The sequence below is a fragment of the Syzygium oleosum genome, unplaced genomic scaffold (assembly GCF_021117445.2).
Source record: "Syzygium oleosum isolate NSW1041296 unplaced genomic scaffold, Sole_v2.1 Sole_v2.06, whole genome shotgun sequence".
In the NCBI taxonomy this organism is placed as follows: Eukaryota; Viridiplantae; Streptophyta; class Magnoliopsida; order Myrtales; family Myrtaceae; genus Syzygium; species Syzygium oleosum.
In genome coordinates this window covers 8,340,329-8,586,714 of record NW_026607490.1, presented here as the reverse complement: position 1 = coordinate 8,586,714, position 246,386 = coordinate 8,340,329, and the positions used below count along the sequence as shown (strand labels likewise).

Below are 246,386 nucleotides of genomic sequence, written 5' to 3'. Positions count from 1 at the left end.
TGTTCAAGTAGGGGCCTTACCTCACGAGTCGGCTAAATATTTCGGCCGGTCAAGGGCATTTCCATCTAAAGACAATTTTAACCTAAATTTTAGTTAAATTAGATTAAAAATTAAAAAAAGGTAAAAGTTTTTTAAAAAGAAAAAAGTATAGGTGGGAGGGCTGGGGCCCTCGCTGAGGTATCGGTGACCCCATCGGCCATGGTCAACGCCCCATTGGCGATGGAACGGCAGCCATAGGTGAAGGACCTGGTTTTGTGTGCATGTGTGTGTGTGTTTTTTTTTTTAAGTTTTAGCCTTTTTTTTTTCTTTTTTGAGTTTGTCTTTTTCTATGGAAAAAATTTTGAATTTTTTAACCCGATATAATTAAAATTTTGTGTAAAAAATAGGATTCAGATCAAATTTACGTCGTTTTAGTGTTTTAGTTAACCTTGACGCCATGTGGGAGAGATAAAATATTTAAAAAAATCATGTTAGCATTTTCTATTAGTCAAATTGGACGGAGTTAGTAAAAGGACTTGATTAAAAAAATCGAGACCTTGGCCAGGGCTTGCAAGCCCTCACCAGCTGCTAGCGAGGGTTGCCTCGCCTAGGTCTTTGCTAGTTGCATGCGAGGCGATCCTCAACTACATCTGGTGAGGGTTGGCCTTGCCTGTGGCAGGTGAGGGTCACCCAGGCGAGGCTGGCCCTCACCTGTGGTTTTCGATGGCGACCTCACCTAGCCTCTTTGGGTATCATCGGTGGCTGACCATCGCTTGAGACCGGCCACCGGCGAAAATAAAAGAAAAAAAACAAAAAAAGGAAAAGAAAGAAAAAAGGAAAAATAAAAAAATAATAATAAATGATGAAAATGCCCTTGGCCAGCCGGTGAGGTCATGTCATTGTTTGAGACTGACATTAAAAAAAAATCACATTAGCATTTTTCATTAGTCAAATTGGACGGAGTTAGTAAAAGGACTTGATTAAAAAAATCGAATCCTTGGCCAGGGCCTACAAGCCCTCATCGGCCGTTGGCGAGGGTTGCCTTGCCTAGGTCTTTGCTGGTTGTGGGCGAGGTGATCCTCACCTACATTTGGCGAGGGCTGGCCTTGCCTGTGGCTGGCGAGGGTTGCCCAGGCAAGGTTGGCCCTCGCCTGTGGTTTTCGATGGCGACCTCACCTAGCCTCTTTGGGTATCATTGGTGGCTGGCCATCGCTTGAGACCGGTCACTAGTGAAAATAAAAGAAAAAAACAAAAAAAACGAAAAGAAAGAAACAAAAGGAAAAAAAAAAAAAAGTAGGATGAAAATGCCCTTGGCCAGCTAATGAGGTCAAGTCTTTCTTTGAAATCGACATGGCCACTTCAGGCCTTTATTTGAAATAAGTTCCACTTCAAGCCGTTATTTGGAGAAATGAGGACATTTCATGCCCTTAATTGAAATAAAGTCCACTTTATGTCTTTATTTGAGAAAATTATGGCACTTCATGCCCTTATTTGTTCCCTTGTAATTAAGTAATTGTACAAAGTAAATTTTCCCTCATTATTATTAGTTTTATAATAAAAAAAGTATGTACCTCTAAGAAATTAGCAATTTGTATGTGCGATAAATAACTTTGCATTAGAAAAACCATTTTAAATCTATTTATAATTGGTATATTTTCGATGCTTGTGATAATGAGTAATGTTCAATGTATTCTTGGTTAGTAAACTCATAATGTTGGTGATGATAAAAAAGTGAGTGCAATTAATTCAATGACCGGTTCTTTCTCAGTATGGTAAGTAACTTTTAACATAGAAATGAAGTAAAATTTCATGTGATTAGTAATCATTTATCTTGATCCGACTAGTGATATTCATATAGAACCAGTAATTCATCTTCTTCTTAAAAAAGTTGAGGGACTGGAGTGGAATCTCTAACTGAGCTCAAGAGCCTGAGCTCTCAGGATCAAGTTCTCGGTGGTGAGTGTTGATGGTGATGCTCGTGATGATCCAGTTGTTGTCCTTCCTCAATTGACCTACTTCGGCCACGAGCTCGTCCAAGTGCCTCTGCTTCTGCATTTGTGACCGGCTAGCCGACTCCTGATTCGACTCCATCCTCTTCCTCTTCCTTTGGATCTGTAACAACTCATCTTCGATGACCGAGCTTTGAACCTGAGTGGTGGTGGACCTGGTGGTGGTGGTTGTTCTCAAGGAGAAATTGCAATTCCCGCTTGAGGAACCCATAGTAATAGTCCGAGTAGTTACATCCGACTCGCAAAATACACAGATTTATGATCATATTCAAAGAGAGACACACAGGCACCAGATCCAAATGATGTTTAGCCAATTCAGAGAGCATGCCAGTAGAACTTTGGATTCTTTTCGGGTTGAACAATGGCTGATTTGAATTTCGCCAACAAACTGAGAACTCAGCAGGGCTGAATGATCTAACCGCACCTTCGACTACCGAAAGGCACAACGAAGTGCCATCAGGACACTCCGTAAGGCTTAGGATGAGGTAGGCATTACAGGATCTGCAATCCAATGCATTTCCTCGTTCACTCATCCTGTGAAGCTCCCCACTGTGGACGTGAGAAGTTAACAGTCCTAACACTAGGACATCGCACAGAAGATGCCATCTTTTCTGAGCTGAGACAGATGCATTTCCTTCCACCGTCTACAGTTTACTTGGATGAGTTGCAGAACCCTTGTTGCATCGTTTCTCGAATCGGTGTCCTAGACTTTCCAGGGAACCGACTTCTTGATTACATATTAATGATGCTATTTCCTTGTATCGATGCTATATGTCGAACTGAAAGGTAGATAAATCATGAGAAAAACATAGAACCAGTAGAGAAACGCAATAGAGAAAGATTGAAACTAACCGGGTCCTGCGCCTCGGACAACAACTTATCATATAACCCGAGCTGAGGATATCATTGAGAACCAGAGACACGAAGATGCTTGCACATTCAAGAACAACAAGATGAACCGAAGAGTCGGCTGAACAAAAAAAGGAAGAAGAAGATGAACAGAGAAAACAAGAAAGAAAACATATAGGAAAAAAATTTCTGGACGAAAATTCACCCGACCATATTTGAAAAAATGGCACTTGAGATGCAAATGCTAGCCCGGCCTTTATTTGAGACTAAGTTGATTACTGTAGATCTTTATTTAAGACAAAATCCATTGTATGAGCTCAATTTGGGTTTTTATTTGAAATTCTCCCTGATAAACCTTGAGACCATTGCAATTATTTAAAATTTTCCCTCGTAAAGCATGGCAATAACAGTTGTATATAAAACACCATGTCCCTTCACCTTCCCCTTCTCCTCCTCCAGTTCGATTCCTCGAATTTTCTCTCCATTTTTATTCCCATGAGCTTTGCAGATTCCAACAAATAGCCATTGCATTAACAGCATTGCAATTACAGCTCCCACTCCAGAAGATAGCTTTGTTGTATTCAAAACACCATGTCCCTTCACCTTCCCTTTCTCCTCCTCCTCCTTCCACTTCGTTTCCTTCAACTTTATCTCCATTTTTACTCCCAAGAGCTTTGCAGATTCCAACAAATACCCATCATCTCCCTCATCTCCCTTCACCGGCAGAAATCCAGAAACCAGAAAACATCCTTAAAAGTTGCTCTCTTTTTGTTAAACCTTCGAAGTTGTCGAGAGAAAGACGACGACGACGACAAGAAGTCGCTGGAAAGAAATGATGCGAAGAATGGTGAATCCCTCTGCTCTTCCTCCTCTTGTTCGACCATCATCTGGTGATCTCACTCTCTCTCCTCCTGTCTTTGCATCGGCTCTTCTTCTTCTTCCTCGCATTGTCGATTCCTCTACCTCCCGTCACTTTCGCACTTCACACTCCACTTCTGGACTGAGCGATTCCATGACTCGATTCCATGTTTTGGAATTTGTGCGGAGCCGATGCAAAAATGGCCGGTTGGCAAAAGCCGACGATGCTTTGCATTTCTTCAAGGTCATGATTCGGCTGAACCCTTTGCCTTCAACTCCCTGTTTCGTCCAACTCTTGGGAGCTGCGGTGAGGATGAAGCATTATGCCACCACCATCCATGTTGTGTGATCGGCGACGCAGTGGAAGTGAATCGTAACTTTGCAATTAAGTTGGGAGTCGTAAAAATTTAGAGAAATAAAACGAGGAATAATTAAAGTATACGAGAAATTTACGTAATTTGATCCGAATGTCGAAACTTACGTTCACGGAGAGAATCGATAAATAATCTACTAATAAATCGAAAAATTATAAAATTACAATTACTCACGCTTAAGTATTTTTCAATTCTAATATATATTTAATATTCATAATATTTAATAACTCAACTCGATGGATTCTCTCTACCTACGCACAAATATCTCCAATCTTACGCCTCTCTTCTGGAGCTCTCTTCGCGGCTTGCTTTTCTACGTTCTCTGCGTCCTACCTTTTATAGATGAAAGAATGGAGAAACAAGACAAATGGCGCCCATCTTTAGAAGCCATTCGTCTGCATGCACTTAATGATGGCACGTGTGTATGACCATCACGCACCGCCACAAGAAAAAATGACCATAGCTTCGGTCTTCCCTCCTTCTTCTTTTAATAACATGCGCAGGGGTGTTTCCTAGCTAATTACCCCAACTTCAGCGCACCTTATCACTCCATGTCTTTATTTCCGCTTGGATTTCAGAATCGTTCTCCCCCATTCAGTGCATAGTTTGGTTTCTTCCTCTCTTACCCATCATCTTAGAAGCTTGCCAGGAGCCGCACTTTGTTCAGGTCTTCAACCCCGGCGACCACTCTTGCTAGAAGCCGCACCTTGATCAGGCCTCATGCCCCGGCGTCCACTTCATAGCCAAGAGCCGCTCTTTGATCAGGTTCTACGTCGGCAACCACTCCCTGCCCTCATCAGATTGGGTCCTTTCAGGATTCCACAGCCTCTTCTTGGCTCAACACCGAACTTGCACTTACTGGAGGGAACCTGCTCTGATACCAAATTAAACTTTAACGCCCCCACCTCAGGGTCATTAACGTGACGTCCAGTTCATTATTATTTTTCGTTACACACGAGCGAAAGCATTTCTCGGGACAATCACAATCAATATACACAGCGGAAATAAGACAAGCTAGAAGCATCATGAGCAAACCTTATGTTTACAATGCATACAAACATGTTTTAACAAGTCCTTCGGGCCATGGCAAACAACACATATTTCATAGCCGACTATAAATAGCAAATCTTGACTTTGGTTATCCTATACCCACTACGGCTTCTCGCTACTCACTTCTTCACCTCCACCCCGGTCCCGTTCGCCTGGCCATCTCACATCCCACCTGTGGCTTTATCCCGGAGTCGGCTCGCCCTGAGGCACCAAGTCCATTAGGCCCTTATCGAATATCACAAGCGTCGTGATTCGGTGATAGGCGCGGTCTTCTCTGACATCTATCACGGTGAGCACTTCGGCTCTCTGCTCCACGGGATTGCCAACGCGGGCTGGGGGAGATGCCATCCTACGGACTTGAAAAAGGGGAAACAACGGGGGATGAGTTGGGGAGACTCAGCAAGTGAAAACACTAATATCAAGCGAGGACGAGACAATCGTCGTTCACACAAGTCGATTCTTACCGTACCGGTATCAATGGCATTTCAAATAGCAAGGTCATGCTACGAAACCAACAAAACAAACATCAAACGTGAGTATCACACGCGAACATCATTAGATGAGAAACAACGAACAACCATGAAACCAAGAAACGGGCCAACCAACCCATGTTACAACGTATCGCAAATTCCTTTCCCGGTATTAGGGAATTCACTTACTCAACGACAAACAAAACTAGAGAACGGGGTTCGAGACGGGCGAGCTCGGGAAATTTCGGGCTTTCTCCTTGCTTCCTTCTTGCTTGGCCGAGCAAACCTAGGCCTTCGTGGGCTCTTGGGTAGGAACGAGAAGAGACACGGGCCGGTTCGGGATTGTTTTGGGCGTGAGCTTCTCGGCCAAAGTGAGAAAAACAAGAAACAAAGGAAGAAGAAGATGATGGTGAGGTTGGCGTGAGAGAGGAGAAGGGGGGGGGGGGGGGGATTTCACGTGAGGTTTCTTGCTTCCTTATAGCCAAATAGGCTTGGAGAAGAAGCCAAGTATTAACGTGCACAATAGTCAAAAGTCATGATGGCTTGTATCTAATGCCATTAAAAGTTATTAATGGACTAAAATGATGAAGAGACTAACATTATCTCTTCCTCATTGGTTCTCCTCTCTCTCTCTCTCTCTCTCTCTCTCTCTCTCTCTCCTCTCACGGCTACTCCCTCTCTTTCTCTCTTGGCCGAATGGCCTCTTTCAATTTATCAAACCCCAAACTTGCTCCTCACTCAAGACTATTAATGATTGTCATGATGAAGAGGCCTCCAAAGTCTAAGGTCATGATGGATAGCATTAAAGTTCATTAATGAACTATAGCCAAAGGATCACGATGAAGAGAGCACAATGAATCCAAGCCACTAATGATTTCTCTCTTCCTTTCCCTCTCTCGGCTCTCTCTCGGCTCACTCTCGTTTTCCCCCTGAGACGGCCTCCAATCAAAGCATAAAATATCTCATTTGAAAGCTCAAAACGTATGCTTTAAGTCACCAGAAGACACCAAGTCCAAATTCCAACGTTCTCGTATAGAAAATGCTGAATCTTTGAAATCTGACAAAACCGGACAGCTTTGCACTGTTCACGAAATCGGACTTGAAAACATAGTAAATGGACTTCAAAAATTCTAAAATTTGAATATGTCATAAATAAGGCCTTAACAAAAATTATTCATGAAGAACACGAAATCTGAATATCTCTGTAAACACCATTTTTAGTAGCTCAAAAAAAGACTAAAAACAGTTCGCTGGAACAGCATTCTTGTTTCTCAAAATAAGCTCTGTCCAGAATCCAAATCATCTTGGAAAATTCCCAAATTTATATAAGTTATAGAAAAGGACGTTCTCAACAACTTTTATGAAGGAAACTTTTCCAAAATCGGCCCAGAAAAGCTTGTAGAAAATAAATACGGTGTGAACATCACCGAAATACCCATTCTGGGCAGTTTCACACGGTCCGAAAATCAAGCCATTGTACCACTCATATCAACTCCAAAAATTCTGAAATTAAAGTATGTAAAACTTGAAGATGTTTGGAACAACTTTCAAGAAGGAAGTATTCAGAAATTCGGATCACAAAAGTCTCCCCAAAATAACAAAATGAAGGGGTACAAAGGATCCGAAATAGGGTTTTCCAAAAAAAGAGTAAAAATTTTAGTACCCATTGGAAAACCACAAAACTTAAACCATAACCATTTTCCAGGGACTGAAATTGAGGATGTGACATTACCAGCGTGATCCGAATCCACATATCCTATGGTCTCACTGCCGTTGTCGTCCCTCCACCACAATACCGACGTCTGCTGTCCCCTTTAAATATCTGAGGATCCATTTCACAGCTTCTCAATATGTCTTACCTAGGCGCTTCATGTAACAGCTGACAACACTTACAGCTTGTGAAATATCAGGCCTAGTGCATACCATAGCGTACATGATACTACCCATTGCATTAGAATAAGGAACATGGGACATATGCTCCTCCTCATCCTTAGTCTGTGGTGATAACTTGTCAGAAAGTTTAAAGTGTGTGGCTAAAGGAGTACTTACAGATTTTGCTGACTGCATGTTAAAATGTGCCACAATCTTCTCAATATTTTTTTTTTTAGACAAATGCAACGTTCCTGCAGTCCTATCATGCAAAATCTCCATACCCAATATTTTCTTAGCAGCACCTAAATCTTTCATTTCAAACTCAGCATTCAACTGCCGCTTCAGCACATCAATATCAGACATATGTTTAGCTGCTATTAACATGTCATCAACATATAATAATAGATAAATCAAAGACACATCCCGCAGTCTCCTAAAATAAACACAGCTATCAAACTGACTTTTCGAATAGTCTTGACTAGTCATGAAAGAATCAAAACGTTTGTACCACTGTCTAGGAGACTGTTTCGTCCCATACAAAGATTTCTTTAATAAGCAAACATGGTCTTCCTTACCCGGAATAGCAAATCCCTCTGGCTGCCTCATGTAAATTCGTTCCTCCAACTCTTCGTGAAGAAACGCCGTTTTCACATCTAGCTACTCCAGCTCGAGATCCTGTGCAGCTACTAAGGCAAGTAATACACTAATAGAGGTATGTCTTACCACAGGAGAGAACATTTCATTGTAGTCGATGCCCTCTCGCTAAGTATACCCCTTCGCAACAAGTCTCGCCTTATATCTTGTTGTCTGGACACCGGGAATACCTTCCTTCCACTTGTAGACCCATTTGCACCCGACAATCTTCTGGATTTTGGATACTTTGACCAGCTCTCATGTTTGATTCTGATAGAGTGATTCTATCTCTTCATCATAATCTCTAGCTACTGCGACGACTCAGTACTAGCCATTGCTTCAGAGTAGGACGAAGGCTCATCTGCCTCCACCTCATCACCTTCAGTCAATGCATAGACAATATCAGAATAACCATAACGTACTGGTGGTTTGATTTGCCTTCTTTGTTTGCCTGTGGCTATATTATGCTGCAGTTCTATTGGTTGTTCAGTATCACCGTTTTCAGGAACTGTGGCCTCATCTACAGTCTCTTCCTTTATTACCTCTGAGGTTTTTGGAGGCTCCACCTGAAGCTCAACCTCGCTACTGACACCACAATTCATTTGCTCTGCTGGTTGAGTTTCAAGGCTCCTCTTTTGAAGCATTGCAGTCTCGTCGAAGATCATGTCTCTACTGATTAGAAAACCGAGTGATCTGGGATCAGTGCACCACAACCAATAGCCTTTCATCCCTTGTGCATAACCTAGAAATATGCACTTCTTAGCCCTCGGCTCAAGCTTACCATCACTCGCATGAGCATATGCTGGACATCCGAATATTCGTAATCCGAAGTAATCAATAGATTTCCCTGACCACACTTCCTCAAGAGTCTTCCACTCGATAGCAGATCATGGAGATCAATTAATCAGGTAACAGGCCATATTCACTGCTTCGGCCCAAAATTCCTTGCCTAGTCCTGTATGCGAAAGCATGCACCGAGCTCGCTCAAGTAGAGTTCTATTCTTCCGTTCTGCAATGCCATTTTGCTGTGGTGTTCCGGGAACTATGCTGTCACGCCCCGAACCCTACGGACACGCAACATCCCGTTATGGTCATTATGATGCGACGTCCCAGGACTCGTCGCCGACCCTTCGTTTTATCTTTTAATTACGCATGCGGAAACGAACACAACAATCCCCGGACAACAACAAATAGGGATAGTCAGGAAAACAAATCACAACAGCCAAACAACACTATTTTAATTTCCACTTGATTAACCCCTGGGAATATTCTTACAAGCCCATTTCGGGCGCTGCCACAAAAAGCCAGCAAAAAGATATCAGTGGGTCGGTCTACTCCACCAATGGATCGAACTCCAAAACCAGCTTTCAAACGACCTGAACCACACTGGGTGCGTCGACATGCTAAGGGCCTGAAAAAAGGGGTTAATAACAACAAATGAGACGAAAGTCTCAATAAGTTAACGGCCTAAGCCCCGCTTAGGAGGCCTACTCGCACGGGGGTCCCTAAGCAGGCAACACAACACCGACAATACATTATTAAACAACCACAGGCATCCCTACCTCGCCTTGATACACTCGTTGATGAAATGCATATGTCACATACTCGAAGCATTTAAAGAGATTTTCCATGCATTAATGCATCACAGTCGCGCGTGTCTCGATTATAAGGCAAAAACCCGCTTGGGCACGTCCCATATCATGCCTAGCAGTTTCTACCCCATAATCAAGCACTATGCATCACACGTTTCCAGTTATTACGCCCCCTCGGGGCCACTACACATCAAGCGATCTGCAGCAAGATGGCAGTCTACCGGTATAACCGGGCTCCGTCCCGCCCCGTCGGGCACGGCTACGTCAAACGATCTACAGTAAGACGGCATTCCAATACGGCAACATCAAACGATCTACAGTAAGATGGTATCCCGTAAGGAGCATCGAGTCCGGCCTCGGGCCGCGACAAGGCATCCGGGGTATCGGTACTCCAGATAATCCCCAGGCATCCGATAAATCGGGCAACGTCAAGCGATACACAGCAAGACGGCTCCAACGTGTGACCACACGAGCACACAAGCATTCCGGCCAATTATTATCTTTGCAATTAGCCCATGCATCCATGAATAGTGCTCACAAAATGCCACATAACAAATCAAGTGGTCACACATGCAAACAGTCAATCAATTCTTGCAAACTTCGATGCCAAACATGTTTATCAACTACAAAGCATCACTATCATTCTTGGCATAACAATAAAAATAATTTAATGCCAATAATCTCGTAAACTTTCTTGAAAACTTCCGATCAAAACAATTTGTCGTAAAAAATAGTTTTATACGACAAATCACGGCACAAACGCCAACATTCAAACTAGAAATCATAATTTGAAATTATAAATTTTCCGAAACAACAATAAATTAAATTCGGAATTAATTAATTAATAATATCCGAAAATAATTTAATTTTCCAAAATGTCAAAATATTTCCTCGAATCGAAATCATTCAAATCATTTCCTAAATATGCCAACTTATACGGCGAAAACCAACATTGGCATCACAATTTGACGCTAGAAATTTTCCGAAAATAATAACATTTAATTTTCGGAAATTAATTATTTAATAATAAAATATTAATATTTAATTCGGAATTAATATATTAACTAATAAAATAATATATAAAATTCCGAAAATAATTGATTTAATAATAATAATCAATAACAATAAACTAATTAATAACTTAAACCCTAAACACAATTAACTAAACACTAATCCGTAATTAACACATAATCGTAACTAGACAAACTTAATATTAATCTAAACACTACTTAAACTACCCTAAACAAGTTTAACACCCTAAACGCGGGATTAGGAGTTAACTTACTCGGCTAACGCCGGCGACGACGCGAGGACGACGGCGGCGACGAGGGCGGTCCGCGGTGTCCTCGGGTTGCTCCGGCGAGCGACGAACGGACATGGCGAGGGGAGGTAACTACTGTGGTGGCTGGTTGGGGCTGCTCCGGCGGCTGGGATTGCGGCGGTGACAGTTGGAGATGGACGGCGGAGTCGGTTCCGGTGAGGCGCTAGCCGGCGGCGGACAAAAGGTCCAGGCGGCGGGGGTGGCGCACGGCCGGGCCGGCGTTGCGCGGCCCACAAACAAGCCGAAAACAGGCGTCGGGAGGGAGGAAAAAGGGAAGGAGGCCGGGTGGCGCGACGGCGCGAGGCGACTGTGGCGGGCCGCGAGGACAAGCCGGCGTCGGTCGGGCAAAGAAAGAAAGAGCAACAGAACGGTCGTCGTTCGGGAGGGGCAAGCCGGCGAAGGAGAAGAAGAAAAAGGGAGAAAGAAAAAGGGAAAAGAAAAGAAAAAGGGGAAAAGAAAGGAGAGAGAGAAGGAGTGGGTGGGGATCGACGCAGCAGCGGGGAAACGTGCGGGCAAGGGGTTTCGGCGCGGCGAAGGAGAGAGAGAGAGAGAGAGAGAGATAATAATAAAAAAAAATAACTTCATTCAAATATTAAATGCGATCCGATGGCCCAAATTCAAAACCGAAAACAATCTACCGGTCTAAAATGAGCCTCGCATATAATAAGAGACAAATGCCAAATTAATTAAACCCAATTATAACGAGGGAGATCTACTAGTCCAAATTTGTACCCGGTCGAAAATTCACTTTTTCACTATTTCTGACAATCTCGATGTTGGCCACAACCCGATCGACACCGTCCAATTTATTTCGTCCTAGAACTCCGAGAAATTCGACACCAAAGTTTGGGCTCTAAATAACGGCTAAATTCGATCGAGTGCGATTCTAGCGAAATCTCAATTTTAAAAATAATAACCGGGAGTGATCAGTTCCCGGGCGAGATTTTACTATAAGCACACTGACGAATTACACGTTTTATAAATCCCAAAAATGGGTCGAAATTCGGAATGTCACATATGCAGTGTCTCACAATCCCTTCCTTTTGGCAGAACTCAGTAAAATCTTTGCCACATAACTCCATGCCGTTATCGGGTTTCAGGCACTTGATTTGTTTACCTGACTGCTTCTCAATCAATGCCTTAAAATTCTTGAACCGATCAAACACCTCGGATTTGTACTTCAGGAAGTATACCCATACCTTCCTCGAATAATCGTCGATAAATGTTAGCATATATCAGGCACATCCCTTCGAAAGAACTAGAGATGGCCCTTAGGCGTCTGAATGAATGTATTCGACCGGTTGCTTGGTCGAATGTATAGTTGTACCGAATTTAACACGGCGCTGCTTCCCTAAGATGCAGTGCTCACACAGTTCCAGCTTTCCTGTCTATTGACCTTTCAGCAATCCCCTTTCACTCAACATTGTCATTCCAGCCTCACTCATGTGTCCCAATCGCATATGCCATAACTGAGTTAAGTTTGAGTTTGACTTAGCCGATGAAACTGTAGTAGTTCCAGTCACGGTCTCTTTCCAGTAGATGATAGAGAGAATTCACTTTCTTCCCTTTCATCACTGTCATGGCACCTCGAGAAATCTTCAGTACTCCACCTTCAGCAGTATACCTACACCCGACGTCATCGAGTGTCCCTGAAGAAATAAGGTTTCTCTTGAGATCCGGTACATGCCTCACGTCTGTTAGCGTTCGCTCTACACCATCGTGCATCTGGATCCGAACTGTCCCTATCCCCACAACCTTGCAGGCTGCGTTATTCCCCATGAGAACTCTACCACCATCTGTAGTCTAGTAGGTAGTGAACCAGTTCCTATGAGAAGTCATGTGATAGGAACATCCGGAATCGAGCACCCACTCGTCTCCTGACAAACTTATAGATACGCATAGGATGGCCTCGGCATCACTGGTACTCTCCTCAGCAACATTTGCTACATTGTTAGTGGCATTTTGCCCACCGCCTTTATTTCTCGACTTTCGACAATTTCTCCGTATGTGCCCTTCCTTGTGACATTCAAAGCACTTCACGCGGCCTTTGGATTTTCTATGTCGCGACTTCGATCTACTTTTACCTCTACTGCTGCTAGGCCCTCGATGATGGTCTCTACCTTGAACCACCAATCCTCGCGCTACGTCTTGCGCTAGACTATCATCTCGCAACTTTCTTTGCCACTCCTTTGAGAACAGGGTGGATTTTACCTCTTTTGAGGTAATCGTAATACGCCCCTGTAACAATGAGTCAGTAAAGTGCTCTCATGACTCTGGTAGAGACGCCAACAACATCTTGCCTTGTTCTTCATCGTCTAAAATCTTACTGACATTCTTCAAGTCCATTATGAGTTTATTAAACTCATCTAGATGGGATCTGATGGACGTACCTTCAGTGTATTGGAACTGAAATATCATCTTCAGCATGTATAAGCAATTATTCAAACCCTTCGTTACATAGGATGGCCTCGGCATCACTGGTACTCTCCTCAGCAACATTTGCTACATTGTTAGTGGCATTTTGCCCACCGCCTTTATTTCTCGACTTTCGACAATTTCTCCGTATGTGCCCTTCCTTGTGACATTCAAAGCACTTCACGCGGCCTTTGGATTTTCTATGTCGCGACTTCGATCTACTTTTACCTCTACTGCTGCTAGGCCCTCGATGATGGTCTCTACCTTGAACCACCAATCCTCGCGCTACGTCTTGCGCTAGACTATCATCTCGCAACTTTCTTTGCCACTCCTTTGAGAACAGGGTGGATTTTACCTCTTTTGAGGTAATCGTAATACGCCCCTGTAACAATGAGTCAGTAAAGTGCTCTCATGACTCTGGTAGAGACGCCAACAACATCTTGCCTTGTTCTTCATCGTCTAAAATCTTACTGACATTCTTCAAGTCCATTATGAGTTTATTAAACTCATCTAGATGGGATCTGATGGACGTACCTTCAGTGTATTGGAACTGAAATATCATCTTCAGCATGTATAAGCAATTATTCAAACCCTTCGTTACATAGAGAGCCTGAAGTTTTGCCCACAACGCTACGGCATCTTTCTCCTCAGTCACCTCTATTAGCACTTAATCCGATAGGTTCAACAAGATTATGCTCATTGCCTTCTCCATTAGCTCGTCCTTTTCGCCATCTCTCATTGTTTCGGGTAACTTATACTTACCCTCCAATGCCTTGGCTAAATCTCGAGTTGTTAATAGCGCCTTCATCTTGACGCTCCATAACCAAAAGTTGTTTCTCCCGTTAAATTTCTCAACTTCTACTCTTGCTCCAGACATAATTGCAAAGTCTTAGCTCTGATACCAATTGTTGTATGATCGGCGACGCGGTGGAAGTGGATCGTAACTTTGCAATTAAGTCAGGAGCCGTAGAAATTTAGAGAAATAAAACGAGAAACGATAAAAGGACACGAGAAATTTATGTGGTTAGGTGCGAATGTTGGAACCTATGTCCATGGGGAGAATCGGCAAATATTTTATTAATAAATCGAAAAATCATAGGATTATAATCATTCATGCTCAAGTATTTTTCAATCCTAATATATACCAAATACCCATAATTTTTATAACTCAACTCGATGGACTCTCTCTCTATGCACAAATATCTCCGAGCTCGCGCCTCTCTTCTGTAGCTCTCTTCTCGGCTTGCTTTACTACGTTCTCTGCGTTCCGCAATTTATAGACGAAAGAATGGAGAAACAAGGCAAATGACGCCCATCTTCAGAAGCCATGCGTCTGCATGCAATTAATGATGGCATGTGTGTATGACCATCATGCACCGCCACAAGAAAAAATGACCAAAGCTTCGGTCTTCCCTCCTCCTTCTTTTAATAACAAAAGGACAAACAAAGCCCACAAAAGTTGACCAAAAATAGAGAGAAAGGGGACAGTGGCGCTCACATTCAGATCATGTGCATGCATTTAAGAGGAAGAAGAAAAATGGACGTGGAGACATGCACATAAACTCATGTGCAGAAGATTTGTCCATCTTCATTTAATGCTCCATGATTGGCGCTGTTCTTATTGAATGCTCCACGGATGTTCTTTTCCTTTCCAAAATATTAATAAACGTTGAGCTTGCAAATTAAGTATTGTGTACGGACTCAAATTCGAGGCACAATTTAACGATCCACGTGATCGAGCGAATGGATTCCATGGGGATATCTCGCCACGGTACTGTTCTCAGCATCCTCATATATTGCCTCTGCCACTTGAAAAGGACTGATCTTGGATTTTCCGTTTTGACCAAAATGTTCAAGCTTGGGCTTGAACAGAATGTGGGGACCTTGAACAGTTTGCTCAACGGGCTCCTTCAAGAGCGTAAGATCGCACAAACCTGGACCTTGGTGGAAGAAATGCGGGGGAAAGGGGTCAAGGTCGATGTCGAGTTGTGTGCTATCATTGTAGGCGCATTGTGTAGAGCCGGTAATACTTCGACAGCCGTTCGGTTCATGAGGAATATGGATGAAAGGGATTGCGAGCTGCATGTGCTCATGTACGACATGATCATCAATGGTTATTGCAAGGAAGGACTGGTGGCGGAGGCATTTGGCTTCTTTAACTGTACGAGTCACCTGGGAGTACGGCCAAATATCTTTAATTATAGTACCCTGATCCATGGCTTAGGCTGCCTAGGCGAATGGAAACAAGCAAATGCCTTATTTGAGAAGATGATTGATGATGGAATCCCCCCGATTTTCATCACTTATAACTCCTTCATCCTCGGTCTATGCCGATGTGGCTAGTGGGAAGAGGCTCGAGTCCTGTTGAGTGAGATGGTGCGGGGAGGAACAGGGCCAAATTGTCAAACCTTCACTATTATGTTGGATGCACTTTGCAAACAGGGCATGACTGTTGAAGCGAAGTGCATATTTGACACGATGATCGAGATGGATGTCAAGCCGAATGTAGTTACTTACAACTCGTTAATCAATGGTTACTGCCTTCAAAATCGAATGGATGATGCGGAAATTACATTTTGTTTGATGACTGCAAAGAAATGCAATCCTGATGTCGTGACCTATAGCACAATGATTAATGGGTATTTTGCAGTTAAAAGAGTTGATAAGGCAATGAGTCTCCTTGGGAAAATGGTGGAGAAAAGATTAGTCCCTGGCGTTGCCACCTATAATTGTCTCATGGATGGCTTTTTCCTTGCTGGAAACCCCAGGGTTGCACATCAGCTGTTTTACAAAACGCTGGCTTGCAATCTTATTGATCAAGAAACTTATGCCGTCATGTTAGATGGCCTTGGCAAAAATCAACCAGTCGACAAGGCAATGGCATTGTTTTGACAAATGGAAGATTGCATCGGCAATGTTAATATCGTCCACTGCACCATCCTTATTAACGGCTTGTGTGAGGCAGGGGAACTTGGACCTGCGATGAACCTCTTCAATTCGTTGGATGCCAAAGGGTTGTGACCTAATGTCGTGACATTTAGTACCATCATAAAAGGACTATGTAAAGCTGGCTAAATATGTGAAGCTTGCGAGCTACTTCATAATATGAAAGAGAAGGGATGTCCTCCAAGTGGTGTCGTCTATGACATTATCATCCGAGCACTCCTCGAAGATGGTCAGAAAGCGAGGGCAATGCTTCTTCTATGGGAGATGGTTGAGAAAGGCTTCTCACCAAAAGCTGCATCCACGGCTAAACTTTTGGGTGCATCAGCAAACAATAGATTAGAATCCTGAGAATCTGCACTGGAAACGTAAGCTCTCGTGAATTGCGATTGGGTGCATATAGTAAGTAGCCAACTTTTATCTCGACGAGAGAAGATTAGCCAACAATAGATTGTAATTTCCCCGTTTTGGTGTGCCGCCTGCTGCAGCTTTCTTCAATCCTTGTTGCATTCCTGCTTTGTCTAGTTTTTGCAGCCAAGACAGCTTCCATTTTAGGCTTCATTTTGCAGTCCAATCCCAGCTGGCTTCCACCGAGGAATGGGCAGTTGCAAGTCCTCCGGTTTTGCCACCAATTTCCTCTCAACTCTAGTTCATTTCTTGTTCCAAGTTTCCTAGTTCCATTGGGACTAGATTGTGGCTGGCTTAGGGCCTTAATGATGTGCAAAGGTGTGCGGGACGAGGTGAACTCTGCAAATCAATGACAGAGTTGCCACGTAATCTAAAAGATCCGGATCGTATGATCTTGTGACCCGAATCTAACATTTGGTTATTGAGGTGGAAGAGTCCAAAACCATATGGACCCCCTGCACCATAGTTCGGTCAGCTCTGGCGAAATTGGCTTGAACCGAGCATTTTAAGGTGACCGGGCGTGAGAATCGAGACGATATGGTAGTCGAGAGTGGGAGCTCAATGGATTTTTAATCGAGACGATGAAAAGCCAATCTCGAAAAGTCTTATGATTATTAATGAGGCTGGCGACTCATTAATATCATATGTCCACTTGCACGAGTCATGAGATTGTCTGAGGAAGCAGATCGGTCGAGGTGAAAAAAACCTAATCTGAACATTACTTGATCGCTTATTCAGAAAGGACACAAAAGAAAAGTAAAAATTTAGGCCTTTCTTAGAAAAGTGGAGATTGGGATTGTCAAGGCTCCTCAAAACAGTGTTACGAGGTCTCCTCTGTTTTGTTGAGTATTGAAAAGTCAATGCATTCCAATTATTCGGGAGCTCCGGTACTCTCGGCGAATGAAATTTTCGCCTTCAGGTCCAAAATCCAAAGATTATAATATCCTCAGTTACTAAGGGCGCGAATGGTAACCATTCTGCTTCAGAAATCAAATTCTTGCCAGAAATTGATTTCTGGAATTCTTGCCAGAAATTGATTTTTGGAGGAGAAATCTGTTTGGTAAAACATGACTAATTCTGCTCTAGAAATTGATTTTTGGAAGAGAAATCTGTTTGATAAAATAAGAGGAAATTTCTACTTCTGGATGAGAAATACATTTGATAACGGCGCGTCAATTCTATTTCCGCAACAAAGATAGTTCGAACTCAATTGCAAAATATTATTTAGCTTAACCTACAATGCATGATATTCGAGGCAAAATCTAGTACATTTTTTTAAATCCTCAAATAAAAAGAACATAAATTCCAAAATAACATGTCATTACAAGAAGTCCTGGTACCAAATCCTCAATTACACATAATACAAATCCTACAATACAATATTACATTACAGAAGGCAAAAAAAGCAAATAATCCTCGAATAATAATAATGGAAGTATAATACAATAGTGGAAAACTGTCAGATTTCGGGAAAATACGAAATTTATTGAATTTTTCCCAAAAAAAATTTAACAAATCAAAAAATAAAAAATTTTAAAACTTCATAGAATGGTTTAAAATACCTGTGATCACCCACGTTTAGTGAAATTTAATTTTTTTTAGGTGCCAAAAAAAATCATAAAATCAAAAAATTCAAAACTTCACAGAATGGCTTAGAATACATGTGGCCACCCATTTTTAGTGAAATTTAATTTTTTTAGGTGCCCAAAAAAATCAAAAAATAAAAAACTTCAAAACTTCACAGAATGGCTTTAGAATACCTATGGCCACCCACTTTGAGTGAAAATTTAAATTTTTGGAGGTGCCCACAAATTTAAATTTCACTTAAAGTGGGTGGCCACAGGTATTCTAAGCTATTTTGTGAAGTTTTGAAAATTTTTTTTTAATTTTTTGATTTTTTTGGGCACCTCAAAAAATTTAAATTTCACTCAAACTAAGCAAAAAATACATTTGATAACGGCACGTCAATTCTATTTCCGCAACAAAGATAGTCCGAAGTCAATTGCAAAATATTATTTATCTTAACCTACAATGCATGATATTCGAGGCAAAATCTAGTACATTTTTTTAAATCCTCAAATAAAAAAAACATAAATTCCAAAATAACATGTCATTACAAGAAGACCTGGTACCAAATCCTCAATTACACATAATACAAATCCTACAATACAACATTACTTTACAAAAGGCAAAAAAAAGCAAATAATCCTTAAATAATAATAATGGAAGTACAATACAATAGTGGAAAATCGAATTTCATGGAATCTCCAGCATATGATTATCCCTAGCCATTTTATTGGCAATACGTTTCCAGATAATGTTCATCTCGGTTCCCTCTTCGGTCGTTACTACATCGTCTGTACCCTGTTCAGTAGGTTCACACACATAATCCGGATCTCCATATATGGACAAACACTTATCCATCCTATCTTGCTCAATGATGTAGTTATGGATCGCACAGCATGCAATTACAATCTGTGTTTGTTTTTCAAATTTAAATGGAGGCATCTGTCTCAAAACAAAAAAACGATTCTTTAAAGCCACAAAGGATCTCTCAATGATATTCCTTAATGAAGAATACCTGTGGTTGAACAATTCCTTTGATGTTGTTGGTCCCCCACTTCGTCGAAATTCTGGTATATGATACCGTTCGCCTTTAAATGGTGTTAAAAATCCTGGACTTGAAGCATAATCAGAATCGACGGTGTAGTACTTGCCTACAACAAAGTATTCATGGATTGATCATGAAATGGAATCCTAGCAAAATCATAAACACAAATACTCATTATATATCAAAATAGCACCTGCGGGTGGTCGAGGAAACTGTAGGTAAGGTGTGTCAAGTGCGGCCGACAACACCCGACAATCGTTGGCTAATCCTTCCCAACCAGCATACACAAAAGTAAATCGCATATCAAAGGAACACACACGCAACACGTTCTGAGTGGTTGTGCCTTTTCTAACTCTAAATCGTGGCTGTATATGTTCAGGTACGGTAGCATGAATACGGGTGCCATCAATAGCACCTACGCACCCCTGTCATTTAATTAAATACATACATTAGACAAGATTGTGAGCAAAACTAATCAAATGGTGCAAGGAAATGTATGAAAAACGTACCTTGAAGTAACGATTAAACTTTGGCTCAATCCGAATTTCTTCTGGGACAACATCAAACTAAGGAGGTACGATAATCTCCTTCGCCAATTCCAAAACAGCTTTCAACACCGCTACAAAGTACTTGCTAACAGTTTCTCCTGAACGTTGGAATCTCTCACATAAAGCTCTGTTGGAGTTCTTGTGACAAATTATTAATACAAACATGGCAACCTGTTCATCTACCCTAACATATCGACTGTCTGCCAACCAACCTCTTGACTTGAGCAAACCACAAAGGTTAAGAAAAACATGTCTCTCCATTCTAAATGCTTCGTATACTCTATCTGAATGTCCATGAAGAAGCTCGCTAACCCATTGGGGCCCTGTCAATACGCTGTCCCTAATACGTTCTGTCCTGTGCATGGACCTATGCAACCAAGCAGTACACAACCATGCCAACAATATTTTCAACTCTTCCTCATCAAAGTCTTGTTCACCTAATACAATTGTTTCACTTGATGCTACTTGATCATTAGACCAGTTACTTTGACCCCCTTCCATATTACCTAGGCCATCATGCGAAAGAAGAAGACAAACTTAACATGTCAGTTGGGAAGCCAAAACATTTGAACTGATCTATTGGGAATTTAATACAACTCAATAGATAATTATGGAATTCAATTACATTAAAGCAAAATCTCAACATTATCACAAACGCATAGTCATAAAGACAAGTCAATGTCTGAAATACATAAGTGAAAAGCCGAAATGAACGCAAACATAAAATGACATACTATAGCCCAACAACTACTCAACAGCCTCCAACTACTCATCCATAGCCTCAATAAAGGCAACTCTCATTTCGGGAAGACATGTCAGGAAGCCCTCTCTCCAAGAGGCATTAATGACAGCATGTTTCATAGCTTTGATGTAAAGAACCTTGTCCAAGTCATACATGGCATTTAGGACAGCACCCACGGTTGATATAGAGTAAGGGTCCACAGGTAATAAGGACTGTGAGGTGACGGAGGCACTTGATGTTTGAACCGTCTTAGCTTTGATCATCTCTTGAATGGCTTTGCAGGTCGCGTCAAATGAATGCGAACTGCTCTTTCTCCTCCTCTTGGCATTTGGAGTCCTATCCAACATGTGACTTTTTGGTGGTGGGCTCGCCGACACGTTAAATTGTTCCACATCAGCTTAGGTTTCGAAAAACAGTTCGGGTTCGCTTAGGTTGACATGAACATCATTGTCACCACCACCACCACTGTACCCTCCGACGGTGCCACGCCTTGCGCATTTCCTATTGCAAACTCCCCAGTGGCGTATGTATCTCCAAACACAACACAAAGCTGTGAATACAAAGGAAATCCGTCCTTCCTGAACTTGGCCCATTCAGTATTAGCCTGCGCCATTTTCAAAATAATGTCAGGCAATACTCAACATTTTATAAATCTGAAATTTGAGGTTACAATAATAAGATGACCTAAGTAAGTAACATCACCTTAATGTGATTTGCCCAAACAGTTTCATCATCCACAACAACCCTCTTGATGTCATCGTCCCATCCAAATCCCGTTGTTAAAAGCAGCTTCTTAAAACTACCATATTGTCTCTTCAGTTTCTGTGCCTTGTTCTTGAACTGTGGTAGACTAAAGTGAAGTCCTGTTTGTTCATTGAATTCTTTTTCAATGTTAATCCACCCTACTCTGTTGTAGGTACATGATGTGCGATTTCCCTTTTTTACCTCATCTACCATCAGACTTATAAACAATTCGGTCAACGGCTCAGTCCACTTTGCCATGTACGTGTATTTGGAGGATTCCATTTATGTAAAATCGATGAAATTTCAGGGGCAAATGCTGGTAATGACGATTCAACAAACAAACAAGAATTAAATAGAGGAGCACATCTACAAAAGAGAACATAAATTGTACCTGAGTAGAGAATTTCACACCCTAAAATAGAGAAACTCTACCAAAGAGCTAACAAATAGTATAGCATAGGAAAACTTTATGTAAATTTGCAATAATACAAAAATAGTAGACAGTAAATACTAATAGTGGTACACAACAAGAGGAGACTCAGAAGCACATGACCCAAAAGAAGATAACGCAATGACCACAAAACATGTATAAAATGTTCTAAGACTTAATCAGCATCCTGGAGGCTATAGATTTCAACTCAATTGAAGCTATCATAGTAACACCAAATGATTGTTGTTGTGCAATATGGGCCACGGAAGGAAAAAAAAATTGCAAAGAAAACAACTGTCCAGTCACAAGATGAACATGAACATGAACATGAACAAGCAACTCCCAAAATCATGCTGCTGTCTCAAAAATCCTGGCCTAAAAGATCGACCCAATAGCAACAATCCAGGACTTAAGACCATTAATCCACAATGTGTGGCAAGAACCTAGATTATAGTCCACGTGCTTTCAGAGACGGAACAAATCAGAACTACCAATTAGACTTTGGACAAGTAATATTTCATCCAAAATTCTTTATGAATCAATCACCCAGCAAAAGATGTAGGTAGACTTAGAGAAGGCACCAAAAGCATAGCTCCTGAAGCAGTTCAGCACACTGATATTCTTTAATTAGAACACATTCATACACATCTGATCAAGGCATGTACCTCATAAAAATATTGTAAAGGAACTTCTTATGAAACAATATCCAGCATTGCACCCACCAACCTCTCACACGTGAACTTAAAAAGTTCGTACAATGACATCACCAACAAAAAAAGGTCACATATCCCTTATTTCTCTTATCATTAAGTGACTGATCCACTTCAGTAGCCATTTCAAAGATAATCCTAATAAAGATATCATATGATTAAGTAACATATCCTAGTGCTCATTATTATGCATTCAAATTGCGTTCACATTAGAAATGATGACAAGCATCCTGCCACCACCGAAGCTATATACCTTGCCAACTACACAGTTTCCAGATACAACAGCAGTTTATTCAGTAGTCTTCTGCAATCCATTTAATAGTGCCAATTAAATAGGGCTGGACCTTTCTCATTCCTACAAATTATATTTTCACTAATTGCCACTACACAGGAAAGTCAAAACCACATGGCATACATGCCTTTCATAATTTCTCATCTAAAACAGTTTATCAACACAGTTTATGCATATGCTAAAGCTTCAAAATACCAGATTAGCCACACAAACCGATTTAGCCACACAACCCACACATCATAGCCCTTTCGAAACCGAAATCCCGCGGCTCAACTTCAACCTCAACCTCAATCCGCAACATGCTAATCAAGTTCTCGCCATACCACTCCACGGCGTCTCGTTCCCTCGTTTTGACTCGTGCGGGCCGCGTGCCCTAAACGGGCAGCCGCGTCGCACACCGCGGATTGCACCGAAGGAAAAAGCTAACGAGAGGAGGTGAAACAATTGGAGGAATCGAAGACTCACCAGCTACGCATGAAAAAACGGAAGCAGCGGAGATAGGGTTCGCCAAATCGATTGCCGCCGTGTGAGGTGGCGGTTCCGGTGCAGTCGCGAGGAGGGATGGAGGGCCAAATCGATCGCCGCCGTGTGCAGTGGCGGTTCCGGTGCAGTCGCAAGGAGGGAAGGGGAGGGCACTAAACTAAAGAGGCGGGTTCCGGTGCAGTCGCGAGGAGGGATGGAGGGCCAAATCGATCGCCGTCGCGTGCAGTGGCGGTTCCGGTGCAGTCACGAGGAGGGAAGGGGAGGGCACGAAACTGAAGCTGTGACGCCCCAGAACGTCACGCGCGACACATACCAATTAGTATTATTAATAAATTGACCAGCAGAAAACAAAGCCTAGACATGAATATCACATAAATTTAGTCAAAATATTTTTTTCTTCTCATTAATAAACCCTTGTCAGATTTACAACCCAGACAAAGCATTAAACAAGTACAAAAAAAACAAAAACTGGGTAGGTCAGGGTTGCCTATCTCCAACTAGAACCTTCATCCAAAAGTCTCGCACTAAAGTCCGAAGCTGTCACGGGTCGATCACTTCACCCTCCGCTGCTGGAACCACCATCGTCTAGGTCAAAGCCCCTCAACGGGCCAATCAACTCGCCCTCCAAGTTGAAATACCAAGCAACAAAAAGATAAGAAACCCATTCCGGAAGGCCCACATCAACCCATATCGTAGAACTACACTTAGTATATACGGCGTCAAGCTCCGGCGCAAACACATCCTCATAAACAGCATCAAAATGAACAGGAACTCCAAAACGTAGGGGCTGTGGAACATCCATCCTACATATCTGAAAAAAAATGATGGAATGAGCCGAAGCTCAGCAAATGAAATCTCTAGTTTTAAGTTAGGAAAATCAGCTTACCACTACCCCTGGCCTGAACACATACGCATGCATAGCAAACGATATGCATAGAACTTGAATGCAAGTTATACCTTTTCCGTCTGGATGTGCCGCAAAATCTGAATAATGCAACATACCATGATATTTTCACTTACCGCAAGCATGATGTAAAACATATATGCTCATTCGATTAGATTCATTACTTCATCCTCCCGAACACTCCCGGGGCATCCCGACCAACGGGGCATCCCAACTCCGAGGCATCCCGGCACACACCTGGGGCATCCCGACCAACGAGGCATCTCGACTCCCGAGGCATCCCGAAACACTCCCCGGGGCATCCCGACCAACGGGGCATCCCGACACACGGGGCATCATCACACACCACTAAATGGGCGACGAAATTAATATTATTCCCATGCAAGTCATGACAACCAAGTATTTGTATGCAAAAGTCCGCTTTGGCCCATCCCATACCGAGCCATCACGGTTTTTGTACTTTAAAGCCATGAAATGCATCATCCGAGCAATTTAAACATGAAACAATACATTTCAAACTCAGTAGCAACTCAGCTCATAAGCAATTTAGGTTCAGAAGCAAATTCGAGTCATCAGAAGCAAGTTCAGACTCAGAAACAGATTCAGACTCAGAAGTAAATTCAGACTCAGAACCTAATTCAGACTCAAAAGTAGGTTCTGAACAATAAAGTCTGAATCAGTTTTATAAGTAAGTCTGAACAGTAAACCTGAACAATAAATATGAACAGTAAAATCTGAATAGTAAGTATGAACGGTAAAATCTGAGCAGCAAAGTCTAAGCAATTTTAAAAGTAGAGTCTGAACTGCAAAGTCTGGATGTTAAATCTGAAGGTAAAGTCTGAAAGTAAAGTCTGAAGGTAAAGTATGAAGTTAAAATCTGAAAGTAAAATCTGAATATTTTTCAAAAGTGGACAGAATCAGATTTTGATAGCAAAGTCTGAGCAGGTTCAAAAGTACACAGAACCAGATTTTGATAACAAAGTCTTAGCAGTTTCAAGGTACACAAAACCAAATTTTGAGGATTAAAAATCTGCCCAGTTTCAAAAATAAACAAAAACATCCCTTGGAGAATCAAATAAACATCATCAGCACTTTGAGTATCACAATAAACATAATCATCACTTTGAGTAAAACGATTTTCTACCCTTTTTAAACATACATAAACCAATAGTAAGAATCCAACAATCACCTCAAAATTTACACTTACTCATTCCGATTTAATCGTTCCGCTTGCCGATATTATCGCCATACTTTAAGGAAACAAATCACATCCATTTGAACTTGCACAGAACCAGCAAAACAGATTCAACCATCATCACAACCTCACTATTGCACCTCAAAATAACCTTTCTCAAGCAACCAAGTTGCAAGTGCCAAGTAGATTTACTTAGCTTAAACCTAGAATTTTCACTTACCTTGAACAGAATCTGAACACGTCAAAGGTTAAAACTCTTCCGGAAATTTTGGATCGGTGATGGCGAGAGTAGAAAGTGAAGGAGAGAGTATGGGTTTGGGTGAAAATGATCTTCGTTAATTACCCAGGCGAAAGTGAAAACAGAGAGGTATACGAAGGGGTGGGTAAATTCATTGTATTCACAGGTGGCATCTTATCTCTTCATCAAGGCCAGTCGGAAGAAATCAGCGGCTTAATCGTAGGAGTATTGGCCAAGGGAAATGATTACCCAAGGCTTAGGTGTCTAGCCCAAGGGGACAAATGGCATTCGGTCAACTCTTCTTCAACAGCCACGTGAGGGAAATAAGAGTCCAGAGGATATTTTTGAGCAGATTTCTTCCCTCTTTTTCTTATGGCAATAACCTTACTTAACTAAGATAAAACAATAATAATAATAATAATGCCCACTAATTACCAAGACGACGGTAATCTAATTAATACCGCACTACGATTAACGCACACGACAACGTCTAAATATGAAACACGTCGGACTCGGTACGATTACGTTTCCGAATCCGCGCTTCGCGAAATTCGATCCAACGAAAATTCCTACGCGTCCACACGAATACTAACTCGAAAATAATACTTAGCTTTAAATCTAAGTATCATTTTCAAACATAGAAATTTCTAACGTCACAAACATATAATTATGAAATTTCCGGATGTCACAGAAGCAAAGAACGAGATAGAAGAGAAAGAAAGAAATTAGGGCCAGAATGAATTTCCAAAGAGAGAACGAGATGGAAGAGAAAGAAAAATGGCCAGAATGAGTTCCGGGAAGAGAGAAGCTACAAAAAGTAGCTTAAAAACTCATTCTGGAAGCAAAATTTGATTCTGGAATAAAAAAAAGAATATGTTTTTACCAAACGCATTTTTTATCCAGAATGCAAAAATTGCTCCAGAATGCATTCCGGAAATTTTTTAATAAACACGTTTCTGTTCCGGAATGCATTCTGGAGTAGAAATTTTGCTCCAGAATGGATTCCATGCACGCCCTAAGTACAAAACAAACCTGACGGAAATAACATAGGATGATGAAACGACCATGTTTTCGGTTGAAGGTTAAATTTCTTGATTCGACCGAAAAAGTCAACCTTTGACCTGTGCAAGAAAATTTCGAAACTTTAAAATACTACATATATATGTAATGATGAAAGGGATATCTATACGCAATGCAGTACCATTATTATTATATATGTTATTTTTGCTTTCAATAGGGAAAATATCACCAAAAATCCTAAATTATGTCACTTATGATAAATTTAGGGAAAATTACCAAAAAAGTCATAAACCTTTTGCAATTATGCCAATTCAGTCCTAAACCTTTTTGTTTGGCCATTTCAGTTCTAAACCTTTTACAATTGTGCCAATTCAGTCCATCCAGCCACTTTTGGCCGGGCGACGCTGACGTGGACGCCGGCAGGCGCCTACCGGCGCCGGCCGGCTGACGTGGCATTATTTTAATATTTTTTTTCCTTTTTTTTTCCTTATTCCCCCTGGCCGGATCGTCCAGGGGGAGGCTCGTCGGCGAGGTCGAGCTCGCCGGCCATGGGCGAGGTCGAACTCGCCCAGCGACGGCGAGGCCTCGCCCAGATCTGGCGAGACCTCGCCATCGCCGGGCGAGCTCGGCCTCGCCCATGGCCGGCGAGGTCGGCCTCGCCATGGCCGGCAAGGTCACCTCGTCGGCGAGCCTCCCCCTGGCTGGACCAGCCAGGGGGAAGAAGGAAAAAAAATGGAAAAAAATATTAAAATAATGCCACGTCAGCCGGCCGGCGTCGGCATCAGCATCGGCGTCGGCGTCAGCGTCGGCCAAAAGTGACCGGATGGACTGAATTAGCACAATTGTAAAAGGTTTAGGACTGAAATGGTAAAAAAAAATGTTTATGACTGAATTGGCACAATTGCAAAAGGTTTAGGACTTTTTTGGTAATTTTCCCGATAAATTTACCCTGAACTTTTTTTTGTGACACAAAAAATTCCAAATAATGCCACTTGTGATAAATTTATCTTGAACTTTTTTTTGTGACATGAAAAACTCCAAACTATACCAACTGTGACACATTTATCCCACAATACTTTGGCCCATGGACATTTTCATCTTTTTTCTTTTTCTTTTTTTTATATTTTTTTCTCTCTTTCCTAGCAAGGGCTGCCTTCGCCGGATCCGACGAGGGCGACCCTTGTCGGCGTTGGGTGACCCACGCAGATGTTGGGCAACCCTCGCCGGCGTCGGGCGAGCGTCGCCCTCGCCTGGGCGGGCGAGGGTCGCCTGAGTCGGTCGAAGTCGCCCTCGCCGGATCCGGTGAGGGTAGCCCGACGCCGGCAAGGGTCGCCCTCGCCGGGGAAGAGAGAAAAAAAGAAAAAAAAACAGAAAAAGGAAAAAGACGAAAATGTCCGTGGGCCAAAGTATTGTAGGGTAAATGTATCATGGGTAACATAGTTTGAAATTTTTCGTGTCACAAAAAAAAGTTTAGGGTAAATTTATCACAAGTAGTATAGTTTGGGGTTTTTTGTGTCACAAAAAAATTTCAGGGTAAATTTATCACAAGTGACATAATTTGAGATTTTTTGTGGTATTTTTCACTTTCAATAATGGGTTTATTTTTCAATTTGACTAAAAAGTCCACCAAAAAAGTAAAGTTTTCATTTATTTATGAAACGGTACGTAATGCTATTGAAAAACAATTCTCTGAATGCAATGGATGCATAATTTGATAAATTGACTAATTTTTTGTTCTAGGATCCAGATCTGTCGCGATCATAAATCTCGAGCTCGAAGTGATTTTCTTTATAAAATATACGCTTATTTGTTGGAGAAATTCAGGTGTCCATAAGCACCACATCGATACTAAGCGCCAACAGAAGAACTTGATTGTGTTTTTTGAAATTTTAGAACTTAATTACACATTCGCGATAATATTTAGAATTTTTAGTGCACCTGTCTTAAAAAATAAAACTAAAATAGAGCGATAAACATAAACCTTAAGGCTGTGTTTGGTCGACTGGATAAAAGCCAGGATAGGATATGTTTTATCCTATCCTGTGTTTGGTGGTGGTCCAGGATAAGATAAGGTTGGATATAGACCGGATATAGCCCAGATAAAAAAATCGGGGGGGGTGGGATAGACCTGGATAGGATTTCTAATACCTATTTTTCCAGAAACTCTACGCTCCACTCGCCGTCATCTTCATCCCCATACCTTGTGCGGTTTCACCAAAAAAATTTCTCGGCTTTTTTTCCTTCACCGACTCCTACGGACCCGTGAATAGTAAAAAAAAAATTATACTATCCGACTTTAAATCCGTAGTCTACCAAACAGTGGATAGGATATGAAGAAATCCCAGGATTTCTTATCCTATCCTATCCAGTCTTATCCTATTTAGAAATCCGGACAACCAAATGCAGCCGAAGAGTTGAGACCCTCGCAATAACAATTGTATTAAAAAACACCATGTCCCTTCACCTCCCCTTCTTCCTTCTCCTTCACCTTCCCTCTCTCCTTCTCCTCCACTTCGATTCCTTCAACTGTCTCTCCATTTCTACTCCCAAGAGCTATGCAGATTCCAACGAATACCCATCATCTCCCTCATCTCCCTTCACCGACAGAAAACCAGAAACAAGAAAACATCCTCGAAAGTTGCTGTCTTTTTTTTAAACCTTCGAAGCTGTTGAGAGAAAGCGACGACGAGAAGTTGCTGGAAAGAAATGATGCGAAGAACGGTGAATCCCTCTGCTCTTCCTCCTCCTCTTGTTTGACCACCATCTGGTAATCTCACTCTCTCTTCTCCTGTCTTTGCATCTGCTCTTCTTCTTCTTCCTCGCATTGTCGATCCCTCTCCCTCCCGTCATTTTCGCACTTCACGCTCCTCTTCTGGACTGAGCGATTCCATGACTCAATCCCAAGTTTTGGAATTTGTGAGGAACCAATGCAAAAATGGCGGGTTGGCAAAAGCCGACGATGCTTTGCATTATTTTAAGGTTATGATTCGGCTGAACCCTTTGCCTTCAACTCCCATTTTCATCCAGCTCTTGGGAGCTGCAGTGAGGATGAAGCATTATGCTATCGCCATCCACATGATCGAGCGGATGGACTCCATGGCGATATCTCGCAACCTTTACGTTCTCAGCATTCTGATAAATTGCCTCAGCCACATGAAAATGTCTGATCCTGGGTTTTCCGTTTTGACCAAAATGTTCAAGCTTGGGGTTGAACCGAGTGTGGTGACCTTGAACACTTTGCTCAACGGGCTCTGTGAAGAGGGTAAGACCGCACGAGCCTTGACCTTGGTGGAAGAAATGTGGGGCAAAGGGTTTAAGGTCGATGACTTTACGTGTGGGGTCATGGTGAAGAGATTGTGTAGATCCGGTAATACCTCGACAGCTGTTCGGTTCATGAGGGATATGGAAGAAAAAGGTTGCGAGCTGAATGTGGTCATGTGCAGCACGATCATCGATAGTTATTGCAAGGAAGGACTGGTGGCGGAGCCATTTAGCTTCTTTGACTGTACGAGTCACCAGGGAATTCGCCCAGATATCTGGACTTATACTAATTTGATTCATGGCTTAGGCTGCACAGGGATGTCCTCCAAATGGTGTCATGTATGGCATTATTATCCGAGCACTCCTTGAAGATGGTCAGAAAGCGAGGGCAATGCTTCTTTTAGGGGAGATGGTTGAGAAAGGCTTCTCAGAAGATGCATCGACAGCTAAATTTTTGGGTGCATCAGCTAACAGTACATTAGAATCCTGAAATTCTGCAGTGGGTACTTCAGCTATCGTGAAATGTGATGTTGTGCATATAGTAAGTAGCCAGCTTTTATCTCGATGAGAGAAGATTGAGCTGGCATCATTGAACGCTAGTTAGTTCTGTATATGTTTTAGAACAAATTTATTACAAGGAAGAAAACATGTCGTTGTACGGAAAATTATCCGCATTTGATGAACTTCTGCTGCTTTGGTCATGCTAAGTTTCTTGCAGGGACCTTTATGTACAGTTAAACTTCAAGATGAACCCAGTCCTCCTTCCTACTGGGTTTTCGTGAAAATTATTGTCACAATGGTCTAGCCTGGGACGTGAATGCGAAAGATTGAGGGTACTTGGTTGAAATTTAAGGGGATGATAGGGAGTAGTTCCTTAATGTTAGCCTAGAGATTATATTCTATCTTCAAATTGTTGTTTCTGTTGTTTCAAGTGATTTATCGAGCACACAACTTCAAAATTGTCGTGAAACAGAGAGATTAATGTCTTGCAACCTAGGAATGATCATCACGGATACGAGGAGGTGATTTTATTGGACTCTTTATCTGTAATTACAAGTACTCGTCAGTTTCTTCCTTTTCTGTTCCTTTTTCTCTTCTTAACTTTCCCATTTCTGATGATAAAGTAGCATTGAAGTTTCTGGCTCAAGGTCAGGCATTCCCATGGGATTTTATATGGGGGAAACGATGGACTCCATGAAATTGAATCATAAAATATATAGCCAACCGATCACTTGAAGATTAAGATCTTAAAGGGAAAATATGAAAACAGGTTAGAAAGAAGATGATAAACGACAATGGGGGAAATTACCAAAAAAGTTCTAAACTTATTACGCTTGTGTTAATTTAGTTATAAATCTTTTAATTTGGTCAATTTAGTCTTGAACCTTTTGAAAATTCGTTAATTCGGTCCTAAACCTTTCATTGGATTTGCCAATTTAGTCCAAAACTTTTTGATAATTTGCTAATTTAGTATTTCCAGTGAAGTTTTGGCTGAGAACTGCTGACGTGACGGTTTAGTCAGCGCCAGCCGTCCTACGTGGCGCGGCCGGCGTTGACATCGATAATTTGTGCCATTTTTAATTTTTATGAATTTTTCAATTATTTTTTATTTTTTCTTTTCTTTCTTTTTTTATTTTCAACTTTGGGCCGCGGGCGAGGACTGTGGTGGTCATCCAAAACTGACAAGAGCAGCCCTCGCTAGCCCAAGGTTGGAAAAAAGAGAAAAGAAAAAATTAAAAATTCAGAAAAATTAAAACATTGCAAAAATTATCTATATTAGTGCTGACCGTACTACATAAGACAGCCGACGTTGACTAGACCGTCATGCCAGCAATTTCCAGCTAAAATTTGCCGGAATGACTAATTGACAAATTATCAAAGGATTGAGGATAAAATTGGCAAATTGTAAACAATGTTTATGATTAAATTGAGACATTTTAAAGGTTTCGGATTGAATTAGCAAATGTTAAAAGGTTTAGGATTAAGTTGGTCGAATTGAAAGGTTTATGACAAGTAAACTCAATGATATTTTCATTCGTTATGAGTCGGCCGGTAAACGTAGCTATATTTTTCATTAAATGTATTTTTGACGAAGATATATCTTTGTTAGATATCATTTTCCTTCTTAGTTAGATTGATTTGACTTTATTAAATAAGCTACATCATTTGCCTTCATCATCCAAACAAAAACTCATATCTTTTTCTGTTATTTGAATTTATATTTAGTAAGTGATAGAAACTTAAAGAATGATCAATCCATAATGATAATTAGTCGAAAATAGGCCGCTTGCAATCATTAAGGTCGGTAAAAGATAAAGATGAACTATAATGTCAAATTAGAATAATAGACAATAATTAGAAAATGCTACTAAAGCTCCCTTGTACATTTACTATTCAAATTGCCCCTCTCACTTTTTTAATATGGAATAATCGCCATGAATCTTACAAATTCGTAAAGGCGATTGCTTATTTAGAAAATCCGTCCTATGACTCTTCTTTTTTTAACGAAAGATATTTTGACAAATGCGGCGCTCTAAGATTAGTTGGGTTAACATCACGTATTCTCCAGATGTATCTAAAATCTATCTTTTTAGGTATAAATTCAAGATCTAGAGATCGGCTTGACCTCATATTTGTGTTGATTAAACTTGATGGCGGCCACGGTTGGATTTTTGGAGGTCAACAGCCGTCTTTTTCGATGAAAGAGAAGGCAAAAGGTTAGGAGATTTGTAGCATTAATCACTCCGAACCCAGTACATGTTTTTTGGTTCAAAATGAGCCACTTAGTAGGAAGTTTTCGTCTGTTTTGTCTGGAATAAGATCACGACCGGTTTCTTTCGAAAAATAAGCAAAAAATGTAATGACAGCAAAGAAGCATTCCATGCTGAGTCAGTTTGCCTCCAGGAACAGTGAAGTGATGGGGGATGATAAACAGTGACTACGAGCAATGCTTAAATCCAATTGTTGACGGGGAAATGCCACGTGAGACGACTAATGGTGACTTTGGAGGGAGGATAAGGGGTTAATTGGGGCAGATTCGAGACTTAAAAGAAAAGCATCCTTAAAAGTTGCTCTATTTTTTGGACTAGGAAAGCTATTGATAGAGCGAGAAGGAGATAACACTTTTGCGACAAGATTTATAATAGTAAGTGATAGAAACTTAAAGAATGATCAATCCATAATGATAATTAGTCGAAAATAGGCCGCTTCCAATCATTAAGGTCGGTAAAAGATAAAGATGAACTATAATGTCAAATTAGAATAATAGACAATAATTAGAAAATGCTACTAAAGCTCCCTTGTACATTTACTATTCAAATTGCCCCTCTCACTTTTTTAATATGGAATAATCGCCATGAATCTTACAAATTCGTAAAGGCGATTGCTTATTTAGAGAATTCATCCTATGACTCTTCTTTTTTTAACGAAAGATATTTTGACAAATGCGGCACTCTAAGATTAGTTGGGTTAACATCACGTATTCTCCAGACGTATCTAAAATCTATCTTTTTAGGTATAAATTCAAGATCTAGAGATCGGCTCGACCTCATATTTGTGTTGATTAAACTCTATGGCGGCCACGGTTGGATTTTTGGAGGTTAACAGCTGTCTTTTTCGATGAAAGAGAAGGCAAAAGGTTAGGAGATTTGTAGCATTAATCACTCCGAACCCAGTACATGTTTTTTGGTTCAAAATGAGCCACTTAGTAGGAAGTTTTCGTCTGTTTTGTTTGGAATAAGATCACGACCGGTTTCTTTTGAAAAATAAGCAAAAAATGTAATGACAGCAAAGAAGCATTCCATGCTGAGTCAGTTTGCCTCCAGGAACAGTGAAGTGATGGGGGATGATGAACAGTGACTACGAGCAATGCTTAAATCCAATTGTTGACGGGGAAATGCCACGTGAGGGGAAATGCCACGTGAGACGACTAATGGTGACTTTGGAGGGAGGATAAGGGGTTAATTGGGGCAGATTCGAGACTTAAAAGAAAAGCATCCTTAAAAGTTGCTCTATTTTTTGGACTAGGAAAGCTATTGATAGAGCGAGCACGAGATAACACTTTGGCGACAAGATTTATAATTTTTGTGCACTTATCCTAAAAAGAGTAAAGGAAAAAATCCACAAGAAATCTCAAATTATGATTACTATAACACATTTACATGAACTTTTTTTTGTAACATCAAAAATCCTAAATTATGATAACTGTGACATTTTTGCCCTAAACTTTTTCTCTGTGATATAAAAAATCCCAAACTTGTACCTATGTGATAAATTTACCTTTCGTCAAGGTTCCCTTAAATGATTTTCCAGCCAAAATGATGTCAACATTATTTGCTTTCTGGTATCCATGTAGGCAGATTTTTAACAGTTTTCATCGGCAGAACTTTGACGGAGGAGGGTAAATGTGTCACATAGGTACAAATTTGAGATTTTTTGTGTTATTAAAAAAGGTTACAGTAAATGTGTCATGGTGGACCTTTTGGTGGCTTTTACCCAGAAATAAAACTAAAATAGATAGATAAATAGAAATCTTAAATTACACCAACTTGATTGCTATTTTTTGAAGTTTTAAAATTTAATTACACTTTTGTGATAAATTTTATGATTTAATTGCGCTTTTGAAAGTTTTATCAATGAATTGCAAGTTGATGACAAGTTTTAGTACTTTATCCGTTTTTTAAACCTTTGAAGCAGTTTGAGAGAAAGAAGACGACGATGACGACGACGACGAGAAGTTTGCTGGAAAGAAACGATGCGAAGAATGGTGAATCCCTCTGCTCTTCCTCCTCTTGTTCGACCACCATCTGGTAATCTCACTCCCTCTCCTCCCGTCTTTGCATCGGCTCTTCTTCTTCATCTTCCTCGCATTGTCGATTCCTCTCCCTCCCGTCACTTTCGCACCACTTCACGCTCCACTTCTGGACTGAGCGATTCCCTGAACCGATCCCAAGTTTTGGACTTTGTGATGAATTTATGCAAAAATGGCGGGTTGGCAAAAGCCGACGATGCTTTGCATTATTTTAAGGTTATGATTCGGCTGAACCCTTTGCCTTCAACTCCCTGTTTTATCCAACTCTTGGGAGCTGCGGTGAGGATGAAGCATTATGCTATCGCCATCCACATGATCGAGCGAATGGACTCCTTGGGGATATCTCGCAACATTTACGTTCTCAGCATTCTGATAAATTGCCTCTGCCACTTGAAAAGGACTGATCGTGGATTTTTTGTTTTGACCAAAATGTTCAAGCTTGGGCTTGAAGTTGAACCGAGTGTGGTGACCTTGACCACTTTGCTCAACGGGCTCTGTGAAGAGGGTAAGATGGCACGAGCCTTGACCTTGGTGGAAGAAATGCAGGGCAAAGGGTTTAAGGCCAATGTAGTTACGTGCGGTGTCATCGTGAAGGGATTGTGTAGAGCTGGTCATACTTCGACAGCCGTTCGGTTGATGAGGAATATGGAAGAAAGGGGTTGCGAGCTGAATGTGGTCATGTACAGCACGATCATCGATAGTTATTGCAAGGAAGGACTGGTGGCGGAGGCATTTGGCTTCTTTGACTGCATGAGTCACCAGGGAATTCGCCCAAATATCTTCACTTATAATACCTTGATTCATGGCTTAGGCTGCATAGGCGAATGGAAACAAGCAAAGACCTTGTTAGAGAAGATGATTGATGATGGAATCCACCCGAATGTTATCATTTATAGCTCCTTGATCCACGGTCTATGCCTTTGTGGTCAATGGGAAGAAGCTCAAGTCCAGTTGAGTGAGATGGTGCGGGGAGGAACCAGGCCAGGTTGTCAAACCTTCACTATTATCTTGGATGCACTCTGCAAACAGGGCATGACTGATGAGGCGAAGTGCATATTTGATACGATGTTCGAGATGGATGTTGAGGCGAATGTAGTTACTTACAACGCATTAATCAATGGTTACTGCCTTCAGAATCGAATGGATGATGCTGCCGTGACATTTTGTTTGATGACTGCAAGGAAATGCAATCCTGATGTCGTGACCTATAACACATTGATGAATGGGTATTTTGCAGTTAAAAGAGTCGATAAGGCAATGAGTCTCCTTGGGGAAATGTTGGAGAAAGGATTAGTCCCTGACGTTGCCACCTATGGTTGTCTCATGGATGGCTTTTTCCTTGTTGGAAACCCCAGGGTTGCACATCAGCTGTTTTACAAAATGCTGGCTTGCAACCATATAAATCAACAATCTTGTGCTATCATGTTAAATGGTCTTTGCAAAAATCAACAGGTCGACAAGGCAATGGCATTGTTTCGACAAATGGAAGATGGCATGGTCGATGTTCATATAATCCACTGCAACATCCTTATTAACAGCTTGTGTGAGGTGGGGGAACTTGGACCTGCAATGAACCTCTTTAATTCGCTGGATGCCAAAGGATTGCAACCTAATGTCATGACATTTGGCGCCATCATAAAAGGACTATGTAAAGCTGGTCAAATAGGTGAAGCTTGTGAGCTACTTCATAATATGAAAGAGAAGGGATGTCCTCCAAGTGGTGTTGTGTATGACATTATTATCCGAGCACTCCTTGAAGATGGTCAGAAAGCGAGGGCAATGCTTCTTCTAGGGGAGGTGGTTGAGAAAGGCTTCTCACCAAATGCTGCATACACAGCTAAATTGCTGAGTGCATCAGCTAACAATACATTAGAATCCTGAAAATCTGCACTGGGGACGTAAGCTCTCATGCATTGCGATCGGGTGCATGTAGTAAGTAGCCTACTTTTTTCTCGATGAGAGAAGATTGGGCTTGCATCATCTAACACTAGTTAGTTCTGTATATTCTCAGATTAATTTGTTACAAGGAAGAAAACATGTCGTTGTACGGAAAATTATCTGCATTTGAACTTCTGCTACTTCAGTCATACTAAGTTTCTTGCAGGGACATTTATGTACAGTTAACTTTAAGATGAACCCAGTTCTCCTTCCTAATGAGTTTTCTAGAAAATTATTGTCACAATGGTCTAGCCTGTGACGTGAAGGTGAAAGATTGAGGGTACTTGGTTGAAATTTAAGGGGCTGATAGAGAGTACTTCCTTAATGTTAGCCTAGTGATTATATTCTATCTTCAAATTGTTGTTTCTGTTGATTTAAGTGATTTATCAAGCACGCAACTTCAAAATCGTAGTGAAACAGAGAGATTAATGTCTTGCAACCTAGGAATGATCATCCTGGATACGAGGAGGTGATATTATTGGACTCTTTATCTTGGATTACAAGTACTCTTCAGTTTCTTCCTGTTCTGTTCCTTTTTCTCTTCTTCTTAACGAGAAAATATTGCGTGAGTGGAATACACCACGTCAGCAATACATAACACCATTGAGCGGAAGACACGTGGCAAGAAGGGCCCACAGATCAGATTTACTAAAGAATCAGCCGCTTTCCCTTCTCTCTCCCATTCTCCGTTAACCCTCCGTTAGCCTCGCCGCGACTGCTCAAAAATTCACTTTTCATCTGGTTTCTCTCTCCCTCACTCCTCCCGCTCAAAATTTCTCCTGCTCCCGACCTCCTCTTTCTTCCTCCGCGACTTCGCCTCCTTTGCTCGTGAACCCGCCGCGCCTACGCGGGTTGCCTCAGCCGTCCCCTTCCAGAAAACCCATCTACTCTCTCTCTTTCCTCCGCGAAGCACGGCTCTTTTTGTGAGCCGCGCCTCCGCCTCCACCGCTTGCCTTCGCCGTCGCCTCTCGGAGCCCGTCGGTGGCTCAGATCCCGACCACGCGGCCGCCTCCGCCTACGTCGTCGCCTCCGAAGCTCCCATTGGCGATTCGTCCTCTGCCCCTCTCTCTTTGTCTCGTGAAAGGGCACCGCTCGGCTGTCTGTAACGAACCGCGCCTCCGCCGTCGCCTCCCGAAGCCCCTTTGGCGATCTCGGGCTCCGGATCTCCCTCTACGTTGCCTCTGAAGCCCCATTCTCAGGTTAAGATTTGATATGACTTGAACTTATTCTCATCGTTTTTGCCCTAACGTGAAGATCGGTGGCTCAGATCCGACCACGCGGCCGCCTCCGCCTACGCCGTCGCCTCCGAAGCCCCCCATTGGCGATTCGTCCTCTGCCCCTCTCTCTCTGTCCCGAGAAATGGCTCCGCTCAGCTCTCAAAGCTGGCGCTAGTGGTGGTGATGGTGGGGTCGAGGTGTGCGTGTTCGACAATCGCGGCGTGGGCTGAAGCTCCATGCCCGTCGACAAGTCGGAGTACACGTGAGTCCGATCGACGCATACCGTGAGCTTTCTAGTTCGTTTGAGTGTGTGCTGCTTCGTGGAGTTTCTTGAATCGGGAGCGTATTCACAGGAGAAGTTGATTGATTGCGTGACAGTGCAAAAGAAGCAATTTGGCAATGAATTTCTCATCTGTTGTGCTAATATTATCTTCTCATCTTCTTTATAGCCACAATTATGAAATGTTATATTCTTGCATTGTGATCTTGATCGCTACTTCAACCTTGTTTCAACTTGCGACCCTTGATCCTCTCAAATATATAGTCCTGTCACTAAAATGTTTGGCATCTTTGGAAATGCCTTGTTTGGCAACTTGATCTGTATGCATAGTAAGATCATTCCAAATGTATGGATACTGGTGATATAAATGAAACTATTAACTGTCATTTTTCCTCCTATTGTGTCTTGCAGGTAGGTTTGAGGGTTGAACATCCTCAAGAACTAATAAACAGCATACAGGTTGGTGATGCACTTCCCTTTGCTAGTGTAAATTTATGGAAGTTCTCTTGATTTTCTGGGACTAGATCAGTCGTGGTTAAATTAAGCCCTTGGCAAAGACAGAAATAATAGGGGTTGGCTTCTTTTCTTCCTTATCTCTCGGGTAGAATTAAGAGTTGACTATGGTTTCAAATCGAGCAGTATGATGGATCATCTAGGGACAAATGTAGTAGTCTTTTGTTTTTGTAAATTCTTCTAGGTTTCTCAAGCACTAATTGGAGCTGGTGGTGTCCTCTTATTCTCTACATTTTGATAGTTTCATTTGCTAGCAGCACTCACTTTATTTCTTCTTGAGCTTCTGACCAGTTCCAATCATAAATTCATTACAGGTAATTTCAAAATTATGCAAGCAGCCAGTCGTTGTTTATATTCCAGAGCATGAGGTGAGTTTTTTTCTCAACTTACATGGTCTTTCACATTTGTTGGATGGTAGAGCAGATTGAATTTAGAAACCATTTATCGCAAAAAAAATTCCTGAAACCGAGTAATTGTATTTCCAAATTCTTCTTTTAATTGGAGATTGCAATATATAATAGTGTCATGGAAGTAAGTACTTATCAGCTTAAGTTGGTACTCTAATTTGTCATGGAAGTAACATAATGGTTAAGATAGGAACAGCAAAATCTAGAGTGCTTGAACTGATCTCATTGACATTGAAAAGTGACTAATTCTGCCATTTTCAGCTGACTGAAAGTTATTATGGATAAATACCTGAAGCACGTTCCCTAGTCCTTGGAGAGGACTTGGAATTGGTTTCCTGATAAAAGTGGAAAAAGGATTATCAAAACAATCAGCTCCCATTTTCATGCCCGCCGACAAGTTGGAGTACATGTGAGTCCAATCGACGCATACCGTGAGCTTTCTAGTTCGTTTGAGTGTGTGCTGCTTTGTGGAGTTTCTTGAATCGGGATCGTATTCACAGGAGAATGGTTGCCAGTTGGTGCAAAGCTTAAATGCAGCTTCAACTTTCCTTGGACTAATCGTGCACATTGGATGGCTTTCTTAGTCTTTTAGTTTGATGATAATTTGGTGCTGTTCCAAAAACATTTTAACAAAAATTGACTTTGACTTTCGATGTGATTTATGGAGCAGGACAAAGATTATGGCGAAAGATGCGATTACTGTACTCGATCACCTGGGATGGGAAAGAGCCCATGTCATTGGCCATTCAATGAATGAGTTTTGAATGACCCAAATTTCATGGATGCTTATTTGGCTCTGTTCTTCATATGAGAAATTAAAACAACCATTCTGATTGCAATTTCTGGATGCCTGGATTTATCTGGCCATTTTTTAAACTTAATAATGAACTAAAAATCACATCCATGACATGTCTGCCTATGTGTCCAGATCGGGGTCCTTTTTGTTTCAGGGTGACTAACTGCCCTCTTTGGCTGTCAAAACAGGAGCTATGATCGCTTGCAAGTTGGCTGCCATGGTGCCCAACAGAGTTTTACCTTTAGGATTGCTCAATGTGACTGGTGGAGGTTATAAATGTTTCCCAAAGGTATTGCATTCATTTTAGTATGCGATGATCCTTCCTTTGAATAGAGATTGACATTTTTCTCCATGCAAACTAAAAGGGGAAAGAATGTTCTTACCGGTTTCTTTTATCATTAAAAGAACTATTTGTTTGTGTGGGTGTTCGCTATTCAGTACTTTACAGACAGGTTGTTCATTTATTGCATGCTGAGCCTGTTCCATGCTCCTATCCTTTGCTTTAACCACATCAACAAGAGGAAATGGATTTTTTTTACTAATATATTGCTTAGAAAGGAGCCGTTATGAACTTTTACTGGTTGGTTACTTGCCGATTTTAATCCATGTCAAGAATGTTCCTTATTAATGTTGCGCGTAGTAGAAGTTGCTTTCACAGTTTGCATCTCTCGAATGTCCCAGTCACAGCTGCCATACAAAATCATTCAGATGGAAAAATCTTCAAAAGATCTCATTGCATCACTTGAATAACCCAGCTATAGCTACTGCACAAAATCATAGAGATGGTTATTTTTCAAAAGATCTCTCGTTGATTAGCTACAGGAGTCCTTTTCCTTGTGAAAATGAGAAGCAATGCAGAGACATAGGACTTAACCTTGGATATTGTGTAGGAACAATGATTTATTGAAATAGAGATTCTAAGAAAGATCAATATCTAGCGAGAGCCTTTCTGCATCGCAGTTGCAGTCTTCCTGAGATGATTCCGTGTTTTCATCTAGGCAAAAAAGGGTCCTCTCACAGTTTGCCTTTTAATGGTGAAACTGCTTATTGTTTACTTGAATCCATTCATATTCTGTATCTTGACCTCACCATATGATGGAACATTGTTATTGGGGGAGTGGAAGCTGTTTTGACTTTCCTCAAGGAAATTGGTTTCATTTTTACTTTCCCAAAGAAATTCCCATACTTGTTTTAAGTAGCTACTTGTGCTATTTACCATGTGAATTAAATTAGTTTTGATGATGCAATTACATTGTCAATTAAAACCAAAAAAAATTGAATCCAGTCCTGATATTACACTTGATCCACTATTTGAGTGGTCTAACGATGATCTTTTGATTTGCGTAGATTGACCGGCGAACCATCTCAATTGCAGTCCGCGTTTTTAGGGCTAAGACTCTAGAACAAAGGGCTGCTGTTGATTTGGATACCCACTACTCAAAAGTAGGCAGTACTTATGTACTTAAACCATCATTGTAAAATCCACTGCATCCTCCTTTCATCTCTGTCAAAGGAAAAATACTTAATCTTTCTCCATCCCAAAAGAAATAAGGATTTCGGGAGAACAATTAGTTGTTCTGTGATTGTATGAATAAAGGACTCCAAGTAAATTCATTTGTGTTCTTATGATTGGAGTCTTTCTTTTGGGACATGGAAGTGCGTCGATGTGTTAGGCTTCCACGGACAGAGGTTTCAGATAATCTGTGTGAGTGTGTGTGTGTGTGTGTGTGTGTGTGAGAGAGAGAGAGAGAGAGAGAGAGAGAGAGAGAGAGAGAGAGAGAGAGAGAGAGAGAGAGCAATCCATAGGGTAAAGCCGTTGGTCTATTTTTCTTTCTCTTATGGAAGCGTAATGTATTATGTGCAGGAATATCTTGAGGAATATGTTGGATCTAGCACCCGGAGGGCAGTACTCCACCAAGTAAGAAATCTTGAAAAATCTCAAGTTTCTTTGGTCTAGCATTAACATAATGGAGCAAACTCTACATGGCCTTAGTAACTCTTGTGTTATTTAGAGACTTCCTAAGGGTTTTTTAAGGTTTAGTAAGTGTTTATGTCTACGAGTGTTGTTTAGGTTTAAATGCACAACAATGCCATATAAACAAGTGTCAAACTATCATTGAGTTTTCCTATCCTTAGGATTTCCAGAGATGCATTTTACTTTGGTGTTCACGGTTAAATGGACCTACCTCTGAATAACCATGGTGCAATAGTTTTTCACTTATGACTATACACCTTTGCTTAGAGTTCATTGAAACTGGATGAACTTTATAAGAGATTACTTCACTGAAAATTGCCATTTTGTGTTGAAGTCAATAATTGGTTTTTGACTAGTTTAATTTTATAATTTTAGTATAAGATTGATAACTTGACTAAGGACTAGATCCTATCACTTGCAGGAATATGTAAAATGTATTACAGCAATGGGACTGCAGTCCAATTATGGCTTTCAGGGTTAGATAAATGCTTGCTGGAAGCATAGAATGACAAGAACAGAGATACAATTCTGTAACTTCTTTCCTGCAGCATCTTTGTTTTGTCTAGGACTCTTCATCGGGAGTGCGCTGTTGGCATCAGATTACAGAGAGGTGGATACCTACTCTTCTTAGTTCTACAGATCATCATGTTTTTTCACTGTTACTCGGTCCCGGCAGTTTATATGCTGGATGTTGCGAATGAAATTGAAAATGTTTTGCAGAAATTCTCAGGATGGGATTGGAGGATAATTGATATATGACAGAGCTCTAACACCAGCACTTGTGCGGTATGTCATCCTTCCATCCAGTGCTTGTTATTAGAGAATGGCAGTTTTGAACTTCATCACTTTCAATTTAATTGTGCCATGCCAGATGTCTCACTTGTTGCTTAATAGCTTATTTGTGTTTTCATTTCAGAATCGATGCGGACCACGTGGAACTGAGGCCTTACCAGAAGGTATTGTTGCCAATTCTTCTGATTTGGAAATGAGGCCGTTATGGGATTCTGCAGAGGTAAAAAAACAGCCTGAAATGACAATAGTTTTTTCAATGTAGAAGATATAACATCATAGTTCTGAACATGCATTAACTTGCTTGATCTTTGGACAGGGCTCTCTTAGTTCTTCGTCTAACTTGTTTGCCGTGGCTGTTGGAATCAAGCAAAAGGATCTTGTGAATAAAATGGTTACAAAGGTGAGGAGACTTTTCGGCCGTTGCTTAGCCTATTTTTCTCGAGCTTTTTCCAGGCTAAGCTGTGTCAATTTTCACTTTGCAGTTTCTGTCAAATGATTTTGTGGTGATGCTTTTCCACTATGATGGTGTTGTTGATGAGTGGAAGGACTTAGAATGGAGTGATCGCGTCATACATGTATCTGCATTTAACCAAACTAAATGGCAACTGGTCTTTTCCTTCCAACCCAGGTAATAATCATTCACAGTCTCCTAATGGATCTTCAATCTCCTAAGCAACAATTTCCTTACCGTCTTCTAATGAAGAAGAAGCAAATGACGCATTCTAAATGTTTTTTTCCTGTCATTTGACTTTGAAAGCATGATTTTTATTTTTATGAACTGAGATGTCTATTCAAACAACTAATTGAGAGAGGATGTAGAATAAAGTGCTATTTCATATTGGGTTGAGATGTAGGTATCACTTATCGCAATGTCACACTATATTCATTGATATGTTGGTTGATAGAACTTCCTAGCTTATGTGATAGATAAGTTTATTGCTTATCATATAAATGTATGCGTATTAGTATGGTGATACTATTCATCTTCCCATGTCCTCATGCCATTTCTGCTCTAAATCATAGGCAAGAGGATGCATATGACTAAGTGGATGAGTGTTATAAGAAGACCAAGTTCGTAGCTGCATATCAGAACATGATTCAACCCATACGAGGAGAGAAATTTTGGAAAAAGACTAATAAGGAGGCCCCTGAATCACTTCCAGCGAGGGCGAAGCCTGGTAGACGCAAACATAAAAGAATAAGAGAGGAAGGTGAGGTCGCAAGTGGTATTAGGATGTCGAGGGTAGGAATGAAGATGACATGTCGAAGTTGCAAGAAGACGGGACACAATAGTTTAACATGCCCCACTAAGAAGGCTGGGTTAGCGGCATCACAAACACCATTGTCTAGGCAAAAACTTCCGGTAAGTACTTCCATTTTGTTAGATTTACTTTTTTACTAACAACGATTTTTAAATTAATGAAATCTTATAATATTAGGTTAAGAGTAAAAGTGCTAGAGAGGACAAGAGACAAAGAATTGATACACAAGCACATGTTGAATCAACATCACAAGAAGCTGAAGTTGAAGTTCCAGTTAAAGTAGCAAGGCCATCAAGAAAGAAAAAAAATATTGAAAGGACGCAACTCTGACCTATAAGAATGATAGCCATTTGTGAGGGTTGGGTTTAGGGAAGTGATGTGGCTGTATTTTTTTGTTGATGATGGGTTCAGGGAAGTGATGTGGTTGTTTTTGTTCTTTTGTTGCTGATGGATTCAGTGAATGAGATGTTGACTATTCCATTATGCAATGATCGTGGGAAAGATAGTCTAGTTACGGCTTCTTTATTATGATAACTTGGGATTTCATGTTCTTCAATCAAATTCTTGGTTGACTGTTTCAGCAAAGATTGTCTGGTTATGACTATTTTTGGAAAGATAGTCTGATTTGTTCAAGCGAAAGATCCTACTCAATCCACTCTGCCCTCTATTTTAGCAATTCCCATAAACTACATAGCACCTCCTCTGTTTCTGCCCTCTGGTTAGGGTGAGGTCGCTTGTGGTGAGCTTGTCAATATGAGTGAACTGATTGACTTTGTTGTTTTCATTTGGCTTGGTTGTTTCTGCATTACAGTAGAATGGCCAACTAGATTCTCTTTTTCATAAGTCATTATGTAATTTGTTAATATTGGATGGAATTGTCGCAACATGGAGATTAGATATACTTATTGCTCTTTAAGTAGTGTAATTGTCTGCAAGATGGATGCCATTTTATGTTATTTCACAACTCTCTTCACTTGTTAGTAAGATTGGGAGAGAATGGAAAACAAAACTCAGGATTTAGCGAGAGAACTTGTAATATTTGGAAAAAAAGTCTCAACAAGCCAACAAGTCAACAAAAACTACAGTGGACATCTTCTAATTTTTAAAGGGGCCGAGAGTTGTCGAGAAACAAAAGAAAAGAGAACAAAAGAGAGGAAAGGAAAGAGAAAGAAGAAAAAGAGAAGAGGGTTTTGTGCCGCGGGGGTCTCGCCAAGCCGATTTGACTTTGATTAGCAATGTCCGGTAAGTATTCACACCCCGCGTTTGTTCAATTGGAATATTTTTCCGAGTTAGGGCTCATATTTCGGAATTATATGTTATTTGAGCGGCGAAGTTCGATTTTTGAGTCGTTGAGCTGCGTATATATGTAGAATTGGTAGTTTAGGGTGTTGCGGGACCGTGAGATTTTACGGAACCCGATTAGGATTTACGGTTTGCCGGATATGAATTTTTGAAGTTGAGCGCTTGCAGTGAACAGTGCGCGACCAGCGGCTTTTAGGCCGATTTTTGTCGGCTTGATTTTGGGACGGCCAAATTAGGGTTATTGTAGTGCTCCGAATGAGCTTTCTTTTAACTATAAGCTTGCTTGGAACGGAGTTTAGTGGAGAAAGTTATGGCGCAATCAAGTTTCGTGCTCAAGCTCCGCGTTGTGGACAGTTTGGCTAGTCTTTGTGCCCATTTATGTGTTATTCGAGCGGTGAAATCCGATTTTTGAGTCGTTGAGCTGCGTATATATATATATAGAATTGGTAGTTTAGGATGTTGCGGGACTGTGAGATTTTACGGAACCGATTAGGACTTACGGTTTGCCGGATATGAATTTTTGAAGTTGAGCGCGCGTAGTGAACAGTGCGCGACCAGCGGCTTTTAGGCCAATTTTCATCGGCTTTCGGCTCGATTTTGGGACGGCCAAGTTAGGGTTCTTGTAGTGCTCTGAATGAGCTTTCTTTTAACTATAAGCTCGCTTGGAATGGAGTTTAGTGGAGAAAGTTATGGCGCAACCAAATTTTGCGCTCAAGCTCCGCGTTGCAGACAGTTTGGCTAGTCTTGTGCCCATTTCTTTTCTTCCTCCTTTAATTTATGTATATCCATGTACTTATGTGGAGATGTGAAAGGCATATTGACACAAAAAAAACTTGCAATATTGCACGAAAGAACTGCTAAAAGCTCCAAATCCGTGCAAGGAACATTGAAATTAAGATTGCAGAGATATACAAAAAGAAGAAACTAATATTCAGACCTCAAATGTGGAATTCATTTACTGAAAATGATGCTCTAACTTGTGGAAACAGACCTTATCCTGAACAGGATGCTAAATTTTTCATCCAGCTAGTCATTTTGTTAAGTCCCAATGAAGAAATTCCCATCTTCCACTCCAGAAGCAGACCTTAATTCAAAACATAATCGTTTTTCGAGTCAATTTTCTTGATAGACAAGATCAACACACGGTGCTTGCCTGTTTTAAGCAACATAACGCTTTTTATCTGAAGTATGCCGAACAATATCAGCTTTGCTTATTCTGACGCAAGATAAACCCCTACATGGTCATAGAACACCACGAATTATGATCATTTTCAACTCTGGTCACGACAAATGTAACTGCTATAGGTAATGCACCCTTCTACGACATATGGGTGTACCAGCTTTCCAATGCTGCCACTCTCTTTTTCAGAAGAGAATCTTCATTCATACAAATTGATAATGCACATAGATGGATCCAACGAAGTGAGTACGGATGTATCAGAGAAAAACAGTCACACCCAAGTGCAACACTAAAAGAATGAAATCCACGGTAATAATTGGAAAGACAAGGATCTAAATAAAACTTTGAAAATCATCAGACTCCGTCTTTCTACCGAATGAAACAGTAAGTTCCAAAACAAACAGAAACAAGTAGGCAAAAATAATCTAACATAGTTACTAAAGACACAAGGAACACCAAAATTTGTGTACTCTTCAGTGTTCTTCATCATGGTTCTCACTCCTTTGCCTTGTTCGGTACCCTGAAAGCCCAATAAAATTCTATAAGATAAATCCAACTATGGATAAAGAGAAATCTGCCCATTTTGTTGCATATACTAACTCAATTGCGAGTCTTTGTAGCTGGTGGTGCTTCTTCTTTGGCTTCTCACTAGGTCCCCTGTTCAATTTAGACAAGGGAATCAATTTAGAATCCACCTATGATACATAAATACATTTTCAGTCAAGTATAGTAGAGCTTGTAATTTTGCTAGCTTGAATCAAAACCAATCATCTTCAATAAATGCATGGGTTCATGCATTCTGGACCCAAATACTAAATTGTGAGACGACGCCATACAAACTTGTTCCTTCAGATCATTCTTGAAACTTCACACTAACACTTCACACCAGTTGACAGGTTCAAATCACTCTTGATCTGCACATCACTGAACAAATATTATAGGTGAATGAGCCTCCGATTACTAAATGGTAAGTCAAAATACCAATGATTTCATTATAAGTAGCAGCCCAAAACAAATGGTAAGTCGAAATACCTTCGATCATGAATGAGCCTCCGATCACTGAAGCTGCATATTGGATATTTTCCGAACGCTAAAGAAGACAATGACCTTATATATCAAGAACAACTTTGCCCATTTTATGAACTGGCTAAAACTTTAGAAGAACGGTAAAGGATAAGACAAAAAAAGAAGATTACGTGTGCAATCCACAAGCTTCGAATTCCATTAACAATTGTAGCACCAGACCCAAGACAAAAAAATGCCAACAACAGATATCAGAGCCCAAACAAATCTTTCTTTGGAATACCCATAACTATAAGAAAATGAGAGAACATAGTGAATACTCTGAAGAAGAATGAATCTCTGCATATGGGTGAAGCTCTAAGCAAGTTTGATAAGATCATAACTTACATAGAACTAAATCTTTACTACTCTAACAATCCTTTTCTAATGTCTATTGAAACTATGCCCTAGTTAATCACTACATCACGTCAAATGAATATCGAACTTGGTTCCTACTGGATTTATAGCCCAACTAACAAAATTGGAAATATAAAAACATTTCTTCCAAGTAACAACCAAGGAAATACAAAGGAAAATCTTTTCATATAAAAGGCACAGATGCAAATCCCAAGTCACAGTGAACTCATACTACAATAGTTACCTTATCAGAGAAGGACGCAAAAAATATTTTATTTGGTGAAGAGACTTATTACGAGGGTTCCTCCCGACTATTTGTGTTGCGACCGTGCATTGTCTATGCTTTCAAAGGGGGCTTCGGATTCATTCATCCTAGGATGCTGACAAGAGTTTGATGACCCCTGTATAAGAGAATAACAAATATATTTACATTTTACTAAACAATATGCCTAGATCAATATGTTTCAAGTAATCCCACATCAACAAAAGGCAAGTTGTACCTGGCTCAAAATGGTTCCGTGGGATTGATTATGGTACTCCAACATCTATCCAGAAAAAACCATTAACAACAAATATTACAATAGTAATAAAAAGTTCAAATAACAGTAGAATCTAAAATGATTTCATAATAAGCACCTGACTAGTGAATGGGGAAAATCCACTCCTCGGCGGCATGATGTATGGTGATTGCATCTACATTAGATAAATTACCTCATTAGCATAAAGAGGCACCATAACTTGAAGAACATACAAACAAACTAATTGATCACCAAACTATTAAATACCCGACTAGGGACTGGGCAAAATCCACTCATAATCCCGGACGGCATGATGAATGGTGGCTGCTGCATCCATATAAAAAAATGACCAATTAGTAAAACATAAATACAAATTGAGGACAAAGAGCAATATACCTGATTATGAAAATTTAGATTTACAGTAGGACCACCAATGTTGCTAGGATAAACGGCACTTCGAAACTGATTTGAATTACTCGAATAATCTAGGAACTGAGTTTCATTATGCGTCGCTTGGACAACCAACTCTACATTACAAAGTAATAGATACATTAATTGGTATCATGTAACATAAGCGAAAAATTTAACTAATTATAATAAGTAGAATAATATGTCACTCACCTTGACTTTCTATTTGCGTTGGGGGAGTTCCTTTCTTAGATGTTTTCTTCTTTTTCTCACTGGAGCTTTTAAGCCTTCCGTAACTTAGTCCCTTTCGTTTCCTTCGAATGGGGTCCGCTACCGAAATATCGCACAAAGAAGCCTCATTATACTCATCATCACCAGCATCATCAGTCACAACCATACTTGATTTGTATGATGAAATTTCAGCCTTTGCTTTAACCATGTGCTTCCTCAATATTCTCATAGTATGTACATCTTCAGCTCCCAAACTCATCAGTTCAATGGATTCATGCATTAACGTGGAAAATCGATTAAATTTAGATGGACCCGGTGACATTTGATGGGATTCATCATTGACAATCCCTTCTTTGGCATCCTTAGTCCATCTTTTCAAAATATAGGAAGAAGGAATTACCGTAACCATCGACATGTTCACATTCAACACGCGTAAGGCATGGCGACACAACCACCCTTTTGATTCAAATAATTTGCATTCACAAGAAACTGATAAGTCTGCAGGGTCAAATCTAACAACATATTCACCTTGAATCCCAATCCCCATACACTTGAGAGTATATAAAGAAACCGATCCATCAGATGTAGTACTTGAAATATGTTCAGAGAGACTTTGCACAAATTCTTCATTAAACTTTAGAAAAATGGTACGGGTATATACCGAAGCAGCATGTGACAAGATCCCATTATTTTTAACCTGCGATTTGGCTGTCCCACGAGAACTATAATCATCTTGACTTTCAACTTCTCTCACATGTTTCAATTGTTCTTCATAATGGTGGACAAATTCTACAAGAGACAATGTCTTCGTCGACATATGTTGGAAGACATTATTGGTGCTCTCACTCCTTTGACTTGACCTTATACCACATGTAAAAGAGTCACGACCAAAAGCTGAACTCCATTTATGTCTAAGGTCATATAATCTCCGAAGCCAATTGTTATTTTTAGTACCCCACACCTCTTCCATTTCCCTCCATGTAGCTTCAAATTCGTCCTCTGATTTGCATCTATACATAAGCACTAAGAAATATTTATCCTTAAAACCTGGCTTATGGTAAAGATGTGGAATGTTTTGATTGGCATTTTTCCCGATGTGCCAAGTGCATAAACGATGCTGTGTATTTGGAAACACCATTCTAATGGCTTTTGCCATGGCTTGGTCTTGATCAGTGAATATGGTTTTCGGAGCCTTATTTCCCATAGACTTCAAAAACACATCAAATAACCAAATAAATGATTCTGCAGTCTCGTCCAGCAAAAATGCACAACCAAACAGAGTATTCTTCCAATGGTGATTAACCCCAACAAAAGGTGCACATATCATGTTATATTTGTTGGTACGGTATGTGGTATCAAACACTAGCACATCACCAAAACAGTCATAATCAAATTTAGACAAGCTATCTCTCCAAAATAAATTGGTCAATCTACCATCTTGATCTACTTGAACAGCATAGAAAAACATTGGGTTTTGCATTTGCATGCAATGAAAATGGTTCAAAAGACTTTGACAATCTCCGCCACTTATAACCTTGGATTTTTCCGTTTGCAAAAAATTTTGACAATCACGCAGGATGAAACCTAAGTTTTTGCTTCCTCCAGCTTCGTTTGCTAAAAATTTATATGCCGAAGTCCCCCCAATGCCTGCTTTAATCATATCAACCAAAACACCCTTGCACGTGTCAGATATCATTCTTCCACATCTAATCAAATGCTTTTGATCTTCCCGTACAAATGCATGATTATGCTCAGAAACATAGTCCATGACTTCATAGACACCCTTATCAACCTTAAATTTGATATGAGCAAGACACCCACATCTAACTTCAAATCTCTCATATTTCTTTTCTTGATCAGATGACCCAACCGAATGCCCCTCACAATTACACAAAAAAGTTCGCCGGGTTATTTCACCCTTTCTATTTTTAACCGCATTACCTTTTCTCACTCCAAATCCTTTGCTGATTGCATAAGCCACATACTTATGATATGCTTCAAGTTCATTTGAGAAAACCATCCCTACTACAAACTCAAAATCTTTGTCCATATCACGCATCACATGTGCAAGATGGGAAGTTTCATGCTGCAATCAAATGAACAAAAAATAATTCAAGAAAAATAGCATCTCATCCTTTACTTAAGAAAGCAAATTATGTTTTATGAGTAAAGAATTACCTCTAAGTCAGCCATTTGATATCTTTACAAGTGCAAAATAACTGAGGTGATGAGAGACTATGAAGTTCCCTCCTAATGAAATAAAAAACAAACATTTTTAGAACATAATCACTCACACAAACATTTTTAGAGCACAATCAAACACAATCAGCAAAATATACAAGCATGGGATTTATTTAGGGACCCAATGTAATTACTAAACTCCACATCGTCATCAATAACGAACGGAAAATCGAAATTAACGATATTGGGGTTTAATCTCTTACTTACTGCCAAACAGGAAAAATAATCTCAATGGGGTATCATGGACTTATGTCTTTCCCTCATTGGAGCCACACCTACTTTTTCTTAGATAGTTTTATGTCTAGAAAAAAAAGATTCAAGGAAAGTTCATATCTTATGCATTAATCCATTGTGTCTAAATGAAGTATCCGGACAAGCTATTAAAAAACCAATAAATTTGGCAAATTGATCACCATGTGTACCATAGAATGTCTACATTCTATACATAATTTTCAGGATCAGCTATACTTTTATAGTCACCGTTGTCATTCCAAAATCCCTAACATTAACATATCACGTTGCATATTGGCTTTAACCACACTAACCACGGCAGAAGTGCTCCACAACCAATAAAAACAATCAACTATTGATTCATTAGATTAGATATCCAATGATTTTCAATTAGACAAAGCAGTAAAGCCAGCCACCCAGACAACATAATTTACAAGTTAACATCTAACAAATTCATTCTAGCTACTATTTCTAAGCTTTGAGTTTCACTAAGATGCGACTCTACTGGTACATCGGTACATCCACTCAAGACTGTCTATTGTTTGCAAATAAGCCCAACAAATAAACATAGTAGCCCAAATAGGTTGCAGTACATTGCTTGCAAATACATCCTATATTATGGATTTCTCACAAGAGAAATGATCAGGATATTGAACTTTGGCAATAAAAGGAAGAGTTAAAAAATTGCCTGTTCCTCCCGCGACAAATGAGCACGTTCAACAGCAAGCATTTCTTCCCACCTCAAAACCTAGTGTTACAGAGATATCACACGAAGGAATTATTAAGTTTTTAGTGCAAATATTAGTGGTACTAAATGTTGGAGTTTGTGCTATTGTCCACAAACTTCCGGTGATATCTTAATGCTAATTAAAGAAACGATAAAAGTACTCACATATTGTGCATAGTGAATCGCATCATCAGACTTCAAGCAATATTTCAATGCATGCAGGAGATCCTGGATTATCATGTATGAAACATTTCAGGGACAATGAAAGTAAAATCAAAGGAAGTAGATGGGCAAACTTACATGTAGGAAATTTGTGATGTAAGCTATACACCCAAATTTACATATATAAGAAAAACGAAAGGCATAGTTCAAGTGTATCCTATCCACATTTACATTGATTCAATGGATACACTTGTCTTATCAAATTGAGTGAAAACTCAAAGATTCTCATTTTTGCTTGTTAATTGCAAAAGGCATAATCACCCTGTAAGTACCAGCTACCTCAACAAATATCTGAAAAAGTTGAAGAAATGCGTTACTAAAATGTCTAGCTAAATCATCATCTACTTAAGTTGATCTTCCAGGACCATTGCCATTTATATTTGAATCAACTAGAATTTAACTTAAAAGAGCTCCTAAATTGCCTTGAGCAAGGTAAGGCCAATAGCACATGAGTTCCATTTTTTCCTCCTATGGATTTTCCATGATGATGTTCCTCCATCTTAACTCAGATATCAGATAGTAGATAAAAGCATCCATGTACGCAATCTCTGTTTTGGCTTTCTCGATGTCCTCCTCATCAAGTAATAGAAATCCAAATGGATCATTGCCTACTTCAACTTCCGTGGATGCAAGATAAAGGAACATAAGCTGTTAGAGGCATAGTGGCTCTAACTAGATAGTGCTTTATCCGATCTAGTTTCCTTGACAGTTTACAGATGGAGGACAATAATTCTTGAAGCGCAAACAACATGGAGGGCCCTGATTTTCAGTGTTACAAAAAGTACAGATAAATTTACATGACCTTGTGCTTGTTCTTATTGATCCTCGGCCGCTCATTGATCACGAAACCAAACTGCAAGGGGGAACTCAAGATAAAAAAATATAAAAAAAGCCAGTTATTTAAACATAATTAGATCCACACTTGAATTGACTACAATTAACAAAAATGTCGAACGTGAACATAATCAGTTTGCAGAAAATAGACTAATTGATGCACTTAACTAATAGAGCTCAATAATCTCAAAGCAATGCAACTGAAAAGATCCCTTTTATATTTTTGCAGATGAAATCCAATGAAGAGACAACCTATGATGCTTGCATCTATTCTCTCCAGCACAAGAACAAAAATGGTTGTCTGTGGCATTATCCACAGATTGCACTCAAGAAAAATGCCTGATGTTCTTTCAACCAAAATCAATAGAGAGCGTAAGAATGAGCACAGGCCACATCTTTCATTTACCACACAGTCATAACAAGCACAAGCATTATCACCCATTCACCAAACGAACCTCAAGCTGACTATTTGACAAATTAAGCACGACCAATCCGACAATCTGCCCGAACGCCAAAAAAACATAATAATAGGGAACCTGTTGGTGGCGCGGTTCGTTATAGAGAGCCGAACAAAGCCGTTTCTCGGGACAAAGAGAGAGGGGCAGAGGACGAATCGCCAATGGGGGGCTTCGGAGGCGACGGCGTAGGCGGAGGCGGCCGCGTGGTCGAGATCTGAGCCACCAATCTTCACGTTAGGGCAAAAACGATGGGAATTTCAAGTCATACAAAACCCTAACCTGAGAATGGGGCTTCGGGAGGTAACGCAGAGGGCGAGTCGGAGCCCGAGATCTCCAAAGGGGCTGCGGGAGGCGACGGCAGAGGCGCGGTTCGTCACAGAGAGCAGAGCGGAGCCATTTCTCGGGATAGAGAGAGTGGCAGAGGACGAATCGCCAATGGAGGGCTTCGGAGGAGACGGCGACGGCGTAGGCGGAGGCGGCCGCGTGGTCAGGATCTGAGCCACCGATGGGCTCCGGGAGGCGACGACGGAGGAAACCGGCGGAGGCAGAGGCGCGGTCCACAAAAAGAGCCGCGCTTCGCGGAGGAAAGAGAGAGAGAGCAAATGGGTTTTCTAGAAGGGGACGGCGGAGGCAACCGGTGTAGGCGCGGCGGGTTCACGACCAAAGGATGCGAAGTCGGGGAGGAAGGAAGAGGAAGTCGGGGAGGAAGAAAGAGGAAGTCACGAGCGGGAGGAATTTTGAGCGGGAGGAGTAAAGGAGAGAGAAACCAGGAGGTGAAAAGTGAATATTTGAGCACTAACGGAGGAGAGTTAACGGAGAATGGGAGAGAGAAGGGAAAGCGGCTGATTCTTTAGTAAATCTGATCTGTGGGCCCTTCTTGCCACGTGTCTTCCGCTCAATGGTGTTATGTATTGCTGACGTGGTGTATTCCACTCACGCAATATTTTCTCGTTTAAGATATTAGATAAAGACGTGATTTAATACTTAATTAATTTAACACTTCTCATCATATTTAGTCCGGTCTTTTTTGCCTAGTACTAAGCGTAGATATATTTAGTTGAGGGAACTAAATGGGATTTAGAAAGATTTGAACTCAGAACCTCCATCTCGTATGATAACATGTTATCTGATAACATGAAGTGAAGGGGATGATGAACAGCGATAATGTCCATTCACCTTCCCCTTCGCCTTCTCTTTCTCCTTCTCCGCTGCTTCGAATCCTTCAACTTTCTCTCCATTTTTACTCCCAAGAGCTTTGCAGATTCCAACGAATACCCATCATCTCCCTCATCTCCCTTCACCGACAGAAAACCAGAAACAGGAAAACATACTTGAAAGTTGCTGTCTTTTTTAAAACCTTTGAAGCTGTCGAGAGAAAGACGACGACGACGAGAAGTTTGCTGGAAAGAAACGATGCGAAGAATGGTAAATCCCTCTGCTCTTCCTCCTCTTGTTCGACCACCATCTGGTAATCTCACTCCCTCTCCTCCCGTCTTTGCATCGGCTCTTCTTCTTCTTCTTCCTCGCATTGTCGATTCCTCTCCCTCCCGTCACTTTCGCACTTCACGCTCCACTTCTGGACTGAGCGATTCCCTGAACCGATCCCAAGTTTTGGAATTTGTGATGAATTTATGCAAAAATGGCGGGTTGGCAAAAGCCGACGATGCTTTGCATTATTTTAAGGTTATGATTCGGCTGAACCCTTTGCCTTCAACTCCCTGTTTTATCCAACTCTTGGGAGCTGCGGTGAGGACGAAGCATTATGCTATCGCCATCCACATGATCGAGCGGATGGACTCCTTGAGGATATCTCGCAACATTTACGTTCTCAGCATTCTGATAAATTGCCTCTGCCACTTGAAAAGGACTGATCTTGGATTTTCCGTTTTGACCAAAATGTTCAAGCTTGGGCTTGAACCGAGTGTGGTGACCTTGACCACTTTGCTCAACGGGCTCTGTGAAGAGGGTAAGATCGCACGAGCCTTGACCTTGGTGGAAGAAATGCAGGGCAAAGGGTTTTAGGCCAATGTAGTTACGTGCGGTGTCATCGTGAAGGGATTGTGTAGAGCTGGTCATACTTCGACAGCCGTTCGGTTGATGAGGAATATGGAAGAAAGGGGTTGCGAGCTGAATGTGGTCATGTACAGCACGATCATCGATAGTTATTGCAAGGAAGGACTGGTGGCGGAGGCATTTGGCTTCTTTGACTGCATGAGTCACCAGGGAATTCGCCCAGATATCTTCACTTATAATACCTTGATTCATGGCTTAGGCTGCATAGGCGATTGGAAACAAGCGAAGACCTTGTTAGAGAAGATGATTAATGATGGAATCCACCCAGATGTTATCACCTATAACTCCTTCATCCACGGTCTATGCCTTTGTGGTCAATGGGAAGAAGCTCAAGTCCAGTTGAGTGAGATGGTGCGGGGAGGAACCAGGCCAGGTTGTCAAACCTTCAATATTATCTTGGATGCACTCTGCAAACAGGGCATGACTGATGAGGGGAAGCGGATATTAGATACGATGTTCGAGATGGATGTTGAGCCGAATGTAGTTACTTACAACTCATTAATCAATGGTTACTGCTGACCAAAAAAAAAAAAATCAATGGTTACTGCCTTCAGAATCGAATGGATGATGCTGCAATGACATTTTGTGTGATGACTGCAAGGAAATGCAATCCTGATGTCGTGACCTATAACACATTGATTAATGGGTATTTTGTGGTTAAAAGAGTCGATAAGGCGATGAGTCTCCTTGGCGAAATGTTGGAGAAAGGATTAGTCCCTAATGTTGCCACCTATAGTTGTCTTATGCGTGGCTTTTTCCTTGCTGGAAACCCCAGGGTTGCACATCAGCTGTTTTACAAAATGCTGGCTTGCAATCATATTGATCAACAAACTTATGCCATCATGTTAGATGGCCTTTGCAAAAATCAACAAGTCGACAAGGCAATGGCATTGTTTCGACAAACGGAAGATTGCATCGGCGATGTTAATATCGTCCACTGCACCATCCTTATTAACAGCTTGTGTGAGGCTGGGGAACTTGGACCTGCGATGAACCTCTTCAATTCGTTGGATGCCAAAGGGTTGCGACCTAATGTTGTGACATTTAGTGCCATCATAAAAGGACTATGTAAAGCTGGCCAAATATGTGAAGCTTGCGAGCTACTTCATAATATGAAAGAGAAGGGATGTCCTCCAGATGGTGTCGTGTATGACATTATTATCCGAGCACTCCTTGAAGATGGTCAGAAAGCGAGGGCAGTGCTTCTTTTAAGGGAGATGGTTGAGAAAGGCTTCTCACCGAATACTACATCCACAGCTAAATTGCTGAGTGCATCAGCTAACAATACATTAGAATCCTGAAAATCTGCACTGGGGACGTAAGCTCTCCTGAATTGCGATTGGTTGCATATAGTAAGTAGCCTACTTTTATCTCGATGAGAGAAGATTGGGCTTGCATCATCTAACACTAGTTAGTTCTGTATATTCTCAGATTAATTTGTTACAAGGAAGAAAACATGTCGTTGTACGGAAAATTATCTGCATTTGAACTTCTGCTACTTCGGTCATACTAAGTTTCTTGCAGGGACATTTATGTACAGTTAACTTCAAGATGAACCCAGTCCTCCTTCCTAATGAGTTTTCTAGAAAATTATTGTCACAATGGTCTAGCCTGTGACGTGAAGGTGAAAGATTGAGGGTACTTGGTTGAAATTCAGGGGGCTGATAGAGAGTAGTTCCTTAATGTTAGCCTAGTGATTACATTCTATCTTCAAATTGTTGTTTCTGTTGTTTTAAGTGATTTATCAAGCACGCAACTTCAAAATCGTAGTGAAACAGAGAGATTAATGTCTTGCAACCTAGGAATGATCATCTCGGATACGAGGAGGTGATATGATTGGACTCTTTATCTCGGATTACAAGTACTCTTCAGTTTCTTCCTTTTCTGTTCCTTTTTCTCTTCTTAACTTTGCCATTTCTGATGAGAAAGTAGCATTGTAGTTTCTGGCTCAAGTTCAAGCATTCCTGTGGGATTTTATATGGAAGAATCGATGGACTCCATGAAATCGAATCATAAAATATATAGCCAACTAATCACTTGAAGATTAAGATCTTAAAGGGAAAATATGAAAACAGGTTAGAAAGAAGATGATAAACGATGATGGGGGAAATTACCAAAAAAATTTTAAATTTATTATACTTGTGTCAATTCAGTTCTAAACCTTTTAATTTGGCTAGTTTAGTCTTGAACCTTTTGAAAATTCGTCGATTCGGTTCTAAACCTTTCATTGGATTTGTCAATTTAGTTCAAAACTTTTTTACGATTTTCTAATTTGGTCTTTCCGGTGAAGTTTGGCTGAAAACTGCTGACATGATGATCTAGTTAGCGCCAGCTATCCTACGTGGCACGGTCGGCATTGATGTCGATAATTTGTGCCATTTTTAATTTTTATGAAATTTTCAATTATTTGTTTCTTTTTTGTTTTCTTTTTCTTCTTTTCTTTCTTCTTTTTTTTCAACTTTGGGTCGACGAGATCGCCGGCTGCGGGCAAGGGCTGTGATGGTCGGCCAGATCTAGCGAGAGCGGCCCTTGCCGGCCCAAGGTTGGAAAGGAAAGAAAAGAAATTTTTTTAAAAAATCCAGAAACATTAAAATATCGCAAAAATCATCCACGTTAGTGCTGATGGCACCACGTAGGATAGCCAGCGCTCACTATACCGCCAAGCCAAAATTGGCTGGAATGACTAATTGACAAATTGTCAAAAAATTGAGAACTAAATTAGCAAATCGTAAAAAATGTTTAGGATTAAATTGGGACATTTTAAAGGTTTAGTACTGAATAGGCAAATTGTCAAAAGATTTATGACTAAGTTGGTCCAATTGAAAGGTTTAGAACTCGTAAACCTAATGATATTTTTATCCGTTATGAGTATGAGTCGGCCGGTAAACACAACTTGTTTGAGGTGGGGGAACTTGGACCTACGATGAACCTCTTCAATTCGTTGGATGCCAAAGGATTGCGACCCAATGTTGTGGCATTTAGGGTGTGCATAGCAACGATTCTGTGTACGGGAACTGATTCTGCTCAGAAATGATTCTTTTTTATTCTGTTCACAATAACAATTTCTAAGCATTTGAAGGCGTTTGGTAACTGCCCAAAATTTTTATTTTTAAAATAGAAAAAGAACAGAAATGCGTATGGTAACTATATAAAATTTCTTTTTATTAATAATATTTTGAATTTTTTAATATTTCTTTCTTTTTTTTCCCTTTTTTTTTCTTTTTTTTTTCTTTCTTTCCCTTCGCTTCCTTGGCCATGGCCAGTCGCCGACGCCGGTGATTGGCCACAGGCCAAGGCCGACGAGGGCGTCGCGGCCCCCGCTACCGCCCTCGTCGCCGCCCTCGCCATGGCTGGGCGAGGCCTCGCCGTCGCGGCCGCAAGCAGTCCTCACCGGCCCTGGCCTATGGCCGGTCGCTGGTGGCCGGCGGCAGGCAAAAAACAACAAACCAAGAGGAAGAAGAAAATCAAAAAGAGTCAGAAATGGAAAAATTATTCCCAGAATCAAGAAGCTACTTTTTTTTGCTTCTTGATTCCGTTCCAAAACTGATTCTGAGAACAATTTTTTGTAAAGTTGTGCCCGGGCACAAATTTTAACAAACGGATTTTTGTTCCCAAATTGATTCTGGAAACAAAAGAACAGAAATTTTCACTATTTGGCAACTTGCCAAACGGGCCCTTAATGCCATCATAAAAGGACTATGTAAAGCTGGCCAAATAAGTGAAGCTTGCGAGCTACTTCATAATATGAAAGAGAAGGGATGTCCTCCAAGTGGTGTCGCGTATGACATTATCATCCGAGCACTCCTCGAAGATGCTCAGAAAGCGAGGGCAATGCTTCTTCTAGGGGAGATGGTTGAGAAAGGCTTCTCACCAAATGCTGCATCCACAGCTAAAATTTTGGGTGCATCAGCAAACAATACATTAGAATCCTGAGAATCTGCACTGGAAACGGAAGCTCTCATGAATTGCGATTGTGTGCATATAGTAAGTAGCCAACTTTTATCTGGATGAGAATGGATTGGGCTTGCATCATCAAACACTAGTTAGTTCTGATAAGGAAGAAAAGGATAAGTGCATTGAAAGTCCTAAAACTTGTCATCAAAGTGCAATTGAGTCCTAAAACTTTCAAAATGTACATTCGAGTCTTAAAACTTATCATAAAAGTTCAATTGAGTCCTAAAACTTTCAAAAAGTGCAATCGAGTCCTAAAACTTGTCAAGTTAGTCCAATTAAGTTCCTCTTTTGATTGCACTTTTTAAAAGTTTTATGACTCAATTGCACTTTCACAACAAGTTTTAGGACTCGATTGCACTTTTTGAAAGTTTTAGGACTTGATTGTACTTTCATGACAAGTTTTAGGATTTTATTGCACTTTTTAAAAGTTTTAGGACTTCTAATTCGCTTATCCCGGAAGAAAACATGGCGGTGTACGGAAAGTTATCTGCATTTGGTGACTTCTGCTTCTTCGGCCAAACCAAGGTAGTTCCTTGCAGGGACCCTCCTGTACAGTTAACTTCAAGTTGAACCCAGTCCTCCCCCATACTGAGTTTTCATAAAAATTACGGTCACAATGGTGTAGTCGGTGACATGAAAGCGAAAGATTGAGGAAACTCAGAGGGTTGAAATTTAAGTGGCCGCTAGAAGAGTAGTTCCTTAATGTTAGCCTAGAGATTATTTTCTATCTTCAAATTGTTGTTTCTGTTGTTTCGACTGATTTATGAAACGCACAACTTCAGAATCGTAGTCTAACCGAGAGATTAATGTGTGTCAGCCTAGGAACGATCATCACTGGATATGTGGAGGTGAGAACTTTTTATTGGGAGTCTCCTTATCTGGGATTACTAGTCCTCTTCAGTTTCTTCCTTTTCTGTTCCTTTCTCTCTTTTTAACTTTGCCTTTTCTGATGATAAAGCACCATTGAAGTTTCTGCCTCGAAGGCATTCGTGTGATTTTGTGTCATCTTTTGAAACCTACAAATTTTTGAAGTTTGAAATATGGTGTTGAAGGTTATAACTTGATGTTGATTCTGTGTGATCCTAAGACTCAAGTTAGGTAATAATACGGCGGGGACTAGTCCTAATAACCCTCGCGTCTCTGCATTGGCTCTTCTTCTTCTTCTTCCTGCCAACGTCGACTCCTCTCCCTCCCGTCACTTTCGCACCACTTCACGCTCCTCTTCTGAACCGAGCGATGCCACGGATCGATCCCAAGTTGTGGAATTTGTGATGAACCGATGCAAAAATGGCGGGTTGGCAAGACCCGACGATGCTCTGCATTATTTTAAGGTTATGATTCGGCTTAACCCTTTGCCTTCAGCTACCTGTTTCGTCCAACTCTTGGGAGCTGCGGTGAGGATAAAACATTATGCTATCGCCATCCACATGATCGAGTGAATGAACTCCTTGGGGATATCTCGCAACATTTACGTTCTCAGCATTCTGATAAATTGCCTCTGCCACTTGAAAATGCCTGATCTTGGATTTTCCATTTTGACCAAAATGTTCAAGCTTGGGCTTGTACCAAGTGTGGTGACCTTGACCACTTTGCTCAACGGGCTCTGTGAAGAGGGTAAGATCGCACGAGCCTTGACCTTGGTGGAAGAAATGCAGGGCAAAGGGTTTAAGGCCAATGTAGTTACGTGCGGTGTCATCGTGAAGGGATTGTGTAGAGCTGGTCATACTTCGACAGCCGTTCGGTTCATGAGGAATATGGAAGAAAGGGGTTGCGAGCTGAATGTGGTCATGTACAGCACGATCATTGATAGTTACTGCAAGGAAGGACTGGTGGCGGAGGCATTTGGATTCTTTGACTGCATTAGTCACCAGGGAATTTGCCCAAACGTCTTCACTTATGATACCTTGATTCATGGCTTAGGCTGCATAGGCGAATGGAAACAAGCAAAGACCTTGTTAGAGAAGATGATTAATGATGGAATCCACCCGGATGTTATCACTTATAACTCCTTGATCCATGGTCTATGCCTTTGTGGCCAATGGGAAGAGGTTCGAGTCCAGTTGAGTGAGATGGTGCGGGGAGGGACAAGGCCAGATTATCAAACCTTCACTATTATCTTGGATGCACTCTGCAAACAGGGCATGACTGATGAGGCGAAGTGCATATTTGATACGATGATCGAGATGGATGTTGAGCCGAATGTAGTTACTTACAACTCGTTAATCAATGGTTACTGCCTTCAGAATCGAATGGATGATGCTGCAATGACATTTTGTTTGATGACCGCAAGGAAATGCAATCCTGGTGTCTTGAACTATTACACATTGATGGGTATTTTGCAGTTAAAAGAGTCGATAAGGCAATGAGTCTCCTTTGGGAAATGTTGGAGAAAGGATTGGTCCCTGACGTTGCCACCTACGGTTGTCTAATGTATGGCTTTTTCCATGCTGGAAACCCCAGGGTTGCACATCAGCTGTTTTACAAAATGCTGGCTTGCAATCATATTGATCAACAAACTTATGCCATCATGTTAGATGGCCTTTGCAAAAATCAACAAGTCGACAAGGCAATGGCATTGTTTCAACAAATGGAAGATTGCATCGGCGATGTTAATATCGTCCACTGCACCATTATATTTACGGCTTGTTTGAGGTGGGGGAACTTGGACCTGTGATGAACCTCTTCAATTCGTTGGATGCCAAAGGGTTGCGACCTCATGTCGCGACATTTAGTGCCATCAAAAAAGGACTATGTAAAGCTGGCCAAATATGTGAAGCTTGCGAGCTACTTCATAATATGACAGAGAAGGGATGTCCTCCAAGTGGTGTCGTGTATGACATTATCATCCGAGCACTCCTCGAAGATGGTCAGAAAGCGAGGGCAATGCTTCTTCTAGGGGAGGTGGTTGAGAAAGGCTTCTCACCAAATGCTGCATCCACAGCTAAAATTTTGGGAGCATCAGCAAACGATACATTAGAATCCTGAGAATCTGCACTGGGGACGGAAGCTCTCATGAATTGCGATTGTGTGCATATAGTAAGTAGCCGACTTTTATCTCGATGAGAATGGATTGGGCTTGCATCATCAAACACTAGTTAGTTCTGATAAGGAAGAAAACATGGCGGTGTACGGAAAGCTACCTGCATTTGGTGACTTCTGCTTCTTCGGTAGTTTCTTGCAGGGACCCTTCTGTACAGTGAAACTTCAAGATGAACCCAGTCCTCCCCCATACTGAGTTTTCGTAAAAATTACAGTCACAATGGTGTAGTCGGTGACATGAAAGTGAAAGATTGAGGAAACTCAGAGGGTTGAAATTTAAGTGGCCGCTAGAGAGTAGTTCCTTAATGTTAGCCTAGAGATTATTTTCTCTCTTCAAATTGTTGTTTCTGTTGTTTCGACTGATTTATGAAACGCACAACTTCAGAATCGTAGTCTAACCGAGAGATTAACGTGTGTCAGCCTAGGAACGATCATCACTGGACATGTGGAGGTGAGATCTTTTTATTGGGACTCTCTTTATCTTGGGAGTACTAGTCCTCTTCAGTTTCTTCCTTTTCTGTTCCTTTCTGTCTCTTTAACTTTGCCTTTTCTGATGATAAAGCACCATTGAAGTTTCTGGCTCGAGGTCAGGCATTCGTGTGATTTTGTGTCATCTTTTGAAACCAACAAATTTTGAAGTTTGAAATGTGGTGTTGAAGGTTATAACTTGATGTGATTCTGTGTGATCCTAAGACTCAAGTTAGGTAATAATACGGCGGTGGCTAGTCCTAATAACCATGTCGCGGCTCGTCAGAGATCGCGGGAGCGCAGCAATCAACCCGACTCTGCTTACTTACGTGAAGTCAATTACGGAGATTTGCATCGAAGTCTCTTATGCAGGCGATGAGGTAATTCGATGTGTCGACAATATGTTGAGACAATTAAGACAGAGCCTCATCTAGTTCCTTTAAGTACAAGGAAGAGACTGTGTTTTCTTAACATTGATTGAAATGTCTCTATGTCATAAGTAAGAAGACTAATGACCGGTTTAATTCAACTAGAGGAATTGGGTTCCTCAAAATTGGGGACCTTAAAAAAGCATCCGTCGTCAGCCAAGACGAAAATGCTGGTGAATTCACTCACGCATAACGACTTAGAAAATCGCGAGAGCCGAAAATAGCGGTGAGCACGATGCGGTTGGAAGGCCAAACCAAGCCAAAACGCATAAGTACAGTTCGATAAAAATTGAGCCAAAACCAAACCATTTTACCCATCGAAATCGAATCTAACCGAACCGTAATAATCGGTACGATTCGATTTGATCCGCACAAATGGCTGGATGGACTCGATTGGCAAAACGTGAAAAGGTTTAGGTTTCAATTGGCAAAATTGAAATGTTTATGACTGAATTTGCTAAAGTATACTAGGGTTAAGACTTTTTGGACAATTTTCCCCTCGGACAATTTGAACGGTATGATGCTCACCCCTACTCAAAAGAAGTGTTATTTTGCTCATTGTGAAGGTATCAAAGATTGGCAAAATAAAAATAGCCTGCAAGAGTACTGACACATAAATTTTGACTAACCATTTAGTGATTAATTCCACAGAATATTAGGGATTAAATTTTAGTCTCTAACAAAAATATTAAAGTTAAATTACATAGCATTTAGTTTTAAGAACATTTATTATGTAATTGCATTTACATCGGACTGGTGGCGGATGGGCTTAACAAAATTTAATTGAACTGGAGTTAATGGACTCACGTACAGAAGTTCTGAACTCATTGGAATTAATTGGATTAAGCCCGTGTGAATTAAAGATTCGGCCCAACCTGTTATTCCCTGAAGTGGTCAAGATTGACATGTGCATTGCGCGTGTGATACATCGGATTAGGGGATATTGAGATAATACCATGAATATCTTTTGGTCACATGGTTATTTGAAAGAACGGATACAGAGACAGAAGGCAAAATTGATTTTTGTGGATTGCGTGCGAAAATTTGATCAAGAAACAATCGGAAAGCAGAGCGTTGTCGGAGCAAGAATTAAGGAAAGAGGATTCGCTCAAGCCGGTGGATACAAACTCGCGGACAAAGGGATCAAAGAAAGGGAAAGAAAGGATTGGTCAGAAGACGTGCGTTCTCGAGAAATAACAAAAGAAGGAGAAGGATAAAAAAATAAATATTTCAATGCATCCACAATTGGAAGCCACATCACGTTCTTTCCTTCTTGAGGGCCCTATGTTGTTTTACATATAAAAAGGGGGCTTCATATAGAATTGAGGGGGGTACAATTGAATACACGGCCATGATTATGGGGAAAGCCCAGAGAAAAGAGAAGGCGTGAAAAAACGAGAACAGGAGTCTCTCCGCCAAACCTTGGCCGAGATCCCCGCACGGCCAGACCTGTGGCCGTGTCGCTCGACTCGACGCCGTACTGCCCTCCTCCGTGACGTCCACCCTCTCGGCTGCTCCACGCTTGCTGCTCAGCTTCCGCGACACCTGCTGTTTCCACCGCGAGCCAAAAGCCCCCCGTGACGAGCTGCTCCAAATATCGAGTCCGTTGCCCTATTCGCTGCTGCGTTCTTTCTAGCGTCCATCCACCATACCAACGAGCTCCAGCCCACGACGATTCTTGCTGCGAGCTAACGCACAAAGGCGAGGCCTCGGTATCGCACCTGTGGTTTTCCCGGATCCATCCACTGCTCGCTAGTGTCTTCGCTCGTTCTCTTGCCTTTTAATTCGCGTCATATTGACTCAGCCAATCTTCCATCCGTCGTTTGCGAGGAGTCGAGCAGTGGCCAATGGAGCAATAATTAAATAGAGAAGTGCTTCAGTGGAGAAAGAAGCAAAAGAATTCATCCGTTTCTCTCCCTGTCAGCGACGACGACTTTTGTTTGTAGGTTCACGAGAGGACAAAACCGAGTGCAATTGGTGGAGAATGAGTTCCGCTGCCGAAGGAGACAACATCATGCTCTCGGGATCCCGCGTTCTCCACAAACAAATAAACATAGAGGAAGGACAAACGTGTGGGAGTCATGCTTCGTCCCCGCGCTCTCACACCACGGGTTCTCCTCACTCTACCGTGCTTGCCGCCTCTTGCCAATCACCGCGAGTCACACCACGAGGCTCCCCACGGCCAGCTGCGTCCGCCCCACCGTCGGCCGGTCCAAACTTGAAAAGCAAATATTCGAATTAGGTAAAAGTCTTATCTAATTTGCTTTTCGAGTATATCGTTTCCTTATTTCAAATATTGCAATTTCGTGTGAATCTTTAAATGATATCATCGTATCCATTAAGTTCCCGAATAGCCTTTAAATCAAGAATTATTTCCTAATTTCACAGCGTGCATATGATCGACGGTCTGATTTCATGCCCGAAATATGACTCGCGATCGCACGGAAAATAGTCAATCCGATCTCTCGCCCAAAATATGATTCGCGATTGTGCGGAAGATTGACCAATCTGATCCTCATGCCTGAGATATGATTTGTCAATCTATTGTTTCTCAATTTAAATAAATATGGATAATATTTCTTGTAATTGGGTGTCGTGTTCATTGCTATTTTTTTTCGTCTTTTGTTTGAATTGAATTGATTGTCTTTCCATAAAAAAAAAATACAAAAAGATTAGGTAAAATTTGAGTAGATAATATATTGCATGTTTAGGATAAATTTTAATTATTTTCTTAGAATAGATTAGATTCTTTTCTTAGATATTATTACTACATGTTTAAATTAGGTTAATTATTTATTCCGAATTTAAATTAAAAAAAAAATACCGCGTGCATGTCATATTAAGGTAGTTGCATATTAATTAATTCTCGTCATTAGAAATTTCACGTATAGGTTCATTTGCATGCCATATTAGAGATAGTGCATTTAATTGTTGTTAGAATTAGGACATTTAGATAAATCGTATGTCGCATGTCATGTTAGACTAGTAGCATGCATTGCGTATAGTTTAATTTTCACCAAATAAGAGAAAACTCCAAAAAATACATTGAGTGGAATTGCGTGTCAATTAGAAATCATATTAGGGTTGTCAATGTGATTTTCTAACTAACATTGCATATGCTTTCGCTGCTTTGAGGTAAGTCCCTATCTTGTAATTTATTTATTGCTTTGCATTATTGAGTGTTATATTATTATTTGCGCACATGTATGATCACCCCGTATGTTAGTGGATAGGTTTAAAATCAATCAAAGCTGCTTGCAAATATTATTTTTTTTTAAATAAAAGAGAAAATGTACCGAAAGGGCACTAGAGTAATCTAGTATAACCAAGTCCCCAAATCCATAATCTCTATTTTGTAGGAGTAAAGTAATTCTCCCGATACTTTACTTGGGTTTCTAATCGACCTACCAAAACATAGATTAGTGGTGACTCCTGATTGAAATGATTTGCATGTTCAGAATTTAAATCTTAAGTCGCGAGTTGGTAAGGGCTTGGGAGAGCCCGAGTTAAGCCTAGACTTAATAATCCATTAGCCGAACCCCTAGGTGGTGCACCCCGCGTGGGTAGGTCGCGACAATTAGATTATTTAATTTAAGGCTGTAAACCTTGCCATGTACCACTACCCATTAGAGGTGTCAAAAAATACCTGAACCAATCCAGTCTAATCCAAATATTTTAGGGTTTTTTTTTAATTGAGTCTCATTTCGATTTGGGTAATAAGTAAAAGAATTTGGGCATCTTGATAATTTGAGTCATATACTCACACTGACTCAAAACACATTAAATAGAAAAAAAAAATTCTAAATACTAAACAACTCCCCTTCCTCCCTCATCCCCTTCGCTCCCGCCCTCCCTTGCCCTCTCCACCACCATCCCCTCACCTTCACCGACCGATCTACCCATTGATTTCACCAGGTCCTTCTCCTTCATTCGACTCCACTCGACCTCCATGTTCGGGAGCGCCTCCCCTAGATCACCGGGAACAGCTCACCATCGACCTTCCGTAGCCGTTGTCTATAGTCATTCAGCTCTTTATGGTAATCTAGATCTCGATGCATCCATGGATGTCCAGATCTCCAAAGTTGCATCCATGTTTGTCCGCACTCGAACTCTGTTCCTCCCCTCCATGGCCATCCAGATCAGCGAGAATGGCAGTCATGGAGCCTCACCGTCTCCAGATCGGGAGACGTCTTGTCGACGGTGAAGATTGTCTCATTTATGACGTTATGGAGCTTGCTTCACGATTGCATGATCCGTCCATGATGATGTGTTCGACTTTGGAGCAAGTTGCTATGATAGAGATGTGAAGAGAAGGAGGAGGAAGGAAAAAAAAAAAGGGAAAAAACCACCAAAAACCCCAAACTTTATCATCTGTGACACATTTACCCCAAACTTTTTTTTGTGACACCAAAAACCCCAAACTTTGCTATTTGTGACACATTTACCCCAATATATTGTAGCCTAGGGTATTTTAGTCTTTTTCCCTTTTTCTATTTTTTTTCTGTTTTTTTTTTCTTTTTTCCGGCAAGGCTGCCCTCGCCGGCGAGGTCTCCGGCGACCTCGCCGGCGCAGGCGAGGTCTCCGGCCACCTCGCCGGCGCAGGCGAGGTCTCCGGCCACCTCGCCGGCGCAGGCGAGGGCCGCCCTCGCCCGCCCGGTGCGAGGGCCGCCTCGCCGGCGTTGGGCGAGGCGACCCCGCCTCGCCGGAGTCTGGGCGAGGGACCTCGCCCGCCTGTGCGAGGTGAAGGCCGCCTCGCCCGGGCGGGGCGAGGGTCGCCGCCGGCGTCGGGCAAGGGCTTCCTCGCCCGCCCGGCGATGGCGGCCCTCGCGTATCCCGGCGAGGGCGACCTCGCTCGACGCCGGCGAGGGTCGCCTTAGCCGGATCCGGCGAGGCCGCCCTCACTCGACGCCGGCGAGGGTCCCCTCTCCGTATCCGGCGAGGGCGGCCCTCGCTCGACGCCGGTGAGGGTCGCCTCGCTCGACGCCGGCGAGGGCCCCTCGCGGATCCGGCGAGGGCGGCCCTCGCCGGCGTGCGAGGGTCGCCCGCTCGGGCGAGCGAGGGCGCCCTCGCCGACACCTCGCCCCCTCGCCGGCGTCGGCGAGGGGCCGCTCGCTCGCCCAAAGCGAGGGCGACCCTCGCCCGACGCCGGCGAGGCCGCCTCGCCGGATTCTGGCGAGGGGGCCCGCCAAGCATCGAGCGAGGCGGCCCTCGCCGATCCGGCGAGGGCGACCGTCACACGGCGTCGAGCGAGGGTCGCCCTCGCCGGATCTGGGCAAGGGCCGCCCGCCCGGGCGGGGCGACGCCGCCCAAGCGAGGGCGACCTCGCCCGACGCCGGCGAGGGCCGCCTGCCTCGGGCGGGGCGAGGGAAGCCTCGCCCGACGCCGGCGGGCGCCCTCGCCCGCCTGTGCGAGGGCGCCTTCACCTCGCTGGGGCGAGGCGAGGGTCCCTCGACCGACTCCGGCGAGGCGAGGGCTGCCTCGGCCGACGCCGGCGAGGTCAGCCCTGGAGACCTCGCGGGCGAGGGCAGCCTCGCCGGAAAAAAGAAAAAAAAAACAGAAAAAAAATAGAAAAAGGGAAAAAGACTAAAATACCCTAGGCTACAATATATTGGGGTAAATGTGTCACAAATAGCAAAGTTTGGGGTTTTTGGTGTCACAAAAAAAAGTTTGGGGTAAATGTGTCACAGATGGTAAAGTTTGGGGTTTTTGGTGGTTTTTTCCCAAAAAAAAAACAAAAACCGAACTAAACCGAGCGAACTTTCTAGTTTGAATTTTGTATGGGTCGAGCAAAAAAAATATGCCATTTGTGTTTGGGTCGGTTCAAGTATTGGTGGAAACCGAACCAAACTTGCCCATTGACACCCATACTACCTACTAGACAAGTGTCATGAGCCAGTAGTTCCTTGATCGCGAAATAGCCCGTACGCCACCTGTCGAGTCAATAAGACCCCAAGCTAGGCCTCCTTCTATAGTTGTTCCTAAGAACAGTAGAACGAATCGAATCCTCGTATCGAATTGTACTATGCCCAGCTTAGCTCGGATATCCAGTCCTTCAAGCAAGACACACAGAACGCTTTAGGCACAACAACTGGTTTCGGTCTGCCATGGTCCCGTCTGGAGAGCGGCATCAGCATCGACCAATTTGTACATGGGAAGCCAACTCCACCTTTATAACTCTTAAGAGTATATTCATTCTAACCTAGAACTTTTAGGCTGCGCATGGCAACCATTCTGTGCCCGGGAACAGATTCTAGTCAGAAATTATTCTTTTTTATTCTGTGCCCGGGAACTGATTCTGAGCATTTGAAGGCATTTGGTAACGGCCCAAAATTTCTATTCCTGAAATAGTAAAAAGAACATAAATGCGTTTGGTAACGGCATAAAATTTCTTTTTATTAATAATATTTTAATAACATTTTAAATATTTTAATATTTCTTTCTTTTCTTTTTTTCTTCTCCTCCTTCTTGGCCATGGCCGGTAAAATATTTTTTAATTAATAATACTTTTATTTAAAATAATTTTTTTATTTTTTTTTGCCATGGTCGGTAAAAAATTTTCTTATAAAAATTTTTTTTATTAATAATTTTTTTTAAAATATTTTACTAAAAAATATTTTTATTGAAAAAAAATTTTTCTTTTTTTTTCGCCATGGCCTGGTCGCTGGCCATGGCCGGTAAAATATTTTTTTATTAATAATATTTTAATAAAAAAAAATTTTATTGAAATTTTTTTTTTATTTTTTTTGCCATGGCCTAGTCGCTGGCCATGGCCGGTAAAATATTTTTTTATTAATAATATTTTTTATAAAAATATTATAATTTTTTTATTTTTTTCGCCATGGCTTGGTTACTGGCCATGGCCGGTAAAATTTTTTTTATTAATAATATTTTTTTATTTTTTTCTCCATGGCCTGGTTGCTGGCCATGGCCGGTAAAATTTTTTTTTATTAATAATATTTTTTTATTTTTTTCGCCATGGCCTGGTCGCTGGCGTTGGCCGGTAAAATTTTTTTATTAATAATATTTTAATCTCGCCAGATACGGCGAGAGTGACCCTCGCGCCGGACATTAGAAGCTATATTAAAAACCAAGAAAAAGAAGAAGAAAAAATAATTCTCATTTTTGTTCCCAGAATCAAGAAGCTACTTTTTTTTATTCTTGATTCTGCTCCAAAACTGATTCTCGGCACAAATTTGCAAGAATTTGTGCTCAGAATCAAAAAATCAAACAAACGGATTTCTATTCCCAAACTGATTCTGGGAACAAAAGAACAGAATCAAACACTATTTGGCAAGTTGCCATGCGCAGCCTTAGTACAAACCACCATGATGCTACTCCCACGAACTAGTCGTATTATTCCCTCTGCATCACTCACTCTTTATCCTGACAACACCAAGCTCCACTTATAAGGGTACGAGAATACAAGAGAATCACGGTCCATGACATTTTCCCCCACTCAATTCCGCAACGTCCTCGTTGCAGGTTGTTCTGTCGCATCCCTGCATTTCCTAATCATCAATGCCACTCCTTGGGACTTACATGAATGGCAATGCTCGCTCAATAGAACAGGTCACTCCACTCCACTAGTAGCTTCCCTCGAGCAAAGCTGTTCACAAATCTCCAATCACTTATGCTCCCTGACAAGTGTGGCATCCCTAGCCAATTGCGCAGCACCTTCTTTAGCCTACTAGGCTTTTCCTAATCTCAGCAGACCAATGGAGGATTCTCCCCTTGTTGGAAACGTGATAGCAGACCTCCTCTTGAGATTCGCCAATTGATTCAGGAACATTAACCCTATTCAGTAAGCAATTCGATTCCACCCTGTGCCCCCATTGCCATCCTATAAGCTAGACGTGAGCCGCACGTTGTTCGAGCTTAGCCCTAGCAATTCACTCTCCATTCCTCATAGGATCGGAAAGACCACAGACATTCCTCGAATTACCAACCTACTGGAGGGATCCCTACTTTGATACTATTTGTCACGAGTCGGTAGTTCCTTGGCCGCGCAATAGCTCGTGCGGTGCCTAGGGAGTTAATAAGACCCCAGGCCAGCCTTCCTTCTATATTTGTTCCTAAGAATAGTACGGCAAATTGCATCTTGTATCGGATCATATCACATTCAGCTTAGCTCGGACATTCAGTCCCTTGAGCGAGACACAAAACGCTTTAAGCACAATAACTGATTTCGGCATGCCATGACCTTATCAAGAGAGCGGCATCAGCTCCCGATCAGTTTGTACACGGAAGGCCAATTCCTTCTTCAGAGCTCTTAACGGTATATTCATTATAACATAGAACTCCTAGAGCAAATCACCCTAACGCCACTCCTACAAATCGGTCGTATTATCTCCTCTGCATCACTCACTCTTTATCCCAACAACACCTAGCTCCACTCACAAGGATACGTGAGTATGAAAGAATCACGGTCCGTGACACAAGCTTATCATTCCAACCCATCCCGACACAAGTGGGAAGCCAAAACCGGCGATACACCTTCACTCACTACTCATATTTTAAAACCTAAACAAGGTTTTCTAGTGTCCGGGGTCAAAATAGGTTGAGAATCGAACTTGTGATCGTCAACTTGTAGTCTTAGATCGCTTGATCAATCTCTGAAGTCCTAGATAGCTTTTGGTTCCATTTTTCCCATCAAGTCACACTTCATTTTTAAGGGGGGCAACATGGAAATCATAACACAAAATGAGAATTCACATAAAATAGTCTCATCCTGCATAATTGAGAGTCAGGATGGTCCCCAATCTCCCCATCTTGTCGCCAAGTTGTGGCCTGATTCCCGGGCTGGTCCACGTACTCTTCAATTATGGAGGCTGAGCTGTTCATTTTCTATCTCTTCAGATGGAGCATAGTCTTGATGAAAAATAAAAACCATGACAAAAAACATAAACCTAATAATGGGTCAACTAGATGGCCCAAGGCCATGTGCCTTGCTCCCCACCCACTGTTCATGGATCTTGTCCAATTGTCAGATCACAGTAAGCAAGCAAAAAACAAATTACAAAATAAATCCACAATTTACAAAAATAAAGACATTAGTAATAATAATATTGACAGGCAGGTACAATACACAGGCTCTCATGGTTCTTCATCATTTAGTACAAAATACATGGCATTACAAAATGGAGGGAACAGAACACCCAGTACAGCTACAGCAGTTGAAACAAAAACCAAAGAAGGTTGCACTTGCACATGAAACATGTCTTATGAACATATTACCGATTTCACAGGGTTGTTTTTCTTCCTTTTCCCTAAGAGATTTTTCAGTAGTTTCTTCTCAGACCTAATTGAGATAAGGAGGAAAAAACCAAAGAGAAAAAAGGGGAATATAAAAGGGCAAGATAAAAAATAAAAAAAAAGAAGAAGCATCCGAACTCCGCGCTCGATCCCTCTCGAGCCGGTCTGATTTCCCGTTTCGGCGACGATCGCGAGCACGAGGGGGACTTCAGCGTACCGAGACAGGCCGGAGTCGCGGTGCTTCAGCTTCTGTTCTTGCATTTCTCTACTGCTCTTGGTGCTGCAATCGACCGGTCAAAACAAACGTAAATCAGATTCAATTGGGCTAGACATGAAAAAAAAAAGGGTAATCTCGAGCACATCACGTGATAGTGGGTACTAACCAAGTCCAATCGCCTCAGATCCTTTCATGATCCTCAAACGCTTGCACGAATCGACAAACATACTGCGATCGGAAAGGGAAACTCAAGTCAATTATCATTCATGCATGGTTTGAGATCATGCACAACTTTGGTTTAATTATTAGTTATAGAGGAAGGAGGCACTCACTCCCAAGGCACATCTCCCACAAGCATCCAATCACCATCCTTATCCTCATAAGTGGGGACATAGTCAGACCCGTTCAAGAGATCTATCAATTTGCTCTCATTCATGAAGTCCTTCATTCCTCCAGACCCACAATTACCTTCAAAAAAGAAAGAGAAAAAACAACCCAATTAGATTTCTGAACTAATCAATGAAATTCAATTATCCTGATTTTTCCACACAAAAAGAAAGAAAATGAATTACCAATGGTGAAAGAGCTGAACATCTTGGCCAAGGCATCAGAGAGGTCTTGATAGCTCTTGTACAGCTTGAGGTCCACCTTGCGCAGGTACGGCGCGCCGTCCATGCTCACTTTCACAAACGCCGCCGCGCCGGTCGCCGCCGGGGCACCGCTGCCCCCGGCGCCGCCCTTCTCGGCCTCGTCGGAGCCGTTCTTCTGGACGGCCATGATGTTCTTCCGGAAGGATCGCACGGGCGGCCAACCCACCACTTGCGCCCTGTGGACAAGTCGAAGCACCACGTCATGTGGTTGCAAAACACAAACATTTTCACCTCCATATTTGGATAAAGATCCAAACTTGAGCGGAAAATCATGAAATTTTTTGGACGTGTCAATAATAAGCATTGGGTAATTTCGATGGTGACGTTCATGTTCACTTTTTTTTTTTCTTTTTCGGCCATTTTCTCGGATTATTATTTGGTGGTTGAGAGGGGGAAAAGAGCTAAGAAAAAAGCAAAAGATTCCAAATGTTTTGTACTTTTCCCATGTCTCCCCGACAATCAGCCAAGGCCACAGATGTCAATTCTATCAGGACTGCTTTTGTAAGGCTTGGAATTGATGCCAAATTGAGATTCCCGAAGAAAGCAAGAGGAAAGGAAATATCCTCGCAAAAATCGACTTCCTCGTGGAGATAATTGATGGATGTGAAATAATTTATTCAAATTCAATCAAGAAAAGGGTGGGGAAGGGAAGAGACAATCTTCTCGGCCAAGACCCATTTCCTTAAATTTGTCCTAATTAAGAAGACAAATTAGATTTAATTTTGTTCCATGTTGCTTCATCATTCAAGAAAGTCGTACCAAATCGCAGATCATCAGCATCAACTCATCATCAACTCCTCCTAACTATGCAAGAACAAGACGGAACTCTCTCTCTCTCTCTCTCTCTCTCTCTCTGAGCTGCAAAACCAGATCTTCATGCAATAATGGAGCTACAGATGAACACGACCTCTCTCTCCATAGAAAGCTCGCCTGAATTCAGCTTAAAAATTTCGCTTATCTTACGGTAGACCATCCAAAGCTTAAAAAAAAAATTCGAAATTAGAGTTGTTGTTCAAGCAAAATCACTAAAAGGAAAAGTCAGCAACTCACTTGGCAGGAGGCTTCGCAACCTCGCTGGAGCTTGGAACAGCAGCGACGCTCTTCTCCTTACCGTCGTTGCTGTTCATCTTCTTCTCCGCCGGGACCGACGCCCTGATCTTCTCGGCGCTCGCGTCGTCATCCTTCGAGGAGAGGTTGAGCTTCAGATCGATGGTCTCCAAGAACACCCTCTTCCCGTTACCCCGCGCCGCGCCCTCGCAGCCGCTGTTGAACCCGCAGGCCTTCCCGGGTAAGCCCAGCCTCAGCTCCGTCTCCTCGAAGTCTATAGTGAACTTCTCTGCTGTCTCCGCACTCATGGTGCCTTTCTTGCTACTCTCTCTCTCTCTCTCTCTCTCTCTCTCTCTCTCTCTCTCTCTCTCTCTCTCTCTCTCTCTGCTCGATTGATCGCTAACACTCAACCCAAATCACCAAGAAACCCCACCAAGAAACCTCGGTTCGCTCCCCCGCCCAAAAAAAGGGCCTCAAGATCCCAGCTTTCTCTCACCAAACTCTCTCTCTCTCCGTCTCCCCGTCTCCCCGTCTCTCCTCTCCTTGTTTCTTGATGGGTGTCGCTTTGTTCTCTTCCGTTCTGCCCTGTTTTCGCTGGAGGGAGAGAGGACGAGGAGGAGCAGTGCGTGCGTGCGTGCGTGCGTGCAATAATGTCGCGAAGGGGAAAAAGAGTTTCGGAGATGCTTGCAAGTGGCAATGGCCAGGAAGAACAGATAGGGGAGGCCGAAATGGTGTTTCGGACAGATGCTTATAGCGCTGGGGGGAGAACGGACGGCTGGAGATGGGGACGCGTGGCGGGGGCGGGGCGCGGCCGAAGCTGGACCGTCCGCGGCCCTGTGCGGGGGGCGGGGGAGTGACGTCACTCGTGACGTGATCCGGGGGGAATGATTGCGTGGAGGCAAGTGGACAGGACTTTTAGTAGGCTTGGGGGTGCGGGCGTTCGTTTGTTGTTTGCCCCTTTTATCTGCCTTTGCCCTAGGAAAGGCTTTGGCTCCCCACCAAAATGCCAACAATTTTGTTCATCTTGTTCCCCCCCCCAAAATAATTATGACAATTGTCATGATAAAGAAATTGCAATTTGAAACACTTGCTAAAATTGTATTTAGGTTAGGATAATCTAATGTCCATTTAGATTAATTTGATGGCTATCTTTTGGCTCACGCGCATGGAAATTTCTTAAACCCTGAACTCTTGAAACTGTTGCGGCACTCGCGTAATTCGTTTCATAATTTTCTGATAGCTGAATGATATAAGGGAAAAAGTCACAAAAAATCTCGAACTACAGCCACTATGACACATATATTTTGAACTTTTTTTGTAATAACAAAAACTCCAAATTATACCCACCATTACACATTTATCCTAAATTATTTAATGTGAAATAAAAAACCTCAAACTTGTACCTATTTGATACATTTACCTTGCATCAAGGTTTCGTTAAATAATATTTCAGCCAAAACATTGTCATTTGTATTTCGCTCAAGTCACTTGGGTATTATGTCAATAATGTTTGCTTTCTAGCATCTATGTAGGCAGGTTCTCATTGACAGAACTTTGACGAATAGTAAGGCTCCGTTCGTTTGACGGAAAATATTCTCTCGGAAAATATTTTTCGGATTTTCCGGTGTTCGGGGGGCGGAAAACGTTTTCCGTGGGAAAATATTTTCCTTCCCCCCTTCACAAAATAGGTAGAGTCATGGAAAATGACTTCCGCTTCTTCAAAAGCGGAAATCATTTTCCTGAGCTTCTTCTTCTTCTTCACTAAGGTTGCTGTCGCCGCCGCCGCCCTGCTGCGCCGCTGCCGGGCCGCCCTGCCGCTCCACCGCCGCGTCGCCGTCGCTGCGCCGCCGCCGCCGCCAGCCGCGCGACCGCTGGCCGGCCGCGCCGCCGTCGCCGCGCCCGCCGATCGCGCGCGAAAAAATATTTTCCGAAACTTTTTCATATTGATCGCCGAACACCGAAAAATTATGGTCCGAGAAAACATTTTCCAGGAAAATGACTTTCGGAAAAATATTTTCCAAAAGGAGAATATTTTCCGCCAAACGAACGGAGCCTAAATATGTTACTGAAAAAAGTTCAAGGTAAATCTGTCACAGCGAGCATAGATTAAGGTTTTTTGTGGCTTCTGCCCATAATATAATCAAGGGTTAATACCACGAAAAACCCCAAACTGATACATTTGTGACAAATTTATCCAAAACTATTTTTTTGACCACAAAAAATCTCAAACCGGTACACCTGTCATAATTTTACCCCGAACTAATTTTTTAACCACCGAAAACCCCAAACTGGTACACCTGTAACAAATTTACTCTTCGTTAGTTTCCTTTAAATTTTACTGTCAAATTGCTAAGTTTGATGACATGTGGTAGTTGATAGGTATACTAGTTTGGGATTTTACCCCTCTGTTTGTCACAAGTTTATCAATTTGTAGTTTTTTATGATATTAATCCAATTTAACGGATACTAACGGAGGATAAATTTGTCATAAATGTACCAGTTTGGGGTTTTTAGTGGTCAAAAAATTAGTTTTTGGTAAAATTGTCACAGGTGTACCAGTTTGAGGTTTTTTATGGTCAAAAAATTAGTTCGGGGTAAAATTGTCACAAGTGTACCAATATGGGGCTTTTCGTGGTCAAAAAAATAGTTCAGGGTAAATTTGTCATAGGTATACCAGTTTGAGGTATTTTGTGGTCAAAAAATTAGTTCGAGATAAAATTATCACATATATATCAGTTTAGGGTTTTTCTTAGTATTAACCCTATAATCAATACTATCAAGAAAGTAAAAAATTAGGTTTTTGCTTCTATTTAAATGCAAATAAACATGTCGTTTAGTTTTCAAACCATCGGTTACGAATTCCATTGGAATAGTCAATGCATTGAAAATCGTGTGAATTATTTGATCGATTACTTAATAAGATCTCTCGTAGCACCTGCTAATAAAATTATGATTAGAGAAAAAACGATAAATGAACATGCTTAGGAGATGTAAAAATTTTCGTTTGAAGTAAGTGAATTTCTTAACACGTGTATTTCTCCAACTCCAAAAATGTATGAAATCTTTAAGTTGACTTAATTGGCGCCTTATGAACAATTGTTAATAATGTCCATTATAATAATAAATGGAAAAATTAGAGCATAACAGATTTCGTTGAAAGTGTACTATCCCTTTCTCCTTTGTCCCCCCTATGTTTCCCATTAAATATAAATACAAAAAAAACCCAAAGCAAGTTGCGCAAATGTCTTTAACTTTAACACAAAGTCATCGTTGGCGTTCTTTCGAAACATTATGTCGTTATTAAATATAGGCCATAAGTCTTAAGAATCTCCTGCTTTGTAAAAATCGAATTTACATGTGAAATACATTACGAGCAAAATAACAAGTAAGCACATGTTTACAAGATTTGCATGCTGAGACCCATATTTTGATGCCATGCCATGCCATGCCATGCCATGCATGTTATATAAGCATTTTTGCAGCTGATTTTGCAAACTTGTAGAAAGCGCACCACCAATGTATATTTATCATATTTAACTCGAGAGGGTTTGGACCGTCAATTGACACCATGACCAATCTTTAGTAAAAGAACGGTCCATATCAATATTATCAAATGGAGTCGCTCATTTTATTTACGGTCCCATTTGTTAAAAAACTAATAAGGCTATTATCATGTTAGTCGTCAGTCTCAATGAAAAGACTATATTTCCAAATTGATAATTATAAAAATCCTGTACATTTTGCCTTCAATAAAAGGTGTTTTGTGGTTTAACCCCCCCAAAAAAGGTGCTTTTCGAGAATAAAGAATTCACGGTGTTACATGTGATTTCTCCTCAATTAAATTTTCGATTAATTAAAATTTAGTGAATTAATAAGATATACTTGCATGCTCCCCGTGTTCATGATTGATGCCGCACCGTGGGCGGTTTTATAATGCGATTTGCCAGGATTCTTCCCGATTCTGGGGTCATATGGATCGTCACGACAATTGATTTAATTCTGATATTTAATTAACATATTGCCTGAAATTTAGGAGGTTGTCCAACCACACCCCTTTATTTTATGCAAGAATATTCCCTGTGCCATTATGCAGTCTATAGTATATTGAAGAAATAATATATATTTATAAACATTATGATAATCTCTTTTTTCTAATTTCTTTAGTTAGCTTTTCAGTAAAGAAAATGTCCCAGTTTGTTTCAGACGAGACCTCCATTCTTAGGGTTTCATATATGTCATGGAAGTTGACTAATGAGAAGATTAAATCTGAAGTTACGGGAGTGTATTGCTCCTTCTGGTGCGAAGTATATATAAATTAAAGCTTAGATGGGTTCCAAGCTTTGATAGGACATTATATTAATTTGGGAAAATTACCGAATTAGTCATTAACTCGCTATACGGATGTCAATTTAGTTATAAATTTTTTAATTATGTTAATTTGGTCCTAAACATTTGCGCGAAATTCCATTGCAGTCATTCCAGCCAATTTTTGCCGAAAATCGCCAACATAACAGTGTGCTAAAAGGTTCAATCATAACCGGCTAACCTAAGTAGCACACCGTCATATCAGCGATTTCCAGTGAAAATTGGCTAGAAATACTACATTGAAATTTCGCACAAAATTTTAGGATTAATGACAAAATAAAAAAATTTAGAACTGAATTAACATTCGTATAATAAGGTTAGGATCGATTAGAAAATTGTCCTATCAAATTTAATAGTATGCAAATCCATGCATATATTATACTTCTTCTAACCAAGTTATGCTTTGAACATGGTCGAGGACTCTCAACAAAGAAAATATGGAGAAAACACAAAGTATTTACTAGTATCGCTTCTCTCTCACATGTTATACAAACATTCTTACACCACCTAGGCTTCGTTTATTTCGTGAAAAGTAAATAATTTAGAAAATTTTTTCTTAAAAATGACTACTTGTATCACTTACAAAAATGAAAAAACAAAAAATATTTTCATCATTTACGAAAAATATTTAGACATTAAGTATTATCGATAATTAAAATATTGTCATCAACTAATTATTTCAAGTAATATAAGCGATCATTTTAAAAATATATATTTTAAATTATTATTTTTTGTAAAATAAATGGAGATTTAATTTTCATACATTTATTATATACCCAAAATTATGGTGATTTTTGCCCCCTAAAAAAGGACAACAGAAATGGTATTTAGAATTTAGAGGAAATCAAATGAAACTTTGATTAGATGCCTCTTTCTCTCTCTCGCTCTCTATCCCCAAGATAGATCGTGGTCATAATTGTTCTCCATCACGATGATCTGATCCTTATCCTCCTTTCCACTTTGGGTGGTGACCACTCAATGCTTTCACATCATGAATCGCGTAGTGTGCCACTCCTCGTTAGATAAAAATGGCAAAAGCATCATTAATATGCTGTCCATTATATATATAGTTAGATGCCCCAACAGGGCAAAAGAAAATAGAAAAAAAGACAAAAGGAACCACGGTGAGAGATCATGGAAGAGCTCCAACATAAATATTCTTCCTCAAGGTGTTGTGGACATAAAAAGGCTAAAACAAATTCAAGTTATACATCAAAAAGAAAAGTGGAAACTGGAGAAAATCAAATTAAAAGTAGAAAGCAGAAAATAAAACCCAATTCCTAACTATAGCGTATAATGCCTATGATGCACTTTAAAACTTCATGCATATATGATGGTGAAGAAAATGAAAATCGAAAAAAATGATGTTTCATTAGTACTTTCAACGTAGGCTTATCTAAAGATCCAACAAAGTGAACGGATATATTAATTTAATGATTTTTGTATCTTTTCAAATTTAACTTGAAATGATGCATCTTCTCGATAAGTTAATCAGAACCTCTAGATTTGATGCACCATACATATCGGAACAAAGTCATTCTCAAGATTGCACTTTTTTGCAATAAAATGGTCCTCCTTTATTCGTGCACTTTTTCATGCAACATAAACACCATTTCACAATGGTCGACCATGTCAACAGTCAACGTTTGACCAACACAATTCTTCTTCTTTTCTTCTCAAAAATAAAATATATAGACCAATGTAATATACCAACATCATTCATACTAAATATAATTAGTAAACAATTCTTTAGCGAAGCACTCAATGCTGCTTCGCTAAAGAGTTATTCAACGTTTTGTTTTCTTAATCAACACGTTCTTTGATTATAAGCAATGTAGATAAATTTTTTACTAAGAAATAGCTCTTATATATCCAGTTAAACATTTTAATTTGAAGGTTTGACAGTTTTTCACCATATAGGATGACATTGGGCAATCTGTTTTGTGGTTAATTGATTTATTTCTCCAATCAATCAACAGAGGCCACGAGGCAACAAAAAAAGGAAAAAAAATAAAGAGTAAAGGGTATCTTTCAATAGAGAAAATGAAATACTAAAAAAGTAAAAGAGTGACATTCAACTTGGAATGATAATGGTTAAGCTCAATAATTATTAGTCATTATTCTAGTGACAGGTGAAATAAGATATGAATTCACAAAAAAAACAAACCAGTTTCTAAGATAAAAAGCAAGTGATATGAAATGTGTACTCAACCCAGTTAGTCAAACCGTACATATAGAGGAAGCTAATTAAGTATTTTACATCTTAAAAAGTCTTATGTTAAGTAACTAATGTCAAATTTTGATACAGAGAGCAGTTTGAAGTTTAGTGCATCGAGAAGCGTGCCCACTAAGATCGCATTGCATTTTAGGGTGCGTCCGTTTCACGAAAAAAGAATGATTTGAAAAATATTTTCTTCAAAATAATTACTTGTATCGCTTATAATGATGAATAGACTAAAGATATTTTCATCATCTACGAAAATGTTTAGATATAAATTGTTGTCCATAACGAACATATTTTTATTGATTAATTATTTCAAACGGTACAAGCGATCATTTTTTTCAAAAATATATTTTTCGAATTATTTATTTTACGCGAAACAAATCAAACCTTAACATATTCCTTTTTTTTCGTTTTCGGTGAAATTTCATCGTTACCTTAAGCCCGTGCTCGTCACCCGTTCTACAATTCAAAGGCACGAGGGCAGAGACCCGGCTAGCGGGTAATAAATTGCCGACCCATTTTAGAATAAACATCGACAGCGGGAAGTTCTTGCTCTAGCGAAATTAATCAATGACACCTTAAAATTATGCTGGGAAATGAGAAAACACAGACAGCGACGGTTGACGAGGACTCCACCTGCTGGCCTGTCCTTCCCCAAAACCCTAGCTCCCAGTCCAAGAAATAATTTTCGTGGGGGGCCCGCGCCAACCAATCAGCAGTCAGAATCGCTCGTGTGGGAGGGCAAAAAGTGGGCCCCCGATCTCTCTCTCTCTCTCTATACCAAGTATTCACTATCGCCATCGGCGACCCCACAGGTGTTGACCCCTCTGAGGTGAAGAAGATAACCCTTCCCCATCTCCATCTCCATCTCCGTCTCCGTCTCCATCTCCATCTCCATCTCCATCTCCGTCCCCGTCTCCATCTGTCAACGTCCGAGAGACACCACACGTGTGGCGTTCATGGGGTTGACGCTGAAAGATGTACACACGCACACACATGCGTGTGTGTATGAGTGTAGACACAGTGTATCTGCCCTTCTTGGGTGGTCTGCGTGCGTTGTCTGCGGGGAAAATTTAGGGTTTTGCAGGGCCATAAATGGTGGCCACCCTGCAATTTCTTTCATCTTCTTCGCCCTTGCATGCTTTCTGATACTGTTCCGTGCGGTCCTCCGGACGGTCCTTTCTCTTCGGTAGGGAAGCTTTTTATATGGATGCATGCTCGCACGCACGCATGGAGTCGTGCTAAAAAGCTGCTTGAAAAATCACAAGATTGGAGTACAGTGTACCCTCGTGTGGGTCGACCGACGAATTCCTCTCTTGGTTTTTCTCGCTTCGTTTGAAAAATATCACCCATTGACCTTATCTTACACCGTTAGAAAATGCATATATATATATATATAACATTTACTTTCGAGTTCGGATAGCTTCTTAAACTCATACACTTTAGTCCATCGGCTATCCAATTAGAAGCAATCATATGGGAATTCGGCGGCATAAACAGAAGACGAAATCAAAACTTACAGGGTATCGTGATTTTTCTATGTCTGTTGCCTCGTCTGTGACATTTGAGCTTGTAACAGGTAAAGCGGTTAATACAAGATTAAACTAATTATCTTGGATTCTCAAGGTATCGGAGCCTTATGATAACTATTAATGGGTTTTTTGGAGATTAAAGGACAGCTCCTTTGGAAGGCCAAGCATATCCGTCTCGGGAATCCATCGGCCCATTCCGTAGCCCCCTCACGGTGTATGTACAGCGCCACCACTCAAGTTTAAAAGTTAAACTATGGAGATTACAATTATTGACATCTAAGATTGTATGGTTTTATCAAATCGCGAGTCACTCAGTGTAAACCTACTCTGAATGATGCGACGCGAGATGTGCATAAAATAAGATCATATTGCACGAGCATGGCTTTTCAGTCAATCTAGCATGGCAAAAAAGTCAACAATTACGAGTCACAGTCGAGAATAATTAATCAGTAAGAATTCCGGGGTCATTGTCCCTTAACTGTTTCTGGAAACGATGCATGCACGAATTAATAAATTTGATATAAAGGTACCCTCGTCAAGACCGGTCTCATCCAAATGTCGTAGCAATCAAAACTGCTGGCTACTGTGGCGGTGTAGCAATTCACGAGCGGGTTGTCTCCCTCCCACCTTACAGAGAATTAATGCGAGTGCGATGAGGAGAGAGACACCATTAAATGAATTGCTGGGTACGTGCAGTGTCCCTGATCCTTCTTACCTTCGTTAGATATCTAAATTAGCACTCGATGGCGCTGTGTTCGAACTCGTTTGGACCATAAACCTTATCACCATCGGTCCATTGTGAATCGTTTGATTGTAGACCTAAGGTTCGATGTTCATCAAATCTAGCATCTCCCCCGTTCAGTTTTCCTCCTGTGTTTGCATAATTTGAACTTTCAAATCCGTCATGATTCGATGCCCGACCGAGCTATAGACTGCCTATGATAACGACGTTGATATTGGGTTCAAGTTGTCTGCAAAAGGACCGAGAACTGACCTAGGGTTTAAGTTGCAGTATATTTGATCTGAATGTTTTTAAGTAGGTTCAATGCATGTCTGTTGTCTGGGAAGTAAAGAATCCCAAATTTTAACCGAGAGAAAATGATCAAAACCTTAAGCTAAATGCATATATCGTGAATTTCGTATGCTAACAATTTGAGCTTTCAGGGAAAAAAATTTCAGAGCATTACCCATGATTTTGAATTATGTCATTCTGGTCATTTTCATCATATGTCGTCCTTTTTATTTTGTCTGTTTTTTTTTACCTTATGTAGTCGTTTTGTCTAATGTGATTATACTCATGCTATCTATTTCCTAACAGAAATCTTTCATACCAAAGAACATAGTTTGCGAACCCCATTTCTTGAAAGTTCAAGCATTTCAAAAGAAAAAGAAATAGTTTATATAACAATATGATCGGTTCACGTAGTCTGGTCTTTATACTTCTTTTTAAGCCATGCATTGGAATTAATAGATTTCGCTTCCAAATCACTACCACTCAGAGTAACCATGATGTCCGACCAAAAAAAAAAAAAAAGGAGTAACCGTGAGGACTCTAGACCCGTCGATCCATGAGTACATCCTAACCCCTTTGAACCTGAATGAGGTTGCCTATGTGTATTCATGAAAAATAGTCAAATCGAAAGTTTCGAATACCCACATTATAAAAGAGAAAAAGAAAAACAAGTTCGAGAAGCGTGTGACTGTTATTAGTTGATTATGAGCTCTTACCTGGTGCGCAACTGACATATATCATATCAACAAAATAATGGAGTTGAAAATTATGGTCATTAGAGACTTAAGCATCCAAGTAAAGAGATGATACCGATACTTTTCTTCATGAGGATAAGTACATACATACATGTGTAGAGATACATCTATACATGCATATTGATGTCTTATGGCATTGCCACATGCACATATGCACAAAATACCTAAGGGGGGTCCAAGCAAAAAGCATGATGGAATTGGTAGGGTTATGAAATAATAGCTGGCTTTACCAATTATTGGATGAGGAAGAAAAAACAACAAAGACACCAAGCAGAGAGGAATTATATAGCTAAGAATGAGGTGTGCTCATGAGTCACCAAAGGATAACGAACCCCAGAAATTATTTTGCATGTTGGGTCTTCCCTAAAACACGAAGTTTTCTTGCTTCTCTTTTAGGGTTTCCGAGGCCACCATTGCTTTCTACTTGTGTGAGTTCGTAGCAACAATGTCACACGCAACTTGCCCATTTGATCCCTCATCTGTAGGGCCAAGCTTTGTGTTCGTAGATGTAAATTGAGAAATCGTCTTCACGTTCCGAGGAGTAAATGAATCTATCTGCGAATTAAAGATCACTCGAGTAAGTCTAAACTTGGATCGGAATCGACTGGACGCGATCACCGACGAAAAGTTAATTAAGATCAGATTCAAGAAAGTTCATTATGTAAGGGTAACGTGTTGTACCCTTCGAGTTGCTTAGCCCTAAGGAAGCCGAGAGAGATCGAACACGCAGGTTGCTTTCACTTAGGATTCTCCACACCTTTAGGCGTGCAATTGATTCGAAGGTAAAAGTAAAAGTTTAGGACCTTAGGACAACCCTTATTCATCTATGTGCCCAATTTGCTTAGCCAAATTGCATGAAAATGCGGAAGGCATCATGATAAGCATGATTGTGTTCTGCATTGTGACAAAACAACTCCAAAAAATCCCCGATCTCGTCGATCTTCAACAGGGACGGAAACAGTGGAAGCAGAAGAAAAGCAAAGTCTTATCCCCATGATTATACGAGAATAGCTTTTTAGAAAGCCTTTTTGGCAATGTTCACCCATTTGCTAGCTATTGGGTTATTTTACTAATGCATAATGTCATCATTAGGGGTGTCAAAACCAAACACTATACCTGAATCGGAACATGAACCGACCCGACCGATCCGAAATTTTGGGTATTTTCAGGCCGGGTCAACTTCATGTTCGGATATTAGTTAAGCAAATGGGTATCTCAATGGTTTCGGTTCGGTTCGTGTTTAGAACACGAACCGAACCGAAACACATATATTTTTATTTTTATGTTTTATTTTTAGAACCGAAACACATTTCACTTTGTAGCACTGTCGTTCAACTTCGTCCTCCTCCAGAACGTGAAATCGCCCGCCGTCGTCAACTTCGTCCTCCTCGGCGACTCTACCTCCGTCCTCCTCATCTACTCTGCCGCCATCATCCGGTCCAAAGAGCTCACGAGTCACCATAGTCCGTCTCGAAGTGGTGTCACTAGATCAACGATTCAACCGACAAAATTTCAAGTCTTCATCTGCATTTGTGTCTTTGGTAGATAACTTGATAAGTACATCAAGCAAAGATGCATACTTGCATCAAATCCGAAAACTATCAAGCAAATGACGAGACAGCATGATGTAATTCCTGGGCAAATCCATGACAGAATCGGTAAAAAGCATGATTTCGGAGCATCCTGACCCGCATTAAGTAGAAACCGAAACGTGAGAATGGAGACGAGAGGCAATCAGAATCCCCGAATTCAGAGGCAATCGAGGGCGACGAAATCCGGGGATACATGGGAAGCGTCAATTTAGATAAAACAAACAATAAGCACCAACCTTCGAATCAATTGTAACATCGTCAAATATTAACTTGAACCCAAAAAGACCCGAAACCGGACCCGGCTCGGCCCGACCCGGTTTTTGCGTTTTGGGTCATGTTCGGTTCGGGTCAAGAGTCCACATATCTTTTATGATTCGGGTCGAGTTGGGTAGCGTGGAGACTAGACCCAACCCGACCCATTGACAACCCTAGGTGTAACTTAACCTTAATTTATAATAAAAATCTAAAACACGAACCCGAACCGAATCGACCCGAACCGAACCGACCCGATCGTGCGGTTATATCATGTTCGGGTCTTGTTTCGGGTCGGGCCAAGCACATATATTCATTGTTTCGGGTCGGGTTGGGTATCATGAAAATCCGACCCGACCCGACCCATTGACACCCCTAGTCATCATCACTACATTTCCTGTCCATAACTATTTCATTTTGTGTATATTTCAGAAATTTCTTCGGTAATCACTTGAAATTATGACAGTGAAGACCTTTTTAAATTTGCCATCATCTGCAAAATCTAGGAGCATAATGGCCTAACATGCGTTTACTTTCCATGGTCCTAAAACAAATGGTATTTGGACTTAATTAGTGAAAAATTTATAGAAAAAAAATACTTAATTGAGGAAATGATTGGAGTAGCAATCTTTTAGTCATGGTCCAACAAGATCCTAATTTCATGCTAATACGGGAAACCAAATACTTTCGTGTGAAAAGAAGCTGTAGGCTCGGCTTGTACATTATCACTTTGATTAAAGTCAAATTGTTCATTTTTAAAAAAGGGATAAGCGAATTAAAAGTCCTAAAACTTGTCATGAAAGTGCAATTGAATCCTAAAACTTTCAAAAAGTGCAATTAAGTCCTCAAACTTGTCATGAAAGTGCAATCAAGTCCTAAAACTTTTAAAAAGTGCAATCAGGTACTAAAACTTGTTGCAAAAGTGTAATTGAGTCCTAAAAATTTTAAAAAGTGCAATCAAAAGAAGAACTTAATTGGACTAACTTAACAAGTTTTAGGACTTGATTGCACTTTTTGAAATTTTTTGGACTCAATTGCACTTTGTGACAAGTTTTAGGACTTAATTGTACTTTTTGAGAGTTTTAGGATTCGATTGCACTTTGATGATAAATTTTAGGACTTTCAAAGCACTTATCCCTTTAAAAAATGAAATTGCCCCCTCACGAGGAGGAGAATAAATACCCTCTACGTTTTTTTCAAAATCGAATATTGAGGGAGCAAATATTGACCAGACCGGGGAGAACGATAGCCGTAAGATCCACGTACATCGCAAGATCCAAAGGCCACCGTTGATCCGTTCCCATGGATTCCAGGCAAGAACTTCTCTGCCATACAATGCCTTGCCGATCAACTACAACCCATGTGGGGTCCGACCCACATGGAGTTATGCACCAACTTAAACCCGTATTCGATCCGACGGCCCCGATCCATCCTCGAGGAATCGATCGACGAATCCCCGCCGTTGGGTCCGGGGCAACCGTGGCGTTTTTTCTTAATAAAAGAGTGGTTGGGAATTTGTCCCTGCCTTGTCCCATGTTACATTGACAAATTGCCTTTATTTTGCTGTTCTTGGGACAAACTCACCTGCCCATGTCCAGATTTGGGCCTAAAATTATTCTCCCCACAATAATAAAGGGAATCCGAATATGAGCCATATAAAAAAATATATTAAAAATCAATTTGATAACTTTGCCAATTAAATGTGATAATTTAATATTGTGTCTCTTTGATCAACACATCCCTTCTATAAAAACATACCCTTGGCCTTAGGTAACCACTGGCCTAACACAAGTTTTCCTCTCATCCTAGAACAAGTACAATCACAATCAACCAAAGAGAAGGAGAAGAGAAAGAAATTAGAAGTGAGATTGAATTGATTTGAGCGTTGAGCAATCAAAGATCTTGCGAGCTTTGAGAGTGAATCAAGTTGTGAGGGAAAGAAGAAAGTAAGATATGGCAGCTCAAGGAGAGGATCTGAACCTCGAAGCGACGGAGCTCAGATTAGGACTGCCCGGCACGGTGGAGTCGGAGAAGCAGCAAGCACCTCCGAGCGGGCGGAGCATGAAGAGGAATTTAATCGATGTGAACAACAAGTGCGGGTCCGATAAGGAGGAGTCCAATGGGTCGAGTGCCCAAAAATGCGAGAAGCAAGATGTGCATCGACCATCTAAGTAAGCGGAAACAAATTCTCATTTTTTTCACTTCAGCAAAGAGAATTAAATTCCCATCGAATATGATTGAACCCGATCTAACGGTTTTATGGATGTTCTTTCTAATGCAGGGCACAAGTTGTGGGGTGGCCGCCGGTCCGATCATACCGCAAGAACTGCTTCCAAAAGAAGGCGGAGAGCGAGTCGACCGGGGTTTTCATCAAAGTGAGCATGGATGGAGCTCCATATCTGAGGAAGATTGATCTGAAGCTCTACAAGGGTTATGCAGATCTACTCAAGGACTTGCAAGACATGTTCAAGTTCAAAGTTGGTGAGTGTCAATAAGCTGTCAACAGTGATTCCAATTGATTGTAATTACTGAAACATAAGCAACTTGGGTGCTAATTGCTTGGCCTTTTGCATATTTTGTGCAGTTGAGTATTGTGAGAGAGAAGGATACAATGGATCCCAGTTTGTACCCACCTATGAAGACAAAGATGGTGATTGGATGCTAGTAGGAGATGTTCCATGGAAGTAAGTTTTCGTTTTTTTTACCTTGCCCATTGTCCTTTTTCTTCAATTAATTACCTCCCTTACTTTTTCTCTGTAATTAATAATTTTTTTGTACCATTGCAGCATGTTTATTACTTCATGCAAGAGGCTCAGAATCATGAAAGGTTCATCAGAAGTGTCAAAGGGCTTGAAAACTTGATGGGCATGGCCTTGCTTCTTTCAGCAAGAGGATGTTCCAAAGGCTTGGGCTTTCGAAGATTTGAATCTGTGATCATGATTTTAGTTTCATGCCTCTCTCAAATGTAACAAGGAAAACAGGGGAAAAAAAGTTGAAAATGGTTTTTCCTTTCTCTTTTTCACTTATATGTGTAGTTGAGTATACTTCCTTTGGTTCATTGTACAGAGACAAAAATAAAATAAAAGACTCTGCTTCTGTTTTTCCCTTAATAATTAGAAGCAAGAGGTTTGAAATACACAGATCTTGTACGTTGCGATAATTTCAACCATCAATTCCATCATTCTTTCTCAAGAAAATGTTCTCACGAAATCCGGCGTCCTGTCCATGGCGGGCTATGGTTTCGGAACATCGACTAATCCAGGGGTTTGGTCTTATTTTCTTCTCTCACGGAATGGGATGAACCAGAATTCCAAATTAGATATCGGCCCTGAAGTTTAGCTTAACATTAGAGACATAATCTATGGCTAATTTATCGATCCAACTACCTTAGCGAACAACTACAATGACCATGTGTTCGTTACTATCTAAGCAAATCTGAATCTATATGTACCAGAGTAATTGTCTTAATTTCATCTTATAGTTCCCCATATGCAGTTGCCATCCTGAGCTTGATCTGCATTAGCTAACTCTAAGCCTACCAAAGAATAAGAGAAACAATCTAACAATAGCTCATCAAATTCTCAACTACCATTAAATTTTGGTCCTGAAGTTTGGTTAAAAAATGAGTTCAGTCTGATTTGCCGTGTCATGAACTGAGTACACGATATAATTCTGGTGAAAACACAAAGCGACGCAGTCGTCGGTATCGAAACTTGGTTGGAGAGTGCTGATATATTTTCTTTTTGTTAAGCAGGAAAAAAACAAACTAAAGTTTGCCAGTTTATGTGATGAAAGCCTGTGAATGTAGTAGCATGGACATGGATGTGGCTTTGATGAAGATGACAGGCATAGTCTTTAAAATTTTTATGGGCTTTACGATGTTAAAAAGTTTGAAACTTCTGGTTTATGGCATGTGTATCCACTGTTTAGGCCCATAGCTTGGCAGCTCAAAGCCCTGCAAGATTCGGCCTGGTGTGCTGTTTGTGCATGATGATGATAGAGCACGAAATCAAAATGAGCTACCGAGTACTGAGTTGATTAACCACTAAATCTTCTCCACCTTGCACAAAAGATCATCTCCACATAAATCATAGATATATCCATCCATTCCTTTTATTTGGCCCTACATAAGCACTACCAAAGAGGGGAAAGATAAAATAATTAAAAAGAAGTGAGGGAAGTTGCCAATCCCACCACGCAAAAGATTTCTGGTCATCAACCACTCAATTCAAACCCCACCACTTTGCATCAGAAGATAGGAATTAATAAGCTGAATTTTGCAAAAAAGTTGCTTTTGACTTTTCCTTGGATGAATTGAAAAGAACATGAAACTGATGCAATTTTTAGGCTGTGATTAAGGGATAGGAACCACAAGTTCACACCCATTTTAAGACGGTGACAGTAAACTATGAACATTAGGCACTAAGCAACTTGGTTGAAAAGGAGCTACATTGACTTGGAAATGATCTCAAACCGGTCGGACCTGAGGAACCGAGGCGTTGTTGCAGCTATGATGTCGCCTGGCATGTGTTCAGGGTGCTTCAGGAAGGGGTGCTGGATTCGGGCTTGATGGACCGGGACATGTCTGGTTGGCCCGTGCGGAAGATTGCGGAGGCGAGTGAAATGGGCATGATGCAGAGCGCCTTGGACTGGAGGAACTGCATAGCAGCCCCGACATCTTCTTCCATCAGCTTTGCCACTTGCTGCTCTGTACCATCCGTCAACCACTTCTCCCACGCCGGTTGATTGTTCCCACCTTCGATGATCTCGCCCTTAAATTTTGGAAGGCAAAACAATAGATCACATGAAAAGGAAGCAGATAAAAGTTAAGATCATCGTAATGCTAAGCAAATGCATAGAAAATAAGATCATTGGACATCAAATGACCAAGACATGGCAAATCCATCAAGCCACTAAAAATAGAACAAATATGTTCAGATCAAATGCTAATTGCTGTTTCCTTTTGGTAACTACCTCAGCTGATGAGAGGGGTACATCAGATACAAGTTGAGCCACGGCACCAGTGCCGCCCAATCTACTCATGCTTAGGACCTGTTTGAAACAGTAGGGAAATAACCATGGCAATTAAGATGATCATAACTTAGAATGTCAATAAAATTGAGTTAAATATGCTAATTCAAGGTAAATATAGCTCCCAACATAAGATAGGAAATAACACCTATCTGCTGTCGAAGTTTAACATATTCCTTGCCCGAAAGCGTATTCAATCCGGTCCTAGATATTCCTCAGAAAATATCACTTCGATTTGACGTGGTAACTACTTCACATAGAAATGGCATAAAGAGGTTTCCTGGTGCCAAGATATTCAACAAGATGGGCCTACTAAACTTTTGGTCTTCAATCAAAAGATACAGCTATACAACTAGTAGCAATTTGGCTCAATAATGGCGCTCCATAAGACTTTGAACTAATCCCATCGCAATGTGTTCAGGAACTGGAAGAGACGCACATGATTTTACCAGAAAAAGTCTCATCGACAGCGATACTGGTGTCAGGGATATGGACCGGTCCCGGACACACTTGATTATCACATTATTACAGCATAATAATTCCTTTGTAGATCCTAAATATAAGTACCTTGACTTGGAGTCTTAAGAACTTCACATAATCCACGATTTCATCAAGCATGGCTGCTCTATCCGTCTGCGCACAGAGATTCAAGCATACATTATAGCAGAAGCAGAACCTTGTACTCGTCATAATACTATTAAGTTTCTTTTCTATTATCAAGCCAGACAAATGCAGTCCTTAGGGCACTATACTCGGGTCGAGCGGAGCCTCGTACATAAATCCAAATTTGACTGCTTCTCATTCATAGAATAACAGTTTTCACATCATAATAAGAGATCGGAGAGATAACGACCTTGTTGCAACTGGGAACCAACTCCTGCAATGCCTTCATTCTTTCGTTAATTCTTTCTCGGCGCAACTGCATCCGAAAGACAAAGCAAAGAGATGGAGAGGCATTACCTCTGTCACAGATTTGCTGAATAATGCTGATAGTCCATTATATTATCAATATCGATATTGATATGCAGAACCAATTTTATAGGTGACTAAAATAGTAACTCTGCTTCTTTTTAGTGCTAACTAGACACTGGATTAAGAATCAATGCTAGAGCAAACTCGCTTCAGTTTGTTTTTAAAAAGTTCTTCTTTCAAACATGGGAATTTCCAAAAGGAACAACAAGTGTCAGGTTTACCCGCTCAGCGATGCTGTGAGGATCCGTGGCTTGCCCTCGTCTAGCTCGTGCCCTCGGGCGTATAGCCGGCGGGTTCGGTGACCCCGCTGTAGGCTGATTCAAGAAGGCCTGAATCAGATTTGGTACGACACATGCAATTAAACATCATAGGCAGGTTAAGGAGGGAATGAAAAACCCGAACTTCATCGGCGCAAGATATCACAAATGCATACCACGGGAAATTTTTTTTTGGCAGATTAGCCAAAATAAACTTAGCCCAACTAGTGCTGTTCATAAAATCTTAATCTCATTCCGAAGAGGTCCCTAGGCAAAGCTGGTGAGACTTATGGCGGGGATGATTTGGATCGAACATGGTCAAATTGCCACTGCGATTTCAATTCTCGCATGTAAATTCGGGTGTCGTTAAAGATTATTTGCGAATTTCATTTTTTCTGTCTTCCCTTGCTACTGGAGACCATCACAAAGTTTAATTTCGTTTCCACACCAGATGAGAGCAACCTCTGTCCAAAATTCTTCCCAGTGCTCAATAGTCAATATACCAAAAGCACAACCCAACAAGAAAGAAAGGGGAAAAAATAGAACCCAAAAGACAAGCCATGAGACAATCTATGACTATAGAAGAAGTCTGGGGGTATCCAAAAATGTCAAAGAAACGTACGCAATCTGTCCCGAAAATCATGCACAAAATCTGCCAGAATTCATACAAATTTAGGTCCCCTGCTGAATCGAATTGACCGGTGTCAATTATTTCTCGAGTGACCAAAAAGTCAGCCGTAATGAAAGGATTGGCTAGTCCTTTTTTTTTTGTTTCCCTTTTTTTGGCACTTTTTTTTTGCTTTCTCGAAGCAAAATACCACTTTGCATTTCTTCGAAATAATCGAAAATCAGGAGCTTAGACATAACGTCGCGGCTACGCAAAAATTACAATATACATATATTTATTTTGAAAATCAGGATCTTTATAAATATGGTCTTAAAAATTCCCTGTTGTGTTTGGAAATGAAATGCTGAAACTCTCTCTGTCTCTTCACGATTGACTAGTTTTTTGTGGTTCAAAAAATTTATAGATTAATTTTTTTCCCTTGCTCTCGAAATTTGTAAAAATAAATAAATGGGGTAAAACAAAAAAAAAAAAGGTGAGAAGCAAAACGAGCACGTCATGCTCACGCACGCATGAGGTCACGCTCGCATGTGCGAGGAGGCATTTCTCAGTCCCAGTTTTTTCGTGTCAACTCACACGAGTCACTTTCGCTCAAAGCACCAGGAAAATTTACAGACGCCCAAAAAAGGGCCAAAAAACAGAAAGAAAAAAAGAAGAAAAAAAAGGAAAGGCATCATGAACGCACAGTGAAGTTTACACACAGGTCAACGGAGCAGATACAAACACAAAGTGCAATCACAACCTTAATCTCTGCTAATACTGCAGAGACTAAAGAACTGGAAATTTCAGTGATTTTTTCTTGAATTCTTTTTTTTTTTTTTTTCATTTTGTGGAGAGTGATTAGATTTACTATATGGGCTGTTGAAATTGGAATTAAAATTAAAGAGAAGGGGAATTTTTGTACCGGGTGAAGCTGAGGAGGGGGTGGGTGGGGAGGAGGTGGCTGGACTGACTGAGCCTGCTGGAACTGTCCAAATGCTGGGAAGAAGCAGCTTGTCATGTTGTTGTGATGGACTCCTCCTGCTTCTCTCTCCATCTGCCAAGTTCCACCAGGGTCAAACCAAACCCCTCAAAATTTACATGACAAAAAGATTACTAAACATTCATCATCAGTTCAGCACCACCCAAACATTAAAAAAAGATGAAATTTTGACCATCCTGTCTTGACCCTTCTCCCTCCTCACTATTCTCTAATGAATTCACTTTGAAGCAGGAAGTTCTTGAGACATCTCAAGCCCAAAAAGGGATGGATTGCCAAGAGACCTTTTTTTTTTTTCTTTGGGAGCAGAGGGAAGTGGAGTGGAGTAGAGTTGGTGCCAGCAGCAAGTCCATTAGAATGAGGGAGAGAGAGAGAGGTGAGAATTGAGTGACATATAATTAAAAATTTGGAAAAGGAGAGAATGATGGGGACTTACATTAATGGCCGAAGTGGTGGAGGAAGCACTAGTGCTGTTCTCAACATCCTCACGCCTGAACAGTCCACCTTGTTCCAAATTCAGCCCCAGGGGCATCATCACCCCCATGCCCCTCAGCCCCCCGCCGCCGCCATCTTCGCCGCCGCCGCCGCCACGGCCGGAGCCGAGTTGCAAGACCATGGGCAAGGAGCCACCAGAGTAAGGTCCGGGTGGCACAGCCAAGATCTGCTCAAAGAACTCATCCCCTAGTCCTTCCTGTGGATTTGAGCCTGCCATAACTTCGATGATTATAAGCTCTCCCTCCCTCTCTCTGTCTCTCTCTCTCTCTCTACAGAAAAAGTGTCAACTAGAGATCAAAGTCTATGATGGGTCTTGCTCTATGTTGAAACCCCAACAAAAGTTGGCTTCTTTCTAAGTGGGAAAGATGCACAAACTAATAGCTAAACGGAGTGGCGGAGACAGAGAGAGGCTAAGGAAGGTTGGTGAGGGATGATCAATAAGTAAAGTAAGGTGTTCGAAAGGGGAACATATGAAATTATCGATGGGAGAGAATGTTAAGAAGAGAAGGGGAAGTGGAGGTGGGGGGTGTGATCATTGGGAAACCCAAAAAGGAGGGGAAGGTGGTGTTGGTGAACTGGGTGGCAGATCCGAAACCCGATGACCCGATAACGTGATTTGGGAATTCCGATGGAGTTTCATGGGTCTTGTGTTTCACAAGTTGGTCTTGTCTCTCGCAGTAGAGAGAGAGAAAGAAGAGGGAGAGAGAGGTCTGTCTGAAAACTCTTTCTTTATAGTGCTCAGGGGGTTTTGCTTTTGGTCTCTGATAAGTGAAGGTGCTTGTTTTTTTCTCTACGGGATATGGGGCTTCTCAAAGAAAGAGACTGACTAGGAAAAGATATGTGGTTTCGGTTTGCAAAAAAAATCACAAAATAATTCTAAACTATACTATTTGTGACATATTAATCCTAAATCATTTTTTATATAAAAAATTCAAAATTTATACATATGTGATACATTTACACTCCGTCAATATTTCAATTAAGCTAAGTAAATATCATGTCAACAATGTTTACTTTTTTTGCCATCAATGTAGATAGATTTTTAATGGTTTTCATTTATAGAACTTTAATGGAGGGTAGAGGTGAGCATGGTCCGAGTGGTGGACGATTTCTACCCTGGAATCAAAAACTACCAACTAAAAACCGATTCCAAAAAATTGGAATCAGGAACCACACGTTAGTTCTATAGATCCACTCGGGAACCGGTCCCCAATCCTAAAGATTCACAACCAGACTACGAATATGGTGATCAAGTATATTTCCTAAAATTATCTGCTAACAAAGGCTCAAGAAAGCACAAAATCACCTAGAGTCATAGCTAAAGCAAGAGCAAAAGGCAACGACAAGCTAAAAACTGACAAATCCCAAGCTAAACTTCAACATAATTGGAAACACCCTAGGTCAGAAATGGAATTCGCCAATAGCAGCAGAAAGAATGAGTATCCTTAAGTAGAATATTTCACTTGGTTGCTAGTATGCGACTCAGCAACGAAGTTAAAGGCGAGGCGAGAGCCTAACGTGAGATGTTGGAGACGGCTGGAGGCAAGGTAATTGCGAGTCTGCAGTGCAGCAACAGAGTTGAAGGTGTGGCTACGTGAGACTCTCATGGTGAGAGTGAGATGAGGCTAGGGTTTTTTCCTTTTATTATTTTGAGGACTGTGAGACGCAAATAAGACTATATGGTAAGTGGTAAAAGACAGGCAAAAAAGACTCACTTTCACTTAAAGTACACTAGAATTTTATGATATATATACCGGTTCGGTCTATGTGGACGGATGGGCAGTTTCATACCTGGAACCAGGAGCTGGACCGATATTCATCAGTTCCAATAAATTGTTACCGGGAACCACCGGTTTTGGGCTGGTCCGATCCGGTTCCGAGCGATTCCTGATTCCCTTGCTTACCCCTAACAGAGGGTGCATGTGTTACAAAAGTACAAGTTCAGGATAAAAAGTTTTGAGTAAATGTGTCATAGTGGCATATTTTAGGATTTTTAGAGACTTTTGCCCTTTCTGTTTACCATATTATTAGTGAGATTTTTACCATTTTTAGTGCACTATTTTGCCCGTACTATCTGTAATTACTATATTAAAAATCGAAGAATTCTTCATTAAATATTCTCAATAAGCACCTTAACAACACCTACATCATATCAGCAATTAGGAGTGATGTTATAAGGACATTGTAACGTTGCAAACGTCAACAAAGGAAACAGAAGTTATTAGGTGATAGAAGGTTGACGATTCTATGCTTCGACTCTTCGTACGCGAGTCTTTATATGACTGTTGACAATTTGGAAAAAGTGTTAGAAAAGTCATATTGTATTGGTATCAATTTAGTCTTAAATCTTTTGATCTAGAGCCATTTTAGTCCTTCTGATTAATTTTAGCCAGATATTATTGACATGGATTTTGAACGGCCCACATGGCACGGCTGGCACTAACGTTGACAATTTTTAATAATATTTTTTGATTTTTTTCTTTTTCTTTCCTTCTCTTTCTTCTTCCTCCACTCGGTCGCCAGTCCTCACCGACCAGCTAAAAGCAAGGGCCTGCGAGCCTCGCCCTCGCCAATGACAATGAGGGCTCCCCAAATCCGGCGAGATTGTGCCTCACCCAGTCCCTGGCGAGACTCGAGCCCTCGCCTGCTGTTGTGAGTGCAGCCTCGCACTGGGCTGGCAAGGCACGACCTTGCCGGCCTCGGTGAGGCTTGAATTTGGTGAGGGCAATCCTCCTTGAGGCCGGCGAGGCCCACCTAAGGAAAGAGGAAAAAAAGAGAAGAAAAAAAGTAAGAAATTTTTTTAAAAAATTCGCAAATTATTAAAATATTATTTAAAAATGTCCAGTCATACCATATAGGCCGGCGTCCACGTCAAAAATATCCAGCCAATATTAGGTGAAATGACTGAATTGGCTCTAGGTTAAAATATTTAAGACTAAATTGGTACAAATGTAATAAATTTTTTACTTTTGACACTTTTCCCCTTGACATTTTCGTAAGCAGAGGAAGCTCATCCACATCAGTACCTTACTCGACTGTAGGATAATGTTTCTTACGCTCAGGCAAGCTTATATTGCATATTTCCTTTGACATTGCCTCTGGAGATCAAGTTCTGCGGTTGATGAAGAACATGGCAAACGAAAAGGTTGAAAGTCATCGTGGAATCATATGAGGAGAGATTGATAATCCGCTGGACTTGATACACAGGAATTCATCTGCCTGCTTGAACTCAAATATGAATGAACTTACAAAGGGTAAAATTGCCAATTTAATTCTAAACCTATTGCATCAGATGTCAATTGGGTCCTGAACTTTCTAATTTTGGGATATGTGGTCTTAATTTTTTGTGCGGAATTCCAATGTAGTGGGTTGGTCCAATTGCCACACGGAAATCACTGACATAGCGCGAATAAACTTGTCGACGTAAGTGCGCCACATAAAATGGCCGGCGATGACGTCCACAATTTCCGACAATAATTGGACGAAAGGACTACATTAGAATTTCGAGTAAATGTTTAAGATTATTTTGGCAAAATTAAAAATTTTAGAACTGGATACAATGTATTTATGACTGATTGGGTATTCATCCCATCCACAAATATATTCACTATTGTAAAACAAAGTTATGAACTCATCAAAGCGGCTACATGCTGCTTCTGGTCTTGAACTTTACTTGCTTTGCCATTTTTCTCTTGTTTCATTGATTTAACATACTTTTAGCTTGTATGGAGAAGAACAGATGATGCTTTCAATATCATCCAAACAAGGATATGTTGCCCTGGGAGTGAACATGAGAATTTGACAGCTTTAAGCAAGAGTGTTCTTTTAACGCAGAGAATTTTGATAAATGATAGCAGAGTCGGAGCTAATTAAAATTTTCTATCCAATCTTTGCCCTGAAGTTGCATAAATTAATGGAGAAACCATGAATGAAAGCCTCAAACCAAATTCTGAGGCGGAAAAAATATTAAACAAAAGAACCACAAGCTAAGGACTGTTCATACTAGAAAACAGTTGCTTGAATTGTTGCAAGTGAGCATCAAATGAAAGCACGGATGATCACAAGAGCAGAAAACTAGAATCTTGCAATAACGTACCAGGTACTTGAGGAGCTGCTATCTATTACCATGAGAATGATAGACTGCCCGCATGATACTTCCTATGGGGACACAATAAGCATATATCCCGGTAGCAGACACTCAATACAAGAATGTTACACTACTAGCTAAAAAATTAAGAAGCCTACCCAACCAGTTGCACAATCCAATATCAATACAATTAGATGTTTTTGAAAACTTTTTTGCTGAAGTTTCTGAAATCCACAAGTGAATCTTGTCATTCAAATGTAACATGCAGACAAGCTGTACTTTTCATGGGCCAAGAGAAGTTACACCGACCAAGACTGGCTACTCACTCAGAACTAGATAAAAATTAAAACTTAATAAAGTACATCAACAAGTTGTTCAACATCTAAACTAGTGGTTCCTCGTACTAAGCAAGCATGACAATCTCACTCATGCAAGTGAATTTCTCATACACTAAATCTACATGAATCCTCAATAACTCATTGTTGCACCATACAGTATTTCGAAGAAAAAGTTCCAAACCAAATGACATTCTCCTCATCCATCTGCTCATGTACTCTCTTTTGAGCTTGATTCTACTTTTTTCTCCTCAGCCACTGCTTTCGGCTTGTCTACAAGGGGTTCTGTCAAAGACTCAGGTTCTTTCTTTAGCTCTGATTCAAATTCTTTAGCTGCCTGCAATAATTGCAGAACATGAGCATTATCATAGAGGCACAGCACCAGGACTGAAAACAGGTCAATTACAAGATTGGACAAATGATCTCATAATTGAATATGTTAAGGGCGAAGCTACCCGAAGAGAATAGAACTACTATACTGCATCACAACCATCTGATGCTTGTAGGCAAAGAAAGAACCTTCCTATGGTTTATTAAGGTTTTCAACAGCATCTCTCCCGCGAAAGAACTCCCAAATCTACTAACCGAGTTTCATCTGGTCTTGCGGGAGTCAGCAATTAGATTCAGTTAATTTCGCTCTTCGAACTTCCCTTTAACTTTCTTGGTGGAAACAAATTAAAAATGACAGATGTACATAAAGCAAAACCTCAGCCTATTCAAAGTACAACAACATTTCGCTTTGACATGTAAAAAGGAAGCGGTTCAAATAACCTTGTAATCCAGGAAAGCCACTAAAAGAAATGACCTTCTAGTCCTAGATACTTGAGTTCTCCAGCTCAAATCCTCATCTCGCCGCGTCAATGAAACTTTAAACCTCAGTGACAAAACTTCCGACATGAACCTCTCAAAACCAATCTAGACACCCACTGCAAGATCAACAATGGATTTCCCAGAAAACGCCTAATCAGATACCACCCATTCCAAAAATGAACCGTTGCTGTTGCTTAAAAACGTTGCCCGAAAGAGAGAGTCCTGAGAACACTCCAAGAACATCAAGACAATTACATAGGGATCTCTCAAGCGTGGTAATGATGATGCTCGTCCTAGATTAATTACAAAGCCACCATGTTTACCTTAACAATCAAATCCCTCGACAACATCCAAGATGCTCATGATATGATTATGCACAATTCTCAAACATCAAGCTGAAAAGACCATCTTCGCCAATTGAAACGAAAGCTCATCAATGAACTAACTCTAAAACAAAGCATCATTTCCAGAATACCCCTAAGGGGAAATAGAGCAAACACAAGGCGGGCTAGGAAGGCGAATCCAAAACTCGCCTGTTGGAAGCTCTTGACGGTCTTGCCGATGCTCTTCCCGACTTCCGGCAACTTCTTGGGCCCAAACACCAGAGCAGCGACGCCCGCAATCACAACGAGCTCGGGCACGCCGAGACCGAACAGGGCATTGCAAGTCAGGCCCCTCTTCGCCCCCTGATCTCTCCTCCGGCCCAAACCGATAGCTACCCAATTGCCGCCATGGCAACGCGAATTGAGGGTCTTGATGCTTCTGGCGAGAGGCGACGAAGAAGAAGAAGAAGAAGACGGGTTGATGAGGAAGGCGGAGGAGGAGGAAGAGAGTGGGAGCGAGGATGAAGGCGGTCTTGGGAGGGAAGAAGGGGAAGAAGCGAGAGGAAGCGACAGAGATGAGCAAATCTCCATGGTGGGTTTTCGCTTCGGATGCCAAAGAATGATGGGGTTGAGGCAAAATTTCTCCTTTCTTTCTTCTGGGTGATCTTTTGGTGGAGGAAGAAGATGGAACGCCGCCGGTACCTGCGAAGGAAGATGAAGATTGGGTGGGGCACGGGAGAGAAGTTTTTTGGGTTTTGTCGGCTCTGTGGGCGAAGAAAAAATGGCTGCTTTTGGAAAATTATTTTTCAGAAAAAAGAAAAAAAAATGGGATAAGCTAATTTCAACTGATAATTTGTATTTTATTAAATTTTCACCACGTCCAAATTTGTTAGTTTTCGATATTGGATAATAAACAATGATATTCATATATGTGTATATATATCTTAACCTATTATAAAAATGAATTCTGACTGATCTATTGAGACTGCACCTTTTATATTTTTCAAGAATTGCTAGTGGCAAAACTCATGTCACCGAACTTTCTATAAACGGTTCCGAACTCGTTCATTTCGAACTTTTAACCTAACCTTACCTCATTAGAATTTGATCATGTTGACAAATCCAATTTAGTAGGACAACGAAAATCGTAATTGCATTCTTGTGTTGACGCGAAAGCGGGAGAAAGCGAGCTTTCTTGCAGAGCATTTTTCATATTTATCAAAGATTTGCTGGTTGTAGAAAATGTTTTTTTTACTTCTGAACACTGCATATTGGTCATCTTCTGAAGCTTGCTTTTCAGTTGGGCGGATAATTCATTCAGAATCCACGAGTTTCGCTGACCTTGTCAAAAATGTGATTTGGAATCTTGCGAAGGGGCAAGTTTGAAATTCACAGGACTCTGCAACAATGCCAATTCAAAGACGTCTCACTTGCAGTCCAGTCACAACCTCAATCTTGTTCAATTGGGTTCTCAGTCAGGCAGGCAAAGCAGGAAAAAAAATGCTCATGACTCTCTTGAGAATGCGAAAAAAAAGGTCAATTTGCCGCAAAATCGCCATGTATTGGGGGGAAAAGGGGGAAAGTTTAATGAATCTATACCAACAGTTGAACAAAAACGATTAGCAAAACTGTATATTTGCACTTCGATTAATGAATTAGTAAATATCCACCAAATGATTGACCCTCTCGCTAGTCTATTGCTACTACTGTTCTCCGTCACACGGGGGGCCATGAGGACTCGAATCCCCACGAATGCGCTTCTGCAAATGCTCTAAACTGGCCACTCTCTGCATTAAGGCCGTTCTTCCCATCTTGCCGGTTCCATTCGGCTGCGCATTTTCCTTGCCCGCTCCACTCTGCTGCGCATTTTTGGCCGCGGGAATATCCACCAACCCATTGTTGACTCTCATATCCTTAGCAGATGACGCAGGGTTACCAGACTTGGGTTGATAGAATTGGTGCTTGGAGTCATCTCGCACAGGAACCGCAGCGTCCGCCGATGTATCGGAAGGACTCCCATCAAACAGTGGCACACCCACAGGAGACATCTCGGACATTCCATGGAACATTGGGTTCAGTCCGGTTAGTCTTTTAACTGTCTCCTCAGCCATCTTCACCTGGAGATATCAAACCACAGTTCTATATAATTAGGTAACTTTCCCATTGAGATCAAGACCATTTTCTCCGTTTTACGTTTGTACTCTTTTAGTCTCGAAGCAATAAAAAACAGATTCGTTAGTCACAACTATACATGCACAAACAACTTCCTCAAAGGGAAAGCAGTTCAATACTGGGCCAACAGCAGAAGCGCGAATTTATTAAAGAAAAGAAAAAGGAAGGGACCACCAATAAAGAACCTTACCTTTGCTCTCAAGGTTTCAACGTCAGCTTTCAAAACTCTGTTGTCAACAGCCGCTACATTGTAGTTCTGGCTTATGTCCGAGAGACGTTTCAGTAAAGTAGAATTCTCAGCTCTTAATTGAGCAACCTAATTTGAGGTGGAAAAGAATTAGGAAGCAATCATGGATATACATAAGTTGTTATGAAGAATTCTTGTGAAAGAACATATTGTCGCAATAGTTGAACCTGTGTCTCGAGCTCAGTCAAATGAGCTTGTTTTCTTCTTCTCGAGCGTCTGGCAGACTCTCGGTTGGAAAGCATCCTAAAAAGCACATATGAATGAAACAGAAGAAAAATATGGATGCTGAAACCAAAAGGATATCCGAAGCATTTTTAAGCAAACCCATTACAAAAAGACATACCACACAAAAGTATAGTCTTATTTTGGTTTCAGATGCATCATATACATAATCCCGTTCAGATGCTGCCACTGAATGCTTATGACTAGAAAACCCACAAATGGATCGCCCCCAAGTATTCAAGAAGCAGGTTCAATCTCTCTAGTTACAGTTTTGAGGATTAAGCATATCAAGCCAAAATAATGCCCTTATTAAGATAAACAGGACCATTGTGTATGATATGCCTCTTGGAAAAAATCATAACAGAATTTGGACCTACTGATGAAAGCACACTGTTAGACTCAATATCGATGAAAAAGTGAATACTCAATTGCTTGGGACACTGTCAATACTGCAAATAGCACTTGCCATCTTCTTCAGTACACTGAGAATGATGGAAGCAGAGTTCAAACAAAAGAAAAAAGATTATGGTATTAAAAGCTACCACAAGAGCTAAATGTGCAATAGTACCTCCTCACACGCTTTGCATCAGCAGGAGCCAAATGGTCAGTAGTTGCAGTTTCTCCAACTTCATCATCGTCTGATAGGTCTCTTGAAGATCCACTTGTTGTCGACCTCACAGGAATCCCAGATTTCTTTGGCATGGCTGGTAAGGAAGGTATCCCAACTAATCCGCCAGCACCCTCATCTTGTGACTTGGACAAATCAGGCCCAACTCCTATAAAGGGAAAATTAGCATAAAAATGAAGGTATGCTGTGTCTATGCTTCCACTAGCAGACTCATCTCAAGTTCAGAGATACTTCAGAATGAGTGCCCACATCTTGTTTTTTCCCCCAAGAAAAATAAAGGCAGGAAAGCATGAGCATATTCAAATGTTTTTCATACATCCCATTGCCAAAAAAATGGTATAAATCATTTAACCTATTGTAGCTGCTCCAAAGAGTCTTGCACTGGAAAACAAGAACTATTTTTGCATAAGAATCAGGCATATCTGCTTTAGATGCACAACTCCCACAAAGATGCCCTACTCATAGAAAATTTTTACGTGCCACGACTTATAATGCCCTGCCTAGAAGCATAGCTTATAATGCTCTGCCTAGATGCGTAGCCATGCTTGTTCCCCAGCAAACCAGGGAAAAACCCCAATTCTAGAGCCAATCCTTGGGAAATGATGAAGGAAAAGAAATCAATGAACAGTCCGTGATTTAAGCATCACATGCTAGAGCGCATGTTGCCTTCCATTGCATACCGAAGATTCCTCCCGACTGATATTCCCGCATCTGCGATGTAGAGAAGAGGGATGACCCAAAACGAAACAGAAAGAAGGAGTTGCCCAGCAACATGCCATCCAGGACAAAGATTAAGCACAATTTTCAGGATACAGCATCTTTCCCTTATTGATTGAAGAAGTGGCTCTGAACGAGAGAGGTCATACGTGCATAGCAGTTTCATATCATTGTAGAGAATTGGCGCATTATTGATTGACAAACCTTTCGAGGGAGCTTGAGATCCCAGTTGTGCCTTCGAAGCCTGAGAGTTGTCAGATTGAGTTCCAGAATCTTGATTTACGACAAATGGTGCCTATTAGCAAATTAAGAACTGAATTTAGCACAAGGAACTCGAAAAGACAAAACAGGCTCATGATAACTAATGCAATAATCATGTACTGGGAAGAAGATGAAAACATTCCCACAGTATTCAAATTTAAAGGATGGTCAATTTCTTTTTACCAAACTTTGTTAATATCATCCTTCTCACAGGGCTCAAACGTTCAATCACATCCAAAGTCATTACTTAAAAAGTTCACAGAGATGTCGCTTTTATCCTTACAAAGGAAACTACATGCTTCTGGTAATTCATTTTAGCAACTTAAAGGCCTTCTAAGAGTCTATATCAGCTCCTTCAACAGGGTTCCTGTCTTTCTACTCTTCAAACTACTCACCAGGCCTAACTGGATTCTTTCCCTCTTTTTTGTCCAAGGATATAACATTTGCCAGAAAATATTGCTTTACATTCAAACTAGCTAGCATCTCTAGACACCCGTCATCAGAATCTCTTGCCTCGAATTGTCCTTAAAAGACAACACATATACACAACCCATATATGAGGCAACCACCCATGAAGAGTTGATTCAATCTGGGCATCGAGCAATCACAAAATCCATCCAAATTCACATAGAGAAAGCACGACAAGAAAATGGAGATTAAGTTCCACCAACAGCACCCGAACTCTATGACTCATGGATTTTGCAAGGAAATAAGAAACTCATGGAATTGACCAAAAATGAGCTGATTTCAAGAACTTAACCATTTTCTTGTAACACCGCACAGCCAAGCCCAACCAGAGAAAAGGGTATACTTATAATTTAGATAAAGGAGCTGACTTTGCAGTCCAATGAACACACCCATCGATGAAAATGATAAAACGAAAATTCTCAGTTTTTTTTCTTGTCAAGAAAACATTACCTTTCACCGATGACCCCATAGAAAAAGATAAAAATTAAAACTTTACCTTCCACCACTTTCTCGAAATCAAAGGGATAGCAAAAACAAGCGCTCGCGCATGCCTATACAGACACGAGCATTTGCTTTCTCGCCCACGCATCGAGAGAGACAGACAGAGACAGAGAGAGCGCGTACCCGAGACATAGCAACAGCAGCGCAAGCCAAGTTGAGCTTGCTCTTGAGGAAAGCCTGGTACTCCTCGGAGTTCGTCGGCGGCGCCGCCCCGTTGAACGGCGGAGCAATGCCATCGACGCACGGGGCCGACGGCGCCGGCGGGGGCCCTGTACCGACCTCGCTCGCGTTCTTACTCGCCGCATTCGGATTGGGCGGCTGCTTCCGGATCGGGTCCGGAACCCGGTTCCGATCCGGGCGCACGCCCCCCTTGATCTCGACCACGTCGCCCTCCTCGCCGCCGCCGGCGGAGGACGCGGCGGGGGTGACGGAGGCCTCCTGGAGGTAGCGCTGGAACGCCCACTCGGACTCGCTCCGGTTCATCATCCTCCTGGACGGCGGCGACGGCTCGCCCGCCTCGGACCGGCACGATGACGACGGCCTCACCGCGGCCGGCGGCGGCGGCGGCGGCGACGACGACCAGAACTGGCCGGAGATATCATCCACCGAGAACGCCCTATCCATTCTCTCTCTCTCTCTCTCTCCGCTGCGTTTCTTTTTGGTTTTTCGATTATTTTTTTTTGGGGAGGTTTTGGATAATGCTGTGGTGAGGTGTTCGCGTTGGCTTTTTAAGGTAACCCCGGGGGCATTTCGGTCATTTCATGAAATTCGAAGATTTTTTTTTTTATTTTTGGGGTGGTGGGTATGAATTTTTCTTTTGTGATTTTTTTTTTGTTCTCTCCAATTGAGAGCGAATGGTAACATTTCACACCAAGTGGGGGTGGGGGGGAAGATATTCAAAATTGAATGTGTTGCTTTTGTTCGGAGGACAACAAACGAGGTTGAGCGGACATGAAGATAGGCATGGAATCGGATTGGATTGGGATTGGGATTGAAATGCTAAGTCTTGCCAATTATACTTTGCAAGCGGGAGGGGATTTAGATATTTTTCGATTCGTGATATTCCGATTCATGTTGGGTGGAAAGATTTTCTTTTTCGAAGGTCTGATGATTTGGGATCGGATAAGCAAATGGGGTCCGATCCGTGAATCTTTTTCTTTTTTAATTGCGATTGTCGAAACCAGGAAGTCGGGATACGGAGCAGAGTTACCGAAATTACTCGGAAATCGAAAAATTTATTAAGTTACCAGAATGATGGATTTCTTAACGACTTGTGGATTTGTTCGTAATCATTTTATCTTTTACGAGCTCCCCCGACGACAAAATACTGTCGAAATGGGTTGAAGGGGGAACATAAAAAGGCAAGGGGAATCATGGTTATCCTTAAAAGGATGAAAGGTGATAATGACCCAAAGTAAGGGAAATTGACTTGTGGATTGAGGAGGCAAGCTTTGATTCAAACACTAATGTTTGGTCGATGTCGGGTCCAATAATGGCAAAATGGATAAGTCCCAGTCACCTGTCCAGTCCACGTAGGAAAACCAAACGTACCACAAGAGCCACACAAATTGATCTTATATATATATATTTGATATTATGAATCTGAGCAGAATCCGCATGTATCTGAGTTTTTCTCGTACAAATTTAAGACGTCGATTGTATAGATCGGTCATTATTCTCGCGGTTACTTTTTATCGGTTCGATAGGTTCCGATTAAAGGATTAAAAGCAGTTAAAGAATCCCGAGATGAGCACCCGTGACACATTTACCTCTAATTTCCCGACTCGAATGATATCTTAAATCGGGCAAACCTCAATCCAAATCTACCCTCCTCCGTTAGCATTCCGTCCAAAAAAACCTATCAAGTTGCGTAGATGTTAAATACACACGACAGACAACCATGAGATAGATCTGACATGGAAAGATTTCGCACGTGTGGACACATATGTAATGTAATGGAGGATAGGTTCGGGTCAAGGTACCCAATTGGAGAAGGAGGTGGGGGGGGGGAGGGGCGCCAGTTGGGCAAGATCTTTTCAGTTGTATAGATCCAAAAAACAGGGCCTTTGCCTTTCTCTAGGGGAGGGACACGTGTACGGACGTGATTGCACCGGATGGGCGGTTGGATAGGAAGGGTGGAGTTTTCAGAAGGAAGTAGTGGTAGCTCCCATTGGGCGGCTCTCCCGGACATTGCGGCGGCGGCGGCGGCTCCGGCGGCTCGGCTCAGAAAAAACTCGATTTTATTTTATTTTATTATTTCTTCAGGGCGTGGAAAAAAAAAATTTTGGAGTTTCGATTTATTTATTTATAGTTTGTGGATAAATGCCGGGGGGAATCCCGGTGGGGCCCACGGACACGTCATTAAAAAGAAGGCTGATGTCCGTTTTGTACGTCTGCGTTTTTCCTTCCTAACAAAAAAAAATCGATGGCCCTTAAATTTTGTTTATATTATATGTGTTTTTCTGGTTTTTCAAATTGTTAATTGTATTATATATTTGGGGGGGGGCTAGCATGGTTGATGAAATTTTGAAGATTATATTTTATCTACTTGTTTTGATTATGTGAACTAGTGGCTTATGGGTCCATTCGAACAATGTTCCGACCCCGAAAAAAAAAGAAAAAAAAACAACAATAATAATGTTTTCCATCTGATAGGGTTAGTGGCGAAATGATGGATTATGGGAAGACGGGGAAATTTTCCCAAGTGGAGCACGTACGGGCCAATCGATCGGTGGGAGGCGAGGGGACCACGCACCGATACACCGTAGTCCCCCCGCCCCCCACAAAAAAAAAAAGAAGGGGCTAGCGAGTGACCACCTTCGGAAAGGGAAAGAAAAGGAGAGAAATAGAAAACGAGTGAGATTCGGAGTGGTGAAGGTTCGTTTGGATCTTCTACCGCGAGAATTCCAAAGGATTCGAACCATTATTCTTTGATTTCCAACGGGATATTAACGCAGTCGTCGTGCAAAAATAAAGGGAAAAAAAATCGTTTTGCATCGCTTGTTGTTTTCAAGAACAAGAAGCTTAGTATAATTGGATCGAGTAAATACTTTAAAGTGGTCGTAAATATATTATCTAATCGCTTCATAAAAATTAGTTCGCTCGGGGATTACGATGATTCACGGCATAAAGTGGAAGAAGAAAAATCGCGAATCATTGAGGGCGGAATGACGGGATTAACTTAGCAGGATCGAATTCCATAGGAAAAAAATTGCCGCTCAAATAATTCATGAGGAACATGGTTGCCATGCGTTTTTATTTATTTATTTATTTTTTCTCGAAAATTCGTGCATGAGCAAAATAATATATCTCCACAATAACATAGAGAAAAAGGTTACATTAACTCTCTTTTTTTTTTTCCTATTTATTTATTTATTTTTATCCTTTTTTTTTTCTATTTATAATTTGAAGCCAAATTCATATGGTGGGGGAGGAATCTCATTGGACAATCCGAGTCAGCAACCGCCGTGCGCTGACGTGGATTGGCAATAAAATAAAACCCCCATCACTTAGCTGTGAGCTTATCTTCACATCCTAATCAATTGATTAAATTAATTAACTTAACCCCCCACCCCAATTAAGCTTGTGAATAAAAAAATATAACACGCTCAATCGAGATTCGAGGAGCGGGTCCGGCTCGTCCGAGTTGCTTCGCGTGTGCTCGATTCAAGAGAGCCGTCGTATCATGTGGATCCCATGTGAGGCCCGTTCAAATTGATGGCTAGTCTGGTCGAAGGAGAAGTTAGGAGTGTGGGCCACTTGGTACAGCGGTTCGCTTGAATCGAAGTTAGATGAATCGGGGATGACCCGAAAAGGTGAATCAAGACGTGGGGGTGTTAAATTGATGTTTTCTTCGCATGGTAAGTTCATTGTCAGCAGCACTCTAGCTGCGAAGGTCACAGTCGCACACTTAAAAAGAACCCCGCGATTCGATCCTTACGCGCCATAATATTCTTGAATTCAAACGTCAAGGATTCTCTGAGATTTTCGTGATCTCGCCGTCGACAATCTTCCGCCGGTCAGATTTGAAAAGAAGAGTCGATATCGTATATGAAAGTCGATTCCGGATTCCGGATATACCAATAGAATACACAAAAGGGATGTGGGGGCAAAACAAGCGGCTTGTATTCGTGCCTCTTGCATGCCATTCCAAGGTAAAAGTCCTCTCTCTTGCGGTCTGGATCAGCCACAACAGTCGGGAGATTCTTGCTGAATCCTGAACATGCAATGCCATTCAAACACAATGGAAACATTGGCAAAGAAAAGTCATGGAGATAATATGGAGGATAGATGTGGATGAGCTCTTAATATGGTTGCATATCTCCAATCTTCAATAAGTACGAAGCGCATACATAAATCTGGCGAAGCAAAGTTCAACAGAACGACGGGGGCGCGCCTGCAACCGACGCTTGACTAATGAGGATACAAACAAGCATATAATATCGCCGCCATAAGGCTACATAGAGATACCATATCGCGGTCGAACGAGCTCGCACGAGACAATACCACAGCCATTTCAAAGTAAAACTAACAGCTGGAGAGCCGCACCGGAGGGTGCGGCAATCATTCCTTCCCATCAGCAGCTCGGAGTGAACCGAGCTGAACAGGGGCTTGAGTTCCTACGACCTTAGATGAACCATAAATGGAGAGGTCCATCCCTTGAGCCTTTTCCTTCTCAATCTGTTCTTTGATCCAGAAGTATGTGAACCTCAAGCCATCCTACAAAATTAATGCATCCAATCAGTCATTCGGAGAGAAGAAGCGAACGAAGAGAAATCCTGGTCGCTCCAAGGGACGGGAATCGTTCTTTCAAGTAGCAATCAATGTACTTTTGTGTGTTGTAATTGGAAGCTATGAGTGGATTTAGTGGGAAAATCATTATCTCAACGTATAAGCATTGGCCTACCCTCAATCTCATGGTAGGAGCCCAACCAAGCTTCTCCTTGATAAGTGTGTTGTCCGAGTTGCGCCCACGGACACCCTCAGGACCAGGAATGTGATGAATGGGAAGCTTCTTATTCTCAAAACTAAGAACAATCTCAGCCATTTCATTCATGCTAACCATCTCATCACTTCCAATGTTCACTGGCTCACGGAAATATGACTTTGTCAATCTGACACATCCACAAGATAAGCAGTAAGTAATGAAGCTAAAAAAATCAAATACACGCAGGCAAGTAAAATATGTGAAATTATGGTTCATAAGTCTGGTAAAATGCAGCCAGGTAGAACTATCCATTTATTTTATATAATGACTCGAACCATATAAACTATTAAAGAAACAGACCCTTCCAAACATCAATTCTTTGCCAATTCTGCAAAGACATTAGAAGCTAGATCCGTATGGCTAAGAACTTGAAAAGGCAGGATTCGCAAGATACCTCGCGTTCACCGTTCCCGAGAATGTTACTAATACCAAAGATTTTGGTCCCTTAACTTGCTTCACCCTTACTCAGTAAAACATCCATGCACTTAATTTTAAATAATTTAACGAAATGAAAGCCGACACTGAAAAAATAATGTCAGGTCAATCTAATTCAAGACCTAACAGCCTTGGAAAGGAAAGAGAAGACATACGATCATTAAGCTAAATAGCCGTTGGGCTCACCTAAGAACACCTTCGACACACTCGTCAATGAAAGTAAAAGATCGAGTCTGAAGCCCATCTCCCCACATTTCGAACTTGTCAATGGAAGTGATGGCCTTCCTGCAAAAAGCAGCCGGAGCCTTCTCCCTTCCCCCTAGATAATATAAACATCCACGCCACATCTTTAATAAAATGCAAAAATTAGGAAATTATGCAATGAATCTGATAACTGCAACTAAAAAAGTCTTACCTTTCCATGTCCCGAAAGGACCATAAATGTTGTGGAACCTTCCAATGCGGCACTCAATTCCGAAATCTTTGGTGTAATGCTTGCACAATTCCTCGGTAGCGAGCTTCTCCAAGCCATAAGCATCTTGAGGCTGAAATTTACAATGCCAAAAATGATATGTGACTTCCCTTCCCAGTTATGTATCTAGCCCAAAAAGAATAAGGTCTCTGACAAAGTTTAACTTGAAAAGCAACAAACCTCAGCAGGCCACGCATCAGACTCTTTCAAGCTCACATTGGTCTCCAGTTGCTTAAATTCAGGATAAATACAAGCACTAGAAGCATAGAAAAACCTGCACAGGCACGAACATTAAACAGTTGAGATGATAGAGGCACTGAAGAAAGACGAAACAGGACATGTAATTGAAAAGGAGATTGCGAAATTTATCCAGGTCTGAGCACCTCTTTACTCCATTTATCCTAGCAGCCTCGAGCATGTTAAAGCTGATCATTGTGTTGTTGTACATAATGACAGAGTGATTGGACTGAATGAAGCCCATGCCACCCATATCAGCGGCAAGGTTAAAGACATGGTCAACCCCCTCCGTAACCTTCAAACAGTTATCCATGACTCTAAGGTCGACGAGATGGAATTCATGGCAGAACATGTCTTCGGTCATGTGCTCGTTCTTCTTCCAGTCCGAAGCAATAATGTAGTGGCCCTCGCTCTTCAAGCGCCGGGCAATGTGAGAGGCAATGAAACCGCCTGCACCAGTGATGGAGATTCTGAGTTTCTCCGATGGCCAGTAAGGCTCCCTTTCGAGATTTTCATACGTGAATGCGCCAAAGTCAGTTCCTTCAATGCTCCCCATCCTGCAGTTGGCAAGAGAGTGAGTCCCTCCATTCAGAAGGAAATATGAACAGCGGCAGGAAAGTAAATTCAAATAACAGTTGTCAAAGGTGGACTAATGCACAGAGTATATGCTAAATCGCTGATTGATTGATGCATGAATGTGAATCTCAAGGAAAACTCAAGCAGGATCATAATTTTTCAAAGTCTTTGGTGAAGAGACACCGGCCAAGACTATTGACAAGCATGCATAATGTCCTACTTACAAGTGAAGTGATATAGGACTTCCAAATGAGACGCATAATCAGCTATTGACAAGCATCCATGTAACACCCGTCAGAAGAACAAGAAACCACAAAAACGGAAAAAACATGGATGTTGAAACATGGAAAACAAACATTCCAAGCAATGCATGCGATGCAATTATATGAGACGCCGACGAAATCCCACTTTGAATTTTCCCGTTAAAACTTCTCACGGCATGAAATCTGAACAGAGGTATAACGATGAGGAATTCCTAGACATTCGTCCTGACAATGAACCAAAATCACACGAAATGAACAAAGCCGGAACAATAGATAGAGAGGCAAAAGACAACTAACTTCAAGTGAAAATACTACCCCGCATCACTCGAAAAAATGCAAATTTCACAAAATCACGGTAAAACAAACAATTCGAGACGCCAAAACGAAGCTTCCCACGAAATGATCTCCAGCTAAAATCGACAATGTAACAACAGAATCCGAAAACCAAACCAGCACACATCGTCCCAAAACACCAGAGAAAGGAGCAAACTTTAAAGCAAGGGAGAGCAACCCACGTCACCGACCCGACGAATTTTCAAAGAAAATCAGGGCGCACGAGGCACAAAAAGGAGCACGGAACATCGGGGAACGAAGAGGGGGCAGGACCCATTTGCGGGGGCGAAAGGAACGGAGCTGAAAAAGGCACCTGAATTGGGTCTTCCAAAGTCCCGGCGAACCAACGGAAGAGAAGACGATGCGGGGAAAGAGTGGGGGAGAGGTGGGAATGGGATGATGGTCTGGGAGGAGCCCCGAATGCTCCTGCTATTTAAAGGCCACGCGGTGGAGGAGAAGACACACATGGCCACAGAATTTCTCCTCTCTACACAGAGAGAGAGAGAGAGAGAGAGAGAGAAGTATATGCGAAAGAGATCTGGTTCTTCTGATGTGGGGGACACGCATGTGCTGTAAGAGATTGGTACTCAGATCTACAGCAACAGGAGAGAGAGAGAGAGAGAGAGAGAGAGAGAGAGAGAGAGAGAGAGAGAGACTCCCGTCTTGCTTCTTAATTTTTCGAAGGAAAAAAGGTTTTTTGCTCGAATGAGATTTTGAACATTTTGATACGTAAGACAGCGCAGCTCCATTTTGTGCAACATTTTGACGCGGATTACGGTCTAATTCCCTAAGAAATCCTCGACTTTGTGTCTAATATTACGTCTCGAGCAATTTTTGTTCGGGCAAAAAAAATTCAAAATTTAGGTTCAGTCCAAATCTGGCCCAAAATTGTTTGTCTAAAAAAAAACCCAACTCTAAGTTTAGTCCCAAAATCTACCTCGAACTTTTTTTTTATGATCAAGAGAAAAATCACTAATTTTTATTATAGTCCCAAATTCGTCCCCATTAGCCCTTTGTCCAATGATCACTGTTAGTCCCTAACTTTTATATCCTACAACAGCTTCATTTTGGAGATAATTTTCCATGTCACCTTGTTGATGTGTGAATTTGTTATCAATGTAGAAATGCCACGTCAAGTTGAGATACCGTAGATTTGAGAATAGATTGAAAATTGACGATTTTTTTTCAAATAAAACAAAATTCGGGACATATTTTGGACTAGACTTAAAGTTTTGGGTTTTTTTTCGAGACAAAAAAAAATAGTTCAGGGTAAATTTGTGACTTGACCTAAAATTTGTGGTTCTTCTGAAACAAAAAAAAAAGTCCGAGGTAAAATTAGGACCTATATAAAAAAATGTGAGTTTTTTTTTAAAGGAATTAGGCTTATGCATTACGACCCCCTTTTCTGTCATCCCTGTTTTTTTTTGATTGGGTATGTGGAGTTTAATGGGACGAATCGTCACATTTGGCGGGCGAAATCTTGCCTTGTCGAGAGGGAGAATCTGAAAGGCATCTTTCGCGATCTCTCCACTTGCTGCAAATTAAGCAGGAAAGGTGGCGGATGCGATTGATCGTACGACGTTTGTTTGTTTCTTTCCCCTCGTGACTTTTCCTCTGTTTTTTTGGCCTTTCTGTGGGTAACGGAGCGGAAGGGAGAAGATTCGTAGAAAGAGAGGGCGGTCTGTTCGTTTGGATTGAAGACAAAGCGAAGGGAAGTTGCATGGAAAATTCTCAGAGCTTTTTAAAGCCCAGCTCTGTTGTTTTTGGCTTTCGTGACCATCGATCAAATCGAAATTGGAAACTTTGCACGTACGGTTTTTGAGATTTTGGTACTAGAACAAGAGTCACTTTGTTGAAACTGTTTATTGTTTCGCGTCGTCCATCAGTTTGAACCCCCAACATGCCCGCGATATAGGTAAGCTAGCGGTAAAATAATGTTAAGCAGGAATCGGTTTCTAACTTTGCTTGGCTCGAGACGACATAAAGGGTGAGCGATTCCAGGTTCCGTCTAAATTTCACTTGAAACCCACTTGGAACCGGAATCTACCCGTCGGAACAATTTTCTTTTTTGAAACCAAGAACTTACGTTGCATAACATGGAACTTGAAACCTATCCTATTATAGGTTTCAGATCTACTCGGGAATCGATCAATTTCCTCCTCTTTTTTTTTTCATTTTTAATTAAGCCTAATTTGTTGTTCGTTTTTTCTAATTTTGACACGGAAAAAGGATTGAAGTTACCTAGTTTTCTAGACTTAACCAGATGAGGACTCGGTGGCTAAATCCAATTGTTGATAGTCCATAGCTTTGCTTTGGATTTAGCAAATCAATTCAGGTTTCATTAGCAAAAGGGTACTTGTAAATAGGGGTGAGCGAGCGGTCTTAGGTTCCGTCCAGATTTCACTTGAGACCTAAAACCTACCAATTAGAACATGTTTATCATTTTTTGGAGCATAGAACTTATCCTACATTACCTAAAACCTGAAACTGAATTGGTTCTCCGATTCCCGATTCTATCTTGAAATCATGCTTGCCCCTAGTTAACGCAAAATGGTAGTTCTAGCGACAGAGAGGAACGAGTTCGACCTCCGGAGGTTAGGGGCTCTCGAGGGTTTCGATTCTCGTAGGCGTAACCTCTTTGGAACCAGACTCTCCAGAATCCTCTGTTCACGACGTGGATCGCTTGCCCTCGATCAGGCCGTGTGACATGACGTCACCTGCGATTGCAATTTTCAGCAAGTACATTGGAAACCAAAGATGGACAACCATGAAGGCAAAAGTATACTTCTGCAAAGAGAGCTGGGGCTTTAACACGAACTGGGGTTCGGTAGGTGCCAGGTGGTGTAAGGTAGAAGTAGACATTTCGTCATAAACCGACACGACCGTTCGGAAACCCGATAGGAAGGTTCGCGTCTTAACTCGTAAGGACCGCCATTAAAGTGGATCACGAAACATCTGGGCACAACGAACTTCAGTCCTATCAATCAGAAAAGTTCACCTGCAATGCCCGAAACAGTGAAAAGAATGTCTCAACCGATACCGAACTGGGTATTCGGCATCTCAATCCCCCATTTTTATCCCATGATATAAATTACATAAGGTGACCCCGGGCATGAGGAGGGTCAGGAGTAGCCAAGAAAGTAATGAAGTTTGTATGAAGAAGGTATCTAGAAGGATGAGAACAAAATGGTCATTGGGGACACCAATTCGACAAGACACATCACCAAGAAACACGATACATCACTGCATTTCCCGCCACATTTCTCCCTCAGTTGCCAAGATCGACGAAAACGGGATCGCTTTCGAGTTGCTCCGCAAACTTCCCCAAGATCTCCTTCACAATTTCCTGGATTTCGTCTTTTCTCCATTCCGAAACACTCTTATCGAATGCAGCACTATAAAATACAGCATTGTAAAGAGCAACTGCTTCTTCAATGTCCAGTGGTGGCAACCCCATATCGGCACCATTTTTCTCCAGATACTTCCTAACTGTTTCGACACAATTTTGTTCATGATTCCCCTCCAATATCTTCTCCGTGACATTTGCCAGTTGCTTTTCGTCTTCTAAGAGCTGCAAGTACAATCAAGAGAGCACACCAAAGATGCTAAGAGGAGTCACAACAGAGCTATCAAAATTCTTGGTGCGGAAAAGTGCGCAGAAGGGAAACATAAAAACATCTTCTAAATTTGGAATCTCTTATGCAAAAACTCTAAACACATGCTGGGGAACGTTAAATAGGACCATTTCTCTCTCAACACATCAACCGTATCTCCAAGGTCAAATATGTACGAAGACGGTGAAGAGGATTGTTAGTTGGATGACCATTCTGAAGAGAGTTGTTTCAATTCTTAAGAGACAAATTATCATGCAAACAGTTCATTTGTATTTCCGCTTATTCCTTTTGATCAAAGGCTGCAAACTTCTGGGATCTATTTATGCATGTCTTTTTGTGAACGTCAACCAGAAAAGTAAAAGTTTCAACAAAATTTAACCAAATATAAAATTAGCCATCTTCATCCTCTCTACTTCATCTGCCAAAGCTACTCAGAATTGTTGAATGATCTCCTCCACCCAGCCACATCTTTTGCTTGATCATTCTTGAACACAGGTCCTTAGAACATAGATTGTTTTATGCAGAAATATGTGCATAACCACACTGGCGCACTAGCGCCTTTTACAATATAACTCCAACTTATTTGACATACAAATAATGCTCATTTATTTATAAAGCAGGATTTGTAATGGCATGCTCATATTATTAGGAAGTGTCTAACAGCTTCATGTTTCTGCTGCATATCATGTCATATGAAACATGAAACAAGAGATAGTAGGAATGAAGCAAGACTGAAGTTTTTTGCATTTGAATAAGGCATCTCGATATAATATACTGAACTAATGGACAAGCTATTACCTTTCTGATCTTAGAACCATTGACAACCTTCACATTATGAGTGACAACAACGCGCTTTTCGGCCAGCGTATCTGCTAGTTCATGTAGAACAGACTGGAGTACTTCCGCAAATTGTGCTTGGCCCACTTCCTCTTCCCCTTCAGCTCCATGTTTCTTCAAGATGTCACTAAGCAGGTGTAACTCTGCTCAAACAATCATTCAACGTTTCAACTTTATGAAACAGAGGACGCCATTCTATGATGATGATTTAGAAACAGGTTTGATATTACATCTGAATGTCCAATCCTTTGCAAGTAAATCCAGTAAGCCTGCAAACAGGCTTCAAAAGAGTATTTTTTGACTAAAGCATCAAAAAATTCTTCAATTGACTAAAAAAAGGATAAACAGGACACTGGAGAAGGAAGATTGTGCTCAAGTTTGGCTTTCATATTGGAGAGTCACTTGACAATGCATAACAATGGCGCTAATGGAGAACTGAAATAAGTTTTTAATTATGAAGACTAAGGACATTTGATGAGAAACAACAGAAAAACAGCAAATATGTAATCTAGTAGCAGACGACAATGGGAAAAATTTACCATAGTCTCGCAAAATCAATTCTGTCGGGTACACCTTTTGACAGTGCAAACAATTTTGTGCAACCATTGAAAGATTTACATGTTGCTTTAAGACGATATTTTTTCCACAGGTAATAACAGGAAGAGAAGGCTAAGTCGGGGGCACACTGTCGATGCCCTCGTGAGTCATTTCAAAGTTCACATACAATCACAAGTTTATAGCAACAATTGCAATGTAAAAATACATTTTTGGAGATAATCCAATAGATGAGGAAGTTAATACGGGGGACGGAATTGAAAAAGCCAACCTGAAGGTGGAGGAACGCCCATCTCGACTCCCATGTTGTCAAGAGCTCTTCTAATCTCACTCTTCTTGATCTTTCCTGTATCTTCAGCATCTAGTTCTGTGAATAGATTCTCTGCTAACATTGCAAAATCATCTTCATCCTCTAGATCTAAGCGTAGAGCACTTCCATCCAAAATTGATACAACAATGGGATCATCTGCACTTCATAGTCGTTGATGAGAATCTTTTTTAGAATCACGGACTTGAAGAAAAGAAACAGTGAAAGCATATACACGTCTGGTTACACGTTATCCTATTGTATTAAATGATCATACTAAGAAACCTAAAACTATGGAAACATGTGGATGTTGCCATTCAATTAGCAAAACGAAAGCACGTGCTGTCTGTACAACAGTAACCACCGTGAATTCATATCCTCTGCAGAAAGCGTTTTCTGTCTGAAATGGACAAATTCAACACTGAAAAAGAAACATAAACGCTCAATTTACTACATGCTGGTGCTCGACTACCGGTTTTCTGAGATGTTAGGAACAAACACCAAAATGCAATGCAACTGTTCCGTTATTGATTTCGGCAACAATTCGTACCTTCTTATCTTTCATCTCCTTGGCAACTCCCAAGTGCACAACTCAATACATGTTCCATTTCACAGTTACAATTCTTTAACGCGAATTCGAAGAGTGGTCCGAACACTCACAGACAGCACAAATGTAATTTTTGCAAACTTGCAGGGCATTTTTTCGTCGGTGAGACAGTCGACACATTCCCGAATCACTTTCCGAAGTCGAATGGTCTCTCTTTCTTTCAACAAATTTTTTCACCTAATTAACGATGGAGAGAGGTCGTCTACTCATAAATTTCCATCTCAAGATAACGCGAAAGGCCTATGCTCACAGAGGAACCTATTCCTCAGCAACAAATTACCAACCAATTCATCAAAGCAGCACTAAAAAATTCAGCATTAACAACATGCGCTCCTAAACAAACTCAGGACACGGAAACAAAAGCCACCGCGGCTCATCACCTTTCAATTCACCAGCGATCGCAGCGACATACTCCTTGAGCTTCTCCGCAGCCTGATCCCCGTCCAGCTCCGCCTCTCGGAAACCGCCGCCGAAGCCGACGCGGCCGAGCGCACGGGACCTGATGTTCTCCGGCAGCGCGAGGCCGTACAGACGATCGCTGACTCTGGACTCCGCGAGCTCGATCACCTGCGAAACGGATCGGATGCTCACAGAAATCAAAATCACGCGGGAGCGCGAGCGCGGGCGAGCGATTTGCACGACCGATCGTCGGAACGATCAGACGCGTATTCGTCATCAGATTAACGCGCGCACGCCAAAACTTAGACGGCAAGGAAAAGCGCGAGATCGAAGCGACGATCCATCGTTGCGGAGATGCGCACCTGAGCGCCGATGAGGGCGCCGCCGCCGTGATCGGGGAGGGAGAGGTCGATGTCGCCGCCGAGCTGCGCGCCGTCGAGGACGGCGAAGCCTCCGCCGGTCGACATTTGCAGGCAGAGAGAGAGAGAGAGAGAGAGAGAGAGAGAGATTTGAATTGAGTTTTGGTGAGAGAGAGAGAAGACGAGGAATGGTCTCGCTCTGTGCACCGCGCTGCGTAGGTTCTGAGGGGGGGGAGGGAGGGAGACATTACGTGCGGGCGTTTAGGACTTCGAGTTGTGGACAAATTACGGATGTTGCCACTCTCGCTTTACGTGGAAAGGTTCGTGTACTTTTGGAATTTTTTTTTTAAATTTCTTTTTTTGAAGACAGCGCAAATCGATTTCGAACGTTTCCACTCGTGTTGAAAAGTCGCACGAATTTTAATAAAACTGGAAATCGAAAGGGAAAACGACCACAAATGGTCCCCGAACTTTGGCCCGATGTGCAATATGGTTCATAAATTTTTGGTACGCGCGAACGTTAATCTCTAAACTATATGAAAGTGTTCAATTATTGCCCTTCCATTAATTCAAGTTCAGGAACACTATACGAAAATGTTTAATGTTTCCATTCTATTAATTCAAATTCAAGGATAATATTGAATATTTTCATATAGTCCAGGGACTAAATTGAACATGTACCAAAATTTCAGGGGCCACATTGAATAATTTAAAAGCTCAAGGACCCATATCGTACATTGGGTTAAAGTCCAAGAACCACATTGAATAAATTACAAGTTCAGAAATCACATTACACACTGTGCTAAAGTATGGAGACCTTTTGTGTAGTTATCCAAATATTTTGTTTTAAAAAAAAAATACACAATTCTTATAAGATTATTTTGAACAAACACCTGCTCGTAAAAAATCTCGGGTCCATTCACGAACGATATAAATACGAATTCTATTTGACTAGAAAATTATAAACATGGATTCTCGAGGAGGGCCACACTTCTAGTCGACTCCTTCTAGAAATTGGCGAATTAAAAGAGAAAGAAAGAAAGAAAGAAGGGAAAGTGATGATCCATTTTGGAAGCCAAAAAGATCACAAAAAGGTGCATGTGGAGTTCCACTTTAAGCGACGCGCAATCCATTTATAATCAAATCCGTTTCTATTTAAGGGCGGGGGCAAGTCCCCGTAATTTCGGGGGGGATAGGAGGGCGAAAGCGGTAGGGGCGACAAAAATTAAACGCGGGGCTGAATGGGGAACGGATCCGGTGGGGTCAACGGTCTTTGGCGGGGCACTAAATATATGTTTTCGCCGTGTAGTTTGCGTTACTTTTCTCTTAAGGAAATCAGTGGGGAATGATGACCATTGAATAAGTAGCGGGACCATTCAAAACGGGCCGTGGTTACTCTCACCTCTTAAATTACAAGAATTGACACCAAATATTAAGATTATGTGGGGAAACATTTGTTGAGGGCGTGGTTCGGGAAGGCATGGGGGTCCTGCTCCCCGGTAAGAGGGGCCAGGATTTGGCGGGGGCGCCCCGGAGGGAGCTGTAGGAGGCAGCACCCCCCGCGAGCCAGAGGGCTTGTGTAATTTGGGCCTGTATTTTATTGGTAGTTTGGATTTGTGTCCATAAATAGCGATCGAGTATACATAATCGCGTTCTCTTGTAATTGAGGGCTGTAACGGAGAGATATGTGATGTGCTAATTACAGTGGAATCCTTTGCTGGATACAGCCCTAGATGAATCTTGTGTCTCGATTTCTCTTTCCCGCTTTTACTCTCTATTTCGTTGTGTTTTTTGTGCCTAATTCTAACAAATTTACCTGATCAGTCATAAATCTATTACATAGACACCAACTCAGTCCAAAATCTTTTTAAATTTGTCGATTTAGTTCTAAATTTTTGTGCAAAATTTTAATGTAGTCATTTCGGTCAATTTTCACCTGAACTCACTGATGTGGCGGTTCAGTCGTCGTTGCACCTGGCATACCTCCACGTCAGCCATTTCTGGCGAAAGTTGGCTGGAAAGATCATAATAGAGTTTCCCGCAAGAGTCTATGACTGAATTGGTAAAATCAAAATGTTTATGACTGAATTGATATCTGTACAATAGATTTCAGAACTGATTAGATAGTTCACTTTCAGAATATGCGATCTGACTGCCGGTGTTCGCAGGTAATATCACGGTTGTCTTATTGCTCGGAAATTTTTTTCCAAAAGACATGTAAACGGACATAAGATTTACAATCGCAAATTCCAAAATTCAGTCATGTGGGTCCGTCTTAATTTGTACCTGGACTCCATTTTTCCAACTTGAAAAATTTGAAGGATCACACCATCTGAACATCTCCTAGAGATCCAGACACAATCGAAGGAGGCTCATACTCCATGCCATAAACCGAATTGCTCCTGGCAATCTCGAATCTCTCCCCGTCCCCGGCGAGCGCAAACCCTCGCTCTCCGTGGATCGCCTCGTCCCCGACCCGCATCTCCCCTTCGCTCAGCCGGAGCGGCACCACGAGCCCAACGAGCAAGCAGATCGAGCTCGTCACGGCGACGTTGAGACATACGATGAAGCCGATGCCTAAGAGCTGCAGCCCCATCTGCCTGAACCCTGCGTGGGCAGTCCCGTTCTGGAGGCCGTAGGCAAGCCCGACGTACTTCTCCCAGCCGGGTGCCATGTAGAAGAGGCGGCACAGCTTCGGCACAGCAAAAAACCCGGTGAGGATGCCGCCCAGGGTGCCGGTGACCGCGTGGGTGTGGAGCACCGACATCGGGTCGTCGACCCGCCTCAGGAGCCCGACCCTGTTGTGGAGGACCGTCATCGTGTACCGCGGGACGCTCCCGGAGACGACTCCCATGAGGATCGCCGCCCAGCCTTGGACCACTCCTGGCACATGATCTTGCTCTATGTTAGTGTGCCCGCTGTAAAACCCTTGATGTTGCATTGTGTGGATATTAACATACATCACGTATTATCGAAAGATAGCTAACCTGCTGCAGGAGTGATGCAAACCAGGCCGGTGATCATGCCATTGACTGCACCAACCACGGAAGGCTTGCCGAGCAGGAAGGAGTCGAGGATCAGCCACGTCAGCGAGCTCGTGGCGGTGCACGCGTGCGTGTTGAGGACGGCCAGAGATGCGGCGCTGCTGGCGGCGAACGGTGCTCCTCCGTTGAAACCCGTCCACCCCATCCAAAGCAGCCCTGCTCCTGCGAGCATCAATATGAGGTTGTTCGGAGGGAAATTCTCCCTGTCCTTTTCTGCTCTTGGACCCACCTAAACAATGAAATTCAAGCTAAAATATGAGTTGATTAACGGGTCAAAATGGGATGACATAATGATTTGTAAATGGAAGGAGTGATTTCAGATTGAATTTGAGTAAGTAGAAGGGCTTAGTGAATAGATATCACTATTTATGTACATGATATCTCACCTTATACTTGGTTTTCGTATGTGGCAAAAGCGATTAGACAATAATAAATTGCTAAATAACCCGACAACTTTTGCATGAGTCCTACTCATTTTGACATCCAATATTATCTCATCAACTCATTTAGTCAACAAATTTTAGTAGCAAGTCTTATTATTTCTAACAATGTTATGATGTGATAAAACAAATTCTTTTGACGATATATGTGTCATCGAAAGAGATCCAATATATGTTCTTCATAGTTTCGTACCCAATAGGCCGCAGTGAATCCGGCAACGCCGGAGGAAAGATGGATCACATAACCTCCAGCGAAATCAATCACTCCAAGCTTAGCCAACCATCCATCCGAGCACCATATGCTATAAGCGGCTATCGTGTAGGAACATGTCAACCACAATGGCACAAACAGCATCCATGCCCTAAAGTTCATCCTCCCCAAGAGGGCGCCGGCGACCAAGATCAACGTGATCACCGCGAACACGCCCTGGAAGAAAACCATTGTCGCCGTTGGGAACAGTCCCAGGAAGGCTTGCCCCAGTAGGTACCCCTCGTCCAGGGCCACGCCTGGTTTCCCCAGGAAGGGCGCTAGCCTCTCCCCGAACGACATCCGGTAGCCCCATCCGACCCAGCAGACAAGGACGGCCGCGAACGCATAGAACGCCATGAAGGCCGAGTTCACGGCCCACTTCCCCTTCACCATGCTCCCGTAGAGGATCACGAGGCCCGGGATGCTCTGGAGGCCGACGAGGGTGGCTGCTGTCAGCTGCCATGCGTTGTCGGCCTTGTTCATCCACTCGGGGCTTGCCTCATCCGGCAAAAGGTTCGCGGGAAGCGCCATTGCAGAACGAGTCGGTCGGATCCGACTTGGATGGACAAATAAGAAAGGGTACTTGGACCAAAAATTAAAACCAGAAGCTGGATGTAGCAAAAATATGTGTCATGGGTAGGTTTCGAATGGAGGGTGTTGAAGTAGAGAGAGAAGAGAGGGTACTTTTTACACAATGTCTATTTATGATCATTTCGGAATTGTATGTTTGTGCATTAAGGATATGGCTTGCAAGTGTACTTGCATTAGATTAAGATAGAAAGGCCGGCTCAAGGAATGAACTAAGTTGGATCCTTTGGAACTCGATTGAGATGGAGTGAAGACGGAGAATATACCAAGAGGCAGAACTTGGGCATAATGGCTCGATCAAGAAAAGCCATACAAAAAAGTTCAAAATGGACCCATCACTCGACTACTTCAGCATCTCAAAGAAATGGCACTCACCTTGTTACATCGAGTAAATTAATTTATTTATTTTTAAGGCTAGTGACTATAATCAAGAGGCAGGTTGATTTATGACTATAAAATCATAAGAGACAGAGGAATGACATAAGTGCGTTTTGCTCTATATTAATATACCAAACTTGCCATGTTAGGTGGTGTCGGCATTGCATGGTCTGGTTAATTGCCTGACCAAATTGGTAAAACAATTCTACGTACTCAATTTCATCTGATAAGATGAGATATTTTCTCATTTTTTTTCTTGGTCAATAGCAATCGATTGATCTTCTGGTGCTTTATCTTATGGTCATAATTGTGATTAATTACAGATATATTTAACAAGGGAAACATTTTATATCTAATAAGTACTTAGAATAAATACAATTACCATTCTAAAATTCATCCACCATGTTAGCCCTGAAGATAATCTAACTAGCTTTATCATTTGACTCGGTGCATGTGGGATAAGAAAAGTAGTGAGACTTCTCAATGAGTTATGTACTCCATTATTACAAAAATATATGTTAAGTAAATTTCTAGCAATATATATATATAAAATTGTTAAATGAAAATTCGTCTTGTAAACTCCCAAAAAAATATTGTCCATATGTCATGGATATACATGACCTACTATTTATGTTGAGACACACTATAAGCTAGCCAGCTTGCTAAGCAGCTAAGCAAATTGGACTGAATGTCACTAAAAAACTTAAAACACTGAATTAAGAGCTTACTAAATTAAAACTATGATGTCATAGATGTCACACACACACACACACATATATTATATGCCACTGGATGCAGCCTCATTGATTATCTTATATATATGCGCCTTAACAATATTTAAATCGTTTCTACCCATGATGTGGTTTGACTAGGGAACTATTTTCTTTCAACATTCCTTTTTGGATCCTGTACAAACATCAATGTGCTAATTACGAAATAAAAACCGTTAAATCAGATATAACGACGGATCATGCCTCAAATATAAGCACAGAAATCTGAAACCCTACACAAAGCAAGCAAAAAGAAGCGCAAAAATAGTGCACGGTCTTTTCACTAACTTTAATGGCTATTCAAAGCTTGTTTGTTTCGTGAAAAACTTTTCTATCAAAAAACACTTTCCTCATTTTACGGCATTTGGATAACTTCATAAATAAGTCAACGGAAAGTCTTTTTTTAACAACGGAATATCTATACTTAAATTCAAGAATATGATTTCCTCTCTCGGGTCCTTGACAGTCAGGCCTAGGTCCATAGAAGCTAACCCTAAGTCAAGCCTGGAATCCCCCATGCTCAGGTCCCTCGTGGCTATGCGTGAGTACCTGGCTCTTGCGCCCGAGTCACAAGCACCTGGGCTCGGGTCCATCGAGGCCAGGCTCCCGGTCCCATGCCTAGGTTCCCGATGACCATGCTCGGGTACCAACTCCCATGCTAAAGTCATAGTCGCCCAAGGTGGGCTCCACAAAGGTTGGGCTCAGGACTTTTGTGCTTGTGCCAGAGTCCTTGCAGCTGCCTGGGACCTAATGCTTGTGCCCGGGTCCCCAATAGTCATGCTCGAGTACTCGACTCCCACGTCCAAGTCACTAGCTCTCAGGCTCGATTCCTCGGCTACTGAGCTCAGGTCCACAAATGCTAGGCTCAAGTACCTCGAAGTTGGGCTTAAGACCCGATGTTCGTGCTTCGGTCACCAGCGATCGTGTCGAGGTAGCTGGCTCTCGCGTCCAAGTCAACGGCACGCGAGCCTGACTCCACCAAAGACTGGCTGAGGTCCCCAATGCCAATGCTCGGGTTCCCAGTGGCTGGCCTGAGAGACCTTGACTCCTGCAAACAGGACCCGGGTAGGTGGGTATCCTTTATATCATACAAATAGTGCATGTCTCCTCAAGAAAGTAAAATCAAGTTTTCCTTTCTAAATGACGGAAAATAATTTCCAGTTCAAATTCAAATTTCATCCAAACACCAAAAAAAATATTATTATTTTCTTGGAAGATGATTTCTTTGAAAATATTTTCTAAAAATATCAAATTTCAGACAAACAAATGCAACCCAAGTATTGAAATGAAATTGACAAATTGTCTTAATCAAGCTATAGTTAAAAGATAATTTAAAGCACACACCAAATTCCTTGGCAGTCCCTTTTTATAAAATTCCTTCTATTCCTCATTGTATGTTCAAACCCTAACATGACTCGTTTTGTGTAGTGGGAACCATACGACTTTCAGTCATCTGGGTGTTCTCATTCATTTTCCAGCCATCGAATAAAATAAATGATATGCGACCGAAAAAATAAAATAAAATAAACGATACTTCAATAAAATTAATAAATGATACATTTGTGCTTTTCACATATGAAACGCCAGAAATATCTCAATCACCAGAATTTTAGGGTCATCCTCCTCTCATTTCTTGTTGACCATAAATTTTCCATCTTCACGACCATTTTACAGCCTAAGGCCATATCTGAATATCAATGGGAAACGACAAAGTCAAAGGTATACGATAGAGGAAAGATTGCACAAGCTGTCTCTAATGACCAATACGCAATCCGTGGAAATATTTGCACAAGGAATATATGGACCCTTTTCAGACTATCCCTTTTCATTTTTATGTAGAAATTCAATTCCACAAGCGTGTGAGGCACGTCTCAACCAATTCTAAACCTTTTTCTCTTTTTAAGTGCAAAATGTATTGTATGTGAGTCTGGATAGCCTGTGCTTGCCCTAATCAGAAAATCCTTTTCATACAGACCAGCCCGATCTATTTGTTTTTTGGGTGTAAAATGTAAGTATCATTTATAAGGTGATGTACATAAGCTTAGAGGTATTCTACAACATTGTAAATATAGCTGAGATCATGAGAAAATGGAGTTAGGGAGTCTCCATACAGTAGCCAATATTACATTAGTCTAGGAAGGTCTAAAATTCTTGTAGTACGAAGCTTGCCCTCTAACAAGTTTACGAACTTTAGCCAAGATGATAGTGACATCATTTGACTTGTTTTGGAAATGTTTACGATTACGCTCCGTCCAAATGCAATATATGGTCGCTGGGAAGGATACCTTGAGAAGCCGTGCTGCCAAGTCCTTGCATTTGGTAGCCCTAATCATCCATTGGAATTCATCATTCCATCCTCCTAAAGGACGTCGAATTCCATATAGTGTGAGGCTATTTTGCCTTAAGCTTCAAGTCTAGGTGCATCGAAAGAATAGATGTTCTCGGTTTTCCAAACTAGGCATACAGAAATTACAATGGACGTCTACTTCAGGCATCCAACGTGATACGTTCTCTACTATTGGAAGTCTCTCTACAAGCAAGCCAGCCGATAAAGTTGTGTTTGTTGACACCACCTGTCCAAATCAAATGATACAATTCCACAACCGGTCCCACACCCATGAGTCCATCATATATCTCTTTGCAACAATACATTTGCCGAGAAATAGCTAAAGCTAAAGTCCATCTCAATTTAAGAATACCACGCTAAGATTTCAAGCTACATAATCGGATTGCCTCTACATTTAATGCTATTAGCCCACTTACTCCACATGGAAGAAGACGGACAGTTTATGAGTTTCCAAAGCATACGGCCTAGCAAAATTTTGTTCCAAAATTTTACATCGAGCAACCCTAGTCCATACTCCCTTTTTGATGAGCAAACAACTTCCCAAGCAAATCTCTGCGATCTGTGGCCTTCTATATTTCTAGCCCATAAGAATTGTCTAATCTTCTTCACCACATTGTATATGGTTTTCTTTGGGAATAAAACATTTGCATCCAATAAGTACATATGGAAATAAGTACCAATTTGGCTAATTGGAGATGACTAGCATAGCTAATATGTTGCATGCCCAAGCCTTCTATTTTTTTTGAAGATTTTATCGGTCAGACTTTTGCAATCTGTGTGTGAGTCTTCTAGTGACAATTGAACCACCAAGGTATCTAATAGGGAGGGTACTTGTGGGAAAAGACGTGTTATCCAATATGGTGCCCTTTTTTTCCTCGGACAACCCAGAGAAAATGATTTGGCATTTATTTGGGTTAAAGTGCAGTCTTGTGAGAGTTGCCAATTCATCAAGTGTGTCGACAACGCAAATGATAGAATCTGCATCCCCATGAGCAGAAAGAAACAAATCATCTACGAAGCATAAGTGAGTATTTTTTTCTGTTTTGCAGTGCCAATGATACTTGATAGAAGATAGAGCAACTTTCTCAATGATGATTCTGTTAAAAATTTCCATAACCATGACAAACAAATAAGGAGAGAGTGGGTCATCTTGCTCTAATCCATTGGTACCAGCAAAATAGCCAACCTGTTCACCGTTAAGGTTTATTGAAAACCTTGGTGTAGTTATACAATAAACTATTAGATCAATCAAGTGCTGGGGTGTATTGATAGCTTCAAGAACCCTGAGTATTGCTTCCCATTTTACCAAGTCATAAGCTTTCACGGAGTCAATTTTTATTGCCACACTTTTACCTTTGTCACCCTTATGGTACTTACGAAGGCGTTCCATGCAAAGCAGAATATTCTCCGAGATTTGTCTTCCCGAGATGAAAGCAGTTTGGTTGAGGCCAACAATCGAAGGAAGGACATAACCGATTCTTTCTACAAGTAACTTCAATATATCTTATACAAAACATTGCAGCATGAAATAGGTCTGAAATCCGTGAGGTGGGATGCATTTGGGACCTTCGGCACAAGGATATCAAAGTAGAGTTTATACCTTTTAGCAATTTTCTTGAGGAGAAGAATTCCATAATAGCATCCTCTATATCATGTCCTATGATGAGCTGGGTTTTTTTGTAGAATAAATTGTTATATTCATCTGGACCCGGAGCTTTGAAATTGTTGAGGCCTTTGAGAACTCTAGGGATTTAGTTTGTTGAAAGCCTGGTGAAGCAATGAGGGCACTGACATCTTCAAGGAATAAGGAGGCATATCGCTCGTAAGGGATACAGATATGTCTAGAATTACCAAGTATGCGATGATAATAAGAGATAATTATATTTCGAAGAGCTTCCTCATCTGTGATAATAGTTCCATCATCAAGTGAGAGCTAATTAATTCTGTTTTGAGCACTACTCTGCATCATGGAGGCACAGAAACTCCTCCTGTTGTTGTCCCCCTCCTTGAGCCATAAATTTCTAGATTTTTACGTTAGAAAGACTTCTTCATGTTTGCTAAGGGCTAGTAGTTGTTCCAATTGTGCCTTTTCTTCATTCCAAGTGTTCATGTTGTAAGGGTCCAATGCAAGATCCTATTGTAATCATTGTAGGTTCTCCCTGGCATTCTTGACCTTCAAATGCAAGTGACCAATTGAGATCTATTCAGGTGATTGAGTTGTTGTTTCAATGCTTTGGGCTTCTTCACTAGAATGAACATTTTGGATTCTCTAATTTCTTGTTGCCAGCAAGCATGGATTATTGGTAGAAAATTGTGGCTTTCGGTCCATAAATTGAAGAATTTAAAAGAGGGCTTACTTTTCATAGCAGTAGTGTTAAGACACATCAGGCACGGAGAATGATCTGAGACACCCGGTAGCCAAAATTCTACTGAATAGTGAGAGGACATGTCCTGCCAATCTGCATTAATGAAGACCCTGTCAATATTGCTCGCTCTAAGATTATCATTAAACATTTTATTTGTCCATGTGAAGAAAGAGCCTGTGGAAGGAGGCTCGATTAGCGCAAGCTCCTCAATCACAGTGTTTAGCTCATCCATTCCAAAAGTCGATCAGGCATTAGGTTCGATCCATTCATTTATATCTGTCGTTTCATTGAAATCACCTATTAGTAACCAAAGCATATTTCCTATATTACTAGTAGAGAATGAGGTAATGTTTTCCCACAGACACCTCCGTTCAGCTTTAGTATTGCTTCCACAAACGGCAGAAAGGAGAAATGGATCATCTCTTGGTTTCTCAACAAGGCAGTGAATGACTTGAAACATCCATCATAGTCAGGCTAATAATGGGCAGTTTCCACAATACTCATATTCTACACCCCCATCGTACCCCTAAATTCTTCATTTATGAACCGGCAGACTTGAAAGTCAACCTTACAATTTCAACAACTGTTTAAACCGGTAACAACTTGGATCAAACTAGGGAAAATTGTTGGTGGATTTTAACCAAATCTGCAATGAATTTTAAATGCTGAGGTTCGAATAAATTACTCACGTCATCATCAAACCCGTTTTGAGTCTCGTTTTACACCGCGTCGTCAAAGTCACGTTCGGTGGGATAGAATTCGAAGCTCGTTCATGAATTGGTGTAAGAAAAAGAGCACAGAGGAACCCTTGGCCACTTTGACATTCTTCTCCGGCATTGTTGTATGAAAAAGGTTTGAGAAAACACCTCCAGTACACGTTGAGACAAAATTATAGTAGATTCATATTTGACCGTTCAAAATGTGTTCTTTGTTCCAAATTTCTCAGTCTAATGTAATAAATGAAAGAGACAGCCCACCAGATGACCACCTTTGAAAATGAAAACCTCAGTATAAGAACTCGTGCAAGAACTAACTGGGGTTGTATCGTCTCAGCTCTCTCTCTCTCTCTCTCTCTCTCTCTCTCTCTCTCTCTCTGCATCGATCAATATGAAGCCAAATAGAGGGGATGTGTTAACTAAACAGCAGATTGATGAGTTCCGGGAAGCGTTTTGTTTGCTAGACAAGGATGGAGATGGTAGCCCTCAGTTCTTTTGTTTTTGTACCTGTATTAGTATTTCTATATACTTGTTTTTTTTGTAAACAATCTTTTCGTAAACTCGCTTTCTCTATTTGCCAGCTTTTTTGATTCATTGCTATTACATGATCTACTTCCTCAAGGGGTGTAACATACAGTTCTCCGTGATAGTTTTGGGATATAAAATTTTTATGTCGATAGCGTTGTCCAAATAGTTTACACCGTTAAAGATTAACAGGCTTGTTGGAAGTTTGATTTTTCCCATTTTCATGGCTCTTTACGACTTGAACCTGGGCTGTGAAATCTTGAATCCTAACATAATGATCATGTGTTTATTACAAGAGAATACAACAACTGCTTCTACCTTTTCTGTTCTCTCTATGCAACTGTGTAACTATACTAGATTCATTTTTCAGGTATTCTGGTTATGATATTTCAACACCTAATGCGTGTTTGCCTTCCTTGAAAATTGATTATTGGCTTGCTTGGTACACAGGAAGCATTACAATTAAGGAATTGGCAACTGCAATCAAATCCTTGGACCAAAATCCCACAGAGGAAGAACTTCAAAGCATGATCAACGAGGTCAATATTGATGGCCATGGGACTATAGAATTCGGGGAGTTTTTGAATCTTATGGCCAGAAAAATCAAGGTAATATCATACTTAAATATAAATAGCTAGTTTCACCGAAATTACATATTTGCGAGTATTTGATTGGATGAACGTATATGCGTTGGTGATATCTATGTTTAGGAGACCGAAATCGAAGAGGAATTAAAGGAAGCTTTCAAGGTCATTGACAAGGATCAAGATGGTTACATATCTCCTAATGAGGTTTGAATTATTTCTAACCCCACATTCCTTGTTCAGCTTATAATTCATTAATTGTAGCTTGTTCGTATCTTAGAGCAATTCCTCCTAACCAAACCACATTAAAAGGAAGGGAAGGTGACAGAGAAATCTTGAATAACTTTTATGAATTGAATTCGTATTTGTAAAATCTCTACTTTTAACGAGGAACCCCATTTTAGGTAAGTATTATCTCCAGACCCGTGAAATATCTCACAAACCACAAAATGTCCGATATAAATTACCAGCTTATCAAAGGTTCTTAACCACTGTATTACCTGTAAATGTAAATAACAACAAATAGAGATACTTTGAATGAGAGAATATGGCTTGTTTGGGGATCTTGCATCATTTAACAGCATATGATTCTATAAAACCACTCGCAGAATTTTTTCTACAATTTACGCAAATAAGGAGCCTTATCGTTTTTCTCTGTGCTTTCATTCTCTTCTCAAATCACTCTACTGATCTTGAACAACCTTTCTGTGGTTAGCTTCATTTACTCTGCTTGACGTCTCTTTTCTTATTTAGGGTTTTCGACATGATCCACTTAGTCTTTGGTTTTCTATCTACGAGTTGCAAACCCGTTACTTATCTTCCTTCTTTGGGACTAGACTAATATGAGGAGCAAATATTAACCTTACACACCAGAATTAACATGAAGAAGGGAGAGAAAGGATGGAAGTCCCTGACAAAGGTTTTGGCGATTACTTATAAAATACTTACATATATCGCTTCTCTCGAACTTCATGATGTTTCGAAGAACTTCCACTGATCTGCGCCGAAACTTCCTCAGGAAGACCCTTCCAATGCTTAAGTCAGTGAACCGGAAGAAGAAGAGAACTTCAGTTTAGTAAAAGCGTGATTATGTGGGACTTAACGAACTTATTCGCTTTCTCTTCCATATATATACATGCTCGTTTGATCATAACTACCTGCAAGCGAGCCACGTCGCATAACTCATCTGTTCTTGATATGCTGTCAATAAAAATTGCGTAAGAGATGGATGTAATTTACGATTAAAATCACCCGAATAGATTAATCTATTTGTAGTAAAGGTTAACTGAGCAGGTAAAAATACTATGACTCTATCCCTCGTGATGGTCTCCCTTTCGATTTCGGTTTAGTTGAAACATAAGAGATTTCGATTCTTCTGCTGTTTTACTTACTTATTTCTCTAGAGTTTGGACTGAAAACTCATCTAAAATGGTGGGTAATTGCAGTTGAAGCGTGTGATGATCAACCTGGAAGCAAAGTTAACGGAGGAAGAACTGGAAGAGATGATGAGAGAGGCGGATCTGGATGGTGATGGCCAAATTAATTACGAAGAGTTCATCAGGATGATGTTAGCTTTCTGAAGGCACCAGCGCAGCTACTCATGCTTGGCATGGATTTTATATCTTAAAGATATGTTGATAATTTATGTTTGCTGAAACTTTCCCTCCTATCCTTGCATATTCAATTGTATTTAATTTTAGAGTTATATAATCCATAGAGCCCAATAAGCGGAAGGAAATATTGTGCGAAATTAATATATATATATATATATATATATATATATATATATCATTTGTCATTTGGTAACTGAATGTGTTTTGCGGATTGGGTTTCCATTATATATAAAATCACTCTCCTCTTATCAAATGTCTTATAAGTTATTTACAAAACCCGATTTTCGCATGGACTAAATTTAGGGCTATTGGATTGTTTTATCGTTTCTTTTAAGTAAACATAATTTTCTAAGCAACATTAAAACTCTAATTTTGTGTCTTATAGCTATATGTTTTAGTGGATGGAATTGAAATAACTGTACTCTCAAAAGAGTATTGCATTGTAAGCAGCGAAGTCAAATTTTATCGCTATGCTACTGTACAGGTACAACTGTAATCCTTTACATATATTTATTTATTTATATATATATGTATATGATATCCTTGTCGTGCATAATAAAGTTGATTTTACATGAATTTATAAACATCAGTAAATTATAATTCTTGTAAAGTTAATTTAATTGTTCGTTACTTTGGATCTAGATATCAATGGATGTAATTTTATAATATACTCTCAAGAGATTTTCCTACTAAAATTTTACTTTTTCTTGACAAAGCACTTCAATTTTTTTGGCGAAAAGAAAAGAATCAGTTCATGAAATATTTCTTTATATAATGTGCAAAAGTCAATTTTACTATTATGTACTAGCTATTTCTTGGTAAGAGATAAACGTAATTAAATTCTATGATACTATAGGTTTTGCTCAATTGCACTCTTTTTACAGAACTAGCAAATGTGCACTATGTGTGCAAGAAATTGATATTTAAAAGATTCAGTTTATTACATCATATTTCAATTGTTCAATAATGGAAACAATTATTGATACAAATACACAATGCAAAGGAATTATATTATAGAAAGAGAAGTATTTCGAGATTTGAAATCTTTTTAAGAAGGTTTTTGTAGTATAAAAAATAACCAAATCCTAATATCGAAAAACTTCAGACATAATATTTGTAAAATAAGTATCTGCATGTATCTGGTGGAAGAAAAAACGATGGAGATCTCTTACTTAAAAGTATGAGGCTCTTTCTACTTTATATAATAATAGCGTACATCAATAACTAGATGCAGATTTATGTGATCATAATCAAGTAAAGTAAGCAAATTTGGTGCACATCTTTAATTTAGCAAGACATAATGCTTTTTGTTAAAGCAAAAAGAGAAAAAAAGACATGATGCATTTTGTCTTCTCTATGATGTTAAAATTCTCTCCATGTTTAAGTGCTTGATCCTATTTTGAGCACAAAAGCCCAATGGGCCGTTGCAAGCTTTGTCCATATGGGGTTCAGAAAATTTTTATAACTTCTAATGTGGACTCGATTTGCCATGACTCAGTCAACCATATGATTAGTCATGATGATGCTCACATGATCTAACAGTCGTGATGCTATTTGGTCCATAAATTTGGTTCTTGCAAGGTACGATATTTTAGACAAGTATAAAAAGAATAACTAATTTTAAATATATTCGTTGGTCATTCACGTTTCGTTCTTCAAAATCTTAATGCTATGTGACAGGACATTTGATCGTAGTAACGACCAAACAACCAATCATGATGCTATTTGGTCCATAAATTTGAATTATTGTGAGCTACGCTGTTGACTTAATTTGAACTTGTTAGACAAGTCTAAAAAGCATAAATTTTTTTAATATATTGGTTAGTCATTTATGTTTCGTTCTTCACCTTGCCGTGTGACAGAAAATTTGATCGTAAAGTGACCACCAAACAAATATTTTCTAAAATGTTAATACTACCAAAAACCCCAACCTATACCTATTGTGACATATTTACCTAAAACTTTTTTATGACACCAAAAACTCCAAACTATGCCCATTGTGACACATTTACCCAAAACTATTTTTTGTGACATCAAAAACCCCAAACTATGCATTTTGTGACACATTTACCCTCCGTTATAATTCCGTCCAAAATCACCGTTCATCGCAATGTTCATCGTCTTCTTCATGAAATTTTTTTTATCATTCATCGTCTTCTCCATAGCTTTACAAAGTACTGTTCATTGCGCTCTTCCTCCTCCAACACTCTTGCTTCGCTGCCCACTGCTACTTCGACCTCCGGCAGTTCTCATCGACGCTTGCCCAACCATCCACGAGCTTCGAAGATTGAGGTGAGACCCGACCCTCAAGCCAAGCTTCGAGCTCGAGCGGCCATGGTGGCCGCGAGCTTCGAAGCTCGATCTTCAAGCTACTTTGAAGCTTGGCCTTGGCCGCTTGCGACTACCCACGAGCTTTGAAGGTCGAGTTCAGACCCTCAAGCCAAGCTTCAAGCTAGAGCAGTCATGGCGGCCACTCAAGCTCGACCATCTCAAAGCTTCGTTTTCTAGACAAGAAAGTACTGTTCTTCCTCGCGGAGAAGATAATGAACAGTAATTTTTTTTGCTAGGTAGCAATGGGCAGAGAAGCAAAGAGGATCAGAGGAGTTTGGCCAAGTGAACGTGATGAACAGTACTCGTAAAGCTGTGGAGAACATGATGAACAGTAAAAAATGTCATGAAGAAGACGATCAACAGTGTGATGAACAATGATTTTGGACGGAATTATAACGGAGGGTAAATGTATCATAAAATGCATAGTTTGGGGTTTTCGATGTCACAAAAAAGAGTTTGTGGTAAACGTATCATAATGGGCATAGTTTGTGATTTTTGGTGTCACAAAAAAAAATCTAGGGTAAATGTGTCACAATGGGTATAGTTTGGGATTTTTTTTTGGTATTAACCCTTTTCTAAATGATAGTTTCTCGCAGCACTTATTTTCCCCAATAGATTAAGGTTCTTCGCCTTATTTTTCTAGGACGTCTCGATAAATCTCAATCTACATAAATTTGTTTTAATTTCTAGGACACGCACATCAGCCTTTTGAAATAAGGTGGATTTGAAATCCATATTTGCATTTTTTTTCCTCGTGAAACTTGTTCCCTTGTATCAATGTCAAAGTTTCGAGGAAACAATCCAGATTGTTTGAATGTCCAATTCAACAGCTTGAGATCATAAATTGAGGGAGACCACACACATATATATACATATAAACCCTTGTATAAGTGACGTGAGACACTTTAACATCCCCTATTACATGCAATAAGATTAGAAATGACGTGTGGAATTTGACGAACATGGGCCACACATGCGAAATAAACTGTAGCAGAACCTAAATCAGATACAATGTTAGAATGTTCGACTAAAAAATTTAACTTTATAGGTGAAGAGAGATCACATGCATTAAAAAATCATATAAATCCCGACAGCAAGCGTTGTGAGATGCATTGACAGAGCTATTTCCTCATAGGAAAAGAACTCGAAAGTTTGATACTTATCGACAAATGATAAAAAAGCAAAAAGGAGAAATTTTTTTTCGAAGAAGGACAAGATATATGATTATCAATTCAGGCTGAACGACTATAGAGCCACCACGCATATGACCAATTATTCTTGTTTCTTGGACTGAAAGGCATAACATGACTTGACCTCCTTCTTGATATGCAAGTTTTATGAACTTCTACTAGAAGTAGAAAATGAATTCCAGTTAACTAAAATATCGGCAGTGTTCATTTCGAAAACAAAAACTAAAATCCGAAGCAGATTTGTTTTCCCATGAGAAAGACTTACTTGTTTTTTAAGTTTACCTAAAGCACGAACACACTGCTAAATTTCAAGCATTTCCGTGATATTATTTAATCAAGGTTCTAAGACATATTTGTCATAAATAGATCGAATTCGCGGGGTTGCTTGCCCATTTGTTTGCTTTTGAAAATAAAAGAATTGCGAGAGCACTTAGACATACCAAAAATTCGATTTAATAAAATAAATTTACTTTAACCATTCATTATTTGGTGCATTTTCCTTAGGAAATAATGCAGGTTGTTAGAATGTCTAACAAAAAAATTTGAACTTATAATTATATAGAGAGCACATAAATTCCGTGAAAAAGCGATATGAGGTATTTTAACACCCCTTCTCACGTGTAAGAGCGATTAGGAACAATACATAGAATTTGACAAACGGGGAGCCGCAGATGCTAAATAAATTGGAGCAAAAACGTGACTAGGATACTAAATTAGAACGTCTAACGCAAAAGCTTAACTTTATAAGTAGAGAGATATCACATGTATAGAAAGAAGATATATACCCATAAAGAAGCCGCGTGAGATACTTTAACAAAGCTGTTTTCCCGTACAAAAAGAACTTGGAATTACATGGAAAGTTCGATAGAAACTCATCAATAAAGGACAAGAAAGAAAAAGAAAAAAGCAGAAATTTCTTTCAAAGAAGGACAAGCTTATATCACGAATTAATTTTGTTTATTTGGAAGGAGAAAATAACATGACTTGACCTCCTTCTTCGTTTGCAAGGTTCAGTAACTTCTACTAGAAGGAGAAAATGAATTTCCGTTGAACAAATATCGAAAGAGTAAATTTTGAAACATAGACTAAACGAGTATACTATTTCCCAAGCAGATTTCTTTCTTTCATCATCAGACCTTACTTATTTCTTAAGTTTTACCTAAAGAACGAACACACTGCTAAATTTCAAGCATTTCGATCATATCATTCAATCAAAATCAAGGCTCTCGGACGTATTTGTCATAAATCGATCAAATTTGCGGTGTTGCTTGCATATTTGCTTGCTCTTTTGAAAATAAAAGAATTGCAATAGCACTCAGGCATACCAAAACACCATATAATAGCATGATTTGCTTTTCATTATTTGGTGTAACCAAATATCACTTTTGCTTAGGAAACACTTGAACAAGCTAAACACAAGTCAAACTAGCACTCCTAATGCATTTTTCAGACCCACAACTCTAAAAAATCGATAATTAAATATACCCTATTTTCCGTAAATTTGATAGGTTGTAATGAAATACGAGCATACCTATTTCCGGAAAGCAAAAAATTCCTACACATAAACTTCAATAGATAAATATATATATCTTCCTGTAAATTATATCAAATCAAAATTACCGCATCTAATTTAATCGAGTCGAGTCGAGTCGAGTCAAGCTCGTCGCATTATGTTGACTAAACAAGAGGATTATAATAGCAGGACGTGCCTTCGACTCAATGAACTCATTCAACACGTCTTACCCAAAACAAGGAATACGTTTTTTTTTTTTTTTGGTCAGACAAGGAATACGTTTAACCGTGTCTAATCTTACATCAAGGCACATGACTTATTGGAGGAAAAGAGTCACGGTCAACTTTCTCTTTTGATGGACGAAATGCTGAAGACTTGCGGTTCAATTTTCGGACATTTACCGCCGAAAAAGATTACGAGAAAAGAAGTGCACGGCAACAAATTTAGTGACGCGTGGATATGACATATGTCCACGATTGTTGTTGTACTTTCAAAGGTCCCCAGGTGGAAAAATAAGGGGCCCACCCCTCGGTCTTCGATCATTTCCACAATTATTACGTATGTGAACTCATCCTCTATGTTCCACACCTATACAGAAAGTTCTTTGAAAAAAATTGTCTGATCAATCGTGAACCTATCGTACGGATGTTGTCAATTCGATCATCAATCTTTGCGCAAAATTCTAATATAGTTATTTCGGTTAATTTTCACGGGTGTATCACGTGGGACGACCGGTAATAATTAGACTATCACGTTAGTGGTTTCCGGTAAAAATTGGCCAGAATGACTTTATTGGAATTTACACAAAGGTTTAGAACTAAATTGACAAAATTGAAAAGTTTATAATTGAATTTACATTCATACAATATGTTTACGACTAATTGGGTAATTTTCTTAAAATGTGGATTGCCGTTTTTTATTTAAATTTATGACTCAAAAGGACCTCATCATGTTATTTGGGTATAATTAGGATGATTCATTAAATTTTCTATGTGAAGTGTTGCGATAGTTTACGAATTCACTCGATCTAATTAAACGATTGTTCTAATAATTATTAGCGGTGAAAACTTCAAATAAAAAAATTTCACCTATTACCTTTTTTTCTTATAGACCTGAGTAGGTCCTTAAAAGGTTCAAGGGAAAACAGGGAAAGGAACTTTCCGGTAAGGTGGAGGGATTTCCTCGTAAATTCTCTCCGTATTCCTTCTCTCTCGAAAAGAAAAATACAGGAAAAGAACTTATGTGCCCTTAGGTGGGGAAGGTAGACTCCACGTCGGTTTCGGTTGGCTACCGTCAGGTAGGGTAGTATAGTAGCTACTCGTGCCTAGAGTGATGAGTGGGGAGCTTCAGCTCTTGCTGGTTGGCCTGTGTTTCTCGTAGTATCTGGTTATCGACGTGCCAACTAGGCTACTATGCTCAACTTTTTATTACCTCTTTCCCTTCTTTCGTGATCAATTTGAAGATTTAGATTTGTGGCACTGCAATAGAAAATATTTCATATATTGACAATGGAAATTGTCAAACTTGCTTGTAGGACAGAGTGTTTTTGGGTGATAGTATAACCTAATTACTCTACCTGTAGCCAATGTAAAATTAATTCTAAGCGAATTAGAATTTTCGTACCTACACGTATATGAATAGTATATAAACTCTGCGTACAAGTGACGTGAGATACTTCAACATCCTTTGTTACGTACATGAGGATTGAGAATGACACGTGAAACTTGATGAACAAGGGGGTCGCATATGCAAAATAAACTGTAGCAGAACCTAAATCTGATACTATGTCAGAATATTGAATGTCCAATTCAAAAGCTTAACTTTATAGGTGAAGAGAGATTACACATGAATCTGAAAACACAAGTCACGTGAGATGGCTTGACACAGCTGTTTCCTTGTAGGAAAAGAACTCGAATGTTAGTTGCAAAGTTGGATGGAACTCGTCAACAAATGATAAGAAAGCAAAAGGGAGGAATTTCTTTTTGAAGAAGGACTAGATATTTGATTATTATTATTATTTCAGGCTAAACGACTATAGAGTCACCATGCATATCAATAATTAGTTTTGTTTCTTGGGCCGAAAGGCATAACATGACTTGACCTCTTTCTTGATATGCAAGTCTTAATTAACTTCTACTAGAAGGAGAAGATGAATTTCGGTTGATTAAATATCGAAACTGTTCATTTTGAGCACAAAAACTAAAATCAGAAGCAGATTTATTTTTCCACAATCGAAACCTACTTGTTTCTTAAGTTTTACCTAAAACACGAACACGCTGTTGAATTTCGAGTATTTCCATAATGTTGTTTAATTAAGGTTCTTAAGACGCATTTGTCATAGATCGATCAAATTCGTTGTGTTGCTTGCATATTTGTTTGCGTTTTGAAAATAAAAGAATTGCAACAACACTTTAGACGTACCAAAACACCATATTTAATAAAAATGATTTACTTTAACTGTTCAATTATTTGGTGTTACCAAACATCACTTTTTGCTTAGGAAACACTTAAACAAAGCTAAGTACAAGTCAAACTAGCATTCCTAACGAGTCATGAGTGTTATATCCTGGTTTCAATACATTTTTCAGACCCACAACTCTAAGAAATCAATAATTAAATATACCCTAGTTTCCGTAAATTTGATAGGTCAAAACGAAGTACGAGCATACATATTTTTTGGAAATTAAAGATAAAAATATATATCTTCGTGTAAATTTTGGTTTCTTAAATTTGCAAAATATAAATTCAAAATTACCACATTGCATTGACACAACAAGAGGATTTATAATAGTACAAAATGTATTGACTATATAAATTATTCAATACGTTATATCCTTTCTTATATAGTCTCTTCCTCATAACAATGCTTCCATGTTGACGTGTTGAATCTTACATCAAAGCCCATGACGTGCACGTGGAGGAAAAAATAATAAAAAGGACTTATTATCCGAAAGTCGGAGTCATAATCAACTCTTTTATTTTTATTTTTTATAGATGAATTAGTAAAGATTTCCTATTCAATTTCCAGACTTTTACCGCCAAAAAAGATTAAAAGAAAAGGAGTTCTTCATGACAAAGTTTGTAGAAATACACATTTGAGTTGTATTAGAGAAATCTCACATTGGGGAATTGGTGTGATGTAGATCAATTAATATATCATTATTGGCTTATAACTTGTTAGCTTAAGTTTTTGAATGAAGGTGGGTTCAACTGGATATGTTGACAGGCTCGGACTTGGGTTCTCTCTTGGTGATCTTCCCGGGTGAAGGTATTGAACTTTCGCCGTGTGCTCCCAACAAATTTAGTAACACATACTCACATGGATCTCATCATGCTATTTTTATGAGGAAGTCTTTGAGGTTGGAGGGAAAACCAAAAAAAGAGAAAAGAGATAGAGTAGATCTGTCAAAATGAGTTATAAACCCATTATTTAACTCATGTTTGATGAGCTGAGCTTTTATATAGGTTACTTATATTCAGTAAATGGGTCATAAATGGATTTAGAATGGTGAATGCCAAAATAATATGAGTGTTAAATGGGTTCACAACTTACTTAGCCAACTCACCTCTATGACTCTCTTTTGCCCTCTTTCGCATACTCTCACTTTAATTTGGTTATGAGTTTTAAGATTATGTTTAATAAAAAAAAATTTAGCAATATGGATCAGGTCAAATATGAGTTAGGTAGGAGACGGGTCGAATATGGAAAACTAGATTTGTATGTAAATTGGTCAAAACTTGTTAAATGTATCAATTTAGTCATACTATTTTCGACCTCAACAACTCGTTTAATGGGTCTAGGTCAAGGAGATCGAAGAGCAAGAGAGGTGATGGCAACGGGATTGCCAGAGGTGAAAGGCGGAAGGCGGAAGGCGGAAGTAGAAGCAGTGGCGAAGGCGGCGGCGCTTTTAAAAGGAAAGCTTGCTGTACTTTCGATGGTCTTCAGGTGGGGAAAAGGGGCCCAACCTCCGGTCTTTGATCATGTTCACAACAGAAGTATGATAACTCCTCCTCTAAGTTTCACTGCACTTTTCATTTTAATTTTATGACTCAAAAGGACAACATCATGTAATCTAAGGTATAATTAAGATCACTCCTCAACTTTTCTATAAAGTGTATAGGATACTTCACTCGTTTCAGTTGAACGATTATTTCGGTAATTATCAATCGTGATAATTTATGATAAAAAAATTTCATCTACTTACCTTTTTTTTTTTTTTTCTATTGTGGTAAACTCTTTTCTAACTCTTTCCCTCCTTTAAGGGTCAACTTGAAGATTTAGATCCGTTGCGCTGCGACGGATTCATAAACCGACCAAAGAAATTGTTGATCTTGCTTTTAGGACGTAGTGTTTTTAGGTAACAGCATAACCTAGCTACTCTGCCTGTAGCCAATGTAAGACAATATAATTCTAAGCGAATTAGGATTTCCGTAGCCATAATGCAAACTATTCAAATTCCTCTAACCACGCATTCACTTGTGAAACATTAAGGCGGGGTCGCTAATACTACTTGCATTTTGCAATCGTACATTGCTTTCTTAAAGGGTTTATTGCAACCTTCTTTGCGTGTTCATCGCCTCGACCTATTCTATTATGCCTTTGAATCGGATTCATGTGGGAGTTTCCTTCGATTCTAAGGTTGTGAAGAACAACCCCAAAAAAAAGGAGTGTCCGAGGTTGTGGTGAATGACTCAAAAGCTTCGTTATTCTAAGGAGCTTTAAGTACGGTATTGCTAAACAATAGTCCATCCCGCGTGGATTAAAGCAAGAGCAAAGTAATGGTGACGACGAAAAATAGCATAAATTGACAAAAAGGTAAAAGGGGGTTCCATAAAATTGTTAAAGTACTGGGAGTATAAGTAGAATTAATCTATTTTTATTATTATAAATGATAATAATGCAACAAGAAAAAATAGAAAATTATCTGACTGAAGATAGATTTTTGTTTTCCGATACAGTCATGAATACTCGTTACTTGTTTATATAAACTCCCATCATTTTTGCATAATTAACTCCTTGGTCATAAAAAAAGGGTTAATACTACGAAAAACCCCAAACTGGTACACTTGTGATAAATTTACCTCAAACTAATTTTTTGATCACAAAAAACCCCAAATTAATATACTTGTGACAAATTTACCATCCGTTAAATTGAATTAATATTACGAAAAACTACAAAATGGTAAAATATGTGACAACCAGAGGGGTAAAACCCTAAACTGGCACACTTGTTAACTGTCACGTGTCATCCAATTTAACAACTTAACAGTAAAATTTAACGAAAACTAACGAATGGTAGATTTGTCACAGGTGTAACGGTTTGGGGTTTTTTGTGGTCAAAAAATTAGTTTTGGATAAATTTATCACAGGTATACTAGTCTGAAATTTTTTGTGAAATTAACCCTAAAAAAAAAACTATGGATATCTCCTATGGCAAAAGATGAAAATCAAACCCCAAAAACAAAAAAAAAATCTGTTTTGTGCGTACATTAGACTTTCTCAAACCCAACGTTCACTTCAAGCATCGTGGATTTTCCATGGAAAAATGATCAGTAACAGGCTCGAAAGTGACAGGACTAGCGAGCGCAAAGATTCATGGCAAATACTTGGTCAAGACTCAGAATTACATGGACCGAGTCAATTACATTCACGTGGGACGTTTCTGCCTTAGAAATAAATAGGTGATCGGTGATTATTAATCGAAGCGTTTGTCCCCGAATGACGGAAGTGGAAGGACACTAGAGCACCGACACCCTTTACTCACGGCTTCTGCTCGTTGCATATCTTGGTCTATTATCGTCATGTCCGAATAGCATTTCCTGCTGCGCGTAAAGAGAAAAAAGAGAAATCAGATTGATTTCCTGAGTTACGGGTGAAGATATTCTCCTTCCGTGTCATAAAATGGTTGTGATTGCCGGGGGGTTGGACCGGCCATAGTCTGGGCCTCTTAATCAGTAGCTTCTCTTTGATCCTTGGTATTAAGTTGAGATAAAACCTCATTAAAGGAAGGGAGCCGAAGCTCCTGTGAGGGTTCCTGCGATCTGTCTCCATATTGTGGGACGGGTCCACGGATGCGTTCTTTATTTTAACGTGCCGGTGACTTCATGCTTCGCATGTCCAATTTCTTCTGTATTTTTGTCTTTTCCAGAAAGAGGGCATACCCTCTGAAAATATTACATCGCGATAATCTCGAGATCTAAATGAAAATTGTGACGAAGTGTTTTTGAAGGATGCGGTAAGTGCGTTTCTTGATAGACGGTGGAAAGTCGGATGGAAAGACGGGGACAAGAAAAAGGCAAAATTAAAAGGTGCGAGAGAGGTTTCGATGGTCACGTGCCAAGCAAAGGAAGCATGTGACATCGACGGTGACAAACAAGAGACTAAAGTAATGCAAATCTTGCTCTTAGACACACGTACGCTGGAGGTAACGTCAGATGGTCTCCTCTTCGGTCTTTGGCACACTTTTCAGTGCTACTAAGGATCCGAATCAATCACCTGCACAATCTTTATTATTATTTTGATATGAGATTCTAAGTATATTAAAACCACCGTATCAAATTGATTTAAAAATTGATAAGGTTAGATTCGTCGTAGTAATGATTAAATATGATTTACTTATTCAAGTATCTAATTTTTGTTGTTCGAACCGATTTCACATATAGTCTTACTGTACCCAATATTTCAAAACGATATTGAATGAGATATCCATACTTTTGAATACTTTTTATACACGACGACTGACTTGCGCGGACCGCACACGGCGAAGAAAGCGCTCAGAAATTCATTCGAAAGATCATCCCCACTGTGTGAGGGAATCCATTGCTTTCAATTTGCGGCATTGGTCATCACCGTTTGGAATAACTTCAAATGGGGTACCTCGGTTCTAGCGAATCCCTTGGGCGAGAATCCAATAGGAGCGGCAATTTCTGAGAAGGTGAGTTAGAAGTTATTCAAGTGGAAGAATAAGACAAAATTACCCAAGAAATAATGTGGCCCCAAAAAGGCGAAAGAACACATCAAAGATAGCTATCTGTGTTGGTTGACGAAGTCTAATTAAAAGAAGCAACAACGAACTTTCCCATGAAATTGTTCCGTGCAGGACTCTATATATATGTAGCTGACAACACAACCTCTCAAAAACCAAGCAAATCCCTCAGTTCAACCCAAAGTCAATCAGTGTTTGAACTCCCCCCAAGACTCATCTCCATCCTCTGAACCCGACTCGTTTTGCTATTCCAACCAGACCCTTTTGTCTTCTCTTCCTGCTGTTCATCCATGTCGCCTCTGAGGCTCCGTAAACCTAGCGAAGCGGCGACCGATGCCTCACTCAACCACTGCGATAGCCCAGCGAGGATCGCCCACCGTCGAAGGTGGCGCTTGGCCTTCACGGTCATTTACTTCACGAGGGCTCTCGAGTCCATGTCGAAACAAGTCCTAGGGAAGAAGACTGACCTGTTGCGCTCGCTCTCTTACGTTGCCATTGATGTCGACCTTGAACGCGATGTTAACGTGCGCATAGGAGGTCACCCTTCACTTCGAGACGTCGACCCAAAGATGCTGAGTAACATGGTAAGAGAGAAAAGGTTAGAATCTCTAGCTCAGCTTGGTGGCGTAAAACGACTCGCTTCGATTCTCATGACAAATCCTGACAATGGCTTGAGCGGGGATGAAACTGACCTCATGCAGCGAACCGATGTTTTCGGTGCGAATAAGTACACTAAGCCTCCGGCGAAGAGCTTTCTCAGTTTTGTGCTTGATGCACTCAAAGACATGACCATAATCATTCTCATGGCATGCGCTGTTCTCTCATTAGTGTTCGGTATCAAACAACACGGCCTTAAAGAAGGTTGGTATAATGGTGGGAGTATAATCGTCGCCATCTTTCTAGTAGTTATCGTCTCTGCTCTTAGCAACTATAAGCAAGGAAGGCAGTTCCAGAAACTTTCAAAAGAGAGCAGCAACATAAGAGTGGAGGCTGTGAGAGATGGCAGGAGGCAACCAATTTCCATATTCGATGTCGTCGTAGGCGATGTCATGTGTCTGAAGATTGGCGACCAGATTCCAGCTGACGGGTTGTTTGTGTATGGCCATTCCCTGAAGGTTGACGAGTCTAGCATGACTGGTGAAAGCGATCACATAGAAATCCACAGAGAGAATCCTTTCTTGCTCTCGGGCACCAAAGTGATAGACGGCCACGGGCGCATGATGGTCACTTCTGTCGGCATGAACACTGCATGGGGCGAGATGATGAGTTCCGTGAGCCGCGACTTAGATGAAGAGACCCCACTACAAGCCCGTCTAAACAAGTTGACTTCGTTCATCGGGAAGGTCGGGCTGTTGGTGGCTGTACTGGTACTCCTCGTCTTGATGATCCGCTACTTCACCGGACACACCCAAGATGAGGCCGGACACAGAGAATATACCAGCGGGAAGACCAAGTCCGGGGACGTGATGGATGCGATGGTGTGCATAGTTGCTGCGGCGGTGACCATTGTGGTGGTGGCTATACCTGAGGGCTTGCCTTTGGCCGTCACTTTGACGCTGGCCTACTCCATGAAGCGCATGATGGGCGACAATGCCATGGTCCGGAAGCTCTCTGCCTGTGAAACCATGGGTTCTGCCACAACGATCTGCACAGATAAAACCGGGACTCTCACATTAAACGAGATGAGGGTCACGGAGTTCTGGATGGGTAAAGAACATGTGAGTGCAGATGCATCCAGAAAAATAGCAGCCAGCATCCTTGAAGTCCTACTACAAGCAATTGGTTTGAACACAACAGGTACTGTCCACAAGCGACCTTCTTTTTCTGTTCCTGAAATTTTAGGAAGTCCAACTGAGAAAGCAATACTTTCTTGGGGTGCGCTTGAATTGGGTATGACGATGGATGAACTGAAGCAAGACTGGGAGATAATCCAAGTCGAGGCATTCAATTCCGAGAAAAAGAGAAGCGGGGTTGCAGTGAGGAGGAGAGGAGAGCAGGTCATTCACATACACTGGAAGGGAGCTGCTGAGATGATCTTGGCATCGTGTTCAGATTATCACAGCCAGAGTGGGATGGTGAATGTCATGAATGATGAAGCAAGGTATGAGTTCGGGACAATCATAAAAAATATGGCGGACGAAAGCCTGCGCTGCATTGCATTTGCCTACAAAAAAATCAATGGTTCAATTGCTCAAGTTCATGGGAGACTTGAGGAAGATGGACTTACATTGTTAGGGATAGTGGGGATTAACGATCCATGCAGACCGGGTGTGAGAAGGGCAGTGGTGTCTTGTAGAAGTGCCGGAGTGAACATCAAGATGATCACAGGAGACAATGTGCACACTGCAAGAGCTATAGCCTTGGAATGTGGGATACTCAATTCTGACCAAGATCTCGAACATGAAGCCATAGTAGAGGGAGCTCAGTTCCGTAACTACTCACCCGAACAGAGAATGGCAGCAATTGAGAAAATCCAGGTAATGGCTAGATCGTCCCCATTTGATAAGCTTTTGATGGTGCAGTGCTTGAAGCAGAAAGGGCATGTGGTGGCAGTCACTGGTGATGGCACGAATGACGCGCCAGCCCTAAAAGAAGCGGATATCGGCCTCTCCATGGGCATCCAAGGCACTGAGGTTGCAAAGGAGAGCTCAGATATCGTCATCCTAGATGACAATTTCGCCTCTGTGGTGACTGTGTTGAGGTGGGGGCGGTGCGTCTACAACAACATTCAAAAGTTCATCCAGTTTCAGCTCACGGTGAATGTGGCCGCCCTCGTCATCAACTTCGTTGCTGCGGTCTCTTCCGGCGATGTCCCCTTGACGGCGGTCCAGCTTCTTTGGGTGAACTTGATTATGGACACTCTGGGAGCTTTGGCGTTGGCCACGGAGCAACCCACAAATGATCTCATGCTAAAACCGCCAGTTGGACGAACCGAGCCTCTTATTAACGGAGTTATGTGGAGGAATCTCACAACTCAGGCCTTGTACCAAGTTATTGTCCTCCTGACCCTACAATTCAAGGGGAGTTCTATTTTTGGAGTGGACAAGAAAGTGAAGGACACAATTATTTTCAACTGCTTCGTCCTCTGCCAGGTCTTCAACGAATTTAACGCCAGGAAGCTGGAGGACAAAAATGTTTTCAAAGGGATACATAGGAACAAGCTGTTCTTGGGCATCGTAAGCATGACGATAATTCTTCAGGTGGTAATGGTGGAGCTTTTGAACAGGTTTGCCAACACTGAGAGGCTGGACTGGGGACAATGGGGTGCTTGCATGGGACTCGCAGCTTTGTCTTGGCCGATTGGTTGGCTTGTTAAGTGCATTCCCGTGTCCGGCAAGAAGTTCAACTTCTTCCGGCCCAAAAATGTGTCCTGAATAGAACACAATGTTAAACTCCTAAAGAAAATATCTTTTCTTCTTATATCTAAATTTCAGCTGCTAGGATGGTTAGAGCTTCGGAAACTGTTTTTCAATTCTACATTTTATGCATTGTAAAGGATGTCTCAATTTACTATTTTGCTACAGAATCAAATCGACAGTTCATTGTCATCCATAGTTTTGACCCGAACACTTTGGTCTTTCTTGCTACACTACCGTTCAGTTCAAATAATCTTGCAGATGAAGTTATTAATCAGGTGATCATGCTAGATTTTGCTAGTTCACACATTCATCTCTGATTTAGCATTCAAAAAGTTATCCGACAGGAAAGCTAAATGAAAGACTTTGCTAGTTCACACCAAAGCTTCGTAAAGGTCCAGCTAAAGCTAAAAAGTTGATGCCTTAAGTTCACGCAAAGGTTTCCTTTCGGTTTTGTTCTCTCATCATCTATCTCCTTCACTATATAAACAAAAAGGACATGGGCCCACATGACGGAACACATTTTATCTGAGATGTTTAAAGATTGCTTGGCTTCCGACTAAAGTAGAGATGCTATCCTCTTTATCTCAGAACTTCTTTACATATCTTCAACTAAATCTTCCATATCCTAAAAAAGCATGACCACATATGCTAGCAAACAACTCAAAACAAAAGGTTTATATAAGCAAAAAAGCGCATCTTCACATGATGGAGCTAGATTTGCATGAATAGGATTAAAGTTTCAATGAAAATGTCATATCTGCGGAGGCTAATATTCTAAGGATTTGTCTCCGCAAGTCATAAGATGGCCATAGCTGTCTAATTGCAGCAAAACAGCACTATTTTGAAAAAAGGAAAAGAAAATATATGACATGATTCTTTGGATGGAAGGAAGAAAAGAAATTTTCATAGGAGGATCCCAAGTTGACAGCCAAATTCACCTATCAACGCGAACACCCTGTCTTTAACGAACATCACAACTCGTCTGCACGTATCTCAGGATCAATCCTTCTCCTCCGTTTGTGGGCAAAACACTCATAGATTATATTCCATTCATATTACCATGTTGACAACAGCAATAACAAGACTCGCGAAAAGTAGCTTGCGCAAACTAATTGATTTCCAATTCTTCATACCTAAGCATCACCAATGCTAGCTGATTCTTTCCATGTCACAAGGGCAACAGCCAGAAAAGGGGAACAAACTATTGAAAACGGATAAAGTAAAAAAGAAACATAGTGTTTGGTCGAAGAGTCGAAAACAAACTTCGAACCCTGATCTCTCCCGACCAGCATGAGACATGATCAAGGGCAAGGCAAGGCATTGCCAATTTCAAACACAATAATCAAATCCTGATAAATTTGACTCATTTAGACTACCCTAGAAATCTGACCAAAAAAATAAAAAAGACTACCCTAGAAATGTTTTCTTAGCTTCTCACTTTCCCAGAGAAGGGTTTTCAGATTGCTGGGGTACTTCAAGCTCATTCATTCCCACAATTTATGAGCAACATAGTACATGCATCAGTAATCAAACAGTTGTACTTCCATGAATAAACAAATGGGGCAAAAAAAAAAACCAAGAAAACAGAAATTCTGCTTATAAAAGAACAGACCCAAGACAACGCACGGTCCGACAACCCGTAAAAACCAAAAATTTAAGATTTTCAACGATGAATCTCAATGTGGGGCTCCACTATTAGATTGACCACACTTCACACTGACTTGTGCTTCTATTCCGCCACCATCTCTCGTACCAACCAACAAGCACCAATGGAGAGAGAGAGAGAGAGAGAGAGAGAGAGAGAGAGAAAAGAACCCAAGTCGTCTTCTAGGACAATGAACATCGGAAGACAGACCAAAAAAAACAGCAAAGCAAAAACCCAACTCGTCTTCTAGAAGAATAAACATCGGAGGACGGAAAGGAAAGCCAAAATTTGTCCGAATCCGCGGACAGCAAGCAATCCGCAAGTACCATCACAGAGAGAGAGAGAGAGAGAGATGCTGACCTTTCTCCCTCGTTTCACTGCTATCAAAGGTGAAAGATTCTGGCTTTGGGGTCGGCGAGAGGGACCCAATTGCCCCTTTCCGCCTTTTACTAGTTCTGCTCGGTGGAGCTGAAGCGCTGGCGAAAATGGTGGACCTCCGTGTCCGTCCGTCTGCGCTTTCAAAGCACAGTACCTACTGCTGCTTTCCATGAAAATTTTGCTTCTTCGAACAGAAAATCGGGTTTCCGGAAAGAAAATGGGCTTTGGGCCTTTGGCCCATTAACTCATATGGGCTTTTTAGGATTTGGGCTTTGGGGCTTGGGCCTTGCACACGTGGTGCTGTTGATTGACAAACAAGTGGGCCCGTTTGGGCCGGCGGGCACGCTCACGCACCGATCCCTAAGGGCACGCTTTGCCAAACAGAATCATGTGGAGCGAGATGGAAATGGAATGAATGGAAACAGAATGAGACAGATTAGATTCCTAGATTGGATTGCGTTGGAAAAACAATGGGTGCATCCACTGAAAACGATCACTTATATCAATTGAAATAATTAATCAATGAGAAACGTTTTCATTATTGACAACAAATTGTGTTTCAATATTTTCGTATGCGATGAAAGTATCTTTCGTTCGTTCATTTTTGTATGCGATATAGATGATCGTTTTCAGGAAAATATTTTCCAAATCATTCATTTTCAACAAAACGACCAGGAAGCTCGGCGAAGGGAGTTTCGGCTTCCAACTCTGACATTGGTGTTTGGACCTACAACCCTCCAATGAGCTCATGTTGAAAGCCTTGATTTTCGATTTTGTCTGATCTATTGTGTAGGGAAAGTCGGAGTGTTCCAAAGGATAGAATGTTTAGGTGATCGAGGACGAAATTTTTTATGTACCCAAATGAATCATCATATGTCGAGATTATGAATTTCGTTATTTGTTTTTATTCAGGAATTGTAATGCTTCTCTCGTTTACAGCATTGTGCTCCAGAAACACTTGAAAATCTTTCTTCCATCATGGTTTGCGCAATTTGCACTGTTTTCATTCTCAAAACATGTCTATTGATTTATATATTCATCTCTTTTCAAAACCAAAACGTGGGAGGGATTTTGCCATTCGTGGAAAATAATGTACCCTATGTTCAACAAAGAACGACCATCTTCATGGGATTTACTATATTTATCCGTTGTGTTCACCAAAAATTTAGGAGAGAGGACAATTTTACTTTGGCAAGATTTGGTTGCTGCCTTCCCAACATCGCCCTATCCTACTTGGGAGTCATTATAAAAGCCACCGTACATCCTTTGAGAATTGTAGTCTCTCGTTTTGTGCTTAATTTGAACATGAACAATTTTTAGTCATGTCCTTTTGTGAGAATTTTCCTTGTATGTTACTTAGTACATAAGGGTTCTAATTTACCAATTTTTACCCAAATATGTAATTTTGCATTCAAGACACCCAATCCAACCTGAAAAAAATCCAATTTGTTCTCTAAACTAAGTAAAATTGTTGCTTTGTTTGAGCATAGACATTTCGACGGAGATGAAAACCTTCTCAAAACATATCCAATGTTCCGTCACGTGGGCCCATGTCCTTTTTGTTTATATAGTGAAGGAGAGAGATGATAAGAGAACGAAACCGAAAGGAAACCCTTGCGCGAACTTAAGGCATGAACTTTTTAGCTTTTGCTGGACCTTTACGAAGCTTTGGTGTGAACTAGCGGAGTCTTTCTTTAGCTTTCCTGTTGGACAACTTTTTGAATGCTAAATCAGAGGTGAATGTGTGAACTAGCAAAATCTAGCACGGTCACCTGATTAATAACTTCATCCGCAAGATTATTCGAACTCAACAATAGTGTAGCAAAAAAGACCAAAGTGTTCGGATCGAAACTATGGATGACAATGAACCGTTGATTTGATTCTGTAGCAAAATATAAATTTAGACATCCTTCACAATGCATAAAATTTAGAATTGCAAAAACAGTTTCCGAAGCTCTAACCATCCTAGCGGCTGAAATTTAGACATAAGAAGAACAGATATTTTTTTTTAGGAGTTTAACATTGTGTTCGGTTCCAAGTTGAACTTCTTGCCGGAGACGGGAATGCACTTAACAAGCCAACCAATCGGCCAAGACAAAGCTGTGAGTCCGATGCAAGCACCCCATTGTCCCCAGCCTAGCCTCTCGGTGTTGGCAAACCGGTTCAGAAGCTCCACCATCACCAACTGAAGAATTATCGTCATGCTCACGATGCCCAAGAACAACTTGTTCTTATGTATCCCTTTGAATACGTTCTTGTCCTCCAGCTTCCTGGCGTTAAATACGTTGAAGACCTGGCAGAGGATGAAGCAGTTGAAAATAATTGTGTCCATCACTTTCTCGTGCACTCCAAAGATGGAACTCCCCTTGAATTGCAGGGTCAGGAGGACAATAACTTGGTACAAGGCCTGAGTTGTGAGATTCCTCCACATAACTCCGTTGATAAGAGGCTCGGTTCGTCCAATAGGCGGCTTTGGCATGAGATCATTTGTGGGTTGCTCCGTGGCCAACGCCAAAGCTCCCAGAGTGTCCATAATCAAGTTCACCCAAAGAAGCTGGACCGCCGTCAAAGGGACATTGCCGGAAGAGACAGCAACAACGAAGTTGATGACGAGGGCGGCCACATTCACCATGAGATGAAACTGGATGGACTTTTGAATGTTGGTGTAGATGCACCGCCCCCACCTCAGCACGGTCACGACGGAGGCGAAATTGTCATCCAGGATGACGATATCTGAGCTCTCCTTTGCACCCTCAGTGCCTTGGATGCCCATGGAGAGGCCGATATCTGCTTCTTTTAGGGCTGGCACGTCATTCGTGCCATCACCAGTGACTGCTACCACATGCCCTTTCTGCTTCAAGTACTGCACCATCAAAAGCTTATCAAATGGGGACGATCTAGCCATTACCTGGATTTTCTCGATTGCTGTCATTCTCTGTTCAGGCGAGTAGTTGCGGAACTGAGCGCCCTCTACTATGGCTTCGTGTTCTAGATCTTCATCTGGATTGAGTATTCCACATTCCAAGGCTATAGCTCTTGCAGTGTGCACGTTGTCTCCTGTGATCATCTTGATGTTCACTCCGGCGCTTCTACAAGACACCACTGCCCTTCTCACGCCCGGTCTGCATGGGTCCTTAATCCCTACTATCCCCAACAATGTAAGTCCATCTTCCTCAAGTCTCCCATGAACTTGAGCTAGTGAACCATTGATTCTTTTGTAGGCGAATGCGATGCAGCGCAGTCTTTTTTCCGCCATATTTTTTATGATTGTCCCAAACTCAGACCTTGCTTCATCATTCATGACATTCAGCGTCCCACTCTGGCTGTGATAATCTGAACACAATGCCAAGATCATCTCAGCAGCTCCCTTCCAGTGTATGTGAACGACCTGCTCTCCTCTCATCCTCACAGCGACCCCGCTTCTCTTTTTCTCGGAATTGAATGCCTCAACTTGGATCATCTCCCATTCTTGCTTCAGTTCATCCATCTTCATACCCAATTTGGACACACCCCAAGAAAGTATCGCCTTCTCAGTCGGGCTGCCAAAAATTTCAGGAACTGATGCAGAAGGTCGCAAGTGGACGGTACCTGTTGTGTTCATTCCGATTCCTTGTAGTAAGACTTCAAGGATGCTGGGAGCTATTTCTCTGGATGCATCTACACTCACATTTCCTTTCCCCAGCCGTAACTCCGTCACCCTCATCTCGTTTAACGTGAGAGTCCCGGTTTTATCCGTGCAGATTGTTGTGGCAGAACCCATGGTTTCACAGGCAGAGAGCTTCCGGACCATGGCCTTGTCACCCATCATGCGCTTCATAGAGTAGGCCAGCGTCAAAGTGACGGCCAAAGGCAAGCCCTCAGGTATAGCCACCACCACAATAGTCACCGCCGCAGCAACTATGCGCACGACCGCGTCCATCACGTCCCCCGACTTTGTCTTACCGCTGGTGAATTCTCTGCGTCCGGCCTCGTCTTGGGTGTGTCCAGTGAAGTAGCGGATCATCAAGACGAGAAGTACCAGTACGGCCACCAACAGCCCGACCTTCCCAATGAAGGAAGTCATCTTGTTTAGACGGGCTTGGAGCGGGGTCTCTTCATCTAAGTCACGGCTCACGGAGCTCATCATCTCGCCCCATGCAGTGTTCATGCCGACAGAAGCGACCATCATTCGACCGTGGCCGTCTATCACTTTGGTGCCCGAGAGCAAGAAAGGGTTCTCGCTGTAGACTTCGATGTGATCGCTTTCACAAGTCATGCTAGACTCGTCAACCTTCAGGGAATGGCCATCCACAAACAACCCATCAGCCGGAACCTGGTCGCCAATCTTCAGACACACGACATCGCCTACAACGATATCGAATATGGAGATCGGTTGCCTCCTGCCATCTCTAACAACCTCCACTCTTATGTTGCTGCTCTCTTTTGAAAGTGTCTGGAACTGCCTTCCTTGCTTATAGTTGCTGAGAGCAGAGACGACAACGACCAGAAAGATGGCGATGATTATACTCCCACCATCATGCCAACCTTCTTTAAGGCCGTGTTGTTTGATACCAAATACTAAAGACAGAACATCGGATGCCAAGGGAATGATTATGGTCATCTCTTTGAATGGAGCAAGCACAAACTGAGAAAGTTCTTCACCAGAGGCTTATTGTACTTATTCGCACGGAAAACATCGGTTCTCCGCTGCATGAGGTCAGTTTCATCCCCGCTCAAGCCATTGTCGGGTTTTGTCATGAGAATCAAAGCGAGTCGTTTTACGCCACCAAGCTGAGCTAGAGATTCTAACCTTTTCTCTCTTACCATGTTACTGAGCATCTTCGGGTCGACGTCTCAAAGCGAAGGTTGACCTCCTAAGTGATGGGGGTGTATCGCAAACCGAATAAGAACGATCACGCAGAGATTAGAAAAAAATTAAATGATGCATGAGTTTACCCAGGTTCACCCCCGAATAGGGCTACGTCATGCAAAGGGATTCCACTATGATTTAGGTTTACAACTACAGCCACTCGTTACAATGATCTCTCATACGAGTACAATATATATAGGACTTAAAATGGGCCTAAAGCCCAAGCCTATCAGAATTCCTTTAATCCCACAACAAACGGACCAACAAACCCGATGTTGTTTCGGGGGCAGCGCTCCCGAGCTCCCGCCCGCTCACTGGGGAGCGGAACCCCCGCTCGCTGTTCGGTCAGCGGGACTCCCGTGTCGGGGGCGCTGCCCTCGAACCCCCGTATTCCGTGCACAGGGGTTACATGTTGTCGGATCATACTTCGGTTTCCCTAAGCTCATGTGGGCGTGCCCGGTATGAGAAACAAAGATCCCCGAAGTATTTGCCAACTCCAACATTCTCCCACTTGGTGGATACTTCGCGCAAATGAGAGCCTTTCCAACATCACTTCTCTTCAATTTAATCGCAGCAGAGCACCATTCAAACTTCGCAACCGTGACGGCTTCAGTAAGAAAGTCTGAACTATTTTTCACAGTGTCGATCTTTTCAAACCGAACCACTTTCTTCTCCACCTTCTCTCGGATAAAGTGATATTGAATGTCGATGTGTTTTGTACGTGAGTGAAACGCTGGATTCTTAGCTAAATAAATAGCTCCTTGATTGTCGCATCTCACCTCCACGGCACCTTGCTCAAAACCAAGCTCTAAGCACAACCTTCGTAACCATATGGCCTCTTTTCCGGCATGAGTAAGAGCCATGTACTCAGCCTCCGTAGAAGAGAGCGCTATCACGCTTTGCCTCCTACTCATCCAACTCACCGCAGCCCAAATAATGTGAAAACATACCCGCTAGTGGACCGTCTATTATCAATATCTCCACCCCAATCTGCATCTACATGGCCTACGATATCGAGGATGTTTCCATTCCCTGTACCTTCAAAACATAAAGAAAAATTTCAAGTTCCACGAAAATAACTGAAAACCCTTTTTATTGCATTCCAATGTTCTCTACCTGGGTTGGACATATATCGGCTCAAGACTCCCACTGCTTGGGCTATATTCGGACGCGTGCACACCATAGCGTACATCAAGCTACCCACTGCACTTGCTACGGAACTCGGGCCATCTCTTCAGTCTCCTCATCCGTTTTAGGACACTGTTCCGCAGATAATTTGGTCCCTAAAGGTATGGGGGTACCAACAGGCTTGCAGTCCGTCATGTTGAATTTCTTCAACATTTCTTTGATGTATTTCTCTTACCCTAGCCATAGCTTCCGTTTCCCGCGGTCCCTCGTAATCTGCATATCCAAAATAAAATTTGCAGGCCCCAAATCTTTCATATCGAACTTCCTAGCCAACAAATTTTTTATAGGATTTCACCATCTTCACGCTATTCCCGATTAAAAGCATATCATCCACGTATAGCGTGAGAATGACAAACTGATCGCCCGCCTTCTTCACATAGACGCAGTGGTCAGAATTTGAACGTACAAAATCAAGCTAGAGCATGTACGTATCAAACTTCTGGTACCACATCCTCGGTGACTGTTTCAGCCCGTATAGAGACTTTTTCAGTTTGTATACCAGATTCTCCTTTCCTTTTGCTTCAAAGCCTTCTGGTTGCCTCATATAAATCTCCTCCTCCAAATCCCCATGAAGGAAAGCTGTTTTTACATCCATCTATTCCACCTCAAGATTGTATGCAGCTGCTACGGACAGAACAAACTGTATCGAGGTCAATTTCGCCACAAGAGAGAAAACCTAGTCATAGTCAATTCACTCGATCTGAGAATACCCCTTAGCCACGAGCCTTGTCTTGTACTTCTCCACAGTCCCATCTGGTTTTAGCTTTCCCTTGAACACTCATTTGCACCCAATTGCCTTTCTATCCTTAAGCAATTCACATAAACTCCATGTCTCGTTTTGATTAAGCGACTGCATCTCATCTATCATTGCGAGCTCCCACTGATTCGCGTCATCCATGGATCTCGCCTCTTTTACAGAACTAGGATCATCTCCGGTGATGCTTAAGGCATGAAACGTACTCAATGCACTAAGTGAGTACCCAAGTGGTTTCCCCCTTTCCCGTGTTGATCTCCTGAGGACCGGCATGCTATTGGTGTCCGGGTCTTCATCCGAATCTGCATCCTCGACTTCATTAACCAAGTCCCCTTGCTCCGGATCAGAATCAGACTCTGCTGGTATATCTTGTGGAGTCATCTCCACAGTTTCAGTCTTAGGACTTTCTTCAAGTACTATCACTTTCTTGGGCTCATCACTTTTCTGTATGCTTGCCTGGGATTGTGTTTCACGAAAGACAACATCCCTGCTGTATACGATGATCTTTAATTTTGAATTCCACAGCTTATAGCCCTTGACCCCTTCCTTGTATCCGACGAATATGTTCTTCTCAAACTTATTGTCAAGCTTACCTCTTTTCTCCTTGGGTACATGAACATACGCGTCACACCCAAACACCCGAACATGTGACAGATTCGGCTTCTTCCCAAACACTACCTCATATGGTGTACGGTCCTTCACTGATGAGGTCGGTGACCGGTTCTTCAAATAACTAGCCGTGGCTATAGCTTCTGCCCAAAATTCAGGATCCAGACCTGCCCAACTCAGCATGCATCTTGCCTTTTCTATGAGTGACCGATTTAATCTTTCGGCCACCCCATTCTGTTGAGGCGTATATGGGGTCGTTTTCTGCTTCACGATACCGTTATCTACACAAAACTGCTCGAACTTGTCCGAACAGAATTCACCTCCGTTATCCGTACGAAGTATCTTGATTTTCCTGCCCAATTGGTTTTCAACCAAAGTCTTAAATTCTCGAAATTTTTCGAATACATCTGATTTACTTTTAATAAAATAAATTCAACTATATCTCGAAAAATCATCTATGAACGATACATAGTACCTAGATCCTCCAATAGATGGAGTCGAAGTAGGCCCAAAAACATCACTGTGAATCAGCTCCAGAATCTCTGTTGCTCTCGTACTAGTGTGTTGGAAACTAACTCGGTTATGTTTTCCATGAAGACAGTGTTCACAGAACCCGAAACCCATAGAGCAATCTTGTACTCCCTCTACCATTTGATTCGAAGCTAAGGTAGACAAGCCCTTTTCACCAATATGCCCTAGCCTCTGATGCCACAACATGGACGTGTCATATCCATCTTCCTTTGCCTTTTCAGAGACGAACCCGACACCAACAATCACCGTTTCCCTGAGCAGCTTGTACAACGTTCCATAACGGACTCCTCGTGCAATCACAATAGAACCTTGAGTCATCTTGCACGAATTTTTATCACAGTTGAAAGTAACCCCTGAATCAGCCATTGTACCGACTGATAACAGGTTTCTACTCATCGAGGGTATGTGCATCACGTCTGGAAGAGTCTTCATTGTGCCATTACTCATCCTCAGCTTCACCCTATCACGCCCAACAATCTGAACTGCAGTATCATCTCCGAGTACGACATCTCCACCATCATATTTCTCATATTCACAAAACCAGTGTCTATGAGGCGTCATGTGGTATGAAGCACCGGTGTCGACGAACCAAATATCCTTGTCTGACTGCGCCATACATGCAACAGCCACATACATATCTCCTGTCTCGTCCTCCTTCTTGCCCGATGATGATTCAGCTTTTTTCTTAGAAACGGGCTTGTTTTTACAATCTCGCTTTACATGGCCCACTCTTGACATCTCCAGCACTGTACCCTCCTCTCCCTACTCTTCGATCGTCCATGAGATTTGGATCTGGACCCTTTTCGATTTAGAGTCTTCTCTGCTGGCCTACCCTTAGCAGCCAGGTGCCTCTTTACTAGAATTCCCTGACCCTTTTCTTCGTGTCTCCTCTGATAACAAGGCCGAGCGCACATTATCATACGACAATTCCTTGTCCCCACCACCGATTACCACAACTAGGTTATCCCATGAATCCAGCAATGAACAGAGTAGTGTTATCGCCTTATCATCATCCTGGAACTTAACACCGATTGATACGAGTTGACTTATCAACGTGTTAAAGTTATACAGATGTGCAGAAAACGAATCGCCCTCATGCATCCGAAGATTATGTAGTTTCTTCCTTAAGAACAACTTATTTACCAGCGACTTACTTTGGTACAGCAACTCCAGTTTCTGCCATAAATCCTTAGCTGTAGGTTCGTTCATCACGTTCGTTAGAATGGAATCTTCGAGACAAAGCCGGATCAAACCCTTTGCTTTCCGATCGATCCGATCCCAGTCCTCAATCTTCTTTGGATCTGGCTATTTGGAAGTTGCATCTGCTTCCTTGCCAATCACGACATTAGCCGTCGCAACAATCGGCCTTTCCCTTACGATTGCTGACCAGAGATCTCGATCACAAAGTAGGTCCTCCATCTTCATCTTCCATAGGTCGAACGGCGTCCCATCGAATTTTTCTATCTCAATCCGTGACCCTCCTGACATCTCAGATAAACCCTAATTCCTCGACCTTGGCTCTGATACCAATTGATGGGGGTGTATCGCAAACCGAATCAGAACGATCACGCAGAGAATAGAAAAAAATTAAATGATGCACGAGGTTACCCAAGTTCACCCCCGAATAGGGCTACGTCCTGCAAAGGGATTCCACTATGATTTAGGTTTACAACCACAGCCACTCGTTACAATGATCTCTCATACGAGTACAATATATATAGGACTTAAAATGGGCCCAAAGCCCAAGCCTATCCGAATCCCTTTAATCCCACAACAAATGGACCAGCAAACCCGATGTTGTTTCGAGGGCGCTGCCCCTGAGCCCCTGCCCGCTCACCAGCGAGCGGGGCCACCGTCCGCTCACCGGGGAGCGGAACCCCTGCCCGTTGTCCGGTCAGCGGGACCCCCGTGTCGTGGGTTCTGCCCCCGAACCCCTGCATTCTGTGCGCAGGGGTCACATGTCGTCGGATCATACTTCGGTTTCCCTAATCTCATGTGGACGTGCCCGATATGAGAAACAAGGGTCCTCGAAGTATTCGCCAACTCCAACACTATGTGCAGATTACCATTGCGTTCAAGGTCGACGTCGATGGCAACGTAAGAGAGCGAGCGCAACAGGTCAGTCTTCTTCCCTAGGACTTGCTTCGACATGGACTCGAGAGCCCTCGTGAAGTAAATGACCGTGAAGGCCAAGCGCCACCTTCGACGGTGGGCGATCCTCGCCGGGCTATCGCAGCGGTCAAGCGTGGCATCGGTCGCCGCTTCGCTAGGTTTACGGAGCCTCAAAGGCGACATGGATGAACAGCAGGAAGAGAAGACAAAAGGTTCTGTTGGAATAGCAAAACGAGTCGGGTTCAGAGGATCGAGATGTGTCTTGGGGGAGTTAAAACACTGATTGACTTTGGTTTGAACTGAGGGATTTGCTTGGTTTTGCTTGGTTTTTGAGAGGTTGTGTTGTCAGCAACATATATAGAGTCCTGCATGAACAAGTTCATGGGAAAGTTCGCGGTTGCTTCTTTGAATTAGACGTCGTCAACCAACTCAAATCGTTATCTTTGATGTGTTACTTTCGCTTTTTGGGGCCACATTATATCTTGGGTAATTTTGTCTTATTCTTCCACTTGAATAATTTCTAACTCACCTTCTCAGAAGTTGCCACTCCAATTGGGTTCTCGACCAAAGGATTCGTTAGAACCGAGGTACCCCTTTTGAAGTTATTCCAACCGGTGATGACAAATGTCGCAAATTGAAAGCAATGGGTTCCCTCACACAGTAGAGATGATCTTTCGAATGAATTTCTGAGAGCTTTCTTCACCGTGTGCAATCCGCACAAGTTAGTCATCGCACATCAAAAATATGAATATCTCATTTAATATCGTTTTGGAATGTTGGGTACAGTAAAACCACGTGAAATCGGTTCGTATAATGATAATTAGATGGTTAAATAAGTAAATCATATTTAATCATTGCTACGACAAATCTAAACTTATGACTTTTTAAATCGATTTCATACGTTGGTTTTAATATACTTAGAATCGAATATCAAAATAATAATAAAAAGACAGGTGATTGACTCGGATCGATTAATATATAATAGTGCTTTAGTAGCACTGAAAAGTGTGCCAAAGACCGAAGAGGAGACCATCTGACGTTACCTCCAGCGTACGTGTGTTTAAGAGCAAGATTTGCATTACTTTCTTGTTTGTCACCCTCAATGTCACATGCTTCCTTTGCTTGGCACGTGACGATCGACACCTTTCTCTTACCTTCTGATTTTGTCTTTTTCTTGTCCCCCGTCTTTCCATCCAACTTCCCTACGCCCCCGCGAGAAAATAAACACGTTTTACATGTCCTTAAAAAAACTTTATTTCGCTTCTGGTCTGAATCTTGAAATTATTAAAATGTCAAACTTTCAGAAAATATTTCTTTTTTTTGGAAAAAACAAAGATACATAAAACATTCATGATGTGAAGCATGCGAGCACCGACCTGATCTAATTCCTTGTGATCACAACCATTCTATAACCTAAAAGAGAATATCTTTATTCACTCATAACTCGTGAAATCAATCTAATTTCTCTTTTCTCTTTACCCGCAGCAGAAAACGCTATTCGGACAGCAGTAAATCAAGGTATGTGACGAGCGAAAGTCGTGAGAAAAGGTCCCGATACCTTACTGTCTTTCCACTTTCGTCGTTCAAGAATAAACACTTCACCTAACAATCACTAATCATCTATTTACCTCTAAGGCGGAACGCTCCCTATTGATGAACTTTGACATCCCACGTGGATGTGATTGACTCGGTCCGTGTAATTCTGAATCTAGACAAGTATTTGTCATGAATCTTCACGCTCGAAAGTCCGGTCACTTTCAAGCGTGTAATGATAATTTTCCCATGCAAATGATGCTTCGATGAAAGTCCGTGTAATTCGCCCTCCCCCAGATCGGGGGCTGCACGCCCTCGCCGGCGGCTCGCCCGGGGCCGGCGCCCTCCCCCAGATCGGGGCTGCACGCCCTCGCCGGCGGCTCGCTCGGGCCGGCGAGCCCCCGATCTCGGGGGAGGGCGCGACCCTTGCCCCGGATCGGGGCTGCGCGCCTCGCCGGCGGCTCGCCGGGGCCGGCGAGGGTCGCCGGCCTTCGGGAAGGCCCAGGCGTGGGCCGCCGCTCCTTCCCGACGGCTGTGGCGGCGGCCACCGGCGAAGGCTTGGCCACCGCCGCAGCTGCCGGTTCTCTGTTTTTTTTTTTTTTTTTGACGTTATTTGGACGGATTTTTAACGGGAGGGCAGATTTGGGACTTAGATAAAAGTTTGTGATTTTTCTTGAGACAAAAAAAAGTTCAGGATATATTTGGGACAAAGTGTAAAGTTGAGGGTTTTTTTTGGAATTGGGCCCCCGGTCTTCGATCATTTCCACAATTATTACGCATGTGAACTCATCCTCTATGTTGATCACAAAAAAGAAAACTCATCCTCTATGTTCCACACCAATACAGAAAGTTCTTTTGGAAAAAAATTGTCTTATCAATCTTAAACCTGTCGTACGGATGTTGTCAATTCGATCCACAATCTTTGCGCAAAATTCTAATATAGTTATTTCGATCAATTTTCACGAGTATGTCACGTGAGATGATCTGCAACGACTAAATTGCCACGTCAGTGGTTTCTGGTAAAAATTGACCATAATGACTTTATTGGAATTTGCACAAAGGTTTAGAACCAAATTGACAAAATTGAAAAATTTATAATTGAATTTGTATTCATACAATATGTTTACGACTAATTGGATAATTTTCCTAAAATTTGGGTTAACGTTTTTTATTTAAATTTATAACTCAAAAGGACCTCATCATGTTATTTGGGTATAATGAGGATGATTCATTAACTTTTCTATGTGAAGAGTGTTGCGATAGTTTATGAGTTCACTCGATCTAATTAAACGATTGTTTTGATAATTACTGGCGGTGAAAACTTCTAGTAAAAAAATTTCACCTATTACCTTTTTTTCTTTTGGACATGAGCAGGTCCTTAAAAAGTTCAAGAAAAAACAGGGGAAGGGACTTTCCGATAAGGTGGAGGGATCTCCCCGTAAATTCTCTCAGTATTCCTTCTTTCCCGGAAAGAAAAATATAAGAAAAGAACTTATGGGCCCTTAGGTGGGGAAGGTAGACTCCACGTCGGTTTTGGTTTTCTATCGTTGGGTAGGGTAGTATAGTAGCTATCCGTGCCTAGAGTGATGAGTGGGGAGCTTCAGCTCTTGCTGGTTGGCCTGTGTTTCCCGTAGTATCTGGTTACCGACGTACCAACTAGGCTACTATGCTCAACTTTGTATTACCTCTTTCCCTTCTTTCGTGATCAATTTGAAGATTTAGATCTGTGGCATTGCGATAGAAAATATTTCATATATTGACAATGGAAATTGTCAAACTTGCTTGTAGGACAGAGTGTTTTTGGGTGATAGTATAACCTAATTACTCTCCCGTAGCCAATGTAAAATTAATTCTAAGCGAATTAGAATTTTCGTACCCACATGTATATAAAGAATATATAAACCCTGCGTACAAGTGACGTGAGATACTTCAACATCCTTTGTTACGTACATGAGGATTGAGAATGACACGTGAAACCTAATGAACAGGGGGTCGCATATGCAAAATAAACTGTAGTAGAACCTAAATCTGATACTATGTCAGAATATTGAATATCCAATTCAAAATCTTAACTTTATAGGTGAAGAGAGATTACGCATGAATTTGAAAACACAAGTCACGTGAAATGGCTTGACACAACTATTTCCTCGTAGGAAAAGAACTCGAATGTTAGTTGCAAAGTTGGATGGAACTCGTCAACAAATGATAAGAAAGCAAAAGGGAGAAATTTCTTTTTGAAGAAGGGCTAGATATATGATTATTATTATTATTTCAAGCTAAACGACTATAGAGTCACCATGCATATCAATAATTAGTTTTGTTTCTTGGGCAGAAAGGCATAACATGACTTGACCTCTTTCTTGATATGCAAGTCTTAATTAACTTCTACTAGAAGGAGAAGATGAAATTCGGTTGATTAAATATCGAAACTGTTCATTTTGAGCACAAAAACTAAAATTAGAAGCAGATTTATTTTTCCACAATCAAAACCTACTTGTTTCTTAAGTTTCACCTAAAACACGAACACGCTGTTGAATTTCGCGTATTTCCATAATGTTGTTTAATTAAGGTTCTTAAGACGCATTTGTCATAGATCGATCAAATTTGTTGTGTTGCTTGCATATTTGTTTGCGTTTTGAAAATAAAAGAATTGCAACAACACTTTAGACGTACCAAAACACCATATTTAATAAAAATGATTTACTTTAACTGTTCAATTATTTGGTGTTACCAAACATCACTTTTTGCTTAGGAAACACTTAAACAAAGCTAAGTACAAGTCAAACTAGCATTCCTAACGAGTCATGAGTGTTATATCCTGGTTTCAATACATTTTTCAGACCCACAACTCTAAGAAATCGATAATTAAATATACCCTATTTTCCGTAAATTTGATAGGTCAAAACGAAGTACGAGCATACATATTTTTGGAAATTAAAGATAAAAATATATATCTTCGTGTAAATTTTGGTTTCTTAAATTTGCAAAATATCATTTCAAAATTACCACATTGCATTGACACAACAAGAGGATTTACAATAGTACAAAATGCATTGACTATATAAATTCTTCAATACGTTATATCCTCTCTTATATAGTCTCTTCCTCGTAACAATGCTTCCATGTTGACGTGTTGAATCTTACATCAAAGCACATGACGTGCACGTGGAGGAAAAAATAATAAAAAGGACTTATTATCCGAAAGTCGGAGTCATAATCAACTCTTTTATTTTTATTTTTTATAGACGAATTATTAAAGATTTACGATTCAATTTCCGGACTTTTACCACCAAAAAAGATTAAAAGAAAAGGAGTTCTTCATGACAAAGTTTGTAGAAATACACATTTGAGTTGTAATAGAGGAATCTCATATTGGGGAATTGGTGTGATGTAGATCAATTAATATATCATTATTGGCTCATAACTTATTGGCTTAAGTTTTTGAATGAAGATGGGTCCAACTGGATATGTTGACGGGCTCGGACTTGGGTTCTCTCTTGGCGATCTTCCCGGATGAAGGTATTGAACTTTCGCCGTGTGCTCCCAACAAATTTAGTAACACATACTCACATGGATCTCATCATGCTATTTTTATGAGGAAGTCTTTGAGGTTGGAGGGAAAACCAAAAAAAGAGAAAAGAGATAGAGTAGATCTATCAAAATGAGTTATAAACCTATTATTTAACTCATGTTTGATGAGCTGAGCTTTTATATAGGTTACTTATATTCAGTAAATGGGTCATAAATGGATTTAGAATGGTGAATGCCAAAATAATATGAGTGTTAAATGGGTTCACAATTTACTTAGCCAACTCACCTCTATGACTCTCTCTTGCCCTCTTTCCCATACTCTCACTTTAATTTGGTTATGAGTTTTAAGATTATGTTTAATAAAAAAATTTTTTTAGCAATATGGATCAGGTCGAATATGAGTTAGGTAGGAGACGGGTCGAGTATGGAAAACTAGATTTGTATGTAAATTTGTCAAAACTTGTTAAATGTATCAATTTAGTCGGACTATTTTCGACCTCACCAACTCGTTTAATGGGTCTAGGTCAAGGAGATCGAAGAGCAAGAGAGGTGATGGCAACGGGATTGCCAGAGGTGAAAGGCGGAAGGCGGAAGGCGGAAGTAGAAGCAGTGGCGAAGGCGGCGGCGCTTTTAAAAGGAAAGCTTGCTGTACTTTCGAAGGTCTTCAGGTGGAAAAAAGGGGCCCAACCTCCGGTCTTTGATCATGTTCACAACAGAAGTATGATAACTCCTCCTCTAAGTTTCACTGCACTTTCATTTTAATTTTATGACTCAAAAGGACAACATCATGTAATCTAAGGTATAATTAAGATCACTCCTCAACTTTTCTATAAAGTGCATAGGATATTTCACTCGTTTCAGTTGAACGATTATTTCGGTAATTATCAATCGTGATAATTTATGATAAAAAAATTTCATCTACTTACCTATTTTTTTTCTATTGTGGTAAACTCTTTTCTAACTCTTTCCCTCCTTTAAGGGTCAACTTGAAGATTTAGATCCGTTGCGCTGCGACGGATTCATAAACCGACCAAAGAAATTGTTGATCTTGCTTTTAGGACGTAGTGTTTTTAGGTAACAGCATAACCTAGCTACTCTGCCTGTAGCCAATGTAAGACAATATAATTCTAAGCGAATTAGGATTTCCGTAGCCATAATGCAAACTATTCAAATTCCTCTAACCACGCATTCACTTGTGAAACATTAAGGCGGGGTCGCTAATACTACTTGCCTTTTGCAATCGTACATTGCTTTGTTAAAGGGTTTATTGTGACCTTCTTTGCGTGTTTGTTGTCTCGACCTATTCTATTTTGCCTTTGAATCGGATTCATGTGGGAGTTTCCTTCGATTCTAAGGTTGTGAAGAACAACCCCCCAAAAAAAAGGAGTGTCCGAGGTTGTGGTGAACGACTCAAAAGCTTCGTTATTCTAAGGAGCTTTAAGTACGGTATTGCTAAACAATAGTCCATCCCGCGTGGATTAAAGCAAGAGCAAAGTAATGGTGACGACGAAAAATAGCATAAATTGACAAAAGAGTAAAAGGGGGTTCCATAAAATTGTTAAAGTACTGGGAGTATAAGTAGAATTAATCTATTTTTATAATTATAAACGATAATAATGCAACAAGAAAAAATAGAAAATTATCTGACTGAAGATAGATTTTTGTTTTCCGATACAGTCAATAATACTCATTACTTGTTTATATAAACTCCCATCATTTTTGCATAATTAACTCCTTGGTCATAAAAAAAGGGTTAATACTACGAAAAACCCCAAACCGGTACACTTGTGACAAATTTACCTCAAACTAATTTTTTTACCACCAAAAACCCCAAATTAATATACTTGTGACAAATTTACCGTCCGTTAAATTGGATTAATATTATGAAAAACTATAAACTGGTAAAATATGTGACAAACAGAGGGGTAAGACCCTAAACTGACACACTTGTCAACTGCCATGTGTCATCAAACTTAGCAACTTAACAGTAAAATTTAACGAAAACTAACGAAGGGTAAATTTTTCACAGATATAACGGTTTGAGATTTTTTGTAGCAAAAAAATTAGTTTTGAGTAAATTTGTCACAGATGTACTAGTCTAGAATTTTTTGTGGTATTAATTCTAAAAAAAAAAACTATGGACATCTCCGATGGCAAAAGATGAAAATCAACCCCAAAAAAAAATAAATCTGTTTTGTACGTACATTAGACTTTCTCAAACCCGACGTTCACTTCAAGGTTTGTGGATTTTCCATGGAAAAATGATCAGTAACAGGCTCGAAAGTGACAGGACTTGCGAGCGCAAAGATTCATGGCAAATACTTGGTCCCAGACTCAGAATTACATGGACCGAGTCCATTACATTCACGTGGGATGTGAAAGCGATCTGCCTTAGAAATAAATAGGTGATCGGTGATCATCAGTCGAAGCGTTTGTCCCCGAAATGACGGAAGTGGAAGGACACTAAAGGACCGAGACCCTTTACTCACGGCTTCTGCTCGTTGCATATATCGGTCTGTTATTGTCATGTCCAAGTAGCATTTCCTGCTGCACGTCAAGAGAAAAAAGAGAAATCAGATTGATTTCCTGAGTTACGGGTGAAGATATTCTCCTTTCGTGTCATAAAATGGTTGTGATTGCCGGGGATTGGACCGGCCATGATTTGGGCCTCTTAATCAGTAGCTTCTCTTGGATCCTTGGTATTAAGTTGAGATAAAACCTCATTAAAGGAAGGGAGCCGAAGCTCCTGCGAGAGCTCCTGCGATCTGTCCCCATATTATGAGACGGATTCATTGATGTGTTCTTTATTTTAACGTGCCGGTGATCTCACGCTTCGTACGCCTAATTTCTTATTTATCTTGGTCTTTCTCAGAAAGAGGGTATACCCTCCGAAAGTATTACGTCACGATAATCTCGAGATTAAGATGAAAATCAAGACGAAGTTTTTTTTAAGGATGCGCTAAGTGCGTTTCTTGATTGACGGTGGAAAGTCAAATGGAAAGACGGGGACAAGAAAAAGACAAAATTAAAAGGTATGAGAAAGGTGTTGGTCGTCACGTGCCAAGCAAAGGAAGCATGTGACATTGAGGGTGACAAACAAGAAAGTAATGCAAATCTTGCTCTTAGACACACGTACGCTGGAGGTAACGTCAGATGGTCTCCTCTTCGGTCTTTGGCACACTTTTCAGTGCTACTAAAGCACTATTATATATTAATCGATCCGAGCCAATCAACTGTACACTTTTTATTATTATTTTGATATGCGATTCTAAGTATATTAAAATCAACGAATGAAATCGATTTAAAAAGCGATAAGATTAGATTCGTAGTAGAAATGATTAAATATGATTTACTTATTTAAGCATTTAATTCTCGTTGTACGAACTGATTTCACATATAGTCTTATTGTATCCAATATTCCGAAACTATATTGAATGAGATATTCATACTTTTGATACACGACGACTGACTTGCTCGGACCACACACGGCAAAAAAAGCGCTCAGAAATTCATTTGCTCGGACCACACACGGCGAAGAAAGCGCTCAGAAATTCATTCGAAAGATCATGCCCACTGTGTGAGGAAATCCATTGCTTTCAATTTGCGACATTTGTCATCACCGTTTGGAATAACTTCAAAAGGGGTACCTAGGTTCTAGCGAATTCTTTGGGCGAGAACCCAATAGGAGTGGCAATTTCTGAGAAGGTGAGTTAGAAATTATTCAAGTGGAAGAATAAGACAAAATTACCCAAGAAATAATGTGGCCCCAAAAAGCGAAAGAACACATCAAAGATACCGAGGTGAGTCGGTGGACGAAGTCTAATTGAAAGAAGCAACAACGAACTTTCCCACGAACTTGTTTATGCAGGACTCTATATATGTAGCTGACAACACAACCACTCAAAAACCAAGCAGAACCAAGCAAATCCCTCAGTTCAACCCAAAGTCAATCAGTGTTTTAACTCCCCCAAGACTCATCTCCATCCTCTGAAACCGACTCGTTTTGCTATTCCAACCAGACCCTTTTGTCTTCTCTTCCTGCTGTTCATCCATGTCGCCTCTGAGGCTCCGTAAACCTAGCGAAGCGGCAACCGATGCCGCGCCTGACCGCTGCGATAGCCAGGCAAGGATCGCCCACCGCCGAAGGTGGCGCTTGGCCTTCACGGTCATTTACTTCACGAGGGCTCTCGAGTCCATGTTGAAACAAGTCCAAGGGAAGAAGACTGACCTGTTGCGCTCGCTCTCTTACGTTGCCATCGATGTCGACCTTGAACGCGATGGTAACCTGCGCATAGGAGGTCACCCTTCCCTTCGAGACGTCGACCCGACGATCCTGAGTAACATGGTAAGAGAGAAAAGGTTAGAATCTCTAGCTCAGCATGGTGGCGTAAAACGACTCGCTTCGATTCTCATGACAAATCCTGACAATGGCTTGAGCGGGGATGAAACTGACCTCATGCAGCGAACCGATGTTTTCGGTGCGAATAAGTACACTAAGCCTCCGGCAAAGAGCTTTCTCAGTTTTGTGCTTGATGCACTCAAAGACATGACCATAATCATTCTCATGGCATGCGCTGTTCTCTCATTAGTGTTCGGTATCAAACAACACGGCCTTAAAGAAGGTTGGTATAATGGTGGGAGTATAATCGTTGCCATCTTTCTAGTAGTTATCGTCTCTGCTCTTAGCAACTATAAGCAAGGAAGGCAGTTCCAGAAACTTTCAAAAGAGAGCAGCAACATAAGAGTGGAGGCTGTGAGAGATGGCAGGAGGCAACCGATTTCCATATTCGATGTTGTCGTAGGCGATGTCGTGTGTCTGAAGATTGGCGACCAGATTCCAGCTGACGGGTTGTTTGTGTATGGCCATTCCCTGAAGGTTGACGAGTCTAGCATGACTGGTGAAAGCGATCACATAGAAATCCACAGAGAGAATCCTTTCTTGCTCTCGGGCACCAAAGTGATAGACGGCTACGGGCGCATGATGGTTGCTTCTGTCGGCATGAACACTGCATGGGGCGAGATGATGAGTTCCGTGAGCCGCGACTTAGATGAAGAGACCCCACTACAAGCCCGTCTAAACAAGTTGACTTCGTTCATCGGGAAGGTCGGGCTGTTGGTGGCCGTACTGGTACTCCTCGTCTTGATGATCCGCTACTTCACCGGACACACCCAAGATGAGGCCGGACACAGAGAATATACCAGCGGGAAGACCAAGTCCGGGGACGTGATGGATGCGATGGTGTGCATAGTTGCTGCGGCGGTGACCATTGTGGTGGTGGCTATACCTGAGGGCTTGCCTTTGGCTGTCACTTTGACGCTGGCCTACTCCATGAAGCGCATGATGGGCGACAATGCCATGGTCCGGAAGCTCTCTGCCTGTGAAACCATGGGTTCTGCCACAACGATCTGCACAGATAAAACCGGGACTCTCACATTAAACGAGATGAGGGTCACGGAGTTCTGGATGGGTAAAGAACATGTGAGTGCAGATGCATCCAGAAAAATAGCAGCCAGCATCCTTGAAGTCCTACTACAAGCAATTGGTTTGAACACAACAGGTACTGTCCACAAGCGACCTTCTTTTTCTGTTCCTGAAATTTTAGGAAGTCCAACTGAGAAAGCAATACTTTCTTGGGGTGCGCTTGAATTGGGTATGACGATGGATGAACTGAAGCAAGACTGGGAGATAATCCAAGTCGAGGCATTCAATTCCGAGAAAAAGAGAAGTGGGGTTGCAGTGAGGAGGAGAGGAGAGCAGGTCGTTCACATACACTGGAAGGGAGCTGCTGAGATGATCTTGGCATCGTGTTCAGATTATCACAGCCAGAGTGGGACGGTGAATGTCATGAATGATGAAGCGAAGTCTGAGTTCGGGACAATCATAAAAAATATGGCGGACAAAAGCCTGCGCTGCATTGCATTTGCCTACAAAAAAATCAATGGTTCAATTGCTCAAGTTCATGGGAGACTTGAGGAAGATGGACTTACATTGTTAGGGATAGTGGGGATTAAGGATCCATGCAGACCGGGCGTGAGAAGGGCAGTGGTGTCTTGTAGAAGTGCCGGAGTGAACATCAAGATGATCACAGGAGACAATGTGCACACTGCAAGAGCTATAGCCTTGGAATGTGGGATACTCAATTCCGACGAAGATCTCGAACATGAAGCCATAGTAGAGGGAGCTCAGTTCCGTAACTACTCACCCGAACAGAGAATGGCAGCAATTGAGAAAATCCAGGTAATGGCTAGATCGTCCCCATTTGATAAGCTTTTGATGGTGCAGTGCTTGAAGCAGAAAGGGCATGTGGTGGCAGTCACTGGTGATGGCACGAATGACGCGCCAGCCCTAAAAGAAGCAGATATCGGCCTCTCCATGGGCATCCAAGGCACTGAGGTTGCAAAGGAGAGCTCAGATATCGTCATCCTAGATGACAATTTCGCCTCTGTGGTGACTGTGTTGAGGTGGGGGCGGTGCGTCTACAACAACATTCAAAAGTTCATCCAGTTTCAGCTCACGGTGAATGTGGCCGCCCTCGTCATCAACTTCGTTGCTGCGGTCTCTTCCGGCGATGTCCCCTTGACGGCGGTCCAGCTTCTTTGGGTGAACTTGATTATGGACACTCTGGGAGCTTTGGCGTTGGCCACGGAGCAACCCACAAATGATCTCATGCTAAAACCGCCAGTTGGACGAACCGAGCCTCTTATCAACGGAGTTATGTGGAGGAATCTCACAACTCAGGCCTTGTACCAAGTTATTGTCCTCCTGACCCTACAATTCAAGGGGAGTTCTATTTTTGGAGTGGACAAGAAAGTGAAGGACACAATTATTTTCAACTGCTTCGTCCTCTGCCAGGTCTTCAACGAATTTAACGCCAGGAAGCTGGAGGAAAAAAATGTATTCAAAGGGATACATAGGAACAAGTTGTTCTTGGGCATTGTAAGCATGACGATAATTCTTCAGGTGGTGATGGTGGAGCTTTTGAACAGGTTTGCCAACACTGAGAGGCTGGACTGGGGACAATGGGGTGCTTGCATGGGACTCGCAGCTTTGTCTTGGCCGATTAGTTGGCTTGTTAAGTGCATTCCCGTCTCCAGCAAGAAGTTCCACTTTTTCCGGCCCAAAAATCCATCCTGAATAGAACACAATGTTAAACTCCTAAAGAAAGTATCTTTCCTTCTTATATCTAAATTTCAGCTGCTAGGATGTTTAGAGCTTCGGAAACTGTTTTTCAATTCTACATTTTATGCATTGTAAATGATGTCTCAATTTACTATTTTGCTACAGAATCAAATCAACAGTTCATTGTCATCCATAATTTTAACCCGAACACTTTGGTCTTTCTTGCTGCACTACTGTTCAGTTCGAATAATCTTGCGGATGAAGTTATTAATCAAGTGATCATGCTAGATTTTGCTAGTTCACACATTCATCTCTGATTTAGCATTAAAAAAGTTATCCAACAGGAAGGCTAAAAGAAAGACTTTGCTAGTTCACACCAAAGCTTCGTAGAGGTCCAGTAAAAGCTAAAAAGTTCTTGCCTTAAGTTCGCGCAAGGGTTTCCTTTCGGTTTCGTTCTCTTATCATCTCTCTCCTTCCCTATATAAACAAAAAGGACATGGGCCCACGTGACGGAACAAATTTTATCCGAGATGCTTAAAGATTGCTTGGCTTCTGACTAAAGTAGAGATGCTATCCTCTTTATCTCAGAACTTCTTTTAGATATCTTCAACTAAATCTTCCATATCCTAAAAAGAGCATGACCACACATGCTAGCAAACAACTCTAAACAAAAGGTTTATATAAGCAGAAAAGTGCATCTTCACATGATGGAACTAGATTTGCATTAATTGGATTAAAGTTTCAATGAAAATGTCATATCCGTGGAGTCTAATATTCTAAGGATTTGTCTCCGCAAGTCATAAGATGGCCATAGCTGTCTAATAGTAGCAAAACAGCACTATCTTGAAAAAAGGAAAAGAAAATATATGACATGATTCTTTGGAAGGAAGGAAGAAAAGAAATTTTCATAGGAGGATCCCAAGTTGACAGCCAAATTCACCTATCAATGCTAACACCCTGTCTTTAACGAACATCACGACTCGTCTGCACGTATCTCAGAATCAATCCTTCTCCTCCGTTTGTGGGCAAAACACTCATAGATTATATTCCATTCATATTACCATGTTGACAACAGCAATAACAAGACTCACGAAAAGAAGCTTGCGCAAACTAATTGATTTCCAATACTTCATACCTAAGCATCACCAATGCTTAGGTGATTCTTTCCATGTCACAAGGGCAACAGCCAGAAAAGGGGAACAAACTATTGAAAACGGATAAAGTAAAAAAGAAACATAGTGTTTGGTCGAAGAGTCAAAAACAAACTTCGAACCCTGATCTCTCCTGACCAGCATGAGACATGATCAAGGGCAGGGCAAGGCATTGCCAATTTCAAACACAATAATCAAATCCTGATAAGTTTGACTTATTAGACTACCCTAGAAATCTGACCAAAAAAATAAAAAAGACTACCCTAGAAATGTTTTCTTAGCTTCTCACTTTCCCAGAAAAGGGTTTTCAGATTGCCGGGGTACTTCAAGCTCATTCATTCCCACAATTTATGAGCAACATAGTACATGCATCAGTAATCAAACACTTGTACTTCCATGAATAAACAAATGGGGCAAAAAAGAAAAACCAAAAAAACAGGAATTCTGTTTATAAAAGAACAGACCCAAGACAACACACGGAATACAGACCAAAAAAACAACAAAGCAAAAACAACTCGTCTTCTAGAAGAATAAACATCGGAAGACGGAAAGGAAAGCCAAAATTTGTCCGAATCCGCGGACAACAAGCAATCCGCAAGTACCATCAGAGAGAAAGAGAGAGAGAGAGAGAGAGAGATGCTGACCTTTCTCCCTCGTTTCACTGCTATCAAAGGTGAAAGATTCTGGCTTTGGGGTCGGCGAGAGGGACCCAATTGCCCCTTTCCGCCTTTTACTAGTTCTGCTCGGTGGAGCTGAAGCGCTGGCGAAAATGGTGGACCTCTGTGTCCGTCCGTCTGCGCTTTCAAAGCACAGTACCTACTTTTGCTCTCCATGAAAATTTTGCTTCTTCGAACAGAAAATTGGGTTTCCGGAAGAAAATGGGCTTTGGGCCTTTGGCCCATTAACTGATATGGGCTTCTTAGGATTTGGGCTTTGGGGCTTGGGCCTTGCACGCGTGGTGCTGTTGATCGACAAATAATTTGGCCAGTTTGGGCCGGCGGGCACGCTCACGCACCCTATCCCTAAGGGCACGTTTTGCCAAACAGAAACATGTGTAGCGAATGGAAATGGAAGGAATGTTCGACCAAAAAAAAAAAATTGGAAGGAATGGAAACAGAATAAGATAGATTAGATTCCTAGATTGGATTGCGTCGGAAAAACAACGTGCATCCACTTAAAACGATCGCTTGTATCGATTGTGCTGACTGGGTCTATTTTATGTGGAGTCCAGCCGGCATAAAACAAAACAAAACAAAAGAAACAGAAAGTCAAAAAAAAGAAAAGAAGAAAAAGAAAGCGGTTGGTGCGTGCAAGTGTGCCAAAATAGGAGAGAGAAAAAGAAAAAGGTGAGCTTCACCGAGAGTGCAGGGAAGAAGAAAAGATATTTTCTTTAGGAGTTTAACATTGTGTTCTATTCAGGATGGATTTTTGGGCCGGAAAAAGTTGAACTTCTTGCCGGAGACGGGAATGCACTTAACAAGCCAACCAATCGGCCAAGACAAAGCTGCGAGTCCCATGCAAGCACCCCCATTGTCCCCAGTCCAGCCTCTCAGTGTTGGCAAACCTGTTCAAAAGCTCCACCATCACCACCTGAAGAATTATCGTCATGCTTACGATGCCCAAGAACAACTTGTTCCTATGTATCCCTTTGAATACATTTTTTTCCTCCAGCTTCCTGGTGTTAAATTCGTTGAAGACCTGGCAGAGGACGAAGCAGTTGAAAATAATTGTGTCCTTCACTTTCTTGTCCACTCCAAAAATAGAACTCCCCTTGAATTGTAGGGTCAGGAGGACAATAACTTGGTACAAGGCCTGAGTTGTGAGATTCCTCCACATAACTCCGTTGATAAGAGGCTCCGTTCGTCCAACTGGCGGTTTTAGCATGAGATCATTTGTGGGTTGCTCCGTGGCCAACGCCAAAGCTCCCAGAGTGTCCATAATCAAGTTCACCCAAAGAAGCTGGACCGCCGTCAAAGGGACATCGCCGGAAGAGACTGCAGCAACGAAGTTGATGACGAGGGCGGCCACATTCACCGTGAGCTGAAACTGGATGAACTTTTGAATGTTGTTGTAGACGCACCGCCCCCACCTCAGCACAGTCACCACAGAGGCGAAATTGTCATCTAGGATGACAATATCTGAGCTCTCCTTTGCAACCTCTGTGCCTTGGATGCCCATGGAGAGGCCGATATCCGCTTCTTTTAGGGCTGGCGCGTCATTCGTGCCATCACCAGTGAGTGCCAGCACATGCCCTTTCTGCTTCAAGCACTGCACCATCAAAAGCTTATCAAATGGGGACGATCTAGCCATTACCTGGATTTTCTCAATTGCTGCCATTCTCTGTTCGGGTGAGTAGTTACGGAACTGAGCTCCCTCTACTATGGCTTCATGTTCGAGATCTTCGTCGGAATTGAGTATCCCACATTCCAAGGCTATAGCTCTTGCGGTGTGCACATTGTCTCCTGTGATCATCTTGATGTTCACTCCGGCACTTCTACAAGACACCACTGCCCTTCTCACGCCCGGTCTGCATGGATCCTTAATCCCCACTATCCCTAACAATGTAAGTCCATCTTCCTCAAGTCTCCCATGAACTTGAGCAATTGAACCATTGATTTTTTTGTAGGCAAATGCAATGCAGCGCAGGCTTTTCTCCGCCATATTTTTTATGATTGTCCCAAACTCAGACCTTGCTTCATCATTCATGACATTCACCGTCCCACTCTGGCTGTGATAATCTGAACACAATGCCAAGATCATCTCAGCAGCTCCCTTCCAGTGTATGTGAACGACCTGCTCTCCACTCCTCCTCACAGCGTCCCCGCTTCTCTTTTTCTCGGAATTGAATGCCCGACTTGGATCATCTCCCATTCTTGCTTCAGTTCATCCATCTTCATACCCAATTTGGACACACCCCAGGAAAGTATCGCCTTCTCAGTCGGGCTGCCAAAAATTTCAGGAACTGATGCAGAAGGTCGCAAGTGGACGGTACCTGTTGTGTTCATTCCGATTCCTTGTAGTAAGACTTCAAGGATGCTGGGAGCTATTTCTCTGGATGTATCTACACTCACATGTTCTTTCCCCATCCATAGCTCCGTCATCCTCGTCTCGTTTAACGTGAAGTCCCGGTTTTATCCGTGCAGATCGTTGTGGCAGAACCCATGGTTTCACAGGCAGAGAGCTTCCGTACCATGGCGTTGTCGCGCATCATGCGCCTCGTGGAGTAGGCCAGCGTCAAAGTAACGGCCAAAGGCAAGCCCTCAGGTATAAACCCCACCACAATGGTCACTGCCGCAGCAACTATGCGCACGGCCGCGTCCATCACGTCCCCCGAGTTGGTCTTCCCGCTGGTATATTCTGTGTGTCCGGCCTCGTCTTGGGTGTGTCCGGTGAAGTAGCGGATCATCAAGACGAGGAGTACCAGTACGGCCACCAACAGCCCGACCTTCCCAATAAAGGAAGTCAACTTGTTTAGACGGGCTTGGAGCGGGGTCTCTTCATCTAAGTCACGGCTCACGGAGCTCATCATCTCGCCCCATGCAGTGTTCATGCCGACAGAAGCGACCATCATTCGACCGTGGCCGTCTTATCACTTTGGTGCCCGAGAGTAAGAAAGGGTTCTCGCTGTAGACTTCGATGTGATCGCTTTCACAAGTCATGCCAGACTCGTCAACCTTCAGGGAATGGCCATCCACAAACAACCCATCAGCCGGAACCTGGTCCCCAATCTTCAGACACACGACATCGCCTACAACGATATTGAATATGGAGATCGGTTGCCTCCTGCCATCTCTAACAACCTCCACTCTTATGTTGCTGCTCTCTTTTGAAAGTGTCTGGAACTGCCTTCCTTGCTTATAGTTGCTGAGAGCAGAGACGACAACGACCAGAAAGATGTCGATGATTATACTCCCACCATCATGCCAACCTTCTGTAAGGCCGTGTTGTTTTGTACCAAATACCAAATATTAATGATTATGGTCATCTCTTTGAATGGAGCAAGCACAAAACTGAGAAAGTTCTTCACCAGAGGCTTATTGTACTTATTCGCACCGAAAACATCGGTTCGCTGCATGAGGTCAGTTTCATCCCCGCTCAAGCCATTGTCGGGATTTGTCATGAGAATCAAAGCGAGTCGTTTTACGCCACCAAGCTGAGCTACAGATTCTAACGTTTTCTCTCTTACCATGTTACTCAGCATCTTTGGGTCAACGTCTCGAAGCGAAGGGTGACCTCCTATGCGTAGATTACCATCGCGTGCAAGGTCGACATCAATGGCAACGTAAGAAAGCGAGCGCAACAGGTCAGTCTTCTTCCCTAGGACTTGTTTCGACATGGACTCGAGAGCCCTCGTGAAGTAAATGACCGTGAAGGGCAAGCGCCACCTTCGACGGTGGCCGATCCTCACTGGGCTATCGCAGCGGTCGAGCACAGCATCGGTCGCCGCTTCACTAGGTTTACGGAGCCTCAAAGGCTACATGGATGAACAGCAGGAAGAGAAGACAAAAGGGTCTGTTGGAATAGCAAAACGAGTCCGGTTCAGAGGATGGAGATGAGTCTTGGGGGAGTTAAAACACTGATTGACTTTGGGTTGAATTGCTTGGTTTTGCTTGGTTTTTGAGAGGTTGTGTTGTCAGCTACATATATAGAGTCCTGCACGATCAAGTTCATGGGAAAGTTCGTTGTTGCTTCTTTTAATTAGACTTCGTCCACCAACTCAAATCGGTATCTTTGATGTGTTCTTTCGCTTTTTGGGGCCACATTATTTATTGGGTAATTTTGTCTTATTCTTCCACTTGAATAAATTCTAACTCACCTTCTCAGAAATCGCCGCTCCAATTGGGTTCTCGCCCAAAGGATTCGTTAGAACCGAGGTGCCCCTTTTGAAGTTATTCCAAACGGTGATGACAAATGTCACAAATTGAAAGTAATGGGTTCCCTCACACAGTGAAGATGATCTTTCGAATGAATTTATGAGCGCTTTTTTCGCAGTGTGCGGTCCGCTCAAGTCAGTCATCGCGTATCAAAAGTATAAATATCTCATTCGATATCATTTCGGAATATTGGGTACAATAAGACTATATGTGAAATCGATTCGTACAACAAGAATTAGATGCTTAAATAAGTAAATCATATTTAACTATTTCTACTACGAATCTAAACTGATGGCTTTTTAAATCGATTTCATTCGTTGGTTTTGATGTACTTAGAGTTGCATATCAAAATAATTTTGATAAAAAGTCGCATTCGTGTGTTTAAGAGCAAGATTTGCATTACTTTAGTCTCTTGTTTGTCACCCTCAATGTCACATGCTTCCTCTGCTTGGCATATGACGATTGATACCTTTCTCGTACCTTCTAATTTTATCTTTTTCTTGTCCCCGTCTCTCCATCCAACTTTCCACCGTCAATCCAGAAACAGACTTAGCGCATCCTTAAAAAACGCTTCGTCTCGATTTTCATCTGGATCTCGAGATTATTGAGATGTAATATTTTCAGAGGATATGCCCTCTTTCTGAAAAGATCAAAATACAAAAAAATTGAGAATGCGAAACGTGTAAGTACCGACACGTTAAAATAATGAACGCATCCGTGGACCTGCCCCATAGGATGGGGAAAGATCGCAGAAGCCCTCGAAGGAGCTTCGGCTCTCTTCCTTTGATGAGGTTTTTATCTTAATTGAATTCCAAGGATTTAAGGGAAGCTATTGATTAAGAGGCCCAAATCATGGCCAATCCAACCCTCGGCAATCACAACCAGTTTATGACCTGAAGGAGAATATCTTCACCCATAACTCATGAAATCAAATCTAATTGCTCTTTTTTCTCTTTAGCCGCGGCAGGAAATGCTATTCGGACATGACAATAAGAGACCAAGATATGCAACCAGCAAAAGCCGTGAGTAAAGGGTCCCGGTCCTTTAGTGTCTTTCCACTTCCGTTGTTCGGAGACAAACGCTTCGCTGATTGATCACCGATCACCTATTTATTTCTAAGGCAGGATGCTCTCCTACCGATGTATTTTTACATCCCACGTGGATGTAATTGACTCGGTCCATGTAATTCTGAATATGGACTAAGACTCCGTTTGTTTCGCGAAAAATATTTTCCAGAAAAATATTTTTCGGGTTTTTCGATGTTTGGGGGCGGAAATCAACTAACCCTGGAAAATATTTTCCCTCAATGAGTGAAAACATGAAGAAAAGTAAGGAAAATATTTTCCTCTTTTGAAAAACGGAAAACATTTTCCGCCGGCCTCCTTCTTTCCCCGCCGACCGTCGGGGCCACTGTCGCCGCCGTCTGCCGGTCGCCGAACACCAGAAAATATTTTCCGAAATTTTTTCAGATTTCAACCGAACATCAAAAAATTATGCTATTTTCCAGGAAAATGACTTTCCGGAAAATATTTTTAAAAAATGTCATATTTTCGCCAAACGAACGGAGCCTAAGTATTTGTCATGAATCTTCACGCTCGAAAGTCCGGTCACTTTCAAGCGTGTAATGATAATTTTCCCATGCAAATGATGCTTCGATGGAAAATCCACAGAGAGTGAATGTTGGGTTTGAGAAAGTTTAAAGTACAGACAAAACAGATTGTTTTTTGGTTGATTTTCATCTTTTGCCACCGGAGATGTCCATTTAACTATGAGAAAACGATGGGAGTTTATAAAAACAAGTGAAGAGTATTCAGGACTGCATCGGAAAACAAAAATTTATCGTCCGGGTGGATAATTTCTATTTTTTCTTGTTGCATTATTTTCCTTAATTTACCGCGAGAATAATAACCTATTTTATGCCACAAAAAATAAATAATAAATAATTCAAAATTATTATAGGGTTCACTCCTCAAGAATTTATAGCTCATAATATATCGTTATTTTCACAGTAAACCAAAGATTGTAATGCTAATAATTATTAAAAAGTTAATGTGTATTGGTCGTTTGGTGCCGTATTATTTTTCCACTTCATTAATCATAACTCGCCCTTCTTAGAAATTAACACGTTTGGAAGAATCTGTTACCCTTCTTGAAAGATCCTTCCACTTAAATTTCTAATCAAATACATTAATCGATGGACTTCTCGAAAGATCCTTCCACTTAAATTTTTAAGTTTGCCAGGAGCTGCTTCTTGTTCAGGCCCTTAGGCCCGGCGACCACTCATTGCCCTCGCAGGAACGAATCCTTACACCTTTTACCTTTATGTTAGCTTATGCTATTTTGTCACCACTACTTTGCTCTTTCTTGCTTTAATTCATGCTCATGGACATTGTGTGTCACAACATTGTACTTAAAAAGGTGCGCTTGTTTCATAAAATAAATGATTTGAAGAATATTTTCCTAAAAACAATCGTAATGAAAAAATGAGAAATATTTTCTTTGTTCAAGAAAAAATTTAAATATAAATCATTGTCACATGCACACCCACACAAAAGGGTTATGTAGGGGTGAGCATAATCCTGGTGAGCGATTCTCACCATGGAACCGAAAACTTCCCATTAAGGATCGATTCTTGAAAATTAGAACTGGGAACCGCCTGCTGGTTCCGTGGGCCACCCAGGAACCAGACCGCTGATCCGATCCGATTGTCCTATTCCTGGATGGGTTCATGAAATCGGTCCTCAATCTCTATAAATTTGTATTTATCAATTAATAGCATGGTACTCAAGTTTGACAAACGAATGAATGTATTGGGTGACTGGCCCCCACCCCATCTGCAGAAGTTGCGTTCAAGAATCTCTCGCAGAAGATAGAGTCGTTGGCCTCAATTAGCATGGGGGGGGGCATTTGGAAAACGGGGGTGGGGGAAGAAATACAATCAAACCAAGTTGTTAGACTTTCAAACCCCCAACCAAAATCAATCCAATAATAAGAATGATGATGATAATAATAGAAATAATAATGTTAAAATGCATCGACTAAAAACCAAACCCTTTGTCCTCTCTTTCTCTTCTTTACAGAGTCATTATCTTCATGCAAAAGTCACGCACACTCAGAAAATATCATCCCCGACCGTAGATTTTTTTAAAATATAGGTGAAGAAACCACCTGGAAATTCATCCATTTGTGGATGAACCTTTACTTAAACATCGGACGACGAAAAGGAAGCCAAACTTTGTCCGAATTCGAGGACAACAAGCAATCCGCACGTACCATCAGAGAGAGAGAGAGAGATGCTGACCTTTCTCCCTCGCTTCACTGCTATCAAAGGTGAAAGATTCTGGCTTTGGGGTCGGCGAGAGGGACCCATTTGCCCCTTTCCGCCTTTTACTAGTTCTGCTCGGTGGAGCTGAAGCGCCGGCGAAAATGGTGGACCTGCGTATCCGTCTGTGCTTTCAAAGCACAGTACCTACTGCTCTCCAAGAAAATTTTGCCCGTTTGGGCCGGTGGGCACGCTCACGCACCCGATCCTTAAGGGCACGTTTTGCCAAACAGAAACATGTGTAGCGAGATGGAAATGGAAGGAATGGTAACAGAATGAGACAGATTAGATTCCTACGTTGGATTGCGTCGGAAAAACAACGGGTGCATCCACTTAAAACGATGGCTTGTATCGATTGAAATAATTAGTCAACGAGAAACGTTTTCATTATTGCAACAAATTATGTTTCAATGTTTTCGTGGACAATGAAAGTATCTTTCGTTCGTTCATTTTTGTATAAGACACAAATGATCGTTTTCAGGAAAATATTTTTCAGATTATTTATTTTCATGGGCGATGAAAGAATAATGTACCATATGTTAAACAAAGAACGACCATCTTCATGGGATTTACTATATTTATCCATTGTGTTCACCAAAAATTTAGGATAGAGGACCATTTTACTTTGGCAAGATTTGGTTGGTGCCTTCCCAGCATTGCTCTAGCTTACTTGGGAGTCATTATAAAAGCCACCGTACATCCTTTGAGAATTGTAGTCTCTCGTTTTGTGCTTAATTTGAACATGAACAATTTTTAGTCATGTCCTTTTGTGAGAATTTTCCTTGTATGTTACTTAGTACATAAGGGCTCTAATTTACCAAATTTTACCCAAATATGTAATTTTGCATTCAAGACAACCAATCCAACCTGAAAAAAATCCAATTTGTTCTCTAAACTAAGTAAAATTGTTGTTTTCTTTAAGCATAGACATTTCGACGGACTTGAAAACCTTCTCAAACCTTATCCAACGTTCCGTCACGTGGGCCCATGTCCTTTTTGTTTATATAGTGAAGGAGAGAGATGATAAGAGAACGAAACCGAAAGGAAACCCTTGGGAGAACTTTTTTTTTTCCTTTGGTCACAAGGCATGAACTTTTTAGCTTTTGCTGGACCTTTACGAAGCTTTGGTGTGAACTAGCAAAGTCTTTCTTTTAGCTTTCCTGTTGCATAACTTTTTGAATGCTAAATCAGAGGTGAATGTGTGAACTAGCAAAATTTAGCACGATCACCTTATTAATAACTTCATCCGCAAGATTATTCGAACTCAACAATAGTGTAGCAAGAAAGACCAAAGTGTTCGAGTCGAAACTATAGATGACAACGAACTGTTGATTTGATTCCGTAACAAAATGTAAATTTAGACATCCTTTACAATGCATAAAATTTAGAATTGAAAAACAGTTTCCGAAGCTCTAACCATCCGAGCAGCTGAAATTTAGATATAAGAAGAAAAGATTATTTTATAGGAGTTTAACATTGTGTTCGGTTCAGGACGCATCTTTGGGCCGGAAGACGTTGAACTTCTTGCAGGAGACGGGAATGCACTTAACAAGCCAACCAATCGGCCAAGACAAAGCTGCGAGTCCCATGCAAGCACCCCACTGTACCCAGCTCAGCCTGTCGGTGTTGGCAAACCTCTTCAGAAACTCCACCATCACCACCTGAAGAATTACGGTCATGCTCACGAGGCCCAAGAACAACTTGTTCTTATGTATCCCTTTGAATACGTTCTTGTCCTCAAGCTTCCTGGCGTTAAATACGTTGAAGACCTGGCGAGGAGGAAGCAATTGAAAATAATTGTGTCCTTCACTTTCTCGTCCACTCCAAAGATGGAACTCCCCTTGAACTGTAGGGTCAGGAGGACGATAACTTGGTACAAGGCTTGAGATGTGAGATTCCTCCACATAACACTGTTGATAAGCGGCTCGGTTCGTCCAACTGGCGGTTTTAGCATGAGATCATTTGTGGGTTGCTCCGTGGCCAACGCCAAAGCTCCCAGGGTGTCCATAATCAAGTTCACCCAAAGAAGCTTCAGCATTTGGCCAACGCCAAATGCTGAAGCTTGTAACTTCGATACTGATACTGATAATAAGATTGTCTTAGTGTGACACCGTGGTTTTTCCTTTTCTGATTCTGAAAGAATTTTTCCCTTAAAAATTCACTTTTCTTCTTTTTTATTTTTTATTTCACTTCAAAGATTCGTGTTCCTAACATCCTACTCATTCAACATCCAATATAATCTCGTCAAGTCCTTTAGCAAATAAAACTCAATAAGAAGCCTTATTGTTTTTAACGTCACTATGATGTGATAGCATGTTACACGAAAATTAAAACGAATTTTCATGAGATCTTTGTTATCAAGAGAGATCTAATATATGTTCTCTATAGTTTTTTATCCAATAGGCCGTAGTAAATCGGACAACACCAGAGGAAAGATGGATCCCATGACCTCCCGGGCAATCGATTACTTGAAGTTTAGCCAACTATCCATCCGGACCCAATATGCAATAAGTAGGTATCGTGTAGGAACATGTCAACTACAATGGCACAAACAACATCAATGCCCTAAAGTTCATCCACCCCAATAGGGCTTCGGCAACCAAGATCAACGTGATCGCCACAAACGCCCTGGAAGAACACCATCGTTGCCGTTGGGAACAACCCTGGGAAGGCCTGTCCCAACAGGTACTTCTCGTCCAATGCCATAGCCAGTTTCCCTAGGAAGGGTGCCAACTTATGCCCAAACCACAGCCGCGAGAAGGGTCGGCGGAAGTCGCCTAGGCCTTTCCAAAGCTCGGCAACCCTTGCTGGCCTAGGGCGAGGCCTTAGTGAGGGTCTGCAACCCCTGATTTGGGGGAGGGCATGACCCTTGCCCCATGTCTGAGCGAGGGTCGCCGGCCCAGGCGAGGGCCGGCGAGGCCTCTCCCAGAGTTGGCCACCCCAGGCGTCGGCGACCCTCGCTCAAATCTGGGGGGCGTGACCCCAGATTGGTGGTTGTAGGCCCTCGCATGGGGCCAGCGAGGGTCACTGGGCTTCAGGAAGGCCTGGGCAACCTTCGCCAGCCCTTCCTGGTAGCTGTGGCAGTGACCACTGGCGACGGCTTGGCCACAGCCGCTGGTTATGGGTATGGTTTTTTTTTTTTTAACTTTTAGCTTTTCTCTAATTTAATTTATATTTTTAGCTTTTTCTGATGTTGCGTTTGTTGGACGCCACTTCATCGTCACGTGTCTCAAGAAAAGTAGTAAAATAAGACACGTCAGTATTTGCCGTTAGTAAATTATACAATGTTAATTTTAGAATTTGATTGGATCAATTTAACAAGATTTATGATTTGATTACACTTTTTGCAAGTTTTAAGAGTCAATTGTATTTTCGTGATAAGTTTTAGGACTTTTAGGGCGCGCATGGTAACATTTCTGTTTCAAAAATTAATTTCTGGCCAAAAATAGATTTTTCTATTTCTATTCCATGGACGAATTTCTGAGCAAAAATGCGTGTTTGATAACGACACAAAATTTATGTTTCTGAAATAGAAATTTCTTTGACAATGACACAAAATTTCTCCGTTCCGGGCGGCCGGCGATGGGAGGTGACCGACGTCGGGTGGTGGAGCACGGCGGCCGGCGTTGGGCAGTGGAGCACGACGGGTGGCGGCGGAGGACGGTGGTCGGTGATGAGTGGCCACCGGCCACCTGGGGGGCGGCTTTCGGTGGGAGGCGACCGACGGCGGAGGGCGGCCTGCGCCGGGTGGCGACCGGCGTCGGACAGTGGAGAACGGCAGCCGACGGAGGAGGACGACGGCCGGTGGCAGCCGGCGGCGGAGGTCGACGGCCGGTGGCGGGTTGCGGCCGGCGTCGGGCGGCAGAGGATGGTGGTCAGCGGCAAGAGGCGCCCGAGTCCACCGGCCGGTGGGCGAGAGGTGGCCGGCGGGTGGCGGCGAGAGCCGGCTAGCAGGTGGCGGCGAAGGACGCGAGAGGCGGCGGTGGGCGGGTTATGGCCAGCGTTGGGCGGCGGCGAACGGCGGAAGATGGCAGTGGGAGGAGGCGGTCGGCGAAGGACACCGGCAGTAGGCGGCCAACGGCCGGAGGCGGTCGACGGCAAGAGGCGGCCGACGGTGGCGGGAGGTGGCCGGCGGCAATAGCAAGTGGCAAGGGGATGGCTGGCGATAGGATTTCTAGTATCAAGGGCGAGCGATAAGAAAAGTTTTTATTTCTCATTTCTGTTTCAGAAATAGAAAAGTAAATTTTTTTACTTCTGATTTCTGTTCCAAACCTATTTCTGGAATAGAAATTTGTTCCAGAAATAGAAAAATGAAATTGCGTTACCAAACGGATTTTTGTTCCAAACCTTTTCCTGGGAACAGAAAAATAGAAAAATAAAGAAACAAAATGTTATCGTGCGCGCCCTTAGTGCACATATTCCAAAAATAAATGATACTTAACATCAGATAAAATTAAATAAAAATGATACATTTGTGCCTTTTCTCACATATAAAACACCATAAATCGGTAAGTCACCAGAATTTTATGGTCATGCTCATATCATTTCTTTTTGACCATGACTTTTCCAGCTTCACGACTATTTTTCAGCCTAAGGCCATATCCCGAATATTCACGGAAACGAAAAAGTCAATGATGTTTGCACAACACTAATTTTGATATTATGTCTTAGCGGTGCACTTCATCCTCCGAAATTCGAGAAAATATTAGATGGGCCGGCCACTCAAAGTCACCGTGCGCCAGCCCAATCATAAAGCGACACGTGGCTCCACGTGGAGGCCGGGCCCCACCCTTTTTCTGGGTCAAATTTTTGCTTTCTTCTCTCTCTCCTCATCAATTGTCGCGTTCTTTTCCCGTTGTTTGCACGAAAAAGCGCCCTCTCTCTCTCTCTCTCTTCATTGATTGCTGTTTTCTCTCTCCCCTCGTTCTTTCCTTCTCTGAGAAATGGACGCCAACCTTCTTCTCTCTCCCGCAAAGGCCTTCTCTCCCTCCCTCTCCTCAATTCAAATTTTGGATCTCCCCCTTCGCTCTCAGATTTTTCTCCTCCGGCGTCCGTTGCTGCTCCAGTGTTCGTCGCAACGGCAGACACGTTGTTCGACGAATCTCAATTGTCTCAACGTTGAAGAGGCTGTCGAGTAGTAGGGGACGGTGACATCACGAATGTCAAGCCATGGCCATTGGTCCTGCCAGCGAACGAAGGGTGAGGACGGCGAAGACAAAGGTGGCGGCGAAGGAGAGGACGAAGTTGGTGTTGCCGTTTAGCATGCGAAATGGAGCCTTGTAGCAGGCATTTGCTTTTGTTTTGTTACTTCTTCTTTTTTTGGTTGGACGTTCCTTTCGTTGAGTTGTTGAGTTTTGTTGAAGAGGTTTTGCTTCTGTTTTGTTTCTGGTTTGGAGCACTGGAAGTTACCACTAGTTTTCCTTAGTTTTTTCCTTAATATGTACCTTGTACGATTTGAATAAGATTTAAGTTTTGCAACTATATTTCTGGCACTGAATTGTTCTTCGTTTCATATTTTGTTGAAGAGGGCCGATCACAATGCCCTCTTCTCTGTCTCCAGCTTGCCCAAGCCAAGCACATCGAGCGCAAATTTTCAAACTTTCGAACCAGAAGAGGTTCTCAAGGAGGTGGGCACTTCGTTTTCCTTCCTCTTTTGCCATCTCAAGTGTAAAGTTCCGCGTTTTGCGTGTTCCTAACACATGATGGTGTGCATGCTCGGTCAGTGTCTGTTGGTATTCCTAAACGAAAGGCTCTCACCTTTCGGTGAAAGCCAATGGGAGCTTTTTGAAATCCATAATTGCAATGGCGATGTTTCATGGGGGGAAATGAATGGAGACACGCTTTAAAGATATGGTGGGTGGGTTGTTTGGCTTCTCCCTTGGAAACTTGAAATGACAATGGTGGAAGACCGCAGTCATGTGATACAAGATGGTGAAGCATATATGTGGGATTTTTCCACGCCATTTTGTTGATTAAATTCCGAGTTCATCGCTTGCTCTTCTTCAGCAAACATTGACTGCTTTCTGGGAAGTTTTAGGGGAGCTTTATCGTGCGTTATACCTCTGAAGGTTTTTGGAGAAGCAAATTTTTTGTCAGGTAGAGATTAATAGGTTCGTTTAGCTAATCTTATAGAGCTTGGAATGGAGTGAAAACATACATCATTTGGTGAAGAGAAAACTCAACTCAACAGTTCTAATCATATTTACTACAAACCCGTGAACAGAAGCAAAACGTCTTCAACAAAACTCAACAACTCAACGAAAGGAATGTTCGACCCAAAAAAAAAAAAGAAACAAAACAAAAGCAAATGCATGCTACAAGGCTCCATTTTGCATGCTGAACGGCAACACCAACTTCGTCCTCTCCTTCGCCGCCACCTTTGTCTTCGCCATCCTCACCCTCGTTCGCTGGTAGGACCAATGGCCATGGCTTGACATTCGTGATGTCACCGTCCCCAACTACTCAACATTCTCATCAACTCTGAAACAACTAAGATTCGTCGAACAACGTGTCTGCCGTTGTGATGAGCACCGGAGTAGCAACGGACGCCGGAGAAGAGGGCCAAAGGAGAAAAATCTGAGAGCGAAAGGGGAGATCCAAAATTTGAATTAAGGAGAGGAAGAGAGAGAAGGGCGTGCATTCACGCACAAGGAAAGAACGAGGGGAGGGAGAAAATAGCAATCAATGAAGAGAGAGAGTTTTGAAAGAGAGAGAGAGGGTGCTTTTTTGTATGAACGGCGAGAGAAGGACGGATCCTAGACTACCAGGCTCACCTGCGCCACGTGGACCACGTAGCGCCTCGTGAGTGATCGGGGACCACACTGACTTGGCAATCCGGGATCACCCAATATTTTCTCATTCACTAAATTCTTCATGAACCTGAAGACTGGAAAGTTAACCTTATGCTTTAATTTAAGCAAGAAGGGTGAAATATAAAAGTATGAGCAAATGTGCCAATTTAATTCTAAACTTATTTTTTTTTGCCAATTGAGTCATAAACCGTTTGTATTTGTGCCAATTCAGTTCATCTAGCCAATTTTGGCAGAAATTACTAACATGGATATCAGCTGTACTATATCGCGAGGCCGGCGCTGTCGCGGCCTAACAAAAATCAATCGGGTTTCGATCTTAGGCTAATGGATTACTAGGTCAATTAAATTAACTAACCTAGCTCGAGTTCTCCCAAACTCTACCAAATCGCAACTTAGGTCCAATTGTGAGCATGCAAATATTTTCAATGGGAGTCGCCACTAATCATTTAGGGTAGGTTGATTAGAAACCTAAATAAAATAGCGGGAGTACTATTTTATTTCTACGAACCAGAAATTATATATTCGGGGACTTGGTTACGCTAAATTCCTTAACGCCCTTTCGGTACCAATTTCAGGAAAAAATTCAATTTAACAATTTTGAAAAGATTCTGACTTAAAGTTCAAAGGTGCAGAAATTTCTTTTTGATTTTCTTTTATTTAAATGAAAGCTAACCTATATGTAATGACGTGCAAAAAATTGACATGCGTTAATGCAACCTATCATGCAAACTATATGTCATGCGACAACGTGACCTATTTCTAATGACGGGCATATTATCTTTTGTTTTTTTCTTTAATGAAATTCGGAATTAAAAATGCCAATTATCTAAACATGCAATTTTAAACTAAAGAAATTAACCTATTCTAGAGTAATCTTTTTGGTATTTTTTTTATCGAAATTCGAAATTAAAATCAAGTAAAAAATATAACCGTTAAATCTTTCGAATTAAGTTTCGATCTGAAACCTGACAGATCGATCCTAAAATTCGAAATACCCGCTTTGGAAATAACTCTATCTAAAGCCTGATAGATAGATTTATTTTCACGTGTGCGGTTGCGGATTAGGAAATTTTCCTAATCGATCACATCTTGAAAAAATTTAGATATCTCAAATATCTTGGATATATTCAAAGGATTTTGAAAATTCTAAATTCTATCCAAATTTGAAAAATAATAGATATCCAAGATTTCAAAAAAAAGGAAATAAAATCCTAATTGGAATAATGCTTATTATCCAAATATGCAAAATTAGATATCAATAAGCATGAATTAGGCAACAAAATATTCAAACCAAATCGGGATAAGATAATTACCTGATTTGCAGATTTCTTTCCAAATTTGAATTTGCAGCGGATCGGGATTGCGGATCAGGATGGTGACCGACGGTACGTCGGGAGCGGCGAATGTGGCGGCGGCAAGGACTGACCTTGCGATTGCTCACAATGGCTGAGGAGTGCAGCTCGATGATCTCAGTGCAGCAATATGTTGGTGAGGGGAATCGCCAATGATAGACTGACTAATTGGCAGCAACTTCAACGAAACTTCCAAGTGAAAATAATGCCCAGGGAATGAGCAACAACGACTGGGAAACCTGCAGGTATCAAACCAACCAATCGTAGAGTAATAAGTGATCTCCGAGGAACACTAGAGATATCGTAGTGCAGGGACTAGCTCGTTTGATCGTCGACTATGCAGGTCCGGCAACGAAGGTTCGCTGGTGCTGATCGCGTGGGCTAGCTGAACACCGTTGGCGACGTACTTGCGACACGTAATGGTTGGGCGTGACTATAGCAGACGGCAAAGTGAAAGAGTCACGGAGCGATGAGCTGGGGCGTGGTGCCTTCGTCCACGAGTCGTCCCTTGTGTGCAGAACGTGTCTTCTTGTGTTGACTGTGTAGTCTTTTGACCCAGAGAGAGACTTGAGAGTGTTGTCTCAGTAAAATTCTTCTTCCCCTTTCTTTTGGACGAATGGCAGTAATGGAGGCGTCAACGGCAGCGGTGAACACGGCGTAAGTGCGGGCAGTGCAGCAGCGGCGGCGGGGCGACGAGGCGGCTGTTGCGCACGTATGGGGCCGAGTCTTTCTCTCTCCCTCAAATCTCACGTGTGTTTCTCGCTCTCTCTGAAAATTCTGATCTCTGGAAATTATGAGAGCCTCCCTTAATTATGACACATAACGATGTATTTATAATGTAAACCTAGGTCAATTAGCCGGGCTTTCTAGTCCTAATGGGTTTAGGCTTGGGCTTAGGCTTTAATTATCATTTAATTTCAAGTGGGCTGAATTAATGTGGGCTTTTATTTAATTATGCATAATGGGCTAATTTATGCTCAAATTAAGACAACCAAGCCCTTCTGACTTGTAATTTTTGGCCCTTGCCTTCCGAGTGAGCCGAGTCTCGTTCGATGTCCGAGCTCAATTTACATGACGAATTCTAAACTCGCTTGCCACCGCCAATCCGATGCGGAATGCAATTAATCTATATGAACCTAAACTATATGTTATGCAATTTTAATATTTTTGTTTAGGGGTTAAAATTTAATCCCTAATTTTCTATGCAATTAACCACTAAATGATGCGCCGAAATTTAGGTGTCAACAGGCGCTAACGTGGATATTTTAAAATAATATTTTAATAATATTTCAATTTTTTTTTCCTTCTTCCTCAAGCTGGTCGCCAACCAGAGGCGAGGGTCGACGAGCTCAACCTCTCTGGGCGAGGTTCGTCTCCATGGCTATGCTCATCGAATTTCAGTGTTCAAATGGTAAGAAATCACTGTGCTCGATGCTCTCAAACATGAAACAAAAACCCTAGAATTTGCTCGGTTCTGTTTCAATTTGGGCACCAAACTTTGTATAAATCATTCGTTCATCTACTACATTTGATGATAAGGCCGACCTCACCTAGTGACAAGCCGTGCCATGGCTGGGTAAGGCTCAAACTTGCTAGATTTGGCGAGATCAACCTCGCCGGTCCTCAATTAAGATGTCATCATCCTCCAAAATTCTTCCTTTACGAGCATGTGGACTGGAAAGCCAACCTTATGCTTTGACCTAAGCAAGTAGGGCGAAATACAAAAGTCTATGCTTCATCGTCATCATTATAGTTAGCGTTCAACATAGGCATCTTACAGTTTCAACCATTGTTTAAATCGGAAACGATTTGCATCAACATCATGAAAATTGTTGGCAAATATGAACCATGTCTGCGATGAATTTTAGATGTTTTGGTCTAATGAATTACTCACGTCATCCAACTCGAGAAAATTCGTGTCGTCCCATGAATTATCAAACCTGTTTTTAGTCTCGCTTTCCACGGCGCCGTTGAAGTAACGTTCGGGGGGGAAGAAAAACGAGCACGGAAAAATCCTTCGTGCTTCGAAATTCTTCTCTACTATTGAATGGAGAAAAAGTTTGAGACAGCACTTCCAGAGAATCCGTTGAGACAGATTCTAGTACATGCGTGTTTGACCATTTCAAACGTGTTCTTTGCTTTTCGACAAAAAAAAAAAAAAAGAAGTGTTCTTTGTTCCAAATTTCCCAGTCTTAATGAAAGAGACAGCCCATTCGATGACCACCTTGGAGACTTCAGAATAAGAACTTGTGAAAGATCCAACTGAGGTTCTATCGACCAAGCTTCTCTCTCTCTCTGTCTCTCTCTCTCTCTCTCTCTCGATTGATCGATCATGAAGCCAAGAAGAGGGGATGTGTTAACTAAACAGCAGATTGACGAGTTCCAAGAAGCGTTTTGTTTGCTGGACAGGGATGGAGATGGTAACCCTTGGTTTTTCGTTTTTAAAGTTGTATTATTATCTTAATTTACCTTTTGTAGTGAATAATCTTTTCATAGACTCCCTTACTCTGTTTGTTAGCCTTTTGTGATTCATTGCTAATACCTGATCTACTTCTTCCTGGGATGTAACATACAGTTCTCGGTGTTATTTTTGTGACATGAAAATTCTGTATATTGCTGTGTTGTCCGAATAGTTTAAACTGTTAAAGAACGACCAGTGCGTTGGAAGAACGATTTTTCCCTTTTTCATGGCTGTGAAACGTTATACTAACATAATGATCGTTTGTTTATTCCATGAGAAGACAACAGCTGCTTGTGCCTTTTGTGATCTCACCATGCATCTGTGTAAAAACTATGCTAGATTCAATTTTTAGAGAAGAAGACTGATTTTATTGGGATATATTTTATGCTTTGTCATTGAATTCTTCCAAGCATATGTTCTTTGAAGTTCAGGTAGCATCTATTGATCGTATAGGGTTTACCTTCATCACCTGGCTCATAGGTACATAATAAATAGTCTCATATCAATCAAGGAACAGGTTTCGACTCGTTGTTCATATAAGACTAGCAGTAGAATCAACCGATTGTTGATTGTTCAACATTACACCACAAGTCAAACTACAATGAAACAAAAAGAATGAGATTGTTCTCACTGGAATCAGAGATCAAAGCCATTTGTTTTAATTTTAGAAAATTGTATAGACTGTTAGAAAAGAGATCTTATATATAGAAGATACAGGCTACGTAAAAATTTTGTTACCCAACACTAGGGTTTGTGGCATGAAACAGCAATGGAAGCTGAAACTGGAGCTTATATTAAAGTATATATGAGAAGATAGAAGTTATGTGGGATTAAGATATTCTGATTATAATATTTTGACACCTAAGGCGCGTTTCCCTTCCCAAATGATTGATTATTGGTTTGCTTGCTGCATAGGTTGCATCACAATTACGGAATTGGCAACTGCAATCAAATCCTTGGACCAAAATCCCACAGAGGAAGAACTTCAAAGCATGATCAATGAGGTCGATATCGATGGCAACGGGACTATAGAATTCGGGGAGTTCTTGAATCTTATGGCCAGAAAAATCAAGGTATCAAACAAAATAGCTAGTGTCACTTAAATCACATATTTGCAAGTACTTGATTGGATGAGGGTAAATGCATTTGTTATATATATATATATATATATATATATATATATATATATATATATATATATATATATATATATATGCTTAGGAGACTGAAATAGAAGAGGAGTTAAAGGAAGCTTTCAAGGTCATTGACAAGGATCAAGATGGTTACATATCTCCTGATGAGGTTTGACTTATTTCCTAACCCCACATTCAATGTTCAGCTTATACTTCATTATTAGTAGCTTCTTTGTATAATTGGAGCAATTCCTCCTAACCAAACCACATAAAAAACAGAAAAGGTGACAGAAATCTCGAATGAACTCTTATGAATGGAATTGATAAAACAATTGTAAAATCTCCATTTTTTACGAGGAAGCCCAAATGAGATAAGTAATATTTCAAACCCATGAAATATCTCACTAACCACATAAAGGCTGACATAAATTACCAACTAATCAAATGTTCTTATCCATTGTAATACCTGCAGATGTGGTTGTGATACAGCATCATTTAACAGCATATAATTCTATATGACCACTCGCAGAATTCTCTCTGTAATAACCCAAAGAAGGAGCCATTTCTTTTCTCTCAGTGCTTTCCTTCTCTTCTCTAATCTCTCAGTTGATCTGGAATGACCTTTCTAGGGTTAGTTTTACTGCTTGACGTCTCTTTCTCTTGTAGGATTTTTCAACACGTTTTACTTAGTCTTGGCTTTCTGTCTAAAAGTTGCAAACCTTTTACTTAAACACCAAAATTAACATGAAGAAGGGAGAGAAAGGATCAAAGTCCCTGGTAATGGCTTTTGGTGATACTTGAAACACTCGACTATAGGCAAAAGAGCACTATAAATGCCATAAGTTGTGTACGTCTCTCACTTTGGTGCCATAAGTTTTTTTTTTGGATCACTTTAGTGTTAAAATTTTTGAAAAACGATCACTTAAGTGCCAACTCCGATGCCGTACACAATTTTTCGCCGAAAATCCGACGTGGCATTTTTTTTATTAATTTTTGAAGCTGATGTGGCTCCCCGGAGATTAGCACTTAAGTGATCGTTTTTCAAAAATTTTAGCACTTAAATGATCGTTTTTCAAAAATAAATTTTAGCACTTAAGTGATCGTTTTTCAAAAATTTTAGCACTGAAGTGATAAAAAAAAAACTTTTGACACTTAAGTGATCGTTTTTCCTCCGATTTAGCACTTAAGTGAGTTGGCGAAAACTTTTGGCACTAAAATGAGCGCCGTACATAACTTATGGCACTTATAGTGTCCTTTTGCCCTCGAATATATGTCTCACTTCTCTCAAACTTCATGAGCCTTCGAAGAACTTCCACTGACCTGAGTAGAAGCTTCCTGAGGATTTTTTTTCATCGATGCAATTCTGGTGATATGTGAGGAACTTAGTATCAAGGGCCTTAAAAACGTTTAAGACATGGATGTATTGAATGTTAACTGAGTTGGTAAGAATATTGATGACTTTATCCCTCGTGACGATCTCTCTCTCTATATCAGTTTACTTGAAATATGAGAGATTCCAGTTCTTCTAGCTTTACTTACTTATGCCTTTAGACTTAAAAACTCCTCTTACTTGATGGGTGATTACAGTTGCAGCGGGTGATGATCAACCTCGGAGAAAAGTTAACAGAGGAAGAATTGGAAGAGATGATGAGAGAGGCAGATTTGGACGGCGATGGCCGACTCGATTACGAAGAGTTCATCAGGACGATGTTAGCTTTCTGAAAGCACTAGCGCAGTTGCTCATGCCTCGCATGGACTTTATATTTGAATGATTTGTTGAGAATTTCCGTTTGCTAAAACTCTCCCTCCTATTCTTGCATATTCGATTGTATGCCATTTAGAGTTGTGTAATCATAAAGCATAATACACTGAAGGAATATCACGCTAAAATAGTAATATCATTTGCCGTGTGGGTTTATCGTGGATTCATTTCCATTGTGCATAGTGTAAAATCACTCTACACTTATCAAACATCTTATAAGTTATAAATTACAAAAAAAATTTGAATTTCTCGTGGACTATTTTTGGTGCAACTCGATTGTTTTGTCATATTTTTTTACGTAATCATTTTTTTCCAAATAACCTAGCTTGACTCCAAATTTGTGCCTTACAACGACGCGTTTTATTGGATGGAATCGAAATAATTTAACTCTCCATAGTGTATTATTGCATTGTAAGAAAAAAAGTCATTTTCATTTCTATGCTATTGTATAGGTACGACTGTAATTCTTTTTGTATGCACGATATCACTTGGTGTGCATAATAGAGTCAACTTTACTTGAATTAACAATCATTAATTTTTTTTTTGTCGTTCTTGTAAAGTGAATTTAATCATTTCTTACTTTGAATGTAGAAATTATTAGATATGATATTTATAATGTGTTATGGAGAGATTTTCCTATTAAATTGTCGCTTTTTCTTGACAAAGCTCTTCAATTTTTATTGGGAGAAAAAAAGAATCATTTGATGAAATAAGAATACAAATAAGGGGCAAAAGTAAATTTTAATATAATATATTACATTTTTTTTTTGCTAAGTGATGTTTGTAATGAAATTCTGTGGCGATTATATTTTTTGGTCAATTGCACTCCATGTATAGAATATAGCAAATGTGCGTACGTGTAGTGTGTGCGAGAAATTGACATTTGAAAGGGTAAGCTTGTTACAATATATTTTGAATTATTAAACAATGGAACGAAATCATTGACAAAAAAACACAATACAAAGAAATTGTATCTATGGAAAGAGAGGAAAGAGAATTATTTTATGATTTGAAAACTTTTTAAGAAGGTTATTGTAGGATAATAATGTTCGATTTCTAATATTGAACACCTGCGACAAAGTATAATTATGAATTTACACAATCCTCCATGTTTTGTGCACAAAAGCCCAATGGGCCATCGTAGGCTTTTTCCATATGTGGTTTGGAAAATCTCTATAACTTCTAACCGAGATGTGTTTCTTATCCATGAAGTAGACTATGGGTGCATTTGGTTCAGCTTTCTTAAGAGATTTTCAGACTCTAAAACCCCTTGAGGAATGCTGGGTGATTTGGCTAATCTTTTAAGGGGATTTCGGCCAAATGTTGGTCTTGAGAACCAATGCTGGTGGGGACCAACATTGGGATTTCAACATTTGGCTGAATGTCGAAATTAGTTTTTCTTTTCAAACTACCCTAACTAATTCTCTAATTTTTCATTTTGTCCCTAGTTGTGACTGTTCATCTTCTTTGCACGAGGGTGGTTAACGAGGCAAGATCGGGCTGGCAAACTGCAGGCGAGAGGCCGGCAAGGTCGCGTGACCCAGGAGACCATTGCTTAAGGTCGCGAGACCGCCCAGGGGACGGTCGCTTGGGTTGTGCGACTACCTAGATGACCCTTGTTGAGGTCACGCGACCTCAGGCCTCATCGTTGGGTTGCGCGACCCCGACGACGCCCCCTGGGTTTGCGTGACCCTCGCTGGGGGTCTCACAACCTTAGGCTATGGCTGCCAGCACTAGATCTGGCCCACCAGTGGCCTTAGCCCTTCACCAAAGTTGACAAAGGGTTTGATTTTTTTTAATAAAAAGAAAAGAAAAATTAAACTTAAAAGCCCTTTCCAAAAATTTTTGCTAAACACTACTTAAGCTAAAATAGTTTTACAACAGATTTTTCACCAAACGCAATTTACATTTCTCCAATGGGTTTTAGGCCAAACGTATTTGCATTTTTCCAAGGCCCATTTGCAAAGCCGAACTAAATATACCCTACCTAGTGAATTGATGATGTGGAATAGGTTTACAATGAAACACATCAACCCTATAATTAGTGATGATGATTCCCACGTCATCTAGTGATTATGATGCTATTTGATCTATAAATTCGATTTTTGTGAGCTACGATGTTGACTTAATATGTGCTTGGTAGTCAAATTCAAAACTCACAGCTAATTGTAAATATATTAGTTGGTCCTTTACGTCTCGTTCTATTGAATTATGTCTTGAGTTTGAGCCATTTATGAAACCCGACTTAGTTGGATAAATATCCAAATTTGACCGCATAAAGAAATTCAAGAAATGCAGCTTCTATTACGGTTCAAACAAGAGGAAGAAGAAGGCCGCATTTGATTTAGCTTTACAAATGGGCCTAGGAGAAATGCAAATGCTTTTAACTTAAAACCCATTGGGGAAATGTAAATTGCATTTGGTAAAAAATCATTTGGAGTGTTTAGCAATTTTTTTTTAAGGGCTTTTGGGTTTATTATTTTTATTAAAAACGGAAAATCCTTCGCTGGCTCCGACGAATGGCTAAGGCTACCAGTGAGCCAGATCCGGCATTGGCGGTCATCGCCCAAGGTCGCAACCCTCGGCGAGGGTCACATGATCCCAAGCAGCTCTCGCCAGGGTCGCGCGACCTCAGGCGGCCGTCGTCGGGTCGCGCAACCTTGCCGGCCCTTCGCCGTCCTGATCTAGTCTCATCCACCCTGGCCTGATTATTTATTTTATGGGATAAAAGGGTCATTGTCAGAGAAAGAAACAAAAGCAAGGGTTTGGTTTGATTATTTCTTTTGCCTGCAGTAGCCGCTTGCATATAAGTGCGAAAGAAAGACTCTGTGGGTCCCTCCCTTTCTACGTAACCGTACAACGAAGAGAAAAGTGCTGCACAGTGAAGCTCTCGGTGTTAAGCGGCCCGTGGAAATTTTCTTCAAAGAACGTACAGAGAATTTTAATGAAGAGTTCTTTGATCAGGTGTACGAAGAGCTTCGGACACAAGCGGATTTTGTGCAATGAGTTTTACATCAAATTGAGTTTTTTTTTAAATACTTTATGCTTAAGTGTAATCTAAGTATACGGAACATTCGAGCGAGTGAATAATTGTAACTCTGATTTTTTAATTATAGTAAATTATTTATTACTGATTTTACTTGTGAAATAGGTATCGACACTCGAATCGTACCACGTAAATTTCTAGTGTCTTTTATTATTCTTCGTTTGTTTCTTTAGTTCTCTTGCATTTATTTAATTGCAAGATCTTGTCAGTTTCCGCGTTAATTTTACAACATGTTCTTCGCCTAGAATGTTAATGTTGTGTGATAGAACCTTTGATCTTAAAGTAGCCACCATACAAATATATTTTCCAATCGGCATTTTCTCGCAGCTCTCCTTTTGGCACCTCGAGAGATTAAGGTTCCTTGCCTTATTTTTCTAGGACGTCTCGATAAAAATCAATCAATATAAGTTTGTTTTAATTTCTAAGGCGAGTATGTTACGGGCTGATTGTTCTAACGTTTCCTTACCAGTGCGGTCTTAGAAATTTCTTCCTATTCCTAAGTCAGCCTTACTCACCACACTCAAGAAGATCTAAGAGAGAGAAACTTGTAGAAGAAACCCTTGGACTTTTAGAAGCTTCAAGGCTTGCTGGGTCTTCTTGGATCATTCTCGGTCCACCGTGTACTAAAAATCTTTGTTCTAACATTCCCCAACCGTGCAGCCTTAGGAATTTCTCCTAAAGTCAGCCTTACTCACCACACTTACAAGGATCTTAGAGAGAGAAACTCATAGAGAGAAATTCTGGATTTTAATTACTTGTGAGATGATACAAAAGAGGAGATGAGACCTTTATATAAACAACTACTCCGCAAGTTATAACTATAGATCTCCCCTTAATCCAACGGAGGAGGTTCCATCTCCCCATCTATCAACCACCCGCATTAATTATAAGGATACTCTATAATAGTATACTAAAAAACTTTGGACCGTGAGATGTACATCAGCCTTTTCAAATAACGTGGATTCGAACTTTCAGATTTGGCATTTTTTCTCGTGAATATTCTTGTTCCCTTTTATTAATGTCAAAGTGCTGAGGAAATAGCACAGCTTGTTAGAATGTTCTTGACACCAAAACAAACAAGGCGTGCATGCTTGGCAAGTGTACAAAGAAGTCATGTGAATGGCACATTAATGAATAGTCACATGCATAGCACGAGTTGGATCTTGTACATATTGGTCTATTGACGGGTACAGAGCCAACACATATTGATCAACGAGGACAATCTTTAATGACATGTGTCCAGTTGACGGTAATAGACAACCCATAACCACCAATATAGGTGCCGGCGGTAATTCCTGTGTCATTCAAAACTTGAAATCTATTGAAGTAACTAACTGTGGAAATAAGTATTATGAGAAGAGTGTTATTATTCGAAGACCCAGCCTTGGAGTATGCATCGATAGGTGTAACAATTGTTTCTACACATGGGAAATAGTTATCTAGAACATGGACAACGTTTGCGGAAGCAAAGGAGAATAGATAAGGTTAATAGAAGTTAGTTGAACATCATCTGGGAAGGTAGTTTTCATGCGAAAGTAAAGGAAAGTGGACGAGATTGACAGAAGTCGTTCAAGAAAGTATAACGGCAAGAGGCATAACTGCTGAGCAATTGTCGAAGAACAGTTACCACGACTCCTTGTATATACCATCGATAGAGCAGCAAGAACCCCAGCACAAATCAAACAAAATATTATCCTTAATTTATCTTTAAGCTTTTATGCACAATACTTTCAATTCCTTAGTTATAGTTTTTAGTCGTAGCTTTCAGATTCACGTCTCTTGGCGTGTCTCTCTATCCCTGTGTTGCGTCGTTATCCGATTTCCGGTGTAATATCCCAGTGTAGCAAGTTTTGTTGCCGATTAGAGTCAGGCGAAGTTTGTTTATAGTTGTATCCACTGTACATTTTGGGCTTGTCATCGATCAACTTTCAATACAGTCTAAGTTTGCACTGTTTTGATTCAAGCTAGTTGATTCCATAACTCGATTAGATATCTCATGTCCGAAATCACCATAAAACCCGGTCTCCTATCATTGAAAAATTGAAAAACGACTTTCGGTGAAAGATATTTCGTTACGTAATCGCAAATTCCAGCGAAGCAAATGTCCAACCCTAAAACTTGAGATTATTGGTTGAGGTAGATTACGTGTATATGAAGAGCATGTAGACCCCATGAATTTTAATAATCCATCTCATGTACAAGAAGGATTATGAACGAAATATGAAATTTGATAAAAAGAGTACGGCACATGCGAAATAAATTGGAGCAAAACCTGAAACTTTAAACCGTCCAGTCCAAAAAACTCAAACTCATAAATGGAGCGACCCCATACATGTAAAGAATATAAAAATTTCATAGAGGGGTGATGCCAGATATTTTTATACAGCTATTTTCTCGTACGAAAAGAACTTGAATATTATATGCAAAGTTGGATAGAAATTTTTCAACAAACAATTAAAAAGAAAAAAAAATGAGAAATTGCTTTTCTAAGAAGGACAAGAACTCAAATCCAAATATTGCTACGTCAAGTCAAGTCAAGTCACATCGGGTTGCATGGCTGACAAGAGGGCTATAATAGCATAACATGCCTTTGACTGAATGACCTAGTCAGCACATTATATCCTCTCTTATATACTTTCTTTATCAAGGCAATGCTTACATGTTTATCTAAAACAAGAATAACGTGTTGACGAGGCTAGTACGTGGATTTGGCTAATTTTTCTTAGGTTAGTGCTTAGCTAGTCAGATTCTTGTAGTGCGATCGGTGCGAGAGTCCGAATCATCAAAAAAGAAGAAGGAATAACGTGTTGACAGGTTAATTCCAATCATCCCTTACTGGAGCAAAAATAAAATTAAAAGTAAGGACTTATTATCCAAAAGTCGAAGACACGGTCAACTTTCTTTGATAGACGAATTGTTAAATACTTGCGATTCAAGATTAAAAGACAAGAAGTCCATAGTAATAAATTTAGTGACATATACCGAACATCCTGAATCTCGACTCGTATCCGGGATCAATAATATTGATATTATTCCTCATTTAATTTTAGTAAGTCTCGCCCGAAATTGAGCTCTCTCGGGATACTAACCGATAGGGAATGGCTAATTAGGAAACGGTACGTGGACCAGGGACCCGATAACGATTCGGACACCGATTCTGAGAAACAACGAGGAAATATTTTGGGCCAATGTGGGCCGATCCTAAGAGGGTGAAGGATTTAGTTTGGCCAATGACGTATGATCGGATCGCAGGTGATTCCGCACGACCGAGAGTACACGTGGCCAACCAGTCCCGAACTTCACCCGAACGATCGTGACCTCTGGAACTAGTGATGATTCCTCTCTCTCTACGATCGGAACCGTCATAACTCAGATAACCCTAGGTCAATACGCGTAACCCCTAAACAGCCGCCCGTTAGTGAGAGACCCTGAAATTTGAAATCGAGCGAGTTTTGATCACGAAATTGGGCCCGGATTTCGATGTTGATTTTCGATGGCTTAAGAGACTATTTTTGGGAATCTGACGTCAGATTAGGCTGGCCACGCATATTTTGAGTTAGTACGGCTGAAAATTGGAATTTCAGTCCGGGGGTGAAAAATTACGATTTTGCCCCTCGGGACACCGACTTGGATTTTGAGGCCGTATGAGGTTATTTTTCGAAAACGATGTCATTTTGGGGTGGCCACGCACATTTAGAGTTGTTTCGGTTAAAAATTGGAATTTTGGCTCGGAAGTGAAAAATAATATTATTTTATTCCCAGAACTCGGCAGTCGATTTTCGAGGGCTTAAGAGGCTATTTTCGCGATTTCGACGCCATATTATGTTGGCCACACACATTTGGGGTTGGTACGGTCGAAAAATGGAATTTCGACCCGGGACCGGAAAATGACCATTTTGCCCCTAGGCCTAATTTTGGGGATTCCGAATTTTTGGAAAATTATTTTGGGGATATTTTATGGATAATATCAGCCTAATAATGCAGCCTAGTGAATTACCAAAATACCCCTAAATTATTGGATAAGGATTAATGTGGGCCGAGTGTTCAAGGGCATTTTGGGCATTTTGGAAATGTTGGTCCAAATAGTCAACTTTCAACTTTCTCTCTCTCTCTCTCTCTCTCTCTCTCTCTCTCTCTCTCTCTCTCTCTCTCTCTCTCTCTCTCTCTCTCTCCTCATTTCCAGCCCTCACCGCCGGTTCCCCCACCATTTCCCACGATCAGCCCCTTTTCTCTCTCTCCCTCTCTGCTCGGCCGTGGACGATTGCCGAAAGCCACCATGCGCCGCCGCTCGCCGTGAGCTCGCCGCCGCTGTGCCACCGCCCGAGCACCACCCCACCGTCCCTCTCACCCTCAACGTCCCTTTCTCTCTCTTGTTTCGGCCAAAGGACTGCCGAATTAGCTGCCCTCGCCGGTTCGCCGTTCTAGCCGCCGTAGACGCCACCGGGACACCGCCGCCGATTCCGCCGCACGCCGGCGATTGGCCGCCCGTTCCTCGTCGTTTAGTTGAGCTTGGAGCTTAGTAGTGTGAGTATTAACCCCTAATCCTTAATTAGGACTAATGTGCAATTCTAGATAGGATTATGTGATTTTAGAGGTTAATTGGGTGAGATTTAGACTTGATTAAGGTCCAATGATTAGTGGGTGATTATGTGGAACATTTGGGAGTTAAACATGTCAATTATGAGGTGAATTAATGCCTTAATGTGGCTGTTTGGTGGCTGCCCATTCTAGATCCGAATTTGATCATTTTGACTAAGTTGAGATTTGTATGGATCATTGCTATGTTGAGGATTAATTGGACAATTTGGGGAGTTTAATTGTAATTTCCCGACTATGCCTTGTCTAAATAATTTATGGACTGATTATTATCGGAAGATTTTGTGGTGTTTATGGGAATTAAAGGAGTTAATTAGGAGGTGGATAATGCCCTAAATTGAGCTGTCTTGTAGCTGCTCCTTTATAGAATTGAATTTGACTAATTTGGTCAATTTCGGAATTTAATTGGGTAATCGTGAATGATGGTGCCCGAGAAGGTGAATTATGTGTTGAACTTGTTAGCATGTTATTTGGGCACGTGTGGCATGAATTGAACACGTATTGATTTTTGTTGAGTTATGTGCTCGTGATTGAAATTGATTGCTCATTTTGCATGGTCACGCATTCTGTATGCCGAGAATGGGCATGAGCAGAAAAGTGTGCGAGTTTGCGTGCCTGGCATGAGCATGTGCGATCACTCTAAATGCCCAGATGCGTTTACGCAGGGCTCAGATAAAATTGGCGGTGTGTCGTGTGATCACTTAAGGCCTTCGGGTCGTGCCGTCCTCATGCACTTTGAAGCAAGACGATGCCCGGTTTGTCCGGAAGACGGCGTTGGTCCGTAAGGAGATCGGTGTTGCGCCTCATGCACTTTGGAGCAGGTTAGAGACACTGGGCCGGAAATGCGCTTCGGCGCTGGCCGCGGAGTGTTGTGAGCCTTCGGGCCGTGGCCTTCGGGTCGGTTTATTAAATGGCCAAAAATGAGCCGTGTGCCTGAGTGCATCAATTGAGACGAATCATGAGCATAGCAAACGTGTGCAGGAGTATGTGGCTAGTGTGTGCCCCGGTGATTGTGTGTGAGACAGACACTTTTAAGAGTGAGCATCCGTATGACGTACGTGTGACCAGTGTGTCACGTATGTGCCGTGATTTATATAAAATGCCTAACTTGCAGGGTCAGTTGTATTCTCGATCTGGGCATGAGGGCCTAGGTCAATTGATTGAAATTGTTATGCAGTGTGTGCTTAGTTTTCCTGTCAGGAGGTGCATGTTAGCCTAGTTTTGGTTTATGGATTTTTACTCGCTGAACTTGTCTCATTGTCGTACAAACCCACTCTTTTCAGACCCCTCTCAGCATTGAGGATGGTAGGTGAGCCGACACATTTTGGGAGGAGCCCCGGATAGATATGGTATTTGACCGCAGAGCCATGTACCCTCTTTTGATGTTGGTGGTTATTGACCCGTTTTGGCTTTTATAAGTGTACCTGGTGTAAAACAGATATTGTAAATATTTTACTAGAAATGGAATGTACATGTTTCTAGTCTTATTGGTTTTAACGGTTGTGCTATCCCTGGTTGTCTGAATTATTGTTCGGGTGTAAGTATATATTTATATACGTTGCTTCCGCATGTGCTTTGATCTGAGTGCTTTGGGCGTTGGGTCGGCGACGCGTCCTGGGACGTCGCAACAAAATTTGACCTATGCGTGGGATGCTCGTGCTTCGTGGGGTACGGGGTGTGACATATACTCGAGTGGATATAATAAATGGTTAATATCACGAAAAACTTTAAACTGATATATCTGTGATAAATTTACTTCAAATTAAATTTTTGATCACCAAAAATCCTAAACTTGTACATTTGTAACAAATTACCTAACATTAATTTTTTGATCGCAAAAAACCCCAAACCGGTACATTTTGAACAAATTTACCCTCCGTTAATTTCTGTTAAATTGGATTAATACCATGAAAAATTACAAACTGGTACACATATAAAATCCTAAACCGGTACATTCATTAACTGCCACGTGTCATCCCACTCAGCAATTTGATAATAAAACTTAATGAAAACTAACGGACATCAAATTTGTCATAATTGTACCGATTTGAAATTTTTGGTGACCAAAAAATTAATTTGGGATAAATTTATCTTATGTATACTAGTTTAGAGTTTTTAGTTACATTAATCCTATAGTAAATGTCCATGATTGTTGTACTTTCAAAGGTCTACCGGTGAGGAAACGGGGCCCGCCCTTCGTTTTCTTGATCATATCCACAACTATACAAAGTTTTGGTCAACATATTTTATTTAAATATATGACTCAAAAGGACCTCATCATGTTATCTAGGTATAATTAAGATAATTCCCAAACTTTTCTATGTAAAGGGTACGTGATAGTTCACAACTTCGCTCGATCCAATTGAAGGATTGTTTCGAAAATTACTAGCCATAAACACCTCTAATTAAGAATTTTCATCTACCTTCCTTTGTTTCCACCGTGCTAAACTTCTTACCGACTCTTTCCCTCCTCCCTGGATCAACTTTGAAGTTTTAGATCCGTTGCACTGCGAAAGAAACTACGACATAGATGTGTAAATCAACAAAGGAAATTGTACGAAACTTACTTTTAGGATAGAATGTTCTTAGGTGACAGTATAAACCTAATTACTCTACCTGTGGCCAATGTAAGAAATTATAGTTCTAAGTGAATTAGAATATCAGTAGCCATAATGCAAAACGTCCTAATTCCTCTATCCACACAATTACTTATGAAACGTTAAGCCGGTGCCACTAATACAACTTGTCTTTCGCAATTGAAAATCGCTTATCAAAGGGTTCATCGCGACCTTCTTTGCGTGTTCGTCGTCTCGACCAAATCTTTTACGCTTTTGAATCGGATTCATTCGAGAGTTTCCTTTGAATCTAAGGCTGTGCATCCACAAAGAAAAACCCTAGAAAGAGTGTAAGAGGTTGTGATGAATGGACTCAAAAGTTTCCTTATTCTAAGGAGCTTCAAGTACAATGTTGTTCAACAATGATTCCTGAGCAAGAAGGCCACGCGGGACGGATGGATCAAAGCAAGAGCAAAGTAATGGTGACGAAACAGCATAAATTGACAAAAGGTGAACGGAATTCCATAAAATTGGGAAAGTATTGGGGGTATAAGTAGAATTAATTTATTTTTATGATAAACGATAATAATGCAACAGGAAATAAACAGAAATTATCTGCCTGATCATAAATGTTTGTTTCCTGATTCAGTCATGAACACTCTTCACTCGTTTTCTCATAATCAAGTATAGACATCTCCGGTTTGCAAAAGATGAAAATCAACTAAAAAATAAAGATAAAAAATAATCCTGCGGTATATACATGGAACTTTCGCAAGCCCAACGTTCACGCTTTGTGGGTTGTCCATCCAACCATCATTTACACGGGAGAATGAGATTCTCGTGACGGAACTTTAACGCGTAAAGATTTGAGTCATATACTTATCTAGACTCAGATCCACGTGGACCGAATTAATTAGTTCACCGATCATATATATTTTACATCAATTTCACTGCCGGTCCAATGCAAATATGTGGATTTAATTAAAATGTTAATAATATTTATATGCAATTTAATTAATATTGTTGTTTAGGATCAAGGTCGATTCCTAATTTTTTATACAATAAATAACTAAATGATTTGTCAAATTTGGGTGCCAATATTGCGCCCCATGTATAGAACTAGCAAATGTGCACATGTGTTGTACGTGCAAGAAATTGACATTTGAAAAAGTAAGTGTGTTGCAAAATATTTGAATCATTAAACAATGGAACGAACTTGTTGATAAAATACACAATACAAAGAAATTGTATAAGGAAAGAGAATTATTTCGTAATTTGAAAACTTTTTAAGAAGGTTATTGTAGGATATTTAATTTTAGCAGGACATGATGCTTTTTGTCTTCTCTATGATGTTAAAATCCTCTCCATGATTAAGTGCTCGATCCCATTTTTAGCACCAAAGACCAATGGGCTGTTGTGGTGACTAAGTCAACCAAATAATTAGTCACGATGATTCCCATGTGATCTAACGGTGGTGATGCTATTTGATCCATAAATTAGGTTCGTGCGAACTACGATATTGACTTAATATGTGATCGATAGTCAATTTCGAAAAGAACAACTAATTGCAAATATATTGATTGGTCCTTCACGTCTCGTGCTTCACCTAAAATTTTAATGCTGTGTGACAGGACATTTGATCTTAAAGTGACCACCAAACAAAATATTTTCCAATTGACGTTTTCTCACAACACTAGAGATTAAGGTTCCCTGCCTTATTTTTTTTAAGATGTCTCGATAATTTTAATTTCTAAGACACTTACATCAGCCTTTTGAAATAACATGGCCTAAAACTTCTAAATTTGGCATTTTTTTCTCGTGAATATTCTTGTCTTCTTTTATTAATGTCAAAGTGTTGAGGAAATGACCCAACTTGTTAGAATGTTCTATCTGAAAGCTTGAGGTTATTGGTCGAGGCAGACTGCATATATATAAAGCACATGTAGACCCACGAACAAGCGATATGAGATACTTTAACACTTCAACTCATGTGCAAGAAGAATTAGGAACGAAACATAGAATTTGACGAACGGGAGACAGCACTTGCAAATAAAACCTAAGCTCTCCAAGTCATTGCGTTGCTAGACCAACTGGCAGTGGTCTTTATCTTGCGCATCGCCAGACCAACTGTCCATGGTCTCTTCTTGCTAGATCAACCTTAATAGCAATTTCCACTCGAAATAAGCGTCGATTATGAGATTTCTCTTTTGAGATATTCACCAAACATCGGAACAGATTGGGACCAATCAACCATCGGCTCTGATACTATTTGTTGTGAGCACGCAGCAAAAACCCGTTACCTTCACCCGAGGAAATTGCTAAGAGAGAACCCAAGCCCAAGCTCAAGGTCAAGGTCAAGCTCGTCGACATATCCAGTTGAACCCACATTCACTCAAAAGTTTAAGTCAATGAGTTATACACTAATTCTGATATATTAACTGCTCAATACCTCACCAATTTTTCGATGTCTAATATAATTCACATGTGTATTCTATCAAAACGTTTATCAAATCAAAATATTGTTACATTTAGTGGAGTCGAGTCAAGTCAAGTCACATGGGGTTGCGTGTCTCGACGAGAGCCTTATAATAGCATAACGTGCCTTAGACTAAATGAATTAGTCAATACGTTTTATCCTCTCTTTGTACACTTTCCCCGTCATAACAGAACAGTGCCTCCATTTTTATCTAAAATAAATTTAGCGACACATAGACACGTGTATATAAATATAAATAAATGTACACGCTTTATTGTACTTTCAGGTGAGAAAACGAGGCCCACCCTCTTTTTTTTTTTTTTTTTTTCTTTTGATCATATCCACAATTATAAATGTTTAAACTGACAACTCTATAAGTTTCACAACTATAGAAAGTCTAAGTCAACATTTTTATCATTTTAATTTCATGACTTAGAAGTACCTCATCATGTTATCAAGGTATGATTAAGATAATTCCCATGTAAATGGTATGTGATAGTTCACAACTTCCCTCGATCCAATTGAAGGATTGTTTCGATAATTGCCAGCCATAAACACTCATACTAAAAATATATTCATCTACCTACCCAATTTCTATTGTGCTAAACTTTTTACCGACTCTCTTTTCGGGATCAACTTGAAGCTTTATATCTGTTACGTTGCGAAAGAAATTACGATGTAGCGCCAAAGGAAATTGCACCAAACATACTTTTAGGACGTAGTGTTCTTAGGTGGTAGTATAAACCTATCGACTCTACCTGTGGCCAATGTAATAAAATATAATTCTAAGCGAATTAGAATTTCTGTAACCATAATGCAAAACGTTCCAATTCCACTATCCACACAATCACTTACGAAACGATAAGCTGATGTCACTAATACAACTTGCCTTTCGCAATCGGAAATCGCTTATTAAAGGGTTTATCACGACCTTCTTTGCATGTTCGTCATCTCGACGTAATCTTTTACGCTTTTGAATCGGATTCATTCGAGAGTTTCCTTCTGATGTAAGGCTGTCCATGCACAAAGAAAAGCCCTAGAAAGAGTGTACGAGGTTGTGATGAATGACTCAAAAGTTTCCTTATTCTAAGGAGCTTCAGTTACAATGTTGCTCAACAATGGTTCATGAGCAAGAAGGCCACGCGGGATGCAAAGGATTAAAGCAAGAGCAAAGTAATGGTGACGAAATAGCATAAATTGACGAAAGGTTAAAGGAATATCATAAATTTGCGAAAGTATTGGGGGTACAAGTAGAATTAATCTATTTTTATGATAACTTGATTCATGGAACTTTTTCCAAACCCAACGTTCACGCGTTGTGGGTTTCCATCCGAGCATCATTTGCATGGGAAAATGAGATCCCCGTGACCGAACTTTCACGCGTATAGATTTTCATGGCGAATGCTTGTCTAGACTCAGATTCATGTGGACCGAGTCGATTATATCTGCCGATTACACGTATTGTATGTAAATATCACAAAATTAAATGGTTGCGATTGCACTTGGTTGGACGGGCCATGATCACGGGGAGTATTTTTCAAGAATGCTGGCGGAGCACTTCATATAAAAATGGCAAAAAAAAGAGAGGACAATGAAAGGTAGGAGAAAGGGATCCAATTGCTGATCTTGTGACAATGAGGGTGACAGGAGAGAAGTCATGCAAATATGATCTTAAAACATATAAATGTTGCTGGTTGATCTTTTGCCCTTAAAAGAAATTTAGAACATTAACTTTGGAGGTGGGAAACTAAACAAACTTTTCTTCGCTCTTTGACCATGATGGTATCATCAAATATATTATATCAATAAGCAATTGTACCTACATAAAAATTAACTAAAAGTTTACTAGAAAAGTGACAGGGAAGAATTTTCGCGGACATCGAATAAGATTTGTTTAAATATCCACTTCTTGTTGTTGTGTGGATCGATTTTATATGCATTCTTACTGTACTTAACGCTCTGAAATAAATTTAAATGAGCAATTAATACTTGACCGAAACGATTGACTTGCGTGGTCCACCCACGGTGAAGAAACCACCTGGAAATTCATCCATTTGTGGATGAACCTTCACTTAAATTTCCAGTCAAATACATATCTCGATGCCTAATCGATTTTGCAGCTAATTTTGGAAGGCGATTAATACTGCACAAACACGTTCTAGATAAGTCCTTTCCAAATTGCTCCATCTGTTATAGAGGTTTTTTAAGTATTTCAGTACGGTAACAGATCCTCCCTAATCCTCTGGCGAGTAATAATGGCAGCGGTAATTTCTTAGAAAGTGAGTCATAATTACCGAAGGGGAAAAATAAGATAAATTACCAAAACAAGTACATCACCCAGAAAGCAAGAACTCATCAAATATTGGGCAATTGTGATTGCAGATCAGATACGTCTGCGTGGAAAGTGGAGAACGGGGGTGGGGGAAGAATTCCAATCAAACCAAGTTGTTACACTTTCAAAGCCCCAACCAAAATCAATCCAATAATAATAATGATGATGATAATAATAGAAATAATAATATTAAAATGCGTCAACTAAAAACCAAGCCCTTTCTCCTCTCTCTCTCTTCTTTACAGAGTCACTATCTTTATGCAACAGTCGTGCACACTCAGAAAATATCATCCCCGGTCGTAGATATTTTTAAAATATATAATACTGGTACGGGCTGGGTGGGCGGGTCAACGGTTCCATGCCTGGAATTGGGAACCGGACCAGTACTTACCAGTTTTAGTAAATTGGAACTGGGAACTGGACCAGTTCCCATGGGAATCGCCGGTTCTATGCTGGTCCAGTCCGGTTCCAGGCGATCCGGGCAGTTTCCGATTCCTTTGCACACCCCTAATAGCATTACGTGCCTTTGAGTAAATGAAGTATTCGACATGTTATATCCTCTCTTTCTTGTATACTTTCTTAGCGTAACAATGCATCCATGTTTTTTCTAAGGGTTTATACTACGAAAAATCCTAAACTGGTACACCTGTGATAATTTTATTATGAACTAATTTTTTGACTACCAAAAATCTCAAATTGGTACATATGTGACAAATTTACCTCGAATTATTTTTTTGACTATCAAAAACCCTACACTAGTACACTTGTGATAATTTTATCCCGAATTATTTTTTTGACCACAAAAAATACAAACTGGTACACTTGTAATAATTTTACCCAAAACTAAGTTTTTGACTACTAAAAATCCCAAACTGGTACATTTGTGACAAATTTACCATCTGTTAGTGTTCGTTAAATTGGATTAATATCACGAAAAGTCACAAACTTGCGACAAAGAGAGGGGTAAAACCCCAAACTAATACACTCGTCAATTACCACGTGTCATCAAACTTAGTAATTTGACGGTAAAATTTAACGGAAACTAACGGAGGGTAAATTTGTCACAGGTGTACTAGTTTGGGGTTTTTGGTGGTCAAAAAATTAGTTCGGGGTAAAATTGTCACAAGTGTACCAGTATAAGATTTTTTATGGTAAAAAAAATTAGTTTGGGATAAAATTGTCACAGGTGTACCAATTTGAGGTTTTTTGTGGTCAAAAAAATAATTTAGGGTAAATTTATCACAAGTGTACTAATTTAGAGTTTTTCGTGATATTAACCTTTTTTGTAAAACAAGACTTAAGGTGTTGACGTGTTGAATCGTAACATCAAAACCCACGATGCATACGTCCCTTATTCGCGTGATCCAATTTCTTTTTTCTTTTTGATAGACGAATTGTTGGAAACTTGCGATGCAATTTCCGGACTTTTAATGCCTATAATATATGTGCACGATTGTTGTACTTTCAAAGGTCTTTGGATATCGACCAAGAAAACAAAGGTCTTCGGATGAGAAAACGGGGCCAACCTCTAATTTTTTAATGAGATGATTGGGTGATAATCTTCAATTTACTGTAAAAATAACAATTTGTACGGAATCACAGAAAAAAAATAAAAATTAATTATAAATTATTGTAAGGTCCACTCTTTCAAAAATTTGTAGCTAACAATATACTCTTATTTTTACAGTGCCCAAAAACTATTACGTTGGCAAAACTTTTTTAAATAGAGTTCTGCTAGCCTAACGGTGGGGCTTTTGTGAAGGTAGGAATGGTCAAATGTTGGCCACACTTTTTCATGGAGGAAACCGGAAGATTGGTTCCACCTTTTACAATTTTTTCTTGACTTCCAATGGTTTTCTATTTTCTTGGCTCAATTTAGGATTAGATTAGAGGATTTTAAAAGGCCAAAGAAGCACTAATGTGAAAGAGAAACTCTCACAATTTCCATTAAGTGGAACTTTTTGAATACGAAATATGAAAAAACAAACTAAATATTGAAATATAGATAATCACTAGTGCAAAAATATCATCACTGAATAACAAGAAATTATTAATAATAAATTAATAGACAAAAAAATTACCCCGTTGATTCGAACCTCGTAGATGAAGATATGAAAAGGACCTAAAACAACACCCAGAATTAGCAGACGGAGGGTAAATGTATCACATAAGTGAGAAAAAGTTTAAGCTAAATGTGTTACCGTGGGCTGGTTTGAGGTTTTTTCTTTTTATGTAACAAAAAAGAAGTTCAAGATAAATGTGTCTTAGTAGGCATAGTTTGTGATTTTTTGTGGCTACCTTTTTCAATTTAAGATTTTCAATGATGAATGTCAATTGGGTTTCCGAAAGGAAATGGGCTTTGGGCCTTAGACCCATGAACTTATATGGGCTTTAGGCTTTGGCCTATGCACACGTGGTGCTGTTGATCGACAATTGGACCGGTTTGGGCTGTGACAGGCACGTTCGTGAAGCGGGATGGAAATGGAACGGAAGAACGGAATACAACGGAACGAGACAATTTACATTCCTACGTTGGATTGTGTTGTAAAAACAACTGGTGCATCCAGTGATATGAGTGTCGAATGTCAGATCCATTCCTAAAAATTATGTGGGGGGAGAGAAAGAGCGAGAGTACCTTAGAAGGAAAGTATTAGTGTGAAAATCCTTATCCGGGTTCTTTCGAGATTGAGATTATACCGAATTTACTTCATGCAGGATAATTGAGTTTGAGCGGGCCTAATTGGGCAGGTGCTGGCCTCAGAAAGAAAACCGGTTGCCCAGGGACCTTGATCTATCTTTTGGTTACCCTAGAATAAACAAAATTGCCAATATGATTTGATCTATCTTTTGGTTACCCTAGAATAAACAAAATTGCCAATATGATGCGAGACGAGATCATTCGAGAAAAAGCTTGTCTTGAATTTTAGTATATTTGCCACGATTTATTTGCTTATTTTGATACTATCCCATCCTAGGAGTTACAAAGAAATTACCAAAAAAAGTCATAAACTTATTGTACTTGTGTCAATTTAGTCTTGAATTTTTCAATTGTGCCAATAAACCATTCAATTGTATAAATTTATTTCTAAACCTTTTGTTGATTTGCCAACGTAGTCATTCTAGCCAAGTTTAGCCGAAAATCACTGACGTGGACGCTAGCTGTCCGACATGGCACGGTCGGCGCGGACGTGGATAATTTTTCCAATTATCAGATAAAAATGATTAAATCAGATATACCATGGTCATGCCTCAGTTTTCAAGCACATAAATCTGCAACCTCATGTATAGCTAGCAAAAAACCAAGCGCAAAAGTCGTGCGCGGTCGTTCTCACCATCTCTAATGGCCATCCAAGTGATGAAATGAAATTACCAGATTGTCTGGATAAAGCTAAAAGACTGCAATAAAATCATTAGAAAAGCATTTAGAGTACACACCACAAATTCCTTGGCAGTCTCATTCATGTCATTAAAAAATGACAGATAAAAAAAAAGAGACATTTTGGCCTTTTTCTCACATATAATACACCAGAAATAGGTCATTCACCAGAATTTTCCAGCTTCACGACCATTTTTCAAAAAGAAATGAGAGGAGCATATCTGAATATTCACGGGAAACGACAAAGTCAAAGATGTTTGCACAGCAATAATTTTGATTTTATGCCTTGTTGGTTCCCATCCTCCTCCTAAATTCTTCATTTATGAAACTAAAGACTGGATAGTCAACCTTATGCTTTAATTTAAGCAAGAAGGGTGAATATTTTTTTTTACCACTTCAGTTATAAACCTTATTGTATTTATACTAATTCAATTCATTTGGCCAATTTTGGCAGGAAATCGCTGATATGGATGCCGACTGTCCTACGTCGAAGGCCGGCTCTAACGTTGACATTTTAAAATAATATTTTAATAATTTTTCGAATTATATATTTATTTTTTCTTTTCTTTCTATTTCTTTTTTTTTGTTCCCTTCTTTTTCTAGCCGGTTGCCAAACCTTGACAACTGGCTAGAGGTGGGGGCCGGCGAGGTCGACCTCGCTAGGCGAGGCTCATCACCATGGCTGTGCTTGTCGAATTTCGATCTTCAAACGGTAAGAAATCATCAAGCTCGATGCTCTCAAGCACATAACAAAAACATATAACTGCTCGGTTCTGTTTCGATTTAAGCACTGAACTTTGTCAGAATTGTTTGTTTACCTACTACATTCGATGGCAAAGTTGACCTCGCCCAATGATGAGCCTTGCCAGGGCCGGGGGAGGCTCGAACTCGCCAAATCTGGCGAGCCTTGCCAGGGCCAGGGGAGGCTCGAACTCGCCAGATCTGGCGAGGTCGACCTCGCCAGTGCTCACCTCTGGCTATTCGTCGATGTTCGGCGACCGGCTAGAGGAAGAAAGAAAGAAAAAAAAGAAAGAGAAAGAAGAAAAGAAAAAAGAAAAAGAAAAGAAATTAAATTGAAATATTGTTTAAAAATATCCGTGTTAGCGCCAATTACACCATATAAAACGGTCGGCGTCCATGTCAGCTTGGCTAAAAGAGCTAAATTGACATAAATACAAAAAGTTTAAGACTCAATTGGCTAAGTAAAATGTCCATGTTGGCTAAGAAATATTATTTTAAAAAAGTCCATGTTAGCGCCAATTACACCATATAGAATGGTCGACGTCCATATTAGCGATTTCTGGCTATAATTGCCCATATGAGCTAAATTGGCACAAATACAAAAAGTTTAGGACTTAATTGACTAACAAAAATGTTTATAACTAAATTGACACTATTGTAATAGGTTTAGGATTTTTTAAATAATTTTCCCAACTAAAAGACCGCAATAAAATCATTAGAAAAGCATATAGACTACACACCAAATTCCTTGGCAGTCTCATTCATTTTGTTCATTTTTCTCACATGTAATACACCAGAAATAGGTCAGCCACCAGAATTTCATGGTCATGCTCCACTCATTTCTTTTTTACCATGACTTTTCCAGCTTCACGACCATCTTTCAAGCCTAAGGCCATATCTGAATATTCATGGGCAACGACAAAGTCAAAGATGGCATCCTCCTCCTAAGTTCTTCATTTATGAACATGTAGACTTCTGACACATGTAGACTGAAAAGTCAACCTTATGCTTTAACCTAAAGCAAAAGTCCATGCATCATCGTCATCATTATAGTAAGCTTTCAACATAGACATCTTACAGTTTCCGCTATTGCTTACATCGGAAACGATTTGCATCAACCTCATGAAAATTGTTGGCAAATACGAACCATGTCTGCAATGAATTTAGATGCTTTGGTCTAATGAATTACTCACGTCATCCAACTCGAGAAAATTCGTGTCGTCCGATGAATTATCAAACCTGCTTTTAGTCACGCTTTCCACGGTGTCGTTGAAGTAACGTTCGGGGGGAAGAAAAAGAGCACAGAAAAATCCTTCGTGCTTCGAAATTCTTCTCTACTATTGCGTGGAGAAAAAGCTTGAGACAGCACTTCCAGAGAGTCCGTTGAGGCAGATTCTAGTACATGCGTGTTTGACCATTTCAAACGTGTTCTTTGCTTTTCGACAAAAAAAAAACAGTGTTCTTTGCTCCAAATATCCCAGTCTTAATGAAAGAGACAGCCCATTCGATGACCACCTTGGAGACTTCAGAATAAGAACTTGTGAAAGATCCAACTGAGGTTCTATCGTCCAAGCTTCTCTCTCTCTCTCTCTCTCTCTCTCTCTCTCTCTCTCTATTGATCGATCATGAAGCCAAGAAGAGGGGATGTGTTAACTAAACAGCAGATTGATGAGTTCCAAGAAGCGTTTTGTTTGCTGGACAGGGATGGAGATGGTAACCCTTGGTTTTTTCGTTTTTAAACTTGTGTCATTATCTTAATTTACCTTTTGTGGTGAATAATCTTTTCATAGACTCCCTTACTCTGTTTGCTAGCTTTTTGTGATTCATTGCTAATGCCTAATCTACTTCTTCCTGGGATGTAAGATACAGTTCTCGGTGTTATTTTTGTGACATGAAAATTCTGTATATTGCTGTGTTGTCCGAATAGTTTAAACTGTTAAAGAACGACCAGTGCGTTGGAAGAACGATTTTTCCCTTTTTCATGGCTGTGAAACGTTATACTAACATAATGATCGTTTGTTTATTCCATGAGAAGACAACAGCTGCTTGTGCCTTTGGTGATCTCACCATGCAACTGTGTGAAAACTATGCTAGATTCAATTTTTAGAGAAGAAGACAGATTTTATTGGGATATATTTTATGCTTCCTCATTGAATTCTTCCAAGCATATGATCTTTGAACTTCAGGTAGCATCTATTGATTGTATAGGGTTTACCTTCATCACCTGGCTCATAGGTATATAATAAATAGTCTCATATCAATCAAGGAACGGGTTTCGACTCGTTGTTCAGACAAGACTACCAGTAGAATCAACCGATTGTTGATTATTAAACATTACACCACAAGTCAAACTACCACGAAACAAAAAGAATGAGATTGTTCTCACTGGAGATCAGAGATCAAAGCCATTTGTTTTAATTTTAGAAAATTGTATAGAATGTTAGAAAAGAGATCTTATAAATAGAAAATACAGGCTACGTAAAAATTTTGTTACCCAACACTAGGGTTCGTGGCATGAAACAGGAATGGAAGCTGAAACTGGAGCTTATATTAAAGTATATATGAGAAGATAGAAGTTATGTGGGATTAAGATATTCTGATTATAATATTTTGACACCTAAGGCGCGTTTCCCTTCCCAAATGATTGATTATTGGTTTGCTTGATGCATAGGTTGCATCACAATTGCGGAATTGGCAACTGCAATCAAATCCTTGGACCAAAATCCCACAGAGGAAGAACTTCAAAGCATGATCAATGAGGTCGATATCGATGGCAATGGGACTATAGAATTCGGGGAGTTCTTGAATCTTATGGCCAGAAAAATCAAGGTATCAACTAAAATAGCTAGTGTCAATTAAATCACATATTTGCAAGTACTTGATTGGATGAGTGTAAATGCATTTGTTATATATATGTTTAGGAAACTGAAATAGAAGAGGAGTTAAAGGAAGCTTTCAAGGTCATTGACAAGGATCAAGATGGTTACATATCTCCTAATGAGGTTTGACTTATTTCCTAACCCCACATTCAATGTTCAGCTTATACTTCATTATTTGTAGCTTCTTTGTATCTTGGAGCAATTCCTCCTAACCAAACCGCATAAAAAAAGAAAAGAAGGTGACAGAGAAATCTCGAATGAACTCTTATGAATGGAATTCATAAAACAATTGTAAAATCTCCGTTTTTTACGAGGAAGCCCATATGAGATAAGTAATATTTCAGACCCATGAAATATCTCACTAACCACATAAAGGCTGACATAAATTACCAACTAATCAAATGTTCCTATCCATTGTAATACCTGCAGATGTAGTTGTGATACAGCATCATTTAACAGCATATAATTCTATATGACCACTCGCAGAATTCTCTCCGTAATAACCCAAAGAAGTAGCCATTTCTTTTCTCTCAGTGCTTTCCTTCTCTTCTCTAATCTCTCAACTGATCTGGAATGACCTTTCTAGGGTTAGTTTTATTCTGCTTGACGTCTCTTTCTCTTGTAGGATTTTTCAACACGTTTTACTTAGTCTTGGCTTTCTGTTTAAAGGTTGCAAACCTTTTACTTAAACATCAAAATTAACATGAAGAAGAGAGAGAAAGGATCAAAGTCCCTGGTAATGGCTTTTGGTGATACTTGAAACACTCGAATATATGTCTCCCTTCTCTCGAACTTCATGAGCCTTCGAAGAACTTCCACTGACCTGAGTAGAAGCTTCCTGAGGATTTTTTTTCATCGATGCAATTCTGGTGATATGTGAGGAACTTAGGATCAAGGGCCTTAAAAACGTTTAAGACATGGATGTATTGAATGTTAACTGAGTTGGTAAGAATATTGATGACTTTATCCCTCGTGACGATCTCTCTCTCGATATCAGTTTACTTGAAATATGAGATATTCCAGTCCTTCTAGCTTTACTTACTCATGCCTTTAGACTTAAAAACTCCTCTTACTTGGTGGGTGATTACAGTTGCGGCGGGTGATGATCAACCTCGGAGAAAAGTTAACAGAGGAAGAATTGGAAGAGATGATGAGAGAGGCGGATTTGGACGGCGATGGCCGACTCGATTATGAAGAGTTCATCAGGACGATGTTAGCTTTCTGAAAGCACTGGCGCAGTTGCTCATGCCTCGCCTCGCATGGACTTTGTATTTGAATGATTTGTTGAGAATTTCCGTTTGCTAAAACTCTCCCTCCTATTCTTGCATATTCGATTGTATGCCATTTAGAGTTGTGTAATCATAAAACATAATACACTGAAGGAATATCACGCTAAAATAGTAATATCATTTGCCGTGTGGGTTTATCGTGGATTCATTTCCATTGTGCATAGTGTAAAATCACTCTACACTTATCAAACATCTTATAAGTTATAAATTACAAAAAAAAAATTGAATTTCTCGTGGACTATTTTTGTGACATTCCGAATTTCGGCCCATTTTTGGAATTTATAAAATGTGTAATTTGTCAGTGTGCTTATAGTAAAATCTCGCCCGGGAACTGATCACCCTCGGTTATTGTTTTTAAAATTGAGATTTCGCTAGAATCACGCTCGATCAAATTTGGCCGTTATTTAGAGCCAAACTTTGGTGTCGAATTTCTTGAAGTTCCAGGACGAATTTAATTAGAGGGTATCGATATTATTGTGGCTAGCCTCGATATTACCCGGGACATGTGAGAAGTGGATTTTTGATCGGGTGCGGATTTGGACTAGTAGACCTTCCTCGTAGTGTGTTTTGGATTATTTTCTTTTGGCCCTTTTTCTAAATTATAATTGGGATTTTTGTGGACAGTTAGATCGTTTTCGGATTTGAATTGTGACCGTTGGATCGCGATCATTGCTTTGACTTTCTCTCTCTCTCCTCCCTCTGCCGCGTCTGCGCACGTCTGCCCATGCACGCAGACGTCCCCTCCCCTATTTCCCGCTCACGTCTCCTCCTTCTCTCTCTTCCTTTCTTTTCTTTTCTTTTTCTTTTTTTCCTCTTCCCTTCCTCTTCTTCTTCGTCTCTTCTGCCCCCGACTCCTGCTTTTGCTTCTTCCTTCGCCCGACCATCGCTCGCAGCTCGCCGACCGCCCCTCGTCGTCCGCCTCGCGCCGTCGTCGCCCTGACCGAGCCGTGCCGCCGCCCATCCGGCCGTTTTCCCTCCTCCGGCTTGGCAGTTCTTCTCCTCCCTATCGCGCACAGCAGCAAGTCGCCGCCGCGCCCACCGCGGTCCGGCGCTGCCCAGCCGCACGTCGGCCCGTCCTCCGTTGCCCGGCCGCCCGCGACGCCGCCGTGTTGCCTCCGGCCACCGCGAGACCTCCCCTTCCCCTATTTCTCTCTTCCCCGGTGCTTTCCCCTGTTTCGACCCCTGGCTTCGCCGCCGCGGCGTGCCGCCATTCCGGCCGCCGCCGCTCCGCCACCCAGTCTCTCCCCTCAGCCACCTCCGCCGCCCAGCTGCCCCCTTGGCCACCACCACCTCCCCTTTCCCCCTGTTTCTCTCCTCCCCGACATCTCCCCTGTTTCGGCTCCACCCCACCCAGCCGCCGTCGCCGTCGCTGTCGCCTGGCCGCCCTCCGGCTGTGAGCCCAACTGCTGCCCCTGCTTCAGCCCCCTGTCCGCTTTCTCTCCCATGTGGTAGCCGTCCATTCGTCGCCGCCGTGAGCCGTCGCGTGTTCGCCGAAGTTGCGGCTGAGCCGAGGCTGCTGCCGTTGCTGTTCCGGTCCCCTCGCCACCCTTGCTCGGCTTGTTCTCACTTAGGCCCGAGGTAAGCGGCTTCCCAAACTCCGTCTATGACTTCGGGTATCATTTGACTCGTTTTGGGGTTAATTAGTGCAGATTAAGGGCCAATTTGGTGGCTGATCGTATGGGCTGTTCATGGCTAGATTAGTGGGTGATTTATGATGGTTTAGAGGCTTGTTTAGTGGCTGTTATTGGCTGAGTCAATTGCTGGTTCGGCGAATGATGTTGGTGAATCTATTGAGCATAATGTGGGTTAAAATGTGTGGGAAATGGCGAGCGTTGTGACGGTCGAATGTTGCTTGATTAGCGGGCTGATTTAGTGCCCAATGTGTGTGTGACAATGGCTGATTTATGGGCATATTGTGGCTGGTTTCAGGACTGAGTTAGGGTTTGTCATGAGCAGTGATAATGGCTAGTCCGATGGATTGTTAATGAACAAGTTTTGGAGTGGAATTGTAGGATATATTGTGTCGGTGTAGCGTGCTAAGTGTGGCTAATGATTGCTTGATTTATGGATTGATTCCATGTTTGAAATTGGGTGCTCAAGTGATGTTTTGATGACAAAGTAGTTGCCATCCTTCGGATGACCGCTTGTTGGTGCGCAAGCGTGAATTTAATTGGTGGGATCGTGGCTATTTTAATGTGCTAGTATGGTGAATTGCATTGTGGTTGTCTGGACACACTTGGGTGATATTTGAACGTGTGAATGCCATGGAATTGATTGAATTATGTGGCGTGTATGCTTGACAAGCCCGGATCGATCGGAGGGCTGCCAACCTGAGGGGTGTTGACCCGGGTTGTGAGAAAGGACCCGTGGGGTGTTGACCCGGGTCGTGTGAAAGTTTATTTTTGAAAGGTCCTATGGGGTGTTGACCCGGGACAGAGCCAGGATTGATCGGAGGGCTGACCTGTGGGGTGTTGACCCGGGTCGTGTGAAAGTTTGTTTTTGAAAGGTCCTGTGGGGTGTTGATGCGGGACAGAGCCCGGATTGATCGGAGGGCTGACCTGTGGGGTGTTGACCCGGGTCGTGTGAAAATTGGATGGATGCGTATGTGAAATGTGTTTGGGTTGAATTGGATGAACGCACGTGTGTATGGCGCTTGAATGATTGTGATGTGTTCATGGACTATTATTACTTATTGTGATTTGACTAATATGCAGAGTTGGCGCATGATTAGAAGCGAGGTAAGTACGTTTGTGTATATTACAGTACGTCGATGATTAGGTCGCATGTTGAGACTTGTCTGGGTACGCATTGGCCTATGTGGGGTTTAGGGGTCTGCTTATTGAGATTTATCTCATCCCCCGTTGTTAAACATTTTCAGGACTGGAGTGACGGATAGTCGTCATGTGCTGTTCGGAGACCGGGAGTGACTTTGGGCATTTGATGTTTCATTTCACCTTTTTGGTTGCCCCCGTTTTGTATAGTGGAGTAGGTTACCCAACCTTTACCCCTTTTTTTGATGAGCGTGTTTCTGCAGTTTGTATCTGCCAAGTATTCTTATAAAATGTGTATATTGATTGTATGGTAGTGCTATCCCTTTGTCATTATTTATTGTCTGGGTTATTTAATTTCGCTTCCGCTTGCCTTTATCGTTGGGTGTTTCGTTTGGGTCGGCGACGCGTCCTGGGACGTCGCGTTCAATACGACCGTGGAAGGGGTGTCGCGAGCCCGTTAGGGTTCGGGGCGTGACAATTTTTGGTGCAACTCGATTGTTTTGTCATATTTTTTACGTAATCATTTTTTTCCAAATAACGTTGACTCCAATTTTGTGCCTTACAACGACGCGTTTTATTGGATGGAATCAAAATAATTTAACTCTCCATAGTGTATTATTGCATTGTAAGCAAAAAAGTCATTTTCATTTCTATGCTATTGTATAGGTACGACTGTAATCCTTTTTGTATGTACGATATCACTTGGTGTGCATAATAGAGTCAGCTTTACTTGAATTAACAATCATTAATTTTTTTTTCTCGTTCTTGTAAAGTGAATTTAATCATTTTTTACTTTGAATGTAGAAATTATTAGATATGATGTTTATAATGTGTTATGGAGAGATTTTCCTACTAAACTGTCGCTTTTTCTTGACAAAGCTCTTCAATTTTTATTGGGAGAAAAAAAGAATCATTTGATGAAATAAGAGTACAAATAAGGGGCAAAAGTCAATTTTAATATAATATATTACATTGTTTTTTGCTAAGTGATGTTTGTAATGAAATTCTGTGGCGATTATATTTTTTGGTCAATTGCACTCCATGTATAGAATATAGCAAATGTGCGCACGTGTAGAGTGTGCAAGAAATTGACACTTGAAAGGGTAAGCTTGTTACAATATATTTTGAATTATTAAACAATGGAATGAAATCATTGATACAAAAACACAATACAAAGAAATTGTATCTATGGAAAGAGGGGAAAGAGAATTATTTTATGATTTGAAAACTTTTTAAGAAGGTTATTGTAGGATAATAATGTTCGATTTCTAATATTGAACACCTGCGATAAAGTATAATTATGAATTTACACAATCCTCCATGTTTTGTGCACAAAAGCCCAATGGGCCATTGCAGGTTTTTTCCATATGTGGTTTGGAAAATCTCTATAACTTCCAACCGAGATACGTTTCTTATCCATGAAGTAGACTATGAGTGCATTTGGTTCAACTTTTCTAAGGGGTTTTTAGCCTCTAAAACCCCTTGAGGAATGCTGGGTGATTTGGCTAACCTTCCCAAGGGGATTTTGGCCAAATGTCGGTCTTGAGAACCAATGCTGGTGGGGACCAACATTCGAATTTTAGCATTTGGCTGAACGTTGAAATTAGTTTTTTCTTTTCAAACTATCCTAACCAATTTTCTAATTTTTTATTTTGTCCTTAGTTGTGACTGTTCATCTTCTTTGCACGAGGGTGGTTAACAAGGCAAGATCGGGCTGGCAAATGGCAGGCAAGAGGCCGACAAGGTCGCGTGACCCAGGAGACCGTCGCTTAAGGTCGCGAGACCGCCCAGGCGACGGTTGCCTGGGTTGTGCGACTAACTAGATGACCCTTGCCGGGGTCGCGCGACCTCAAGCCTCATCGTCGGGTTGTGCGACCCCGACGATGCCCCCTGGGTTTGCGTGACCCTCGCTAGGGGTCTCACAACCTTGGGCTATGGCCGCCAGCACCAGATCTGGCTCGCCGGCGGCCTTAGCCCTTCACCATAGTCGGTAAAGGGTTTGATTTTTTTTTAATAAAAAGAAAAGAAAAATTAAACTTAAAAGCCCTTTCTAAAACATTTTGCCAAACGCTACTTAGGCCAAAATAGTTTTACAACAGATTTTTCACCAAACGCAATTTACATTTCCCCAAAGCCCATTTGCAAAGCCGAACCAAATGCACCCTACCTAGTGAATTGATGATCTGGAATAGGTTTACAATGAAATACATCAACCCTATAATTAGTGACGATGATTCCCACGTCATTATGATGCTATTTGATCTATAAATTCGATTCTTGTGAGCTACGATGTTGACTTAATATGTGATCGCTAGTCAAATTCAAAACTCACAACTAATTGTAAATATATTAGTTGGTCCTTTACGCCTCATTCTATTGAATTATGTCTTGAGTTTGAGCCGTTTATGAAACCCGACTTAGTTGGATAAATATCCAAATTTGACCGCATAAAGAAATTCAAGAAAGGCAGCTTCTATTATGGTTAAAACAAGAGGAAGAAGAAGGCCGTGTTTGGTTCATCTTTGCAAATGGGCCTTGGGGAAATGCAAATGCTTTTAACTTAAAGCCCATTGGGGAAATGTAAATTGCGTTTGGTAAAAAATCATTTGTAGTGTTTAGCAATTGTTTTTTGAAGGGCTTTTGGGTTTATTATTTTTATTTAAAAAAGCAAACCCTTCGTGGGCTCCGACGAATGGCTAGGGCTGCCAGCGAGCCAAATTCGGCGCTGGCGGTCATCACCCAAGGTCGCGACCCTCGGCGAGGGTCACATGATCCCAAGCAGCCCTCGCCAGGGTCGCGCGACCTCAGGTAGCCGTCGTCGGGGTCGCGCGACCTTGCCGTCCCTTCACCGTCCTGATCTGGTCTCATCGGCCCTGGCCAGTTGCCCTAGCGCAAAGAATTATTGAGGATAGTTTTGAAAGAAAAACAATTAGTTTCAACATTTTGCCAAATAGTGAAAGCATATCAGCATCGGGCTTTCGGTCCTCCCAATGCTAGTTTTCACATGAAAGCTTTTTGGGAAGGCTCGTCAAATACTCCAGCATTTTTCAACATTTTGGAGGTCGAAAGTCCATTAAAAAAGCTGAAACAAACGCATTCGAACTCTCTGGCACTAGAAGACCGAATAAGGTGCTCACACATATATTTATTTTATAGGATAAAAAGGTCATTGTCAGAGGAAGAAACAAAAGCGAGGGTTTTGTTTGATTATTTCTTTTGCCTGCAGTGGCCGCTTGATTATAAGTGCAAAAGAAAGCCTCTGTGGGTCCCTCCCTCTCTACATAGCCGCACGATGAAGAGAAAAGTGCTGCACAGTGAAGCTCTCGGTGTTAAGCGGCCGGTGGAGATTTTCTTCAAAGAACATACGGAGAATTTTGATGAAGAGTTCTTTGATCAGGGGGAAAATTTCAATTAAGGGCCCAAGTGAGGTCAAATTCTCAAAAGAGGGCCCAAAGTGAACATAGTGTCAAATAAGGGCTTGAAGTGTCCAATCAGTCTCAAATAAGGACCCGAAGTACCCAAAAAGTCTCAAATAAGGGCCTAGGTCGCCGGCCGGCCAAAATGCCCATCGGCTGGCGAGAATGTTACTATTCCGGCACCGGAACAGTGACTTTTTTGTTTTTTTTTTTAATTTTTTCCTTTCTGTTTTTCCTTTTCTGTTTTTTTTCTTTTCCTTTTCCTTTTCTTTTTTTTTCTTCTCTTCCTCCGCCGGCCATAGCCGGGGCCGGCGGAGGTCGCCGGGGCCGGCGAGGGCCGCCCTCGCCGGCGTCGAGAGAGGACAACACTTGCCTGGGCCGGGCGAGGTCGGCCTCGCCGGATTCTTGCGGCGAGGGCTCGGCCCCGCCGGGCCGGGCGAGGCTCGACCTCTCCCGGCAACGGCGAGGTCGAGCCTCGCCCGGTTCTGCGAGGGCTCGACCTTGCCGGCCGGGCGAGGCCCGACCTCGCCGGCGTCGGGCGAGACCGGTCTCGCCTGCAACGACAAGGCCGGCCTCGCCCGACACTGGCGAGGCCGGTCTCACCTGCAATGGCAAGGCCGGCCACGCCCGACGCCGGCGAGGTCGAGCCCTCGCCAGATCTGGCAAGGCTCGACCTCGCCAGTTCTGGCGAGGCTCGACCTCGCTGGCGTCGGGCGAAGCCGATCTCGCCTGCAACGGCAAGGCCGGCCTCGCTAGACGCCGGTAAGGTCGAGCCCTCGCCGGCAACTAGCGAGGGCGGCCCTCACCTGACGCTGGCGAGGGTGGCCTCGCCTGAGGCCGGCGACCTCCGTCGGCCCCGGCTATAGCCGGCGGAGGAAGAGAAGAAAAAAAAAAAAGAAAAGGAAAAGGAAAAGAAAAAAAACAGAAAAGGAAAAACTGAAAGGAAAAAATAAAAAAAATAAAAAAGTTACTGTTTCGGTGCCGTAATAGTAACATTCTCGCCGGCCGGTGGGCATTTTGGCCGGCCGGCGATTCAAGCCCTTATTTGAGACTTTTTGGGTACTTCGGGTCCTTATTTAAGACTGATTGGACACTTCATGCCATTATTTGACACTATGTTCACTTTGGGCCCTCTTTTGAGAATTTGACCCCACTTGGGGCCCTTAATTGAAATTTTCCCTTTGTTCAGGTGTACGAAGAGCTTCGGACACAAGCGGATTTTGTGCAATGAGTTTTACATCAAATTGAATTGTGTGTGTGTTTTTTTAAAATACTTTCTGCTTAGGTGTAATCTAGATATACGAAATATGCGAGCGTGTGAACAATTGTAACTCTAATTTTCTAATTATAGTAGATTATTTACTGCTGGCTTTACACATGAAATAGGTACCGATATTCGAATTGTACCACGTAAATTTCTGGTGTCTTTTATTATTTATTGTTTGTGTTGAAAACAAATGCGGAAGAGCAAACACAGAACACAGGGATTTACGTGGTTCGATCACAAGGTGATCTACGTCCACGGGCGAGGCAAGATAAGATTCCACTATAATCAAAGAGAGTACAGTTTTCATAAGTCGAAAAAACGACAAAAGCTCACGGTTCACAAAACTCTCCGAAAACAAAATTTTCTCTATACATCAATGAGAAAACCTAGCCGCGGTATAAATGGTGCTCCCCAAAAAAAATTTCCTCGGGGGCTACGCCCTCGATCCCCCCGAGACATTTGTTCGCTTGCTCCAGCTCGGGCGGACCACCATAGAAATTTGTTCACTTGCTACGAGTTGGGCCTATCGGCCCAACCCTCCACATCGCAAACCAAATCTCAATTTTTTCTCCACTTTCGGGTCACACAAAAAATATGTCGGGTCGGGTGATGAACCAGACCGAGTACATAAAATTCAAGACATATTTAACAAATCTCCACCTTGGCTTGAATTTCCCAAAATAAAACAATCAAGAAGCCAAACACATTCTCTCGGCATCTCTAAGCCTACGTGAGCTAACTCGGTGTAGGAAACAAGGGCTGCAACGAAAGAACATATCCACTTCAAAAATAAATGTAGAACTGTCATTTATCTCGCCACCAAAGCCCTACAAGGGGGCAAACTCAACCAAGCATGCCAATCAAGTTCAAGCAATGCTTAAACTTGTTGGTGGGGACTGGCTTGGTCAACATATCAGCAGGATTGTCAGCTGTACCAATTTTCTTTACCGTCATATTTCTCTCAGCAACTGCCTCTCGAATAAAGTGATACTTGACATCGATGTGCTTAGTCCTCTCATGATATGCTTGATTTCTAATCAAGTATATAGCATTCTGATTGTCACAAAAGACAACCGAATTGTCTTCCTGCTGGAGCCCAAGTTCCTGAACAAGATTCCTTAACCAAATACCTTCTTTCACTGCTTCCGCTGTTGCCATATACTCTGCCTCTGTAGTAGACAAAGCAACCGTCATCGTAAGGTTGACCTCCAACTAATAGCCGAACTAGATAGTGTGAAAAGATAGCCGAGTTAAAGATCTCCTCTTATCGAGATCACCCGCATAATCGGAATCCACAAATCCCACTATTGAGGTACCGTTGGAACTGTTTCTATCAAACACTAGGCCCAACTCTGCGGAGCCTCCAAGAAACCTAAGTATCCATTTCACTGCCTGCCAATGGACCTTTCCAGGATGCGCCATATATCTACTAACCACACTAACTGCCTGCGCAATGTCTGGACGAGTGCATACCATAGCATACGTAATGCTACCGACTGCACTGGAGTATGGGACACGAGACATCGCAGCCTCATCGACCTCTGATTGAGGTGAATGTTGAGCTGAGAGTCTAAAATGGGATGCCAACGGTGTACTCACGGGCTTAGCGTTTTGCATGCCAAACCTCTCAAGTACCTTCTCAATATAACTCCTTTGCGAGAGATATAACTTCCCTCCTTTCCTGTCCCTCTGAATCTCCATTCCTAAGATCTTCTTGGCAGGACCCAGATCTTTCATCTCGAACTCCTCACTGAGAAGTTTCTTCAAGATCAACACTTCTGACATGTTCTTTGCAATAATGAGCATGTCATCCACGTATAAGAGAAGATAGACAAAGGATCCATCTGAACCCTTCCTGAAGTAGACACAACTATCATAGTTGCTCCTATGATAACCGCTCCCTATCATAAAGCTGTCGAATCTCTTATACCATTGTCTTGGTGACTGCTTCAGACCATACAAGGATTTCTTCAATTTACAAACATGATCTTCTTTGCCTTCTACATAATAGCCCTCGGGCTGGGCCATATAAATAGTTTCCTCAAGTTCGCCATGCAGAAAAGCAGTCTTCACGTCAAGTTGCTCAAGCTCTAAGTCAAATTGAGCAACTATAGCCAGCAACACACGAATGGAAGTGTGTTTTACCACAGGGGAGAACACTTCATCCTAATCAATTCCCTCCTTCTGATTGTAGCCTTTAGCTACGAGCCGAGCCTTGCATCTAGCATTTTCAACACCTGGAATTCCTTCCTTTTTCTTGAAGACCCATTTACACCCGATGGCTCTTTTTCCCTTAGGCAACTGCACCAAGTCCCAAGTTTGGTTCTTGTGAAGTGATTCAAGTTCCTCAACCATAGCAACAGCCCATTTCTCTGATTCTGTGCAAGTAACAGCTTCCGTATAGGTAGAAGGTTCCTGAATACCCATATCTTCTGCTGTCGTAATAGCATAAGCCACCAGATCAGAGAACCCATATTTCTGAGGAGGCCGGGTCTGCCTCCTTTCTCTGCCAATAGTAATAGAGTATGGCTGCTCCACCTCATCTACAGCTTCCTCATCTGAACTTGAATCATTAGGAGCATTTTGCTCATTCAAAACATTCTGAGAGGTCTTTTCTGGAAGCTCCACCTGAACCTCCACCTCATTCATATCACTCTCATGTTTTCCTGCAGACTCATCAGCAACTTTCCTTTGATCAAGCATATGCATTTCATTAAATGTAACATCCCTACTAATAATGAACTTAGGTGAGTTAGGTTCCTGGCACCATAAACAATAACCTTTCACCCCATCAGCATACCCAACAAAAATACATTTCTTTGCTCTAGGTTCTAACTTACCATCCTTAACATGATAATAAGCAGGTCATCCAAAAACCTTTAGGTTAGAGTAATCACAAGGCTTACCTGACCACATCTCAAAAAGAGCCTTGCATTCTATTGCTGTTGAAGGAGAGCGATTAACTATATAATAAGCTGTGTTAATAGCTTCAGCCCAAAAAGCCTTTTCCATGCCAGCATTAGAGAGCATGCATCTTGCTCTCTCCAATAGAGTTCTGTTCATACGTTCTGCCACTCCATTCTGTTGTGGAGTGTGCCTAACTGTACGGTGTCGAACAATACCTGCATCTGCACAGAATTCATTAAAATCGCCACCACAGAACTCAAGACCATTATCGGTCCTAAGACGTTTGATCTTCTTCTCTGTCTGATTCTCAACAAGAGCTTTCCACTTCTTGACGGTTTCAAACACATCACTTTTTCTTTTCAGAAAGTAAATCCAAACCTTCCTAGAATAATCGTCAATGAACGTCACAAAGTAAAGAGCACCACCCTTAGATGGAACCTGTGCTGGTCCCCATAAATCGGAATGGATATAATCGAGTATGCTCTTTGTCGAATGCGTCCCCGTACTGAATCTGACTCTGCATTACTTGCCAAGAACACAATGCTCACAGAAATCTAGCGAGGTCGTTTGCTCCCCACAAAGTAAACCACGTTTACTCAAAACTGACATGCCACGCTCACTCATGTGGCCCAAACGCATGTGCCACAATTTCGTTCTATCATTATCAGAAACGGAATTGCTTGTGCCAATTGAAGGACCCATAACTGTGCTACCCTGCAAATGATACAAGTGATTCACCTTGCTTCCTTTCATCACAACCAGATTGCCTTTTGTAACTTTGAGAACTCCACCTCCACTTGAGTACACATACCCAATGGAATCCAAACTGCTCAATGAGATAAGGTTTCTCTTCAAGTCTGGTATATGTCTTACTTTAGTCAAGGTTCTTACTACTTTGTCGTGGCACTTAATCCGAACAGTACCAATACCCACGACTTTGCATACAACATCATTCCCCATTAAGACTGATCCACCATTCAATGGCTCGTATGTGGTGAACCATTCCCTATTTGGGCACATGTGATATGATGCTCCCGAATCCATTATCCAAACATCATTGGACAAATTAACAGCAGAGGATGCCGTAAGAACACTGTCTGACGCATTAGCCTCATTTTCGTTTGCAACATTCGTCGAATCTTGTTTTTGACTATGCTGCTTATCCTTTTTCTTGAGCGAAGGACAATCTGACTTGTAATGTCCCTTTTTATGACAATAGTAGCACTCAACGTTCATCTTATCTCCAGGTGGCTTAGATTTTGAACGACCAACAGATTTCCCTCGGAAAGCTTTATCCCTCCTCTTGGTCCTGCCTCTCACAGACAAACCATCTGCTTTGTTTTCACTGGTATTCCCATTCAATTTTGTTCTCAGTTCTGCAGAATTCAAAGATGCTTTGACATCCTCCAAAATTATGGATTCACGTCCATAAAGCATCGAGTTCACAAAATTCTCGTATGAGGCGGGCAGTGAACATAACACGATTAAAGCTTGATCTTCATCCTCGAGTTTAATATCTAGATTTTTCATATCCAGAACAATTTTATTAAACTCATCCAAGTGTTCCTGAATAGACGTACCTTCACGCATCTTTAGGGTATAAAGATGCTGCTTCAAATAAAGTTTCGATGTTAGAGATTTCTTCATGTAGAGACTTTCCAGTTTCTTCCAGAGACTGGCCGCTATTTCCTCATCGGCGACTTCTCGCAAAACCTTGTCATCTAGAGACAACTGGATCGCACTATGCGCCTTCTCGTCCATCTCTTCAATCTCAGCCAAGGTCATATCGTCTGGATATTTTCCGTCCAGCGCCCTAACCGTACCCTCTCGCCTCAATAAAGCCTTCATCTTTATTCTCCATAATCTGAAGTTGTTCTGTCCGTCAAAAGATGAGATCTGAAACTTCAAAGATGCCATCTCAAAGAACCCTAGAATCAAATGCTGCTCTGATACCAGTTGTTGAAAACAAATGCGGAAGAGCAAACACAGAACACAGGGATTTACGTGGTTCGATCACAAGGTGATCTACGTCCACGGGCGAGGCAAGACAAGATTCCATTATAATAAAAGAGAGTATAGTTTTCATAAGTCGAAAAAACGATAAAAGCTCACGGCTCACAAAACTCTCCGAAAACAAAATTCTCTCTGTACATCAATGAGAAAACCTAGCCGCGGTATAAATGGTGCTCCCCAAAAAAAAAAATTCCTCGGGGGCTACACCCCCGAACCCCCCGAAACATTTATTCGCTTGCTCCAGTTCAGCCCAACCCTCCGCATCGCAAACCAAATCTCAATTTTTTCTCCACTTTCAAGTCGCACAAAAATATATGTCGGGTCGGGTGATGAACCAGACCGAGTACATAAAATTTAAGACATATTCAACAATTTGTTTCTCTAGTTCTCTCGCATTGAATTAATTGCAAGATCTTGTTAATTTCTGCGTTAATTTTTCAACACGTTCTTCACCTAGAATGTTAATGTTGTGTGATAGAACCTTTGATCTTAAAGTAGCCACCATACAAATATATTTTCCAATCAGCATTTTCTCGCAGCTCTCCTTTTGGCACCTCGAGTGATTAAGGCTCCTTGCCTTATTTTTCTAGGACGTCTCGATAAAAATCAATTAATATAAGTTTGTTTTAATTTCTAGGGCCCGAATGTTATGGGCCGATTGTTCTAACGTTCCCTTACCGGTGTGGTCTTAGAAATTTCCTCCCATTCCTAAGTCAGCCTTACTCACCACACTCAAGAAGATCTAAGAGAGAGAAACTTGTAGAAGAAACCCTAGGACTTTTAGAAGCTTCAAGGCTTGCTTAGTCTTCTTGGATCATCCTCGGTCCACCGTGCACTAAAAATCTTTGTTCTAACGTTCCCCTACCGTGCAGCCTTAGGAATTTTTTCTAAAGTCAGCCTTACTCACCACACTTACAAGGATCTTAGAGAGAGAAACTCATAGAGAGAAATTCTGGATTTCAATTACTTGTGAGATGATACAAAAGAGGAGATGAGACCTTTATATAAACAATTACTCCACAAGTTATAACTATAGATCTCCCCTTAATCCAACGGAGGAGGTTCCATCTCCCCATCTATCAACCACCCACATTAATTACAAGGATACTCTATAATAGTATACTAAAAACCTCTGGACTGTGAGATGTACATCAGCCTTTTCAAATAACGTGGATTCGAACTTTCAGATTTGGCATTTTTTCTTGTGAATATTCTTGTTCCCTTTTATTAATGTCAAAGTGCCGAGGAAATAATACAGCTTGTTAGAATGTTGTTGACACCAAAACAAACAAGTCGTGCATGCTTGGCAAGTGTACAAAGAAGTCATGTGAATGGCACATGAATGAATAGTCACTTGCATAGCACATGAGTTGGATCTTGTATATATTGGTCTATTGACGGGTACAGAGCCAACATATATTGATCGACAAGGACAATCTTTAATGACATGTGTCCAGTTGACGGTAATAGGTAACCCATAACCACCAATATAGGTGCCGGCGGTAATTCCTGTGCCATTCAAAACTTGAAATCTATTGAAGTAACTAACAGTGGAAATAAGTATTATGAGAAGAGTGTTATTATTCGAAGACCCAGCCTCGGAGTGTGCATCGATAGGTGTAACAATTGTTTCTACACATGGGAAATAGTTATCTAGAACATGGACAACGTTTGCGGAAGCAAAGGAGAATAGATAAGGTTAATAGAAGTTAATTGAACATCATCTGGGAAGGTAGTTTTCATGCGAAAGTAAAGGAAAGTGGACGAGATTGACAGAAGTCGTTCAAGAAAGTATAACGGCAAGAGGCATAATCGCTGAGCAATTGTCGAAGAACAGTTACCACGACTCCTTGATATATACCATCGATAGAGCAGCAAGAACCCCAGCACAAATCAAACAAAATATTATCCTTAATTTATCTTTAAGCTTTTATGCACAGTACTTTCAATTCCTTAGTTATAGTTTTTAGTCGTAGCTTTCAGATTCACGTCACTTGGCGTGTCTCTCTATCCCTGTGTTGCGTCGTTATCCGATTTCCGATGTAATATCCCAGTGTAGCAAGTTTTGTTGCCGATTAGAGTCAGGCGAAGTCTGTTTATAGTTGTATCCACTGTACATTTTGGGCTTGTCATCGATCAACTTTCAATACAGTCTAAGTTTGCACTGTTTTGATTCAAGCTAGTTGATTCCATAACTCGATTAGATATCTCATGTCCGGAATCACCACAAAACCCGGTCTCCTATCATTGAAAAATTGAAAAACGACTTTCGGTGAAAGATATTTCGTTTCGTAATCGCAAATTCCGGCGAAGCAAATGTCCAACCCTAAAACTTGAGATTATTGGTTGAGGTAGATTACGTGTATATGAAGAGCATATAAACCCCATGAATTTTAATACTCCATCTCATGTACAAGAAGGATTATGAACGAAATATGAAATTTGTTGGAAGCGAGTGTTGGGAGAATCGACTAACCTGTTCGATGCGCTCCAAACACAATTTCAAGGATCGTACGTTGAATCACCAGCGAACGATGAACTAATCTGCTTCACGTTGGTCCGAATACAATCACAAGGAAAGTATTCTCGTTTCACAGTGTTAATGCCGATTGTTTTCTAAAAATAGATACGGAATCCTTATACGTCGAGAGAGAGAGAGTTCTGAATTTCTCTTGTGAATTGTTCATCCACCGAGGAAGTTATCTTAACTTCTATTAAGAAACTCTCCTCGCACCTCTTCAAAAGGTATCTCTCAGACAGACCTCTTATTAGAGCAAATGGTGTCCCTTGGACACACACATCATGGGCAGACCGACGAAATATAACATCTCCCACTCGCACATGATGGGCTTGATGATGCTCTATCAAGAACATAAGGCATTCAACATTCATCTACCGTAGAAACAATTCATACTGGCAAGAAAGCTGTGCGACCAGTGAGTACACCTGCACTTGGGAGATCTAATTATGCACCTGTTAGGGACAACATAATGGCTACAACCCCAAAAATAAATAAACAATTGATGTCTCACAGTGCCCCAGACATATTTTGTTACATCAGTCCAAGTATACCTATCCCTTAAAGGCTATACTTGACTATTCTCAAGAACAGCATGTATTTACAATTATTTCCGAAGCCATCAAAGGCGAAATAATTGGTCGACCGGTAAACACATGTGATAGATGTAAAACAACAATAGTCTTCCTTTGCACTCATGTCCCTCTCCATTTCAAAACAACTGCTTTCCTAGACACGTCCCATAAAGCCATATCTATTCATGACCGTCGGTAACATGCTAAAGTAGCAACATTGATATTCTATTTTGAGAACATAGTCAGAAGTAACATAGGGCACAAAGTAAGGTAAATTATAAATTACCTTAAGGACTCATACGATGAGTAAATAGAGATAATTGTACTCATCTCCCTTATTGGTCGAATAAAGCACATGTAGTATGAATTACATGCTATAGTGGATTTCTCTGTCTATAAAAGCGTATGTCATTTATTAATCATATCCACTATACGGATCTTAGCCTAAACATGGTCACGTGCTTCTTACGTACTCATCTTTAGCCCAAGTGCTATATCAGCTCACTTTCCACAGCGCCCAATTTAGTACTCGCATCCGGCTACCTTCATGCATACATGATTATGGGACTATCATGTTCAGTCTTATCACATACAAATAACAGACCTCATCTTGATTCCGATCAAGGCAACATTAAATCGTTTTATGTACTAAACTGCTCTTCCAGCATTTATAGTACATATCGTCTCATCTCAACCCGCTTACTATAGTGTTTGAGGTGATTGCTTGTGTGAGTGAGCCAATCATTGCCTGGTGACATACCTTTCAACAATATATGTGTGTTTGTGCTAGTCTCATAACATTGTACTAATTGATAAAACATCAATTCATTAACAAACAAGTACAATACATATACACACATAATCCAGTGATCCTCAACAATATTACATATCCTAATCACATTCTACGTAATCCTAGAGACATCCTGTGGGTCAAGAACACGTCTCTTGGAATAGCCTTCGTAAATGGATCAGCAACCATCCTGTTGGTCGAAATATATTGCAGGACTACTTCCTTCTGCGCTATTATATCTCTGATGAAGTTATTCTTTATGTCAATATGCTTCGTCCTACCATGGTACTTGGGATCTTTCACATAGGCAATGGCTGCTTGACTATCGCAATATACTGTCACTGGTCTTGGGACATTAGTGACAATGGCTAAATTTTCCAAGAAACGTTTTAGCCATACTGCTTCTTGCACTGCAGCAGAACATGCAATAAATTCTGCCTCCATCGTAGATAAAGCTATGCATGTCTGTTTCTTGCTATTCCAAGAAATTGCCCCATCATTAAGCAAGAAAGCATATCCAGACGTCGATTTACACTCATCTAGGTCTCCTCCCCAATCAGCATCATAGTATCCTAATAAACGTAGATCACTCCCTTGATAGCAAATTCGATAGTCCATAGTGCCTTTCAAGTATCTCAGGATCCTCTTAACTGCTTTCCAGTGTGCTTGACCAGGATTTGATTGATATCGGCTCACTAACCCCACAGCATGACATATGTCGGGTCGAGTACACATCATAGCATACATCAAACTTCCGACAGCACTAGCGTAAGGAACAGTTACCATTTCTTTCTTTTCTTCTGGAGTCTTAGGACACGTTTTAGTACTCAGGCCTTCGCCTTGCATGACAGGGGTATCAATGGGATTACAGTGCTGCATATTAAAGCGTTCAAGAATCTTCGTTATATAAGACTCTTATGACATAGCAAGGAGTTTCTTTGATCGATCTCTTTCAATCTTAACTCCCAATATATATGCAGCTTCTCCCATGTCCTTCATTTCAAAATTAGAAGACAACCATTCTTTTATGGTTATAACCAAACCCTTGTCATTCCCAGCCAACAGAATATCGTCCACATAAAGAGATAAAATCATAAATTTATCCTCGGACCGTTTGATATACACACAGTGATCTTCTTTGATCATCGTGAACCCAAAAGAAGTTATGGCTCGATGAAAACGAAAATACCACTGTCTAGACGATTGCTTAAGGCCATAAATTGAGTGATGAAGTTTGCAAACTTTACGCTCTTGACCTTCAGCAATGAAACCTATCGGTTGCTTCATATAGATTTCTTCATCTAGTTCTCCATTGAGAAATGCTGTCTTTATATCCATTTGATGTAATTCTAGGTCTAAATGTGCAACAATGGCTAGGATAAGGCGTATGGAGGCAAACCTTACAACTGGTGAAAAAGTTTCCTCATAGTCTACACCCTTTTGTTGAGTATAGCCTTTTGCCACAAGGCGAGCCTTGTACTTTTCAATGGATCCATCCGCCCTTCGCTTAATCTTGAAAATCCATTTGTTTCCAATAGCCTTGCGATTGGGTGGCAGATCAACCAAGTCTTAGACGTGATTTGTCCTTATAGACTCCATTTCATCTTCCAAAGCTTTTTTCCATTCTTCCTTGTCAGGGGATGAGAGAGCCTCTTGAACTGCCTTAGGCTCCGCATCGTTTTGTGGAGCAATCATAAAAGCTTCCCCTTCAATCTCAAAACGACGACGGGGAATATTTTTATGACTATTTTTACGCAACTGAACTTCTTGTGAATTCAGTTCGTCAGGCGATGCAACACTCCCACTAGGTCTTGTATGTTGAGATAAATCTGTATTTCTCTTAATAACATTAGTGGGTGTGTTATCGGGATCTTCCATCTCATGTAATTGGAAGTCCTTATCGATCTCACCTCTACTAGGAAAATCGTTCTCCAAGAACGTGACATCTCGTGACTCCATTTCAGTCACACTTCCATCAGCTTGTTCACCTATGAACACGTATCCTTTGGAGTGTTCAGAGTATCTAATAAAGATACACTTCTTCCTTCTAGGGCCTAATTTGCCATATTTATGAGAAGAATCGTGAACATATGCTGCACACCTCCAAGGTCGTAGATAACTTAAGTCTGATTTCCTACCAGTCCACAATTCATAGGGGGTAGAAGTGACTGACTTAGAGGGGACATAGTTAAGTATATAAGCAGCAGTCAATAACGCATCTCCCCAATATGAGACAGGTAGATTTGCCCGCGCCATCATAGACCTAACCATTTCCAATAGGGTTCTATTCCTTCTCTCTGCAACCGCATTTTGTTGCGGAGTACCAGGAATAGTCAATTGTCTTACAATTCCCTTTTCATCACAAAGAGCCTTGAATTGCTCAGATAGATACTCACGTCCGCGATCGATTCTCAATGCCTTTATTGTGTTGTTCAACTGATTCTCTACCAAAACTATAAACCGCCTAAAGCAATCCAATGCTTCGGACTTATGAGAGATCAGAAAAACATAACCGAAACGCGTAAAGTCATCTATAAAAGTGATGAAATATGAGGCTCCATGCCTCGCCCTCATATTTAAAGGACCACAAATGTCAGAATGTATAAGTTGCAATGGAAGTTCAGCTCTGGTTCCTTTACCAAATGGTTTTCTAGTTATTTTTCCCGCTAGACAATGTTCACATACGGGTAGTTCAACATTAGCGAGTGACCCCAAAAGGCCTTCTCTAGCTAATCGTTTCATTCTATGTAACCCAATGTGACCCAGTCTAGCATGCCAAGTACTTGCATCAATCTCCACATTACTAGAAGATGCAATTAAAGAAAAACAACCATCAACATTAACTTTGTACACGTCATAGTCAATGTCTAACACCATAAAACCATTCAATACATAACCAGAACCGTAATAAATTGTTCCAAATAAAATGTCAACACAATCACCATGAAAATTAAATACATAACCTAAGCTAAGAAGAACAACTACAGAGACCAAGTTTCGTCGAATATCTGGAGCATAGAGGACATCATGTAGGAATAAGTTTCGACCACCACGAAATGTTAATTTACATGTGCCGATACCTTTCACTTCAACTCTTGAGTTATTTCCAACATATATCCATCTTTTTCCAGGCGGTATCCGACGATACTCCACAAATGCTCCTCGGTCTCTAGCTACGTGGTCTGTTGCTCCTGAGACTACAGTCCACATTGGATGAGATTCAGCAAGCATTACAGTACTAGAAACAAAAGCATTACTCAAAGTAATGGAGTAATGTGGTACCTTTTTCGGCTCAGTGCATTCATGAGCGAAGTGGACCAATTTGCCACAATTGTAGCACATCATCTTGGCCTTGTCCTTCTTCCTGCCGCGCTTCTTACGTCGGAAGGTCTTGGCTCTCTTGGGTGCCTGATCAGTCTCTTTTTCTTTATTGTTGAATTTATGGTTCCTCTTGCGCTTAAAGCCCGAAACTTTGCCCGAACCTGATTCAGCAACATAAGCATGGGTAGAGGATTTTGCAGCCTCTAGGCGCTCATCTTCTAATTCCAAATGACGCCCAATATCACCAAAAGTGACGATATTTTCATTGTGCGTCATATTGATTTTCATGTGTTCCCAGCTGTCAGGAAGAGACCTTATAACAGCCTGAACTTGCTGTTCATCAGTTAGGGAATGACTTGCCGACTTCAACTCACATACCATGTTTGACATCTCCCGAAGATGCTGCCTCATTGTTAAATTTGGGCACTTCCGGTATGTGTCAAACTTGATGGTGAGCCTCCTCAACTTAGTGGCAGACGTACCCCTAAACTTATCTTTCAATGCAATCCATATTGCTTGAGCTTTGTCATAACTTTCAAACTCACACGTGAGATCATCTTGCATACAGCTCAGCAACGTGATGCGAGCAATGCTATTTTTCTTTTTCCAAGCTTGAAAAGCTTCTTGATCTCTTTTGTGTTGAGCAGAAGTTCCATGCTCAGGTTCATCCATGGTGTGGTTGAGGGTTTCCAAAACCTCTTGTTCCTCAAGGATATATTGAACTTTTCGGTGCCAAATATCATAATTGTCACCGTTCAGCTTCTCACCCTTATTGAGGTCAGCCACAATGGTCTTGGATGCTGAAGCCATAATCACTGTCTACTACACATTGACATGATAAATGCAGAATCAATACTAGCACATTTTCTACATAAACACACATATTTTAATTTGCAGCAAAGACAAACTAAATTAATGATAATTCAATAAAAGACACCAAAACGAAAGTTCACGACATTCCCAATCAGCTTCGGCGTATGATTGTTCTACTATCATTAACTTGTTTAATTTGTGCAAATTTTAAGTTCTAGGTGAGAATTTCTTCTAATTCTACCAACCTACGAACTCTCACTAGACTATATAATTCACAAAAAATATCTAAAACAATGATCACATCCTTTCTAGCAATCATATAGCATGGCATGATGTAAATCAACAAATAGAACATTCATGCAACAAATATAATCAACAGCGGAATTCATGACGTAAGGATCTCCATCCATTGTTTTAATACGTTCAAAATTAGGAAATTGCAAGCACGTCAAACCATGTAAACATGCCATCAATGAATCATGCTCTACATAATCTTTATGTGGTCATTTACATGTTAGCTAGTTTCTGTATTTCCAAAACCATAGGGAAATACAAGTAAAATGCAATAATACCTAAAAAATACACGTATTTAGGGTTCCGTATGCATTTTCATACCTTTAAAAGCTTCAAACATATACAATAAATATACCAAAATGTAGAGAATTTCAATACGAACACAACGGTACCAATCACAGCCCGATCGGAGCTCTCACGCGCCCACACGCGCCGCCTAAGTGCGCGGCGTGTATGGCTCACGCGCATGCCCAATTCGGGCTTATGAAACCGGTCCGACCGGTTCGACCGTTGACCGGTCCGACCGGTCCAACCGGCTCGACCGTTGACCGGTCCGACCGGCTCGACTGTTGACCGGTCCGACCGGTTGACCGTTGACCGGTCACAGGTCGGGTCGGGTCGGGTCGCGGATCGGGTCAGAGTCCGAGTCGGGTCACGGGTCGGGTCAGCGTCTGGGTCGGGTCGCCGGTTGCCGATGGTCGGTCGGCTGGCCGGCGAGATGACGTTAGCATGTCGGTTACTGACAGTTTTGCTGACGTCATCGATGACATCAGCACGCGCTGCTTGGCCGACGCGCGCGTGCCGTCCACGCGCTGGCAGGGCCAGCGCCCTGGGCGCGTGGCTCCCACGCGCTTCGGCTTCTGGCCGCGCGTGCGGGCGCGTCCGCCGTCTTCTGGCGGCGCTCGACCCACCGTTCTGCTCGTCTCGGCGAGTTCTTCAATTTTATGTAATGAAAAATTATTTTCTCCACAAAAAAGTTTTCGAAAATCATCCGAACAGAACTGTCGCCCGTAACGTTCAAACCCGTTCTTCGTTTCAATTCATGTTCGTCGATTCATCTTGCAATTCCCGAGCAATGAATATGCAGACAGTATGAAGTTCATCATCATGATCTCCATATCAAACAGCAAGCGTAAAAAATCAACGGGAAAACAAGGCTGAGATCATAACCGAGGCTCTGATACCAATGTTGGAAGCGAGTGTCGGGAGAATCGACTAACCTCTTCGATGCGCTCCAAACATAATTTCAAGGATCGTATGTTGAATCACTAGCGAACGATGAACTAATCTGCTTCATGTTGGTCCGAATACAATCACAAGGAAAGTATTCTCGTTCCACAGCGTTAATGCCGATTGTCTTCTAAGAATAGATACGGAATCCTTATACGTCGAGAGAGAGAGTTCTGAATTTCTCTTGTGAATTATTCATCTACCGAGGAAGTTATCTTAACTTCTATTAAGAAACTCTCCTCGCACCTCTTCAAAAGGTGTCTCTCAGACAGACCTCTTATTAGAGCAAATGGTGTCCCTTGGACACACACATCATGGGCGGGCCGACGAAATATAACAAAATTTGATAAAAACAGTACGGCTCATGCGAAATAAATTGGAACAAAACCTGAAAATTTAAACCATCCAGTCCAAAAAACTCAAACTCATAAATGGAGCGACCCCATACACGTAAAGAATATAAAAATTTCATAGACGGATGATGCTAGATATTTTTATACAGCTATTTTCTCGTACGAAAAGAACTTGAATATTATATGCAAAGTTGGATAGAAATTTTTCAACAAAAGAAAAAAAAATGAGAAATTGCTTTTCTAAGAAGGACAAGATCTCAAATCCAAATATTGCTACGTCAAGTCAAGTCAAGTCACATCGGGTTGCATGGCTGACAAGAGGGTTATAATAGCATAACGTACCTTTGACTGAATGAAGTAGTCAACACGTTATATCCTCTCTTATATACTTTCTTTATCAAGGCAATGCTTACATGTTTATCTAAAACAAGAATAACGTGTTGACGAGGCTAGTACGTGGATTTGGCTAATTTTTCTTAGGTTAGTGCTTAGCTAGTCAGATTTTTATAGTGCGATCGATGCGGGAGTCCGAGTCATCAAAAAAGAAGAAGGAATAACGTGTTGACAGATTAATTCCAATCGTCCCTTATTGGAGCAAAAATAAAATTAAAAGTAAGGACTTATTATCCAAAAGTCGAATACACGGTCAACTTTCTTTGATAGACGAATTGTTAAATACTTTCGATTCAAGATTAAAAGACAAGAAGTCCATAGTAATAAATTTAGTGACATATACTCGAGTGGATATCATAAATGGTTAATATCACGAAAAACTTTAAACTAATATATCTGTGATAAATTTACTTCAAATTAAATTTTTGATCACCAAAAATCATAAACTTGTACATTCGTGACAAATTACCTAACATTAATTTTTTGATCGCAAAAAACCCCAAACTGGTACATTTGTAACAAATTTACCTTCCGTTAATTTCTGTTAAATTGGATTAACACCATTAAAAATCACAAACTGGTACACATATAAAACCCTAAACCGGTACATTCATTAACTGCCATGTGTCATCCCACTCAGCAATTTGATAATAAAACTTAATGAAAACTAACGGACAACAAATTTGTCATAATTGTACCGATTTGAAATTTTTGGTGATAAAAAAATTAATTTGGGATAAATTTATCGGCAAAAGTACACCACAAGTGCCATAACTTGTGTACCGCGATCACTTTGGTGCCATAACTTTTTTTCGGATCGCTTTTGTGTCAAGTCGGAGAAAAAGAGATCACTTTAGTGCCAATTTGGCCGGAAATCCGATGTGGCATTTTTTATTAATTTTTTACGCCGACTCGCCGGAGGCTGGGTCAGCGTGTACAGTCAGCATTTTTAACTTTAAATAATTTTTTTAGCGTGTACAATGAGCATTTTTAATTTTAAATATTTTTTTTCCTTTTTTTTTTCTTCTTTCCTTTTTCTTTTCTTTTCTTTTTTTTCTTTTCTCCTCCCGCCGGCCGGCCACCGGCGAAGCCCGGGAAGGGCTGGGCGAAGGCAGCGTTGCCCATGGCCGACGAGGGGCGGCCGACCCTCGCCGGCGACAGGCGAGGCTGGCCCAGGCGAGGGCTTCCTTCGCCCGACGCCGGCGAGGGTCGCCCTTGCCGGATCTGGCGAGGGCGACCCTCGCCGGCATCGGGCGAAGGAAGCCCTCGCCAGGCGGCGAGGGCTTCCCTCGCCCGGCGTCGGGCGAGGGTCGCCCACGCCCAACTTAGGTGAGGGCGACCCTTGCCCGCCCGGGCGAGGGCTTCCCTCGCCCGACACGGGCGAGGGTCGCCCTTGTCGGATCTCGGCGAGGGCGACCCTCGCCGGCGTCGGGCGAGGGAAGCCCTCGCCTAGGCGGGCGAGGGTCGCCCTCGCCTGAGTCGGGTGTGGGCAACCCTCGCCCGACGCCGGCGAGGGTCGCCCTCGCCGGCGTCGGGCGAGGGCAGCCCTCGCCTGGGCTAGCCTCGCCTGTCGCCGGCGAGGTCGGCCGCCCCTCGCCGGCCATGGGCAAGGCCGCCCTCGCCCAGTCCTTCTCGGACTTTGCCGGTGGTCGGCCGGCCACCGGCGACCGGCCAGCGAGGGGAGAAAAGAAAAAAAAGAAAAGAAAAGAAAAAGGAAAGAAGAAAAAAAAAGGAAAAAATAATATATAAAATTAAAAATGCTCACTGTAAATGCTGAAAAAAATTATTTAAAATAAAAAATGCTGACTGTACATGCTGACTCAGCCTCCGGCGAGCCACGTTGGCGTAAAAAATTAATAAAAAAATGCCACGTCGGATATCCGGCCAAATTGGCACTAAAGTGATATCTTTTCCTCCGACTTGGCACCAAAGTGATCCGAAAAAAAGTTATGGCACCAAAGTGATCGCCGTACACAAGTTATGGCACTTGTGTTGTACTTTTGCCTAAATTTATCTTATGTATACTAGTTTAAGGTTTTTAGTTACGTTAATCCTATAGTAAATGTCCATGATTGTTGTACTTTCAAAGGTCTACCGGTGAGGAAACGGGGCCCACCCTTCGTTTTCTTGATTATATCCACAACTATACAAAGTTTTAGTCAACATATTTTATTTAAATATATGACTCAAAAGGACCTCATCATGTTATCTAGGTATAATTAAGATAATTCCCAAACTTTTCTATGTAAAGGGTACGTGATAGTTCACAACTTTGCTCGATCCAATTCAAGGATTGTTTCGATAATTACCAGCCATAAACACGTCTAATTAAGAATTTTCATATGCCTTCCTTTGTTTCCACCGTGCTAAACTTCTTACCGACTCTTTCCCTCCTCCCTGGATCAACTTTGAATATTTAGATCCGTTGCACTGCGAAAGAAACTACGACATAGATGTGTAAATCGACAAAGGAAATTGTACCAAACTTACTTTTAGGACGGAATGTTCTTAGGTGACAGTATAAACCTAATTACTCTACCTGTGGCCAATGTAAGAAATTATAGTTCTAAGTGAATTAGAATATCAGTAGCCATAATGCAAAACGTCCTAATTCCTCTATCCACACAATTACTTATGAAATGTTAAGCCGATGTCACTAATACAACTTGTCTTTTGCAATCGAAAATTGCTTATTAAAGGGTTCATCGTGACCTTCTTTGCGTGTTCGTCGTCTCGACCAAATCTTTTACGCTTTGAATCGGATTCATTCGAGAGTTTCCTTCGAATCTAAGGCTGTGCATCCACAAAGAAAAACCCTAGAAAGAGTGTAAGAGGTTGTGATGAATGGACTCAAAAGTTTCCTTATTCTAAGGAGCTTCAAGTACAATGTTGTTCAACAATGATTCCTGAGCAAGAAGGCCACGCGGGACGGATGGATCAAAGCAAGAGCAAAGTAATGGTGACGAAATAGCATAAATTGACAAAAGGTGAAAGGAATTCCATAAAATTGGGAAAGTATTGGGGGTATAAGTAGAATTAATTTATTTTTATGATAAACGATAATAATGCAACAAGAAATAAACAGAAATTATCTGCCTGATCATAAATGTTTGTTTCCTGATTCAGTCATGAACACTCTTCACTCGTTTTCTCATAATCAAGTATAGACATCTCCGGTTTGCAAAAGATGAAAATCAACTAAAAAATAAAAAGATAAAATATAATTCTGCGGTATATACATGGAACTTTCGCAAGCCCAACGTTCACGCTTTGTGGGTTGTCTCCAACCATCATTTACACGGGAGAATGAGATTCTCGTGACGGAACTTTAACGCGTAAAGATTTGAGTCATATACTTATCTAGACTCAGATCCACGTGGACCGAATTAATTAGTTCACCGATCATATATATTTTACATCAATTTCACTGCCGGTCCAATGCAAATATGTGGATTTAATTAAAATGTTCATAATATTTATATGCAATTTAATTAATATTGTTGTTTAGGATCAAGGTCGATCCCTAATTCATTATACAATAAATAACTAAATGATTTACCAAATTTGGGTGCCAATATTGCGCCCCATGTATAGAACTAGCAAATGTGCACATGTGTTGTACGTGCAAGAAATTGACATTTGAAAAAGTAAGTGTGTTGCAAAATATTTGAATCATTAAACAATGGAACGAACTTGTTGATAAAATACACAATACAAAGAAATTGTATAAGGAAAGAGAATTATTTCGTAATTTGAAAACTTTTTAAGAAGGTTATTGTAGGATATTTAATTTTAGCAGGACATGATGCTTTTTGTCTTCTCTATGATGTTAAAATCCTCTCCATGATTAAGTGCTTGATCCCATTTTTAGCACCAAAGACCAATGGGCCGTTGTGGTGACTAAGTCAACCAAATAATTAGTCACGATGATTCCCATGTGATCTAACGGTGGTGATGCTATTTGATCCATAAATTAGGTTCGTGCGAACTACGATATTGACTTAAAATGTGATCGATAATCAATTTAAAAAAGAACAACTAATTGCAAATATATTGGTTGGTCCTTCACGTCTCGTGTTTCACCTAAAATTTTATTGCTGTGTGACAGGACATTTGATCTTAAGTGACCACCAAACAAAATATTTTCCAATCGACGTTTTCTCACAACACTTGAGATTAAGGTTCCCAGCCTTATTTTTTTTAAGATGTCTCGATAATTTTAATTTCTAGGACACTTACATCAGCCTTTTGAAATAACGTGGCCTAAAACTTCTAAATTTGGCATTTTTTTCTCGTGAATATTCTTGTCTTCTTTTATTAATGTCAAAGTTTTTAGGAAATGACCCAATTTGTTAGAATGTTCTATCTGAAAGCTTGAGGTTATTGGTTGAGGCAGACCGCATGTATATAAAGCACATATAAACCCTACGAACAAGTGATGTGAGATACTTTAACACTTCAACTCACGTGCAAGAAGAATTAGGAACGAAACAAAGAATTTGACGAATGGGAGACTGTAACAGTCTGAATTTTCGATCCTTTTCTCGGGATTTAAGAAATGAATTTGACCAATGCACTATAGTGAGGTCTCACCCGGAAATGCGCATTCACGGGATGCTAACCTTAGGGGTAGGG

General features: G+C 41.1%; 18 protein-coding genes, 1 long non-coding RNA gene and 6 pseudogenes across 22 annotated transcripts; 14 read left to right on the top strand and 11 right to left on the bottom strand.

The window, feature by feature from the left end:
- The first annotated feature begins 3,647 nt into the window (after positions 1-3,647).
- On the top strand, positions 3,648-16,716 carry LOC115690819 (pentatricopeptide repeat-containing protein At1g63330-like; annotated as a pseudogene).
- Positions 16,717-21,101: 4,385 nt separating this feature from the next.
- On the bottom strand, positions 21,102-21,802 carry LOC115690818 (L10-interacting MYB domain-containing protein-like). The gene is made up of 2 exons (XM_030617298.2): positions 21,377-21,802; positions 21,102-21,278 (listed from the first exon to the last, which is right to left on the bottom strand). Exons 1-2 carry the CDS (start codon positions 21,698-21,700, stop codon positions 21,102-21,104), a joined length of 501 nt encoding a protein of 166 aa, XP_030473158.2. The 5' UTR covers positions 21,701-21,802.
- Positions 21,803-29,579: 7,777 nt separating this feature from the next.
- On the top strand, positions 29,580-30,441 carry LOC115666078 (pentatricopeptide repeat-containing protein At1g12300, mitochondrial-like). Its single transcript, XM_030587868.1, has 2 exons — positions 29,580-30,167; positions 30,259-30,441. Exons 1-2 carry the CDS (start codon positions 29,580-29,582, stop codon positions 30,439-30,441), a joined length of 771 nt encoding a protein of 256 aa, XP_030443728.1.
- A 4,235-nt stretch (positions 30,442-34,676) lies between these two features.
- LOC130138376 (pentatricopeptide repeat-containing protein At1g63330-like) lies at positions 34,677-36,649 on the top strand. Its single transcript, XM_056312243.1, has one exon. It carries the CDS (start codon positions 34,705-34,707, stop codon positions 36,640-36,642), a length of 1,938 nt encoding a protein of 645 aa, XP_056168218.1. The 5' UTR covers positions 34,677-34,704; the 3' UTR covers positions 36,643-36,649.
- A 1,453-nt stretch (positions 36,650-38,102) lies between these two features.
- LOC130138377 (uncharacterized) lies at positions 38,103-41,926 on the top strand. The gene is made up of 4 exons (XR_008816781.1): positions 38,103-38,200; positions 38,608-38,655; positions 39,024-39,077; positions 41,777-41,926. It is a non-coding gene; the product is annotated as an uncharacterized LOC130138377 (long non-coding RNA).
- Positions 41,927-43,646: 1,720 nt separating this feature from the next.
- LOC130138493 (uncharacterized) lies at positions 43,647-44,455 on the top strand (annotated as a pseudogene).
- Positions 44,456-47,741: 3,286 nt separating this feature from the next.
- Positions 47,742-54,531, bottom strand: LOC115687631 (protein FAR1-RELATED SEQUENCE 5-like). 3 transcript variants are annotated; one of them, XM_056312241.1, is made up of 9 exons: positions 53,791-54,531; positions 53,223-53,273; positions 52,364-52,426; positions 51,178-51,249; positions 48,982-51,085; positions 48,628-48,887; positions 48,479-48,535; positions 48,343-48,387; positions 47,742-48,243 (listed from the first exon to the last, which is right to left on the bottom strand). In XM_056312241.1, exons 4-9 carry the CDS (start codon positions 51,190-51,192, stop codon positions 48,154-48,156), a joined length of 2,571 nt encoding a protein of 856 aa, XP_056168216.1. In that variant the 5' UTR covers positions 51,193-51,249; positions 52,364-52,426; positions 53,223-53,273; positions 53,791-54,531; the 3' UTR covers positions 47,742-48,153. The 3 variants fall into 3 exon arrangements, 2 of the variants coding, with proteins under 2 accessions (XP_056168216.1, XP_056168217.1); XM_056312242.1 differs by lacking the exons at positions 51,178-51,249; positions 52,364-52,426; positions 53,223-53,273; positions 53,791-54,531 and having other exon boundaries at positions 47,743-48,243; positions 48,628-48,687; positions 48,757-48,887; positions 48,982-49,671; XR_008816780.1 differs by lacking the exons at positions 47,742-48,243; positions 48,343-48,387; positions 48,479-48,535; ... (1 more) ...; positions 48,982-51,085; positions 51,178-51,249 and adding an exon at positions 52,166-52,219 and having other exon boundaries at positions 53,791-54,442.
- A 397-nt stretch (positions 54,532-54,928) lies between these two features.
- LOC115667089 (pentatricopeptide repeat-containing protein At1g63330-like) lies at positions 54,929-57,010 on the top strand (annotated as a pseudogene).
- A 4,063-nt stretch (positions 57,011-61,073) lies between these two features.
- On the top strand, positions 61,074-62,724 carry LOC115666608 (pentatricopeptide repeat-containing protein At1g63130, mitochondrial-like; annotated as a pseudogene).
- A 9,982-nt stretch (positions 62,725-72,706) lies between these two features.
- LOC115666294 (auxin-responsive protein IAA16-like) lies at positions 72,707-75,572 on the bottom strand. Its single transcript, XM_056312244.1, has 6 exons — positions 75,337-75,572; positions 74,844-75,210; positions 73,716-73,969; positions 73,476-73,611; positions 73,310-73,371; positions 72,707-73,206 (listed from the first exon to the last, which is right to left on the bottom strand). The coding sequence occupies exons 2-6, from the start codon at positions 75,146-75,148 to the stop codon at positions 73,169-73,171; spliced, it is 795 nt and encodes a 264-aa protein (XP_056168219.1). The 5' UTR covers positions 75,149-75,210; positions 75,337-75,572; the 3' UTR covers positions 72,707-73,168.
- Positions 75,573-88,332: 12,760 nt separating this feature from the next.
- Positions 88,333-89,706, top strand: LOC115690793 (auxin-responsive protein IAA4-like). Its single transcript, XM_030617254.2, has 4 exons — positions 88,333-88,743; positions 88,854-89,053; positions 89,157-89,256; positions 89,359-89,706. Exons 1-4 carry the CDS (start codon positions 88,526-88,528, stop codon positions 89,432-89,434), a joined length of 594 nt encoding a protein of 197 aa, XP_030473114.1. The 5' UTR covers positions 88,333-88,525; the 3' UTR covers positions 89,435-89,706.
- Positions 89,707-90,847: 1,141 nt separating this feature from the next.
- Positions 90,848-95,665, bottom strand: LOC115690813 (transcription factor UNE12-like). Of its 2 annotated transcripts, none has more exons than XM_030617291.2 (7): positions 94,873-95,665; positions 94,362-94,493; positions 92,797-92,904; positions 92,457-92,522; positions 92,171-92,236; positions 91,547-91,624; positions 90,848-91,344 (listed from the first exon to the last, which is right to left on the bottom strand). In XM_030617291.2, the coding sequence occupies exons 1-7, from the start codon at positions 95,146-95,148 to the stop codon at positions 91,114-91,116; spliced, it is 957 nt and encodes a 318-aa protein (XP_030473151.1). In that variant the 5' UTR covers positions 95,149-95,665; the 3' UTR covers positions 90,848-91,113. The 2 variants fall into 2 exon arrangements, with proteins under 2 accessions (XP_030473151.1, XP_030473152.1); XM_030617292.2 differs by having other exon boundaries at positions 92,797-92,889; positions 94,873-95,664.
- A 3,688-nt stretch (positions 95,666-99,353) lies between these two features.
- On the bottom strand, positions 99,354-101,243 carry LOC115690814 (sec-independent protein translocase protein TATA, chloroplastic). The gene is made up of 2 exons (XM_056312380.1): positions 100,693-101,243; positions 99,354-99,686 (listed from the first exon to the last, which is right to left on the bottom strand). Exons 1-2 carry the CDS (start codon positions 101,075-101,077, stop codon positions 99,565-99,567), a joined length of 507 nt encoding a protein of 168 aa, XP_056168355.1. The 5' UTR covers positions 101,078-101,243; the 3' UTR covers positions 99,354-99,564.
- A 783-nt stretch (positions 101,244-102,026) lies between these two features.
- On the bottom strand, positions 102,027-106,375 carry LOC115690809 (light-inducible protein CPRF2). The gene is made up of 6 exons (XM_030617285.2): positions 105,826-106,375; positions 104,677-104,767; positions 103,696-103,903; positions 103,073-103,148; positions 102,849-102,974; positions 102,027-102,603 (listed from the first exon to the last, which is right to left on the bottom strand). Exons 1-6 carry the CDS (start codon positions 106,324-106,326, stop codon positions 102,190-102,192), a joined length of 1,416 nt encoding a protein of 471 aa, XP_030473145.1. The 5' UTR covers positions 106,327-106,375; the 3' UTR covers positions 102,027-102,189.
- Positions 106,376-110,116: 3,741 nt separating this feature from the next.
- Positions 110,117-113,482, bottom strand: LOC115690810 (GDP-mannose 3,5-epimerase 2). Its single transcript, XM_030617288.2, has 7 exons — positions 113,319-113,482; positions 111,980-112,390; positions 111,777-111,870; positions 111,540-111,669; positions 111,311-111,443; positions 110,609-110,816; positions 110,117-110,421 (listed from the first exon to the last, which is right to left on the bottom strand). The coding sequence occupies exons 2-7, from the start codon at positions 112,387-112,389 to the stop codon at positions 110,266-110,268; spliced, it is 1,131 nt and encodes a 376-aa protein (XP_030473148.1). The 5' UTR covers position 112,390; positions 113,319-113,482; the 3' UTR covers positions 110,117-110,265.
- A 2,503-nt stretch (positions 113,483-115,985) lies between these two features.
- On the bottom strand, positions 115,986-119,907 carry LOC115690811 (uncharacterized). Its single transcript, XM_030617289.2, has 5 exons — positions 119,687-119,907; positions 119,306-119,492; positions 118,283-118,477; positions 117,418-117,599; positions 115,986-116,576 (listed from the first exon to the last, which is right to left on the bottom strand). The coding sequence occupies exons 1-5, from the start codon at positions 119,789-119,791 to the stop codon at positions 116,274-116,276; spliced, it is 972 nt and encodes a 323-aa protein (XP_030473149.1). The 5' UTR covers positions 119,792-119,907; the 3' UTR covers positions 115,986-116,273.
- A 2,048-nt stretch (positions 119,908-121,955) lies between these two features.
- On the bottom strand, positions 121,956-123,948 carry LOC115690805 (ammonium transporter 2 member 4-like). Its single transcript, XM_030617280.2, has 3 exons — positions 123,361-123,948; positions 122,671-122,956; positions 121,956-122,566 (listed from the first exon to the last, which is right to left on the bottom strand). The coding sequence occupies exons 1-3, from the start codon at positions 123,946-123,948 to the stop codon at positions 122,007-122,009; spliced, it is 1,434 nt and encodes a 477-aa protein (XP_030473140.1). The 3' UTR covers positions 121,956-122,006.
- Positions 123,949-130,932: 6,984 nt separating this feature from the next.
- Positions 130,933-133,462, top strand: LOC115690815 (uncharacterized). The gene is made up of 4 exons (XM_030617295.2): positions 130,933-131,061; positions 131,558-131,715; positions 131,818-131,898; positions 133,137-133,462. The coding sequence occupies exons 1-4, from the start codon at positions 130,974-130,976 to the stop codon at positions 133,269-133,271; spliced, it is 462 nt and encodes a 153-aa protein (XP_030473155.1). The 5' UTR covers positions 130,933-130,973; the 3' UTR covers positions 133,272-133,462.
- A 12,137-nt stretch (positions 133,463-145,599) lies between these two features.
- On the top strand, positions 145,600-148,872 carry LOC115666471 (calcium-transporting ATPase 12, plasma membrane-type-like). Its single transcript, XM_030588190.2, has one exon. The coding sequence runs from the start codon at positions 145,615-145,617 to the stop codon at positions 148,696-148,698; it is 3,084 nt and encodes a 1,027-aa protein (XP_030444050.2). The 5' UTR covers positions 145,600-145,614; the 3' UTR covers positions 148,699-148,872.
- Positions 148,873-152,569: 3,697 nt separating this feature from the next.
- LOC130138354 (calcium-transporting ATPase 12, plasma membrane-type-like) lies at positions 152,570-155,556 on the bottom strand (annotated as a pseudogene).
- Positions 155,557-169,733: 14,177 nt separating this feature from the next.
- On the top strand, positions 169,734-173,122 carry LOC115669261 (calcium-transporting ATPase 12, plasma membrane-type-like). Its single transcript, XM_030590516.2, has one exon. The coding sequence runs from the start codon at positions 169,865-169,867 to the stop codon at positions 172,946-172,948; it is 3,084 nt and encodes a 1,027-aa protein (XP_030446376.2). The 5' UTR covers positions 169,734-169,864; the 3' UTR covers positions 172,949-173,122.
- A 2,332-nt stretch (positions 173,123-175,454) lies between these two features.
- Positions 175,455-178,855, bottom strand: LOC115666606 (calcium-transporting ATPase 12, plasma membrane-type-like; annotated as a pseudogene).
- Positions 178,856-185,953: 7,098 nt separating this feature from the next.
- Positions 185,954-186,421, top strand: LOC130138492 (uncharacterized). The gene has a single exon (XM_056312712.1). It carries the CDS (start codon positions 185,954-185,956, stop codon positions 186,419-186,421), a length of 468 nt encoding a protein of 155 aa, XP_056168687.1.
- Positions 186,422-192,698: 6,277 nt separating this feature from the next.
- On the top strand, positions 192,699-195,967 carry LOC115662955 (calmodulin-like protein 8). Its single transcript, XM_056312104.1, has 4 exons — positions 192,699-192,864; positions 193,821-193,978; positions 194,127-194,207; positions 195,626-195,967. Exons 1-4 carry the CDS (start codon positions 192,777-192,779, stop codon positions 195,758-195,760), a joined length of 462 nt encoding a protein of 153 aa, XP_056168079.1. The 5' UTR covers positions 192,699-192,776; the 3' UTR covers positions 195,761-195,967.
- Positions 195,968-216,460: 20,493 nt separating this feature from the next.
- On the top strand, positions 216,461-219,230 carry LOC130138341 (calmodulin-2/4-like). Its single transcript, XM_056312105.1, has 4 exons — positions 216,461-216,635; positions 217,594-217,751; positions 217,844-217,924; positions 218,892-219,230. The coding sequence occupies exons 1-4, from the start codon at positions 216,548-216,550 to the stop codon at positions 219,024-219,026; spliced, it is 462 nt and encodes a 153-aa protein (XP_056168080.1). The 5' UTR covers positions 216,461-216,547; the 3' UTR covers positions 219,027-219,230.
- Positions 219,231-246,386: the final 27,156 nt, after the last annotated feature.

Bases quoted from the DNA above. Each gene is read 5' to 3' on its own strand.
- LOC115690810 (XM_030617288.2), bottom strand. From the start codon at position 112,389: ATGGGGAGCATTGAAGGAACTGACTTTGGCGCATTCACGTATGAAAAT. The intron at 111,444-111,539 runs GTAAGACTTTTT...TATATTATCTAG, and splicing joins TCCTTTCGGGACATGGAAAG to GGGGAAGGGAGAAGGCTCCG. The intron at 110,422-110,608 runs GTAGGCCAATGC...TTAATTTTGTAG, and splicing joins CTCCTACCATGAGATTGAGG to GATGGCTTGAGGTTCACATA.
- LOC115690793 (XM_030617254.2), top strand. From the start codon at position 88,526: ATGGCAGCTCAAGGAGAGGATCTGAACCTCGAAGCGACGGAGCTCAGA. The intron at 88,744-88,853 runs GTAAGCGGAAAC...TTTCTAATGCAG, and splicing joins GATGTGCATCGACCATCTAA to GGCACAAGTTGTGGGGTGGC. The intron at 89,257-89,358 runs GTAAGTTTTCGT...GTACCATTGCAG, and splicing joins GTAGGAGATGTTCCATGGAA to CATGTTTATTACTTCATGCA.
- LOC115690805 (XM_030617280.2), bottom strand. From the start codon at position 123,948: ATGGCGCTTCCCGCGAACCTTTTGCCGGATGAGGCAAGCCCCGAGTGG. The intron at 122,957-123,360 runs GTACGAAACTAT...TTCATTGTTTAG, and splicing joins GATTCACTGCGGCCTATTGG to GTGGGTCCAAGAGCAGAAAA. The intron at 122,567-122,670 runs GTTAGCTATCTT...ATCATGTGCCAG, and splicing joins TTGCATCACTCCTGCAGCAG to GAGTGGTCCAAGGCTGGGCG.
- LOC115687631 (XM_056312241.1), bottom strand. The intron at 48,888-48,981 runs GTGAGTGACATA...TTTGTAATGTAG, and splicing joins AACGCAAATAGAAAGTCAAG to AGTTGGTTGTCCAAGCGACG. The intron at 48,244-48,342 runs GTACAACTTGCC...TCTCTTATACAG, and splicing joins ACGGAACCATTTTGAGCCAG to GGGTCATCAAACTCTTGTCA.
- LOC130138492 (XM_056312712.1), top strand. From the start codon at position 185,954: ATGAGTGGCCACCGGCCACCTGGGGGGCGGCTTTCGGTGGGAGGCGAC.
- LOC130138376 (XM_056312243.1), top strand. From the start codon at position 34,705: ATGCGAAGAATGGTGAATCCCTCTGCTCTTCCTCCTCTTGTTCGACCA.
- LOC115666078 (XM_030587868.1), top strand. From the start codon at position 29,580: ATGACTCAATCCCAAGTTTTGGAATTTGTGAGGAACCAATGCAAAAAT. The intron at 30,168-30,258 runs GTGGCGGAGCCA...TTCATGGCTTAG, and splicing joins GTTATTGCAAGGAAGGACTG to GCTGCACAGGGATGTCCTCC.
- LOC115690811 (XM_030617289.2), bottom strand. From the start codon at position 119,791: ATGTCGACCGGCGGAGGCTTCGCCGTCCTCGACGGCGCGCAGCTCGGC. The intron at 119,493-119,686 runs GTGCGCATCTCC...TCCGTTTCGCAG, and splicing joins GCGCCCTCATCGGCGCTCAG to GTGATCGAGCTCGCGGAGTC. The intron at 118,478-119,305 runs GTGATGAGCCGC...TATGAAGTGCAG, and splicing joins GATCGCTGGTGAATTGAAAG to ATGATCCCATTGTTGTATCA.
- LOC115690814 (XM_056312380.1), bottom strand. From the start codon at position 101,077: ATGGAGATTTGCTCATCTCTGTCGCTTCCTCTCGCTTCTTCCCCTTCT. The intron at 99,687-100,692 runs GTTTTGGATTCG...TATTGCAGGCAG, and splicing joins CAAGAGCTTCCAACAGGCGA to CTAAAGAATTTGAATCAGAG.
- LOC115690813 (XM_030617291.2), bottom strand. From the start codon at position 95,148: ATGGCAGGCTCAAATCCACAGGAAGGACTAGGGGATGAGTTCTTTGAG. The intron at 92,905-94,361 runs GTACAAAAATTC...AATCTGATTCAG, and splicing joins CCCCTCCTCAGCTTCACCCG to GCCTTCTTGAATCAGCCTAC. The intron at 92,523-92,796 runs GTAAACCTGACA...TTTCGGATGCAG, and splicing joins CTCACAGCATCGCTGAGCGG to TTGCGCCGAGAAAGAATTAA.
- LOC130138341 (XM_056312105.1), top strand. From the start codon at position 216,548: ATGAAGCCAAGAAGAGGGGATGTGTTAACTAAACAGCAGATTGATGAG. The intron at 216,636-217,593 runs GTAACCCTTGGT...CTTGATGCATAG, and splicing joins GCTGGACAGGGATGGAGATG to GTTGCATCACAATTGCGGAA. The intron at 217,752-217,843 runs GTATCAACTAAA...ATATATGTTTAG, and splicing joins TTATGGCCAGAAAAATCAAG to GAAACTGAAATAGAAGAGGA.
- LOC115666471 (XM_030588190.2), top strand. From the start codon at position 145,615: ATGTCGCCTCTGAGGCTCCGTAAACCTAGCGAAGCGGCGACCGATGCC.
- LOC115669261 (XM_030590516.2), top strand. From the start codon at position 169,865: ATGTCGCCTCTGAGGCTCCGTAAACCTAGCGAAGCGGCAACCGATGCC.
- LOC115690818 (XM_030617298.2), bottom strand. From the start codon at position 21,700: ATGGAATCCTCCAAATACACGTACATGGCAAAGTGGACTGAGCCGTTG. The intron at 21,279-21,376 runs GTGATGTTACTT...AAAATGGCGCAG, and splicing joins TTTGGGCAAATCACATTAAG to GCTAATACTGAATGGGCCAA.
- LOC115690809 (XM_030617285.2), bottom strand. From the start codon at position 106,326: ATGGATAGGGCGTTCTCGGTGGATGATATCTCCGGCCAGTTCTGGTCG. The intron at 104,768-105,825 runs GTACGCGCTCTC...ATTTGCTAATAG, and splicing joins CTGCTGTTGCTATGTCTCGG to GCACCATTTGTCGTAAATCA. The intron at 103,904-104,676 runs GTTTGTCAATCA...TTCCCTTTATAG, and splicing joins ATCTCAAGCTCCCTCGAAAG to GAGTTGGGCCTGATTTGTCC.
- LOC115662955 (XM_056312104.1), top strand. From the start codon at position 192,777: ATGAAGCCAAGAAGAGGGGATGTGTTAACTAAACAGCAGATTGACGAG. The intron at 193,979-194,126 runs GTATCAAACAAA...ATATATGCTTAG, and splicing joins TTATGGCCAGAAAAATCAAG to GAGACTGAAATAGAAGAGGA. The intron at 194,208-195,625 runs GTTTGACTTATT...GGGTGATTACAG, and splicing joins GTTACATATCTCCTGATGAG to TTGCAGCGGGTGATGATCAA.
- LOC115666294 (XM_056312244.1), bottom strand. From the start codon at position 75,148: ATGAGTGCGGAGACAGCAGAGAAGTTCACTATAGACTTCGAGGAGACG. The intron at 73,372-73,475 runs GTGAGTGCCTCC...TTCCGATCGCAG, and splicing joins GTGGGAGATGTGCCTTGGGA to TATGTTTGTCGATTCGTGCA. The intron at 73,207-73,309 runs GTTAGTACCCAC...GGTCGATTGCAG, and splicing joins ATCTGAGGCGATTGGACTTG to CACCAAGAGCAGTAGAGAAA.
- LOC115690815 (XM_030617295.2), top strand. From the start codon at position 130,974: ATGAAGCCAAATAGAGGGGATGTGTTAACTAAACAGCAGATTGATGAG. The intron at 131,062-131,557 runs GTAGCCCTCAGT...CTTGGTACACAG, and splicing joins GCTAGACAAGGATGGAGATG to GAAGCATTACAATTAAGGAA. The intron at 131,899-133,136 runs GTTTGAATTATT...GGGTAATTGCAG, and splicing joins GTTACATATCTCCTAATGAG to TTGAAGCGTGTGATGATCAA.